Here is a 213,524-nt window from a genome sequence, read left to right on the forward strand (position 1 = left end):
TATTCCGCCTATAGTTACCATCAAACGTCAATTCCAGAGGTTACAGATCGACCTAGAATATACATGTCTGATGTCTCTGTACAGTTGCCAAACCCAGAACTGCCATTTTCTAATGATGTGTCTCATGCTGCAGTTCGAGATCCTTTCAATCTTGTTGAAGAAACTGAAGTGGTAGAGCTACGCCTCTCTAGCTGTATAAGGAGAGCACCTCAGAGACTTGATCTTTAATCACTTGAAGCCATATATATGTACATGTTGTTGGATATTCAAATGTTTCCCTGTGAATAGAAATTGTAAAAAAACTAATTTGGGAGGAAATGTAGTAACTGAAGGTATAGCCTCTCCCACTGTCTATCAGGGGTTGCGTGATGTCCTGGGAGGCTCCGACCAATGAGCCCTAAGTGCGAACAATCTGGGGGTGGGGCTTCCTGACGAGAGTCCTGATCAAGCATGTAGCACCCGAGAAGCTCACTGTAATAAAGTTTCTCTGTTTCTTGTCGAAACCTGTCCATTCCATTGCCAGCCTCTCTTTTTAACCTTCTTCAGTAAAAAGTCCCATAATATATAAACCACACTGCACAATGAGCAAAATACTTCCTTCTTTTCAAAATACTTTCCTTTCTGGCCAGCCCTTTCTGAAACCCAAACAGCTACCTTTTAACCCAGATGAGGCCAAACATTGAGATATGCAGATCTCAGTAACATCAATGAATGAGATAAACATTAACCCAGTGGCTGGTGGGGGACTCAACTTGTGGGGTGGCAGGACAAGTAAATCTGTGCAGGGTTGCTTGAGTGCTCCCGAGGGGTGGGGGGGAGGGGAAGAACCGACGTTCAAATGTACTCAGTGCCTGGTCGAAAGATCTGCCATCAGAAGGGGAGTACAACTGAGAGCCTTTGCTTTTGAACCCCATGCCCTGCAACCTCCAATCCTCTTTCCGTCATCATTCACCTGTGAACTGCGATCCAGCGAAGATACCAGGCCTTGGATGGGTGTCGTACTGCTGGCAGCCATTACTTCTCCAGCGGCACTGCATTCAATAGAGCTGCCAGCCTCTGATTGGTCAGCAGCTCTCGGTGCGCAGAACCTCTGCCCCCAGGGTCCTTAATCCCAGGTAAGGCTCAGCACTGCCCAGTTAAGTGCCTGAGTGCCAATTAAAGTGCAGGGACTTTCCTAAAAGAGTTGACTGTGGAGCTCTTACTGGCTCTCCAACCATTGGGAGATACCCCAATCACCTCCATTAAATACTGCCACATGTCAACATTTAAGAATAGGTTGGATATGTGGTTTGAAGGAAGAGGGAGGGATATTGGATTCAGATTACTGCTAGTGTAGAGGATAAACATCAACACAGACTGGTTGAGCTGACAGCCCGTTTCTGTGTTGTAATTTCTGTGTAGTTATACACCATTCCCTGCTCCATTTTATATAAATTTCTGAGTTTTACAAAGAATGCGTTTCTCGATCACTGTGGGATAACAGGCCACTCCTTCAATAACATAGTCAGAGATGATGGTCTCACAAAGGACCGTTTACAGAGAACCTCTAAACTTTTTGAGCTGACACTGGCAGAGATGCAGTGGTACTGTTTAACAATTTCTAAATCCCACCTTGATGGCTCTCCTGATATGTTTCAAAGCACATCAAATCTGGCCTTTAAAACATTTTGGATTGAGGGCCTCCTGACAGATATTTCAAGTGCATGAACCATCTGTTTGCCTGAGCTTTGCATGCAGCTGATGTCACGTATCACTCAATGGCTGCTTCATTAACGCTCAACTGGGTGTTACATTCTACAGCTCCATCCAGATCTTTCATCATTTTATGTAATGTGTCAAGAATCTCCCATTTATTGGTGGTTCCATGCAATAGGAATGATAAACTGGATCAGCAGGACCTGAGGCAATTCAGTACCTATACACTTCAACATCCAGGCCTTCTTCGCCAACCATGTCCATCAATGACCACTGTCTCACCCTGTGCTGCCACAGCAAACCCTCTGAGGTTTGTAGGGATGAAATTCTACATAAGATCATAAGAAATAGGACAGGAATAGGCCACTCAGCCAATTGAGTCTGCTCCACCGTTCAATAAGGTCATGGCTGATCTGATTGGGCCCTAATTCCACTTTCCTGCCTGACTCCCAAAACCGTGGACTCCCTTGTTGATCAAAAATCTGTCTAACTCATTCTGAATATGTTCAATGACCCAGCTGCCACTGCTCTCTGTATAAGAGAATTCCAAAGACCAACAACCCTCTGAGAGCAGAAATTCTTCCTCATCTCCATATTAAATGGGAGAACCCTTATTTTGAAACTGTCCCCTAGTTCTAAATTCCCCCCAAGAGGAAATATCCTCTCAGCATCTACCCTGTCAGGCCCCCTCAGAATCTTATATATTCCAATAAGATCACCTCTCAATCTTCTAAACTCCAATGAGTATAGGCCCAATCTGTTTAATCTTTCCTCACAAGACAAACACCTTCATCTCAGAATTCAGCCTAATGAAGATTCTCTGAACTGCTGCCAATGCATGTATATTCCTTAAGTAAGGAGAACAAAACTGTACACAGTACTTTAGGTGCAGTCTCAACAAACCCCTGTGCAGTTGTAATAAGACTTCCCTATTTTATACTCCATTTCCCCTTCATTAAAGGCCAATGTTCCATTTCCTTCCTCATTACTTGCTGACCTCCATGCTAACTTTTTTGTGATTCATGTACAAGGATGTACAGTGGTTCTATCACCTATCTGTGTAAATTGCTATTTTTCTGCAGAATATCAAGCTAGGGCACAATAAAGAGTTAACGTGCTAAGGCATCATTGAGAACATACTAGTTTTGCCTTTAGTCATTCAAAACAAAATTGAATGACTCAAGCATTTGCCCGTGTGCCAAAAATTGTGCCATGCGCTTGACATGTGTCGAATATAAATTTCTTAATGTCAATTATTTATCAGAATTTTCTTCCTCCAATTACAATGGTCAATAATCATAGGTATCCCTTGCCCAGGAGGATGTAAATGCTGTAATTTGTATGGTCATAAAACAGTTGACCCATCAATTTCAAGCCAACAGTGCACAGGTTTCACAGCCAGAGTCCTTGGACAAGCTTTGACCTGGAAGCTACTAACCAGACTGGATTTGATTTTTCCCTACTGAATTAGATATAGCAATAGTGATTACCAGCTAACTGGATCCCTGTCCTGTTTGGTTATAGAGGTCAATTGAAATTAGTTCTTCAACAGCTGGCAATCCAAATACTGGAATTGATTCAATGTGTAACAGTACACTTCTGGAGGTAAATGTTCTAGGGTTTGTGAATCATATTTTTTAATAAATGTGCTTACAATTTTGCTCCATTTTAAGCACATAGGAAATCTTGCCCCATAGTTGTCACACATATTAGTCAAATAACTGTTAGCTATATAATAATACAGACCACTTAAATTTTGTTTGAACACATATTTGCATCTGTATCCACAATGGGTTACGGTATGTTAAATATTCTCAATTCAAATACTACACATGCATACAGCAGAATATAAGCAAGTATGCTGCTATTTAGAAATATTGTTTTTAATCGTGAAGATTTTGAAAAATTTAGTGATAATGATCTTCCACTCGAGCAGAGAGTACATAGAATTCATTATCTAATGCTGAAAGCTTCTGATTCAGATATACTCTCAAATATAATGTTCTGTAAGCTTCTCAGTTTATAAAATCCTAAATCTTCTTTTAATATGAACCAAGCAAAATTAACTCCTTGTCGATGCACATAATAAGCACTCTAAATATGCCTTTTTCACCTATTTCTAGAATCTCAATCTCAGTGACATGTAGGTAATCTGAGTTCTAGTTATTTGCTATCCCAGATGAACTTCAGCAGCATAACCTTCATTCTTTCTTCGAGTATTCTGTCAAACATCTCTGATTGAGCAACAGTCAAATGATTTTTCCAGTCTCCAATTATTCCTGAAATTGAAAGTAAGAGGAATAAATTTTTGCAAAGTTAAAATGGAATCAAATGGGGAAAATAGTTAAAAGGATTTTAACTAATACAGATTTGTGAGGCATCTGATTTGTTGCCTGTTTTGTATGAAGTGTTGATCTAGAATTGCAGCTTGACCCTTTCCGCTGAGGTAATTAACTATTTCACAGCGCTTCTGAAATTTAAGCTGCAGTAAAGGCAATAACTCACATCAACTTGGAGCAGATAGGTATAAGGGAAATGGACTGAGATTTATAATTACATCTAGGACTGTAGTGTGATATCTAATTTTGTTTGGACTTGACTCATTCTACATAACATAAGTTAATTACTCATGGCTTTGTCAAAGGTATCAAATACTGAACATGACAAGACACAGTTTGATGTCCACAAATAGGCCAACCACCACCAGCAAAGGAAATTCTGATGGTGCAGCAATGGGAACAGCAGATAGGCATTGGGCAGAAATGGAGGGAGAATATGCCTCTACTAGGGCCTGGCCCCACAACTTACAAAGCTCAGGACCAATATCACTGTTACCCTGTGAGTAGCTATTAAAATTGTTCATGCAATGATGTGTATTAATAAATTGAACCTATTCAAAAATTATTGTTTGTTCACAATAAGTTTTGAACAATAGGTTTTTTGCTCTGGCATCAGAACATCCTGGTTGTGTAAGAAGGTACAGGTATCTCGGATTTGACCAAATCTATGTTGTAATTTGACCGAATTTAACGTACCAGCATGCCTTGAGAGGCTGAGGGCTGGGTTTCTGTGCAACTTCTGTAAAATGGGATTGCTGTGGTTTCAAGCTATTCTTAATAATCTACATGCAGTTGATGTCTGTGGCAAGCTGCAAAGTCCATCTAATAAGTACTATACAATGGTTTCAGACTCAAATAATCACAAGATTATGTTCGGAACATCAGCATCTCCGATAAAGCAACAGATGCCTTCAACTTCTACAATACCTGCACAGTTTGCTTAAGCGGTCTCAAGGCCTATTTAACACAGATAAGAGATACCAGCGATTGAGGTGGGGAGTGGTGGGCTACCAAGTTTTGGGGTATAAAAGTAGTATTCCTCAGGAAGCTGCAGTGATTTAGACAATTTGATCAGTTACATGGAAAGAAGAACCTAATCGTCACCACTGAACAGGTTATTTGCTGATATTGCTATGTAGTATGTATGCTGATCTACGTTTAAAATATCATTGATGCTCATGCTTGTTTGTGACTATTATTGATATTAAGTAAAGAGTCAGTTACCCTGAAATCTTGTGTCCTGAGTTGTTAGTTCTACCATAGGTCTGAACCCTAAGTACTTTTAAACTGAGGTGTAAGTAGTGGAGTATCTTACAATTGTATAGAAAAGAACAATATAGGTGGATTTTACCAGGTTTATAAACTGGGATTTGGAAGTCAATCAATTCTCAATATTTGTTATTTTTGGAATTTTGTCAGTTAACAGAATGTTGGAATGTAGTCATCAATTTAATCGGTTTATTATATTTACAAGATGAACCCTAATGAATGTGCATGTGTGATGGGATTGGGTGATGAGAGTGCTCAGATTGGTTCTTAGATCAAATAGTGTTATGTAAAGCTCTTTATTTCAATTTCTTTAAATAATCAGCTTCACTTCACTAAGATGTGTGGGATATTTCATATAGGTTTTTTAAACAACTAGTGTTACTAACTCTTTACATTGAAAGATAAGGGTCCAGAAATTCAAACATGTCCATTCTCAGGGAACAAAAAGAAAAATCCCTTCACCTGAATAATGAGGCCCAAGTCGTCCCTGATATTGGGCCCTGCACCTCATTTCCATTGAGTTATCAAGCTGCAGAGAATAATAGGCAACTCGCCAGTGAAGCAGGATGTAAGTTTGGGTCACTGTGTACTAGAATCATTTGTCAGTTAAGTGAGGAAGATGTGGGTGGCAATCGCCCAGGATAGGGGAATGACATGGTCGGAAAGGGGAAGGAGTGACTGGGTCATAAGGTAATGGTGACCAGGCAGGAGGAAATGGGGACTGGGGAGGAGGAAACAGGAAACCAATCTTGCAGTGAGAGCCTCACACATGAATTAGGCTGCTTATGTTCAATGAAAAGTCACTAATGTCTTTTTCGGGCATGGAAATTGTAGCTGATTATTTGGCCTTTATTTATCACATGGCCGTGTACATCAGGCTCAGAGTGAGCATATGCTGTCTTCTGCCCACTCCCCCACCATATTGGAGGTTGTTTAACTTCCATAGAATGGGATGCTGCATGACTGAATTTCTAAGCCAAGGAGTGAGGTCCTCAAATATGGCATTGAAACAATGCTGTCAGCCATATTTGATCCCATCTATGCATGCAGCATTAGGGTCCTCAGTTCAGGAACCTACGACACCAGCATTAGTAGCTTTAATTAAAACTTGGGTGGATGTCATTCAGGTTTGCCATCACTTCCACAAGTTTCTTTTTGAGGAATACAAGGAGGATTGATGAGGGTAGTGTAGTGGATGTTATCTACGTGGGTTTCAGTAAGGCATTTGGCAAGGTCCCACATGGCAGACTAGTTAGGATAGTGAGATCTCATGGGATATAGGGGAAGGCAACATGCTGGATCCAAAACAGGAAACAAAGGGTAATTGTCGATGGATGTTTTTGCGAATGGAAAATGGTTTTCAGCGGTGTTCCACAGGGCTCAGTGTTGGGGCCCTTCCTGTTTGTTGTATATATTAATGATTTAGACTTGAATGTGGGAGGCATGGTTGGGAAATTTGCAGCCCATATAAAAATTTGCCATGTAGTTGATAGTGAAGAGGATAGCTGTCGACTCCAGGATGATATCAATGGTTAGTTGAGTCGGCAGAGAAGTGGCAAATGGAATTCAATCTGGAAAAGTGTGAGGCAATGCATTTGGGGAGGGCAAACAAAACAAGGCAATGCTCAATGAACGGAAAGTTATTGAGAGGGGTGGAGAAAGTGAGAGACCTTGGAGTGCATGTCCACAGGTCTTTGAAAGTGGCAGGACAGGTGGACAAGGTGGTCAAGGAAGCATATGAAATGCTTTCCTTTATTGGGTGAGGTATTGTATACAAAAGCAGGGATGTAATGCTGGAACTGTATGAAATGCTGGTTAGGCCACAGCTGGAATTTTGTGTACAGTTCTGGTCACTACATTACAGAAGGACATAATTGCTCTGGAGAGAGTGCAGAAGAGATTTACAAGAATGTTGCCAGGGCTTGAAAATTGCAGCTATGGGGAGAGATTGGATAGGCTAGGGTTGTTTTCCTTAGAACAGAGGAGGCTAAGGGGTGACTGAATTGAGGTGTACAAAATTATGAGAGGCCTAGATAGGGTAGACAAGAAAGACTTGTTTCCCCTAGCTGAGGGGTCAATTACCAGGGGGCATAGATTTAAGGTGATTGGTAGAAGGATTAGAGGGGACATGAGGAAAAACATTTTCACACAGAGGGTGTGCAATGGAATTCACTGCCTAAATTGGTGGTTGAGGTTGAAACACTCAACTCAGTTAAAAGGTACCTGGATCTTCATCTGAAGTGCTGTAACCTGCAAGATGACAGACCAGGTGCAGGAAAGTGGGTTAAAATGAGCAGATGGTTTCTTTTTTCTCTTTTTTTGCCGACGCGGATATGATGTGCTGAATGGCTTCTTTCTGTACTGTAACTTTTCTATGGTTCTATGGTTCTATTGTAAAGCGTGCATTGAGACTTCAGTAATAGAACAGCTACAAAGATTCCAGATTCAGATAAGGCTAACTTTAATGTGATGAGACAGATGTGGCCCACAGTAAACTAAACAAGTCCATTAATGGATAAAACAAAAAAGATCAGTGGGATGCGTTCAAAAAATAATTTAGCACGATATAAATCCAGTTTATACTCTTCAGAGCCAAGAGCTCTACTTGTCAAAAGGAAAAAAATATGAACAGTGAAAGGTGAGTAGAAACATGAAACTGAAAGGAAAAGCGTGCAAAAAAGCAAAAATTAGCCTAGATCTTGGCAACTGGAAGAGATGCAAAGAACAACAAAAGGTGACAAAGGAGATAGGAGGAGCTACAAAAAGGGAATGTGAAAATAAACTTACAAAGGTATAAAAATCAACAGAAAAATTTTTACAGTTGTGATCAGGAGCAATATAGGCCCCTTGAAAACTGATAATGATGACATCAACAAAAATAAGGAAATGGCAGCTATATTAACTAATAACTTTACATTGATATTTAGAGGAAGAGGGTAACAGGAAGAGGAGAGTGTGAGAGGAGGATCCTGGGACAGGCAGTCAGCAGCACCTAGAGGATCTAGTCTATCTAGAGGATCTAACATCTAGTCTATACTCAAGTCAGAGTAAGGGTAAAATAAAAGCAAGGGTCCATATTCCATTTAGTTAAGATATGCATGGGGAGCTCAGTCCTGTGATTTGCACATCCTGCGTATGCGGCAAATCCTAGACGCTCCTGGCGGGCTGGAGGACCATGTGTGCAGGAGGTGCCTCCAATTGCAGCAACTCGAGTTCCGGGTTTTGGAGTTTGAGCGGCAGCTGGGGACGCTATGGTGCATTCACGAAGCTGAGGGGTTCGTGGATAGCACGTTTCAGGACCTGGTCACCCCACAGTTTAAGGAAACGCACACAGAGAGGGAATGGGTGACCACCAGACAGAAGAAAGGGACTAGGCAGGTAGTGAGGGAATCCCCTGAGTGCACCTCGCTCACAAACCATTTTTCAGCCTTGGAAAATGGTGAGAGTGACGGTTCCTCTGTGGAGGCCAACCAGAGAAAAGACCACTGTGGGTGGTCCAGCTGCTCGGGGAGGGCAAGGAGCGGTGGGGGTGGGGGGTGGGGGTGGCAGTGGGGTAGGAAGAAGTGTGGAAGGAAGGAAGAAGTGTGGAAGGGCAATAGTGATAGGAGATTCATTAGTGAGGGGAGTAAACAGACATTTCTGCAGCCGTAGACATGACTCCGGGATGGTATGTTGCCTCCCAAGTGCCAGGTCAAGGATGTCATGAAACAGGTGCAGGACATTCTGAAGGGGCCGGGTGAACAGCCAGAAGTCGTGGCCCATGTTGGAACCAATGACATAGGTAGAAAGAGAAATGAGGTCCTGCAAGCAGGCTTTAGGGAGTTAGGTAGGAAAATGAAAAGCAGGACTTCAAAGGTAGTAATTTCCAGGTTACTCCTGGCGCCACACAGTAGTGAGTATAGGAACAGAAGGATAGAGCGGATGAATGCATGGCTGGAGAGATGGTGCAGGAGGGAGGGCTTTAGATTCCTGGGGCATTGGGACCGTTCCTGGGGGAAGGTGGGACCTGTACAAGTTGGATGGATTATATTTGAACAGGAATGGGACCAACATCCTTGGAGGGAGGTTTGCCAATGATGTTGAGGTGGATTGAAACTAAATTGTTCGGGGTGGGGTTTGGGGGGTGGTGGTGGGACCCTAAAAGAATTTCAGAAAGGAGAGAAGCTGAGATGGAATTAGAAGTTAAAACGCTAATAAGTGAGTCTGAAAGGCAGAAGAAACATTGGCTTGATAAGAAAGAAGTGAGTTTAGCAAGGCTAAATAGAATATATTGTAATGCAAGGAGCCTGAAGAACAAGACAGACGAGCTGAGGGCACAGATAGGCACGTGAGAGTACAATATCATAGCTATGACCAAGACTTGGCTAAAAGAAGGACAGGATTGGCAGCTCAACATTCCTGGTTATAGGATATTCAGATGAGATAGAAAGGGGGATAGAAGAGGAGGGGGGTTCACAATATTGATCAAGGAATCAATTGTAGCAGTGAGGAGGGTTGGTATCTTGAAAGGATCATCAAATGAAGCCATATGGGCAGAACTAAAAAACACAAAAGGGGCAAACACGCTGTTGGGTTTGTACTATAGGCCCCCAAACAGCCAGAGAGAGATGGAGGATCAAATATGTAATCAAATTTCAGAGAAGTGAAAGAATAATAGGGCAATAATAGTAGGAGATTTTAACTATCCAAATATTAACTGGGATAGTTTTAGAGTGCAAAATAGGGAGGGGGCAAAATTCTTAAGTTGCATCCAGGAGAACGTTTTTAACCAGTACGTACAAAGCCCAACAAGGGAGGGGCCAGTTCTGGACCTAATATTCAGAAATGAGCCTGGGCCGGTGGAAGGCGTAACAGTAGGGGAGCATTTTGGAGATAGTGACCCATTAGATTTAGGATAGTTATGGAAAAGGGTAAGGTTGAGCTGGGGATAAAAGTTCTAAACTGGGGAAAGGCTAATTTTACTAAGATAAGATGCAATTTGGCAGAAGTGGATTGGGAACAGCTACTTGCAGACAGAACTGTGTCAGAATAGTGGGGGCATTCAAGGAGGAAATAGCAAGAGTACAGGGCAAATATGTTCCCGTAAAGACAAAGAGGGGGGACAAGTCCAGAGTGGATGTCAAGGGACATAAAGTTTAGGGTTAAAAAAAGGGAAGCTTATGGCAAATACTGAGGGCTCAATACAGCAGAGTCCTTAGAGGAGTATAAAAAGTGCAGAGGGGAACTTAAAAAGGAAATTAGGAAAGCTAAGAGAGTGCATAAGAAAGCATTGGTGGGTAGAATAAAGGAAAACCCAATGGGGTTTTTAAAATATATAATGAGCAAGAGAATAACAAGGGAAAGAGTAGGGGCCAGTTAAGGACCATAGAGATAATCTGTGTGTTGATCTGGAAGACATGGGCACCGTCTTCAATGAATATTTTGCATCGGTCTTCACAATGGACAATGCAAATATAGATATAAGGGTGGAGGACTGTGAAATATTAGATGAAATTAACATAGAGAAAGAGAAGGTTCTAACTGGTTTAGTAGACTTAAAAGTGGATAAATGCGCAGCCTGGATCAGATGTATTTCAGGCTATCGAGGGAGGCAAGGGAAGAGACATCAGAGGCCCTGGCAGTAATTTTCAAATCCTCTCTGGTCACAGGTGGGGTGCCAGAGGACTGGAGGACTGCTAACATTGTCCCGTTATTAAAAAAATGGAGGAAGGGAAGGACCAGGAAATTACAAGACGTCTAACCTCGGTGGTGGGAAAGTTACTGGAAAGAATTCTGAGGGACAGAATATATCTGCACTTGGAGAGACACAGATTAATCAGGGATAGTTAGCATGGATTTGTTAAGGGAAGGTTGTGTTTGACAAATTTGATCGAATTTTTTTGAGGAGGTAACTAGGAGTGTTGATGAGGGTAATGCTTTTGATGTGGTCTACATGGATTTTAGCAAGGCTTTTGATAAGGTCAATCGCAGTCAAGAAAGTAAGAGCCCATGGGATCTAAGGCAAAGTGGCAAGTTGGATTTAAAACTGGCTGAGAGGCAGAAAGCAGAGGATTATGGTAGAGGGAAGTCTCTTTCCAGTGGGGTTCCACAGGGCTCAGTGCTGGGGCCCTTGCTGTTTGGGGTGGACATAAATATTTTGTGCTTAAATGTAAGGGGTATGATCAAGAAGTTTGCGGATGACACAAAAATTGATAGGGTGGTAAATAGTGAGGAGGATAGCCGTAAACTGCAGGAGGATATCAAACGACTGGTCAGGTGGGCAGAGCAGTGGCAAATGGAATTCAACCCAGAAAGTGTGAGGTAATGCACTTGGGGGAGGGCTAACAAGGCAAGGGGCTACACTGTGAATGGTAGTACCCTGGAAAGTACTGAAGATCAGAGGGACCTTGAGTGTGCATATCCATGGATCCCTGAAGGTAGCAGGGCAAGTAAATAATGTGGTTAAGAAGGCATATGGGACACTTCCCTTTATTAGCTGAGGCATAGAATACAAGAGCAGGGAGGTTATGCTGGAACTGTGTAAAATGCTGGTTGGGCCACAACTGGAATACTGTGTGCAGTTCTGGTCACCACATAATAAGAAGGATGTGATTGCACTGGAGAGGATGCAGAGGAGATATACCAGGATGCTGCCTGGGCTGGAGGGTTTGAGCTATGAGGAATGATTGGATAGGCTGGGGTTGTTTTCCTTGGAGCAATGAAGGTTGAGTGTGGACCTGATAGAGGTGTATAAGATTATGAAGGGCATAAATAGGGTGAACATGAAGACACTTTTTCCATTAGTAGAGGGGTCAATAACCAGGGGGCATAGATTTAAGGTAAGAGGTAGAAGGCTAAGAGGAGAGTTGAGGAGAAATTTTTTCACCCAGAGGATGGTGGGAGTCTGGAACTCACTGCCTGAAAGGCTGGTTGAGTCAGAAACTCTCATAACATTTAAGAAGTATTTAGATATTCATTTGCGCTGCCATAGCCTCCAGAGCTATGGGCCAAGCACTGGAAAATGGGCTTAGTGTAGTCAGATCTTTGTTGACTAGCACGGACACGATGGGCTGAATGGCCTCCTTCTGTGCTGTAAATGTCTATGAGTCTATGTTGGACATCCCAAGGAAACTAATATTGAATCAGGGACAGGGACTCAGCAAAGTTAATGTAAGCATAGACAACAGGGGTGAAGAGGGAAATGGAAAATAGACTGATACAAAAAAAAGAATGTATTGTTTCATGGTTAAGGACAGCAGTGTTCATCGGTGTCTTCTCAGTGAAAGGCTTTAATGAACTGAACGTAAGGTGTCTGCTTCCAGTGAACACGTCATGGTGGAGGTCACATGACTATGGCAAACTAGATAGGACATGTAGATCTGATTGCATTTCAAACTCAAACAGCCCCCTCTTCATACTGAACAAAAGATACTCACACCCCACTTTTCCTAACGAGCAGAAGAAACATTTGCATGCACGTTCATATGTAACTGTGTCACCCAAATTACCCACTTACACTCTCTGTTCTCATGCATTAACAACTATTTGTTCTACCAATGTGGCCGGAGGTCTGACTAGCTCTGTCCGAGCTTGTGCTGCAGGGACTGGAGGTGGAGGAGCGGGTCTAGGAGGGTGGCATGGACCCAGGGCTGTAATGGCTGCCGCGGTTCAATCACCTGGAGCTGGGGGCCAACTTATGGCAGCTGTCACCTGATCTGTGCAGCCTGAGCCAGCTCCAGAGCCTGGTGCTTAAGTCAAACCGGCTGGCCAGCTTCCTTGCCGAGCTGGGCCACCTGCAGGTCCTGCAGATCCTCAATGTTCCTGGGAATGAGCTCGGCTCCCTGTCCTACAGCCTGGGCCTTCTGGAGCAACTCAGCAGCCTGATCGTGGGCGCTAGCCCCCTGAGCCAGCTCCCCCCCGCTAGCCTCGGCTGTTGCCTTCACTTCAGCAGCCTCAATGTGTCCGGGAACCAGCTGCAAGTCTTGCCCAGGAACATCTTCCAGACTCCCTCCTGAATTCCATCACCGCCTCCAATAACCTGATCAAGGAGTTACCACCTGGAGTCACCTAACAGCCCTGAGGGTGGGGGTCAGCTCAATATACACAGCCTTTAATTACCTTTCTATAGTTATAGAGATTATCCTTATGCAATTATATGTAATATTTAATCACTTTTACATCACATGGCAGCCAAAACTGTGACCTATTGTGGTAATCTGTTGTGTAATATATCTTTAAGAAAAATGTTATAATAGAAGATCACATGATCTTAGTATCCAATAGTAGCACGGGCTACCTCTGTAGTCAGTAGCCTATAGTTAGAGTCTGTAGTGTTGAGACAGGGTTTGAGTTGAAAGCACACAAGTGTAGCTGCTGAGTACATTTGTAAATAAACAGAATGTGTTCCACCTAAGAAGTGTCTACTGTAAGGAACATATACTTTTATTTCTGTTGGGCTGTTGTAAAGAACATATATTTTTATTTTCTGTTGGACTGTGGATTAAGATTACAATGGCTGCAGTTTGAATAACATGTCCATTGGAACAGGATGAGAAATATATACAATGTTACAGCCCTGGAACAGAGTATGCCACGAAAGATATGATGGTACTGGAAAGGAGTCCTGGACCAAGGGAGCTGCCTAGCGACAACGTTTAATTGGCTCCTGACCATGGCCAGGTTTTTATGTGAGGGTGGTGCAGTAGAATAGCTCCTAGCCTGAAAGGAACAAGACCTAAAACCTCTTTCTCCTATGTGTGGAAGATTCCAGTAACTCCACAATAATAGCTAGCTGCCTTTTTTCCTTATATCTCTATAGCCTGCTCTTTCTCTCTCTAAAAACCCCTGTCAAGAGGCAAAGGGGAAAACCACTGTTAGAGACATTGAAAAGCAAGTGCTCAATCAGCAAACTACAGACAGAAAGTGCTGGAAGAGCACCTCATGAAATCAACAAAGAACCAAAAGGAATTTGGAAGACATTGATCAAAATCAACCCATCGAATCCTGTACTCCGGATTGGTGCGATTGAACTGTTTTATCCCGCCCTTAAAATCCATGTTTTGTGTGGTGTGTATGTGTGTGTGTGTGTGTATAGGGATTTAAAAAGGGGGTAGACTTTAAGTTATAGAGTTAGAAAGAGCAGTTCATATTTCTTTCTTTTGCCACTGGTTAATGACAGTTTGTTCAATAAACAGTAATTTACTTATTAAGTTTACAAACCTGCTGCTCGTATTCTGTTAACCTAAATTAAACAGTTCGGTAGAATTAGGGAATCTGGTGGTTTGGTCAAACTTTTCACATTTATCACGGCTTGGGGAAAAATGGGGCTTGATATTACAGTGCCCTATCCCCAGTGAGTTATGTCATTACTGACCTACTCTATCTGTCCTACCAACTCGACCATCTCACAAGCGTGCAACCGGATCCATAAGCCCCAGCAAACTGGTGACCAAGATCCAACAAACTGGTGATGAGGGAAAAGCAAGAAAAAAGTGAGGAAAAAGCAAAGATTCAATAAACTGGCTTTGAGAATAAAACAAGTTAACGGAAGAAATCGACAGAAACGAAATTGGGCTGTACCTCACATGGTAATTGTAAATAGAATTTCCGCCCTAATCGTCAAAGCAACCCCCTCACACAGTGCTGCAATCCAGAAGAATTGATCCTTTTGATCCAGCCACGGACGATTGGTCTCATTATTTTGAACCTCACGTTCTTTTTCCAAGCAAATGACATTGCAGGGGAAGAGAAGAGGCGAGGGATCCTCTTATCCATGTGTGGGAGTAAAGCCAATGGCTTGATTCGAAGTTTGATGGCACCCGGGGCCCCTGATTCGAAAAGTTTTGATGAACTGGTGGACCTTGTAAACGGTCATTACCAGCCAAAGCCCTTGGTAATGATGCAATGTTTCCAATTTAACTCAAGAAATAGAGCCCGGGGTGGGGAGACAGGTGCTTGTTATGTGGCAAGTTTGAAATAATTAACAGAACATTGCGAGTTTGGTACATTTTTAAATTATGTGCTCAAGATCGTTTAATGTGCAGAGTAAATGAGGACTTGATTCAGAAGAGATTACTGTCTGAAACAAATTTGGATTTTAAGAAGGTGCTAGAGATAGCACTGGCCATGGAAAGCGCGGTAAGGGATCCAAAAGCCATACAGGGATTGCAAAATGGCGCTGTCCTCCAAGTTGGGTGGGAAGCCCCAGCCAAAAAGGGCACGAAAATGCAAGGCTCAACCGAGAAGCAGGAAACAGCCACCGCTAGCAGACAAATAAAATAAATGACTTAGCAGTGGAAACAAGGGATAATTGCCACAGGGGTGGAAACAGACAACCTTATAAAGATTGGCAGTTTAAAAAAATTCAAATATTTTTATTGTCATCAAAACAGACACCTAATGAGACAATGCAAGGAAAGAATCAGGCAGACTTTCAAACAGGAAAAAACCCATGAGATCTACAATGTAGAAGAGCCTGCAGTAACAGGGTCAGATATTTATTTGTTGTATAACTTGAAGGTTGGAAGAATAGAACCAACTTATGTAACAGTGAACACTCTCATGCTCTAAATTACCCTTCCAAGAGGCAACTGACCACAAGCCTATGAGCTTAATTCAAGTTGTTTGCACTCTACTAATTAAGTATACCAAGCCCCAGCCTATTCACTGTTGTCCAGGTCAGTCATCTATCACTGCCATTCAGTTACCAACTGTGTTACATTCATCTACTCCCTGCTGAGTCCCAACTGATCTTTAAGGTGTACTATCCTGATGCTACTCAGGATATTGATTGGAGCAAACATCTACACCATCATTTATTCTTTTCATAATTGATTGGACATTGAATTTCCTTGCCTACATGAATAGTAAGACAGATGCCAGAAGCTGACACTGCATTTTGGAACATTAAAATCTCAAAGAGGTACAACCATCATTAGAAAATGCCCATAATGTTGCCTCACCTGAAATTTGTAATTGCTGTGAGCATGAGTTCAGAAGATCAACAATATTTTAAATAAATTAAGAAAGCAAATTTAGAAAATAAAGCATATTTGTTTTAGTATACACAAAATATAGCAACTGTTGCATATTTACCTTTCCCATCAATGAATTCCTTTAGATAGTCTTCAAAACTCTTTGGGGTTTCACACATGGAAAGATAGTGATTGAAGTGATATGCAGACACAATTACATCCTTGGGATTCCGAGTGACATAAATAACCTGTGAAGAAAACATTCTATCATTTGAATATGAAATTCACAGCTCTTAAAAAATTAAATAAATTTATATTCCAATTTTAAAAATTGGAGAGGTAATTACATTTATTTCCTGAAGTGAAATTGCGCATTGAAAAGGAAATCCTCTCAAAATAAATTTATTGCCTTTTAGTAATTTACAGCATGTTAACTGAAGTGGCTGCAGCAAACCTGAATTAAAATGAATGATAATGGCGTCCTTAGAGGTGTCCCAGGGTAGCTCTCACAGAGTATGGAACGGTCCAATCTTCTTTCAAAGCTTAGATGGAAAGGTGGACACACTTATAAATAAATATCCACAATCTTGCATGTCTCCAACACTTCTTCAGTCATTCAGCTGAAATCCTTTTCTATAAATGTGGTCCCATATTCCACAGCAGATAGATGTTAAAAAAACCCACGGGCATATTGAATAAAGAGCTAGCAATTTCTCTGCTGATGTGGCTGACATTTACCCATCAACCAATACCAATAAAACAGATTACCTGGTCATTTATCACATTGCTGCTTGAGGTACCTTTCTGTCGGCAAATTGGTTGCCATATTTGCCTACATGAAAACAGTGATTACACTTCAAAATTAATAAAAAGGCTGTAAAAGCACTTTGGGAAACTTGAGAATGTGAAAGGTGTAATATGTATTTAATAGGTAGCACAACATCACTAGAAGTGATATCCCATGTGACCCAATTTTAGTTTCACTTTTGCCTGCGAGCAAAATATGGCAGTACTGCTGATGTCTTCAAGCTTTATACCCAAGCATATCTGTTCTCATATGCCTAGTCTAAATAAATGAACCCACAAAGTGTATACCCAGTCCCTTATGAGTGATTGATGCCTTTGCATCATTATAATGACACAACGTGGGGTTCAGAGGTGGTCAAACAGCATGGCAGCGAGATTAAGTACAGGTATAACATGGTGAAGAGCCCTAGAATGTGTTACATTACATGAGGCGACCCTTGATGCTCTGGTCAGACTGCAATGGAGATGCAGCGTTGGAGATAGTTGAAATCGCAGCATGGTGACTGCACAAAAAAACTTTGAAGACACACTGCCAAGATAGTGTTCACATAAAGAGCTGGTAAGCAGACAGGTCCCTCGTGGTGAAATTGTAGCACATGGCGTGCCAATTCAATGAGTGGGACACCGCATCGAGAGGACTAGCACTGGCTTAGTCAGGAAAGGTGAGGGACCAGAATGTTGGCCAGATCATTAGCAAGCAAAGGAGAGTCAAACGAAAAAAGCCTCATAAACATCGGGCCATAGGAAGTTGTGATTATAATGGGCAAAGCTTCAGAAAACTGTGAGAAAGTGGCTACACTGACACTCACCCGGATATTACAGAAGAAGGAAGGTCAAAGGGATATTGTCAAAATGTCCACAAAATTCCCCAGTTTGAATTGGGTTGCAGCCAACCAACCATCGAAATTCAGAATGTTTAAACAGCATACAGAGCCATGATTTCTTAATTCAGGTGTGTCTGGACCAGACAAACAAGCCATATAAATTCGCCTAGCAATTGGGAATGAAGGTTGATACTGGCTGAACACGTCAGGATTAACAGAATTAGAGCAAAAGAGTCTGCAAAAGCTATGGACTACGTTGGAAAGCTGGTTCAGAATCTGGCTAAACTCCTGTATACATCGGCTAGAATTCATGTCATTTCGACAGCAGCCTACAGAATCCATAGACCTCTTCATCAGCAGATGCAGAGAAAAGGGTATGTGCTGTGATTTTTCAAACTCAGAGCTAGAAGGCACAATTGTTGAGCAGGTGATCGCTTCCACTCTCTGGAAGCATTCCAGAAAGATCTACTAGACAAGCCATAAACATATGGCTTTGAGGAGCTACCCAAGGATGGGCCTAAGTATGAAGCAATCCACACAGATTGACAAAGCTTACAGGTCCTAAGTACAGTCCCAGTTGTAGACAAAATCAATCAAACACCTTAACCTAACAAGACATGTGGAAGGTGTGGCTTTCTGCATGTGCCAAGGAAATGCCCAACGTTTCATCAATTCTGTAAGTCATGTGGCAGAAAGAGCCATTAGCAGCGGCAGTGTAGTAGGAAAAGCTGATGCAGCCACAAAGAGCCATGCACTGATCCAAACAGACTGTACACAACGGGTACCTTCAAGCAATAAGAGTGACCCTCCGGTATCTTGTCGGGAACATATACATATGAGGTGATTGACAAAGCAGAAAATGACAATGATGTGCATGACAAGACAGAGTGGAGTGAATATGTTTCACACTGTCAATCTCACTGAAAACATTGATGCCATCACACTGTTCAAAGTGTTTGCCAAGATTCAAATTATCTGCCCTAAGGAGGATAGTAGCTATTTGTTATTGACCAAGATTGACACAGGGGAAGTGCCAACATACTCTCTGTGCAAATTCGAAAAGATATGCACCTAGAGACATGAAAGGCCATGGTGCAATCTACTGCTGTAAAACTTTCAGTTTACAATAGTTTACTAATTCCATGTGTAGGTCCGTTGTCCTGCAGTGCAAGTACAATCAATCCTCCTGGGTGCCACAGATGTCCTACCTCGTGGAGACTAAATGTCCAGCGATTGTAGGTCTACCAGTATGCCGTGACCTCACTCTAGTGCTAATTCATGGAATCAGGCAGACTTCATATAGCAGATCAACCTCAGAAACTACTCCTATCACCTCAGTTCATGGCTTAACATTGAAATATCCAGAATGTTGCAGCAACATTTGGCAGTTTCAAGGGAGTTGCAACATTACACTTGTAGGAGAACAAAAGTCTGTCAATTGATCTACCATGTAAGTGCAGCATCCACTTACTAGACAGATTGAAGGTCGAACTAGACAAAATGGAGAAAGATGGAATTATTAGGAAAGTACATGAGGTCACAGATTGTTGCAACTCAATCATGTGTGTCATAAGGAAGAACGGATCATCGAGAGTATGCCTCAATCCACGATGTTTAAACGCAACTTTAAGACAGCATCCTGACAAAATGCCCTCATTAGGAGAGTTAATCCAAGATTTGCAAGTGAAAAATTCTTCTCAAAGCTTGATGCCTAGCATGGCTACTGATTGGTACATCTCGCGGAGAAGTCCCGAGAGCTTACTACATTTTGTACCCCAATCACTTCCATTCGGGCTGTTAGCCAGAATTTTTTCAAGCTCACGTGGACTGCATTACATGCACTGTGCCAGAATGCAACTTTATCATCAATGGCATTGCCGTTGTAGGAAGGACAAAGCAAGAACTTGACCATAATCTGCTCTTATGCAAGTGGTACGCAATGAAGGATTGGTGTTCAACAGTCTGAAATATGTCATCGATGTGTAACAGATCAATTTCTTCAGTTCTATTTATTCCAGTGCTGGCATATGTCCTGATCCAAATAAAATGGAGGATATTAAAGCCATGTTAACTCCTCATGATAAAGATGGTCTTCAAAGATGTCTAGGTCTCTACAATTTCCAGTCTCCATACATTCCCAATTTTGCTCAAAAATCACTCTCTCTAAGGGGATTGTTGAGAAAGGATGTGCCTTTCCTGTGGCACAAAGGCCACCAATACCTCTTTGAAGCACTGTCATTATCGGACGCATCGACATTGTAATTTTTCAATCCTAGGGAGACAACTACTCTGGAGATAAATGCTTCACGTTGCCTGGGTGCAGGCAAACCTTCAAAAAGGCAAACCATTTAATTTGCTTCTAAACCCTGTTAACTCCATCACCCTCCTTCACCACTGACTCAAGCTGAAACAGACTTTTGACAACCTTGTTGTCCTATTCAAGACTGAGCTGAGTTTTTGGCCCCATGTTCTCGCCTGCTTCACAACCTCTGAAAGTCTCAATCCTACCTTTTACAAATTTAAGATCAGCCATAGTTATTCTCTCTGTTAGCATCACCAGTCACATCTGTAAATAGACCTGCATCCCCCTCAATCAGGAATTTACTTTCAGGTGCCCATGGCACAAATGGACATTTACACTTACTGGAATTTTCCACAGCCATTAGCAATGGGCTGGGAGGTGGGAAGGCTGACACAATGGTGCAGGAAGGCATTGAGAGTTGCCCAGCATCCTCCCACTGTATTTTGCAGTGACGAGAAAAGTGGAAGATAAGTTGCCCACCATGTGCCAAACTGAGCCACTTAAGTGTGTTAACTTAGAGCCTCTTCCACCTTCCACTGGCATTTTCTAAGTGGCTGGGGTAGGGTTTGGGACAGAGGTATGATGCAGTGCGAGGGTGCTTGCTGCCACTTGGGAAGGCTGGCAGGTAAACACTGGAAGATCGGGAGACTCCCATGTAAATTCCATCTCTTGATAATATAACTAGAGATGTAAGAATAATATTCCCTGGTTAATGGCCTGGATAACATGAGCACCCAGCTATGGTTTTCCAATCTACGTTACGATCTCCACAGAGACTGATAACTTATAAAAAGATATTTGAATTCCAGTGACCTGCTGAAAGTATCACAGAAAAATGTCCAGTTTTACTGTCATAAACAAACTAAAAGCAATATTGAATAAATGCTATTTTTGTAAGCAACTTATACTCTAAACTCCAGAAAAGAAATTCCTCATTTAACTTTTAGCATGACCGAAGATTTCTCACATGGTTATACCTTACGCTGTCCCTTAAGTAGACCCTTCATTCTCCTAAAACCAGTCCAAAGTTATTCTCTGCTCCTGATGGCCTGTTTAGCTTTTGCTTTCCCAGCCAGATAACTTCTAACACCAGGACTGACTTTCACTCTGAGGCTTTGACGAGAAATGTCTTCCCTCCAGCCAAGCTAGATGAATATTCCAGTCCCCCTTCAATCCTCACACAATCGGCCTCTTCAATTTGAGCACGAGTTCCTACCTGCATTCTGCATCCACATCAGAACATAAGAAATAGGAACAGGAGTAGGCCATTTGGCCCCTCGGGCCTGCTTCACCATTCAAAAAGATCATGGCTGATCTAAATGTAGTTTTAATTCCACTTTCCTGCCTGTCCCCCGTAAACCATGACTCACTTGTCAATCAAAAGTCTGACTAATTCAGCCTTGAATATATTCAATGATCTGACATCCACTGCTTGCTGGAGAAGAGAATTCCAAATACTAACAACCTTCTGAGAGAAGAAATTCCACATTACCTTCGTCTTAAATGGGAGACACCTTATTTTTAAACTGTGCCTCCCTGCTCTGGCTTCCCACATGACAGGAAACATCCTCCCTGCATCCACTCTGTCAAGCCTCTTCAGAATCTGAATACGTTTTAATATGATCACCACTCATTCTTCTAAACTCCAATGAGTATAGGCCCAACCTACTCAATCTTATCTCATGACAAGCCCTTCATCCCAGGAATTGGCCTAGTGAACATTCTCTGAACCGTTTACAATGCAATTATGTCCTTCCTTAAGTAATCAAAACTATACACAGTACTCTAGGTGTGGTCTCACCAATGCCCTGTACAGTTGTAACAAGGCTTCCTTACTTTTATACTCCATCTCCCTTGCAATAGGGGCCAACATCCGTTTGACTTCCTAATTACTTGCTGTACCTCCATGCTGACTTTTTGTGATTCATGTACAAGGGCACCCAAATCTCTTTGTACTGCACCATTCTTTAGCCTCTCTCCATTTGAATAATGTCTTGCTTTTGTTACCTTCCTGCCAAATTGGGCAACCTCACATTTTTTCCAAATTATACACCACTTTCCAAATTTTTGCCCATTCACTTAACTTATCCATACCCCTTTGCAGACTCTTTGTATCCTCCTCATAGCTTTCTTTCCTACCTATCTTTATAACATCAGCAGAACTGGCTACAATACAGTCTGTTCCTTCATCCATGTCACTAATATAAATTTTAAATAGATGAGGCCCCAGCACTGTTCTCTGTGGTACTCTACTAATTATAGTTTGCCATTCTGAAAATGATGATTTATCCCAAATCTATTTCCTGGTAGTTAACTAGTCCTCTATCCATGCTAATATATCACCTCCCATAAGCTCTTACCTTGTGCAGTTACCTTTTATGTGGCACGTTATCAAACCACATCTACTGGTTCCCCTTTATTCGTCTTGCTTGTTACATCCTCAAAGAACTCTAATAAATTTGGTAAGCATAATTTCCCTGTCACAAAATCTGATAGGATTATGATTTTATAAATGTCCTACTATTACCTCTTTAACAATGGATGCTCCCATTTTCCCTATGACAGATGTTAGGATAACTGGCCTATAGTTTCCTGCTTTCTGTCTTCCTCCTTTCTTGAACAGAGGTGTTTAATTTGTGTTTTTTCAATCCACTGGAACCTTTCCAGAATCTGGGGAATTTGTAAGATTACAACCAATGCATCTGCTATCTTGCAGCCACATCTTCTAAGATCCAAGGATACAGGCCATCAGGTCCAGGAGACTTGTCAGCCATAAATTCCATTAGTTTTCTCATTACTTTTTCTCTAGTGATAGTGATTGTTTTAAGTTCCTCCCTTCCTTTTGTTTCTTGATTTTCTACTATTCTTCTAATGTTTTTTGTGTCTTCTACTGAAGATAGTTAAAAAATACATGTTCAAAGCTTCTGCTATTTCCTCATTTCCCATTAATTTACCAGTATCATCATTTAAGGGATCAGGTGCAGGGCTCTGAAGAAGAGTCAAATGGACTTGAAATGTTAACTCTTGTCTTTCTCTCCACAGATGCTGTCAGACCTGCTGAGTTTTATCAGCATTTTTTGTTTTTGTTACAGATTAAGTAAGTTATATTTGTATTTGTGGGTATTAGAAATGAGTTTTAGCTTTAAAATTTAAGTTTGATTGGTATTTCTGTATCTGTGCGCTAAGCAAATGTCTATTTGAGTTTTCATTTCACTTTAAAAGGTGCCTGCATTTCTAATGAAAGTTTTACAACTGTTTCAGCTAAATTAAACAAACAAGAGTAGAAAAAAACAGTGCTGTTGTCTAGCAATAGGGGTCCAGAGATGCAGGTCCCTCCCACAGACATACAGAAAAACTAAAGAAACAGCAGTTTTGAAGACAGCTGCCAGGCAGATAGCCAGTTACAAGCTAAAGTTGGTTGAAAGTAGCTGCCAGATAGAGACTAGAGCAAAAGGGACAGATAACCAGACCCAAGCTAAAGAAGAAAGTCCCCAAAATTCCAGGGGAGTGGAACAGAAGAAAGTCGCAACCAGACTTTCTAGTCAAAGGAAGACAGGAACCTGGAAAAGGTCCTGTTAAGTGAAGTTAAGAGTGAGGCGTAGAGAGAAAGGCTCCAATCTTCAGAATTAAAGAGACAAAAGCTGCAGAAAGCAGATTTAAAGCGAGAACAGCTTGCAAGAGTCATCTCCAAACATATGGCTGAAGGTCTGTAACTATTTGCAAAATGCAGACTGCAGACAACACTGTCTTCTTGGTGGCTTTGATATAACTGAGGAAGAGAAGAAAGTCCTGTCACCATCAGACAGGGCTAAGGGAAGCGCTTTGCCCTGTGGAACATGGGCCAGCAGGGCCCCATGAAGACCCAGAAGCTGAGGAGGAGAGAACAAATCCACAGAGGGGTTTGGCTTAACCCAGACTATACCAAAGATACTGAAGATGGAGATGAGTGTGAGTGTGCCGCAGACACGTTCGCTTGTCAAGAGCTGTAGTGGCTCACATCTGCCACATTCTTCAGGAGGATCTGATTCCGCAGGCAATGGGAGGCCATCCATTGCCAATGGCTCTAAGGGTGACCGCCACACTGAACATTTTTGCAAATGGATAGTTCCAGGGCTCCACTGGGGACCTTTGCAGAATATCGCAATCCTCCACTCATAAATGTTTAAGGAAGGTCAACTGATGCCCTTTTCAATAAGGGACACAATTACATCCAGTTGTTCCTGAATGAAACCAGCCAGGCTGCTAGAGCAATGGGATTTGCAGCGACCTCCGGCCATCGACTGCACACATGTGACTTTAAGATTTATCAATAGGAAAGGCTTCCACTCTCTCAATGTGCAGCGGACCTGTGATCACTGAGAGCAGATTGTGCAGGTTTGTGCAAGGTACCCTGGGAGATTGCACAACTCTTACATCTTGAGTCACTCGCAGGTGCCGCAGATCTTCCAGTGCTCTCAGTGCATTCAGGGTTAGCTCATCGGTGATAAAAGCTGCCCACAAAAGACGTGGCTAATGATGCCTGTTCGGCAGCCACAGAGTACTACAGAGGAGAATTACAATGCTGCTCATTCTGTGACACGCTTCTTAATTGAGCAGACCATTGGCATGTTGAAGATGTGTTTCAGATGCCTGGACTGATCAGGCAGCGCTCTCCAGTATTCACCACAGAGGGTGTCCCGTATCATCATGGCTTGTACCCTACACAATCTGGCACTCCAAAGGGAGGATGAGTTGCCACATGGAGAGATGGCGGGGATGCAGGTCTCCCCTGATGAGAAGGATGCCGAAAGGGATGACATCAAAAAGGGCGAGGAGGATGACACCCCACAGGCAGAGGCCATTACATGGGCCAGACACAGCAGAGGTGCCCATGAGACCCTCATAGAAAAAAAGGTTCCAGGGGGATGAAGAAGGCTGGCACATATGAGTGCATTTCACCTATCTCTTCGATTCTGGGATGGACATTGACATTTTCATTGCCATTCTCAACATCTGAGGATGAGTTGTCACAATCTTGTGTAATAATGGCCTCATCTTTGGAAGGTAAGCAGCCTATGGAGACTGTGGCTGTTCTGTAATGGGATAAGAACGCCACCATCACTCAACCTGAAACAAATAGACATGGTGCAATCCTTTCCAACATCATGCCAACATTTCACTGCCTACGGCAGCCTTCAAGAGGTAGGAACAGCATTGCAAGCATCAATGCACTCATGGCAGTGTGCCTGGAGTGTTGCAAGGTGCCTTAAGGAGGACAATCAACAATCACTGGTTATCGCTTGATCGTCTGAGCAATGATCTAAATCTGGACAGCGGCATCTCTCCAAAAGCCATCTCTCAAACATGAATAATGTTCAGGCCTCACCCTCATCATGAGTCCCCAGCATGAGATCGCTGTGTGACCACCTGTGCCACCATTGTGTTCTCAAAACTTCTTAATTTACTTACCCTACTGCTACATCTAGGTGCATCTCTGACAGCTGCAGCAGGGGTGGGGGCAGCCTGCTGACTGCTATTCCTTGTTGTCTGAGATGGCCTTGGTGTGCATACCCTGGAGGCCTGAAGCCTTGAGGCCCAGGGCCTGCTGAGGGTCTCTTGCTCTGGGTCAGGTGCACCCTCCTCGGCCTGACCTGCTGGAGTGGATGGAGTCACAGGCAGAGGGAATTTGGAGTGGCTGGATACACTTGGAGTATCGTTTTGTGCCTGCCCCCGGAGAGTTTGGAGTGAGGAAAAGGTTGACATACCCTGGCAGAGTGGATAAAATCATTCATCGTCTGCCTGTACTGTAGGGTGGTCCTCTTCTGTGGTCCACATGTGCTGACCTCCCTGGTGACTTCTTCAGGGAAGGTGGACCTCCTGCTGTCATCTCTGGGATAGAGGATGTCCCATTGGTCCTGGACTCCGGAGGAGTCTTGACATGGAGCTGTTGCTGAACTTGGGGGCAGGGGGCTTGTTTCTTCTGGAGACCATCACTCGCTGCAACAAGCCCTGGGCTGCAGAGAGTGACTGTGTGTGTGGGTGCCGTTTAAATATGGTTCCCGGACCTTCGACCCCATGAGGTAAGGATAAGGCAGATGAATCCCAGTCCGCCCCGCCAAGCTGCTCGTTGATGCATAAATAATGAGCTGCATAAGTACCTTCCCTGACAGCCAGCAGGAATCACACCAACTTTCCAATCCGTCACTGCACTTAGTTTCCAGAATGGAAAATTCCACCCAAGGTTACAGGAGCACTTAATTTTTATGTTGTGGATCTACCTGAAAAACTAAGAATGGGAGATCCAACCAAGGAAATGAAAAGACAGAGAAAATTCTTACTTTTCCCTTCTTTTCCTTCAATAACCTTGGAATTAAATAGCAGGGCATATGCGTGACACACAAGGGGATGGGCATTCTGGAAAATTTATTTTTTCAAATTCTAACCAAGGAACGTGCTCCCACATTGATTTGCTTTGGAAGGCAGCTGGGTCACCATCAGAATAAATTAAACTCAAAATTTGTTGCGTCCATATAGTACCTGGTGTGTGACAGAGAAAGAAAATAGTCAGTCAAAAAAAAGTTACCACAAATATTACAAACATCTGTAATATTTTTCACCAGATTTTATTAAGCTGTTTCGTAGTTCACCTTCAAAGATCATCATTATCTATTAATGTCTACATTCCAAGGCCATTAAATGGAGCCACCCTGTCTGTAAATTCTTAGCAGGAACAATTGCCTTGAAGGAGAATGAATAGGTGCCATCTCCTATCCTATCAGCAAAGCATCCAGACAATCACCTGGGTAATCAGCTGGGTGGAAAAATACCACTAACTATAATCACTTGAACAATGGGACCCAGACTGAGAGAGGAATTTCCAGCCATGATCTAATCAAGTTACAACTGGAATATGCCAATCATTACCATATTTGGGTCACTGGGCAGTTGGAGAGAGAGGGTCAAGTGACAAGGCAGCCCTTTGTTTGTTCAAGCACTTGTTTCTGAAAAGAATAAGATAAGCAACTGAGACACTGAAGGAGCAAGAACTTGAATGGGTTCTTGGTCTTTCTCTCTCTCTCTCTCTCCCTCTCTCAATCCAACTTCCAAGTCTTGAACCTTATCTGCTGATTTTGACTATCCAGGTACCACAGACAGAGATTTAAAAAAACTCAACCCAGCAGCTGCTGTCTCCAGAACGGAGGGTATTGAATGGTACATGAAGGAAGGAAAGGAAGCTAGGAAAATGTGGAGGGAGGCTCTGTTAATTAATGATGGCATCAGCACAATAGAAGGGGATGACATAAGTTTCGGAAATCAGGATGTAGAAGCAGTTTGGGTAGAGATGAGAAATAATAGGGCAAGAAGTCACTTGTTGGAGTGGTATACAGGCCCCCTAACCGTACCCACATGATAGGATGGACTATAAAGGAAGAAATAATGGGAGCCTGTCAGAAATGTACAGCAATAATCATGCGGTATTTTAATCTATATGTAGACTTGAAAAATCAGATGGGCCTCAATGAGGAGTTCATAGAATGCTTTTGGGATAGTTTCTTAGAACGGCACATTCTGGAGCCACCCAGAGAGCAGGCTACACTAGACCTGGTAATGTGCAATGAGATAGGGTTAACTAATGACTTCAGAGTGAAGACATCCCTAGGTAGCAGCGACCATTATATGATTGAAATTTACATTCAATTTGAGGGAGAGCAGAGGGGATCCAAGACCAGTCTTTTAAACTTAAATAAAGGCAATTATGAGGGCATGAAAACAGAGCTATCTGGAGTGAACTGGCAAACTAGGTTAAGAGATAGGTCAATAGAGATAGCTTAAACCTTAAAGAAAAAGCATATAATTGTGCAATGATGGGGGCAGGTCAGAAGATGAGACAGAATACAAAAGAATGATTAAAAGATTAATAAGGAGGGAAAAATTAGAGTACATGAAAAAGCTGGCTAGAAATATAAAAATAGGTACTAAGAGTTTCTATTGTTATTTTAAAAAGAAAAGAGTTAACAAACTGAGTGTTAGTCCTATAGAAAGTGAGTCTGGGGAATTAATAATGGAAGCAGTGCAGAGAAGGTTTACTAGACTAATACCTGGAATGGGAGGGTTGTCTTATGAGAAACAGTTGGACAGGCTAGGCTTGTATCCACTGGAGTTTAGAAGAGTAAGAGGTGACTTGATTGAAACATATAAGATCCTGAGGGGTCTTGACAGGGTGGATGTGGAAAGGATATTTCTTCCTGTGCAAATATCTAGAACTAGGGGGCACTGTTTTAAAATAAGGGGTCACCCATCTAAGGCAGAGATGGGAATTTTTTTCTCTCAGTGAGTAGTGAGTATTTGGATCTCTCTTCCTCAAAATGTGGTGGAAGCAGAGTCTTTGAATATTTTAAGGTGGAGCTAGATAGATCCTTGATAAGCAAGGGGGTGAAAGGTTATTGGGGGTGGTGGGAATGTGGAGTTTAGGTTACAATCAGATCAGCCGTGATCTTATTGAATGGCGTAGCAGCCTTGAGGGGCCAAGTGGCCTACTCCTGCTTCAAATTCATATGTTTTTATCTATTCTCCCACTCTGTAACCTATTTATGTGTGCATGAAGTTTATGTGTGTGTGTGTGTGTGTGTGTGTGTGTGCGCGCGCGCATGTGAAAGTTGGTGCTTTTATATTATTTTAATTAAACCAGGTTAAATACAATAAATACTATTCTTTTCTATTTTAAAAAAGGTCAAGGAAACCTATCTGTTTGCATCTTTTATAGTCACAGAACATAAACAATTAGAGACTTACTGAATTGGCAAACATATCGTTTTAAAAAATCCTGTTGCGGTTAAACAAGGAGTGGGAAAAGAGAGGAGCCACCCTACGTCTCCTCAGCTGGCTGTAACAATGTGAAAAACTGATTTAGTTAAATCTTCTTTCATTTCAATAAAGAAATGTAATTTAATATTATACTTACAAAGGCACTTTCAAAATTTCAGCTGTCTATCTTTTGGGCCAATGTTCAACGTGAAACTTATGCAGCTACTGATCTATACAACCGCACCTTCACCTTCACCTTCACCTTCAATTCCTTAGTCCCCAGTAAAACCATTACTCTCTCTCTCAGCCTGGCCACTCTCCCTGATATGGTCCTCATCTCTGCTCCCTTAACTCCAAGTGACACAGACTAGAACAGACATTTGTGACAACTGGTTTAGGCATTCATTGCCAGATCTGGCTGAACCACAAAAAACACCATTGAGTCCCACTCTCCTCTTCCAAAATGCTCACTGTTCCAGGATCATCCTGGAATGTAAAGATAACCCCCGGCTTATTTTCTCTACTGCACATCATCTTCTTAAACCGCTTCCCTCTGGCCTCTCCACCCTCACCTCCAACAATAAGCGCACTCCATGCCAGCCTCCCTTATTCTGTAAACTTGAGGGCATCCAAAGCTCTGCTGCCTGTGTCCTAACTCGCACCAAGACCCATTCAGCCATCACCCTTGGGCTCACTGATCTACATGGCTCCTGGTTATGCAATTCCATTTTTTAAAATAAGATTCAGACCACCTGATCAGCTGCTTCTGCAACTTCCTGCTACTAGCCCACCAGTCCAAGCTTCCTCTAAGGTTCTCCCCTACCCTAGATCTGAATTTGCATCTTTCTCTAGTTTCTCTCCAACCAGTCATGCCCTCTCTGAGACCATTTTACCCATGAGAACTACCTTGGCTCTATTCCCATGAAACTGTTGAATATTCAACTTCCTTTGCTGGCTCATGTATTAACTAATAATTATAACTGTTCTCTCTCCTCAGGTACTGACATCTTTTCCTTCAAACCTGTCATTGTCACTGCTTTTCACAAAAAACCCTTGTACCCTCTGTTCTTGCAAACAACTAACCCTGCTCCAACCTCCCTTTCTTCTTCAAAGTCCATGAACATGTTGTCACTTCCCAAATCAAGGCCACCTTTCCCAGAACTCCATGTCTGAGCCCCCACAATCACGTTTCTGCCCCTGCTAAAGTGCCAAAGTCACAAATGACATCCTATGTAACTGTGACAAGGGTAACCTGTCCCTTCTCATCCTCATTGACCTGTCAGTTGACCCCACAATCCTCCTCCAATGCCTCGCCACCCTCATCCATCTAAATGAGACTGTACCCACCTGATTCCATTATTATTTATATAGCCATAGCCAGAGAATCAGCTCCAATAGCCTCACTTCCCACTCCACAATGTTACCTCTAATGCACCCCCATAGCACCCCAAGTCCTCCATGGATCTATCCTTGGTTCCCCCCCTCTTATTTCTCATGCTGACCCTCAGTGACATCATCCAAAAACACAGCATCAGTTCCCACATGTAAACTGATGACACAAAACGCCACCTTATTACCACCTGTTGGCCCCTCCACTCTCTCTAAATTGTCAGAGTGCTTGCCTGGCATCCAGTGCTGGATGAGCATACAGACATATGAACATACAAATTAGGAGCAGAGGTAAGCCATTCTCTACCATTTGATAAGACCATGGGTGATCTGATTGTGGCCTCAACTTTACTTTCCTGTCTTCCCCTGATAACCTTTGACTCCTTTGTCAATCAAGATTCTATCTAAATTAGCCTTAAATATATTCAATGATCCAGCCTCCACTGCCCTCAGGTGAAGAGAATCCCAAAGTCTAACCATCCTCTGAGAGAAAAAAATATTCTCCTCATCTCTGTCTTAAAGCCCCTTATTTTGAAACTGTGTTCCCTAGTTCTAGTCTCTCCCAGCAGGGGAATCATCCTCTCAGCCTCCACCCTGTCCAGTCTCCTCACGGTCCTTTATGTTTCAATAAGATCATCTCTCATTCTTCTAAACTCCAAGGGATACAGGCCCGACCTGTCTAATATTTCCTCATAAGATAACCCCTTCGTCCCAGGAATCAGTCGAGTGAATCTTCTCTGAACAACTTCGAATGAAATAATATTTTCTTAAGTAAGGAGACCAAAACTGAACACAGCACTACAGATGTGGTCTCACCAAAGCCCTGTACAACTAAGGCAAAATTTATTTACTTTTATATTCCATTCCCCTTGCAATAAATGACAACATTTCATTTGCCTTCCTGATCATTTGCATACTAACTTCTTGCGATTCATGTTCTGTTCCTTCGAGTTTTGCGATCTCTCATTTAAATAGTATACTACTTTTCTGTTCTTCCTGCCAAAAAGGGCGAGTTCACATTTTCCAACATTATACTCCATCTGCCAATTTTTTGCCCACTCACTTAACCTATCTATATCCCTTTACAGACTCCTTACGTCCACTTCATAACTTAATCTCCTCCCATCTTTGTGATATCAGGAAATTTAACAAGCACACATTCAGTACCTTCATCTAAGTCACTGATATACATTGTAAGTATTTGAGTGCCAGCACTGATCCCTGTTGCATTCCACTAGTTACAGCTGGCCAATCCAAAAATGACCCATTTATCTCTACTTTTTACTTCCTGTTGGCTATTTAATCCTCTATCCATACTAATAAATTACCCCCTACACCATGAGCTTTTATTTAGTGTGGTAAGCTTTGATGTGACACCTCATCAACTAAATATTGGGAAAGCTAAAGTCATGGACTTAGGTCACTGACAGAAAACCTGTTCTCGAGCTGCCAACTCCACCCCTTCTTCAAACAACTGGCTGAGTTAAACCTGACTGCTGGTAACTTTCATGTCATGTTTGACTATGAGATGAGCTTCTGACAACATAATAATATTAATCACTAATATCTGCTATTTCCATCTCTGTAGCATTGCCTGAATCCATCCCTGCCTCAGCTCACCTGCTGCTGAAATCCTCATCCAAGCCATTGTTGCCTCAATGTTTCACTATTCTAATATACTCCATGCTGGTCTTCCTTATTCTCGCCTCTGTAAACCTGAGGTCATCTAAAGATCTGCTGCCCATGTCCTAACTTGCATCAAGTCTCATCCACCCATCACCCTTGTGCTCACTGATCTACATGGCTCCTGGTTATGCATTTCCTGGATTTTAAAATTTTCATCCTTGTTTTCAAATCCCTCCATGGACTCACCATTCCCTATCTTTGTAACCTCCTCCAGCCCCACAACACCCCCGAGATATCCACACTGCTTAAATTGTGGCCTCTTGAGCACCTCACTGTTGCTTCAGTTCCCAGGATCCTAAGTTCTGGAATTGCCCCATACTTCTTTCCACTTCCCCACTTCCCTTCACTCCTTCAAGCTGTTCCTTCAAATGTACCAACGGCGGAGAAGAAAAGAGTTGATGTTTCGAGTCCTCATGACCCTTTGGCAGAACTGAGTAAAGTTAGGAGAGGGGTGAAATATAAGCTGGTTTAAGGTTGGGCGGGGGGGGGTTGGGTATGGGGAGAGAAGTTGTGGGGGGGTGGTGGTTGTCTTTCCACCCCACCCCCACTAGAGGTGTACCTTGAGTGTCCTGCCATCCATTCTTAATTAGCACATTTTCTTAGATAATATCACCACCTTTAACACCCCTTTGTTCCTTTTGTCTGTGACATCTTTTGATTATCTGTTCCTATCACTGCTTGCTTGTCCCTACAACCACACCGCCCCCCCCCAACTTCTCTCCCCCAACCAACCCCCACCCCCCACCCAACCTTAAACCAGCTTATATTTCACCCCTCTCCTAACTTTACTCTGTTCTGCCGAAGGGTCATGAGGACTCGAAACGTCAACTCTTTTCTTCTCCGCCTATGCTGCCAGACCTGCTGAATTTTTCCAGGTAATTCTGTTTTTGTTTTGGATTTGCAGCATCTGCAGTAGTTTTTTGTTTTTACCTTCAAATGTACCATTGACCAAGCTTTTGGGCATCTGCCTGGTAAATGCTTATGTGGCTTGGTGTCAATTGTATGTTCTAACACCTCTATGAAGTGCCCTGGGATGTTTCACTGCATTGAAGATGCTATGTCAGTGCAAATTACTGTTGTTGCCCAGCCAAATGTACAGCGTGATATTTGGTAAAAATTGTTTTACTTAATTCTGATACCCTACAGATAATGTCGTAGACACCACCATCACCATTCCTGGGTATGTCCTCTTCCACAGACCCAGCAGGGGTGGCAACACAGTGGTATACAGGTGGGAGGGAGTTGCCCTGGGAGTCCTCAACAATGACCCCAGACCCCATGCAGTTTCATGGCATCAGGTCAAACATGGGCAAAGACACCTCCTGCTGATTACCACGTACCGCCACTTTCCTCCATGTTGGAGGAATCACTGAGGGCTGCAAGGGAGCAGAATGGACTCTGGGTGAGGGACTGGTGTTTCACTACATTAAAAAATACAACTTCCCTCCAAGCCACATCCCATGAATGAATAAAAATGTTGTAATGTCGACCCAAACACTTCTGCTGCATAACCATGACTTTGAGTGTTAGTAAGATGTTTTTTTTTATTCTTTCAAGGGAATTCAACGTTGCTGCCAAGACCAGCACTTGTTGCCCATCCCTAACTGACGTTGAGAAGGTGGTGGTGAGCAACCTTCTTGAACTGCTGCAGTCCATGTGGTGTAGGTATTCCCATAGTGCTATGGCTTTTCTGTAGTAGTTAGATGCAACTGAGTGAGTTGCTGGACTATTTAAGATTCAACAGTATTGCTGTACATCTGGAATCACTTGTAGGCCAGAATGGGTAAGGGCATCAGATTTCTTTCCCTAAATGACATTAGTGAACCAAATGGGTTTTGACAATAATCCAGTAGTTTCATGGTCACCATTACTGAGACTGGGGCCAGAATTTTTCCCGCGTCAGGTGAGCTCAGGGAGAGGACGGGGGCAGTCGGGAAGCTGCCTGCCACCCGCGTTCGGCTCCACACCACGATTTTACGTGGGTGGGCCAATTAAGACCCGCCCAGTGTCCTTGAACATGTCCTTGTTCTTCCTTTCAGGCTCACCAGCAGCCCATCGAGGTGAGGAGCCTGAAGGCCCACCACTGACCCCAGAGGACAGCATCAATCACAACGTACCTGCATCACACCCTCTCAGCCAAGCAGGCAGCTGCACAGATACCAGCACCTCGGTGGGCATTATATTGGCGGCTAGTATCTCGGTGCACCTTGGTGAGGGCACTTCACACTCACTTGAGGTGGAGGGGGAGGCAGAGAGTGCCCAGGGCTCTGGCAGTCGGAGGAATGCTGGGGACCAGGAACATGCTCAGTCGGTAGCTGATGATGGGCCTCTGGAGTCGTCCCTGAGGCAGCAGGTGCTGGATGTCCAGCAGGGTGTGCGGGACGATCTGGCGGAGATACATGAGGGAATGCGTGTCATGGTGTCTGTGATGGAGGAGTCCTTGCGGAGCATGAGCATTGCAATGATCCTCATGGCCGAGCGCACTGCCTCCTCCATGGAGAGGCTCCTCCAGGAGCTAAATCAGAGCTTCCTGGGGATGCCCTCACACCGGCAATGACCTCAGGTGATCACTGTCAGTGTGGGAGATGGATTGGGGAACCAGCTAGGTGCCAATCCATCAACGGTGAGCAGGGAGGTCCAAAGCGACCTCACGCTGGTGCATGAGCTGCCTGTCATTTGTGCAGGCTCCTCTCAGGGCATTCCATATGATGGCAGCAGCAACTCCATCCCTCTGCCAGTGACTGTGGCATCCGTTGAGACTGCGGTGACTGGGGAGATGTCAGCCGTGCCACTGGCCGTTCCCTCCCAGGCTGAGCCAGCACAGGCTCCACGGGCCAGAGGGCGCCTGCCAAGATGATCAAGGCCAACAGGACAGCAGAGTGAGCAGGCTGTCTCCAATGCCAGTGCCAGCGAGAGGGGAGAACCAAGACATAGCGCCCGCAAATGCAAACGTAAAGCACCTTAAGCCCAGCACGGGCTTATCACTGGTGATTTTTTTCCCCCACTTTTACATTAAATGTTAATTGGTGTGATGGATAACATCTCTCAATTTCATTTGTATGATGTATGCCAGGCACCACATCATTAAATGTGTTTCTGTTCGACAAGCCTCTGGGTGCTTCCTTTGTTCTGCAGGTGACGGGGAACCCATGATGTTATGAGTGACATGTTTGTCATTGAGCTTTATTGAGATGGCACATAGTGCATATTGTTCACCAAGCAAATGTTCCTGCCTGGTATCAAGTATGGAGCCTGCAGCTCTGGCATGTGGCAATGGTTCTTATTTGGTAGGCTAGCTGAAGGAGCATTGGATCAAAGCGTCCCAGGTGTCCCTGCCTCCCTGGAGGTTGTCCAGGTCAGCGTCCATGCCCTCAGTGTTCTCCTGAGCGTGCTCGTCCTCGGACTCACTACTGGACTCATTGTCTGCAACCAGGGCAGCTGTGTCAACATCTTCTTCCTCCACTGCATTCCCCCTTTCCAGCGCCAGATTGTGGAGAGGGCAGCATGCAACCACTATCAGTGACACATGATCTGGGGGGTATTGCAGTGCACCCCCTGAATGGTCCAGGCATCGGAAGCGCATCTTGAGAAGACCTATGGCTTTCTACCACTGCCCTTGTGGAGCCGTGGCTCCTATTGTACCGCTGTTCGGCCTCTGTTCTTGGATGGTGGAGAGGCGTCATGAGCCACTTTTGAGGGAATAGCCATTGTCACCCAGCAGCTAACCATCTAGCTGGGCTGGAGCACTGAAAAGCCTCAGCACCCGTGAGTGTCGCAGGATGTAAGCATCATGGAGGCTGCCTTGATACCTTGCACAGACTTGCAGAATCTGCATCCTATGGTCATACACTATATGCACATTTATGGAGTGGAATCCCTTCCTGTTGATGAAGGCACTGGGCTCACCCACTGGCGCCTTGATGGCCACATGTGTGCAGTTGATTTCACCCTGGATGCGCGGGAACCCAGCAATTGCTGAAAAGCCTCTGGCTCGCTCTGCCTGGCTGGTCTCACCCGTGTGGTAGTGAATGAAAGTCAATGCACGCCTGAACAGAGCATCTGTCACTAGCTTGACACAATGTGGACAGCTGACTGGGAAATTCCACAAAGATTACCTACTGACCCCTGGAAAGATCTGGATGCTTAGAGGTTGAGGGCCACTGTGACCTTCAGCACCACTGGCATGGGGTGTCCACCCATACCGTCGGAGCTGATCTTAAGGCCAATCATCTGACAGATGGAGGACACTGTCTCCCTTGAGAGTGAAGCCTCCTTCGGCATTGCACCTCAGACATATTGAGGTAGCTGCATCACCGCCTGTATACCCTGGCAGCAGGATAGTGGCGTCTTCTGTGGCCCCTTCCGCCTTGGACTTCCTGTTGGCTCAACGCCCCTTGTGCCCTCACCTGTCCTCCCACAAGTGGCTCCCCTGGAGGCTGAATATGGACTCCTGGCCTCCTCCTCCTTCTGGCCCTCTCTTCCTCCTCAGAGGAGGTGCCTCCAGCAGAGACCACAATCCACATTCCCAGGGTAAGGGAAGGCTGTCTGATACCTGGAAGGGCCCTAGTGGTATGATTCCTCCGGAGTCCTGAACTGAAGCCTCTTATTTCTCTGAAAGAGGCTCTGAAGCGAAATGAAGTTGACCTTTTCACACAAGCAAGCAGCAGCAACTTATAAGCTAAAGTACAAACAACTCACATTAGCAAGACCACTAACCTTCTTATCCAACCCGTGGATGAGGTTTTTGAAAATGTGGCCCGCTTGCCCGTTGAGCCCGTGCGATGCCCTGAAAATTGTACGGGCTACGTAAACTCCGAGATAATTGGTGTTTCAAGGGCCTTAACTGACCCATTAATTAATGACGGGCGTGCCTCTGTCTTCATCACGATCCCGCCTAGCAAATTATTATGAGGGTGCGCAGTGACGTTGGGACGCATGCCCGAAGTCATTATGTCATATTATACTCGGGCGCGTCGGGCACGTGCCCGCACGCTGAACGTAAAAATCTGGCCTAGCTTTTTATTTCCGATTCATTAACTAATTGCATTAAATTCCACCAACATTTGTGTTACTGGAGCAGGGGGGCGGTGGGTAGTGGTAATGTCACTAGACCAATGATCCAAGTTATTGCTTTGGAGACACTGGTTCAAATCCCACCACAGCAGTTGGAGGGGTTTAAATTCAATTAATAACTCTGGAAATCTGCTGTCCTTATCTGATCTGGCCAACATTGACTTCAGACCGACAGCAATGTGGCTGACTCTTAAATGGCCTAGCAAGCCACTCAGGTGTATCAAAACACTAGAGAGCCTACAAAAAGAAATGAAACCAGTCAGATCACCCTGCATCGAACTAGGCACCAGAAACAACAATGGTAAACCCAGCCCTGTTGAGACTGCAAGGCCCAACTTACTAACAACAGGGATTTGTGCCAAAATTGGGAGAGCTATCTCACAGACTAGTTAAACAACAGCCTGACAAAGTCATACTCATGGAATCATACCTTACAGACAGTATCCCACACATCACCATCCTGGGTATGTCCTGTCCCACCAACAGGACAGAACCACCAGATGTGGCAGCACAGTGGTATACAGTCGGGATGGAGTTGCCCTGGGAGTTCCCAATGTCAATTCTAGACCCCATGAAGTCTCATAGCATCAGATCAAACATGGGCAAGGAAAGCTTTCGCTGGTTACAACCTACCACACCACCCACTGCGCCCGCCCAAACTGACGAATCAGTGCTCCTCCATGTTGAACGCCATTTAGAGGAAGAACTGAGGGTGGCTAGGGCACAGAATGTGGGGGACACTGGGTGGGGGACTCCGGGTGGGGGACTTCAATATCCATCACCAAGAGTGGCTTGGTTGCAGCACCACAGTCTGAGCTGGCCAATTCCTAAAGGACATTGACTGGGTCTGCGGCAGATGGTTAGGGAACCAGTAAGAGGGAAAAACCTACTTGACCTCATCCTCACCAATCCACCTGTCACAGATGCATCTGCCCATGACAATATCAGTAGGAGTGACCATGTCACAGTCCTTGTGGAGACAAAGTCCCATCTTCATATTTAGGATACCTTCCATTGTGTTCTCTGACACCTGCAAGTTCCCCTCCAAGCCATATACCATCCTGACGTGGAACTATATCACCATTCCTTCACTGTTGCTGGATCAAATTCCTGGAACTCCCTTCCTAACAGCACTGTAGGTGTGTTTTGAAATTATGACATGCACATTTAAGGGGGCATATCTTAAACTACTGTCTATCATTATATACCTTGACAAAATATGATATATTAATCTCATGACTTGCAGGCAGGTGGCAAGTAGCAGGGTAGAGATCAGATGTACTATACTTAACTCCCAGTGACTCTATCTGTATGTAGTCTTATCTTCAAGTAAAGAACCCACATTATTGTCTCACTCATCCTTGTGTGTGTTTGGTACATTCACTTCGAAGAAGAAGAATGTTACAAAGTGGACCTGCACCAGATGGACTGCAGTGGTTTGAGGTGTTGACTCATCACCACCTTCTCAAGGGCAATTTGGAATGAGGAACAAATGTTGGCCTTGCCACTGATGCTCAAATCCCATGAAAGAATAAAAAAAAGATAATGGCCAGGATTTTCCTCTCGGCAATTTGGGGGCGGGGCCCGGTCGCTGAGGGGAAAATGACGCGGGATGACATCGGGAGGAATCCCCGACGTCATCCCGGGCCATTTAAATTTTTAGGAAGGCGGGCGGACAGCAAAATCAGCTGTCCGCCCGCTGACCTGTCAATGGCCAATTGAGGCCATTGATAGGCTAGTTAAAGTAATTAAAGACCTGCCCGTCCAACCTTAAGGCTGGCGGGCAGGCCAGGAGCCCCAGCGGGCTCCAGATTATAGATGAAACTTCATCCACTGGCGGGATGAAGTTTCATGTCCATATTTTTAAAAACTAATAAAGTTTATGTGGTCTTTATTAACATGTCCCATCTCGTGTGACATTGTCACATGAGGGGGACATGTTAATAATTTTTTAATTTTTGTATTTTTAAAGTTTTTCAGACTGTCACTGGTCTCCCTGAGACAGGACTTTGCCTCAGGGAGCAATGCGCTCTTTCGCGCGCATGCGTGGAAGAGCGCACTTTGACAGATGGGGAATCCTCCCCGCCACACAGGAAGCACATAGCGCTCCCCATCGGGGTTGGCGCTGGGTGGGCCTTAATTGGCCTGCCCGCTCAAAATGGCGGTGGGCCCCGTTTCAGTGGCAGGGGTCGGCTGCCCGCCCGCCACCAAGCCAATAGGGCCCGCCTGCCATCCAAGGGCAAGATTCTGCCCAATCTATTTTTAATGAAATAAGTTGAGGGATAAATATTGGACAGGACATCAGGAAGAGCTCTTCTGCTCTGTTCAAAATAGTTTTATGCCCACCTGAGAGGTGCTTCTCATTTGAAAGATGGGATCTCTGGAAGTGGAGCAATCCCTCATTACTGAAGTGAAGTTTCAGCTTGAGTTTTGTGCTCAATTCTCTGGAGTGAGGCTCAAACCCACAACTTTCTAAGTCAGAGGTAATGTGTGCTACCCCTGAGCCATAGTAATAGTCTCAGATAACTGCCCTCTGGCCAATGAATAAGTGCAAGTGTGGGCATAGTATCTTTGCTAGTTTTCTGATATTCTTTTGTTTGTTCTTTTCTCCTTCCTCCACACAAATACTCATCCATAAAGGACAATTTTGGTAGCAGTGCTCAAAATTTAATCAATTCTACTTAAAACGAAAACTACTTACTGAAAGGACAGAACATATCTGACTTTAGCAGCCATTTTATAGGCTGGGCTAAATAACATGGAAAATTGAAGCACATTTTTTAAAATTTGTTCCTGGGTTGTGGGCATTGCTGCCTAGGCCAGCATTTATTGCCCATCCCTAATTGCCCTTGTTCAGAGGACATTTAAGAGTTAACCACATTGCTGTGGGTCTGGAATCACATGTAGGCCAGGCCAGGTGAGGTCAGCAGATGTCCTTCCCGAAAGGACATTAGTGAACCAAATGCGTTTTTACAACAATCGACAATGGCTCTATGGTCATAATTAGACTTTTAATTCCAGATTTTTATTGAATCCAAATTTCACCATCTGCTGTGGTGGGATTCGAACCCAGGTCCTCGGAGTATCACCCTGGGTCTCTGGAATACCAGTCCAGATCATTATGTCACCACCTCCCCCGGTATGTCAGAACTGTTCGAAGTGTCTGACTCTAACTCAGAGCTGGAGACATCTATGGAGGGTCCTAGGGAGCATGGGAATTGCCCAACATAACTTCAAACTTCCTGGGCAATTCCCATGGAGGTCAGCACGTCAGGACTGCCACAGGGTCTCGACCTTCAGTTCACACCTTCGGTCGTGCGTCTGGTCTCCAACCAGATCCAGATCCGGAGACCAGAAGATTTGATCCAGCATATTTAACAGGGAAAAGGAAAAGATTTTCCTCTTCTCTGCGAAATAAAGTACTTTAAACATTCTTTTCAGTGTTTGGTGATTAGGTTTTCAACCTGATAGCTGAGTAATTGGTGGAATTGATATTCAGGTGATTTCTATAAGTTTTAAGTGAGGCAAAAGGTTGATAATCTACCAATATGTTCCTCTATCTGAAACTAATCACACAATTCAAACCTGAATGCAAACTTGTTGAATTTCTTACATGCTCACATCCCATGAGTGAATTAAAAAAAAAAAGACTGAATTGTTACCCAGGAAATGTTAGGCAGAAAAACCTAGTCAAACTCCTGTGTAACTCCACAACCGATCCCCCTGTCACTCACATTGACCATCAGATTCCACCCTTGACCATCAAGTACCCCCATGATGACCCGACAACCTCCCCAACACCCAACTATCCTCAAGAACCCCCAAATAACCCCGTCCCGAGCCACCGTACCCACTTGCCACCTCAGCCACCCTCCCCACCTATTCAATTACCTCACCCACCTACTATCTCACCCACTTGTCACACTACCCACCAACAAACTCACTCACCCACCTGCCGCCTCACTCACCTAGCCCATACCCACTTTCCCACCTCACCCGCCCTGCCCACCTACCTCACTCACCCTCCCACTTATTTAAACCCCCACCACCCTACTCATTCATTCATTCACCCATTCAGCATTCAAACTGGAGATTTTAACTTACCATATAGCTGCTAGTGCCGTATAAAGGGGGCGTGTCCTGTCTTCCTCCTGTCTCTAATCTGCTGTAACAGAGCTCTCTGCAGGGCGCTATGCTCCACATTTCTGGGAAAGCCAGACTCGGAAGACCCAATCTGAAATGCCGAACAACTTCGAGTCAGGGACAAGCTGGAGCGGAGTGGCAATCCGATGATGATTGCCGCTGCTCAGAAGATTTGGGCCACTGAATATGCACATAATGTATGCCTCTTTCCTAATACTCAGTTGTTCCCTTATCTCTTTATTCATCCATGGACTCCCACTAGTGTTTAGTTTGCTCTTCCCTTTCTGCAGAATATATTTTCCTGCACGGTGTTGAACATCATGTTAAATGTTTCCCAATATTGTTCCATACCATTGTTTACCAATATTGCTGCCCATTTTACTTTCCCACGTTCTATTAGACCTTCAAAACTCAGCTATTCACAATCCATTAATCTGGTTTACATCATACAAAGACCTTCTCTATCATGGTTAATATTGCCTAGATGTTTCCCTATATTTACTTCTCTTACCTGCCCTGGTTCATTCCCCAGTACTAGATCCAATAGCGAATCGTTCCTTGTTAGCTTTTCATATATTGAGTTAGAAAGCAGTCCTCTACCCTCCAATATACTGTGGTATATTGGTTCATACTACACCCATACTACCCGATTAACACCTCCAACCGCCCCCACCCCCCACTGACCATCATACTACACCCACACTACCCGATTAACCGCTCCAACCACCCCCACCCCCCACTGACCATCATACTACACCCACACTACCCGATTAACCGCTCCAACCACCCCCACCCCCCAATGACCATCATACTACACCCACACTACCCGATTAACACCTCCAACTCTATATACTGTGGTATATAGTATATACCACAGTATAACACCTCCAACTCTATATACTGTGGTATATAGTATATACTACAATATTCTGGTAAATCTGCACTCTATCCCCCAGGTAGACAGGTTAAATGATGGGCAAAACTCTGTTAATGTTGTGCAATGTGGGTAGGTGTGAAGTCTTCTACTTTGGATACAAGAGACAAATTGGAATATTTTCTGAATTGTGTGAAACTATGAGCTGTGAAGAAACAAAGAGATTTGGGGATCCACATACACAAATCACCAAAAGCTAGTAATCAGGTGCAAATAGTAATCAAGAAGGCAAATGGAATGTTGGTTTTTATCTCAAGGAAGTTAGGATATAATAGGGGGAGAAATTATGCTTCAGTTTTCTGGAGCCTTTGTCATACTCATCTGAAATATTGCATTCAGTTCAGTGCATTAGAGTGGGAGGCATAATGCATCGTAATATTGGGGGGAATTTTCTCCCTGTCGGGGGTGCTGGGCAGCAGCGGGAGCGGGCGCGCAGCTGATCGCCGCCCGCGATCGGCTGTACACCGCCATCTTCCGTGGGAGGGCCAATTAAGGCCCACCCAGCGTGACGCGCACCTGGAAGTGCTGAGCGTACCCTGTGCGGGCGGGGGAAGTAGGCTGAGTGGGGGCCTGCGCTCTTTCATGCATGCGGGCAAAAGAGCGCAGTAATCTCCCTGAGACATGGAGCTGCCTCAGGGAGATTAGATTGATTTTTTAAAAATTTAAATAAAGAAAAAAAAAATTAAGACATGTCCTCTCATGTGACAGTGTCACATGAGCTGGGACATGTCCATGAATTTTATTAAAATTTTTATTAAAGTTTTAAAACCTTCATGAAACCTCATCCCCCCCGTGGATGAGGTTTGATGATAAATGTGAAGGCCGCCTGGGCTCTTCGCCTGCCTCCCCCAACCTTAAGATTGAATGGGCAGCTCTGTTAGTTATTTTAATTGATATTTAAATGGCCTTAATAGGCCTTTGACAGTTCAGCCAGTGTGCAGCTGACTCCGGTGCGCTTCTGCCGAACTGAAGACCTAAATGACGCGCGGTGATGTCGGGACGCCCGCCTGACGTCACCGCGCATCGTTTTATGTGTCAGCAAGTGGGGCCCGACCCCGCATGCTGACCCGAAGATTCTGGCCATTGTCACTGAACTAATAATCCAGAAACCCAGGGTAATGCTCTGATGATCCAGATTCCACCTCGGCAAACGGCAGAATTTGAATTAAATCAATAAAAATCTGCAGTTAAAAGTCTAATGATGACCGTGAAACCATTGTCAGTTATCATAAAAATCCATCTGGTTCACTATTGTCCTTCGGGGAAGGAAATCTGCCATCCTTACCTGGTCTGTCCTGCATGTGACTCCAGGTCCACAGCAACGGGGTTAACTCTTAAATGCCCTCTGAAATGGCCTAGCAAGCTACTTAGTTGTATCAAACTGCTAGAAAGTCAATAAGGCACCAGAAATGACAACTGCAAACCCAGCCCTGTTGACACGTCAAAGTCCTCCTGACTAACATCTGGGGACTTGTGCCAAAATTGGGAGAGCTGTCCCACAGACCAGTCAAGCAATGTGCTGATTATCATATACCACCTCCTCCCCACCCTCAGCTGATGAATCAGTACTCCTCCATGTTGAACACTATTTGGAGGAAGTACTGAGGGTGACAAGGGACCAGAATGTACTCAGAATGGGGGACTTCAATGTCCATCACCAAGAGTGGCTGGGTAGCATCTATAGTTGATTGACAGTTATCTGTCACAGACAGGCTGTTTCTGGTATCTTGGTAGGATGAAGAGCTTGCAGTTCGTTTTACAGGTTTTACAACAACGTCAATTTCTAAACGTCAAACTGAATTTCACTTGAGAAATTCTTACCCCAGAGAATTCCTGCTTGCAGCAAATTCCTGACTTTACCACTCTGCACTCATTTCACAATCACTAGATGCCCCATGACTCTCAGTCTCCTACCTCCTAACAAATTTCCGATTCAGGTTGTGAAGATGCCCCCAATCCTGTGTACTTTAATTTTTGTCTCTAACCTCTTGTATCAAACTTTATCAAATGTTTATAGGTTTTCCATCCTATCCAATCCACTTACTGCCATTTTACAGGTTCGCCATGTGGAACTTGTGATTGTGCAGTGGGTAGTCCTTGACCCCCACATGAAAGAGAGCACCTTGTAATCACTTCCTTTGCCTCTAATTTAGGTCCAAAATGTACCCAATGAAAGCCTCAATCTGGCAAAGGCCTTCAGTGGAAGGTTTAATGCAGTCTTTGGAGCCTTCGCCCTTTACTGGTCTGAATCTGCATTACACTGCATCAGAAAAGGGATCCAAAGACATGAGTTGGGGACAAGAGGAATTCAAGACTGGTGCAGAAATTTCTCCGCAAAGAGGAGAATACTGGACTTTATCTGCCTGAAGCCACTGGATGGTTCTGTGAAGCAGTTCTTTAGTTTCTCGAGCTTTAATTATTTAAAGGTAAGTAATACATTGTCTTTGTCAGACCAGTAGATGTTGGACACTAAGATAATCTTCTGATCATAATGGATAAGGGGGGGTCCACTCATTGGAGAGATTGGTGACACTGTCAAGAAGAACTTGTGTAGACCCAATAGGCATAATTCATTCACCCAGATATTGGATTATAGGGGCCTCAACCTGAAGTGTTGGAAACAAGGTGGATGAGTGAGACATAAAATTCACCTGTCCAACTCAATTTCATAACTGTAGTGGGGCCGACAGCAAATCCCGCACAGTCCTGGACTCCATTTTAGTGTAGGCATCCTCTGCACACTCCCAGGGGCTGAATAGCATTATGAAGAAACCATGGCTGGGATTTTATTGGCAGGATAAGTCCCGCTGTCGGGAAAGTGCTGGGATCTGAATGGCAATCTTCCTGGTGGTGGCCTTTTCATTGGCCACCACTGGGCCTGTCATCCAATTAAGGACGACCAAAGGGCCAGCAGCTCAGCAGCCTTGACAGTGCGACTGAGGGAGGTGCTGAGGCTGCAAGGGTGGGTGAGACACAAAAAGCCAGGAAAATGGCCCTCAATTCAGCCTTTAATTATTCAACTTGACTGGCTTCCTTTGGTCAATGAGCTGCTGAGCCGCTGCTGTTTCTAAATTGGGAAAATAGCTCAGTGGAGTGACTGTGTCTGGGAGCCCTCACTATGTGGCACCCTAGCATTTTCCAGGTGCCTCCTTCTTCTAGCCTGCCACCCAGGGCTGGTAAAGCATCACCCCACCTGCTCTAGACAACCTCCCCTTTTTCAAGGGAAGTTAGAGCTTTGGACTGCAGGCTGCCTGATAATTGTTCCCTGCAAGTCAGGGAGGTGCAATGCACAGCAAAGGAAGGAGAGGACTCCCAGGTTTTGTGATGCTGTTCTGGACTCACTCTGTCAGGAGATTCAGCCCAGGAAAGAGGTTTTATTACTGACAGGAGGCAGAAAGCCTTCCAGACTAATCTGGACTAGGAGCAAGTGGCACTGGACAAGAATGCTCAGAGCATGGCACCATGATGTGCCTGAAGGAAGTTTAATGTTCTCATTTGGGTGGTCAAGGTGAGTGAATGCACCTGCACATCACATCTCTCACCCCCACATTTCACACCTCATACACTGCCGAATACATCACATCACCATCATACACCCAACCCACTCCCTTACACTTCTGACTCACCCTATCCTCCTAATACTGCATCTCACCCACACATCTTCCAATTAGGCCAGATACATACACTTCTCACTGACTCTAGTTGCCTCCAGCTATTCAGCTATGGAAGACACCCCACAAATACACTGACAAACAGGCACTGATATTGTGCCCCCTCTCTTACAGGAGAGGGTGACCTACAACAGGGGAAGAGGCAGACGAAGGGTGGGAGACCACCAAGGATCTATCTCCTCAACACCTCTGAATAGATCATCCAGATGAGTATGGGCACCAGTACAACAGAGTCAGTAGCACCCAGCACTGCCAAGGCCTCCTAGATGATGGTAGGTTGTCATCTTATGCACCTTCTTCACTAACTACTCACCCTGACTTACCTTGGGAGTCAGAGAGGTGGCGCATCTGCGAGGAAGCAGCCCGGAGCGGGAGAGTATAAAACGGGACTGAGGCTTGAGACCTACATCCTTGGGAGTTGGAGAGGCACACCAGTCAGCTGCTCGGAACCAGCCAGCGCCGAGTTCGAAAGGAAATTGAGAAAAACAAATAGTGACATCACAGGAAAACTGTAAATTCATTGGTTGGTAGAAAACTGCTGTTAGGGACTTTAAATTGCTGTAAATTAGAAAAGTGCATTATTTTTAAAGAATTAATTATACTTGTATATAACTGAGAAACACCTGGAATGAGGGAAAGTCAGGGCCAGCATAATAAAGGAATATAAATAAACTAAAGTAAAATCAAGTTAAGACATGGTAGGGCAGCTTGGTCGAGTGGAATGTGTGCCCTGTAATATTTGGGAAGTCATGGATGTGTCCAAGAAGATCACATGTGCAGGAAGTGCTTCCAGCTGCAGAACATTGAGCTCCAGGTTTCAGAGCTTGAGCGGCAGTTGGAGTCACTGTGGCACATCCATGAGGCTGAGTGTTACATGGATAGCACATTCAGAGAGGTGGTCACGCCGCGGCTTTGGAGCCTGGAGGCAGAAATGGAATGGGTGACCACCAGGCAGTCCAAGAGAGCTAGGCAGGTAGTGCGGGAGTCCCCTGAGGACCTGCTTACAAATTAGTTTTCCGTTTTGGAACCTGCTGAAGGCACTGGTTCCTCAAAGGAGTGCAGTCAGAGGCAAGTTTGTGCCACCACGAGCAGCTTAGCTGCACAGGAGGGGAGGAAGAAGAAAGGAAGAGCAATAGTGATAGGGGATTCAATAGTTAGGGGAACAGACAGGCATTCCTGTGGCTGTAGATGTGACTCCAGGATGGTATGTTGCCTCCCTGGTGTCAGGGTCAACGATGCCACTGAGCAGCTGCAGGACATTCTTCTGGGGAACAGTAATCAGCCATAGATTGTGGTTCACATTGGTACTGAGGACTTAGGTAGGAAGGGGATGTGATCCTCCGATCAGAATTTAGGGACCTAGGTCAAAAATTAGCAAGCAGGACCTCAAATGTAGCAATCTCCGGATTACTCCCAGTGCCATCTGCAATCAAATACAGAAATACAGAAAAGGCAGATGAATAAGTGGCTGGAAAGATGATGCAGGAGGGAGGGGTTTAGATTCCTGGGATACTGGGACTGGCTCTGGGGAAGATGGCACCTGTACAAGCCGGAAGGGTTGCACCTGAACAGAGCCTGGACTGAGTTCCTTGCAAGGCGTTTTGCTAGTGCTGTTGGGAGGACTTTAAACTAACTCGGCAGGGGCGTGGGAACCAGGAGAGAATATTAGAGAGGAATACCAGGGTGCACAAAATACTGGAAGAGACAGATAGCACTAGTACAGAGAATGTTACATTTTTAGGTGGAGTCGGAGTAAGGGAGAAAGCCATGAAGTCTAAATCAGGGTTACTGTGCATGTATGTGAATGCACAGAGTGTAGTAGATATGATAGGGAGTTACAAGCGCTGATTGCCATGTGGAAATATGATGTGTCAATAACAGAGGCCTGGCTCAAGGAAGGGCAGGACTGGTTGTTAAGTATTCCTGTGTACAAGGTGTTCAGAAAATATAGGAAAGGAAGGAAAGGAGGAGGGGTGGCGGTATTGGTTAAGGAGAGCATTGCTGGAGAAAGAGGATGTCCCAGAGGTTCACAGACAGAATCAATTTGATGAGAGCTAAGGAGCAAAAAGGGTGTAATTACATTGCTCGGTGTAGTCTACAGACCGCGAACTAGTGGGAAGGATATAGAAGAACAAATCTGCAGGGAAATTACAGAGAGATGCAAACATTATAGAGTAGTTATAATGGGTGACTTTAATGTATACTGGGACAGTGGTAGTGTAAAGGGCAGAGAGGGGAAAGGGTTCCTAGATTATGTTCAGGAGAATTTTCTACAGCAGTATGTGTCCAACAAGAAAAGATGCCCTGTTGGACCCGGTTCTTGGAAATGAGGTGGGCCAAGTAGATCAAGTGTCAGTGGGGAAACATTTAAGAAGCAGTGATCATTGTATCGTAAGGTTTAGGATGATGGTAGAAAAGGACAACGTGCAATCCAGAGTAAGAATAATTAACTGGGGGAGAACTTATTTCAATGGGGCAAGAATGGAGATGGGCCAGATAGACTGGAACCAAAGGTTGGCAGGAAAATCTGTAGCTGAACAATGGGCTGCCTTCAAAGAAGAAATAGTTCAGACACAGTCAAGGTATATCCCCTCAAAAGGGAAAGGTAGGACAAACAAATCCAGAGTTCCCTGTGTGAAAAGGGAAATAGAAATTAAGTAAGGAAGAAAAAGTGTGCATATGACAGGGTGTCAGGTAGACAATACAACTGAAAACCAAGGAGAATACAGAAAGTTCATAGGAGAGATTGAAAATACAAATAAGAAAAGAAAGAGGGATTATGAGAAAAGACTGGCAGCCAACATATAGGGGAATCCAAAAGTCTTCTTTTGGCACATAAATAGGAAGAGGGTGGTAAAAGAAGGATTAGGGGCAATTAGGGACAAAAAAGGCGATTTACGTATGGAGGCAGGAGGCATGGCTGAGGTCTTAAATTAATACTTTGCATCTGTTTTTACCAAGGAAGCAGATGCCACTGAGGCCACAGTGACAGAGAGGAAACTCTGTCACTAGAAGGATTCAAAATTGATAAGGAGAAAATGTTGGATAAACTGTAGGTGCTTAAAGTTGACAAGGCACTGGGACTATGCATCCAAGGATATTGAAGGAAATAAGAGTGGAAATTGCAGGGGCACTGGCCATAATCTTTCAGTCTTTCCTAGGCTCAGGGGAGGTGCCAGAGGGTTGGAGAATTGCAAACATTATGACCTTATTCAGAAAAGGTCTTAAAGATAAGCCAAGCAATTACAGACCAGTCAGTTTAACTTCAGTGGTAGGGAAGCTTCTAGAAACAATTATTCGGGACAGATCTGGGAGTCACATGGAAAAATGTGGGTTGATTAGGAAGAGCCAGCATGGATTGCTACAGGGGAAATCATATTTAACTAACTTGTTGGAGTTTTTTGAAGAGGTAACAGAGAGGGTCGATGAGGGTAATGATGTTGATGTGGTGTACATGGACTTTCAAAGGGTATTCAATACAGTACCACATAACAGACTTGTGAGAAAAGTTATAGCTCATGGAATAAAAGGGACAGTAGCAACATGGATACAAAATTGGCTGACTAATAGGAAACAAGGATAATGGTCAATGGATATTTTTCAGACCGGAGGAAGGTTTGTAATGAAGTTCCTCAGGGGTCAGTATTGGTACCTTTGTTTTTCCTGATATATATTAATGATCTAGATCTTGGTGTGCAGGGGACAATTTCAAAGTCTGCATATGATACGAAACTTGGAAGCATTTTAAAATGTGAGGAGGACAGTATAGAACTTCAAAAGGACATGGACAAGTTGGAGTGGGCAGGTAGGTGGCAGATGAAGTTCAATATAGAGAAGTGTGAGGTGATTCATTTTGGTAGGGAGAACATGGAGAGACAATATAAAATATGGGGTACAATTCTTAAGGGGGTGCAGGAGCAGAGGAACCTGGGTGTATAGATCATTGAAGGTGGTAGGACAGGTGGAGAGAGCAGTTATTAAAGCATACATTATCCTGGGCTTTATTAATAGGGGCATAGAGTACAAGAGCAGGTAGGTTATGCTGAGCTTATATAAGACGCTAGTTAGACCCCAGCTGGAGTATTATGTACAGTTCTGGGTGACACACTATAGGAAGGATGCATTGGAGAGAGTACAGAAGAGGTTTACAAGAATTGTTCCAAGGACGAGAAACTTCACTTATGAAGATAAATTGGAGAGGTTGGGACTGTTCTTCCTGTGGAGGAGAAGGCTAAGAGGAGATTTGATAGAGATGTTCAAAATCATGAGGGGGCTGGATAGAGTGGATAGGGACAAACTGTTCCTGCTCATATAAGGATCAAGAATGAGAGGGCACAGATTTAAAGTGATTTGCAAAAGAAGCAAGTGTGAACTTTTTCACACAGCGAGTGGTTCGAGTCTGGAATGCACTGCCTGGAAGTGTGGTGGAGGCAGGTTCAATCGAGGAATTCAAGAGGCCAATAGATGACTATTTGAATAGAAACAATGTGCAAGGGTATGAGGAAAAGGCAGGAAAATGGCACTGAGTCATAATGCTCATTCGGAGAGCTGGTGGAGATAAAATGGGCCCAATGGCATCCTTCTGCACTGTAACGATTCTGTGATTAGGTGATTCTGATCCAGAAAGATGCCATGAAATATAAACTGTCAATGGAGTGACTGTGGACCGCCTGCTTGAGAGTGTCCTCCAAGGCCATCTACAATCTCCCCTAGTGAAAGTCAGCAGCCTTCCACCAGCCATATTGTAACCACTGGGGAAGTGCTACATAGGAACACCAGGCCAGGAAAGGACACAGACAGGACAGGCGATAAGATGAACAAGGTGGTTAGTTCTAGAGTTTAATTTGTATTCTTAATATTTTGCTAGATAAAATTGTTGTGCGGCAGTTTTTGATGTTGGTCTTTATTGAGAGATATTGGCCAAAAGACTTTGTGATGGAGAGCCCTGAAATGGATGTAAGAGAATGGTGGGTCCATTTTGGGGGAAGTGAAGTTCTTTTTAACTGAAATCAAGCCTCTCAATGCAGTCCTTTTCATTCTGTCCAGTTGCACGTGATGCATGTGATCTCCTCCCTTCCTCCTCCTCCTCTTCTTCCTGCTACTCCTCTGCCTGAGATGGCCTCCAGATCTCAAAAGGCAGCATAATTGAGAGGTTGCAGAGGCACACTACTACAAGATGGAGACTCTCTCTGGCGTGTACTGTAGAGTTCCCCCAAGCAATCCAAGCAACCAAATTTCTGCTTTAGGAGGCAGATGCCTTGCTCCACAGTATTATATGTGGCTCCATGTCTTTTGTTGAAGTCCCTCCTCACCTCACATGCTGGGATGGTAGAACAAGGTCATTGAAGTATCCCTTGTTGCCAAGCAGCCAGCCTGTTGTCTGTCTTCATTGTGAGTACTACCATGATAGCAGGCTTTTGTTGCAGTATTGTTTGAATGTTTGAAAGGTAACAGCTTCTGTTGGAAGCGATCCAAGGAGATTTGCAAGAATGTTTTTTTTTTGTTCCAATGCTAGTGCTGTAACAGCTTTGTGATAACTTAGTTAGGAAAAAATCACTGTGATGTTGAGCATCAAAAATGTTTACAGAACACTTAACTGACTTTGCATTGTCTTTTAAGAAAATAAAACTTACCTCTTCCAAAATGAACCCCTGAACTGTACTATCATCCTGACCAAAAGAGGGTGCTTCATGATTTGTAGCTAACGCATAAGCATTCCACATATACAGTTACTCCCTTACTTGCCAGTTATAATGTGAGCAGACCATACCAAAAAGTTTGTTCTTAAATTTTCAGATCTTAGTATCCCTTTTCTGGGAAATGTTGGGTTGGGAGTAGGGATGGATTTTGATTTCCACCTAGAACGGCCTTGTAGTTGCTTGAGAGGATGAACAATGAGAGTAATCCACTACCTGCAGCATCTCAGGCTGTTTCCCCTGCACTGCTGAACAACCTGGAGAGCCTGACAATCTGGAAGGTTTCAGCAATATCAGGATTTCAGGAAGTGTTTATATAGATTTGGGGGGTTGGGGGTGCGTGGTGTGAGGAGGACAGCCAACAGTGCTGCAATTGATGCTTTGAACTGGACACTTTAACAGGACATCTAAGACTTAAAGGTTTAAAGAAGAGCAGGAATGGAAGCTCATCATTTCTGGTTACAGGGTTTTCAGACAGGACAGAGAGGGCGTGAAAAAGGAGGGGGCAAATCATTGGAAAAAATTCTGCGGGCCAGCATAAATTGTAATTTAGAAAGGCATGAGTTAATTAAGGATGGTCAGCATGGAGTTGTTAAGATAAGGCATGGCTAATGAACTTGATTGTATTTTTGAGGAAGCAAAATGGAGGGTCATTGATTTAATCTCTGTGGATTTTTGCAAGGTCTTTTGACTTGGCATCCCATCAGAAAATTAACAGCCCATGGGATCCAAGAACAAAGTGCAAGTTAGATCCAAAATTGGCTCAGTGGCAGGAAAAATAAGGTACAATGGGTGTTTCTTTCACCGGAATTCTGTTGCCTGTGGGGTTCTGCGGGACTCCTTGTTTTTCATGGTGTATATCAATGATTTAGACTTAAATGTAGGGGCATGATTAAGAAGTTTGCAGATGATACAAAAATTGGTTGTGTGGTCAATTGTGAGCGAGAAAGCTCTAGGCAGGAGGAAGATATCAATGGACTGACCTGGTGAGCAGCAAAGTGGCAAATGGAATTTAACCCAGAGAATTGTGAGGTAATGTATTTGGGGAGGACTAACAAGGCAAGGGAATACACAGTAAATATTGGCATACGAAGAAGTGCAGCGGAATAAAGGACCTTGGAGATGGATAGACCCCTGAAGGTAACAGAAGTAGATAAAGTGTTTAAGAAGCCATTCGGGGCACTTTATTAGCCAAGGCATCGAATATAAGAGCAGGAAGATTATGCTAGAACCATATTAAACACCTGGTTAGGCTACAGCCAAAGTTCTGTGTAAAGTTGTGGTACCGCATTTCAGGAAGGATTTGATCACATTAGAGAGGGTACAGAGGAGATTTACAAGGACGTAATCAGGATTGGAACATTTCAGCTATGGGGAAAGATTGGATAGGCTGGAGTTGTGTTCTTTGGAAAAGATGGGAGGCTGAGGGGAGATTTAATTGAGGTTTATAAAGTTATCAGAGGCCAAGAAAGAGTGGATAGGAAGGACTTATTTCCATGAGCAGAGAGATCAATAACTGGGGAGGGGGGGGGGCATTGATTTAAAGAAATTGGCAAAGGCATTAGAAGGGAGCTGAGGGGAAATTTTTTCACCCAGAGGGTGGTGGGGATGTGGAACTCACTGACTGAAAGAATGGTAGAGAAAATCCTGATCCCATTTAAAAACTACTTATAAGCACTTGAAGCACCGTCTCCTACACGGATAAGGACCAAGAGATCAGAAGTGGGATTAGACTGGATAGCTCTTACCTCGCTGGCACGGAAGCAATAGGCTGAATGGCTTCCTTTTGTGCCGTAAATTTGCTATGTTTCTAAGATCTGATTGGGATGACTCGGTCTCAACCAATAGCATCTCAGATCCTGCGTCTGGCACCACTGGGCTGAGAGAAATGTTCACAGATAATCGTTATGGCCCAGAACTTCCGATCTCCAGTGGGGGTTGAAGCCTGGAGGTATCCCAAAAGATGCGCTGGGCAACCCCTGCAACCACCCCCCCACACCCAGAATTCCCCGCACAAGGAATGCATGGGAATTCGCTGGGAAGTTTAAGCTTCCAATGGACATTAACAAGCACTGGGAACCCACCGTTTTAAATCGGAGACTTCGGGAGACTTATAAAGAAGGCAAATGCACATGGGATATGGGGTAATTTGATAAGGTGGATTCAAAATTGGCTTAGTTGTAGGAGACAGAGGGTGTTGACAGAAGGATGCTTTAGTGACTGGAAGCCAGTGTCCAGTGGCGTACCACAGGGATCTGTGCTGGGTCCCCTAATATTCGTCATTTATATAAACGACATAGATGACTATGTTGGGGGGTAGGATTAGTAAGTTTGCGGATAACACAAAGATTGGCCAGGTGACGAACAGTGAGCTTGAGTGTCTTGGGCTACAAGAAGATATAGACGGGATGGTCAAATGGGCAGATAAGTGACAGATGGAATTTAACCCTGAAAAGTGTGAGGTGATACACTTTGGAAGGAGTAATTTGACAAGGAAGTATTCAATGAACGGCATGACACTATAAAGTTCTGAGGAACAAAGGGACCTTGGCATGTGTGCCCATAGATCCCTGAAGGCTGAGGGGCATGTTAGTGGGGTGGTGAAAAAGGCATATGGGACACTTGCCTTTATCAATTGAAGCGTAGATTACAAAAGTAGGGAGGTCATGTTGGAGTTGTATAGAGCCTTGGTGAGGCCACAGCTGGAGTACTGTGTGCAGTTCTGGTTGCCACATTATAGGAAGGATGTGATGGCGCTGGAGGGGGTGTAGAGGAGATTCACCAGGATGTTGCCTGGGATGAAATATTTAAGTTATGAAGAGAGGTTGGATAGACTTGGGTTGTTTTCGTTGGAGCAGAGAAGACTGAGGGCCGACCTGATCGAGGTGTACAAGATTATGAGGGGCATGGACAGGGTGGAAAGAGAGCAGCTGTTCCCCTTAGTTGAGGGGTCAGTCACGAGGGGACACAAGTTCAAGGTGACGGGCAGGAGGTTTAGGGGGGATGTGAAGAAAAACTTTTTTACCCAGAAGGTGGTGATGGTCTGGAATGCGCTGCCTGGGAGGGTGGTGGAGGCGGGTTACCTTACATCCTTTAAAAAGTACCTGGATGAGCACTTGGCACGTCATAAAATTCAAGGCTATGGGCCAAGTGCTGGTAAATGGGATTAGGTAAGTAGGTCAGGTGTTTCTCACGTGTCAGTGCAGACTCGATGGGCCAAAGGGTCTCTTCTGCACTGTGTGATTCTGTGACTCACTTAGCAGAATGGTCATTCAGGAAAAATTAGAAGCATTAAAACCACTTCTAACTCCTGGTTAACTATGGTACTGCCCCACCCACCATGACCCCTAAACTACCCCTGAACCCCTGATTATATTCCTGATTTCCCTGACTAACCCCCAACATCCCTGACTAACCTCTGACCATTTGGCTACCCACTGCCTCCCGACTACCACCCACCTCCTGAATAGGCCCCACCCCACCTACCACCCCCAACCACCCCACCCCGACCAACCTATCACCCCAAAGATAACTGGCCATTCCCTAAACACCCCTGACTACCCCCCACCCACCTGACTACCCCATTGAATAACCCCCATGTCCTGACTACCCTGACTACCCCCTGCTCCCCTGACTAGCCCCCACCCAGTTGACTACCCCTGACTGCCTCCACTCCCCCAACTACCCTCCCAACACCCCAACTACCGACCCACCCCGACTGACCACCCGACTCCCCCCAACCGACCCATCCTAACCCCCCAGACCCATCCTACCCACCCCGCCCCCCGGACCCAACCTATCCACTTACCTTAAAAACCTACCTTCTCTCTGGCTTCTCAAAGTGCATCTAAACACAGGGACCTTTAAACTTACTTGCTTTACAGCAGCTAGTGCTGGTTCTTCTGGGATAGTAGCATCATTGACCCGAGCCACCTCATGTCCCAAATTCCAAAGGGACATTCTCAACCTTATCTCAGTCAGTTATCATGTTCTATGAATACTGTAGTATATTTGAAACTAGAACAAGTAAGTTAATTGGCACAAAGAGGAAGGCGTGGTGTAAGAAGCAATTGCAGATGGTGAATGTTTTTCTTGGCACTTTTTGATGAATGTTTCTCTTTAAAGTAAACATTGTTTGACCACATGGAGTTGAATTCATTTCTGTACATCCTTTTTGGACTTGGAGGATGACAGGGGAAATATAGGCCTCTGTCTGGTGAAGGAAGTAGGACAAAACCTTTGCCAGTAAAGAATTTCCTGAGAGGAATGGCCATTAAAGGCTTCTTCCCATTGCCACTGATATTTTACTAGTGGTGGGGAGGAGTTAGCACTTCACCACCTGGGGAGCCCAGCCAGTAAAACAAGGTGGCTTCCTTCTGTGTTTGGAGGGAGGGTCCCTCCTGATTGGGCATCCTGTGACCCACTGAGAGTTCTTCAGTGCCATAGGCCATCCCCATGAGAAAGAGCACTTCCCCCCTCCCCCCCACCCCCAACAGCCCTCAAAAGTGATTCTTTCCCCTCCTGGGGCCTGCCTGATTGGCCCCAGTGATCTCTGAACCCACCTACTTGAACTCATGGCCTCCTCCAGGTTGCTGGCCCGGGAACTGCTGCAGACCCAACAGTAGCCACTGCTCATGGTGGCTCTGCTGGGATTGAAGACCCAATGGGCTTCTGATTGGCCAGCAGGTCTTAGAAGTGGGACATCCTGCCTCAGAGGGGCAGAAGCCATGACTTCAACTAATTCATTTCCTGAACCATGTATAATAGAGTTGTGCATTCTAGGGCAGGCAGAGACAGTCTCACCCACAGCTTTTTAAATTCCACCATGTGAAATCCCGAACTAGCATGAAAGCAATTCCTGCTCACAAAATTGAAGAGTTTGTCACAAAGGACTTTGAGTGCCAGATACAATTCAATAATTGCTCCTTGCATCTCTTTGAACCCTAGCTGCTATACAGCAGAATAGTTGTCTCTTTGTTTCTCTGCTTCCATTGAGAAGGAAATGAACTGTATCGTACAACTGAAGAGAGCTTGTTACCTTCTTGGTGTCAGATGTGGTAAAAGTCTCCCGATTCTGCCTGGAAGGAGCTAGCAAAAACAAAAGGAATACTTAGATACATAGACAAAATTCTCCCTCTTGATGCATAAACTCACTGACTCTTTAAAATTATGAGTTGATAAAAAATAAATCATGAAAATACATTTTATGTATGAAATGACAATTGCATTCATATTTTAAACAATTTGTAAACTCCCTACCATTGAAAAATATTGATGGATCTAGTATTTTTAAGTAAATATTAATAAAAATACTTTAAAATCAGAAGCTGTCAGCTTAGTATTTCATAAAATGTTGCAAATTTTCAGTTTGTGCTGCATTTCTCGAGCACTATCTCAAATGCTTTCATGATGGCCTAGGAATTGCAACACTGTTGTTCAAAGTACATTCTCTACCAAACACATGAAACTAATTTTTTCTTCAATTACTTTCAAATCTCCTAAACATGAATGTGCTTTAAAAACATTTTTAAAGATATTTTCAGGTTATCATAGAAGCATAAAGCAAAGAAAAGGCAATTTGTCCCATTGTGCTTTGAAAGGGCTATCTCCTGCCCTAACCCACGCCTCCCCCCCAACCCCTCAATGGCACCTACTCTTTCTCCATATCCCTGCAAATTTTCATGGTTGTGTATTTATCCAATTCCCTTTTGAAAGTTACTATTGAATCTGCTTCAACCACACGAATAGGCAATAACAAATTGCTGCATAAAACAATTCTCTTTATCTCCTGTAGTAACTGTCAGTATAACCTCTCCTGCTGGCTATCTGGGGTCATGTGATCTTCTGGGAGGCTCCAACCAATGAACCCTAAGTGCTGGAAACCTGAGGGGTGGGCCTTCCAGACAAGAGTCCTGATCGAGCACGTAGCACCCGAAAAGTTCTTTGTAATAAAGTTTACCTGTTTCTTGTTGAAACCTGTCCGTTCTGTCAAGTCATTACATTTGGCGAAATACAAATAGTTCTCTTGTCTTGTTACCATGAGTACATTGAAACTTAAGAAAAGGAAAAGACTACTCCCCAGTCATGCCACTCTTCATCAGAATCGATCCTTACGATGCAACTGCGGAAGACTGGAGCCAGTATTTAGGGCGCCTCAGGTTTTATTTTGTAGCGAATGAAATTACCACAGAGGAAATGCAGGAAGCAATCCTTTTGAGCATATGTGGCAGTAAAACATACAATCTCATTCGCAACCTGACAGCCCCGTGTGTGCCCAATTCTAAGTCCTATAATGAATTAGTGGACCTTGTGAAAACGCACTTCCAGCCGAAGCCATCTGTAATAATGCAGTGTTTTAAGTTTATTTCCAGAGTCAGGGCCCCTGGAGAGTCCATCACAACCTATGTAGCGAACCTTAAGCAGTTGACAGAACACTGCAACTTCGGGGACACATTATATGATACTCTGCAGGACCGATTAGTTTGTGGAGTTCAGGTCGACGCCATACAGTGCCATTTACTCACCGAGGTCAAAATTGACTTTAAGCGCACCCTAAAAATCTCCCTCACCGTGGAATGTGCTGTGAGAGACTCGAAGGCTTTGCAACACATACACCATGGCACCGTTCTTCATGTGGGCCTGGAGCCAACCGCCAAGCTTGGCGCGAAAACCAGGCCCACAGCATCAAAGTGAGATGCAATGTCCACTATAGAAACACGAAAAGGCCTAGCAGAAACACTTCAGCAGCAACTCCAAGATTAAGTTGTTATAAATGTGGAGATAACCACGGACCGGACACTGCAGATTCAACGATGCAGGATGCCATTACTACCACAAGAAAGGTCACGTAGTAAGGCAATGCAGGGTGAAGTCGAAACAGCCATAAAGCAGCAAACCAACATGACTGAATTAAAGAATACAGCAGAACCTGAAGCTGCCGACACCGACATTCATTCCCTGTATAACGTAACCGCTGTAAAACCTGAACCTATCACTGTCACAATCCAAGTCAATGGGAAGCCAGTAATAATACAGATGGATGTAGGTACCTCAACTACAGTGGCAGGAGAGCACACCTTCAAATACTTTAACAAAGGTAGAAAGTCAATAAACCTGGAGCCGACAGCCGCTAAATTAAAGACATACACTGGAGAAACTATTCAAGTCAAGGGCATCACCACAGTCCAAGTGCCTTATAGGAAACAGACAGCCCAGCTGCCCATCGATAATAGTGAAAGGAGAAGAACCCAGTCTTTTAGACTGAGACTGAAGATCAAAGAACAAAGAACAAAGAAAAGCACAGCACAGGAACAGGCCCTTCGGCCCTCCAAGCCTACGCCGATCATATTGCCCGTCAACTAAAACATTTTGCACTTCCGAGGTCTGTATCCCTCTATTCCCATCCTATTCATGTATTTGTCAAGCTGCCTCTTAAACACCACTATCGTACCTGCTTCCACCACCTCCTCTGGCAGCAAATTCCAGACACTCACTACCCTCTGCGTAAAAAACTTGCCCTGCACATCTCCTCTATAGTTTTCTCCTCTCACCTTAAATCTATGTCCCCTAATAATTGACTCTTCCACCCGGGAAAAAGCTTCTGACTATCTACTCTGTCCATGCCACTCATAATTTTGTAAGCTTCTATCAAGTTGCCCCTCAATCTCCGTCGCTCTAGTGGTTAAAGAAAAATGCACAGTTCAAGTGCCAGAAGTTACTAACCTGGGTCACAGGCTGGACACCATGGGTTTGCATCCAGTAGTAGAGAAAGTTTGGGCAATAAAAGATGCGCCCTTACCATCCAATGTAACCAAACTTAAGTCCTTTCTGGGTATGATCAACTACTATAGCCGCTTTTTGCCTAACTTATCAACTGTGTTGGCACCATTACACCTGTTGTTAAAAAAGAATCACCGTTGGTCATGAAATTCACTACAGGAAGAAGCCTTTGTGAAAGTAAAGAAACTGTTGCATTCGTCGTGTTTATTGGTGCCGTATGACCTAAAGAGTTGTTATTAATATGTGATGCCTCTGCTTATGGTGCAGGAGTCGTGTTATCACATAGAATGGAAAATGGATCAGAAAGGCTCATTGGTTATGTCTCAAGAACCCTCTCCACAACTGAGGAGAGTTATTCCCAGCTAGAAAAGGAAGGTTTATCGGTGGTATTCGGATTGAAGAAATTCCACCAGTACCATAGACAACATTTCACTGTTGTGTCGGACCATAAACCATTAATGGGTTTATTAAGTGTGAATAAGGCCATTCCGCCAATAGCATCAGCAAGAATTCAGCGTTGGGCTTTGATGTTACCTGTGTATGAGCCTGCAAATGCGGATGCACTCAGTTGTCTCCCATTACCTGATAACATTGTACATGCTCCTGTTCCACAGAAGTTGTGTTATAACTGAATTATCTGGATTCTTTGCCTGTATGTGCGAAGCAAATCAGAAATTGGATGAACAGAGATCCAATGTTGTCGAAAGTCAGAGACTTTCTTTTGCAAGGATGGTAAAGTACATCTGTATTTGAAGATTTGAGACCATTTCATATCAGAAATACAGAGTTAAGCTGTCAAGATGGAATTTTGTCGTGGGTATCAAGGATTGTCGTCCCATCACAAAGAAGAGAACCACTCTTGACAGAGTTTCACAACGCGCATCCAGGCATATCAAAGATGAAAATGCTTGTGCGAAGCTATGTCTGGTGGCCAGGCATTGACAACACTGTCAGTGACATTGAAAGAATGGTCAGAGTAATCAAAAATTGAATCACAATATGGACAGCAAAGCTCGCACATTCAGTTTAGGTGACAGAGTATTCGTGCAAAATTTTAGAAGTGGACCTTGTTGGGTTCCTGGAAACATTGGGTAGAACTTTCTGGATGGTGGGGGGCAGAGAGGGAGCGGGCGGGCACGACCCGATCCCCACTCACGATCAGGTCCACGCTGCCATTTTACGCAGGCGGGCGAATTAAGACCCTCCCAGCATACTCCACGACTCCTGTGCATAGCGGGAGTGGGCAAGCAGGAGCACTCAACCCGCCGGGTCCAATGGCGACCAGACTGCCTGTATAAGGGAAGGCCTGGCAGCCTTGGAAAGGCCGCTTGCAATGGCTAGGTGAAGGGCTCAGCAGAGGGGCAATGGAGGTTATGCAAATCCAGAGGGTAGGCCATCAGGGCAGGCCAGGCCGGAGGTTAGACCATTGGGGCAGGCCAGGCCGGAGGGTATGACAGGGGGCCAGTGTGTCCCTCGTTTTTCCGATAACTGCCTTGCTGCTCTCCTCAGGGAGGTGGCAGCACGGTGGGAGGTGCTGGTTCCCCAGGATGGGAGGAGGAGGCCTTCCCACATGACGAAACATGCCTGGGAGGAGGTGGCAGAAGTGATGAGCTCCTGCGATGTGGTGCGGGGCACCTGGATCCAGTGTTATACGTGCTTCAACAACTTGTGGTCTGGAAGGGTGAGGACTATGTTGGCACTGGTCACTTAACCCAGCAGGTAGGCTTTCCCCCTTGCTGAGTCTGAGTGTAGTGACTGCATTGAATCATTGACAGCATGTGTCCTTTGTTGGGTGGGCCAGCAGACATTGCCCATGCCGATGTCAGCCTGAGAGGGTGGTGAAGAGATGGGTTCTGCGCCCGCAGCATGTGGTACACTGAGTCCCACATTACTGTTTTGGGGGCAACCTGGAGGAGCTGCACCTAGGTGCAGTGCTGGAACTCCAGGACATGTCAAAGTCAGGGCGATGACATGCTGGGACGGGAGCTTCAAGGTGGCGTGGCAACAAACCACCTGCTACCCTCTGCGCTTCACTTGCTTGCGCCTCCTTGCTATGGAAGGATATACCGTGTGGTGCCTAATGTGATGTAGGCAGCATGTGGCGGGCACAGCAGCTGCTTGTCGGCTCTGTGGGCACCTCTCAGGGTGCTCCGGATGAGGGCGGCAGCTCCACAGTGACCGTAGCATCCGGTGAGGCTGCGGCGACTGGGGAGATGCCAGCTGTGGAACTGGCAGCTCCCTCCCAGGCGGGGCCAGCACTGGCTCCACGGGCCAGAGGACAACCGCCAAGGTCATCGAGGCCAACAGGACAGCAGAGTCAGCAGGCTGTCTCAGATGCCAGTGCCAGTGAGGGGCAGCACCAAATGCAGCACCCGGAAACGTAAATATAAGGCATCTTAGGTACAGCACGGGTTTATCACTGGTGCTTTTGTGTTGACCCGAGATGAGGTCCTTATGATTTGCTTTGAATTGGAACACCATTGCCATTTTGCTTCATTAAGTTTCTTTGCTTATGATATTAAATTCAGACATGTGAACAAAGCTGACGGTGCCTCTTTTCTTCTTCTTATGGTTTCCAAAAATGTTAGGAGTGCTTTGTGGGACATTCAGCTTTATTAACAAAGCCCTTTGTTACTGTTCCTAATCTGGAAGATTTGGCACTTCGGTATCGAGTATGGAGCCTACAGCCCAGACTTGTCCTGGAGGTCCATCTGTGGTGTGCTAACTGAAGGTTTGTTGGATTAAAGCATCCCAGGTGTCCCTGCCTCCCTGGAGTATACCCGGGTCAGCGTCTACCCCCTCAGCATTTCCCTGTGCCTGCTCATCCTCGGAATCACTGCGGGACTTATCGTGTTCAGCCGCAGCCACTGCGTTGACGTCTTCATCATCCACAGCGTCCGCACTTTCCAGCCCAAGATTGTGGAGAGTGCAGCATGCAACTACTATCACCGACACACGATCTGGGGGTTACTGGCATCGGAAATGCATCTTGAGAAGACCGATGGTTCTCTCCACCACTGCCCTTGTGGAGGCGTGGCTCCTATTGTATATCTGCTCAGCTTCTGATATTGGATGGCGGAGAGGCGTCATGAGCCACCTTCTGAGGGGAGAGCCCTTGTCACCCAGCAGCCATCCATCAAGCTGAGCTGGAGCACTGAAGAGCCTCGGCACCTGGGAGTGTCTGAGGATGTGAGCACCATGGGAGCTGCCTGGGTACCTTGCACAGACTTGCAGAATCTGCATCCTGTGATCACACTATCTGCACGTTCATGGAGTGGAAGCCCTTGCTGTTGACGAAGGCACCGGGCTCACCTGCTGGCGCCTTGCTGGCCACATGTGTACAGTCTATTACACCCTGGACGCGGGGGAAGCCAGCAATGGCCGTGAAGCCTCTGGCTTGCTGTGCCTGACTTGCCTGGTCCCAAAGGAAGTGGATGAAGGTTAATGCACACCTGCACAGAGCATCTGTAACCTGCTTGACACAAGTGTGGACAGCTGATTGGGAGACACCGCAAAGACCACCCACCGACACCTGGAAAGAGCCAGAAGCAAAGAAGTTGAGGGCAACTGTGACCTTCAGAGCCACTGGCATGGGGTGTCCACCCACACAGTTAGTAGAGATCTCAGGCCCAATCATCTGACAGATATAGTTGACTGTCTCCCTTGAGAGACGGAGCCTCCTTCAGCACTGCACCTCAGACATATTGAGGTAGATGCTTTGCCACCTGTAAGCTCTGGTGGCAGGATAGTGGCGTCTTCTGTGGCCCCTTCCACCTTGGTCTACCTCTTGGCCCTGCACCCCTTGTGCCTGCGCCTGTTCTCCCAAAGGTGGCTCCCCTGGAGGCTGAATGTGACTCCTGGCCTCCTCCTGATTCTATCCCTCCCTTCCTCCTCAAAGGAGGTGCCTCCAGTGGATAGTTCAGCTCCCATTCCCAACTATGGGAAGGCTTTCAGAAACCTGCAAGCCCAGAAAAGATTCCTCACTGCAGAGTGCTGACCTGAAGGTTAAGAGTCCAGACAAAGCAGCTGGTATGTGCTTTGAAGTATTGCAGATCACACAGGCTAGTTACACAAAGTTTGAAAAATCAATACTTGAGAGAGCACACTTGCGACCCCAGTGAGCCCTCCTATCCCGCCCGTGGATGAGGTTTATACAAATGTGTCCCACCCGCCTGCCCGTGTGCCCATGCGCCAACCCGAAGGTTGCACGAGCGCCGAAAAATCGACATTGATTAGTGAGTCGAGGGCCTTAAGTGGCCCGTTAATTAATGGCGGGCACACAGCGGATATCATCACGCACCCATCCAATGAAATATCACGGTGGCGCGTGGTGACGTCGGGAAAATTCTGCCCATTGTCTCAGAGACAGGTCCATTATCTTTCCAAGTACAAGTGGAAGGTAGAATCATTCTTAAGCACGTAGATCATATTCGCGTTAGAGAGACATTCCAACAACCAACTATTCCGCTTGTGATTAACATTGAACCATCAATTCCTAAGGTGATAGATTGACAACGACAGATCATCTGAGGAGGCGAAGGCATAGTGGTATTGTTGTCAGACTAATGATCCAGAGACCCAGGGTAATGTTCTGGGGAACCGGGTTTGAATCCCACCACGGCAGATGGTGGAAATTTGAATTCATTAAAAATCTGGAATTAAAAGTCTAATGATGACCATTGTCGATTGTTGTAAAAACCCATCTGGTTCACTAATCCCCTTTAGGGATGGAAATCTTACCTGGTCATCCTTACCTGGCCTGGCCTACATGTGACTCTAGACTCTTAAATGCCCTCTGAAATGGCCTAGCAAGCCACTCGATTGTAACAAACTGCTACAAAATCACAAAAAAGTAATGAACCCGTATGGGCCATCCTGGCGTCGATCTAGGCACCGGAAATGACAACGGCAATCTCAGCCCTGTCAACCCTGCAAAGTCCTCCTTACTAACATCTGGGCACTAGTGCAAAAATTGGGAGAGCTGTCTCACAGTCTAGTCAAGCAACAGCCTGACATAATCGTCCTCATGGAATCATACCTTACAGATAATGTCCCAGAGTCTACCATCACCATCCCTGGAAGGACATGCTTAGCAGAGATGGTGGCACAGTGGTATATAGTCAGGAGGGAGTTGCCCTGGGAGTCCTCCACATCAACTCCGGACCCCATGAAGTCACATGGCATCAGGTCAAACATGGGCAAGGAAACCTCCTGCTGACTACCACGTACCGCCCTCCCTCAGCTGATGAATCAGTGCTCCTCCATGTTGAACACCAGTTGAAGGAAGCTCTGAGGGTGGCAATGTACTCTGGGTGAGGGGCTTGAATGTCCACCACCAAGAGTGGCTCGGTAGCACCACTACTGACTGACATGGCCGAATCCTAAATGACATAGTTGCTAGACTGGGTCTGCGGCAGGTGGTGAGGGAACCAACAAGGGGAAAAACATACTTGACCTCATCCTCACCAACCTGCCTGCCACAGATGCATCTGTCCATGACACTGCATAGTTGTTGTGGAGATGAAGTCCTGGTCTCACGTTCAGCCAACACTACATCGTGTTGTGTGGCACTACTACAATACTAAATGGGATAGATTTCCAACAGATCCAGCAGCTCAAGACTGGCATCCATGAGGTGCTGTGGGCCATCAACAGCAGCAGAATTGTACTCGAACATAATCTCATGGCCCGGTATATCCCCCACTCTACCATTACCATCAAGCCAGGGGATCAACCCTGGTTCAATGAAGAGTGCAGGAGGGCATGCCAGGAGCAGCACTAGGCATACCCAAAAATGAGGTGTCAACCTGGTGAAGCTATAACACAGGACTACTTGCATGCCAAACAGTATAAGCAGCAAGTGATAGACGGGGCTAAGTGGTCCCACAACTAATGGATCAGATCTAAGCTCTGCAGTCCTGCCACGTCCAGTCATGAATGGTGGTGGATAATTAAACAACTCACTGGAGGAGAAGACTCCACAAATATCCCCATCCTCAATGATGGAGGAGCCCAGTACATCAGTGCAAAAGGTAAGGCTGAAGCATTTGCAACAATCTTCAGCCAGAAATGCCGAGTGGATGGTCCATCTCAGCCTCGTCCAGAGGTCCCCAACATCACAGATTCCAGTCTTCAGCCAATTCAATACATTTCACATGATATCAAGAAACAGTTGAAGGCACTGGATACTGCAAAGGCTATGGACGCTGACAATATTCCGGCAATAGTACTGAAGACTTGTGCTCCAGAACTTGCTGCACCCCTAGCCAAGCTGTTCCAGTACAGCTGCACACTGGCATCTACCTGGCTATGTGAAAAATTGCCTAGGTATGTCCTGTACACAAAAAGCAGGACAAGTCCAAACCAGCCAATTCCCGCCCCATCAGTCTACTCTTGATCATCAGTAAAGTAATGGAAGGGGTCATCAACAGTGCTATTAAGCGGCACTTGCTTAGCAATAACCTGCTCAATGACACCCAGTTTGGGTTTCGCCAGGAGCACTCTGCTCCTGACCTCATTACAGCCTTGGTTCAAACATGGACAAAAGTGCTGAACTCCTGGGTTGAGGTAAGAGTGACTGTTCTTGACATCAAGGCCACATTTGACCAAGTGTGGCATCAAGGAGCCCTAGCAAAACTGGAGTCAGAGGGAAAACTCTCTGTTGGTTGGAGTCATACCTAACACAAAGGAAGATGGTTGTGGTTGTTGGAGGTCTGTCATCTCAGCTAAAGAACATCACTGTAGGAGTTCCTCAGGATAGTGCCCTAAGCCCAATCATCTTCAGCTGCTTCATCAATGACCTTCCTTCCATCATAAGGTCAGAAGTGGGGATGTTGATTGCACAATGTTCAGCACCATTTGTGATTTCTCAGATACTGAAACAGTCCATGTCCAAATGCAGCAAAACCTGGACAATGTCCAGGCTTAGGTTGACAATTGGTAAATAACATTCGCACCACACAAGTGTCAAGTAATGACCATCTCCAACAAGAGAGAATCCAACCATCACCCCTTGATGTTAAATGGTATTACCATTACTGAATCCCACACTATCAACACCCTGGGGGTTACCATTGACCAGAAACTGAACTGGACTAGCCATATAAATACTGCGGCTACAAGAGTAGGCCAGAGGCTAGGAATAGTGTGACGAGTAACTCACCTCCTGACTCCCCAAAGCCTGTCAAAAAGGCACAAGTCAAGAGTGTGATGGAATAATCCCCACTTGCCTTGATGAGTGCAGCTCCCACAACACTCAAGAAGCTTGACACCACCCAGGAAAAAGCAGCCCGCTTGATTGGCACCACATCCACAAACATTCACTTGGATATTCAATGTTTCCCTGTGAATAGAAATTTTTTAAAAACTAATTGGGGAGGAAATGTAGTAACTGTGGGTATATCCCCTCCTGCTCTCTATCAGGGGTCGCGTGATGATCTGGGAGGCTCCGATCAATGAGCCTTAAGCAAGGGCAATCCAGGGGGGCGGGGGGAGCTTCCCGACTATGTCCTGATCGAGCATGTTGCACCTGAAAAGCTCTCTGTAATAAAGCATATCTGTTTCTTGTTAAAACCTGTCCGCTTCATCAAGTCATTTACACTCCCATCAGGTTCTCTTGTAAATTACCTGCAATCTATGTTCTTTGGTTACCAATCCACCTGCCGGCAGCAACAATTTATCCTTATTTACTCAATCTGTGTTTCTCATAATGTTGAACACCTCTATTAAATCTCACCTTAATCTACTTCAAACAATGTCATGATATTGAAAAGGTTATGTCAAAAGTAAAGTTTCTAAAGAAACCTGCCTTGACTAATACAATTTCCCCATAAAGTGGTTGAGAAATTATGTCAACTATTTTTTTAAAATCAGAAACCAGTAAGCCATAAAGTGAAATTATCATGTCATCATTAACCAACAATTAATATGCAGTAGTTTGCAGACATATCACGTGACAAAGGGCAGTGAATAGTGTAAATATGTACATAATGCGTCCTAAATTGTTCCTGAATCAGCTACTCAGTTCAGTTCTCCTGAATGTTGGGTCTGTACAATGCTGGAAAAATTACCAACACTCGGTAAAATAAAGCAGATCTTTACAGCTAAATTATTGGGAATAAAAAGTATTCCTTTCTGTTTTCCTTCCCCATTCAGTATCAGACAACCTTCTGACAAACCCAGAGGAACATGAGGCAGGAGGCTGGAATCATGCCCTGCTGCCTCATTTCCATGCCGAGTCTACATCTATTGTAGATATAAATGTTGACTCTGCACCCAACCCCTTGGGAGTAATGCAATGGACTAGACGTTATGATATCATTCTGTAAATGCAAATCACAAGAAAATCGAGCCTTGGTTTAATATCTGATCTGACAAACAGCAGCTAAAATAATTCAGCACACTCTTGGTGCTGCAGTGAAGTGCTGGCACAGTTTATTTGTTAATATTCTGGGCTTGGAAAATCTGTTGGATGCCATTTCTTGGTTTAGGTGCAAAGTTGAGCCCACCCCTGGCCTTTGTTGCTGACGTTGCTAAACTTTGCAGGGTCTCACAATTTAAATATCTTTGATAATCTAGGTCTCCCTGCCAGAATATGGCTGCTTTGGCTCGATGGTGCACTCCTGCCCTGCAGTCAGGCGGTTATGGGTTCAAAAGTCACTCCAGAGCCTTGAGTACAGAATCCAGTCTGACAATGCAGTCCATTCACAGCTTTACAAAGGTGCTGTTTCAGATTTGGTGTTAACTGAGGTCTTCAGAGTCCTGTTAGGTAGATTTAAAAGATCCCATTCAAAGGAAAGCAAGGGAGTCCTCCTGCTGTGCTGGACAGTATTTATCTCTCAATTAACATCACTAAAACAGATTACCTGGTTATTATTTCATTGAGGCTTACGGGACCTTGCTGTGTGAACACTGGTGCTGCATTTGCCTACATTTAAACAGAAACTAGACTTCAAATGTACTTCATTGTCTGTGAAGTGTTTTGGGTTGAGCTGAGGTTATGGAAGACTATGTAAATATATACTGTTCCTTCTTTCAACGCATTGAGATATCAGCCTAGTTCTGGCTACTTTAGTGGATTCCTGCCAAAGTTATCGTGGGACTCTGGAGATTTTCAGGGTTCTGGATTGGGGATTGAACCCATAACCTTATGACTTCTAGTTGGGAGTGCTACCAACTGATATTTCCATTTCACTTTTACCATCTCATTTTGACTACTTACCTTGGCTATTGTATAAATAGAACATATGATGACAAGCTATGGGACACTGACAACAACACAACTGTGACTTCATTACCAGTGATTTATCAGGTCAACCACTCATGGGATATAAATTGTTTCCCAAGGCTCCTCATCAAGTGTTCATCCCAGTTTTGTTTTATTGTAAGATTCTTAATAAAAGTTTGTTGTGCATTGTATTCAATATGACTACATTTGTAATATTTGGAGACCTTGCCATCAGGACTTCAGATAAAACTGATACTTAGTTGGATTTAGTCTGCACAAAGATTGAAATGTAAACACATTCAAACCACATGCCTGAATAGATTGTTTAAATTGTGACTATGCTTCTGCCAAATAATATTGTGTGGTTTACCTCAGTATCCTTTAGTCCTTGGTACCTCGTACTAAAGAAATTTAGCCAAAGCTGAAAACAAAAATAGCCATTTATATAGAATTCAGAATAAGTGGAGAAAATCTAAAGTGGCAATTAAACTGATAAGATGAATTGTAATGTCTTCCAAAGTTCAATCACCCAATGTTGCCTGGGAAATTAATACGCAACCATTGTTCCCACGAGGAAATCTTAATCCAGCATTAGTTTTTTTTTAAAGTCTTTTGATTGAGATTGCACTTGGTGCTCATCAGTGCAAGAGAATTGATATCCTTATCCATTTTTGCCAACAAACGGCAACATCATGCACTTCCAAATCAGGCATCAGCACAGCCAGCTGCAGAGTTAGGGGCCTCAATTTTGATGGGTAAGCAGGTATAACGCCTCAAAATGGGCAGCACACCTGGGGTGTCCTGTGTTATTGTGGCCCAGACTAATTTACATAAATGACCCCAGAGGCCTGCCTGTGTCTGGTCACATCCATTAGTTGCTTGACTGGACAGTGGATGGGCATTCAGCAGTGGGAGACCATAGCTGGGGAGCCATGAGAGACAGTCCCTGGCAGTCAGAGGTAGGTCTGGAGGTGATTGGGCTGGGATTTAGCTGCAATTGACTCTGGACAGGGGGGATGGGAGGGAATGGGAGATTGTAGGACAAGCTCTGGTTGTGATCAGGGGGAGTCTGGGGCAAGGGAAGCCACACCCTTCCACGACACCCAAGGCCTCCTTCTGAGACTTGAAGGAACAATCCCATCTTCAGGATGATAGAAAGACCTGGAATGAGCCAGATAATGGAGCCCACAGAGGGCCATGGTAAAGCAAAGCCATATTTATCTGAATGAGCAAAAGAGGAATTTGGAACTTGTCTCAGCTATGTCAGGTCAATACCCCCCTTTTTATGGTAAATTTAAAATTCTCTAAGTGGGGGTGCATGCTTTTTAGACCTGCGCTCTTCCATGTGGGTATCACAGAGAGAGGTAGGACTGACAGCCTAACATTACTTCTGAGTTCTGTAGTTGCATTTCACAGGCATTCTTATGTTTGTTGTGAAAAGCTCTTAATGTTCCATCTCCTTCACCCCAAATCCTCGAGAGTAATACAACTTTAACTTCTGTCCTCTGAGTGGTCAATTTAAGTCATCAATTTAAGTCCCTGACAGAAACCCCGCTCCCTCCCGGAATTTGTTTAGGCTGAACCAGATCATACAAATTGCTAGTGCCCTAATTACAGAGCTGAGCTTTAAACTCCAAATCCTATCCACCAATAAAATTGCTTATTTTCACCCTTTCATATCACAAGGTAATTTCTGATGAGGAAGGCCGTTTGAATCAACTTAGTTCTTAGTTCTTAGAATATAGTTTGCTTCATATATTGAGCACTGTGTGTAAAGAAGAACCTTTTGATATGCTAAATTTGTCTTTTATTTGTTTAAACCTATGGTCTCCTGTTCTACTCTTGCAATTTAATTGCAAGTAATATTCCAGATTTACTTTCCCCTTACATATGAACATACGAATATACGGATTAGGAGAACCGTTAGGCCACTTGGCCCTTTGAGCCCGCTGCGCCATTCAACAAAATCTTGGCTGATCTGATTTTAATCTCAACTCCACATTCCTGCCTACCCCCAATAACCTTTCATCCCCTCGCTTATCAAAAATCTACCTACCTCTGCTTTGAAAATATTCAAAGACCCTGGCTCCAACATCATTTGAGGAAGAGAATTCCAAAGGTACACAACCCTATGAGAGAAAAAATATTTCCTCATCTCTGTCTTAAATGGGCAACACCTTATTTTTAAATAGTGACCCCTAGTTCTACATTATGCCACAAGAGGAAACATCCTTTCCACATCCACCCTGTCAAGGCCTCCCAGAATCTTATATGCTTCAATCAAGTCACCTCTTACTCTTCTAAACTCCAGCGGATACAAGCCTAGCCTGTCTGGCCTTTCCTCTTAAGACAACCCGCCCATTTCAGGTATTAGTCTAGTAAATCTTCTCTGAACTGCTTCCAACACATTTAGATCCTTCCTTAAATAAGGAGAACAACACTGTAGACAATACTCCCAATGTGCTCTCACCAATGCCGTGTATAACTGAAGCATAGCTTCCCTACTCTTGTAATCAATTCCCCTCGCAATAAACAATAACATTCTAGGAGCTTTGCTAATTACTTTCTGTACCTGTGTTTGTGATTCATGCGCTAGGACACCCAGATCCCTCCGCATCTCAGAGCTCTGCAATCTCTCATCATTTAAATAATATGCTTCTTTTTTATTCTTCCTGCCAAAATGGACAATTTCACATTTTCCCATATTATACTCCATTTGCCAGGTCTTTGTCCACTCACCAAACCTATCTGTATCTTTTTGTAGCCTCCTTATTTCCTTTTCGCAATTAACTTTCCTACCTATCTTTGTGTCATCAGCAGATTTAGCAACTATAACTTTGCTCCCTTCATCCAAATCATTTATATAAATTGTAAACAGTTGAGGCCCCAGCACTGATCCCATTGGCACACCATTCATTACATCTTGCCAACCAGAAAATTACCAATTCATGCCTACTCTCTGTTTCCTGTTAGCTAGCCAATTTTCTATCCATGCAAATATGATAACCCTTAAACCATGGGCCAGAATTTTATCTTGAACATGTGGACATGCACCCAATCTGGAATTGCATGAATTCACGTGAGAAGAAATCCAATGCGCTTCCTGATGTCAATGCACTCGCGCACAACAGTACAGTCAACATGCGTGCAAGGGAGTCAGAAGCGTGCCCGCCGGCAATTAAGTGGGCAGTTAAGCCCATTCAGGAACCAATTGTCAGTGGTTTTACGTGGCACATCCACTTTTACGGTTGGCAGACAGGTCCATCAGCCAGGCGGCCTTCACGTTAAATAAAATAAAGAAGACATTTGAGGGATGAGGTGCTATGTGGTCTGCTGTCAGGTGCTTGAATTTGCAGTATTGACACAGTTTGCAGTAGTTTGTTGAGCTCATTTCATTTTTACAGTACTGCAGCCCCCCGGGGCAGCTCCACAGCAGCTGTCAGCCTTCAGGGAGCATCCGCCTGCACCCTCACTTCCCTTAGTGCCTGTCCTCTTCCCACCACCTCCCCATCTCCAACAACTGGCAGCACTGAGCCTTTCACAGTGCAGATTTCATGCTGCCTGCCAGTTAATTAGGCCAGCCAGCCTGAAATCGCAGTCAGGGCCAATCGCAGCTTGAAACACATATTGCACCCGCTTCCTGGCCCGCCAATCACATGCGCCTGACAAGCGCAAGATTCAGGCCTATGAGCTTTTATTTTCCACAATAATCTTTGATGTGGCACCTTATCAAAAGTCTTCTGAAAATATAATTCCTGTACATTTACTGGTTCCCCTCTATCCACAGCATATGTTCGTTCCTCAAAGCATCCCTATGATTTAAAATATCTTATACCTTTAAATGATCATCTTTCAGCTACCTCCTTTCAAAGTTGGCTTCTGCAGTTCACCTTGGTGCCTAGTTTAGTTCTCTGCCACTCAGACATCTTTAATTCTGTTACCTCTGCGCTCAAATAGGTCTGATTTTCATGTGAGGTCTGAATATTTGCAGAGACCAGAGCAGAGATAAGGGCCCATGAAGGTGGTAACATGAGAGTCAGGCAGTTTTTAACCCCCTAGTCTCATTTAAATGTCAGACCAGAGGACAGAGGTGGGAATTGTATGGCTGCAGGCCATCACTGGGTGGATAAAGAGAAGATTCATGAAGATTGTAGCCTGGGAGTTGGAGAAGCCTTGGACAGAGGGGATCCAAAGGTTGATTGTGGATCAGGAGGACCACCACTGGTGGATCACAGCACTGTGCACAATTCATTGTTAAAATAAGAGTTGGGTTCAAATTTGCCATCAGACCCTGACATTTAAATATTTATGAAGTCCCATCTGCCTGCAGCACATGACCACAGCTTTGCCAACAACCTGAGAGTTACAGGACAAAAAATGGAATGGAAAAGTTGGGGTAACCCTGATAATAAAAGATGACATAAGGACAGTTGTGAGGAAGGATCTCAGCTTAGAAGGTCTGGAGGTTAATAATTATGGGTGAGTGGGGACGATAAGAAATAATAAAGGGCAGAAAACATTGTTGGAGGTAATTTATAGCACCCCCTCACCCCCCACCACACCTCCACCCCCAACAATAACTATACTGTTAAACATATTCATCAAGAAATAACAGCACTTTGTAACCAAGGTAGTGCACACAGAATCACAGTGCAGAAGAGGCCCTTCAGCCCATCGAGTCTGCACCAAAACATGAGAAACACCTGACCTACCTAATCCCATTTACCAGCACTTGGCCCTTAGCCTTGATTAAGACGCCTGATGGGCTCTGATTGGGTAGGTAGGTAGGTCAGTGCAATTAATAATCACGGGGAACTTTGAATTTTATAGAAGCTGAACAGGGGACATAAATGCTACGTGGACACATTGCATAGTGCAAGGAGAATGTACTTTTACCCAATGATTTTTGCTATGACCCAGCAGTTGGTAAAGCTGATTTATTTAAAAATCCCAGAGGGAAACTTTAAACGACTGTCATAACCTATATTTTAAAGTGGTATGTTTGAGATACAACTCTAAATTAAGGAATCAGACCACCAGTTCTGAAGAGATTTTATATTAAACTAAATGAAACATTTTATTAAATTACAACACATTAAACACATATACATGGCTACAAATTACTACTATTATAACTTTTAACAAATTCCTAAACTAATCTTCATTAAGGCAACAGCAACCCATAGACTTAACCAGACACCAGGCAAAGCATTTTCACCTTACAGATTCAAAATGAGGTTCTTTTCACTTTGGTGTCTGGGAAGACAGTTGGAGGCTTACAGCTGCTTTGATCTTACATTGCCTCTGCCCTGCACACACGAAAACTGCTATTGGTTATATCCAGCACATCTCATTGAATGTAAATTCTCATTGTATCACCAGCCTCTTTGAACTCCACTTCTTCTAACAATAAAACACCTTTCATAGTATCAATTTTATTAGTAATATAAACATTGCTTGGTCTCTGCTAGCTAGGTGCCATATTTCACCCCACTTCTTGAATGCTCTATTCAAAAAATGCAAATGCACTCTACCTCTCTTACATCTCAAAACTAGCACACATCAAAGTGCCCAGACTAGCTGGTTTTAATCCAATTAAGACACACACACAGACTAAACCTCTATTTTAAAAGAAAAATATTTTCCAATAATATTATATACATTAATAGCTTGATGACATTTTCAACTATTTGCTTGCAACAGCTTTGCTGAATTTCAGTTTGTGGGTTAACTGTTTTATCAAAGTGCAAAACGTATTTGTTACAGATGTAAACTGGGACTTGGTGATTTTGCGTGCAGAGTTTGACAAAGAGTGGTATAGAAGATGACAGACCAAAGAGGCTGCTAAGCACAATGGGAAAATGACAATATTGTAAAGGTGTTGAGTAAACTGGTTCTGCAAAAGGTTATTGGATAACCTTTAACTGCACAACCTTGTGACACAAGGACTGTAGAAGTGATAAACTGGTTATTGGTTTCTGTGACTGGAGAAGGGGAAAGTGATTTACTTTAATTGATTCAGCATTTGAAGTCAAGGGGAACAATCAGAGGAGTTTGACCTTTGGCTTGAAACATGATTTTGTTCACTATTGTGTCAAGATAAATGTGCAGGGAACCAAGGCTGAGACACAAGTCAGTGGTAACCATGTGAGCAGTGTTAATATGTCAGCAATGTTAACTATGTCAGTTAAAATAATGACATCTTAAAGAAAATGTGCTAGCTGACGGGATCTACAGCCAAACATTATAAAAGGGTGCACTTTAAGACAACAGACACTGCAGTCAGGAAGAGAGTGGCCTGGCCAAAAAGATGTGAAAAGAACTCGTTTGGCGGACCAACCACCCGGCGATGAACTCTTGTACGCGAAGTTCCCAGCTACCGGTATAGTGAGTATATTTGTGGTTTGACATCTAGAGCAAGGCAAGATCCTGCAGTATTTGGGAAGTTACCTGGGGTAAAGAAGCTGCAACACTGATAAATTTAACTCCACCCCTGTCCCCCACGAAATCCATCCTAACTGGGTGGGCAAGGTTAAAGTTGGGGTTACTAATAGTGCCAATTTGTTTGCTATTTTCAGTATTGTAGTGTTGTGAAAATGTTACAACAGCCTTTTCTGACTTGAAATTTCATGTGGGACTCATTTCTGATGAATTTCCATATAATTTTACTGTCAGGTCATTTGACTTTGAGCTTGCTGACTCATTTTTCTCTCTGTCTTACCTCTGAGTGAGTGCTCATCATGGGGCTGCTGTGGTTAGACCAAACCCCATAATTTGCAGCAAAAACAGAAAATGCTGGAAAAACTCAGCAGGTCTGCCAGCATCTGTGGAGGGAGAAAAACAAAGTTAACGTTTCGAGTCCGTATGACTCTTCTTCAGAAGTTTTTCCAGCATTTTCTGTTTTTGTTTCAGATTTCCAGCATCCTGAGCATTTTGCTTTTCCCATAATTTCCAAGCCATTGTAGTCAGTGTAACAGCGAGTTAAAAGAGGTGCGCCTGTTACCAGCATCATTGGATACTGTTAGAGAAGAAAGCTTTCATCTGATCAACCAAGAGCCATGAAGTCTTCGCTCGTGCTCATATTAATATTCCTATCATATTCTTTTGTTTGACAGATAGAGAGAAATAAGAATGGGGAAGCATCTGAGGAGGATGCAGCCCACCCAATATTAACCCACACCAAGGGGACAATTTTAACTTCTGAGGAATTGACAAAATCGGGTGCAATGCTGGTTTCACAGAACCTGGCTTTCCTCTCCATTGACATCAATAGAGAATAATACTGGCCAGGATATAAGATCGGTGTTGCACTCAATCCTGCAGGTTTCCCATTCCATTAGTTAGGTAAAAATGCGCTCAATTGCTCTCTTCTCATGCAGTATAAATTGTTGTGCCCTTTATAATTGGTATTCTCGTGAACTGTCCTGATGACTGCAAGATGAAAATCTTCGACAGCATGTTTCTTTTTTCAGCAATACTCAAGTTCTATACTACCAAACAACTACTCAGTGATTTCAACCTTTCTTTCATCCTTTTATGGCTAATATCCTGGAATACTCTACCTAACACCATCGTGGGGGTAACCAGGAAAAGGACTGCAATGGTTCAAGGAGAAGGCCCCACCACCACTTTCACAGGGCAACTGGAGATGGACATTTTGAATATCCCAAAAACAAATGTTAAAAAAAAGTCCTTGCATTCATTTTCCTTATGCTATTTGCTGCAGTGGATCCAGCTAAGAATGGTTAAGCAGAATCTGAAGAGACTGAAGAGGCAGTGAAAGGTGAGGATTTTTCTGCTAGTTTGCTACTTTACAGAGGCATATGGTGAATGTATAGGTGACATGGCATCTTGTCCACTTACTGGGCAGCCGGCGAGGGCTCTGCCACCTCTATTCGGAAAGACTTGCCACATTAAGCCAATCAGGCACTTAACTGGGCAGTGGTGGACCTTCCCCAGGATCAAGGACACCGAGGATGGAAGTTCCGTCTGCCGAAATCTACCAGCCAATCAGTGGCTGTTCTTCATTGCTTGGCAGCACCACTGGGGAGGCAGTGACTGCTGCCAGTAATGCACCTACCAAAGCCCAGAATCGCCGAAGGACCCAGGCCAAAGATGAGTGATGGGCCTTGTGGAGGGAAGGAGAGTCAGCAACAAGTGCTGGAGGTGGCTGTCAGCATGCATTCCCTTCCCAATGCCAGGTTCCTCAATCAGGCTCTAAGTGCCTGACAACAAGGGACTCCCTGCCCCCCCAGAGGTCTGCAAGTGACCCCGACAGGGTTTGCTTTGCAGGTTTCCCACATGGCAAGTCGTCCCCTCCATCGCTGGAAGTATACCTATGACAGCGGGATGAGCTGCTAAAGTGGACATTAATTGCCCACCTAAGAACCTTAATTGACAGCAGGGCCAGTAGGTTGTCCATGAGCCTTCCTGCCACAGATTTAATCAGGGCAGAGACGAGAAGGTGGCGGTATCCCCTCCCCCCACACTCTCGTCCAATTAAATGCCCCCCTGGCTGCCAAATTCACTACGAGGGATTCATCACATTAAATTCCGCCCTAGGTCTTCACCCACTAACTTGAGGCTTGCACTATCCCACCAAGTTACAGTTAATGGTGAGTGTCTTGGTTTACTCTTTGTAGGTAGGACATTGGCTCTTTCACGATAGGAAAGTAGTTTCTGACCATTTGCTTTTCATTGGCATCAACGAGCCAGTTTCTACTGAATGAAGATTGAGTGCATGAGTTGAAGGCTCGTGTGTGAAGGAAGTCTTTCATTTTGCACAAGGCTGCTGAAGTTATAGTAACAACATTTATTTAACAACCTTTCACTCCTTCCACCACCAACGCACAGTAGCAGCAGTGTGTACAAGATGCAGTGCAGGAATTCACCAAGGCTCCTTCGACAGCATCTTCCAAACCCACGACCACTACCATCTAGAAGGGCAAGGGCAGCAGATAGATGGGAACACCGCCACCTGGAAGTTCCCCTCCAAGTCACTCACCATCCTGACTTGGAAATATATCGCCCTTCTTTCACTGTCACTGGGTAAAAATCCTGGAACTCCCTTCCTAACAGCACTGTGGGTGTACCTACACCACACGGACTGCAGCAGTTCAAGAAGGCAGCTCACCGCCACCTTCTCATGGACACCTAGGGATGGGCAATAAACCCACATCCCGTGAATGAATAATAAAAAAACCTTCACAGAGGGTAGAATGTGGGAGGCCAGCCACGAGGGTATTGGAATAGTTAAGTGTTGAGGTAACAAAGGCATAAATACGGGTCTCAGTAGCTGATGAATTGAGGCTGGGTGAAATCAGGCGATGTCACAGAGGTGGAACTCTGTGATCTTATTGATGATGTGGATGTGTGTTCAGAAACTCCCCTGGGTTCAATATGACACTAGGTTTGCAAACACTCCGGTTTATTCTCAGACAGTTACTCAGGAAGAGGGATGGAGTCAGTAGTTAGGGAACAGAGTTTGGAGTAGGGGCAGAAAGCAATGGCTTCAATCTTCACAATATTTAAAATGAGGAAATTTTTTCTCATCTAGTACTGGATGTCATTAAGCGGTCTGATAGTTTAGCAAAAGTGGAACAATTGAGAGAGAGAGGTGGCGTGGGCTAGAGCTGGATGTCATCAGAGTACATGTGAAAATTAATGCTGTACTTTTTGATGATGTCACCGAGGGGCCCCATGTAGGTAATAAATAGGAGGGGGCCCCTGTAGATCATTAGGGGACAACAGAAGTAACTGCGCTGTTGGATCTGCTGTTAGAAATTTGTCAATGACAGTTGTATGCAGCAGTGACCACTTGCCTAACAGGTAGTGTGATCCTAACATGGCAAGCAATGGCAAGCTTACCAGTATGCTGCATTGGTAAGTTATGATTTGGGAATTTCTTTTTTGTTGATCCAGCTCCATTGTCATAACTTCCCTGAAATTGCAGCTGAAATCACAATTACATTGTCAGGGTGGGACCATCTTCAAGGAAATACCTGGTCATTTGCAATCTACCTGTACATACATTCGGTTACTGTCAACCTGCAGCTAGATTCTCTGAATTTAGCTAATTGTGATGTGTTCTGTAAGGAGAGGGTTTGAACTCTTAAATCAGGCAGACTTGCTTGGTGTGCCTTGGATCTGAGGCAGAAGGCCGTGAGTTCAAGAGCCACATCAGAGTTATGCACATTATTTAAGCTGACTGGTATGGTGCTACAATGCTGACTTTTGAATGAGACTTTGTCGAATTCCCACCTTTTCAAATGGGTATAAAAGATCCCATGGCACCATTCAAAAGGAGCAGATTTCAAAGCACACTCATTAATCTGCTGCCACAATCAGCCAACCCCAACATATTCTAGAAATTGTTGATGACTAAATAGCTAACTTGACTCATCTGGAGGAACAGACTCTCAGTGGAAGCTGGGATTGTTTCCACTCAGCTCTAGGTAGCTCTGTTAGCTAGTCCCTTTCAAATTGGGTTGTCATAATCTTGGTAAGCAGTAGTGAGTTTATCAGTCACTGCACTAAGTTAATAAGTTGCACATTTCCTTGAAGCTGATCCAGCTTTGTAGAGGAACACGAATAGGCCATTTCGCCCCTTGAGTCTGTTCCGCCATTCAAGTAAGATCAAGGCTGATCTATGGCCTAACTACATAAGTCTCCATAGGTCTTTGTCCCATATCCCTTAATGCCATTGGGTAGCACTTCCATAACTTCATCAGAAGTGTGGTGAAAGCCTTTTTTACTTAGTGTTCTGGACAACATTTAACTCAACCTTGCATTTTAGTTTGTTTCGGACTAGTGTATTAGTGGTGCGCCCTTACCCACCCCAATCACTTACGCAAGGAGCAATTGTCTGGACTTTGCTATTATTTCCTGGCATCGGAATAACCTATTGGCTCAATTAAGGAAAATTAGCTGCTGTGCTCCCCTACATTACAAAAGTCACTATACTTGAAAATACATCATTGGTTATGCAGAGCCTTGGGACATCCTGAGTTTGTGAATAGGAGTACATGAATATATGGCTGTTCTTTCTTTACCAATGTGGATTTTGCAGTTGCTTGATTTGGAGATTTTCAAGTATGGTGAGTGTTTCTGCATGTGACAAATACCCAAATATTGACCAAAACTAACTTAAATTTGTCACTAGTTTCTCTTCCCTGTTGCCAGGCCAGTTTGCTAATGTTCTCAATTTCAGAAACCCCAGCTTTCTTTAAAACTCATGTACATCTTTTCAGCTGATTCAAGCCGATAAGCACAGTGTATCGGTAAGCTTGTCACTGCCCGGGCTGGTTCCATCCCCTATGTTGGGAGGAACTAATATACTGAGACATCAGAATGGGAAAAATTGTGAAGGGGGAAGAAAATAACAAAAAAAAGCACACCGTGTTAAAATGTAATTAATTGAAAAGGACAAAAATCATTAATGGTTAATAAGATTTATTTCTTAGCATCAGTATATAGTATCCAAATCACCATCTGAAATAACTAATTATTGAATAATGAAAGAAGTTAATCACTGAAATAAAAATCTCACATTAACATTAGATTATGTGATCTATTTAGTTTGAACATGATAAAAAAGTAAATACTCATGTAATTCATTACATATTAATTACTATTTCCAGGGTTTTCAGAATAAAAGGAAAATGCCCAAGCACAAAACAACTAATAGAATATCTCCCTCTAAACATAGCAAACAATATTTACACAAAAAAGTAACAAGCCTTATTGTGTTTCTTTATAAACACATAGTAGGATATCATAAATCACAACATTGTGTCACATCCACTTGTGACAATATCCTGGCTCTTCCACCCCCAAGAAAAATAAACCCTTTCCCAATATGGAGATGGAATTCTTTAAACAATCTTGCTATGAAACCAAGTATAGTGCCCTGGCAAATTGGAGATGTGTGGGGCCAGAAGGAAAACTCCCCCAATGGCTGGAATCATGTCTGACACAAAGGAGCTGAGATTGCTCCACTTGAGAGTTTACTGGAGATCAAGCACCACAACCCCAGGACATTGCTACGGGAGTTACTCAGGGACATTGTTCTCAACCTAACAATCAACAATTTTACCAATTGCCTTTATTCCATCATAATATGAGGAGTGACCTTCTAATAATGATTCTGTATTATTTTATCAACATTCACAACTTTTCAGTTATTGAAACAGTTCATGCCAACCTACAGTTGAACCAAGGCATCATCCAGGCTTGGGTTGACCAATGCCAGATAACATTTGCACTATGTATGTGTCTGAGAATGAATATTTTCAACAAATAATGCCAGTCACATCCATTCATGACCATCACTGAGTCCCCCTTTATCACCATCCATGGGGTTACTATTTACCAGGGGCTTAATTCGATTAGCCACAGTAGTCCAGTGGCTGCAAGGAAATAACAGGCACTGGGGTGGAATCTTTAAATGATAGTTGCACCTAAAACAATGGGGTCGGTAGTGGGTCAGGAAACAGTTGGGATCTGCAGGGACAGCAGCAGAGAGTCCCAGTCGGAGGGAGCAGGGTGTAGATGTTGAGCCTCTGGGACCATCCAGGGAAAGGGAAATTCTGGAGCAGCAGGGGGAAATGTTTCCACTTCTGTCAGCATTTGCTGGGACCATGCTCTGCACTGTTTGGAGAGAGATGGGAGGTATCAATTTCTACCAGAGTGTCATTATGTCTAACTCATTCACGCTGATGCTCACCTCCATGGAAAGAGTGGCCACTTGCAAGGGACCTCAGTCACAGTAGACCATGAGTGAATGCTGGTCCAGGCCAATGGCCTGCAAAATCTGTCTGCCATTTTACACATGATAGAAGAAAGCCCTGATGTGGTGACTCAATGCCTCACTGAAATGTAGTAAAGTGCTCCCCAGCTCTCTGCTAGAAAAGAAGTGCTGGTGAGCCATGAGGGGAGGGTAGAGAAAGGACACAAGGAAATGGGGACTTATCTCAAGGTGCTCGCATTTCTTATGCCTTTGCACCTTCCCCTGCACTCTGATACAGAGCCCCACGCTTTGCCTCCTGCCCTGATGACCAAGTCTGCCCCTGCAGACGTCCAGATGAGGCATTATTTGGTGGAGTCCTCATGGGCTCCCAATCACAAAGGATATCTGCCGCAGGCATTTCCTATGTCAAAGCAAGGGAACAAGCAGCCTGCCTCCAGCTCTGCTGAAGCCACTGAGGTAGCACTATAAAGAAGTGGTAGAAAGTAGAAGAGAAAAACTTCGTAGATTGCACAAGGGGATTCATCTGGGTGATGGTAATTATGTTTTTTTTTATTTATTCCGTGGATATGAACATTAAAAGGTCAGCATTTATTGTTTCTCTCTAATTTCCATTGAGCTGCCTTCTTGAAGCGCTGCAGTCCATGTGATGTAAATACAACCACAGTGCTTAGCAAGAGGTTTCCAGGATGTTGACCCAGTGACAGTGAAGGAACAGTGAGTTTCTGCAGTGCATCATGTAGATGGTACACACTGCAGCCACCGTGCGATGGTGGTGGAGGGAGTGAATGTTTGTGGATAGGGTGCCAATTAAGTAGGCTGCTTTTCCTTGGATGGTGTTGAGCTTCTTGAATGTTGTTGGAGCTGCATTCATCCAGGCAATTGGAGAGTATTCCATCACCTTGTAAATGGTAGTTAGGCTTTGGGGAGTCAGGGAGTGAGCTACTTGCTGCAAAATTCCCAGCCTTTGGTGTGCTCTTGTGGCCTCAGTATTTACATGGCAGGTCCAGTTCAGTTTCTGGTCAATGGTAACCCCAGGAAGTTGATGGGAGATTCAGAGATAGAAATGCCACTGAATGTCAAGGGGAGATTCTTTGATTCTCTTTTAATGGAGATGGTCGTTGCCTGGCACTTGTGTGGTATGAATGTTACTTACGACTTAATAGCCCAAGCCTGAAGGTTGTCCAGGTCTTGCTGCATGCAGGCATGAGACTGTTTCATTATTTAAGGAGTTGTCAATGATACTGAACACTACACAATCATCAGTGAACATACCCACTTATGATCTTATGATGGAGGGAAGGTCACTGATGAAGCATCTGAAGATGGTTGGGCCTAGGACACGATCTGGGAAACTCCTGTAGAAATGTCAATGTTGTTTCATTTGTGCAGTTGTAATTGAAGAAAGTTTTTATATGCCTCTCTCCATCATCTTGCCCTCTTTATTGCTGTATTTCAATTTCTTGATGGACAAAAGACTTCATCACAATGGAAGACATGTAAAATGTGTGCTTCTAATGAAGCAAATTAAGAGTCTGCGAATGAAGGCTTGTGCTGAGGATGGGGGGTGGGGGGTGGGGGGGTGGCAAGGGGCCAGGGGTGGCAGACCATTCATGGGTACAATGCCACATGACTTCAAGCTTGTATGTTATCTGAATTGTGTCTCAACGAGACTGTCACAGGCTTCTCTGGCAGCCAGATATGTGTCTGCAGCTATCCTGGCCACATTATGCTCCTCTTCCTCCTCCTTGAATGCCAAGCAGTCTGCAGATTCCTCCTCCTGAAGCTCCATTCCTCTCATCAGCGCCATGTTGTCCAAGGCACAGTGAATCGGCCTCCTTGCTGCCTACTGAAGGGTGCTTCCAAATTTAACAAGCCAATGGTTTGCTCAATGATTGCTCTTGTGGTGATTTGGCTTCCGTTGTATCTCTCCTCGGTATTATTGCCTAATCTCCTGACAGGGGTCATCAGCCAAGTCCTTAGAGGGTAGCTCTTGCCTCCAAGGAGCCAGCCGCTCTGTACATATGAAGATGCAAATATCTGTGGTAGACTTGACTGGCACAGGATGTAGGAGTCATGGCAGCTTCCAGGAAATCTTTTGCACCCGGATGTAATAAACTTTAGTGATCATAAACAATCTGCATGAGGAGTGGAATTCCTTCCATTTGATGAACATACCAGGATGTTTCAAGGGCGTCTTGACTGTCATATGTGTACAGTTTTTGATCCCCTGAACCTGTGGAAACCGGCAACTGTAGCAAAGGCGAGAGCTCTCTGTGTCTGGCTGGCTCCGGCAGAGTCAAAATGTACATGTTGGCTGCTGTTCCATAGCATCTGTGAATTGGGACATGGAGTTGTAAGCTGCAGAATGTGAAATCCTGCAATGTCCCAAGCTGATGCCTGGAAGGAGCCAGAGGTGAAGAAATTCAGGGTGGTGGTGATCTTGGAAATGTGTGCCGGTCTGGCCATCTTAGTAGGAAGTTTGGTTTCATGAGGCTGCAGATGTCAGCAAGAAGCTGACATGAAAGCTTGAGCCTCCTAAGGTGCTGTTACTTTGTCATGTCGAAGATGCTGGGCAGAATTTTACGTTCATCGGTCAGGCGGGCCCGACTGACTCGGCGGCAGGCGGGTGGCCGATTGCCGCTGGCGAAACGGGCCGCGCCGCCATTTTCCGCATGCGGGCCAATTAAGGCCCGGCCAGCGGGTTAGCGACTCCCGAGGAGAACGGGAAAATAGTCGCGGGGGTGGGCGGCCTCAGACTGTCGGTTCCAATGGGGAGCCGGCAACCTGTTTAAAGAGTGGCCAGGCAGCCTGCTTGAGGCAGTGCACCATGGCCACTCAGAGAGGTAGAAATGCTCCAAGGAGGGCAGAGGAGGAGGAGGTGGAGGAGGAGTGGGGCAGGCAGCAGGAGAGGCCAGCGGGGGGCCACTGTGCACCCAGATTCTCGGACGCATGCTTTGCTGTCCTCCTGGAAGAGGTGGGCCAGCAACGTGATGTTTTGTATCCTGAGGATGGGAGGAGGTGGGTGAGGCTGTAAGTGCCCATGATGACGTCCGGCGCACTGGCACACAGTGCCGAAAATGCTTCAATGATTTGCTGCGCTCCAGATGGGTGAGTATCATGTCTGTCTGGACTATTTGAGGCAGGAGGCAGCCTTAGCCTTTGCCCACCCCCCCGCCATGTATGGCTGCCGTTACTGTATAGGGCATCTGTCGCATGCTGGATGGGCAAATTGGTACTGACAATGCTTACATCAGCCTTAGTGGTTGAGGAGAAGGGCTTTCTGCACAGCATATGTTGGTTTCTGTGGCATTTGAGTAGTCTGGGTCAACCTGCAGGGGAGGCAGCTAGACACATACTCAGAACTCCAACACATGTCATATTGATGATAATGACATGGTCCAAGGGGTGCCTCAAGGTCTTTTGGGCAAGTCCCATCTGCTGGCATCGGCGCCGCACCTATTTGATCCTCCTTTCCATGGGCGCTAGGACCCATGTGCTGTTCAAAGTGATGGACACCGAATGTGTCCAAGAGGACTGTTGGGGGAGGGGGTTGGGACCAGCCGTACTATCTTCTGGGACTGATCACTAGTAGTGCGGACAGGAGCCGCCGGAGGCCTCAGATGGCCCACTGTGGTTGGGGTGCGGCGTGTGTGTGCAGAGTACATGAGCGATCAGCCCCAATAAATCCTCTTATGTGTTTTTCAGGCAAAAAGTAACCACAATGCCCAGGAGTGCCTGAGGACTGGTGGTGAGCACCCCCTCCTCCAGCACCTCACCCCATTCGAGGAGCAGGCCATGGAGCTGGGCAGGAGGCAGGAGGTCAGGGCGGCTGGGGGCGGCGAGGCTGGGGTCCAACGGGCAGGTATTTGAAGTCCACAGTCCCATCCACTCTGTCTGTCCACCATCCAAACCACTGATGGTTGCTGCAATCGTTAATGCTTATTCACTGACTGAGGCATTCTGACCTCTGGGTCATACAGGAGGGACCCTCATCCCCTTAAGGAATCGCCTCTCCACCACCTTCCAAAGTCACCTTATACCATTTGTGACCACTATCACCATGGTCTCACATGCCATTGGATTGCTGCTGCACAGCCAAAGACTTATTCCATTTTCGGGGGTTTGGGACCTCCTGCACCCTTTCAGCCAGTGCGCCCCACATTACTCTGTCCAGAAGGTCCTCAGCACCTCAGCTGTGAACCTCATGGCACTCAACATAGATGAATGCCACTACGTTACTCATACCTGCGCCGAGGGGAAATGTTGCTTTCTGGCCACCCGGTCTATGCCCCTCCTAACAGAATGAAGGGCAATAATGTGACCTCTCAATCTCCTGAGTTCGGCGGAAAATGACACAACTGTTTGAAATGTTTCCTCAGCCATGCAACTATCCAGGCAACAATGCATCCACATCAGATACTCCTGCACTCTCCCCTCTCCCCTGGTTCTTTACAAGCCATGTGCCATTCATGAGACCATTTAACCAGCCTGCCTGCATGTGCGTTTAAATCTTGGGGCCCATCTTGACTCATTTGGACCTCACCAATGTTCTTCTTTTAAGGGTCTTTAAGGCTGACTGACTTATGAGAGTGGGGGGGAAAGGGATGAAAGGTTGAAGTGAATGCACGCTAACTGATGCACTGTCCTTGTTGTTAATTTCAGCATCACCACCAGAGTGACCCTCAACGCAGCCCCCCCTCCACACGTGAGGGGCAACATGTGCAACTTGCGGCACATCATTTCAGCCAGCCAGGCACCAATGCAGACACACACACCTCAATGGGGACTTTACCGTCGGCTAGTGTCCCGGGTCACAGTGGAGAGGGCACATCACGATCGCTGGAGGAGATGGTAGGGGCAGAGAGTGCCGATGGCGCCAGCAGCTGGAGGGCTGCAGGGGACGAGGCACATGCTGAGTCCGGCACTGATGACGTGCCTCTGGAGTTGTCCCCAATGCAGCAGCTGCAGGAAAGGTGGCAGGAAGTGCGTTTGCATCTGGCAGGGTTGCATGAGGAAATGGTTCAGTTGCTCTCTGCGACGGAGGAGTCTAGGCAGAGTGCACATGAAGAATCTGCCCTCAGGGCAGAGCATCAGGATTCCTTCAATGAGAGATTGGCGACTCTCATAGAGAGGGGCTTCCACCAAATGGATCAAAATATGATTGGGTTACGCTCTGACCTACAAGTCCTCACAGTGGTTCTGGCCACAGGTGGTGTTTTCCGTTGTGGGAGATTTTGTGGACACGAAGCACCGGCACTCGGTGCCCATGCATCTCCGGTGAGCAGGGAGGTAGATTTGGACCTCACGTTGGCACAGCAGCTGCCTGTCGTCGCTGCGAGCTCCTCTCAGGGTGCTCCGGATGAGGGCAGCAGCTCCTCTGCCCATCTGCCAGTCAACATTGCTTCCGTTGAGGCTGCGACAACTGGGGAGGTGCCAATTCAGGAGCTGGCCACTCCCTCCCAGGCGGGGCCATCACAGGCTCCACGGGCCAGAGGACGCCCGCCAAGATCATCGAGCCCAATAGCACAGCAGAGTCAGCAGGCTGTCTCACAAGCCACTCCGAGCGATGGGGTGGCACCTAGACGTAGCACCCGGAAACAAAAACATAAGGCACCTTAGGCACTTCCCGGGTATGTCACTGGTGATTTTGTGTTGGCCTTAGAATAGGGACCCCTTTTTGTAACATTGTCGAATAATCATGTGGGCTTTAATTGTGAACAGAATAAAGTCCACCTTTGTTAGCATGGCTGAGTGTCTTTTCATTGTGGTGCTTTTTGCATTTTCACATATTTATCATGAGTGTTAGAGTGGAGATTGATGTTTCTGTACTAAGCCCTTATTTGCAGCTGATCAGGTGGAAGATGTGGCACCTAAGTGCCACGTGTGGAAGTTCCAGGCAATGCTGCTCCTGCTGATCCATGTGTGTGGAGCCAGCTGAAGGTTCTTTGGATTAATTTGTCCCAGGTGTCCCTGCCTCCTTGGTGTAAACGCGGGTCGTCGTTGTGGCCCTCATCATTACCCTGTGCTTCCTCATCCTCTGAGGCACTGCTGGATTCATCATGTGCAGCCTCATCCAGGGCATCAAGGTCTTCATCATCAACTGCATCCCCCCTTTCCAGCGCAAGATTGTGCAGGGCGCAGCAGACTACCACTATCAGAGAGAGACGTGATCTGGGAGGTACTGGAGTGCGCCCCCTGAGTGGTCCAGGCAACGGAAGCACATCTTAAGAAGACCGATGGCTCTTTCCACCACAGCCCTTGTGGTGCCCTGGCTCCTATTGTATCGATGCTCAGCTTCTGTTCTTAGACTGCGTACTGGCGTCATGAGCCACCTTTGCAGGGGATAGCCCTTGTCACCCAGCAGCCAACCATCTAGCCGAGCCGGAGCACGGTAGAGCCCCGGCACCTGAGAGTGTCTGAGGCTGGAGGTGTCATGGGAGCTGCCTGGGTACCTTGCACAGACTTGTAGAATCAGCATCCTGTGGTCACACACTATCTGCACGTTCATGGAGTGGAAGCCCTTCCTGTTGACGAAGGCACCAGGCTTACCGGCTGGTGCCTTGATGTGTGCAGTCTATAGCACCCTGGACACGGAGGATGCCAGCAATGGCTGCGAAGCCTCTGTTTCGCTGTGTCTGACTTGCCTGGTCGCAGTGGAAGTGGATAAAGGTGGATACCCGTCTGAACAGAGCGTCTGTAACCTGCTTGACACAAGTGTGGACAGCTGATTGGGAGACACCACAAAGATCACCCACCGAGCCCTTGAAGGAGCCAGAGGCATAGAAGTGGAGGGCAACTGTGAGCTTCAGAGCCGCTGGCATGGGGCGTCCACCCACACAGTTAGGGGAGATCTCAGGGCCAATCATCTAACAGATATAGTTGACTGTCTCCCTTGGGAGCCTCCTTCGGCACTGCACCTCAGTTATATTGAGGTAGCTGCTTTGCCGCCTGTATACCCTGGCAGCAGGATAGTGGCGTCTTCTGCGGCCCCTTGCACCTTGGACAACCTCTTGGCCCTGCGCCCCTTGTGCTTGCGCCTGAACACCCAAAGGTGCCTCCCTTGGAGGCTGATTGTCCAGTCCTGGCCTCCTCCTGATTCTATCCCTCCCTTCCTCCTCAGGGGAGCTGCCTCCACTGGAGAGGTCAGAACCCATAGCCCCAGGCTAAATGGAGGTCTCTGGAAAGCTGCAAGGCCGAAAAAGAATGCTGTCTGCAGAATGCTTTCACTTTACACAAAAACCTCTTGGACGACGATGAGAACTGCTAACAATCACACAGGTATGTCTTAAACACTTTCATCAATTATAACTTCATGAAAAACATGAACAACCCCTCTGAGTCCGCATATCCTGACATTGCAAAAGTTTCCTTAAATAATCTCCTACCCACCTTCCCGTTGGGCCCGTGCACCGACCCGAAGTTCGCACGGGCCCCTCAAAATCATGGACAATTGGCAAGTTAAGGGCCTTAACGAGCCCTTCAATTAAGGGCGGGCGAACTGAGCGCGCCCGCCCACCGAAATATCACAATGGCGCGCGCTGACCTCGGCACGCTCGCGCAACGTCAATGCGCATCATTTTACGCGCTGACATGTGGGCTATGCCATCCGCACGTCAGCCAGAAAACTCTGGCCACTAACGTCTGTGTCGGCCTTATTTTCGGGGTATTGCCTCCTTTCATCTGCTGCTCTGTGAGTCCTGTGGACTGATCATACTGCCGTGAAGACTGACAGCAGGTAAGATTAGAAGATACGTAAAATGACTTCCACTAAGTTATTATCCTGTAAATTTGGGAACTCACATTCCATAGATACAAGCTATAGCTTTCCTATAGGTATGGCTACAGCTATTTAGTTTCCCTATTTAAGTGATTCCGGTTTCAATGGTACATGACGCCCTGCTGTGCTCTCACCTTGTGGACACTGGACAACAACCTGTGCTCTGGCAGTTAAATCTAGAATGGTAGGTTAAATTGTGAATTAATTGCTATTTAACATCTTTAAATTTCTGGCCCGACAGTTTCATGGGGGTTTCCTGCTCACTTCCGAGTATGCCCCTGTTAAACGCAGAAGTCAGCAGGAACATTTGAGTCCCCCAGACACTCTCATTTTTGGGGGGGGGGCTTTAAATCCTCGCATGCACCTGGGCTGCCCTCTCAACCCTTGCCAGATAAAATTCCACCCTTGCTACTTTGTGACAAGTGACTCACTTTGACCCCTCAAAGCCTCTTCACCATCTACAAGGATCAAGTCAAGAGTGTGATGGAATATTCATCACCTCCCTGAATGAATGCAGCTGCAACACACGTGCAAGCTCAATATCATCCAGGCTAGGTAAATGATCAGCATCCCTGCCACAGGAATTAATATCAATGTACTATCTAGGGGATGCACGGAGTCACACAAACAGCATGCAGATGGTGACAAAGTTATGAAAGCTGTTGTTCCATAGGGGAGAGGAAAGACAAACAGACAGTGAGTCTATACTAAATGTGGAAGTTGCTAGTACAACAATAAAAGCAACTTGGCTTTAAAAAACACCTTTAGTGTAACAAAACATCCTAAGGTGCTTCACAAGAGCAATACCAATAAAGACATTTTTTGACACTGAGCCACAGAAGCAGGGCAGATGATCAAAATCTTGGTCAAGGAAGGTCATTTTGAAAGTGAGTCTTAAAAAAGAAGAAAGATTTAGAGAGACAGAGATGTTTAGGCAGAAAATTTCAGAGCTTAGCATCAAGGCAACTAAAAGCATGGCAGCCAATGGTGGAGAACTCTGTTGAAGGGTCATGAGCACTCGAAACATCAACTGTACTCTTCTCCGCGGATGCTGCCAGACCTGCTGAGTTTTTCCAGGTATTTCTGTTTCTGTTTTTGTTTTGGCCGGTAGGGGGAGCAGGTTACAGAGATGCTGAGGGATGAGGTCATGGAGGGATTTGAAAACAAGGATGTGGATTTTAAAATTGAGGTGCTGTGGGAACCAGCGTATATCATCAAGCACAGGGGTGGTGGGTGAATGAGACATGGAGTTAAGATACGGGCAGCAGAGTTTTGGATGAGCACAAGTTTAGGTAGGGTGGAGGATGGGAGGGCAGACAGGAATACATTGAAATAGTAATATCGAGAGGTAAAAAAGGAATCTAAACAGATTTCAGCAGCATATGAGCTGAGGCAGCATCAAATTTCATGTGACGTTACAGAAGTGAAAGTAAACAATCCTAGTGATAGACTAGATATGTGATCAGAAGCTCATCTTGGGGTCAAACACAACACCAAGATTTCAAACAGTACCACATGGGGTGGTTGAGGCAAATGTCATAAATGCAGTTAAGGGAAGCTGGTACACGAGGGAAAAAGGAATTGGAGAATATGTTGAAAAGGGGAAGATGAGAGGGAGGAGGCATAGTCCATAATTGGGCTGAGTGGCCTGTCCCTGTGCAGTAAATGTAATTCTATGTAATGTCTTTAGTGTTTTGTGGTGATCGATTTTTAAATCTTACAGCTGAATATCTACATTTATACACCTTTTCATGGAAAAATAAAACAATAATTAACTAGCTGAAAGAACTTCCAACAGAAACTAACATATCCAAACCCTGATGTTGGATTAAAAAAATCATTGAGACCATGCATGCTCCATTGCTTTTCCCAAGCATTAACGTTAAGAAATACATGACAAAATTCTATTCTTTTTGGAAATAATACATAGCTATTCTCTACTTTACATATTTTTTTTTAATATGGTTGAAAATCTCTTCAGTTTTGAGATTCTACCTCATTGCTTTCCATGCAGAAATTATAAATGTATTCTCCAACCATAAAACAAAAAAGAAAATCCAAATTATCAATTTTTTGCCAATCCACAGGATTTAATTGATTAATAGTGGTCAAATGGTTAATGCTCATCCTGTAACTAAGCTTTCATACGTTGAATGATTTATCTATATTTAAAATGTATAAATTCACTCTTAGCATAATTCACCACAAATAACCTGTTTAGACATACATTTATGCACGGTCTGCAAACATTTTCTTTCATTTGTTTCTAGAATGTCACATACTGCTAACATTTGCATTTTATTATTCATTAACCCAGATAAACTCTATGGGCACATCTTTCATTCTTTCTTGGAAAATTCTGTCAAACATTTCAGATTGCGCCACGGTGAAGTGGTTTTTCCAGTCTCCAATTGTACCTGAAACCAAAAGTGAAAATACATGAAAATGATCGTTCCAATAAGCAAATGAAAAGAGGAAGGGCAGGGGAGACGGGTGTCTTTGGATGTGGAGTTGGGACAGCATCTTATCCCTCCTGGATTTACAGGTGGCATTTCTGAATTTTTAAAAGAAAACTTGCTTTTCATGGTCACTGAAGAAGCCTAAGGAGAGCAGCCCTATTTCCTGTTCTACATATCGTATTTCAATTATGATAAGGTGGTCATAGATGGCCTTTCATTTACTTATAATGTTTGTTTTAGATGTTTGGCAAGGACACTTGAAAAAATGGCCCAACCCAACAATAAATTAGCCTTTCAAGAATCCTTTGGTCCTTTGCCCATTTTATGCCAATAAGACAGGTACAATGATGTCCATAGAACCATAGAAAAATTATGACATAGATATAGGCCCATTCAGCCCATTGCATCTGCGCAGCCAAAAAAAGAGAAAAAAGAAACTAGCTGCTCATTTTTAATCCCACTTTCCAGCACCTGGTTCGTAGTCTTACAGGTTACAGCACTTCAGGTGCAGGTCCAGGTACCTTTTAAATCTGTTCAGCTTTTTAGCTTCAACCACCAAATTAGGCAGTGAATTCCAGACGCCCACCACCCTCTGGGTGAAAAAGGTTTTTCTCACGCTTGATCTAATCCTTCTACCAATCACCTTAAATCTATGGCCCCTGGTAGTTGACCCCTCAGCTAGGGGAAACAGGACTTTCCTGTCTACTCATAGAACCATAGAAACTAGGAGCAGGAGTAGGCCATTCAGCCCTTCGAGCCTGCTCCGCTATTCATTATGATCATGGCTGACCATCCAACTCAATAGCCTGCTCTCGCTTTCTCCCCATATCCTTTGATCCCTTTCGCCCCAAGAGCTATTTCTAACTCCTTCTTGATGTTTTGGCCTCAACTACTTTCTGTGGTAGCGAATTACACAGGTTCACCACTCACTGGTTGAAGACATTTCTCCTCATCTCAGTCCTAAATGGTCTACCCCATATCCTCAGACTGTGAACCCTGGTTCTGGACTCCCCCACCATCGGGAACATCCTTCCTGCATCTACCCTGTCTAGTCCTGTTAGAATTTTATAGGTTTCTGTGAGATCCCCCCTCATTCTTCTGAACTCCAGTGAATATAATCTTAACCGACTCAATCTCTCCTCAGATGTCAATCCCGCCGTCCCAAGAATCCGTCTGGTAAACCTCCATAGCAAGAACATCCTTCCTCAGATAAGGAGACCAAAACTGCACACAATATTCCAGGTGTGGCCTCACCAAAGCCCTGTATAATTGCAGCAAGACATCCCTGCTCCTGTACTCGAATCCTCTGGCTATGAAGGCCAACATACCATTTGCCTTCTTTACCACCTGCTACACCTGCATGCTTACCTTCAGTGTCTGGTGTACGAGGGCACCCAGGTCTCGTTGCACATTCCCCTCTCTCAATTTATAGCCATTCAGATAATAATCTGCTTCCTGGTTTTGCTACCAAAGTGGATAACGTCACATTTATCCACATTTTACTGCATCTGCCATGCATTTGCTCACTCACTCAGCTTGTCCAAACCACACTGAAGTATCTCTGCATCCTCCTCACAGCTCACCCTCCCACCCAGCTTTGTGTCATCTGCAAATTTGGAGATATTACATTTAGTTCCCTCATCTAAATCATTAATATATATTGTGAATAGCTGGGGTCCTAACTATATATATTATTAATAGGTTTCAATGAGATCCCCCCTCATTCTTCTGAACTCCAGCGAATATAATCTTAACCGACTCAATCTCTCCTCAGATGTCAATCCTGACGTCCCAGGAATCCGCCTGGTAAACCTCTATAGCGGTACCCCACTAGTCATTGCCTGCCGTTCAGAAAAAGACCTGTTTATTCCTACTCTTTGTTTCCTGTCTGCCAACCAGTTTTCTATCCATCTCAATACACTACCCCCAATCCCATGTGCTTTAATTTTACATGCTAATCTCTTATGTGGGAATTTGTCGAAAGTCCTTCTGAAAGTCATAACTGTAGCCTCTCATAATTTTGTCACCCCTCAGCCTCCTCTTTTCTAAGGAAAACAACCTTAGCCTATCCAATCTTTCCTCATAGCTGCAATTTTCCAGCCCTAGCAACATTCTTGTAAATCTCCTCTGTACTCTTTCCAGAGCAAATATATCCTTCTGTAATGTGGTGACCAGAACTGTACACAGAATTGCAGCTGAGGCCTAACCATAGTTTTATACAGATCCAGCATTATATCCCTGCTTTTGTATTCAATAACTTGTCCAATAAAGGAAAGCATTCTATATGCTTTCTTTACCACCTTAAAAACCTGACTTACCACCCTCAGGAACCTATGGACGTGGTCTCCACTTCAAGAGACTCCAAGGTCTCCCACTTCCTCAACCCCTCTTAATAGCCTCCCCATTTATTGAGTATCCCCTTGCTTTGTTTGCCTTCCTCAAATGCATTACCTCGCACTTTTCTGGACTGAATTCCATTAGCCACTTGTCCACCCACTCAACCAAGCCATTGATAGCTTTCTGGGGACAACAACTATCAACTGCACAGCCAATTTTTGTGTCATCTGCAAATTTCCCAAAGATGCCTTCTATATTTAAGCCCAATTCATTAATATATACAACAAACAGCAAAGGCCCCAACACTGAGCCCTGTGGAATGCTACTGGAAACCGCTTTCCATTCACAAAAACACCCATTGACCATTATCCTTTGTTTCCTGTCACTGAACCAATTTTGGATCTGACCTGTCACCTTCCCTTGTATCCCATGGGATCTCACTTTTCTGACCAGTTTGCCATTTGGGGCCTTGTCAAATGCCTTACTAAAACCCACGTAGACAACATCCACTGCACTACCTTCATCAATCCTCCTTGTTACTTCCTCAAAAAATTCTAATAAGTTAGTAAGACATGATCTCCCCCTAACAAAACCATGCTGACTATCCCTGATCAATCTGTGCCTTTCTAAGTGATAGTTTATCCTGTCTCTCCGAATTGATTCAAGTAATTTGCCCACCACCAAAGTCAAACTGACTGGCTATAATTTTCTGGCCTATCCCTCGCACCCTTTTTAAAGTCCAATTTCTGCCTCTTGATTTACTTGAGGCAGTTGTAACCCGAATGGACTATGATATGCCTTATGACATGGTCGTATCTAGGCTTTCAGAGGGTATTTGATAATGGTTCTCTATAAAAGGCTATTAAGCTTAAAGCTGTGGTGATTCTGGGCTTCCACTTCAAAGAGCTGCCGATGACTAAATGTTGCAGAATGGCACATTCTAAGGGCCAGCACTACATGCTGAGGGATGTACTAAAACTGGAGTCAGCCTGTGCAAAGGCTCAACGGGGAAAGGCCATCCCTCCATAGTATTACATTCCTTTAAGGTACAAAAAGCCAGCAGGAAAAGTGATCCAACCATGGCTAACAAGAGAAGTTAAGGGTCCTATCAGACCAAAGGAAGAGGCTTATAAATTTGCTGAAAAAAAGTAATAAGCTTGAGGATTGGGAGCATTTTAAAATTCAGAGGAGAACCAAGAAATTGATAAAGAAAGAGAAAATAGAATATGAAATTTAACTAGCATGGAGCATAAAAACAGACTGCAAAAGTTTATATAGGTATGTAAAAAGGAAAAGGTTAGTAAAGACAAATGTGAGCCCATTACAGGCAGAGAATGGAAAATTAATAATGGGTAATATGGAAATAGTAGAGAAACTAAAGAAATACTCTGTGTCTCTCTTCATGGAGGAAGATACAAAAAACTTCCCTGAAATAATAGGGAGCCAATGGTCTAGTGAGATTGAGGATCTGAAGGAAATTGGTATTAGTAAGAAAGTAGTACAGGAGAAATTAATGAGACTGAAAGTTAATAAATCTCCTGAACCTGATGATCTACATCCTGGAGTGTTGAAAGAGGTGGCTGTAGAGATAATGGATGCACTGGTGACCATCTTTCAAAATTCTATAGATCCTGGGATGTTTCCTGAAGATTGGAAGGTTGCTAATGTAACCCCACAATTTAAGAAAGGAGGGAGAGAGAAAACAGGGAACTACAGACCTGTTAGCCTGACAATCAGTAGTTGGGAAAATGCTAGAATCTAATCCAAAGGATGTGATAACTGGGCAGTTAGCAAATAATGGTGCGATTGGGCAGAGTCAACACGGATTTATGAAAGGGAAATCATGTTTGACAAATATGTTGGAGTTTTTTGAGGATGTTACTAGCTGAATAGAACAGGGAGAGCCAGTGGATGTGGGGTATTTGGATTTTCAAAAGACTTTCCAAAAGGTCCCACACAGGAAATTAGTAAACAATATTAGAGCTCATGGGATCGGAAGAAATATACTGGCATGGATTAAGGATTGGTTAATGAACAGAAAACAGAGAGTAGGGATAAAAGGATCATTCTCAGGTTGGCAGGCTGTGACTAGTGGGGTATCACAAGGATCAGTGCTATTCTTCTTCTTATCGTGTCCACGGACAGTCTATACATGGCTCAGCCAGAACTGGACACATTTTTGCGCCTTGTTGTTGAATTCGGCAAGATCTGCAACAGTGCAGGGTTCCTCTAGCGATAGGCATTGCAGGAGATGTTGCATAGTCTGTGGCTCAGTTCCACATTCACAAGTTGTCAGGCTAGCTGTATATCCCCATTTGCTTAGTGCTATTCACAATCTATATCAATGATTTGGATGTGGGGACCAAATGTAATATTTCCAAGTTTGCTGATGACACAAAACTTGGTGGGAATATGAATTGTGAGGAGGATGCAAAGAGGCTTCAAGGAGATTTAGACAGACTAAATGAGTGTGCAAGAATATGGCAGAGGGATATAATGTGGAAAAATGTGAAGTTATCCACTTTGGCAGGAAAAACAGAAATGCAGAATATTTCTTGATTGGGAAGTGTTGATGTTCAAAGAGACCTGGGTGTTCTTGTTCATAAGTCACTGAAAGCTAACATGCAGGTATAACAAGCAATAGGAAAGCAAGTGGTAGCCTTTATTGCAAGGGGATTTGAGTACAGGAGTAAGGAAGTCTTGCTGCAATCGTATAGAGCCTTCGTGAGAACACATCTGGAGTACTGTGTGCAGTTTTTGTTTCCTTACCTAAGGAAAGATATACTGGCCATAGAGGGAGTGCAACAAAGGTTCACTAGACTTATGCCTGGGATGGCAGGATTGTCTTATGAGAAGAGATTGAGGAAACGACCTGAATGAGAGGTGATCTTATTGAAGTGTACAGAATTCTTAAAGGGCTCGACAGGGTAGATACAGGAAGGATGTTTCCCCTGGTTGGGTTAATCTTAAAATAAGTGGTAGGCCATTTAGGACTGCGATGAGGAGGAATTTCTTCAGTCAGAGGGTAGTGAATCTTTGCAATTCTCCCCCAGAGGGCTTTGGAGGCTCAGTCACTGAATATGTTCAAAGCAGAGGTTAGATTTCTAGATACCAATGACATCAAGGGATACGGGGAGAGTATGGGAAGGTGGAGTAGAGGTAGAAGATCAGCCATGATCCAGTTAAATGGCAGAGCAGCCTCGAGGGGCTGAATGGCCTATTCCTGTTCCTAGGTACTCCGACAGATTTTACAGTTTCCAGTCAGTCGGGCTGTATGTTCGACATGAAATGAGGACTGTAAATATAATTTGTAATTATGGGTAGAACTTTTAGCCTACCGGGCAGGCGGGCCCAACCCAATCTCCGGAGGGCGGGGAGCTGATCCCCGCTGGAGAAGTGGGCCCCGCTGCCATTTTAAGCGGGCGGGCCAATTAAGACCCGCCCGGCGGGAAGCGCGATGCGCTTCCTGTGCGGGGGGGGGGGAGGATTCCCCAAATGCGAGATTGCGCTCTTTCGCGCATGCGCACGAAAGAGCACACATCTCTCTGAGGCTAAGTGCTGCCTCAGGGAGATCGCTGTCAGCTGTACAAACGTTAAAAATAGAGAAAAAAAAAATCCTTAACATGTCCCCCTCATGTGAAAATGTCACATGAGATGGGACACGTTATAAATTTCATTAAAACTTTATTCAACTTTTTAAATCCCGACATGAAACCTTATCCCGTCGATGGATGAGGTTTCATGTTTTCTCTATTTGCCGTCGGGGCTCCTGGCCTGCCCACCAATCTTAAGGTTGGATGGGCAGGTCCTTTAATTGTTTTAATGATCCTGTCAATGGCCTCAATTGGCCATTGACAGGTCGGTGGGCCCGCAGCTGATTTTGCTGCGCCCCTGCCTTCCTGAAGATTTAAATGGGGCGGGATGACATCAGGGTTTCCGCCCAACGTCATTCCATGTCATTTTGCGCGTCAGCGAGTGGGCCCCTCCCCCTGCTCGCCGATGGCAAAATTTAGCCCTATAAGTGTGATGAGGCACCTCAAAGTACCACGTACTATATTGAAAGAAACTGATCTGTTTTGCACATTTTGTAATGTCAACTTTGAACTGTTACTTGATGTACTTTTATAAATTTTGTGAATAAAGTATATTTTGGGAAAATGTGGGGGTTCAGGTAAATCTTGGGTATAGATAAGCAATTAGGTGAAGGTAAGAAAACAGTTGGTACTTATAAGGGGAGTTACCTTTGGATGGAAGTGCTAAATAAGATCCTCCAGGGCCTGAATCTTCTGGTCGGCATGCGGGGGCAGGCCCTGCTTGCCAACGCATAAAATGACGCGCAGTGACATCAGGCATGCGTCCCGACATCACCGCGCGTCATTCCGATCTACAGTTCGGCGGTGCGTGCCCGCTGAACTGCCAAAGACCTATTAAGACTGGGATGAGGTTTCATGAAGACTTAATAATGGAATAAAAATTTTCATTAAAATTCATTGACATGTCCCAGCTCATGTGACACTGTCACATGAGGGGGCATGTCTGAATATTTTTTTTTCTTTATTTCAATTCATAATAATCAAGCTAATCCTTCTGAGGCAGCTCTGTGCCTCCGGGAGATTTCTGCGCTCTTTTGCCTGCATGCGAGAAAGAGCACAGGCCCCAACTCTCTCTCCTCCTCCCGCCCACACAGGGAACGCTCAGCTCCCTCTTCCTCTTCATAAACTTAGTTTCAGCTTCTATTGGAGGAAGAAATACCTTGAGACACAATCCTGTTGTAACTATTGTAATAGTGCCTGCTGATGCTCTCCAGCGCTGGCCCCACCAGAGTTTGCAGCATCAATGAGAGGGAACTAATTAACTCATGAAGGCATCACGCTGGGCGAGCCTTAATTGGCCCACCCACATAAAATGGCTGCACGCGCGCCCGCACTCGCTGCCACTCAGCACCCCCGACAGGGAGAAAATTCTCCCCTAGGTCTCAATGTTGGAACTATGAATGTTATTAATTTGCATCAATGACCTGGATTTATTAACTCGTATTGAGTAAACAGCAAGAAAATCAAAGGAGGCTGCTTATAAATGACGATGAGTTGGAAAAATATGTAATTTTGCAGATTTAAATTGACAGATTTAATGAGGTCAAGTGCAAAGTACTGCAGGTACTCCATGAATGATGTTGAAATGATAAGGATGACATAGGAGTTTTAACAACCTCAATGATTCATATCTCAAATGCAAAACAGAAATTAACAAAACCAATAGTACCTTGAACTACCTAGACAAGATGGTGGACTACACATCAGAGAAGGTCATGGTCAAACAATGCAGTGCCCTGATCACACCGCATTGAGGACTGTTTCCTGATACACAGGAGAAATATTCGAGCATTGAAAGCAATGCAAAGCTATGAGGATCATTTTTACTGTTAGCAATATGAGTTATATTGGGGAGATTAGAATAATTTTCAGCCCTGAAAAGAGACATCCGAGAGTTCAGGCCAATTTAAGCTGTTCTCACCAGGTAGGCCAGTCACCCCTTTTAAATGCTGCCAATTTTCCATTAACTGTAATGGAAAAGAAAAATTGGGCAGAATGGTAGGTCCACTGCTTCTTACTTCCCACCTAGCATGCACAATTTAAATAGGCCGCTAACCTCATGGAGGTATGCAACTTAAAAGTGATAAGGAAAAAATATTTCTGGAAAATTATTTGATAATGTGTGAATAGTGCAAGGAAGCACTGGTTCAAACTAGCAAAATATAAATTTTGGTCCAATATCATGATGTTTCCTTCACACAAAAAAACCGATCATCACACTGCATGAAGTTCAAGATAGTGTAGTGAAGGCAAAACCCATGGAATCATTTAATAAGTAATTAGATGTTGCAATGGGGGGACTTTAGGGACATTCTGGATAAATAAATTAAGAATAGCTGAATGGCCTCCTTCTTCCATAATTTCCTTTCATTCTTTTTCCTCTTCATAAACTTAGTTTCAGCTTCTATTGGAAAAAGAAATGCCTTGAGTCACAATCCTGGTGTAACTATTGTAGTAGTGCCTGCTGATGCTCTCCAGTGCTGACCCCACCAGAGTTTGCAGCATCAATGAGAGGGAACTAATTAACTCGGCAAGGCACCACTATAGGCAGATTATTGGTGCCTGCCAGAACCATGCAGCCAGAATGCCAGAGAGGGGTAGAGAGGGGTCACCCAGATTCCACAATCCCTGACTCCAGCTCTACTTCTCAACCCCTAAGAATGGAGCCGAATGTCAAAAAATAAAAAAATAACACATATTTCTTCATGGGTTCAGGCCACTTCCATGACTAGAAGCCCCACATTGGGATCAATATTTGCATATGTGAGACTAGAAAGCCTCACTTCACTGCATAAGCAGCTTTCCACCATATTCCAGGTTGCAATAGAGCCAGAGAATAGGATTTCTACGTGTAGGGAGTACCCACCCTGGTTCCAACCCTTTTGCATGGCCCCATTGGTATTGTTTACCTTGTATGAGGCGGAAAGATCTTCCACCTGTGGCTAACTCTACAGTTTGCAAAAAGCTTGCATTTTTAAGACCATCCAAAGCCAAAAGTGAAACCAAGCTAAGCTTCTGTGAAGAGGGTCGAATTGGAATTCCTGGCTGTGAGGTCATTTCTGAGAAATTAGAAATTAGAGTACTGGGTTTCAGCCTATTGTACTGTAAAAAAAACTAAGGTGTTCAGGAGAAGCAAGCAGATCTCTCTTTAAAAAAAAAGGTCAGTTTTATGTTTGGTAGAAAAGAGGACAGAGAGGAGCTCTTGGTGAAGCAATGTAGAAGCTAGCTAAAAGGGACTAAAACCTAAAAACTGTGCGAACAGCTAAAACACACTAAAGGGCTGAGTGTTTTTACCAGCGGTGACCAGACTACAAATCAGGGTGTTAGTGGTTGGTTGGTTGAAAAGGCACTCTGGAAAGCTATGCCATCAGGACTGTCATGACCCATGGGAGAGAGGATTCATGGAAGTGTGCCTTGTTGGTGTTAATCGTATCCAGGAAACTAGTGAAAGCAACTCGAGGGCCAAATACAGTGAATGGGAAATGTGAGAGACCTTGGACTGAACAAAACCTGGGGGGGGGTGCAGATGGCACTTCCTGCACCCCTCACCCCCACCACCGGAAACAAAATTGGCATAGAGCCGACCCTTTCCATGCCAGCCCGCCCCACAGCCAATAACCTGCTGTGGGCAACCTTAACAAGGGCTGAGTGGGACTTCCGTCCCTCTCTGGGGAGGAGGTCCCACCATCTGGACCTGCCCGCCAGACTGATCAGCCGGGAGCTCCATTAGTTCTGGCAGTGCCAAGAGCACATAAGTGGCCACTGCCGGGACTGCAAGAAGGGGAGGATGAAGGCCCATGAATCCCTGAAGCTGGTAAGTCCGGAGTTTTGGGCAGGGAGAGTTTTGGCAAGTCAGGGAGGGAGGGCATGGGGGAGGGTTGGATTTAAGGCTGTGGAGGTTAGGAAGAAAGGGGGCTTTCCATCTTAGGTGGGCCACACCCGATCTGTAAAGGGCAGCCCCCAAAGATCGAAACCAAGCCACTTCCTTCCTGCACTTTGATGAATGTAGTTTAAAAAAAAGATCGGGCTGCCCACTCCCACTAAACTGCACGTGACATTTTATGGCATGGGCAGCATATTATCAGGGTCAATTGGTTTGGTAACAAACATAATTGACCCTTGATTATCTATTTCAATACAGGGGGTAGGCTGTCGGTTTTGGTGCCCGTGCACCTCATGTATTATGGGGGTGAGCTCAGGAGTGGGTAGGAAGGTGGTGTGGCGGGAATCCACCCTATTATACGTGCTTCCCCCGATAACATGCTGGGCGGTGGCACGTAAAATGAATCCCCTTATGTACAGGAGGCAGAGTTTACAGGACTTTGAGACTGCGATTTGGATTGTTTGGGCATTCATTTCTTTTAAGATTATTGGTCTCTATGGGGATTGTAACACACTCCATACAAGGTAAATTGCAAACTTCCAAGAACAACAGGGGCCCTTTTTCAGAAGATTCTACTGTAACTCCAGCAGTGAGCTAATGCAACTCTTGTAGAATTTTGGCATGGCATCAAAGAAATTTACAGCATAGAAAAAGGCCATTTATTCATTCCAGCCTAATCCCGCTTCCCAACTCTTGGCCTGCAGACTTGCATTACAAGTGCATGCCCAAGTACATTTTAAATGTTATGTGGGTTTCTGCCTCCACCACCCATTCAGGCAGTGAGTTCCAGATCCACACCACCCTTTGGTTGAAAAGAAACTCCCATCAAATACTCCTAAACCTCCCAACACTTACCCTAAATCTATATCTCTTGGTTATGGACCCCTCAACAATGGGAGATAGTCCCATTGTTTTTCCAGTCCACTTTATCTAGACCCCTAACAATTTATACATTTCATTTAGGCCATCCCTCAGCCTCCTCTGTTCCAAAGAACCTTATCTACCTGTCCAGCCACCTTTACCAAAGAGGTAGATGCTACCCAGGCCATGGTGACAGACAAGGAAACCCTGTCACTAGAAGGGTTCAAAATTGATAACGAGGAACTGTTGAATAGACTATCAGTACTTAAAGTTGACAAGGCACCAGGACCGGATGAGATGCATCCAAGAATATTGAAGGAAGTGAGAGTGCAAATTGGAGAGGCACTGGCCATAATCTTTGTCTTCCCTAGACTCGGGAGTGGTGCCAGAGGACTGAAGAATTGCAAACATTACGTCCTTGTTCCAAAAAGGTTGTAAGGATAAGCCCAGCAATTACAGACCAGTCAGTTTAACTCCAGAAACAACTATTCGGAATAGCATTAGTAGTTACATGGAAAAATATGGGTTGATAAGGAAGAGCCAGCAAGGATTTCTAAAGGGGAAATTGTGTTTAACTAACTTGCTGGGGTTTTTTGAAGAGGTAACAGAAAAGGTCGATGAGGGTAATTCTGTTGATGTGGTGTACATGGACTTTGAAAAGGCATTTGACAGTGCCACACAACCAACTTGCGAGAAAAGTTATTGCTCATGGAATAAAAGGGACAGTAGCAACGTGGATACAAAATTGGCTGAAAAATAGGAAGCATAGAGTAATGGTCAGTGGATATTTTTCAGGCTGGAGGAAGTTTGTAGTGGAGTCCCCCAAGGGTTGGTATTGGGACCTTTGCTTTTCCTGATATATATTAATGATCTAGATCTTGGTGTGCAGGGGACAATTTCAAAATTTGCGGATGATTCGAAGCTTGGGAGTGTTGTGAACTCCGAGGAGGATGGTGTGGAAGTTCAAAAGGGCATAGACAAGTTGGGGGAGTGGACAGATAGGTGGCAGATGAAGTTCAATGTAGAGAAGTGCGAGTTGATGCATTTTGGTAGGAAGAATATGGACAGACAATATAAAATAAGGGGTGGAATTTTGAAGGGGGTGCACGAGCAGAAAGACTTGGGTGTATATGTGCATAGATCATTGAAGGTGGCAGGACAGGTGGAGAGAACAGTTAATAAAATATATAGTATCCTGGGCTTTATTAATAGGGGCATAGAGTATAAGAGCAGGGAGGTTATGCTGAATATACATAAGACACTCGTTAGAGCTCAGCTGGAATATTGTGTACAGTTCTGGGCACCATATTATAGGAAGGATGTGAACACATTGAAGAGGATTTAAGAGGTTTACAAGAATGTTTCCAGGGATGAGAAACTTCAGCTATGAGGATAGATTGGAGAAGTTGGGACGCTTTCCCCTGGAGAGGAGAAGACTGAAAGGAGACTTGATAAAGTTTTCAAAATCATGAGGGGGCTGGACAGAGTAGATAGAGAGAAGCTGTTCCCACTTGTAAAAGGATCAAGAACCAGAGGGCACAGGTTTAAAGTGATTTGTAAAATAAGCAAATGTGACGTGAGGAAAAACTTTTTTACACAATGAGTGCTTTGGGTCTGGAATGCACTGCCTGGAAGTGTGGTGGAGGCAGGTTCAATCGAAGCATTCAAGAGGGCATTAGATGATTATTTGAATAGAAACAATGTGAAGGGGTACAGGGAAAAGGCAGGGCAATGGCACTAGGTCATAATGCTTATTTGGAGAGCTGCTGCAGACACGATGGGCCAAATGGCCTCCTTCTGTGCCATTAAGATTCTGTGATTCTGTGATATTCAGTGATCTGTGAACATGTCATGTATCCAAGGTTCTTCGGTCCCTTTACATATCTCAGTATCGTACCATTTATTATGTATTCCCATGATTTGTTAGCATCTTTGTCTTTATGTTGCTCAAAATTTTAATACCAAGTAAAATGAGGAGTTTTTAGTCACATGATATTTAGGGTTTATAAAAAACTTAAAAGCAGGAAATGAGCAGAAGTAATTTTATTCTTCTGCAAAGACTCCTAAAGCTAAATTAAGTAAACCTCCAGCATTACTGTCTTAGCGTTTTATCCTACATGATTCATCATTGTTCAACTGCATTCCTAGTCAAGAATATTCCACACAGTATTTAATCTTTTCCATCTATGTTCATCCTTATACACACAGCAACTATTCTATCCAGATACTCATGCAGTTCAATTTAATGTCATCTGATATGTCACTCAGGAGGTCTTGTGGCTCAGTGATTAGTGCTCGTGCCTCTGAGCCAGAAGCTCTGGGGTCAATTCCTTTCCTAGGAGTTGTTAGCCATGGAAAGTGTGTTCAGGATGTGGCCAAACAAGTTGATAATCAGCCTGCTAATCCTTCCACTCATGGCAGGTGGTACGAGTGGGAGAGTTTCCTGGTCGGCCAAGTTTGATGCATAGTGGTGCCCCTCAAGCTATAACCACTTAGAGTCATAGAGGTCTACAGCACAGAAAAAGCCCCTTCGGCCCATCCAGTCTGCATCGGTCAAACAAGTACCTAACTATTCTAATCCCATTTTCCAGCACTAGGCCCATAGCCTTGTATGCCATGGCATCGCAAGTGCACATCCAAATACTTCTTCAATGTTATGAGGGTTTCTGCCTCTACCACCCTTTCAGGCAGTGAGTTCCAGATTCCCACCACCTTCTGGGTGAAAAAATTCTTCCTCACATCCCCGCTAAACCTCCTGCCCCTTACCTTAAATCTATGCCCCCTGGTTATTGATCCTTCCACTAAGGGGAATAGTTCCTTCCTGTCTACCCTATCTATGCCCCTCATAATTTTATACACCTCAATCATGTACCCCCTCAATCTCCTCTGCTCCAGGGAAAATAACCCCAGTCTATCCAACCTCTCCTCATAATTAAAACTCTCCAGCCCAGGCAACATCCTGGTAAATCTCTGCACTCTCTCTAGTGCAATCACATCCTTCCTATAATGCAGATTCCAGAACTGCATGCATTACTCTAGCTGTAGCCTAACCAGAGTTTTATACAGTTCCAGCATAACCTATGCCTCAGCTAATAAAGGCACGTATCCCATAAGCCTTCTTAACCACCTCATCTACCTATCCCGTTACCTTAAGGGACCGGTGGACATGCACACCATGGTCCCTCTGATCCTCAGTACTTCCCAGGGTCCTACCATTCATCATATATTACCGTGCCTTGTTTGTCTTGCCCAAGTGCATCACCTCACACTTGTCTAGATTAAATTCCATTTGCCACTGATCAGCCCATCTGAACAGCCTGTCTATATCCTCGTGTAATCTAAGGCTATTCTCCTCATTATTTACCACCCCACCAATTTTCGTGTCATCCGCGAACTTACTGATCAACCCTCCTACATTCAAGTCTAAATTGTTTATATATATCACAAACAGCAAGGGACCCAACACTGATCCCTGTGGAACCCCACTGGACACAGGCATCCAGTCACAAAAACACCCCTTGACCATCACCCTCTGTTTCCTGCCACTCAGCCAATTCTGGATTCAATTTGCCAAATTGCCTTGGGCTCTTACCGTGGGCTCTTACCTTCACTATCAGTCTCCTATGCGGGACTTTATCAAAACCCTTGCTGAAGTCCAAGTAGACTACATCAAATGCATTACCCTCATCTACACACCTGGTCACCTCTTCGAAAAATTCAATCAAATTGGTCAGACATGACCTCTCCTTAACAAAACCATGCTGACTGTCCTTGATTAATTCCTGCCTCTCCAAGTGTAGATTAATTCTGTCCCTCAGAATTGCTTCCAATAGTTTCCCCACCACTGAGGTTAGACTGACTGGCCTGTAGTTCGCTGGTTATATCTTCCTCTCTTCTGGAATAATGGTACCACATTGGCGGTCCTCCAGCACTCTGGCACTTCTCCTGTGGCCAGAGAGGTATTGAAAATTATTGCCAGAGCCCCTGCTATCTCCTCCCTTGCCTCACTCAACAGCCTGGGATACATTTCATCTGGGCCTGGAGATTTATCTGCTTTTAAGCGGCCAGACCACTTAGAACCTCCTCCCTTTCTATGCTAATTTCTTTAATTATATCACAGTCCTTCTGCCTGATTTCCATACCCACATCATCCCTCTCACTTGTGAACACCGACACAAAGTATTCATTTAGAACCCTGCCTACGTCTTCCGGCTCCACACACAAATCACCACTATGGTCCTTAATGGGCCCTACTCTTTCCCTAGTTACCCTCTTACTCTTAATGTACTTGTAAAATAACTTTGGATTTTCCTTTTATTTTACCTGCCAATGTTTTTTCATGTCCACTTTTTGCTCTCCTAATTTCCTTTTTAAGATCCCCCCCTACACATTCTATACTCCTCTAGGGCTTCCGCTGTTTTGAGCCCTCGGTATCTGCCATAAGCCTCCCTTTTTCTCTTTATCCAATCCTGTATATCCTTCGACATCCAGGCTTCCCTAGATTTGTTGGTCCCACCCTCTGTCTTTGCTGGAATATGTTGGCCTTGTACTGTCCCTATTTCCTTCTTAAATGAGTCCCACTGCTCTAACACAGATTTATCTAAAAGTAGCTGCTCCCAGTCCACTCTGGCCAAATCATATCTGACCTTATTAAAATCGGCCTTCCCCCAATTTAGAACTCTGATTTCTGGCCCATCCTTGCCCTTTTCCATAACAACCTTGAATCTAACGGAGTTATGATCATTATCTGCAAAATGCTCCACCATTGATACCTCTACCGCTTGCCCGGCTTCATTCTCTAAAATTAAGTCCAGGACCACTCCTTCTCTTGCAGGACCTTCTACGTACTGACTTAAAAACTCTCCTTGATGCATTTTAAGAATTCCGCTCCCTCTAAACCTATCACACTATGACTAACCCAGTTAATGTTGGGGAAGTTGAAATCCCCCACTAAATCCCCTAGTATTTTTACACCTTCCGAAATTTGCCTACATATTTGCTCTTCTATTTCTCTCTGACTGTTTGGGGGCCTATAGTACACTCTCAGCAATGTGATTGCTCCTTTTTTGTTTTTCAGTTCTACCCATGGCTTCATTTGAGGAGCCTTCTAAGATGTCATCCCTCCTTACTGCTGCAATTGATTCCTTGATCAATATTGCGATACCCCCTCCTCTTTTACCTTCTTCCCTGTCTCGCCTGAAGACCCTATATCCTGGAATATTGAGCTGCCAATCCTGCCCTTTTCTCAACCATGTCTCAGTGACAGCAATGAAATCATACTTCCATGTGTTAATTTGTGCCCTCAACACATCTGCCTTATTTGTCTAACAAATAAATTAAAATAAATACTATCTAACCTTGCCAAACTCTCTTTTGCCTTGACTGGCCTATCATTTTTATGTCTTCCAGACTCACTTCCTCTCTCTCCTAATTTTGGCTGTGCATCTCCCCCTGTTGAATCTCCTCTCAGGATCCCATCCCCCTGTCAAGTTAGTTTAAACCCTCCCCAACAGCACTAGCAAACCTCCCCGCAAGGATGTTGGTCCCATCCCGGTTCAGGTGCAACCCGTCCGCCTTGTACAGGTCCCACCACCCCCAGAAATGGTCCCAATGTCCCAGAAATCTAAAGACCTCCCTCCTGCACCATCTCTCCAGCCACGCATTCGTCTGGACTAACCTCCTATTTCTATACTCACTAGCAGGTGGCACCGGAAGTAATCCAGAGATTACTACCTTTGAGGTCCTGTTTTTTAATCTGTTTCCTAGCTCCCTAAATTCTGCTTGCAGGACCTCATCCCTCTTTCTACCTATGTTGTTGGTACCAATATGTACCACGGTCTCTGTCTGTTTGTCCTCTCCCTTTAGAATGCCCTGCAGCCGTTCAGTGACATCCATGACCCTGGTATCAGGGAAGAAACACACCATCCTGGAGTCATGTCTACAGCCACAGAAACACCTGTCTGTTCCCCTTACTATTGAGTCTCCTACCTCTATTGCTCTTCCCCTCTTTTTCCTCCCCCCTCCGTGCAGCTGAGCCACTCACAGTGCCATGAGCGTGGCTACACTCCCCAGAGGAACAGTCACTCTCACCGTTTTCCAACACAGAAAAATGGTTCTCGAGTGAGATGCACCCTGGGGATTTCCTGACTATCTCCCTGACCCCTTTCCTCTGACTGATGGTCACACATTCCCTCTCTGTCTGCACTTCCCTAAGCTGTGGGGTGACCATGTTTAAAAACGTGCTATTCACGAAACTCTCAGCCTCGTGGATGCTCTTCAGTGCCTCCAGCTACCGCTCAAGCTCCGAAACTTGGAGTTCAAGTTGCTGCAGCTGATCGCACTTCCTACTCACTTGGTCGGTCAGAGTGCTAGGAGCATATAGGACTTCCCACATGTTGCAGGTGGTACATAACATGGGACTGAGCTGCCCTGCCATGCTTCTAGTTGAAAAAAAAACCCATACTTTAAGTTAAATACAGTAAAAAAAAACATTAAATTATTTACATACTCTAAATAAAAACTAGAACCCTTACCTTTCCTTAGCTTAATCTATTTTAAACCGGAGAAAAACACTTACCCACTACTCACCAATCAGCTCTCACCTTTGTGCTGACGTCACTTTTTGAAGCGACTGTTTCATCACGATACTGACTGCAGGACACTCTACCCAGACTGCTTCATTACAACTCTGACTGCAGATCACTCTTTCCAGTCTGCTTCACCGCGATGCTGACTGCAGGATTACTGCTTCATCGTGATGCAGGACACTCTTCCCAGACTCACTTATCTCCCTCAAAACTAGAGAGAGATGCCTATGGTCCCTTGTGGACTATGGATACTTACAGACAGACAGATGCAATATTAACTGCTCTACCAGAAACTCTGCTTCACGAGGTGGGTATTACAAATTCATATTCCAATTACAAAACTTTGCGCAACAGGAATGCTCATCAGGGACTTAGCTCCTGAGGTCAGCATATTCACATGATTTTCGTTCTAACACACTGACCTCTCAGCCCAAATTCCTGAAAAGTGTTCCCAAAATGAGCAACACCAGGAGCACAACTTCATAATACAAGATCAAGGATGTTTTGTGAACCTCCATAAAGCACTGGTCTAGCCTCAACTACCAATTCTCGGCACAACACATTAGAAAGGATGTGAAGGCGGTTGAAACAGTGCAGAAAAGAATTCTGAGAATGATTCCAGGGATGAGAGATTTCAGACACATGGATAGATTATCACAGCTGTGGCTATTCTCCTTAGAATAGGTTGGGAGGAGATTTGATAAAGGTATTGAGGTTCACGAGGAGTCCAGGCAGAAGAGACAGGGAGAAACTTCCCATTGGTGGAATGGTTGAGAAGCAGATGAGACAGATTTAAGCTGTTTAGCAAAAGAACTGGAGACGACATGAGGAAAATGTTTTTTTTTATGTAGCAAGTGGTTAGGATCTTAAATGCACAGCCTAACAGTGTGGTGGGGGCAAATTCAATCATGGATTTCAAACAGGAATTAGATAATTATCTGAAGAAAAAATATTAACAGGGCTATGGGGAAAAGGGCAGGAAGTAGGACTAGCTGAGTAGCTCACACAGAGCCGACATGGACACGGCAGGTCAAATGCTCTCCTTCTGTGCTGTAACTATTCTATAATTCTACCAGTATTCAAAAAAATTCATATTACGCACCTTTCCGTAGAAATGTTCCTTCTTCAGATTTTTTGGGAATTCCTTCATAGTTGGCCATTGGATTCTTTTTCATAATATCGAACCTGCAGTGTTCCATCACGCTGTCCAGTTTTTCATCACCCAATTGTCTCCCAACAAAGTTGCAAATCGTTTGTATTGATGCTCTAAGATCCTGCCGAGCATCGATACAGTAAACAATTACTTATCCTTAAGAATGGCAACAGCTTCTTTGACACTTTAAAATGAAATATCTCCCATATTATTCACTGGTTATCCTGTGCTGAATCATTCCATAACTAATATTGCTAATAATTGGGTAGATAATGAAACTATTGATATATGCTCTAATTTCTAGAAGTTTAACTGCAGGTTTTTAAGTTAAGCCTGCCAAAATTCATTGGAAAGTAATTGATTTATCTCAGGTCCAATGCTCTGAATGACAAGAACAGGTAACATTGTGGGGAAAATTGCTTTGGTTGCTATGTGAAACAACATTATAAAAGCATTGCAATTTTTTTTTAATTGTTCAATGGACATGGGATAGTGACTGGCAAGGCCAGCATTTGTTTCCCATCCCTAATTGCCCTTGGGATAATGGTAAACAAAGTATTTATGATTTTACTTCACAATGGAATGATCTTTTCTTTAGGAGTCTGTACTCCTGGCATGGAGCAACAGCTGGCAGAATCACATATCTGATGTCTTTCAATCTTGCATTAGTTCATTAATTCCCAATAGCTGCTTGCAGCCAGCTACTCTTTGTGCTGGAGGCATGAACTCATGAAACTACCAGAGCAATTCTTCTCCAATCTTGCTCTTAAATAACAAGTGACTAAAATTCAAAAGTTACTTAAATGGCTGTAAAGCACTTTGGGACATCTTGAGGACATGAAAGGTGCTGTATAAATGCAAGTATTTTCTTTAGGAACAAAACTGTAATAAAACCATTTGTTCATTCCCCTTTTTCAAGATTTTATCCTTAGTTTTGAAAACATAACTAGAGCAACTCAAATTATTATGTTAATACACTGAGGCCAACACTTGGCAAAATGTCCAATTACAGAAAGTGCCAGGCTGTTCCACACAGTTCAGATACTACAAACGGGCAAAATAATAATATAAAAGCTGGAAACCTGGAACAAAAACAGAAATTGCAATTCAACTCTGAAGAAGAGTCATACGGACATGAGACATTGGGCAGGATTTTGCCCTTGGCGGGGGTGCTCGGCAGGGGGCAGGCTGGAACGGTCGGGAAGCTGCCCGCCGCCCACAATTGCATGCAGGTGGGACAATTAAAGCCCGCCCTGCGTGGATTGTGAGCGGCAGCGCTCAGCGCTACCTGTGCAGGCGGGGGGAGGAGGGAGAGCGGGCCTGGCATGCAGTTCGCGCATGCGCAAGAAAGAGCGCTTCAATCTCCCCGAGGCACAGAGCTGTCTCAGGGAGATTGAAGTGCTGTGTAGAAAAAAATAATGAAGAGAATAAAAATTTATTAAAACGTGTCCCCTCATGTGATTCTGTCACAGGATCTGGGACATGTTTTTAATTCAAAAATAAAGTTTTATTTAATGTTTATTTGCTTTAGAAAACCTCATCCTGCTCATGGATGAGGTTTCCTAAAAAGATGTAAAGGTCGTTTGACCTTTTCACCTGCCCGCCAACCGTTAGGTTGGATGGGCAGTGTAAATTTGAAATTGAAATTAATTAGATTGTAAATGGCCTTAATAGGCATTTTAATTATCGGCGGGTGTGCTGCCGGCTCTGGCGTGCGTCCGCTGAACAAAATATCGCGAGACTGTGCGATGACATCGGGATGCACGCCCGACATCATCGCACGTCATTTTACGCTCGGGCGCATGGGGGTTGTATATAGACCCCAAACTGTAGTGGTGATGTTGGGAATGGCATTAAACAGGAAATTAGAGATGCATCTAATAAAGGAACATCTGTTACTATCGTTGACTTTAATGTGCATATAGATTGGGCAAATCAAATTAGTAACAACACCGTAGAGGAGGAATTCCTGGAGTGTATACGGGATATTTTTCTGGACCAATACATTGAGGAACCAACGAGAGAACAGGCCATCCTTGACTGGGTATTGTGTAATGAGAAAGGAATAATTGGCAATCTAGTCGTGCGAGGCCCCTTGGGGATGAGCAACGATAATATGATAGAATTCTTCATCAAGATGGAGAGTGGCGTAGTTGATTCTGAGACTTGGGTCCTGAATTTTAATAAAGGAAACTACAATGGTATGAGGCCCGTGTTGGCTATGATGGATTGGGAAATGTTACTTAAAGGGATGACGGCGGATAGGCAATGGCAAACATTCAAAGAGCGCATGAGTGAACTGCAACAATTGTCTATTCCTGTCTGGCGCAAAAATAAAACAGGAAAGGTGGCCAAACCATGACTTACAAGGGAAATTAGAGATAGTATTAGATCCAAGGAAGAGGCATTCAAATTGGCCAGAAAAAACAACAGACCTGAGGATTGGGAGCAGTTTAGAATTCAGCAAAGGAGGACAAAGGGATTGATTAAGAAGGGGAAAATAGAGTACGAGAGTAAGTTTGCAGGGAACATAAAAACTGACTGTAAAAGTTTCGATAGGTATATGAAGAGAAAAAGATTGGTGAAGACAAATGTAGGTCCCTTACAGTCAGAAAGAGGGGAATTTATAATGGGGAACAAAGAAATGGCTGACCAACTAAATACATATTTTGGTTCTGTCTTCACAAAGGAGGACACTAATAACATACCAGAAATGTTGGGGAACACAGGGTTTAGTGAGAGGGAAGAACTGAAAGAAATCAGTATTAGTAGGGAAATGGTGTTGGGGAAATTGAAAGGATTGAAGGCCGATAAATCCCCGGGGCCTGATAATCTACATCCCAGAGTACTTAAGGAAGTGGCCCTAGAAATAGTGGATGCATTGGTGGTCATCTTCCAAGATTCTATAGACTCTGGAACAGTTCCTACAGATTGGAGGGTAGCTAATGTAACCCCACTATTTAAAAAAGGGAGGTAGAGAGAAAACAGGGAATTATAGACCAGTCAGCTTGACCTCGGTAGTGGGGAGAATTCTAGAGTCCATTATAAAAGATTTAATAGCTGAGCACGTGGAAAACAGTGGTAGAATCAGACAGAGTCAGCATGGATTTATGAAAGGGAAATCATGCTTGACAATTCTACTGGAATTTTTTGAGGATGTAACTAGTAGAGTTGATGAGGGGGAGCCAGTGGATGTGGTTTATTTGGACTTTCAGAAGGCTTTCGACAAAGTCCCACATAAGAGATTGGCGTGTAAAATTAAAACGCATGGGATTGGGGGTAGTGTATTGAGATGGATAGAAAACTGGTTGGCAGACAGGAAACAAAATGTAGGAATAAATGGGTGTTTTTCTGAACGGCAGGCAGTGACTAGTGGGGTACCGCAGGGATCGGTGCTGGGACCCCAGTTATTTACAATATATATTAATGATTTAGATGAGAGAATTAAATGTAATATCTCCAAACATGCAGATGACACAAAACTTGGTGGGTGGGTGAGCTGTGAGGAGGATGCAGAGATACTTCAGTGTGATTTGGACAAGCTGAGTGAGTGGGCAAATGCATGGCAGGTGCACTATAATGTGGATAAATGTGAGGTTTTTCATTTTGGTAGCAAAAATAGGAAAGCAGATTATTATCTGAACGGCTATAAATTGAGGGCGGGGAATGTGCAACAAGACCTGAGTGTCCTTGTACACCAGTCGCTGAAGGTAAGCATGCAGGTGCAGCAGGTGGTAAAGAAGGCAAATGGTATGTTGGCCTTCATAGCCAGAGGATTCGAGTACAGGAACAGGGATGCCTTGCTGCAATTGTACAGGGCCTTGGTGAGACCACACCTGGAATATTATGTGCAGTTTTGGTCTCCTTCTCTGAGGAAGGATGTACTTGCTATAGAGGGAGTGCAGCAAAGGTTTACCCCACTGAGTCCTGGGTTGGCGGGACTGACATATTGAGACGATTAGGATTATATTAGCTGGAGTTCAGAAGAATGAGGAGGGATCTCATAGAAACCTATAAAATTCTAACAGGACTATACAGGGTAGATGCAGGAAGGATGTTCCTGATAGTGGGGCACTCCAGAACCAGGGATTACAGTCTGAGGATATGGCGTAGACCATTTAGGACTGAGATGAGGAGAAATTTCTTCACCCAGAGAGTGGTGAGCCTGTGGAATTCGTTACCACAGAAAGCAGTTGAGACCAAAACATTGTATGCTTTCACGAAGGAGTTAGATATAGCTCTTGGGGCTTGGGGTGAAAGGGATCAAAGGGTACGGGGAGAAAGTGGGAGCAGGCTATTGAGTTGGATGATCAGCCATGATCATAATGAATGGCGGAGCAGGCACGAAGGGCTGAATGGCCTACTCCTGCTCCTAGTTTCTATGTTTCTATAATATTCTGCCCATTAACTCTGTTTCTCTCTCCACAGATGCTGCCAAACCTGCTGAGCTTTTCCAGCATTTTCTGTAAGTAGTTTATCAACATGGTTTAAGTCCTGATCATCACCTTACTATTGCATAGCATACTGCAGGGTGTAATCTGGAATCAATAGAGGATCCTATAGAATCTTATGTATGTTGATTGCCACTTGATTGCATTATGCCTCTTCCAATGCATCTTGAGATTTGGTGCTCAGGGCTGGGTGCAATGCTCCAGATGTAGTCTTACCAACCTCCTTGAAATGGGGGCCAGTATTCCATTGGACATTTTGAATGGATTTGTACTTGTGCATGAATCTTTGCTGATTTGTGTGCATGCACACCTTAATACTTGTGCGCCTAGTCTGTCACTGTTGAGAAAATATTCAGATTTGTCTCTCTCTGATGTGAAGTAGCTGACCTCACACTTATCCATATCGAACTCCCATCTGACATAAGTTTTCTCACTTAGTCCAAACTTGGATATTCAACTTTATTCCTTCAACCAAGCCAGTAAAAGTATGCTAAATAGCTAATAATACAGAATATCAGTGAACAATATTTGTCATTTCCCACCTGGGTGTTCCATTAATCCTTACCTCCCAACCAATTACCTATGTCACAAGGTTACCTCCAATTCCAAATGCTTTCTTTACTGCTAACCTGTTGTGTGGAACCTTATCCAATGCCTTCTGAAAGTCCATAGAGACAGCATCCATTGACTCTCCCATCTACCATGCGAGTGATCCTCTCAAAATGTAACTAGATTAGCTATTTGATTGCCCCATATAATGATCATATGCAAGATAATGTTTCAGTTCAATTCAAAATGTGGTTATAAAACTTGCTTGTGTTGAGTTTTGTTTAGCAAATAGGCTACTTGAGTGATTCCTCATCCATTCACAGACATTTGAAAAGATTAGAGTACCTTTCAAATGGTGAAAAGCTCAAATCAGTGGAGGTCCAAGGTGACCTTAAGATCATTAAAATGTCACACACAAGTATAGAAAAAAATGTCAAAATGACTAACAGAATGCTGGTATTTATTTTGAGAGGACCAGAAAAAATGGGGTAGATATAATGCTGCAGCTATATAGAGCCCGAGTTTAGACTGTACCTGGAGTACTGTGTTCTGGGAAGCACATTTAAGGAAATTTTACATTTGTCAGGAAAAGAAATTGTAATGTTTTTCTTCTGTTAATAACCCTGTCATATTTCTTAAGTACTGGAAGACAGGCCGTTGGGGATTTGTAAATATGGTAATTGGAATAAGAGCCAGAGTAACTGCAAGAGTCTAAAACTAACAGGAAGAAGCGGTTTTGATATGTTAATGAGTCAAGAGGAACTTCAATCAGAGTTTTTCATAAAACAATAACAGGAGTAGTTTTGAATCAAATTGTTTTAGTTCAACGGGGGAATATATGCAGGTTGTAAAAAGGTGTAAGTAAATAAGGTAAAGATAGGGTAAGTTTATATTTTTTAAAAACCTATGAGCTAAAATAAAGAGCCTGGGAAGAAAGCATTTGTAAAGAAACTGGTTGAGACAATAGATAGATCAAAGGGAAGGAACACATTTAAGGAAATGTGAGGTGGTAGCCGGACACATCTCTCAGAAGACAGTGTAAAAAATTTAGCCCTTGATGGGCGAGCGGGCAGCCGACCCCCGCCGCCGAAACAGGGCCCGCTGCCATTTTGAGTGGGCGGGCCAATTAAGGCCCGCCCAGCGGCCTGCCCAACAGGAAGCGCTATGCGCTTCCTGTGCAGGGGAGGGAATCCCCAACTGTCAAAGCGTGCTCTTTCACGCATGCGTGTAAAAGAGTGCACTGCTCCCTGAGGCAAAGTGTTGCCTCAGGGAGTTTACTGACAGGTAAGAAAAGTCAAAAAATAGAGAAAAATTAAAATTATTAACATGTCCCCCTCATGTGACAATGTCACACGAGATGGGACATGTTAACAAGAAATACAAAGTTTATTAAATTTTTTAAAAATGGACATGAAACTTCATCCCGCCAGTGGATGAAGTTTCATGAATAATCTGGAGCCCGCTGGGGCTCCTGGCCGGCCCACCAGCCTTAAGTTTGGACGGGCAGGGTCTTTAACAAGGTTAATTAGCCTGTCAATGGCCTTAATTGGCCATTGACAGGTTGGTGGGCGGACAGCTTATTTCGCTGTCTGCCCACCTTCCTAATGATTTAAATGGACCGGGTTGACGTCGGGCATTCCTCCCGACGTAATCCCGTATCATTTTCCCCTCGGTGAGCGGGCCCCACCCCCAAATTGCCGAAGGGAAAATCCTTCAGAGTGTGAACAAGGCCAGACAAGACGACAGTTGCTGTTAACCTCAGAAGGCACCCAAAGAAAAAAGGCACTCTGGTAAAAGTTACTGGAATTCTATAGATTTTGAAATCTATAAGGATAGTTGCTGAAAAGAAGAGGGGTGATTAGGTCTGAGGGTAGTTAATTTGAGAGCTTGTGGAACTGTTTTAAAGTAATGTTTACTGTGTGAAGCCATTCTTGTGTTTAAGTGTAACTGTTTTTTTCCACTTTTTAAAAAATAAACATTTACTCTACTATAAAATCATCACAAGTAGTCGGCGACATCATTTCCTCATTTCAGAACTTCTCCGCATACTATAAAAATGGCAAAAAAAACCATTTCGGCAGCTGTTTGAAGTTTCCTTCTGGGATTTGGGCAACTCGGCATTTACCATCAGCTGTGCCATAACACATTGGGCTTGGAGGGAGCTTAGGGTCCAGGTATCTGGAATGATACCTGGACCCTAAGGATTAAATTACAGGGAGAGATTACACATACTAGTGTTGCACTCCCTGGATTTTAGAAGGGTAAGGGGTGATTTGGTCAAAGTTTTCAAGATATTAAGGGGAAGTAATAGGGTTAACACAGGGAAACTATTTCTGCTAGCTGGGGGATCTAGGACTAGGGGACATAGTCAATTATTTAGAGCCAGATCACTACTATTACCACTGCCATTACTTATTTAGCACCTTTAATGTAATAAAATGTCCCAAGGCTTTGGACACGTATGAGAGATTTAGAGAGGCAATTCCAGAGTTTGGGGCCAGGCAGCTAAACTTATGGCCACTAATGGTGGAGTGATTAAAATCAGGGTGCTCAAGAGATCAGAATTGGAGGAAAGCAGATTTCTTGGAGAATTGGAAGAAATTACAGAAATAGGGAGGGTGAGGACATGGGGATATTTGAAAGCAACAAAGAATGTTTTGAAATAAAGTTGTAAACGCTTTTAAACCCAAAGGAGGGTGGAAGTTTGTAACACTTCTGCAAATGGCAGTTGGTGCTGGGTCAATTGTTTATTTTAAATCTGAGATTGATCTAGTTTTGTGATCAAATATAAGGGATATTGTGCAAAGGTGAGTCTATGGAGTTAGTGTGCAGATAAGTCATGATCTTATTGAATGGCAGAACAGGCCCAAGGGGCTACGTGGCCCACTCCTGATCCTATACATGTACAAAAATGCAATATTTGCATAACATCATTACTTTCTTCATCTCTTCATAGGTCATGAATAAAAAGTTGAATTCATCCTTGTGAGCATACCACTCCCTGATGTGGTCAAACCAGCAACTGAATTCCACTGTTAGAGAAAAAAAACAAATATTCAAGGTTATATTTCATTTCAGCTGACTTAATATTTAAGGACAATTGAGCAAATAAGAATACAGTTATTGCAAACTATAGCATTTTGAGCAATTAAAGGTGTTCAAATTTCATTGAAAACCAGGATACGAGTCCTCAGCTTGTTCTATAGAAAATACATTGTGCGATTTCATTTTTTACATAAAGTGAATACCTGCACTATCCCATCTTTAAGTTTCACACTGAGCATGAGCATTTTGACTGCATGGGCATTTTCTAAGACCACATCACTGGCGTAACCTTGCATTATTGGAAAAAGCATGAAAAATTCTGCAATACTTTAGTTCAAGATGATACTTTTATGGAATAAAACCCAAGAAACTGGCCTTCCAATCTGCAACTTTCAATGAAAGTATTACCGTGCTCATTCACAAGAAAGAAGGAACTTTACAAGTCTACCCATCTTCATTTGTTTCTTGCAGCACAACTGCCAATCACATTCCCAAAATCTATGATTTCATGACAACAATAACAAACTTCTTTTATATAGTTAAAAACAAAAAGCTACTGCGGATGCTGGAAATCCAAAACAAAAACAGAATTACCTGGAAAAACTCAGCAGGTCTGGCAGCATCGGTGGAGAAGAAAAGAAAAACTCTTTTCTCCTCCACCGATGCTGCCAGACCTGCTGAGTTTTTCCAGGTAATTCTGTTTTTCTTTTATATAGTGCCTTTCATGAAGTATAACATTTCAAGGCACTGCACAATCGAAATGTGTCACTGAGCTAAAGGAGAAAACTTTCAGTTCGGTGACAAGCTTGGTCAAAGTGGTAGGTTTTACGAAGTGTCCTATAAGAGGAGGGGTGAAAGGCAGAAAGGTTTAAGGAGGGGATTCCTGGCCCTGACAGCTGAAGGAAGGCAACATGAGGCAAAGAAAGCAGGGGATGCATAAGAGGCAAGAGTGTAGGAATGCAGAGCTCTTGGAGGCTTGTAGGACTGGAGGAGATTACAGAGGTAGGGAGAAACAAGGACAAGGAGAGGTGTGAACAAAGATGAGTGTTTAAAATTGATGTGCTGTTGGGCTGGAAGCCAATGTGGATTAACCAGCACAGGGACAGTGCGAGTTAGGATATATGCAGCAGAAGTGTATGAACTTAGAGGTTTCTAGAGGCGGGGTGGGGGGGAAGGTGGGAGGCTGGCTAGGAAAAATTATGATCTACTGGCAACAAAAGCATGGATAAGGGTTTCAGCAGCAGATGGATTGAGGCAGGAATAGAAACAGGTGATTATGGTGGTAGAAGTAGGTGATCTTTTCAATGGAGAGGATATAGTGTCAGAAGCTCAGCCTTGGGCCAAAAAGGTTGGAAAATGTCTGTCTAAACTTGAGGTAGTAGCCAGGGAGGAGGATATAATCTGTGTGTAACAAACCGCATTAGTGGTTTCAATTTTCCCAATGTATCCATTGCATTCGGCTCATCCAGAGCTGAATAATACAGATGCAGAGGAGAGATCGAGAGAAGTGGTGTTGGTGAGGTAGAGTTGGCTGTCATCAGTGTACATGTGGAATCTGATTTTCTGTTTTAGGCTGATGTAATAGTTGAGGGGCAGCATATAGATGAGAAACAGGAAAAGACTGAGGTTAGATCTTTAAGGAACTCCAGAAGTATTGGTGCAAGAATGGGGAGATAGGTCATTGTGGGACATTCTCTGGTTTTGTACAGATAGCCAAGATTGGAATAAGGTGAAGATAGTCACACACAGCTGAATGACAGAGGAGAGGAATTGGTGTGGTCAACCTAGACAAAGTTGGCAGGCTGGTTAAGAAGGATGGGGAGAGATAGTTTATAATGGTCACATGTACAAAGGATGTCATTTGTGATTTTGATTAGGCCATTTTAGTGCTGTGGCAGGGGCAGAAACTTGATTGGAGGGATTCAATGGAGTTGTTAGACATATGGGTATGGAATTGGGAGGTCACAACACATTCAAGGACTTGGGATGAAAGGGAGGTTGGGGGTGGGACAGTAGTTTACAAGGACAGAGGAGTCAAGGCTGGGTTTTTGAGGAAGGGTTGATGATGACAGATTTGAAAAAGAGAGGAACAGTGCTTGAGGAGAGGGAATTGTTTATAATATCAGTTAGCATGGGGGCCAGGAAGAGAAAATGGGTGTTTAATAGTTTTGTGGGAATAGGCTTGAGAGAGAAGAGGTATCGCCACCCATGGACATGATGAGCCTGAAGAGGACATAAGGGGAAATAGGCGAGAAAGCACAAAGATAAGAGTTCTGGGTTAGGGCAGGGCACAGCCTTGGAGGAAGTTTGGTTTGGTGGGTTATGGGAAGGGAATTAATTGTGACTAATTGTGGAGAAAAACAGTCACTGTCCCATTTTTATTTAAAAAGGAGCATGGGATCTCTGGAAATCCTATTGATTTTAGTTGATCTCCAGGGATACTGGGTTAGAGAGTAGGGATAATTGATCCTGGGTGCACAGACCCAATTCAGTTTTTTCAAATTTATTCTTTCATGGGATGTGCACATCCCTGGCAAGGCCAGCATTTGTTGCCCATCCCTAATTACCCTTGAACTGAGTGGCTTGCTAGGCCATTTCAGAGGGTAGTTAAGAGCCAACCACATTGCTGTGGGTCTGGAGTCACATAGACCAGACCAGGTAAAGACAGCAGATTTCCTTCTTTAAATGACATTAGTGAACCAGATTGGTTTTTACCAACAATTGATGATAGTTGTCATGGTCACCATTACTGAGACTAGCTTTTCGATTCCAGACTATTAATTGAATTTAAATTCCACCTGCTGCCCATGGTGGGATTTGAATCCTTTCACCAGAACCTGGGCCTCTGGTTTACTAGTCTGCTGACATTACAATTACGCCACCATCTCCCAACAAGCCATTGTAAATCATATCTTATTTGTATAAATACACAGATTTAATTATTTATAGTTAAAAGCAAGCAAAACTTCTGACAATTTGTGAAGTAGAGAATTAGACTTGGCTGGAGCAAAATAAAGTTTCTCTACAGCTAGAGCTAAGGACTGAAGAAGCTCTCGCTCCTCTGAGGTCAGTGACCTCTTATCTTTCTTAACCTCTCCCTCCATGAAAACAAACCAACCCATATTCACAACCACCTCCTTGACCTTGTCATTTCACGTGACCTTGTTACTCCCATCATACCAATCATAGATAAGGCCATCTCTGATCACTTTATTATATCACTCTCCATTTACATACACCTTGCAACCCTACCTGTTGATGTATCCACCCTTGAAGAAAAAAATCCCACAATTCATTCGCAACTGCACATTCAAAATCCCAACTGTCTAGCCTCTGGCTATCTGTGCACCATAACTTATCTGCAGCTACTGATTTGCTCAATTGCACCCTCAGCTCCATCTCTCTCGCCCTGCCTGCTCCTTCTAGAGTGACCACCACCCCTGCCTGCTCCTCCTAGAGTGACCACTACCCCTGCCCGCTCCTCCTAGAGTGACCCCCACCCCTGCCCGCTCCTCCTAGAGTGACTCCCATCCCTGCCCGCTCCTCCTAGAGTGACCCTCAGCTTTGCCTGTTCCCCCTAGAGTGACCCCCATCCCTCCTAGAGTGACCCCCTCATCTGTGTCCATTCCTCCTAGAGTGACCCCTACCACTGCCCATTCCTCCTAGAGTGACCCTCAGCTTTGACCGTTCCCCCTAGAATGACCCCCATCCCTCCTAGAGTGACCCCCATCCGTGCCCATTCCTCCTAGATTGATCCCCACCCTTGCCTGCTCCTCCTAGTGTGACCTCCATGCCTGCCCATTCCTCCTCCTCCTAGTGTGACCTCCACGCCTGCCCATTCCTCCTAGTGTGACCCCCCTCCCTTGCCCTTTTTCACCCAAGTCACACAGACTTGAACAAATATCATGGACAAGTGATTTAAGCATTCACCATGAAATCTGGTTGGATATATAAAGCACTATCAGGTCCTATTCACATCTGCCAAAACTATTCCTGGATCATTCTGGAATGAAAAAGATAACCTTTACCTTCTTTCCTTTACTGCAAACTATCTTCATAAACCCATTTCAGCCACAAAACATTGATACCATCCAAGTTGACACTTCCCTTCCTTCCCCTTGCCCACCTAGACAAACTTGCTCTAATGCTCCCCACCACAGCTCACAACTTTTTCTTGGTTTCTTTCCTATCTCTCCTCAAGCCTTCTCCAAGCTCATTATGTCCATTAGACCCATCTCCTGCTTAGACCCACCAAACTGCTGACCACCCAACTTCCACCTTGGCCTCCATGTGAACTGATGCTGTTAATTTTTTTTAAAAATTCGTTCATGGGATGAGGGCATCGTTGGCTAGGCCAGCATTTATTGCCCATCCCTAATTGTCCAGAGGGCATTTAAGAGTCAACCAGATAAAGGCAGCAAGTTTCCTTCCTTAAGGGACATTAGTGAACCAGATGGGTTTCTATGACAATCAGCAATGGTTTTGTGGTCATCATCAGACTTTAAATTCCAGATTTTTATTGGATTCAAAATTTTACCATCTGCCTTGGTGGGATTTGAACCCAGATCTCCAGAGCATTACCCTGGGTTTCTGAATAACTAGTCCAGTAACAATACCACTACCTCCCCCTAATGGCTCTCTCTCTTCAGGTATTGTCCCCCTCTCCTCCAAAACCCCATCCTTGACCACACCAGCCTATTTCTAACCTCTATTTCCTTTCCCAAGTTCTTGATTCATCCTCCCACATTCTATCCACTGTAAAGTTGAGATTATTTAAAACACTGCTTCTCATGTCCTTACTTGCACCAAGTCCCATTCACCCAACATACCAGTGCCACTGACATTAACTGGCTCCCAGTTAAGCAACATCTCAATTTTAAAATTCTCATCCTGGTTTTCAAATCCTCCATGGCCTCACCCTTTTCTTTCTCTGTTATCTCCTCCAGCCTCTGAGATATCTTCACTTCTCTAATTCTAGCCTCTTCAGTGTTACAATCCAATGTTCATTCACTGAGTAAAGGAGGAAGCAGGAGCCAGTCTTTCCTCCCCATAGGGTTATTCACAAAACACAGCAAACATAAGTACAAATTCCCTTTCCTCCCATCTCCAGAGGTCGGAACCAGTTCTTATATATACTTAAGAATAATGCCCTGATCTTTCCTCAATTAGTAACTGCTGCTCTCACTTGCAATGAGAGCATCCATGTAATTACGGCAGGATTTCAGGAGATGATTGGACCAGGATGAGCAGATAATATTCAGTCCCCAAGTTAAAGTCATACATTCTGTCCATATACTTATAATGCATTCCCATTTTTCTTTACTCATCCCTCTTTATAATTCAATATTACCCGGTCTTACTTTGTTTTACTTTCATCTTCATTATATAGGTTCCTAAGGCTCTTTCATTGGTGTGAATATGGAATTAGAGGGCTAAATTTAATGGCCATGGCCCATCCACCAGCTAGAAAGCCAATGGCGTCCCAGCTACAGCCATTTTTGAAAGCCCTGACAGTATTGAATGTTATTCATGGAATTAATTGCTTCTCGTTGGGGCTTCCATGCCTTTAAAAGCAAAGGCTTCACCGTCAAGAGCTGCCAGCCAATCGGAGGGCCAGCAACTCTTCAGTCCCAGCAGTGTCACTTGGTTCTGGTACAGCAGTAGGGCCTGGAGCAATCATGATACAGCAGGCCCCAGATGACATGCAGGTTAGTGAGTTGGGCTCTCCAGAGCCAGGCAGGTGGGGATGGGGGTCATTGTGGAAGGCAGGAAGGGTGGTATTTCAGCAAGGACAACTCTTGTCAGGGAGGGGGCCTTCCATGAGCCACAGAGTGCACAATCAGAAGGGCCCCCAGCCTGAGCATGCAGGGAGGCTGCCAGTTTTTAACTGCATAGCCTCCGCTCATGGTGTCTGACCCCACTGCCCTGGCACTGCTATTCTACCAGCAGCAGCAAGATGAGACCATTAAATGACCATCATTTGGCCGCTTAAGGGCCTTAATTGGTCGTTGAATGGGAAGGTCATTCTTGATCCTCCCTGCCCCTAACTTAATTGAGGGTGTCAGGAAGGCGACAGACACTCCACTTCCTACCTTCCCTTTCAATTTTATGCCCAACTCCCTCCTCTCAGCTTGCCCCTGGATTGGAGTGAGGTGGAGGGTGGTTGTGGGAGGAGGTACATTGCATTAATGGTGTGACAACTTAACAAGGACACAAGCACAGCTTCTGGCAAAGATCCAAAATCCTTTGTTGCACAATATGATGTGGAGCATCCTATATACATGAGTCTACCAATCTGATTTTACATTCACCTCTTGTCACTAGCAAGGTTTTTGCTGAGACCATGAAGAGCTTTGCAAAATTGGTCCTTCTGTGTGGGTTATTACATGTTTTTGAGGTTGACAATGTTAATTTTCTAGATTTAGGTAAAAATACCTATTCCTCTCATCATGTAAAATAAATATAATAATGCTGGTTGGAGTGCATAAAGGTAAGAGTCCCATTCAATCAGTACATTATTACTTAATTATATATTTAAAATAAACAATACTATACAGAGGATGAGGTTTGATGATCAAAGTGACATCTCATTTACATACAGTTCAGAAATTATAACCCAAATATTTACCTCTACCATCAAGGAATTTTTCTAGAAAGTCTGGAAAATCCCTCGGTGATTCATATAGGGCAATATGCTGATGGAAATAATAGGAAGAGACGAGTACATCCTTAGGATTCCGTGCAACATAAATAACCTGAATGGAAAGTAACAGAGCGTGAAAAGCAGCATACCGAAAATTACACAAAAAAATGGTAGAATGTACAAATATATCCTGATATTAGAAGTTTCAGCAACTCAGTTTTACACCTTTAATTTCATATCATATTGGCCCAGAATTTACTGACGAAACAACAGAGCATGAACAATGCACACTGTTATTAATTCACAAATCAGCTGGCAACTTGTAGCAAGGAAGGGACACACCATGAATTACAAATCACAAGTTGTTGGCTGATTTGTGCCACTCCACTATCAGCTTTACAAATCAGCACGTTGCACTTAACCTGCCCATGAGTTTCAAGAAGCTGCTGTATTTTCACTTGAATTGACCATTGTCAAATAAAGTTAAGTCTAGCAATTAAAAGCATAAGTACCCGCTAGGTGTTGTGAGAATTGTTAATGCCTGTGAGTCAACTTCTCTTACTCAGAAAGTAAACAATTAAAAGTTTGAAGTCTCATTCCTTCAGGTTGTGAATTGGTTGTTGATTTTAAAAATGTCAATTTTTTCTCTTACTTTCCCTTTGTCTCTTTTTTTTCTCTCTCTTAATAATCCAATCTTTTTTTCTTTCTATAACTGATTTGTCATTGAATTTGCCCACTCTAATTCACCCTTTATCTCAGTACTTACTCTATTTGTTTCTAAATCCTTTAATTTCATTGGTTAGGGAAAAATGCTGTTTGCCCCCTGTTCACCAAGCTCCTAGAGATCCTGTTGTTCTTGCTGCACCATTATCATTGTGCACTTCCAGCAATATCTTAGGCAAAAACTTTTAAATCAAAATGTACATGAATAAATCTAACTAACAGAACCTCTGCTCCATTAAAATCTGGGCAAAAGTAACTCTCCTATACCGGCTAATTATATAATGAAAGCAACAATTTAGTCAAACTTGCAATTAAAACCTTAGATTCACTTTTAGGGATGAGGAGACAGCATGTCATTTCAAAGAACAGTCAGCGACTGAAACTCCATGACCATTCCAGTGTTCTCTTGCTTTGCGTGCTATGTATACTTTAAAAGACTTCAAACGTCAACTGGACTGATTCTTCAAACTAGACTTACTAGTTAAGTTAATTTAACTAATATCAGTCAATTATTCATTTTTTTCTTATTCTAGCATATTTTGTGGGGACTGATCATCTTCAGCATAATGATCTCCCTTTTTAACTTGTCACATAGGGTCTCCACAATGCTGGTTGATCACCTTCAAATCAACCATTACCATTTAGCATTTGGCAGGTAGTTTTCCAACCAGATGCCCTTCCTGCTGCCAACCCTCCCATTTATCAAGGTTGGGGTCCAACGCCAATAAACACTGGTTTGCCTGCACCAGTGGTTGCATATTTTCATAGCCAACAGGTCCTGGAATGGGACTTAAACCAGGGCCTTCCAGATTAGAGGTAGGAGAGCTACCCAGTGAGAGCTCCAGCTATCTTTAGTAGAATGATGAATCTCCTAAAGTATCTTTTCCCGATGTAATACAGGTACAGTGTGTCAAAACCGGCAACATCAGGACCGAAGCATTGCCAGATTTCAGATCCTGCTGGATTTTGGGTCGGGCGTTTATGACTGTGAGCCAAGCCATGTCAGGTGGGGTCAAGGAATGCAGCATGGAAATAGACTGGCGCACAAGCGGCAAAGCGGATAACTATAAAAACAAAAAGCTAAAAGCTACTGCGGATGCTGGAAATCCAAAACAAAATAAAAACAGAATTACCTGGAAAAACTCAGCAAGTCTGGCAGCATCGGCGGAGAAGAAATCAGTCAACGTTTCGAGCCCTCATGGCCCTTCAGCAGAACTGAAGCATAGTTTCAACAAGGGAGAAATATAAATTGGTTTAAGGTGGGTGGGGGGGAAGAGACACATTGAGGGTGTGGTGTGAGCAGATAATCAAAAGATGTCAGAGACAAAAGGGTCAAAGAGGTGTTGAAGGTGGTGGTCTTTGTCTGAGAAAAGTGCTAATTAAGAATGCAAGACAGGATATTCAAAGTACAGCTCTAGTGGGGGTGGGGTGGAAAGACTAAAGGTTTTAGTTTTAGATTTAAAAATAATGGAAATAGGTGGGGAAAGAAGAATCTATATAAATTATTGAAAAAAAGGCGGGTGGGGAGGGGAAAAGAAACGGGGTGGGGATGGGGGGAGGGGAGTTTAAGATCTAAAGTTGTTGAATTCAATATTCAGCCCAGAAGGCTGTAAAGTGCCTAGTCGGAAGATGAGGTGCTGTTCCTCCAGTTTGCGTTGGGCTTCACTGGAACAATGCAGCAAGCCAAGGACAGACATGTGGGCAAGAGAACAGGGTGGAGTGTTAAAATGGCAAGCGACATGGAGGTTTGGGTCTTTCTTGCGGACAGACCGCAGGTGTTCCGCAAAACGGTCGGCAAGTTTGCGTTTGGTCTCTCCAATGTAGAGGAGACCGCATTGGGAGCAACGAATGCAGTAGACTAAGTTAGGGGAAATGCAAGTGAAATGCTGCTTCACTTGAAAGGAGTGTTTGGGCCCTTGGACGGTGAGGAGAGAGGAAGTGAAGGGGCAGGTGTTGCATCTTCTGCGTGGGCATGGGGAGGTGCCATAAGTGGGGGTTGAGGAGTAGGGGGTGATGGAGGAGTGGACCAGGGTGTCCCGGAGGGAACGATCCCTACGGAATGCCGTCAAGGGGGGTGAAGGGAAGATGTGTTTGGTAGTGGCATCATGCTGGAGTTGGCGGAAATGGCGGAGGATGATCCTTTGAATGCGGAGGCTGGTGGGGTGATAAGTGAGGACAAGGGGGACCCTATCATGTTTCTGGGAAGGAGGAGAAGGCGTGAGGGAGGATGCGCGGGATATGGGCCGGACACGGTTGAGGGCCCTGTCAACGACCGTGGATGGAAAACCTCGGTTAAGGAAGAAGGAGGACATGTCAGAGGAGCTGTTTTTGAAGGTAGCGTCATCAGAACAGATGCGACGGAGGCGAAGGAACTGAGAGAATGGGATGGAGTCTTTACAGGAAGCGGGGTGTGAGGAGCTGTAGTCGAGGTAGCTGTGGGAGTCGGTAGGCTTGTAATGGATATTGGTGGACAGTCTATCATCAGAAATTGAGACAGAGAGGTCAAGGAAGGGAAGAGAAGTGTCAGAGATGGACCATGTGAAGATGATGGAGGGGTGGAGATTGGAAGCAAAATTAATAAATTTTTCCAGGTCCCGACGAGAGCATGAAGCAGCACCCAAGTAATCATCGATGTACCGGAGAAAGAGTTGTGGGAGGGGGCCGGAGTAGGACTGGAACAAGGAATGTTCCACATACCCCATAAAGAGACAGGCATAGCTGGGGCCCATGCGGGTACCCATAGCCACACCTTTTATTTGGAGGAAGTGAGAGGAGTTAAAGGAGAAATTGTTCAGTGTGAGAACAAGTTCAGCCAGACGGAGGAGAGTAGTGGTGGATGGGGATTGTTGGGGCCTCTGTTCAAGGAAGAAGCTAAGGGCCCTCAGACCATCCTGGTGGGGGACGGAGGTGTAGAGGGATTGGACATCCATGGTGAAGAGGAAGCGGTTGGGGCCAGGGAACTGGAAATTGTTGATGTGACGTAAGGTGTCAGAGGAATCACGGATGTAGGTGGGAAGGGACTGGACAAGGGGAGAGAGAAGGGAGTCAAGATAACGAGAAATGAGTTCCGTGGGGCAGGAACAGGCTGACACGATCGGTCTGCCAGGACAGTTCTGTTTGTGGATTTTGGGTAGGAGGTAGAAGCGGGCCGTCCGAGGTTGGGCGACTATCAAGTTGGAAGCTGTGGGAGGAAGATCTCCAGAGGAGATGAGGTCAGTGACAGTCCTGGAAACAATGGCTTGATGTTCTGTGGTGGGGTCATGGTCCAGGGAGAGGTAGGAGGAAACGTCTGCGAGTTGACGCTCAGCCTCCGCGAGGTAGAGGTCAGTGCTCCAGACAACAACAGTACCACCCTTGTCAGCGGGTTTGATGACAATGTTGGGGTTGGACCTGAGAGAACGGAGTGCAGTGAGTTCAGAGAGAGACAGATTAGAATGGGTGAGAGGAGCAGAGAAATTGAGACGGCTAATGTCACGCCGACAGTTCTCAATGAAAAGATCAAGAGAAGGTAAGAATCCAGAGGGAGGGGTCCAAGTGGAGGGAGAATATTGGAGGTGGGTAAAAGGATCCGTTGAACGGGGAGAGGACTCCTGCCCAAAGAAGTGAGCACGGAGACGAAGACGGCGGAAGAAGAGTTCAGCATCATGCCGAGCCCGAAATTCATTGAGATGAGGGCGTAAGGGTATGAAACTAAGTCCTTTGCTGAGCACTGAACGTTCAGCATCGGAGAGGGGAAGGTCAGGGGGTATAGTGAATACGCGGCTGGGGCTGGGATTGGAAGATGGGGTGAGGACGGAGGGACAAGCAGGGGTGGAGGGTCCCCGATGGGTGTTGGAGTCGATGAGTTGTTGGAGCTTGCGTTCCTTAGCACTTGAGAGAAAGAGAAAAAGTTTCTTGTTGAGGCGACAGATGAGGCGAAGAATAAAATGAAACTGGGGGCACGCGCAGCTTTGAAAAACCTCCCTGTCGCTTGCCATTTTAACACTCCACCCTGTTCTCTTGCCCACATGTCTGTCCTTGGCTTGCTGCATTGTTCCAGTGAAGCCCAACGCAAACTGGAGGAACAGCACCTCATCTTCCGACTAGGCACTTTACAGCCTTCTGGGCTGAATATTGAATTCAACAACTTTAGATCTTAAACTCCCCTCCCCCCATCCCCACCCCGTTTCTTTTCCCCTCCCCACCCGCCTTTTTTTCAATAATTTATATAGATTCTTCTTTCCCCACCTATTTCCATTATTTTTAAATCTAAAACTAAAACTTTTAGTCTTTCCACCCCACCCCCACTAGAGCTGTACTTTGAATATCCTGTCTTGCATTCTTAATTAGCACTTTTCTCAGACAAAGACCACCACCTTCAACACCTCTTTGACCCTTTTGTCTCTGACATCTTTTGATTATCTGCTCACACCACACCCTCAATGTGTCTCTTCCCCCCCACCCACCTTAAACCAATTTATATTTCTCCCTTGTTGAAACTATGCTTCAGTTCTGCTGAAGGGCCATGAGGGCTCGAAACGTTGACTGATTTCTTCTCCGCCGATGCTGCCAGACTTGCTGAGTTTTTCCAGGTAATTCTGTTTTTAAAGCGGATAACTAATCTGGTTCCACACTGCTCCAATACATTGCGTAGGTGAATTATCCAAGTATTTTTTTTTATTTTGCTTAATTAAAATTGATGCATGGCACATTCTGAAAAATATCTGGTTTTTGGACAGCCGGATTTGAGACATTGTGCCTGTGTGACACCCCAACACTAGGAACTGTAGTTTTGATGCATTTCCAAATAAGTAATTGAATTTATAATTGTGACTATTGCATACCATTAAATGCATTCACCACTATTAGCCTCCCCTCACTTCTAACAATCTGGAAAATTAGATAGGTGTAAAAGAACACAGAGGGACCAGGTGGACTGGATTCACAATTCCTGTTATATTGATTTAGCAGCACAGTAACAACAGAAAGCCTAAGTGCACACACAAAGAATGGCGATAAGGTATCAGAAGCCTCTTGCGGAACTGAAGCAACACTAAATGTCAATGCCTTTAGAGCCATCAGATGTGGCAGATGGGTAAAGAGAAAAACTTCTGCCAACCTCCCAAAGTGTGGACTCACTGGACTGGGCAAGCACAAAGGGAAGAGATGAATAGGGTGGGTCAGAAAGCCTAATTCATGCATCTCTCACTCTTTTGAAAGGCAGACAGGAATATGGGACAGAGCAACATCAGGAAGAGGGGAGAAGAAATAGTCAAAAGCTCAGAAGTGGAGAGAGGTGGCAGTGGGGAGTGTTGGGTAAGAGACCCAATCTTCACAGGCTTGAAGGTTGTGGGAAGGCGAATAGCATTGCAAGCCCCATTGAAACTAGAGCCAGAGCTGGCAGCCTCAATCACAGGCAAATATAATAAGTGCATTTAGGAGATACCTTGGTAAATTGTGTGAAATGTCTTTATTAGTCATCTATCGTCATACATCCAGAATGTAATAAGAAAAATGTGTTTAATGTCAACACATAAATAGCACTGAAGAGCTAAGCTCCTTTACAGAACAAATAATAGGAGAGAGAAAATTCTTACTTTTCCCTTTTGTTCCTTCAATGCTTTTGGAACTAACTGGTAGGGCAAATGTGTGACACTCAGGCGAGGGGATGGGCGTGCTGGAAAATTTGAGTATGGCACCTCAATCCAAGGAACACGTTCTATCGCTGGTTTGCTTTGTACAACAGCTGGGTCACCATCAGAATAAATTAAACTCATTATTTGCTGCATCCATACTGTACCTGGTGTGCGATAGAAAAAATTAGTAATTGAAAGAAAATTACAAGTCAGGTCCCTCATTATACAATGCCTGTAACCTTTCACCATATAGAATAATGGGCTCATGTTTAACTCCAACCAAACTGGCGTAAGTGAGATGATAAAGGCTCAATGAGGTCAGTAGACTAACCATCCCATTTATGCCAATACTTTTGCTGCCATCATTTCTGGGACCTTCTAACAGATGGCCAAAGTACCCACCAGTTTCCAGCCGTAGGCTTTCTTAATAGAAGATCAAGGTCTTACATACATACACCTCGGTATCATTGTTGAAAACAACATTGCGCCATGCACGCGCCAACTAGTCTTACTGGCGGTTTAGCCAAAGGGCCCCCAAAAGGAAATTTTAAAGAACAAAAGATCACAGCTTATAAGTCAGCTTGTCATACAAGATAACCTAATTTTTTCAGCACCAAATGCCTGTTTAGGCCTATACGCGGCGTATAAATTGGCCCTCCCATTCCCATTCCTTGGCTAATAAATGCATATTTTGAGCTGAAAAATTGATCCCAACTCTAAATGTGAGTACAGCTCTTAGATACATGTTTAGAGTTATGGATGTGTGTTCATATATTGGCATTATAAGTCACTCATGGAAGCAAGCAGGCGATATTGGCTGTGTTACCAAGAAGCTGTGCAGGAATTTAAGACATGCCCACAAAGAGCAGACAGCACATGGCAGCCAATGAGCAGAAAGGGTTCTCCTGCACCACACTGATGGTTCACATTTTATACTCAGCATTTCAGTCCACCTTGTTTTCGGAAGGATTCAGAAGTTTCAAAGGTTGACTTATACATCATGATCTATGGTATTTGTGTCAACTTCTTTGTAATACAACAGTTCTCTTGGTATCATGGGATTATATCACACTTTAAGTCAATGAACAAATGGATGACAAAAATATAACCAACCCCCACAACCATAATCCATATTTGTAAGGATACCACAGAGGTAAATGACTGAGAAAATAGTCAGGGATGAGTTACGGGGGTGGGGGCAGGATGAGGAATCTATGGACGCATTATCCTAGATTTTCACTTGTCAAATATCTGAATGAGAAAAATGATTTGACCTGGCCAAGTAAGCAGTTAGTGTCAGGTCACAGTTCATTTATCCAGTTATTGTAAAAATATATGTTTGGTAGTTTATAACCTATGTTACAGTCGACTGGAATGTTCATCCTACTGCTTTCCCACATCAAGGGACATAGGATGAGAACATCTTTGCAAAGGGCAGATGTGTTTGATGGTGGCATCATCCATGATGGAGGTGTCAGAAATGGCAGAGGGTGATCTATTTGTATGCGGAAGCTGGTGAGACAGAAGGTGAGGACAAGGGAAACCTGATCATTTTTTCCGGGAGGGAGGGCAAAGGGTGAGAGAGAAGTGTGGGAAATGGAATACGCACAGGCAAGGGCCTGGTCAATCACAGCGAAGGACAATCCTTGGTTGAAAAAAAGGGAGCCACATCAGCAACATTGATATGGAAGTTGCCATTGTTAGAATAGATGTGACGGAGACAGAGAAGCTGAAGAATAGAATAGAGTTCTTATAGGAAGGGGGATGTGAGGGTGGGGAGACAGTGTAGTCAAGGCAGCTTTGAGAGTTAGTGGACTTATAATAGATACTGGTCAGCAGCCTATCCCTTGAAATGGAGGCAGCAAGTCAAGAAAGGGAAGGTAAAATTCAGAGAAGGATCATGTGAAGGTGAGTGTAGGGTGGAAATTGGAAACAAAGTTGACAACATTTTCCAGTTTTGGGTGAGAGCAGGAAACAACGCTGATACAATCATCAATGTATTGGAAAATGAGGTGAGGGTGGGGGCCTGAGTAAGACTGGAAAAGGAGAATGTTTCATATATCTCATGTAAAAGCAGGCACAGCTAGGACCCATGTGCATTCCCATAGCAACACCTTTTATTTGGACCAAGTGAGTGGAGTCAAAGGAGAAGTAGTTCAATGTGAGAAGAAGTTCAGCCAATGGAGAGGAGTGGTTATGGATTGGGATTTGTTGGGCCTCTGTTCAAGGAGGAAAAAAAAAACCCTCAGACAGTCCTGGAGGAAGAGTGAGGTGTAGAGACGTCGGAGGTCCATGGTAAAAAGGAGATGGTTAGAGCCAGAAAACTGGAAACTGTTAAAGTGGTGAGGGCGGCAGAAGAATTGTAGATGCAGGTGAGAAGAGATAGGAAAGGGGAAGAAAAAAGTGCTGAGATAAGAAGAAATCAATTTAGTGGGGCAAGTGAAAACTAAAATTATGGGTCTACTAGGAAAGTCCTGTTTGTGGTTATTTACAAGGAGGTAGAAGTAGGCTGTTTGCAGTTAGGGATCATAAGGTTGAAGGGAAGATCTCTGGAGGATAGGTTTGATGCCAATGACAGGATTGGACCTGAGAAAATGGAGTGCAGAAAATTCAGTATGAGGCAAGTTAGAGGGAGGGAAGCAGAAAAACCGAGATGGCCAATGTCACATCAGCAGTTCTCAATGAAAAGACCTAGAGAGGGTAAGGGGCCAGAGGGCTTGGTCCAGGTGGAACGTGAATTTTGAAGACAATTGGGACTATTATCTTGATAGGGAAAAACTGAACAGGCTGGAGCTCTTTCATCTAAAAAAGTGAAGATGAACGAAGACCAGCTAGAGGTCTTCCAAATTATCTGAAATATTTTGCTTTTGCTTTACCTGGATATTGAACTGGTAAAGGCACAATCTCGGAAACTAGGAGTAAAGTCTCGCCTCCCTGAGTGTGCTGAGACACTGAATTAGAGAATTACCTAGATAAAAAGCCTAAAATATAACAATGGAGGACAAAGGTAGGAAACACTATGACTCACAGATGAACAAGCCATCCAACTTTTTTAATTTAAAAGTAAGTTAAACAGAAGTAGAGAGCAATGGTTAAAATGTCTGCAAGGGGCCAAGAAGATATGGAGAACTAGAATTAGACAATGGGTCAAGCAGGACAGTCCTGTTTTGGTATTTTGACAAGGAGGTAGAAGTGGGCTGTTGGGAGTTTGGGGCTGTTCAGGGTTGGGGGCTATAAAGTTAGAGGGAACGCCTCTGGAGGGAAAAAAGCAAAGGAATGTTCCACAGACTGGTTAGTGATTTTTATTAAGCTACAGTGCTCATTTCTTTATTTGCTACAAACTATTGTAAAATTAAAATTGTTTTCATTCCTTAATTTCACTTGTTTTAATTGGATAAGATGAAGAAAAACAGAAATATAGCAGCAGAGGCTTATATTTGCACCTACCATACGAAACCAAATGGTACTCCCAGGTCAAAATATACCTAAGCTCACAGTGAATGAATAGCAGAGCTTCTATAATAGGCCTGGGGTCATCAGTACCCCATACATTGGGTTCCCCAGCCAGCGGAAAGAACATCTCTGCATCCATCCTATCAATCCCCTTCTGTATCTTGCAAGTTTCAGTGAGATCACCTCTCATTCTTCTAATCTCCAGATATTATGGACTTCATTTACTCAGCCTCTCATCACAGGACAAACCTTTCATCCCAGGACCAATCTAGTGGATTATTGCTGTACTGCCTCCAATGCAAATATATCCTTCCTTAAGTATGGAGACCAAACTACACACTGTATTCCAGGTGTGATCTCACCAAAGCCCTGTACAACTGTAGCAGCACTTTATTCTTGTACTTCAATCCCCTTGCAATAAAGGCCAATATACCATTTGCCTTCCTAATTGTTTTCTGTACCTACATGATAACTTTCTGTGTTCCTTATACAAATACACCCAAGTGTCTCTGAACATCAACATCTACAAGTTTCATGCACTTTAAAAAAATATTCTGCCTTTCCATTCTTACGACCGAAGTGAATAACCTTACACTTTCCACATTATACTCCATCTGCCATCTTGTTGCCCATTCACTTTGCCCATATCTCTTCACAGTCTCTCTGTGTCCTCCTGACAGCTTACCTTTCCATCTAGCTTTGTATCATTAGCAAACTTAGATACATTGCTCTCTGTCTTTGTCTAAGTCATATAATTTGGCTTGTAAATAGATGAGGCCCCAACACTGATCCTTGTGGCACCCCACTAGTAACAGCCTGCCACTTGAGAATTCCCTATTTATGCCTACTTTTTCCTTGCTGTCTATTAACCAATCCACTACCCACGAAAATATATTATCCCTAACTCCATAAGCTCTTATCTTGCCTATTAACATTTGGTTGTGATCTTCAAAGAATCCTTAGATTCTGGAAAAGTCCCAGAGGATTGGAAAACTGTCAATGTAACACCCTTATTCAAAAAGGGGAGGGAGACAAAAAACAGGGAACTATAGGCCAGTTAGCTTAACATCGGCCATTGGGAAAATGTTAGAGGCTATTATAAAGGATGTAATAGCAGAGCATTTAGAAATGCATGATATAATCAAGCAGAGTCAGCACGGCTTCATGAAGGGGAAACCATGCCTAACAAATTTATTCGCCGGGATTTTCCGACCCCACCACGGCAGGTTCCCCTGCGGCGGATGCGGTGAGCCATTCAAATCTTCGTTGACTTTGGTGGGACTAGACAATCCCGCTGGCCGGAGGGGCTGAAAAATTCCTCCCTATTAGAATTCTTTGAGGAGGTAACAAGCAGGATAGATAAAGGGGATCCGGTTAGATGTATTATATTTAGATTTCCAAAAGGCATTCGATAAGATACCGCACACAAGGCTACTTAATAAAATAACAGCCCATGGTGTTGGGGGATAGTATATTAGCAGGGATAGAGGATTGGCTAACTGATAGAAGACAGTTGGGATAAGGGAGGCATTTTCAGGATGGCAACCTGTAACTAGCGGAGTGCCACAGGGATCAGTGCTGGGATCACCATATATGTTGATGACTTGGATGAGGGAAGTGAATGTACTATTGCCAAGTTTGCGGATGACACAAAAATAGGTGGGAAGGCAAGTGGTGAGGATGACACAAAGAGTCTGCAGAGGGATATAGACAGGTTAAGTGAGTGGACAAAACTTGGCAGATGGAATATAATGTGGTAAAATGTGAGGTTATGCACTTTGGCAGGAAGAATAGAAGAGCTGAATATTATTTAAATGGAGAAAGACTGCAGCACAGAGGGATTTGGGGGTCCTCGTGCATGAATCACAAAAAGCTAGCACACAAGTTCAGCAGGTAATAGGGAAGGCAAATGGAATGTTGGCCTTTATTTCAAAGGGAATGGAGTATAAAAATAGGGAAGTCTTGCTAAAACTATACAAAGCACTAGTTAGGCCACACCTAGAATACTGTGAACAGTTTTGGTCCCCTTGTCTAAGGAAAGGTATACTGGCATTGGAGGCTGTCCAGAGAAGGTTCACTAGGTTGATCCCGGGTATGGAGGGATTTTCTTTTGAGGAGAGGCTGAGTAGGTTGGGCCTGTACTTGTTGGAGCTTAGAAGAATGAGAGGCGACCTTATTGAAACATATAAGATTCTTAGGGGGCTTGACAGGGTAGATGCTGAGAGGTTGTTTCTCTTTGTGGGAGAGTCTAGGACCAGAGGGCATAATCTCAGAGTAAGGGGCCACCTGTTTTTATACAGAGATGATGGGAGGAATTTCTTTTCTCAGAGGGTAGTGAATCTGTGGAACTCTTTACCAAAGAGGGCTGTACAGGCTGTGTGGTTAAATATATTCACTGCTGAGATAGACAGATTTTTAATCAGTAAGGGAATCAAGGGTTATGGGGAAAGGGCAGGAAAGTGGAGTTGAGGATTATCAGATCAGCCATGATCTCCTTGAATGGCAGAGCAGACTCGCTGGGCTGAATGGCCTACTTCTACTCCTATGTTTTATTGTCTTATCGAATGCCTTTTGAAAAATGAGGTACATTACATTTCCTGGTTCCCCTTTATCTACCCTACGAGTTACATCCTCAAAAAACTCAAACAAATTTGTCAAACAGTTTCCTTTTCATTAAACCATGCTGACTTTGTCTGAGCATACAGTGATTTTCTAAGTGCATTGTCAAGACTTCATAAATAATAAATCCCAGCACTTTCCAGATGACTGCTATCAAGCTAACTGACCTTAGTTCACAGTTTTCTCTCTCTCCCTCCTTTCTTGAATAGCGGTGTCACATTTGCTAACTTCCAATCTGCTGGGATCATTCCAGAATCTAGGGAATTTTGGAAAATCAAAGCTAGAGCATGTACTACCTCTGCAGCTATCTCTCTTAGTATCCTAGGATGTAGGCCATCAGGTTCAGGGGATTTGTTGCGTTTTAGTCCCTTAAATTTCTCCAGTACTTTTTCACTGCTGATGTTAATTTCCTTAATTTCTTCACTTTTTAGCACCTAGGTTATCCTCTATTTCTGGTGTGCAACTTGTATCTTCTGCTGTGAAGACAGGTACAAAGTATTTGTTCAATGTCTCTGCCATTTCCTCATTCACCATAATAGTTTCTTCTGTTTCTGCTTCTAAAGGACAAATATTTATTTTAGCTGCTCTCTTCCTTTTTATATACTTGTAAAAGCTCTTGCAATCTGTTGATGTAGGATGAATTTTATGGGGGGTATATTACTCACCCCCATCTACATTGCAAAAGTTGGTCACATAACGACTGACTTAAAAAATGCCACCCCACAGCAATAGCTGGCTGCCAGTGGTCTAAACAAGCAGAGAGTGGGACTTCTGCCCCTCAGTGGGAGACAGTCCTGCCCTCTAGAGCTGTTGGACATTCTGATTGGCTGGTAGCTCTAGCAGTCCCAGCAGCACCAGATGTCAGTAGTGAGTGCTGCTGGGACTGCAAGCAGGCCCAGGAAGAAGAGAGAAATGGATCCCAGAGAACCTGGGCACAGGTAAATCTGGGATTTTTGGGCGGGGAGGAATTGGACACCCTAGGGAGGGGGAGGCGAGGAGGGGAAAATTTTGAGGAGTTTTGAAGGCCAGGTGGGAAGGCACAAAGGGGGCCAGTGAGATGAAATGCCCTTATGGTGCATAGGGTACCCGCCAAAGGATGGACACCCGCTTACCCACCTCAAATGGCAAAAAAGCAGACTTGCCACTCTTGCCCGCCTGCCCAGGCCAACAGCATTATGGCTTGGGCAGCATAATATTCAGGTCATTCAGTCTGTTAACAAGTTTAATTGCCCATTAATTCATTTTTTCAAAATGCCGGGTAACCTGCCGATTTCAGCACGTGCCCACCTACCATATCATGGGAAACTGGCATGTTGATATCTGGTTTGCAACCTGACATCATCATGCTGGATTTTATGCATGCGCAGGATAACAGAAGCCCCGATTTGCAAATGTAAAATCCCAGCCTGTATTCCTGACTATTAGCTCTCATATTCTAATGCTTCCTTTTTTATCAACTTTTTGGTGGCCTTTTGCTGGTTTCTAAAACACTCCCAATCCTCAGATTTGCTACTGTCTTTGCAACATTGTAAACTTCCAAGGAAATCTGGAGCCAAAAGAGCTTGCCAGTGGCAGTCGAAATGAATTGCGTTCTCTAATATTGTGCCTTACTCCTGCCAGTCTGGTATGGGGAAATAGCAGTTTCTGCCTATTTGTTTTTGCAGGCCTATCAAACAGGTAACCGTTGTTCAGAGGGACAATATTTTTAACTCCTTCCCCATTGAAGAGTAATAGTGCATGACAGGATGTGCTGCTGGGTTTTTCAAAGATTATTGCTCCATAAGAAGAGTCATAATGACTCGAAAATTTAACACTGTTTGTCTCTCCCCAGTTGCTGCCAGAGCTGCTGAGTTTTTCCAGCATTTTCTGTTTTTATTATTGCTCTATATACTGCAGGGCAACATTTGTCTCACAGGCTGCAGGCAAGACAAACATTTATCCCAGGCTTATTTGAAAGTGAAGGCAAATTGGAAGAATTTTCCTTGGGAACCCAGGTTACCTACTTCAAGTTACAGACAAAGCAGAGTGCAGACAAAACAGGCCAAGCAGCTACCAGGATTATTATCGAGCATATCATCAACATCTTGAAGCAAGAAGTTTACAGTACAGCCTTGATAAAGTCTCTAAGCGTGTCATCTTCTATATATTCCACCAGTTTGTAGTACAAGGAAGACTATCCACAGAGAATGAGAGTCAAGCCACAAGGTGTCGGAAATCAGGGCCAGAGCAGGACTGCTGGAAGATGAGGTGAATAAGCCCTGCTACTTTAGGTGATTCTTTAGTATTAAACATATGGGTTAATAAAGGTTTAATAGAATTACTGAGTTAAGTTGTTAGCAAGTTAGCAAAAGATGGATGCTACCTACAGGCAAGAAAGTGGAATAGACCAGAGCTAACTGTATGGGAACTGAAGTCAGTCATATTGTAACAAGAGAAGGAGGACTGGTATCTCTGCTAAAAGGCTAGAACAATGGGGTTAGAGATGCCATCTCAATATGAAGACATACTTCTCTGTGCTGCATAGTTGCAACTGATTAACATCCCCAACAGTCAAACTAGATGATGTAAGAGGGTCAGATGTTCTGTGTATGTGACATCTCTGTAATTAGGTAGTGGGTTTGTGTGTAAGCCAGTGATTGGTTTAGTAAGGTTTAATCATTTTTGAATTGTACTACTCCTCCTCCTCCTTGAGGTACCATGCCCTAAGAGGGCATTGGTGACCATGGACTTCCATTGGATTGGTCCACCAATATGCTTGACAAAGTACTTCAGTGGTTGCCATTGCCTTCTGCAGTATAACTGACCAGGAAACTCCCCCGCTCTTAACACCTGCGTTCAGGTGTACTGGAAGGATTTACAGGCTGATAATCAACCAATAAGATCCACGTTATGAATGCACCTGCCATGGCCATCAAGACCTGAAGCGGGACTTGAATCTGGAGCTTCTGGTAGGGTAAGGTCACCACCATTGCACCACAAGACCTTTTGAATTGTAGTAAGTGTTTAAAAAAGGGGAGTGTGTGTGTTTTTGTGTTGGGTGTTGTGAGGAGGATGCAAGGAGGCTTCAAGAGGACTTGGACAGGCTAAGTTAATGGGCGAGAACATGGCAGATGGAATATAATGTGAATAACTGTGAAGTTATTCACTTTGGTAGAAAAAACAGAAGGGCAGAATATTTATTAAATGATGAGAGGTTGGGAAGTGCAGGTGTCCAAAGGGACCTGGTTGTCTTGTTCATGAGTCACTAAAAGCTAACATGCAGGTGCAGCAAGCAATTAGGAAGGCGAATGGAATGTTGGCCTTCATCGCGAGAGTGTTTGAGTTCAGGAGTAAAGATGTCTTGCTACAGTTGTATAGAGCTTTGGTGAGACCTCACTTGGAGCGTTGTGTAAAATTTTGGTGCCCTTATCTAAGGAAGGATATACTTGCCACACAGGGAGTGCAATCAAGGTTCACCAGATTAATCCTTGAGATAGCGAGCTTGTCTTATGAGGAGAGATTGAGGAGACTGGGTCTGTATTCCCTAGAGTTTCAAAGAATGAGGAGTGATCTCATAGAAACTTTCAAAATTCTGACAGGGCAGGGTAGATGTGGCTGGTGAATCTAAAACCAAGGGACATAATATCATGATAAGGGGTAGGCCATTTAAGACTGAGCCTGAGGAGGAATTTTTTTTACTGAGGGTGGTGAATCTTTGGAATTCTCTACTCAGAGAGCTGTGCAGGCTCAATCATTGAGCATGTTCAAGATAGAAATCAATACATTTCTGGAGACTAATGAGTCAAGGGATATGGAGATAGTGTGGAAAGGTGGCCTTGAGGTAGACAAAGAGCCATGATCTAACTGAATGGCAGAGAAGCTCGGCGGGCTGAATGGCCTACTCCTGTTCCTGTCAAAACCTCTAACCTTGAGCTTTTTCTGCTTAATAGATATGGTGAATGCCCTGCTGGTTATCTGTGGAAGTCCTTGTACCTTATTCGGCTTGCCCCTGTGGTGGTCTTGAAACTCATTCAGCCATGTCTACCACTGGTGTGACTGGCTATCCTGTCAGTTGTCTGGCACATTTATTGTCATTTGCCCAATGCACCACATGGATGTGACAGATGTGGCATTGCGCTGAGACACAACAGCCTCTTCTATGTATTTGGGTTTACATTCATTGGCCATTTCTGGCAGCAATCAACAACAATAACTTATATTTACATAATACCTTTGACATAATGAAATATCCCAAAGTGCTTCACAGAACCATTATAAAGCAAAATTAGACACCGTGGCACCCAAGGAGATATTAGGGCAGATGGCCAAATGTTTGGGCAAAGAGATAGGTTTTAGGGGGTGTACTAAAGAAGGAAAGAAAGGAAGACAGGCAAAGAGGTTGACAGAGTGAATTCTAGAGCTTTGGGCCTAAGCAGCTAGAGGCTCAGTCACCAATGGTGGAATGATTAATATCAGGGATCCTCAAGAAGCCAGAATTAGAGCAGCACAGATATCTCAAGAGGATTATGGGTCTGGAGGAGATTACAGAGATAGGAAGAAGCAAGTCCTCGGAAGCATTTGGAAGGATTTTTAAATTGGAACCAATGTAGGGCAATGAGCACAGAAGTGCTGGGTGAGCCATGGATAGCAGAGTTTTGGATTACCTCAAGCTTATTGAGGGTAGAATGTGGGAGGCCACAGGAGTACATTGGAATAGTCATGTCTAAAGGTAACAAAGGCATGAATTAAGGTTTCAGTATTAGATGAGCTGAGCCAAGGCCGCAGTTACGGAGACAGAAATAGGCGGTCTTAGTGATGGCTTAGATGTGTGCTTGGAACTCAGCTTAGGGTCAAATATGGCACCAAGGTTGTAGTATGGTTCAGTCTCAGGCTGTTGCCAGGGAGAGGGTAGAGTTGGTAATTAGAGAATGGAACCTGGAACAGTGACTGAAGACAATGGCTTCAGTCTTCCCAATATTTAATTAGAGCAAATTTCTGCTCATTCAGTGCAGGATGTATAATAAGCAGTCTGATAATTTGGCAATACTGAAGGGTTCTGAGAGAGGTGGTGGTGAGGTAGAGCTGGGTGTCATCTACAGAGTTGTGAAAACTAAGGCTGTGCTGTCAGGCAATGTCACCAAGGGGTAGCATGTAGATGAGAAATAGGAGGAGGTCAAAGATAGATTGTAGGGGACACTGGAGGTAACTATGCAAGAGCAAGAAGAGAAGCCACTGCAGGTGATACTTTGGCTACTACTAGTTGAATAGGAATAGAGCCAGGAAAAGGGATGACACAGAGAGGTGATGGAGGACAATGGTGTGGTCAATCACTTCAAAAGATGCAGACAGGTCAAAATGGATGAGGAGGGATAATTTTCTTTGTCACAGTCACATAGGGTGTCATGGGGTGGTTACGGCACATTTAAAGGAGTAAGGGACAGCATCTGAAGAGAGAGAGAACTGTTAACAATATCAGCTAACATGAGGATGAGGAAGGGAATTTGGGTCATCAGCAAGTTAATGAGAATAGCTTGAGGGAACAGAAGGTGGATCTTGGTCAACCATCCTGTTTTCCATCTACTTTCAGGTTTGCTACCTAAATTGTTTATGTGAAGGGCGCTGTAACATTCTTAACTATGTTGCTAAGGAGGAATTTTCATTTAATTTATATCAAGGTATTTCTATCAAGTTCACTTCAGCATACAAGGGGATAAATTGACCTGACACACACACTTTCTGGGAATGTGTATTCCACCCAGCAGCTGGGACCAGATAACTGAATTGTGTTCTCTCAAACTATCAGTTTGAGACAATGGGGTTCATTAATAGACTCTAGTATGTGATGTTAGACTAGCCTAATTTAATTGAGCCCAGCAGAAGATAGCTGTCAGGGGATCTAAACCTATAAGGATGGTAGATTTGACTGACTGCTCAAAAGGCCCATCTCCAACATGGAGAGGGTTAGAAGTCAAATCTCTGGCTTCCTGTCAAGCTGAAGCATACATTAAGTTTGAAGAAATTTCAAGTATAGATAAATATAAACAAAAAATAAAATCTTCCTTCACAAGTTGCGTTTCTATTTCACATCTACATTCTATTCCTTGGCAACACCATCCGAAAGCACAGGCCTGGATTTTCACAATGATGGACAGCCTCTCCATCATTGTGCAAATGGCAAAGGAAGCCGAAATCAGGAAGTACCACCCCCAAACCTGACACCTACTATTTTCATAGGGAAGGGAATGGGGCTGGGCTGGGATTTGTACATATGCTTTTCACAGAGGCAGCTGCCAATATAAAGCAGCAGCTGCCTCCTGTCATGTCTGATTTTCGTTAGCCAGGACTGGAAATCATGTCGTGTACAGATTAGATCTGATAGGAGAGGGTCTAAACTTTGCAGGGTCCTTTGGAGAGGTGGGTTACCCTTTTGAGGTGGTAGGGTATCCCTTTGGAGTGGGAGGGTACCTCTTTGGATATGGTCCCGGGACAGGTGGAGGTCAGGTGCGTTTTGTGATTGTTAAAAGTTGACATGAGTGTGCTTAGAAAGTACACGAGAGATGTCAAAAGCAACTGTCAAGCTATCAAGGCATTTAAAACTATTCCCCCTTCAATTATCATAGTGGGGTTCCTTCCATTTCACAGTTTGATTGACAGTTTCAAGTGGTTATCGAGATTTGAAGTGGGACTAGGAAATCAAATGCTTGTTTTTATAAGGGATTAAGCACCTGAATGAAATGTTTGTTCTTATAAGGGATTATGTAGTTGAAAGAATGTAAGTGTAGTGAATGGGTTTTTCTGAATGAGAGTCTTTTAAAAAAAAAATAAATAAAGTCTGTAATAGATACTTAGAACTTTATTTTATTTAATCTCAGCATGGTTCCTGAAACCTGCGCATGTTGGATACTGGGTGAGTTGGGTGGGTGGGAGCATTTGTTGGCGTGAGTTGGCACTAAGTTTGCATATTGGCTATAAAAGGCCATAGGGGGGTGGCTGGAGGGCATAGGTTGGCATGCAGGGTATGAGGGGTTATGGGTGGGTAGAGGGCATAAGCTGGCATGGAAGGTATGAGAAGTTATGGGGTGGACAGAGGGCATAGGCTGGCATGGGAGGTGTGAGGGGGTGGGTAGTGGGCATGAGGTGGCATTGGTTGGCATAGATGGGGCATGGAGAATGTATTGGGGGGGTGAAGGGGTAAGATGGGTGAGGGCAGGAGGGCTGTTTTTTGTTTTAATGCTTTTCTAAAAATCTTTGTCAAAGTGCCAGTGCACCGAGACAGGCCTTCCATGCAGCTGGCCTCTGCAACCGGCAGCCTCAGCATTCGTTCCAGGGTCACCTGGCACGGCTCCCAGAGAAACCAGCCCTCCACTTTCCACCCTTCATAAACTTAAGGCCATCAAAAACTCTGCTGCCCGATTCCTAACTTGCAGGAAGTCCCATTTTCTTCTTAGGCAGTCCCTCGAGATTGAGAAAGGCAGAGTTAATGTTTCAAGTCCGTATGACTCTCATACGGACTCGAAACGTTAACTCTGTCTTTCTCTCCACAGATGCTGTCAGACCGGCTGAGTTTTTCCAGGATTTTTTGTTTTTGTTTCAGATTTCCAGCATCCATACTATTTTGCCTTGACCCTCAAGATCGAGGATGGCTTGCTGCCACGCTGATTCAATGCGTTCCAAGACGGCTGATAAATTCAATTTGCGACTCTGCCACATGCAGAGCAGGTGGTGCTTGGAGGGTCGGGTGGATGAGTTGTCGATGCCTCAACTGTGCCTCTGAGTGTGCCCAACAACTCTTGTTATGTTTGGTGCCTTCCCAATTGAGCTTTCTCTGTTTAGGTCGTTCACAAGCCAGGGACTCTCATGAGTTGGCGGGGATGTTTGACTTCTTCTGGGATGCTTTGAGGACATCCCTAAAGCATTTCCATTGTCTTCCTGGAAGCCTCCTGCACCCATCACCACTGTGCTCACTGATCTATGTTGGCTCCTGGTTAAGCAATGCCTCAATTTTAAATTTCTCACCCTTGTTTTCAAATACCCCTATGGTCTTACCACCCATACCCCCGCCTTCCAGCCCCCCAACACCACCAAATCTCTATAATTGCCTCCAGCTCTGCAAACGTCAGAAATACTTGCACTCATTAATTTTGGCCTCTTGTGCATCCCCAATTTTAATTGTTCCACCACTGGCAACTGTGCCTTCATCTGTCGAGGCCCTAAGCTCTGGAACATTCTGCCTAAATCTTGCTGCCTCTCTACCTCTCTTTCCTCCTTTAAGCCTACCTCTTTGACCAAGTCTGCCCTCAGATTTCCTTGTGTGATTTAGTGTCAAATTTTGTTTGATAATTTTACTACATTAAAAAGTGCTATGCAAACACAGAACTATACAAAAACAGAGACTAGCGAATGTCCTCAGTAAATGTCTTCAGATACAACAAATCAGGCAGATACTGCTATGCCACACCAAATGTTGTCTACCACAAAGTTGACCATCAAGGTGCAAACCATCATCTCACGAGATGGAAGGCTGCCAAAGACAAACACAAGTTGTTGTTGCACTGTATTGTTAAAGTGATGTTTGATCGATATCAGGCATAATTGTGTCAAATGTGTTACTTATGTGACAAAGACAGTAGGAATTGGGTTTAATTTCACTGAAAACTTCGTTCTATTAATTCAATATACTGTATTATATGATAAAATAAATTAGACTTCTGGTTCACAGTTGACCTCATCACACCATAGAGGAGTTTATAGAATTACATAGAATTTACAGCACAAAAACAGATCATTTGGTCCAAATGGTTCATGAACCGCCTCCTCCTCCCACCTTCATCTAAGCTTCTATTCCTTTCTCCTTCATTTTTATTGAGCTTCTCCGTAAGTGCATCTATGCTATTCGCCTCAACTTTTCCTTGTGTAGCGAATTTCATATTCCACTGTTTGGGTAAAGAAGTTTCACCTGAATTTCCTATTGGATTTATTAGTGACTACCTTATGTTTGTGGCCCCCAGCCCGCTCTTTTGCCTTTTAAGTGATTGGCAAAAGAGCAAATTGTGATATACAAAAAAAAAATCTTTTTACGCAACGAGCGGTTAGGATCTGGAATGCACTGCCTGAGAACATGGTGGAGGCTTTCAAAAGGGAATTGTATTATTACCTGAAGAGGAAAAAAATTTCAGGGCTACAGCGAAAAGGCAGGGCAGTGGGACTAGCTCAGCTGCTCTTGCCAAGAGCCGGCTGAGACACAATGGATCGAATGGCTACTTACTGTGCTATAACCATTGTTTGATCCTATGACTCTAGTTTTAGGCTTCATAGCCTTGAAGACTTCTATGAGGTCACCCATTAGTCTGCCTTCTAATGATCAGAGAAATGCCCATGGGGCACATGCAAAAATCACAGTACACAGTTCACACAAGGGATATTGTTTTACAATCCCACGTTTCGCTATCATACAACTATTTATTCCACTGTAAGGGTCAACCCAGTTGGAGGGACCATGGGATCAGCTTATAGGAGAAGCCAATTACATTAAATTTCAGACAATGCAGACACGTAATTCTTAACTGCTGGCACCAATGCTTAATATGGCAGCCCTCCTGCGAAGGTGCTGATTTAAAATCAAATATTCGCTACTGGTTGGTGGCAGGCTAGAGTTATATAAGAGCAGTATGAACATTAATCTCTGAGTCTTTATGTACATTTAGAAATTAATAAATTTCTTACCAGATTTTGGGTACGTCACAATGAAGACATCTGTGTCCTTTATTTCAAAATGTTCCAGTTGTTCTAAATGCTCCTTTGTGTAGATAGTGGAAACAAAGTTACAACCTTTGTACTGAAAGTAGTGATTGTTAGTTGTGGACATGCTTGCGCTGTTGAGAAACCTAGAAAAGAGAAACATCAATAATCTTCATACAATTGTTAGGTTTTTAATATGAGGAAGAAATGTAATAAGCACACTAGTCAATATAGATTACCCTGAATATATGTGGATTATTTCCTATAGAGTGTAACCTGAGAGTAATGTTTTGCCATCAATTATCCCTAGCCACTGTCTCAGATTTAACAAGACTGTTGCCAATCTCTGCTTCATATTTGACTCCAAGTTGAGCTTCTGATCCCTATATCTCTACCAATAAAAAGACCACCAATTTCCACTTCTAACATCACACATCTCTGCCCCTGTATGAATGCTTCTGTTGCTGAAACCCTCATCCATGCTTGTTACTTCCAGACTCCACTTTTCCAATGTTCTCCTGGCCAATCTCCCATCCTCCGTGTTCCATGGACTTTGCTCATTCAAACCTCTGCTGCCTGTATCTTTTTTGATACCAATGTCCCACCCATCCATTACTCCTGTGCTCACTGGCCTACATTGGTTCTCCGCCCCAGTCTCCAAACTCCTCCGATTTAAAATTTGCATTCTAATGTTCAAATCGCCATTGGCTTGTCCCACTAAATTTCTGTAACATTTATAATCCTACAATGCGCTAAAGACTCTGTGTTCCTTTAACTCTGGCCTTTTGTATATCCAAAAATTCCTTCACCTCACCTTGGCACTCTATCATCAGTTGTCTAGATCTTAAGTTCTGGAATTCCCTTCCGAAACCTCTCTCACATCCTTTAAGGCCTCCTTAAACCCCATCTCTTTGATCAAGCTTAAATTATCCTGCCTAATATCTCCGCCTCTTGATCTAGGTTAATTTTTCCCAAACTACTTTGATATGACTTGGGATGTTGTTTCTGCATTAAAGGCATTGTATAAATCCAAGCTGGTGTTGTTTTAGGCAGAATATGGATAAGAAGAACGACACTTCAAACCTACTTTCTGTTAATTGAGCAGGTTTCTATTAGGAGCAAATTAATGTTTTCACATTTTCAGGATTGATTTAGATTTTAGAAAGAGCACATGGACAGATTAGTCGGGAGGGCAGAAAGTTGGAATGTTGTATAAAATGCCATGAATGGTATGCTGTGCTCAAATTCCTGATATATACCTTAACAGCAACACTATGCCAAGAGCAGAAATTTATAAAACTGTACTTTATAACGTGAAGTAAAAGCATTTTATGCCTTGATGCCAGAATCACAGCTTCAACCCACACTGCAATGCGACAGTATCAGAATTTTTTTTTATGGAGCACATTTCAAATTGTTGCCATGTCAAGCGTTCTTGAGTTCATCCACAGTTCATATTGCTAATATTTCCACCAAACATCTCTGGTGGCAACAGCAGTTGGGGAATCTCAAATAACATTTCAGGGTGTGGCAGGAACCTGCAACCTTTGTTCCATATTGTAAACTAAATTGAAATTAGAATCCTGTGAAGTATTCACACATTATGAAATTAATTCTTTGCACGCAAGACTATTGTTTTGCTGGTTTTCAATTTGGTATAAGAGTGTGATAGCTAATTAGTATTCAGATAAACCTAATCTCATTTATACATGCAGGTAATGAAGTTTACAAACTACACCTTTTCTTTCTGGCAAGAATCTAAATTTCTGTTGTCAAAACATATTGCATTAATGACATTTTATTCTTCAGGCCAATGTGAATACAGTTCTAACCCCTCAGAAGACACAATCTGTGACTTGCCATGTGGGATCTGCCCTTGTGAATTCCACACACAGCAAATACCTGCAGTGAAAGCTTGTTTGAAAGTTGCCTCTGAAAGCAAAATGCCAAGGCGGGTTTTGGTGTCTCTAGAAGGAGCACCATCGCCTTATTTTCTTCATACTACTGCCACTATTCTTGGCAGGATATTTGTGAAGGAAAACGGGTATCAGTAGATGGGCAAACATATTGAGCTTTCAGACAGGCAGAGCAAAAAAAAACTATGTCAAAGGGCACAGGAACAATAATCATAATAATTGGCATCAATGACTGGTTATTAAAATGGTGCGAATAGGAGGTAATCAGTTTCATAGGGACTGGTGAACCATCTCAATAACTGTGCAAGGAAAGAATGGGTTGCACATAACCAGGTGGAAAATTGTAGCTCTCAGCACAAAATATGCAACTAATAATTGAGACGAATTTAGATTGAGTTTGAAAGTGAAAGGTGAACTTTGCAGTGAACATAAATGAAAAAATAGTTGGCTCAGAAATCCTAAGTGCCAGCAATCCTGATAATTAGACTGTGATTGTGCTTATTACTGGCTTCTGTTGCTGATCCTACCAAAGCATGAGGGGTTAGGAGGAGGTTTGCTGTTCCATTAGGGTCACATCTTACATGCCTGTGTAACTCAGCAACTTCCTTTACCAATATCTTTTTCATTTTTGGGAAGTCCAGGTCTGCATTGTGGTCAGGTGGGTCCCACTTCCTCCTTTTGGCAGACAAACTGCTTGGTGAGAATGGGTTACCACCAAGGATGCACCAGGCCTTTTGACTATCAACATTCTGAAAAATTGTGAGTCCCTGACCTCATTCTGACTTAATTTACTTTGGAAGGAGTATGCAATGGCACATGCCCTTACAGATGGGAGTATACTGGAAGGGCTGACAATGTTTGGCCTTGTTGTGTTAATCAAGATTGAGGAGGAACAATGTGGGTAATTTAACAAGTCCATAATCCTACATAGAGTTTTTACTGTTGGAAATTCAGGTGCATACTGCCCATGATTTTCCAACTTGTAACATTATACACTCAGAAAATTGCCCCAGTATTGTTCAGGGAAAAGGCAGAAATGCAATTGTAGGTTCTGTTAATTAGTCAATGGTGAAAGGCAACGCATGGAAAGTTACTGATCAAAGATGCACTTATAAGATGAGGAAGTTTCCAGGTTCAATCCCTAGCCTATATCGAGTTAACTGGTCTCAGTCAGTATTTTCTGATGTAAAGATCATTCAAGATTACTGATCGTTATTAAGTAATGTCTGCCGGAAAGGCCACTTTGATAGACACCAGGTGAGGGCAGAATTAGGCTATACTATCCTCCATGATTAAATAATCCATGCGCTCTCACACTAGGTCACCCTCTTTGCTGTACCAGTAGCAGTGAACTCCACCTGCATCCCGACTCTCGTCCATTTCCTGAGGTTAAAGTTATTTAAATGATTAAAACAGGCACTGAAGCTATTTATAGCTATCTGACCAGCAGCCCTTTAAAATTTAACTCTCCTCTCTCCTTAATGCCCACTGCCCACACCTGGATGCCTGGCATTTCTAGCACCCGGTGCTAAGGTATAAACGATGAGCAATATGGTATATGATGTCATATTGCCAAGCTTCAGGAAGGTGAGGCTCAGTCCTTAGAGAAGCACCTAAGTGACCTGACTCCGAAAACAAAACACATTATACATCAGTACATATCACAGGCCCAACATGAACTTGTCCTTACCCCCACTCACATCCAAGTTTGTACTTCTCTAGTTCCCACCCTCCCCAATTTGTGTTTCTCTTTTTTTCTCCTCTTATGATTCAGTTTCTCTCCAATCATAGGTACAAAGTGTGCATTATTCCCAGAAACAGACCACTTGGCCCGAAAGGACCATACTGGTATTTATGTTTCAGACAAGCCTCTTTCCACCCTCTTTCTTCTCCCCCTATCAGCATATCCTTCTATTTCCTTTTCCTTCATGTGTTTATCTAGCTACCCCTTAAATGCATCTATGCGAGTCACCTCAACCTCCTTGTGGGAGCAAATTCAACATCCCAACCACTTCATGGGGATAAAGTTTTCTCCTAAATTTATTATTGGTTTTATTATTGACTCTCTTTTAATTAGCATCCCGAGTTCTAGTCTCTGACAGGTGGAAACATCGACTCAGGCCTAATTTTAACTCTGTAAGTGAATGGATTTTGAATGATTTAAAAATTCTTTTTTTTTCATTGATTCATGGCTTGGCCTGCATTTATTGCCCATCCCTAATTGCCCTTGAGAAGACGGTGGTGAGCTGCCTTCTTGAACCACTGCAGTCCATGTGGTGTGGGTACACCCACAGTGCTGTTAGGGAGGGAGTTCCAAGATTTTAACCCAGTGCCAGTGAAGGAACGGCAATATATTTCCAAGTCAGGATGGTGAATGGCTTGGAGGGGATCTTCCAGGTGGTGGTGTTCCCATGTGTCTGCTGCCCTTGTCCTTCTAGATGGTAGTGGTCATAGATTTGGAAGGTGCTGTCTAAGGAGCCTTGGTGAGTTTCCGCAGTGCATCTTGTAGATGGTACACACTGCTGCCACTGTGCGTCCGTGGTGGATGGAGTGAATGTTTGCAGATGGGGTGCCAATCAAGCATCGTGCTTTGTCCTGGATGGTGTCCAGCTTCTTGAGTGTTGTTGGAGCTGCACTCATCCAGGCAGGTGAGGAGTATTGCATCACACTCATGACTAGTGCTTTGTAGATGGTGGACAGGCTTTGGGGAGTCAGGTGAATTATTCATCGCAGAATTCCTACCCTCTGAACCTGCTCTTGTAGCCATAGTATATACATGGCAAGTTCAGTTCAGTTTCTGGTCAACGGTAACCCCAGATGTTGATAGTGAGCGATTCAGTGATGGTATTGCCATTAAATGTCAAGGGGTGATGGTTAGATTCTCTCTTGTTGGGGATGGTCATTGCCTGGCACTTGTGTGGCATGAACATTACTTACTACTTGTCAGCCCAAGCCTAGATATTGTCCAGGTCTTGCTGCACTTGTCTGGGTTGGATTTGTCCTGCTTTTTGTGTACATGACATACCTGGGCAATTTTCTGCGTTGTTTGGTAGATGTCAGTGTTATAACTGTACTGGAACAGCTTGACTTGGAGCACAGCAAGTTCTGGAGCACAAGTTTTCAGCACTATTGCGGGAATATTGTCAGGGCCTTTGCAGTATCCAGTGCCTTCAGCCGTTTCTTGATATCACGTGAACTGAATCGAATTGGCTGAAGACTGGCATCTGTGATGCTGGGGACCTCCGGAGGAGGCCGAGATGGATCATCCACTCAGCATTTCTGGCTGAAAAATGTTGCAAATGCTTCAGCTTTATCTTTTGCACTGCTGTGCTGGACTCCACTATCATTGAGGATGGGGATATTTGTGGATCCTCCTCCTCCAGTGAGTTGTACACCCTTTACAACCTGACAACCAAGAAGTAATGCAAGCCTTTAATCAGCTCCTGGGGGGCTCTTAGCCTTTTCATTTCTTGGTTTTCCATTAGGGGCGGTTAGCTGCTTCTTGGCTTGTACACATGTTTCCAGGATAATTAGTGTGGATATGTCTTGAGACTACTATGAAGCCTTCACTGTCAATCTATCCACTTTTCCCTATGGAATCGGAAGACTCCAGATTCAGTTCAGAGTAGGCAGACTCAAATGGAAGTGTGGAGTTAACACTTAATTTTCTGCAGTCAGCTTATCAGCATCGCTTCAGGTTCAGATTCAGATCACTGTAGGCAGCAATATGACAACTGGTTGCCCCACAGTGATTGAATTCTTTTTGGGCACCACTAATCTTAAAAGCTTTCCCACCTGCCATTCAACACAAGATTCCAGTTGCAAGTTGCTGTTCCTTTTGCCCAAGAATGCTATGGCAGAAACCAAATAAAATGTGAGATGTATAAGGTTGTTTCATGATCAAACTATACGATTAAAGCCATCCAAATATGACTAGATATATGTAATGGCCAGCATCAATTCTGGCAGAAAATTCCAGTCGTGGCAGTAACCAGGAGGTATTTCCTGCTCCTGTCCACTCCAGATTGGGACTTCCAGTTGAAGGTTGGGGCTAACTGATTGTGCTTAATAAATTTACTGAAATTTGTTGGTAAGTTTGTTGACATAAACAATTAAATGAGGCTTATAAAGAAGTTTCATCCTTAGGTGACTCACTCTGCTTAAATGATCAAACTTCAATATTCAATTGCTATGCTTGATGAGAAAACTGATCTTTGGTACAATTTTTAACCATTTAGGCATTTTAGTTCTTTGGACCTCGCTACAGAAAGAATGGCAAGACAGCAGAGGGACTGAAAGACAGGCAAGTTTTTGTTTTTGTAAATACAAGTTAAAATAGATAGCAGTCCCAATATTTTTCTCTCTAGTGCTTGGCAAATTATTTGTTCTTACAAATATGTAATTGTACTCACTAGCTGGTGCTTGCCTTCCCACAGTGAGAGTATGCCCTATTTTTGAAGTGAACACATTTATATTCAGAAGTAAAACCTATCTGTTACTTGTGAGTACAATTGAGATAACAACACCAACCTTCACTACTTCACTGAGATTAATGGCCAGTTTTATGTCTGCATTCCTGGCCCAACACTGCATTAAGCACATTCGGTTCACCCAGAAATATCGTCCCCTCCCCTGAGGGCATCCATGGTCTTTTCTGACCTCTGTTGACTTCTTATAGGTAGTTGCTAGCTTTGGAGAACCGACTTTGAAAAGAAAGTTGGCCCATTGGAATTCTTCCAACAAGAGTGACAACCATGATATTGGGATTTCAAGGAAATAAATAGCCAAGATTCTAGAATGCATTTTCTTCAATCGTTGTTATGTTCTTAGCCAGATAGAGGCTTGAACTATTTAAACAGAAGTTAGCAGATTGAGCAGGGAAGTGCATATCTTATATTATTCTCTGCCAGGCCGATTTCTATTGAGATAAATTACTTGAATGGTACATCAATCTGATGCTTCTTCTCGGGGTCTTTTGCAAGCACTTGGAGTCATGTGAATGCTTTCACTGAGTACTATTGTCTGAGTTTCTGAAATTCTTATGTGAGATACCAGCCAACGCCTATTAACATATATATATATCTCTCCGAACTAACTCTCTCTATTTTTGGCAGATGCATTAGCCAGAATCTGCCAGAATGATAATGGCATTTAGAAGATTAAGTTATGAAGACAGGTGGCATAAGCTTGTCTTATATTCCCTTGCATATGGAAGATTGACGTATGATTTGAATGTCTGAATTACAAGGTTCAAAGGATAAGGTAGATATGAACAAACTATTTCCTCTGATGGGGAAATCAAGAACAAGAATGAACAGTATTAAAATCAGAACAAGGCTGTTTAAGAGGGAAGTAAGGAAGTTCTTTTGCACAAAGGGTAGTAAAAAACTGGAAACAAAAACAAAAATACCTGGAAAAACTCAGCAAGTCTGGCAGCATCTGCGGAGAGGAGCACAGTTAACGTTTCGAGTTCCTCTCCGCAGATGCTGCCAGACTTGCTGAGTTTTTCCAGGTATTTTTGTTTTTGTTTTGGATTTCCAGCATCCGCAGTTTTTTGCTTTTATTTTAGTAGAAAACTGGAATTCTCTCCCTCAAAAGCTGTGACTAGTGGGACTTGAAACTTTGAAGCCAATTTGTTATAAATAGGTTATGTTCTGCACCAGAAAAGAGAAAATTAAGTTGTTTGCATTAAATGTTCATTCACTAATGCACATAATGTAGTTTCAACACCCATGATTTGTTTATATATACATTTATAGACTACTGCTAACAGCTATTTACACAAATCAGCAATTATAAAGAAACTAAAAATCTAATTGCACACCAGATATATATATATATATATATATGTAAATATCTTTTAGCTGAGGGAAAAAACAGGTTTGAAAGTGAATTGTTTAATTTTAATTCAAATGGTAATCTGTACTGATCAGGAAGTAAAACAAAGGAAGAACTTGCATTTAATTTTAGCACCTTATCACGTCTTTAGGGTGTCACAAAGCACTTAACATCCGATGAATCCTTGTGATCGCTGTTTGTTCTTATATAGATAAAAACTGGAGCCAATGTATACACAGCAATGTCCCACAAACAACAAATGAGATGAATAATCAAATAACCTGTTTTAGATGCTTCTGGTTGAAAGAGGGATGTTGGTCAGGACACCTGGAAAATTGCCTGCTCTTCTTCAAATAGGAGCTTTAACGTCTACCTGAATAGGAAAAGGGAGCTTTAGTTTAATATCTTATCCAATTTACAGCATCTCCATCTGTGCAGTACTCTTTTGGTATTGCACTAAACTATTGTGCAGAGACTATGTTGCACTTTCGAAAAAAAAGTTGAATTAACTTCCTTATCATTATAGTGGCAGGCAAACCTTGTCAAATGATAGCAAGCATTAACACCAAGGTTTTCACCAATCTTCCACCAAAATTAGTGGCTGATCGTGAGAACAGAGAAAATGCCTTGGTTTAGATTAACTAAGGGGTCATTGGTAAATGGAAAACAACAAACAAGTAAATTGTTATACAAGTTCATTTTCATTTCACATTCATTTTGTGCTAATAGGTGTAGAGCTATTATCTTGAAAACAAAACTTATCTTAAAGCAGCACTTCCTTATCAAAGCAGTTTAAAAATTTTTAAAAAGTTAAAATATATTTTACTAACAAGTTTCAATTGGGTTTTCTTTCCCCATTCCAAAACCCACCTTCTCTGCTGCTGTAGATCTTTCTTTTAATAAAATTCCAGGAATCTTCCTTACAGAACACATAATAAATTAACACTGCTTCACTTTATGTTTCCTTGTGTTTTGCTGAATGTACATTGTTTTATGTCTTTCAGCCTTATTATCCTGTGTCCTCTAGCTTATCCTTAGTTAGGGGGCGGAAATTACACCAGATAATACAATTGTTGAATGTTTTCCAGAATTTCTGTTGCTGGAAAAACCCTCTGTGATCAAATTTCACAAGATGATGCTTCAGCTATATGTTGTGGCTCAAAACGATTATCCTTGTAAATTAACAATCTAATCAGCTGGAAATGATGGGGTAAGAATTTACACTCCTGCGCCTGAAGCTATTGAATCATCTAGGTACTGCTGACAGAGTACCTGCAGAGCAGCCAGCAGAAATTTCCAAATACTTACACTTCTGGAGCTAGGGAAAAGACAGAAGTTGGATTTATAGGATCCAGCAAATGCTGGGCAAAAATTCACAGAAAGCTTTGACTTCTAACCCATTTTTTTGTTTGTTTATAGTTTACTGTCTACTCTGTACCACCGCAGAGACTTGCTCTCAACCCTTCCCCATCATATGAATTCTAAAGAGGGAACATTGTGTTTACAACTGGGAATGCTTTTTAATCAATGCTTTTGAAAAGAAGGGAATGCACAACAGCAAGAGAACTGATTATTCAGGTAGTGCAAGAAACGCATAATCTCCACTGACCAGTGTTCTTGCAACAGAATTTGCAGATCAAGCAATGTCTAGTTTTCTAGTTGCCCCAAAAAGGCAGCACTTTACAAAATAAGTCAGTAAGCCATCGGCACCTGCTTCAGCCTGATCTGTTGTCCATCTCCAATACAGGTATCACACTCCCACTAGTTAGAAAGATAACTACCACCCTGAACTTTTACACATTGTGGTCATTCCAGGCTGCCATAAGTACATTTAATCAATGTGCTACCCCACTCTTTACATTGGCTGTGTACTACTTTAGGGTGAGGGGAAGGGAAGTAAATCTATCTTCATTGATGCCATTTAAAGGCAGCCAGTGCCTTCTAGATTGGGATGCAATACGTCTGCAGATAGCAAGGGTACACTGTGAAAGTTTAAAAAGACTGGAAAAGGTAAACAGAAAGAACTCTCATTCTCAGAGGCAGCTTTGGAGGCCCTGGTCTAGGCTATACACAGGAGAAGAGATTTTGGTCCTATGGGAGGGGCCGGGGGAAAGGTGAGGATGTCACGGGGATGGGACGTGGCAGAAAGCCTGCCAGGCAAGACCTCTGTCACATGTAAGAAGAGGCTGTAGAGTCAGCAGGAGGGCAAAGGAGGGGTTGCATTTTGTCAACACCGTGCCATTCCTAACAGCGTGACTAGAAGTGTGCACCACTTTCACTCTCTTGCTTTTTCCCATTTCCCATGCAATTACAATTAAAATTGAAAGTACCGGCAGCATACATGGGAGACAGGTGCGATTATAGGTGGGGGAAGCTTTTCAGTGGTGACAATGCAGCAGGTATGGGTGGGTTATAAAAGACCCTCCTGGTCAGGGGGGCTCTACATCACAGCCAAACCTTTCCTGCCCAACTCCACTGCCATTAACATAAGCCTACTGAGAGCACAAAAATGGCATGTTTGTTTTCTGAAATTAAAATTCATTTATAAGTATTTCACATTACATTGGTTTTACTTTATGCATATGTGCAACCTCATTATTTGTTGAGACTAGCTTAGTCAGAGAGCTAAATGTACTGGCACTCCTAATAGTTGGCACGCATTGGTGGTAAAAGGGGAGTTAGGGACATTTTCTTTATTGTAGAAAAAACAATGTTATTCACTCTTTATTGATCGTTCATGTTAGTGTCCAGAGTTGTACCTCCTCACTCTGGTACATGGCTGGATTTCAGGTTCAGCTGGCCTCTCTTCAATGCATTTTAAAGGACATTGTCTGAGATCACTCTCAGTGGAGGTAATTGAAATGTTGTAGGTGAATTCAAAGTCCTGTGAGATCTCTGCCAGCCAACACCCTGAGATAGGCATACATATGGACAGTACTGACACTGCCCTTTATGTCCCTAATTTTCTTACCTTGACTAACTGCAACCCCCCACCCCACCCCACCCCCAACACACCCAGGACATCAGGCCCTTCCCACTTAATTCCTCCATGCCTCCGACCCCACCCTCTGTGCTCCTCAGATCCCTCTTCCATGCTCCCGACCCCACTCCACACCCCACCACTGACTCATCCTTGCCAGTCCCGAGCCTCCATGCAAGCTGCCATTCTCCTGCTCCCACCCCCTTGTGCCATAAAGTTAAATGAGGAAAACCGCTGACACTACACAAACTAGACTGGTGCACGCCACCTTCAAACAACGTGAACACAAGATTCTCGTGTGCCAATGACTTGATCTTGAAGATCAGATGTAATTGCGCTAATGAGGCTCCATAAAATCTACCCCCATAGAGTCACTATAACACAGGAGGAGGCCATTTGGTCCATTAACTCCATGATGGCTCTCTGTCCAAAAATCCAGTCAGTCCCATTTGCACGCTCCATCCCCATAGCCCTGCAAGTTTATTTCCCTTAAGTATATATCCAATTTCCTTTTGAAATCATTAAGTATTACCATTTCCACCACCCTCATAAGAAGCAAATTCCAGGTCATTACTGCCCATTGTGTAAAAACATGCTTCTTCAAATCACCCCTGTATCTCTTGCACAAAACCTTAAATCTGCGTCCCTTAGTGCATGGACCATCAACTAATGGGAACAGCTTTTTCTTTGTCTATCTTATCTAAACTTGTTATAATCGCACCCCTGCCTCCCCAGTGCGTAAAGGGGCACTTTATATTGAGGCGGGTCTACTGAATCCGGAAATTTCCCAACTCGAGCTACCTGCCTGTGTTGAAAATCCAGCCCATCCTTCTTAAAGTGTGGTGACGTGAACGGGATGCAATACATTGTTGTGGCCTAACCTGCGCAATACAAGTTCAGCATAACTTTCCTGCTTTGGTACTCAATACATCTTTTTATTAAGTTCAAGATCCCATATGCTTTGATGACTATTCCCTCAACACATCCTACCACCTTCAAAGGTCTAACAAATAAATCCCCAGGAATCTCTGTCTCTGCATACTATTTAAAGCTGTGCATTAAGTTTATATTGCCTCTCTTTATCCCTTCTGCCAACATGCACCATCTCACATTTGTCTATATTAAATCCCATGTGTCACTTTTCCACCCATTTTGCTAGCCTATCTCTGTCCTGTTGTAGTTGATTGTCATCATCCTCGTTGTTTGCTATGCCATCAGATTTGGTATCATCAGCAAATTTTGAAATTTAACTCTATATTCCAATATCCAAGTTATTCGTATGTACCAGAAAAATAAAACAGTGGTCCAGGCACCCTTAGGAAGCACCACCATCTTCCATTCTCCAGTTTGAAAAATAACCATTTACCATGAGCTTAACTTACAATACATAGCAGCAGGATAAAGTTCAATGACCTCACCAGGGTTGTCAAGAAGAACTCTGTTCTTATTCTCTGCTCACACATGCAGAATTTACACCTCAATATTCTCAATACCATCACCCCCTCACTTCTCTCCACTCTCCTTCAATCATTGTATCATACTTCATCTGCTTTTCCTCCCACTCAAAGTTAAAGGCCATGGGGACCTTGATAACTATGGTTATTGCCACAATTAGCTGGTCGGAGGCTCCAGTTGTAGCTTCAGCAGGTAACATGGTTCAGTGATAGCCTTCCTGATAAAGCGAAAGCACCTCACACATTATACCTCATTGAAGTTAAGATAGTAGGAGTATCCACTGAAGATTGCTCTGGGTATGGTCTGTGTAATGCTGCCCTTCTCCCCATTCTGCCAGTCTACTCTCTCCTGTCTTCTTCACTGTTCTCCTCGTCCTTCAGCTCCAAAGGCCACCCATGACTGCCAGACCCCCATCACTGCAATAATTACTTTGAAGGCAAGCAAAAGCAATCCAGCACCAGTAACAAACTGTTTGCAAAACAGCTGTAGAAGGCACAAAATAGGCAAAAATTACACCCAGTTAACCAACAGCCTAGAAGGATGAACCAGCAACTAATCTGAATGGAGCTGTTGAGACTTTTGAATAGCACTGCTGCAAGGCAATTGAGTGAATGGTTCATACCAGTGATGTGCTGATCATCCTTTAGAACTTCTGATTCTTACATTGTTAGCTTGAACTACTAATTTTTACTGCTCAAATTTCTGGGTGTGAACTTGTACAAATAGTGCTGCAGTTAGGTATTTTCTGCCTGTTAATAAAGTAGTGCCGTGTGAATTTATTACATGGAAAATCAAACACTAGGAAAGACTCATTTCACAAAAGGGTCCAAGGACCCTTATTCAAACATTACGTTTTTCTGATTCTTGTGACATATACCATGGATGCCTGTGAGGTGTCTAATCCTATATAATAGGTGTACCCCCAGCACCAGATGAGCCATATTTGACCCTAAGCCCTTAATCATACAGAATCTGTTTTAGAGACATAAAATTGAGTTTCTGATCTAGTCCTCTAGTTAAAGAAAAGATTGAATAGCCAGAAGAGTAAAAGTGAAAGTTGACATGTCTGGTTATCCTTGGCTCATTCACATGAGCATATTCCAGGTAATATACATGGCTGTTAGAAGTGATTGATGCCTAAAGAGATAAAACCTGACATTCATTAGACAGACTGGTTAATTGAATAGGCAGGTTTCCTTTTAATTTAAGTATGTAAAAGGATGTTTGGCACACACCTCTCAGCAGACTCTTGTCAGTTTTTTTTTAGATTTATTCTCACTTAGAAGAACATTTTCTTTGTCACTGTTTGATGTAGATTCTTTCTGTCTTTATTTTCACAAGTACAAGGTACAAACAGAACAGAGAATAAAAGCTTATACAAGTCAAATGCTTATACTAGTCAAAAAGACTAACAGTCACAGGCAGAGAAGAGATAATTGTGTTATTTAATTGTACAAGTTGTCTGAGCTCAAGGACATTGAGCATTCAGCCAGACAACTCCGACAGTCCTTATTGTGTTAAGTGGAATTAGCTGGTGTAGAGGATCTGAGTGGAACAGGTTGACCCTGCCACGAAAAAGGATAGTTGACTTAACATTCCCGTAGCTAATGCCACTGTCCCATGGGAGGAAGAAGCTCAACTCAACCATGCTAAATACAAGAGAAAAGTTTATTTGAGCTCTGGAAACATTGCTGTTCATTCATAGGCGCTTATCTGTAATTGACTGGCTACCCATTGCTCCTAATTTGTCAGCTAAGAACTTTGATCCTAATTGATTTCACCAATTTATGATAATCCCAGGCACTAATCTCAACTATAATTTAATGGTCAGAAATTGAGTGAATGCTGAATGACAGTGATGCACCAATTGTCCTTTGAAACTTCTTTGCTAAGTAACTATGTCTTAATTATTTACTATTTAAATTGCTGGGTGTGATTTTGTACAAATTGTGCAGATGAACGATCCTTCTTGTCTGTTAGCACAAGTTGCCGAATGAATGTTACCTTGTGGTGAATGAGGCTGGGCCAGATCAGTTTCACTTGTAAGTACCTCATTTAACTGTTATAATTAGGTTTTTTAACGCTTATGGCAAAGCCTGATCCTGGCACAGTTCTGACATGGAATGAGCGTGAGCACAGTGTCGAATTGGACCCTTTGGCACCCATATCGTCAACGCTGACCGCAATACTGAAATAAAAAGATTATGGGCAGAATTTAGCCCTTGGCTGGCGGGTGGGCAGCCAAGTATCAGAAGTATATTTCAACAAGCCACTTAACAACAGTCCTCTCTGTGAGAGATGATCTCCCTGGTAAACTGTAGAATATGCATTTCCAAAATTTACCCTTATATGTAACAAAGTTGCAACTCATTTTTTGTAAATGGCTCACAATTTTGTTGCACATAATGCACAGAGAAAATTTTCCCCCAGGTTCATAACAGAGCTTTAGTCCGCAAGAAAGACCCAAACCTCCCTGTCACTTGCCATTTTAACACCCCACCCTGCTCTCTTGCCCACATGTCTGTCCTTGGCTTGCTGCATTGTTCCAGTGAAGCCCAACGCAAACAGGAGGAACAGCACCTCATCTTCCGACTAGGCACTTTACAGCCTTCCGGGCTGAATAGTGAATTCAACAACTTTAGATCTTAAACTCCCTCCCCCCATCCCCACCCCGTTCTTCCTTTTGTTTTTTTTCAATAATTTATATAGATTTTTCTTTTCCCACCTATTTCCATTATTTTTAAATCTACAACTGTAATACCTTGTCAGCCTTTCCACCCCACCCCCAATAGATCTGTACCTTGAGTGTCCTGCCACCCATTCTTAATTAGCACATTTTCTTAGATAATATCACCACCTTCAACACCCCTTTGTTCCTTTTGTCTGTGACATCTTTTGATTATCTGCTCCTATCACTTGCTTGTCCCAACAACCACACCCCCCCACCCCCCAACTTCTCTCCCCCCCCCCCTTCCCACCCACCTTAAACCAGCTTATATTTCACCCCTCTCCTAACTATACTCAGTTCAGTTCTGCTGAAGGGTCATGAGGACTCGAAATGTCAACTCTTTTCTTCTCCGCCAATGCTGCCAGACCTGCTGAGTTTTTCCAGGTAATTCTGTTTTTGTTTTGGATTTCCAGCATCCGCAGTAGTTTTTTGTTTTTATCAAAATGATGTATTACACAATTACTAGATAGGCTTGTTTGCTGTAAGCCAGCATTTGATCACAGGATGAATGATATAAACATTCAAACTGAGAGAAAATCCAAGCAGTAAGGATATGAAATTAAGGACCTAGATTTTCCTGCCAGCGGTGAAGCTGAGGCTTAATCCGCTGACTGCATTTTAAATTACGTTTTAACTTTTTCGTTGGATGTGCCTGTCTTGGATGCAGCGTGGGTTGACTTTTGAGGTGAGTAGGGAGGCCTAGTGGCAAAGTTGAAGCAAAATCATACCCCCTTTGTTGTTATGAACTAAAGGCGCGTCCCTTGAGATCTACCTTCAGTCTTGTTGTTTCAAGGGTTTTCAGGGTCATTTTTAATTAATTTTTCATTTTAGCTCCCTCTCCCTCCCAGGTGCTCATCATCCCATGCGCCTTTCAGGTGCCTGTCCTGTTCCCATCATGCTTTCTCCCCTCGCTCCCCTTTCATCACCCTCCCTCCCGTCACCCCGACCTCTTGCCTTCCCTCCAATCACAATTCCTCCTGTCACCGCCCCCTCCTCTTGTCATCTTCCCATCCCATCACTGTCTCTCCTGCCAACCGCCCCCCTCCTCTCCTTCCACAGCCCTTCCTGTTCACCCCCTTCTGTAACCCTGCCCCTGCACCCTTGGCCCACTCCCTCATTCCCTGGCTCTCTGTCACTGGGTCAAAATCCTTGAACTCCCTCCCTAACAGCACTGTGGATGTACCTACAGCACATGGACTGCAGCAGTTCAAAAAGGCATCTCGCCACCACCTTCTCAAGGGCAATTAGGGGTGGGCAATAAAAGCTGGCCTGGACAGTAAATAAACTTTAAAAAACCCCAGTCTCCCATTCCCTGTCCCCATCACTGCTCGCCTTCCCAACAGCACTACTGGCTCAGGTCTGAAATCAGCAGATCTAAGGAGCTGGAGATGCTAGGAGGTGGGTGTGGCGAAGAGGTGTTGGTGGGGATGAGACACTGGGATGAAGCCAGGTGTGCAGGAGGGAGGGGTTTACCTGCACCAAGACTGACAAGAGTGTGAAGGCACTTGTCCTGTTTTAAAGGGCTGATCCAGGCAGGCTCTACGCCTGCAAGGAACAGAGCAACATAAATCAGGATAAAAAACTGGGGAAGCCTGGGCAAACAGCCCAAATTTACACACTGACAGGTCCCATCAGTGTGAGCTCCCATGGAGCAATAATTGGCATAACTTTGCTCTCCAGAGCTTCCGATTCCACTGCAACCCTCAATAGCAGCGAATGTCTCAGAATTCACCACTGTTGAGACCAGAAGATCTGGGCCAAGATCTTTGAACCCATATTAAGACATCTAAAGTTGGGGTGAAACAAACAAACAAATGTGTCCAATCTGTTTGAGCTGAGAATGCATAAGCAGGCTAGAAGCACAGAATTGGTCTGGAACACGAACCTCAAATTGTTGCAACACAAAATACATGGATCAAGCAGATGTAAGCAGCTTATTAAAATATAACTAGTTTTTTATTTTATGTGGCATTGTTAGTAAGGCTAGCATTTTTTGTTGAACCTGATTGCCCTTAAGAAGGTGGTGATGAACCGCCATCTTGAACAGCAGCAGTCTGAGTGGTGAAGGTACATCCACAGTGCTGTTAGGTAGGGAGTTTTTATGTCTTGGGTAAATTAGCTCGTTGGCCAACCGAACTCTAACTGCACACCTTCCAATGTTCTCTTCAGTTGCTGCTTGCAAGCAATAATGGGGAGAAACTGATGTAAGAATAAACAGTGATGGTTTATTGAGACATAGGGCAGAGCACCAGGTCATAAGTGCTTGCTCAGAAACCTCCAGAACTAGACTTACAGTTCCCAGTTGCCCACGCTGTACAGTGATTCGTCAGTGCTGTCACATGATCAGTACACTTGCATTCTCTTAAAGGGACAGAGCACCTCATTTTACCACAGGAGTACAAGGAATTTAAGCCAGTGACTTTAGAGGAACAGTGATATATTTCCAAGTCAGGATGATATGTGACTTGGAGGGGAACTTGCAGGTGGTGGTGTTCCCATGCACCTAATCCTTCTAGGTAGTAGAGGTCACTGGTTTGGGAGGGGCTGTCAAAGGGGAAAGTTGCTACAGAGAATCTTGTAAATGGCATACACCACAGCCATTGTGTATTGTGGTGGAAGGAGTGAAAGTTTTTGTTGAATAGGTGCCAAAGCAAATTGCTTTGTCCTGGATGTGTTGAGTTATAGAGTAGGACCAATGTTCTCGATGAGATGTTAATTGGTTATCTTAGGGAGAATTTAAGCTAATTTGGCCATGGAGGGGAAGCAGAAAATTGTAAAAAGGAGCAGCAATGAGATCAATGGACAGACATATATATATATATATATATATAGTGGTAAAATTAGAGATATCCCAAAATTGCTAGGAGCAGATTGAGGAAAATAGCAAAAGTGACAAAGGAGGTATTAAATTGTAAGTACATCAATGCCTGTAATGTAACTAATATGGTTGCCAGGCACACATTGCCACATGGGATTATGACATGGGTGCATTAACAGAGATATGGTCCAAAGGCAGCCAAGAATGGGTTCGTAGTATTAGTGCTTCCCAAGTATTTAGAAATGGTAAGGGAGGAAAAAGATGAGAGGGCATGGCAACATTGATTAAGGATGATGTTACTGTTCTAAGTAGAAAGGATACACAAGTGATTGTAGCACTGAATCAATGTAGCTTTAGTTAAGGAACAGAGGGGGAGCTGTTGTATTGCTGGGAGCTTTGTTTATATAGAGCTGTGAACGGTGAGAAGGGGATAGGTAAGTACATTTGTCAGTAAATTTCAAAGGTGTGTACCAAAAGTAATGTAGCAACATTAAGAGATTTTAATTATCCTAATATAGACTGGGAAAAACATAGTGCTACAGTACGTTAGGAGAATTTATGATACAGGAGAATGTTCTCAATTAATATGCCTCTATTCCAACAAGGAAGCAGTACTAGATCTGGTTCTGGGAAATGAAGTAGGGCAAGTAGAGTGTGCTACAGTAGGAGATCACCTAGCAAACCGTAACCACAACGTAATTTGGTTTAGAGTAATTATGGAAACCAACCAGAAAATGTCAATGGTAAAAATGCTCAACTGGGGAAGAACTATTTTCAGTGATCTAAAAATGAACCTAGCGCATGTAGAAAAGGAAAGGTGTTTTCAGCGTAAAGCAGTAATGTGAAGGGTTCTCAAAATTCCCACATTTTTCATATCATCAACAAGGATATGACTTTTGGACTTTTACCTGAAACCCAGAGAAAGACTTCATCTTACGAGAAACTAAAGCCCATCAAAATCTTGCATAAATAATCGCTACTAACTACTAAGGCAGGAAGACAACAATCAATGCAATTATGTGAACCCATCAATACTCCACATATACAATGACTTTCAGTTCAAGACTAGTTACGGGAGCAGGAAGACAATGATAGACATCATGCGAGTCCATTAAAAATAACGAGACAACAATCACCTGAAGAAGCCCAAATCAGACAAAGAACTAACTTCGATTTGGTTTCAGATAAGAAATTCGAAAAAATTGTATAACTGGGCCAGCAGTTATGAAGGGGAGGCAGTGAGACAGAAGGGTGGGCAGTTTTGAAAGCTGACACAGGAGGGTGAGCAGTTTTTGGAGCGGTTGAAGCAGAGTTTTAAGCAGGGAGCTGAGCCAAGCGGAGGAAGGAGATCTGGAGGTTTGCAGGCCCGCAGGCAACATCACGGCAAGGGGCACGGGGTGGCAAGCTCAACCGAAGACAACAAGGCCACAACCGCAGCCCTCAACGAAGATCGACCACCCACAACCGCGCCCTCCACCCAACTGAAGAACCTTTGCAGATTCCACAGACCAGGACCACGTGGGGACGGCAGGCCCCAGAGGACACAAAGAGTGTACCCCAAAACTGCAACCGGCTTACCTGGCTGGATTTCGAACTTTCAAGGAACCCTGGTTGGTGAGCATGATCCCTGACCTCTCCTAGTTTAATTTAGATAGGTATTGGGGGTGGGACAAGGGTAAGGAGATTAGTAGCGTGATTTTCCCTTGTTATGCCGTGTGTTTCCCATTCTTAACTAAGTGTACTTTGTAAGTCTGTATGATCTCAGTGTAATCCTAATGTTGAAAATTAATTTGTGACTTCAATAAACACAGTCTTTATCTTGTGCCAAAATCAGTTATCTGCTGCACTTTGTCACAACCCCCAAATAAGTCCAAGGACTAGAACCCAGGGAGTGGGAGCGATTCAGACCGCTCAGAAGTCAGAGGTGAAGCTGACACACACCACCTTCCCCTACAAATGGATAAATGGAAGGGATTCAGAGAGGAGAATATTCAGTTATAAACTAGCCGTATTCGTTTCAAGAGAAAAGGTAAAGCACCTAAAGCCAGTGAAACCTGGATGGTAGAGGAAATTAAAGGTTAAAATAAAACAGAAAAAGGAAGCATATGCCAAATGTCAGGAGTAAGGTTCAGTTAATAAGCAGGAGCAGGAGTAGGCCATTCAGCCCCTTGAGCCTGCTCCACCATTTAATAAGATCATGGCTGATCTGATTGTAACCTGAAATCTGCATCCCAACTACCCCCCATAACCTATCGCCCCCTTGCTTACCAAGAATCTATCCATCTCTGCCTTAAAAATATTCAAGACCTCTTGAGAAAGAGAGTTCCAAAGACTCATGACCCTCTGAGTGAAAATATTTTGCTTCCTCTCTATTTTAAATTGACGACACTTTATTTTCAAACAATGACCCCTAATTCTAGATTCTCCCAAAAGAGGAAACATCCTGTCCACATCCACCCTGTCAAGACTCCTCAGGATCTTGTATGTTTCAATCATGTCACCTCTTGCTCTTCTAAACTCCAGCAGATACAAGCCTGGTCTGCCCAACCTTTCCTCATAAGATAACCCACCCATTCCAGGTATTAGCCTGGTAAGTCTTCTCTAAACTGCTTCCAATGCATTTACATCCTTCCTTAAGTAAGGTGACCAGTACTGTACACAGTACTCCAGATATTGTCTCACTACTGCCCTGTACAATTGAAGCACAACCTCCCTACTTTTCACAGAATCACGCAGTGCAGAAGAGGCCCTTCGGCCCATCAAGTCTGCACCGACACGTGAGAAACACCTGACCTACCTACCTAATCCCATTTACCAGCACTTGGCCCATAGCCTTGAATGTTATGACGTGCCAAATGCTCATCCAGGTACTTTTTAAAGGACGTGAGGCAACCCGCCTCCACCATCCTCCCAGGCAGCGCATTCCAGACCGTCACCACCCTCTGGGTAAAAAAATATTTCCTCACACCCCGCTAAACCTCCTGCCCCTCACCTTGGACTTATGTCCTCTTGTGACTGACCCTTCAACTAAGGGGAACAGCTGCTCCCTATCCACCCTGTCCATGCCCCTCATAATCTTGTGCACCTCGATCAGGTCGCCCCTCAGTCTTCCCTGCTCCAACAAAAACAACCCAAGTCTATCCAACCTCTCTTCATAGCTTAATTGTTTCATCCCAGGTAACATCCTGGTGAATCTCCTCTGCACCCCCTCCAGTGCAATCACATCCTTCCTATAATGTGGCGACCAGAACTGCACACAGCACTCCAGCTGTGGCCTCAGCAAGGTTCTATACAACTCCAACATGATCTCCCTACTTTTGTAATCTATGCCTCGATTGATAAAGGCAAGTGTCCCATATGCCTTTTTCACCACCCCACTAACATGCCCCTCTGCCTTCAGAGATCTATGGACACACACGCCAATGTCCCTTTGTTCCTCAGAACTTCCTAGTGTCATGCCGTTCATTGAATACTTCCTTGTCAAATTACTAGTGTTTCACCTCACACTTTTCAGGGTTAAATTCCATCTGTCACTTATCTGCCCATTTTACCATCCCGTCTATATCTTCTTGTAGCCCAAGACACTCAACCTCACTGTTAACCACCCAGCCAATCTTTTGTACTCAATTCCCCTTGCAATAAATGATAACATTCCATTAGCTTTCAAAATTACTTGCTGTACTTGCATGCTAGCCTTTTGTGATTCATGCACTACAACACCCAGATCCTTCCACACCTCAGAACTCTGCAATCTTTCACCATTTGGATAATATGCTTTTCTTTTATTCTTCCTGCCAAAATGGACAATTTCACATTGTCCCACATTATACCCCATTTGCCAGATCTTTGCCCACTCAGCTATCTATATCCTTTTGTAGCCTCCTTATGTCCTCTTCACAACTTACTTTCCTACCTATCTTTGTGTCATCAGTAAATTTGGCAACCATCCCCTCCATCCCTTCATCCATACCATTTATATAAATTATAAACAGTTAAGGTCCCAGTACTGATCCCTGTGGCATGCCACTCATTACATCTTACCAATCTGAAAAAGACCCATTTATACCTACTCTCTGCTTCCTGTTAGCCAACCAATCTTCTATCCATGCCAATATGTTACCCCCTATACCATGAGCTTTTATTTTCCGCAATAACCTTTGATGTGGTACTTTATCAAATGCTTTCAGGAAATCTAAGTACAGTACACCCACAACATCCACAAAGGTTTCCCTTTATCCACAGCACTTGTTACTTCCTCAAAGAACTCCAATAAGTTGGATAAATACGATTTCCCTTTCACAAAACAATGTTGACTCTGCCTGATGACATTGAGCTTATCCAAGTGTCCTGCTATAACTTTTTAAATAATAGTTTCTAACATTTTCCCTACGACAGATGTTAGCTAACTGACCTGTAGTTTCCTGTTTTCTGTCTCCCTCCCTTTTTGAATAATGGAGTTACATTCGCTATCTTCCAATCTAATGGGGCCTTCCTGGAATCTATGGAGTTTTGGAAAATTAAAACCAATCCATCAACTATCTCACTAGACACTTCTATCAAGACCCTAGGATGAGTCCATCGGGACCCTAGCTCTTGTCCGCTCGCAGCTTCAACAATTTACTCAGGACCACTTCTCTGGTGACTGTAATTTTCCTGGCTTCCTCCCCCACTTCCATTGATAAGAGGATCACGCGCTTCTTCTCCTCCCCTGCAATGTTGCTTGCCTGGAAGAAGAACACGAGGCGTTCAACATAATGAGACCAGTTGTCTGAGGTTGGCATGCTCTGAGGGGATTGTTTCGATGATCAGGAAGGAAATTTTTCTTTTCTTACAACTACCATGCTAGATACGGCCTGATTTAAGTTCTCCTGGGGCAACATTTTCCCACCATTAGGGGGGAAATGCGGGAGCGGCTGGTCGGTGAAGGGGGGCGCCGCCATTTTGTGTGGGCGGGCCAATTAAGGCCCGCCTAGCATGACGTCTGCCAGGAAGTGCTATGCGGGCGGGGTGGGGGGGTGGTGATTCTGTCAGCCGGGAGTGCTGCCTCAGGAAGATCATCTCCGATTTAAGACTTGGAATAAAGGTATGGTACACTGTCACATGAGTTGAGACATGTCCATAACTTTTATTGAAACCTTTAATAAAAATTTAAATACCTTTATGAAACCTCATCCCGCCCATGGATGAGGTTTTATGCTTTTTCCGAGGTCAACCTGGGCTCCCGGCCTGCCCGCCAACTTCAAGGTTGGACGGGCAGGTCCATCAATCAGGTTAATTAGTTTTTTAATGGGCTTAATAGGCCATTGACAGTTTGGCGGGTGCGTAGCCATTTTGGCTGTGCGCCTGCCAAACTGAGAATCTAAATGACGCGGGCTGACGTCAGGATGCACGCCCGATGTATCCCCGCGTCATTTTATGCATCGGCGAGTTTGCCCCGCCCCCGCTCGCCGACCGGAAGATGTTGCCCCTGATTTCCTTCATTCTTTCTTGCTTTTTACTTCATCCTTTCATGTCTTTCCTTGTTTTTTACTCTCATCGCCAGTATGTTGGATCCAGTGCCTTGGTTTGCTGGGGCTAAAGGATCCAGGCTGCATGCTTGTTTTGGGGTGACCGAGTTGGTGTCAAGACAGAGAAGATCAGTAGACCATCCTTAGATGAAGTACATTCTGTTTATTTACAAAAGGAACTCAGCAGCTACGCTTGTGTGCTTACTACTCAAAACTCTGTCTTTGCTCTTTAGACTCTAACTCAAGACTACTGACTACAGAAGTAGCCCATGCAACTCTGCTATTGGGTATCAAGATCATGTGATCTCACATTACAACATTTGTCTTCAAGGTATATTACACATCAGATTGCTACAGTTTGATACTACCTTTAACTTTTCTAGTTAACCACGGATGGTGTATCTGTCCCTTGGACTTTTTCTTACTCGTTGGAATGTATCTATTCTGTGCATTCTGAAATATCCCTTTAAATATTAGCCACTGCATCTCTATTGATCTATCCCTTAACCTAATTTGCCAATTAACTTTAGCCAACTCAGCTTTCATGCCCTCATAATTGCCCTTATTTAAGTTTAAAAACACAGTCCCAGACCCACTCCTCTTTCCCTCAAATTGAATGTAAAATTCAATCTTATTGTGGTCACTGCTACCCAGGGGCGCCTTCACTATGAGATCATTAATTACTCTTATCTCATTGCACAATACCAGGTCTAGTATAGCCTGCTCTCTAGTTGGCTTCAGAACATGTTGTTCTAAGAAACTATCCTGAAAACATTCAATGTACTCCTCATCTAGGCTATCTTTGCCTATCTGACTTTTCCAGTCTATATATAAATTAAAATCTCCCATGATTATTGTTGTGCCTTTCTGACAAGCTCCAATTATTTCTTCCTTTATGCTCCACCTTACCATGTGGTTACTGTTAGGGCGCCTATACACAACTCCCACAAGTGACTTCTTGTCTTTACCATTTCTCATCTCAACCCAAACTGTTTCTATATCCTGGTTTCCTGAACTTAGGTCATCCCTCTATATTGTGCTAACACCATCATTAATTAACAGATCCACCCCTCCACATTTTCCTTACTTCCTGCACTTCCTAAATATCCTGTTCCCTTCAGTATTCATGTCCAAATTCATGTTCTCCTGCAGCCATGCCTCCGTAATGGCTATCAAATCGTAATTATTTATTTCTTTTTGCGTTTTCAGTTCATCTGTTTTGTTTCAAATGCTATGTACATTCAGTTACAGAGCTTTTAGTTTTATCCTTTTATTCTTTTTAATAACCTCTAATTTCATCAGTTGATTTACTGTTAGATTTGTACTCTCTATCCCTTCCTGTCACAGTCTGTTTTTCATTTCCTGCAATAATACTTTTTTCTTTTGCCTTGTCTCTGCTCTTTGATTTACCATACCTTCCCAAATTTGATCCCTTGCCCCCACTATTTAGTTTAAAACCCTCTCTACTTCCTTAGTTATGCAGCTTTCAAGGTCACCAGCCCCAGCATAGTTCAGGTTTAGGCCATCCAAATGGTACAGATCCCACTTTCCCCAGTACTGGTGCCAGTGCCCCACAAACTGGAACCCATTTCTCCCGCAACAGTCTTTGAGCCACACATTCATCTCTCTAATCTGATTTGTCCTATGCCAATTTGCATGTGGCTCAGGTAATAATCCAGAGATTATGACCTTTGAGGTTCTGCTTCTTAATTTGGTGCCTAGGTCCTCATAATGACTTTGCAGAACCTCCCTCTTTGTCCTACCTATGTCATTAGTGCCAACATGAACCATGACGACTGGGTCTTCCCTCTCCTACTGCAAGCTCCTCTCCAGCCCTGAGCAGATATCCCGAACTCTGGCACCGAGTGGGCAACACAGCTGTCTGGACTCACACTCTTTTCTACAGAGAACAGTATCAATCCCTCTGATTATACTACCTCCTACTAACATTATATTTCTTTTTGCTTCCCCCATTTGAATGGCTTCCTGTACCACGGTGCCATGGCCAGTTAGCTCATCCACCCTGCATTTTGGAAAATTAAAACCATCACATCAACTATCTCACTAGCCACTTCTTTCAAGACCTTAGGGTGAAGTCCATCCGGACCTGGGGATTTGTCAACCTGCAGCTCCAACTATTTGCTCAATCACACTTCCCTGGTGATTGTAATTTTCCGAGCTCCTCCCTCCCTTCCATTTCCTGATTTATAGCTATTTCAGGGATGTTACTTGTGCCCTCTATAGTGAAGACCGAAGCAAAATACCTGTTTCATTCATTGGCCATCTCCCTACTTTCCATTATCAATTCCCCAGAAGCACTCTCTTTAGGACCAATGCTCACTTTGTTAACTCTTATCTTATTTATATATCTATAGAAACTCTTACTATCCATCTTTATCTTACTAGCTAGCTTTTTCTCATATTCTAATTTTTCCCTCCCTATTAATTTTTTGTTGTTCTTTATGGGCTGCATTTTCTGGTTGGCAGCAGGGGTGCGGTCCACTCGCCGACACATAAAATGACGCAGGGTGACGTCGGGTGGAACTCCCGATGTCACCCCGCATCATTTACATTTTCAGGTCGGCGGGGCCGCAGCCGAGTCGGATGTGCGCCCGCCAACCTGTCAACGGCCTATTAAGGCCATTAAAATAAGGCCATTAATTGAAGTCATTAGTGCACCTGCCCATCCAACCTTGAGGTTGGCGGGCAGGCTGGGAGCCCTGGCGGGCTTCTGAAAAAGCGGGATGAGGTTTAATGAGGGATTTTGAAATTTCAGAGTGTGTTAAAATAAAAACTAATAACTAATAACTAAAAACGAATAAAAACAGTGTCACATGGGGGGACATGGCAGCAAAATTTTTCCTCGTCTTTATTTAAAGCTTCAAGTCTGAGCCGATCTCCTGAGGCAGCACTTTGCCTTAGGGAGATCTGTGCGCTCTGTTGCACGCATGCGCGAAAGAGCACACTCCCGGCTCAGGGAATCCCCCCCTCCCACCTGCACAGGGAGTGCATAACACTTCCTGGTGGACGTCACGCTGGGCGGGCCTTAATTGGCCCGTCCACGTAAAATGGCGGCGCGCCCCTAACCGGGGGGTGCCGATCAGGAACCCGCCTGCGCCTGCTCCCACACATCCCCACCCCCAAACCGCCCGATGGGAGGGAAAATGTTGCCCTATATTCTTTTCAATCTTCTAACCTGCCACCCATCTTTGTGTAATTATATGCTTTTTCTTTAAGTTTGATACTGCCTTTAACTATTTTAGTTAACCACTTGGAATTTTTCTTTCTCATTGGAATGTTTATATTTTGTGTATTCTGAAATATCCCTTTAAATATCTGCCACTGAACTTCTATTGACACATGTCTTAACCTCATTTAGCCCGTTCTCTGGTTGGCTCTAGAATGTGCTGTTCTAAGAAACTATCCCGAAAACATTCTATGAACTCCTCATCAATGCTACCTTTGCCCATCTGATTTTTCCAATCTATATGTAGATTAAAATCCCCCATGACTATTGCTGTACCTTTCTGGCAAGGTCCCATTATCTCTTATTTTACACTCTGTGCTGTACACCACTGCCACAAGTGATTTCTTGCCTTTATCATTCCTCATCTCAACTCAAACCGCTTCTACCTCCTGATTTCCTGAACGTAGACAATCCCTCTCTAATGTGCTAATACCATCATTAATTAACAGAGCCACCTTTCCACCTTTTCCTGATTTCCTGTCCTTCCTAAATGTTATAACCCTTCAATATTCAGGTCCCAATCTATGTCATCCTGCAGCCATGTCTCTGTAATGGCTATCAGATCATACCTATTTATTTCTATTTGCGCTATCAGTTCATCTGTTTTGTTTCAAATGATACAGAGCCTTTAGTTTTGTCCTTTTGTCCTTTTAACATTTTTGTAGCATCTCACCTTATCTGCTGATTTACTTTCAGATTTGTACTCTGTCTCTTCGTCATAGTCTCTTTATCATTTCCCATGTTAATACCTGCCTCTCTAGCCGTGTCGCTACTCTTTGGTTTTCAACAGCTTCCCAAATTTGATCCCTTGTCCCTAATATTCGGTTTCAAACTCTGCTTCCCTAGTTATGCGGCTTGCAAGGACACCAGCCCTAGCACAGTTAAGGTGTAGGCTGTCCCAATGGTACAGATCCCACTTTCCCCAATACTTGTGCCAGTGCCCCACAAACCGGAACCCATTTCTCAGTCTTAGAGCCACTCATTCATTTCTCTAATCTTATTTGTCCTATGCCAATTTGCACGTGGCTCAGGTAATAATCCAATTAACTTTGAGGTTCTGCTTCCTAATTTGGTGCCTAGCTTGTCATACTGAATCATAGAATCACAGAATTTTAACGACACATTCGACCCATTGTGTCTGCACCAGCTCTCCACAGAATCACAGAATTGTTACGGTGCAGGAGGCCATTCAGCCCATCATGTCTGCACTGGCTCTCTGAGCATTTTAACTTAATGCCAATCTCCTGCCTTTTCCCTGTAACCCTGCACATTGGATGATTATTTAAATAGAAACAATGCCCTCTTGAATGCCTCAATCAAACCAGCCTCCACCACACTTCAAGGCAGTGCATTCCAAACCCTAACTACTCACTGTGTGAAAAGTTTTTTCTCAACTCACATTTGCTTCCTTTGCAAAACATTTTAAAACCATGCCCTCTGGTTCTCTATCCATTTATGAGCAGGAACAGTTTCTCCCTACCTACTCTGTCCAGACCCCTCATGATTTTGAAAACTTCAATCAAGTCTCCTCTTAGCCTTCTCCTCCCCAAGGAAAACAGTCCCAACTCTCCAATCTTTCCTCATAACTGAAGTGTCTCATCCCTGGAACCATTCCCGTAAACCTCTTCTGCACTCTCTCCAATGCGTTCACATCCTTCCTATAGTGTGGCGCCCAGGACTGTACACAATACTCCAGCTGAGCTCTAGCCAGTGTCTTTTATATAAGTTCATCAAAACCTCCCTGCTCTTGTACTCTATACCCCTATTTATGAAGCCTAGAAAACTGTATGCTTTAGAAACAGCCCTCTTTACCTGTCCTGCCACCTTTACTGACTTATGTACATATATACCCAGGTTTCTCTGCTCCTGCACACCCTTTAGAATAGTATCCTTTATTTAATACTGTCTCTCCATGTTCTTTGTACCAAAGTGCATCACCTCACACTTCTCCACATTGAACTTTATCTGCCACCTATTTGCCCACTCCACCAATGTGTCAATGTCCTTTTGAAGTTCTACACTGTCCTCCTCACAGTTTACAATTCTCCCAAGTTTTGTGTCATCCACAAACTTTGAAATTGTCCCCTGCACACCAAGATCTAGATCATTTATATATATCAGGAAAAGCAAGGGTCCTAATGCCGACCCCTGGGGAACTCCACTAGAAAGCTTCTTCCAGCCCAAAAAATACCCATTTTATTCCATGACCTATAACTTTCCTCACAAGTCTGTTGTGTGGCACTGTATTGGATGACTTTTGGTAGTCCATGTACACCATATCAATGGCCTTTCCCTTATCAACCATCTCTATAACCTCTTCAAAAAACTCCAGCAAGTTAGTTAGACATGATTTTCCTTTAACAAATCCATGCTGACTCTTCCGAATCAATCCACATTTTTCCACATGACTATTAATTCTATCCCAAATAATTTTTTTTAGAAGTTTCCCCACCACTGAAGTTAAACTGACTGGTCTGTAATTGCAGGGCAGATCTTTACAACGTTTTTTGAACAAGGGCATAACGTTTGCAATTCTCCAGTCCTCCGGCACCTCCCCTGAATCCAGGGAACATTGAAAGATTATTGCCAGTGCCTCTGCAATTTCCACTCTCACTTCCTTCATTATTCTTGGATGCATCTCATCCGGTCCCGGTGCCTTATCAACTTTAAGTACTGACAGCTTATTTTATACCTCCTCCTCCTTATCAATTTTAAACCTTTCTAGTGACTGAGTTTCCTCCTTTGTTACCATGGCCTGGGCAGCATCTGCCTCATAGGTAAAGACAGATGCAAAGTACCATGGTGCCATGATCAGTTCGCTTATCTACCCTGCAGCACCCTCTCTTATCCAAACAAGCTGAGAGAATCATAAACGTGTTGGACAATTGCAGAGGCTCACACCCTTACCTGCCTCACTCGCATTCAGGTAACTCTCCCCCTCCCTGATGTGTCACAGAGTCTGCAGCTCAACCTCCAGCTCGATGACTCTGAGCCGAAGTTTCTCAAGCCGCAAACACTTACTGCAGACGTGTTTGCCATGGATCATAATGTTATCCAGGAGCTCCCACATGCTGCAGCCTTGACACATCACTTGTCCTGTCATCCTTAATGTGTTTTAAATAATTACTTGATTATATTAATCACTTATTTATGTTGCTTTCTTATATATTTGATTAACTTTACCACCAAATTGTGTACTATTTCAAACCTTAGGGATAGAATAAAACATACCCACTTGCCAGATACTCACGAGGCAGCTAGCTCCTTTCCCTGTAGCAGAGCAAGAACCAATTTCTATAGGGTGAGAAAGATAGAAAGAGGAAACAAACAACTCCTCCACCCTCTTCACCAAACTCTCCCTCTCACCAAACTCCAAGTCTTCACTCAATTAGTCAGCTGCACTCCATTTGCTCCTTAGGTATGGAGACCAAATCTGTACACAACACTCCAGCTGTGGACTTACAAAACCCTTTACAATTACAGCAGGACCTCCTTACCCTTTGACTCCAATACGCTTACAATGAAGACCAATGCTATTTACCTTCCTGATGAAACCAGTATGTTATCTTTGCATGATTTTTTGTACAGGGGCATCCAACTCCATCTGAACAAACAAAATTTAATAGTTTCACTGCACTAAAGAAAACATTCTGTTTTCGCTTATTCCAAACAAATTGCATAATTCTCATTGCCACTATTTCTTACCACAACCACATAAAACATAATGTGTGATGAACTTAATGAGAAAAGAGACTGTTCCACAAATATGACACAGAATGAATAGACTCCGAGACAGTGCACTCTCCGTCTTCATAAAACTCATGAATAGAAACTAAATGATTGAGAATTTATTGGACTCAAACTGACCACATATGAACTATGGACTTTAATACAAAAGGCAGAATCTAGTAGGCCATTCATTTTTATTGTGTAATTGAATGAATTCTGCAGATTGTAATGTATTGCTATTATTTGTAAATTGAAATTTTCACGGTTGTTCAATTCTTTTGTTTTTGACATGCAATTTTATTTAAATCATTGTTTATAACTATGTAATAAATTATGAAGACTTGTTTTATTTAGCAATCTCTATCTAAGACAGATTTACATCCAATTGACCCTCCAATTCCCCTTGAACATTCACCCCATGTTGACTCCAAATTGAACCCCAACCCACACCCCCAGAGTTCCTTGACCCTTGAGCCACAGTGGCAAGCGGAAGCCGAGGGATTGTTTCTGTGACAGCACATCCTCTCTGTGACCTGTGAAGGTGGATGTAACTTTTAAAAAATATTTTGTGAAGATGTGGTATTCTGTAAAGAAAGTTGTGTGTCTCTGTGTGTGTGTGTGTCCTTGGTTAATTAAACTGGAGGGAAGGTCCACAGAGACAGCTTATCTGTGAGAGCTGAGAGATAAAAAGGTAAAAGTGCTAGATACATGCATTTGTAATGAGAGGCTATAATGAAGTTGGATTTCAAAAAAAATGCATTATAAGGTAAATAGGGACATTAGTTTTCGGTTGTTAAATTTCAAAGGGGAGTTTAGAAGTGACAAGAGTACGTTTACAACTTACAGAAGATTCACAAGTGAACAAGGGAAGGTTATTAAATTTTAACAACCCAGAAGTGGAGGCAACAGCAAAACATGGAAGATTTTTATATTTTGGAAAAGTTGCATTCATAGAGGTGCTGAGGACAATGGAATCTGAGATAAAAGGGAAAGTGATATTAAAGGAAAGAGTGTTGAGTGGTGTTGGCTGTGTTGGGGAGATGTCCTGACACCATCTCTGTACTGAGCGAAGGTGCGCAATCTGAAACAGCCATCCAGTCAAACCAGAAAAAACTTTGTTTTAGAAAGTTGGTGTTCTGAACTCTCTTGGGCTTCCACAGCGGAGTTTGAGGAATTGTTTGATTTACGTTCATTAAAATTACAACAGTTTTGCCTTGGAGTAATATTGTTTGGTTTTTATGGTTAAAATCTATAAGGAAAGTAGTTTACTGGTGTATTCTGACCAAATGGGTTTATGAGGCGATGTTTTGTAGGACTGTTTCAACCTTTAATTTAATTCTTATGTGCTTAAGTTTATTTTTTTCTTCTTCTTAATAAATCTTGTAACATTTTAAAACCCTAAAGGTGTTACTGGAGTTCTATACTTTGGTGATCAATAGCTTCTCCTTCTCCTTTTCAAAATACAAAACAAAACGTTATGATCAGTAAGACAGGCTCTGGAATTTGGCTTACTCAGCAAACAACATCAGCTGTGGTTGTAACAGATGCCACTTCCTCTCTGACCCCCACACTGTGACCTCCTCGAATTGTAATTTGTGTATCTGGTTGCCCCAAGAAACCAGACTTAGTAATTGAGGCTGAATGGCAACAAATGATAAAATAATCAAAAGCCTGTGGCTGCTACGTATGTGAAAGGTAGAACAAAGGTAAGGGGTGCGTTCAGTATGAAGTCGCCAGGAGACTGAAGATTAGTCTCCTGGAATCCAAAAGCAAAAGCAGAACCTATTAAATGGCCCTTGTGATCTGCTCGCTACCACAAGCCCAGCACTTCATCTGTTCCCTTAGGGACAGGCCACACCCCTGATCTAGTCCCCCAGTAACAGCCTCTCCCATCATGTTCCCCTAGTGACAGGCCATGCCTCTGACCTATACCCCTAGTGACAGGCAGTGTCCATGGTCTGGTCTCCTAGCGACAGGCCTCGCCCCTGATTTGTTACCCTAGCAACAGGCCTCACACCTGATATGTTCCTCTGGTGTCATGCCCGGCACCTGACCTGTTCCCCTCACTACTGGCCATGCCGCTGCTCCCTTCCCCTAGCAACAGGTCACATCCCTGATATATTACCCTAGCAACAGATCCCGCCCCAGATCTATTACCATAGCAGCAGGCCCTGCTGTTGCTCTGTTGGCATAGTGATTGGTCACTCTAGCACACTGGCAGCATTCGTAACAAAATGGAATGAAATTAATGAAGAATGGAATGAATTGGCAGAGCTAGCTAATGTGAACTGGTAAACTATGTTAAAAGGTAGGACAGTAGAAATGCAATTGCAGACTTTTAAGGAGATAATTAATAACTCTCAGTAAAGATTTATCCCAGTGAGAAACAAGGGCTCGTTGAGGAGGATGCATCATCTGTGGCTAAATAAATAAGTTAAGGATCGTATTAAATTGAAGGAAACACTGTAAAAATCTGCAAAACTTGTGGCAGACCAAAAGCTTGGTCAGATTTTAAGAACCAGCAAAGGATGATTTAAAAAAATATAGAGGAAGAATCTAGAGTATGGGACAAAGCTAGCTAGTAATAGAAAAACAGATGGTAAGAGTTACTACAAGTATTTAAATAGGAAAAGAGTAACTAAAGCAAGTGTTTGTCCTTTAGAGAGTGGGTCTGAGGAATTAATAATGGAAAACAAGGAAATGTCAGAAGCATTGGGCCAGGATTTCCAGGTCGGCGAGCGGGGGGAGGGGCCCGCTCGCCGACGCATAAAATGATGCAGGATGACGCCGGGCAGAACTCCCGACCAGACCTCGCGTCATTTCAATTTTCAGGTCGGCGGGGGCTCAGCCGAATCAGTTGTGCACCCACTGACCTGTCAATGGCCTATTGACGCCATTTACAAAGTACTTAATGTAATTAATGGACCTGCCCGTCCAACCTTAAGGTTGGCGGGCAGGCTGGGAGCCCTGGCGGACTTCAGAGAAAGCATGAAACCTCATCCACGGGCGGGATGAGGTTTCATGTAGCTTTTTAAGTAACTAAAAGTGATGGACATGTCCCAACTCATGTGACAGTGTCACTTGAGGGGACATGTCAGGGAATTTTTTTTTTCTATTTTTAACATCTTTTAATGTGGAGCTGATCTCCCTGAAGCAGCACTTAGCCTCAGGGAGATGAGTGCGCTCATTCGTGCGCATGCTCAGGGAATCCCCCTCCGCCCGCACAGGGAATGCATAGCGCTTCCTGGCGGACATCACGTTGGGCGGGCCTTAATTGGCCCACCCACATAAAATGGCAGCGCGCCCCCAATCGGGGGCGTTAATTGGAGGCACAACTCCACACACCTGCTCCTGAACTCCCCCACCGACAGGGGGAAAATTCTGGCCTTGAAGAGGTATTTTAGGTCTGTCTTCATTGTAAAAAAACTTTCCAAAAATACTTGAAAATCTAGAGATGAACAGGAGGGAGGAACTTAACTAGTCACCATCAGAATGGAGAAGGTAGTGGGAAAACTATTAGACCTCAAGGCTGATAAATCCCCAGGAACTGATGGCCTGCATCCTAGGGTCTTAAAAGAAGTTTCTGCAGAGATAGTAGAGACATTGGTTATAATTTTCCAAAATTCCTTAGATGCTGGATGGGTCCCAGCAGATTGGAAAATAGCAAATGTAACACTTTTTTTCAAGAAAGCAGGGAGACAGAAAGCAGGAAACTACAGCCAGTTAGCCTAAGGTCTGTCATAGGTAAATTGCTAGAATGCATTATTAAGGAGATTATGGCAGGATAATTAGAAAATCATAATGTGATCAGGCAGTCAACATAGTTTCGTGAAAGGGAAATCACGTTTGACTAATTTATTAGAGTTCTTTGAGGAAGTAACAAGCAAGGTGAATAAAGGAGAAGAACCTCTAGATATGCTATACTTGAATTTCCAAAAGGCATTTGATAAGGTGCCTCACCAAAGGTTACTACATAAGGTAAGAGGGCATGGTGTAAAGTGTAACATATTAGCATGTTCTTATGTTCTTATAAAGGATTGGTTAGCTAAAAGGAAGCAGAGAGTAGGTATAAATGGGTCATTTTCAGGCAGGCAAGCTGTAACTGGTGGAGTGCCACAGGGATCAGTGATGGGGCCTCAACTATTTATTTTCTATATCAACGACTTGGATGAAGGGACCAAATGTATGGTAGCTAAATTTGCCGATGAAACTGAGATAGGTAGGAAAGTTATCAAGAGAAGGTAGAGTCTACAAAGGTATATAGATAGGTTAAGTGAGCAAGCAAAAATTTGGCAGATGGAGTATAATGTGGGAAAATGTGAACTAGTCCACTTTGGTAGGTAGAATAGAAAAGCAGAATGTTTTTTAAATGGAGAGAACTCTGCAGTACAGAAGGATCTGGGTGTCTTGGTACATGAATCACAAAAATATAGTATACAGGTACAGCAAGTGACTAGGAAGGCAATTGGAATGTGGTGTTTATTGCAAGGGGTATAGAATACAAAAGTAGGAAAGTTTTACTGCAGCTGTACAGGGCCTTAGTGAGACCACATCTGAAATACCGTATACAGTTTTAGGGGAGGCGGTGGTATAGTGGTACTGTTACTAGACTAGTATTCCAGAGGCCTAGGCTAACACCCTGGGGACATGGGTTCAAATCCCACCATGACAGCTAGTGGAATTTAAATTGAATTAATAAAAATCTGGAATTAAAAGCTAGCAGTGACCATAAAACTATTGTCGATTGTTATCTCCTTCACCACTGTCCCTTAGGGAAGGAAATCTGCTGCCTTTACCTGTTCTGGCCGAAGTGTAACCCCACCCCCACAGCAATCTTAAGTGCCCTTTGAACTAGCCTAGCAAGCCACTCAGTTGTATCAAACCACTACAAACTCTATGAAACTATACGAACCACCCAGCAACAACCTCAGCACCGGAAACAACAACACTGTCGACACTGCAAGTCCTCTTACTAACATCTGGGGGCTTGTGACAAAATTGGGAGAGCTGTTCCACAGACTAGTCAAGCAGCAGCCTGACATTGTCATACTCACGGAAACATGCCTTACAGACAATGTCCCAGACACCACCATCACCATCCCTGGATATGTCCTGTCCCACCGGCAGGACAGGCCCAGCAGAGATGGCGGCACAGTGGTATACAGTCAGAAGAGATTTATCCTGAGAGTCCTCAACATTGACTCCAGACCCCATGACATCAGGTTAAACATGAGCAAGAAAATCTCCTGCTGATAACAACCTGTCATAACCCCTCAACTGTCGAATCAGTACTCCTCCAGGTTGAACATCAATTTGAAGAAGTACTAGGCATGGCCAGGGAGCAGAATGCACTCTTGGTGGTGTCACAACTCACTGAGGATAGCGCGCTGTAATATAGCCCCACTCTTCCTCGGGCTGCGACAAATGTGAAAAAGTTTGATCAAACCATCAGATTGCCCCAATTCTACCTCTTTAACTTAGGTTAACAGAATACAAGCGCCAGGTTTGTAAACTTAATAAGTAAATAATTGTTTATTGAACAAACTGTCATTAACCAGTGGCAAAAGAAAGAAATATGAACTACAAATTTCTAACTCTATAATCTAAACTCTATCTCTTCTTAAATCCCTATACACACACAAAGAAGACACATAAGACACACAAAAACATGGATTTTAAGAGTGGGATAAAACAGTTCAATAACAGTGATTTTCCCCTTTGACTCTTGTCAGGGGTTTTCAGAGAGAGAGCAGGTTATAGAGATATGAGGAGAAAAAGCCAGCTAGCTATTATTGTGGAATTACCAGAATCTTCCATACATTGGAGAAAGAGGTTTTAGGTCTTGTTCCTTTCAGGCTAGGAGCTATTCTGCTACACTGCTTTCACACAAAACCTGGTCACCTGGTCAGGAGCCAATTAAAATGTTGTTGCCAGGCAGCTCCCTTGGTCCAGGACTCCTTTCTGTCACTATCCTGTCTCTCATGGCACACTCTGTTCCAGGGTTGCATCATTTGTATATATCTCTCATCCTGTTTCAGTGGACAAGTCTTTCAACCTGCAGCCTTTGTAATTTTAATCCACAGTCCAACAGAAAATAAAAAGATATGTTCCTTACAACGGGAACTTAAATGTCTATCACCAAGAGTGGCTTGGTAGCACCCACGACTGAATGAGCTGATCGAGTTTAAAGGACATACCTGCTAGACTGGCTCTGTGGCAGGTTGTGAGGGAACCAACAGGAGGGAAAAACCTACTTGATCTTATCCTTACCAATTTACCTGTCGCAGATGCATCTGTCCATGGCAGTATTAGTAGCAGTGACCACTGCACAGTCCCTGTGGAGAGGAGGTCCCGTCTTCTCATTGAGGATACACTCCATCATGTTGTATGGCACTACCATGCAAAACGTATTAGATTTTGAACAGATCTAGCAAATCAAAACTGGGTATCAATGAGGTGCTGTGGGCCATCAGCAGCAGCAGAATTGTATACAACCACAAACTGTAACCTCATGGCCTGGCATATGCACCACTCTACCATTACCACCAAGGCTGGGGATCAACCTTGGTTCAATGAAAAGTGCAGGAGGGCATGCCAGGAGTAGCATCAAGCATACCTAAAAATGAGGTATCAACATAAAGCTATAACACAGGACTACTTGCATGCCAAACAGCAGAAGCAGCATGCAATCTTCAGCCAATTTGATTCACTTCACGTGCTATAAAGAGACAGCTGAAGGCACTGGGTACTGCAAAGGTTAAGGACCCTGACAACATTCTGGCAATAGTGCTGAAGACTTCTGCTTCAAAACTTGCTGTGCCCTTTGCCAAGCTGTTCCAATACAGCTACAACATTGGCATCTACCCAGCAATATGGAAGATTGCCCGAGTATATCAATCCATAAAAAACAGGACAAATCCAAACTGGCCAACTACCAGCCAATCAGTCTAACCTCGGTCATCAGCAAAATGTTGGAAAGTATCTTTGACAGTGCTATGAAGCGGCACTTACTTAGCAATAAGCTGCTCACTGACGCTCAGTTTGGGTTCTGCCAGGGCCACTCAGCTCCTGACCTCATTACAGCCTTTGTCCAAACATGGACAAGTGAGCTGAACTCCGGAGGTGAGGTGAGAGTGACTGCCCTGGCTATCAAGGTAGCATTTGACCAAGTGTGGCATCAAGGAGCCCTAGCAAAACTAGAGTCAATGGGAAAACTCTCCAACGGTTGGAGTCATATCTGGCACAAAGGAAGACAATTGTGATTGTTGGAGGTCAATAATCTCAGTCCCAGGACATCACTACACGAGTTCCTCGAGGTAGTGTCGTAGGCCCAACCATCTTAGCTGCTTCTTCAATGACCTTCCCTCAATCGTAAGGTCAGAAGTGAGGATGTTGGCAGATGATTGCGCAATGTTCAGCACCATTCATGACTCCTCAGATACTGAAGCAGCCCGTGTCCATATTCAGCAAGACCTGGACAATATTCATGTTTGGACTGATAAGTGGCAAGTAACAGTCCTGCCACAAAAGTGCCAGGCAATGACCATCTCCAAGGCAGAATCTAACCATCTCCTCTTGACATTCATAGAATCATAGAAGGTTTATAGCACAGAAAGAGGCCACGTGGCCCATCATGTCTGCACCAGCTGAAAAACAAGTCACCCAGCCTAATCCCAATCCCACTTTCCTGCATGTGGTTCATTGCCCTGCAAGCTACTTGAGGTGCATATCCAGGCACCTTTTAAATGAGTCGAGGGTTTCTACGTATACTACCCTTTCAGGCAGTGAATTCCAGACCCCTGACACCCTCTGGGTGAAAAGATTTTCCTCATCTCCCCCCTAATCTTTCTACCAATCACTTTAAATCTATGCCCCCTAGTCATTGGCGTCTCTGCTAAGGTATATAGGCCCTTCCCATCCACTCTATCCAGGCTCCTCACAATTTTGTACATCTCAATCAAATCTCCTCTTAGCCTCCTCTGTTCCAAGGAGAACAACGCCAGCCTATCCAATCTTTCCTCATAGCTGCAATTTTCCAGTTCTAGCCACATCCTCGTAAATCTCCGCTCTACCCTCTCGAGTGCAAGTACATCCTTTCTGTAATGAGGTGACCATAACTGTACAGAGTGCTCAAGTGTGGCCTAACTAATGATTTATACAGTTCCAGCTATAATCTCCCTGCTCTTATATTCTATACCTCGGCTAATAAAGGAAAGGATTCCATATGCCTTCTTAACCGATTTATTGACCTGTCCTGCTATCTTCAGGGATCTGTGGACATTTAGTCCAAGGTCCCTCACTTCCTCTATACCTCTCAGTATTCCCCCATTAATTGTGTATTCCTTTGCCTTGTTTAACCTCCCCTAGTGCATCACCCCAGGCTTCTCTGGGTTGAGTTCCATTTACCACTTTTCTGCCCACCTGACCAGTCCATTGATATATTTCTGCAGCCTACAGCTATCCTCCTCGCTATCAACCACGTGGTCAATTTTTGTTCATCTGCAAACTTCTTGATCGTTTCCCCTACATTTACATCCAAATTGTTAATATATACTACAAAAAGCAGGGGAACTAGTACTGAGCTCTGCAGAACCCCAGTGGAAATAGCCTTTCAGTTACAAAAATACCCATCAGTAATTATCTTTTGTTTCATGCCACTGAGCCAATTTTGTATCCAGCTTGCCACATTCCCCTGGACCCCATGGACTTTTATTTATTTAACCAGTCTGCCATGTGGTCTACATAGACCTTAGCCTTGCTAAGATCTATGTAGACCATCAACTGCACTACACTCAATCGTCCTTGTTACTTCCTCAAAAAATTCAATCAAGTTAGTCAGACGCGATCATCCCTTAACAAATTCATGCTGACTATCCTTGATTAATCCATGCCTTTCTAAGTGACAGTTTACCCTGTCTCTCAGAATTGACTCCAATAATTTGCCCAATGAGGTCAGACTGACTGTCCTGTATTTATTTGGTCTATCCCTCGCTCCCTTTTTAAACAGAGGTACAACGTTAACAGTCCTCCAATCCTTTGGCACCAGACCTGTGTCCAATGAGGATTGGAAAATGATGATCGGATCTTAAGCTATTTCCTCTCTGGCTTCTTTTAACAGCCTGGGGTACATTTCATGCAGCCCTGGTGATTTATCCACTTTCAAGGAAGCTACGGCCATTAAGACTCCCTCTCTCCCTACATTTATCACATACAATACTTCACACTCCGCCTCCGTAACTACAAAATCTGCATTGATTCCCTCTTTTGTGAAGACAGGCGCAAAGTATTCAATAAAAACCATACCAACATCTTCTACCTCTACGCATAAGTTACCTGGACAATGGCATTATCATCACTGAATCCCTCATTATCAGCATCCTGGGGGTTACCATTGACCAGAAACTGAACTGGACTAGCCATATAAATACTGTGGCTACAAGAGCAGGTCAGAGGCTGGGAATTCTGCAGTGAGTAACTCACATCCTGACTCCCAAAGCTTGTCCACCAACTACAAGGCACAAGTCAGGAGTGTGATGGAACACTCTTCCCTTGCCTGGATGAGTGTAGCTCCAATGACACTTAAGAAACTCAACACCATCCAGGACAAAGCAGCTCACTTGATTGGCAGCAGTGTGTACCTTCTACAAGATGCACTGCAGAAACTCACTAAGGCAACTTTGACAGCACCTTCCAAACCCGCGACTTCTACCACCTAGAGAGACAAGGGCAGCAGATGCATGGCAACACCACCACCTTTGAGCACCCCTCCAAGCCACACACCATCTCGACTTGGAAATATATCGCTATTCCTTCACTGTCACTGGGTCAAAATCCTGGAACTCCCTCCCTAACAGCACTGTGGGTGTGCCTACACCACAAGGACTGTAGCGGTTCAAGAAGGCAGCTCACCACCGCCTTCTCAAGGGTGATTAGCAATAGGCAATAAATGCTGGCCTAACCCGCAATGCCCACATCCCGCAAACGACTTAATAAAAAGACGCTTTGGTCTCCTTATTTGGGAAAGGATATAATTGCATTAGAAGTAGTTCAGAGAAGGTTCATTTGATTCATCCCTGGGAAGGGCTTATCTTATGAGGAAAGTTGAACAGGTTGGGCTTATACCATGCCCTGATCTTGGATCTCTCCAGGACACTTTGTGGCATGGTTTGTTCAGAAAGGTGTTAGTTACTCAAAGCTCGTCTTAGCAGCATAGCTCAAGTAGTCTCTGCTCGTTCTCATTTATCTTTCTCAGCCTATGATGTCTGAGGCAGGAGGGCCATACCTCATGGTCCACACCCACTCTTGTGTTGAAATTCCCAAGTTGATAAAGATATTCAGCCTTAGGGATTCTGGTGACTGTAGTGCTAAACTCCTCATAGGGCTGGACTTTCTGTAGTGAACCAGTTACTCGATGAGGCTAACTGGTGCTGTTAATGTTGAGAGGTGGATAGAGATGACACTTTCTGAACCATTGTTGGGGGCCAGTCTATTATCGAGAATAGCCTGTTCCTTACAGTGAAGCCTATGCCTTGCTTATGCCTTTCCTCAAAACTCTACCCCTGACAGACGATCTTCCAGTGATCCACTCCCAGCAAGAGTGGTTTCTTGTAGGGAAGCTATGTCAATGTTCTATCAAGTTCCGTGTTGTTCACAGCTGTCTTGCACATGTTATCAATCAGCTGCAAGTCTTCTGTCAGCCCTGTGCACATGGTCTGGACGTTCCAGCTTGCAAATCAAAGAATTAGCGTCTTCTTTATCGATTGTTTCGTTTGTTTGCCTGGTGTGATGGATTCTGTCCACTTGTTGGACCATAGCATGTCAGCACCCTTACCAGTTGGGGGTTCGCCAACTCAATTTGGACTGTCGCTGAGCAGTGGGAGACAATGGTTCCTCCCAACGTCAGAGATAGCTCGTAGCTCCCATTCTCTATGCTAATGGAGTTGGGCTTATCACTTGTAACTACTGCCTCTTATGCGTCAACACTCTGCAACAAAACTGGAGTGTCCTCTCCAGGATGCAATTTATTGAGACTCTGGGCTGCCCAAACATCAAGGTTCCCCTTCTGACCTCCCTGGTTGATTCCAAAGGAATTGAACGCACTATATTTGGCACCAGCTTGGCTACAGAACTTGTCTAAATACATCATCTTTCTGGCATCAGTCTGCCACTCCAAGGGTAGAATCTTCGGCTCGGCGAGCAGGGGCGGAGCTTGCTCACCGAGGCGTAAAATGACACGCGGTGATGTTGGGCGTGCGTCCCGATTTCACTACGTGTCATTCAGATTTTCAGTTCGGGGGGCGCACTCCCGAGTCGGCTGCGCACCCGCCGAACTGTCAAAGGCCTTTTAAGGCCAGTTAACTATCAATTAAAACAATAAACTGAGCTGCCCATCCAACCGTAAGGATTGGGATGAGGTTTCATGAAGGTTTTTAAAGGTTTGAAAAAATTTTTGATAACATTAATAGACATGTCCCAGCTCATGTGACAGTTTCACATGAGGGGACATGTCTTAAAAAGTTTTTTTTCCTTTATTTAATTTTTTGGAACTTAAACTAATCCCCCTGAGGCAGCTCTGTGCTGTGGTGGTGACATCATGCTGGAGTTGGGTGGAAAACCTCGGTGACAGGGCCCTCAACCGTGTCCAGCCCATCTCCCATGCATCCGTCATCACACCTTCCTCTCGCTCCCAGAACCATGATAGGGTCCCCCTTGTCCTCACTTATCACTCCACCAGCCTCCGCATACAAAGGATCATCCTCCGCCATTTCCACCAACTCCAGCATGATGCCACCACCAAACACATCTTCCCTTCACCCCCCCTGGCGGTATTCCGCAGGGATCATTCCCTCCGGGACACCCTGGTCCACTCCTCCATCACCCCCTACACCTCAACACCCTCCCACGGCACCTTCCCATGCAACTGCAGAAGGTGCAACACCTGCCCCTTTACTTCCCCACTCCTCATCGTCCAAGGGCCCAAACACTCCTTTCAAGTGAAGCAGCATTTCACTTGCACTTCCCTCAACTTAGTCTACTGCATTCGCTGCTCCCAATGCGGTTTCCTCTATGTTGGAGAGACCAAAACGCAGACTGGGTGACCGCTTTGTGGAACACCTTCGGTCTGTCTGCAAGCATGACCCAGACATTCCTGTCGCTTGCCATTTCAACACACCACCCTGCTCTCATGCCCACATGTCTGTCCTTGGCCTGCTGCAATGTTCCAGTGAAGCTCAACGCAAACTGGAGGAACAGCACTTCATCTTCCGACTAGGCACTTTACAGCCTTCCGGACTGAATATTGAGTTCAACAACTTTAGATCATGAACTCTCTCCTCCATCCCCACCCCCTTTCCGATCCCCCCCTTTTTCCAATAATTTATATATATTTTTCTTTTCCCACCTATTTCCATTATTTTAAATGTATTTCCATCCATTGTTTTATCTCTACCTTTTAGCCTATTTCGATCCCTTCCCCCCAGGCACCCCCACTGGGGCTATCTGTGCCTTGCTTGTCCTGCTTTCTACCCTTAACATCACCTATTAGCACATTTCTTAGTTAATATCACTACCATCAACACCTCATTGTTCTTTTGTCTATGACATCTTTTGGTAATCTCCACCTATCACTGGCCCTCTATCCAGCTCTACCTGTCCTACCCCCTCTTAAACCAGCTTATATTTCACCTCTCTTCTATTTTTCCTTAGGTCTGTTGAAGAGTCATATGGACTTGAAACGTTAACTGTATTACTCTCCGCAGATATTGTCAGACCTGCTGAGTTTTTCCAGGTATTTTTATTTTTGTTTTGGATTTCCAGCATCTGCAGTTCTTTGCTTTGATTTCAGAATTCAGAATGTGGAAGCTTCTCAGATAGGTACCGGCATGCAGTGTACACACTGACCTCTGAATCTAATTACACTAATGAAACTGCCATGTTTCTCAACATTCAGGAAACCAAGCTGACAACAGTTAAGGTTTAAAGGTGAATGGCAGTGAGACTTACAGCCTTATTACCATGTTCAAAGTTTCAAACAGTCCCTCTGGTTAGCTGTCCACACAATTTACAGCCTCAGTTAAACATGGAAATGGGTGGGTTGGAGGCTGGCTTGTTTGGAAAATAGGTTTTTCAGACAATGCTACCCTTGTTCTGCTATTATCTTCTGCTTTCTTACCTTGATGCCACTATCAGCACCTTTTTTTAGCACTAACCTTTACCATTAAACACTCCCTTTGTCCTTTAGTTCATGACATCTTTGTCAATCCCCCCTTTGTCCCCACCTACCGCTGGCCTTCTATCCAGCTTAGACCATAAGACATAGGAGCAGAAATTAGGCCATTCGGCCCATCGAGTCTGCTCCGCCATTCAATCACGGCTGATGAGTTTCTCAACCCCATTCTCCCGCCTTCTCCCCGTAACCTTTGATCCACTTACTATTAATGAACTTATCTATCTCCGTCTTAAATACACTCAATGACCTGGCCTCCACTGCCTACTGTGGCGATGAATTCCATATATTCACCACTCTCTGGCTAAAGAAGTTTCTCCTCATCTCTGTTCTAAAAGGTCTTCCCTTTACTCTGAGGCTGTGCCCTCGGGTCCTAGTCTCTCCTACTAATGGAAACATCTTCCCCACGTCCACTCTATCCAGGCCTTTCAGTATTCTGTAAGTTTCAATCAGATCCCCCCTCATCCTTCTAAACTCCATCGAGTCCTCAAACGTTCCTCATATGTTAAGCCTTTCATTCCTGGGATCGTTCTCGTGAACCTCCTCTGGACCCTCTCCAGGGCCAGCACATCCTTCCTGAGATACGGGGCCCAAGATTGCTCACAATATTCTAAATGTGGTTTGACCAGAGCCTTATAAAGCCTCAGCAGCACATCCTTGCTTTTATATTCTAGTCCTCTCGAAATAAATGCCAACATTGCATTTGCCTTCCTAACCGACTCAATCTGCAAGTTAACCTTAAGAGAATCCTGGACTAGGACTCCCAATTCCCTTTGCACTCCAGACTTCTGAATTCTCTCCCCATTTAGAAAATAGTCTATGCCTCTATTCTTCCCACCAAAGTGCATGACCTCACACTTCCCCACATTGTATTCCATCTGCCATTTCTTTGCCCATTCTCCTAACCTGTCCAAATCCTTTTGCAGCCTCCCCGCCTCCTAAATACTACCTGTCCCTTCACCTATCTTTGTATCACCTGCAAACTTAGCAAGGATGCCCTCAGTTCCTTCATCTAGATCATTAATATATAAAGTGAAAAGTTGTGGTCCCAACACTGACACCCGAGGAACTCCATTAGTCACCGGCCGCCATCCTGAGAAGGACCCCCTTATCCCCACTCTCTGCCTCCTGCCAGACAGCCAATCTTCTATCCATGCTAGTACCTTGCCTCTAAAACCATGGGCTCTTATCTTACTGAGCAGCCTCCTGTGCGGCACCTTGTCAAAGGCCTTCTGGAAGTCCAAGTAGATAACATCCATTGGCTCTCCTTTGTCTAACCTACTCGTTACCACCTCAAAGAATTCTAACAGGTTTGTCAGGCATGACCTCCCCTTGATGAAACCATGCTGACTTTGTCCTATTTTACCATGCACTTCCAAGTATTCTGAAATCTCATCCTTAATAATGGACTCTGAAATCTTACCAACGACCGAGGTCAGGCTAATTGGCCTGTAATTTCCCGTCTTTTGCCTCACTCCCTTCTTAAACAGGGGGGTTACATTAGCGATTTTCCAGTCCTCTGGGACCTCCCTGACTCGTGTGCTTCCTGAAAGATCACCACTAATGTCTCCACTGTCTCTTCAGCTATCTCCTTCAGAACTCTGGGGTGTAATCCATCTGGTCCAGGTGATTTATCCACCTTCAGACCTTTCAGTTTTCCTAGCACCTTCTCCTTGGTAATGGCCACCATAGTCACCTCTGCCCCCCGGCTCTCTTGAACTTTGGGGATGTTACTCGTGTCTTCCACCATGAAGATTGATGAAAAGTACCTATTCAGTTCCTCCGCCATTGCTTTGTTCCCCACTACACTTCTCCAGCGTCATTTTCCAGCGGCCTAATGTCCACTTTTGCCTCTCTCTTACCCTTTATATATCTAAAAAAATTCTTGCAATCTTCTTTTATATTACTGGTTAGTTTACCCTCATATTTAATCTTCTCCCTCCTTATTTCTTTTTTAGTTGTCCTCTGTTGGTCTTCGTAGGCTTCCCAATCCCCTGGTTTCCCACTGCTCTTTGCCGCATTGTATGCTTTCTCTTTAGCTTTTATGCTGTCCCTGACTTCCTTTGTCAGCCATGGTTGCCTCGTCCTCCCTTTAGTATGTTTCTTCCTAGGGATGAATTTTTGCTGTGTCTCCCAAATTACTCCCAGAAACTCCTGCCATTGCTGTTCCACTGTCTTTCCTGCTAGGCTCATCTCCCAGTCAATTCTGGCCAGCTTCTCCCTCATGCTTCTGTAGTTGCCTTTATTTAATTGTAATACCGTTACATCTGATTCCAGCTTTTTCCTCTCAAATTGAAGGGTAAATTCTATCATATTATGGTCACTTCCTCCTAAGGGTTCCTTCACCTTAAGCTCCCTTATCAAATCTGCCTCATTACACATCACTAAATTTAGAATTGCCTGTTCCCTAGTGGGCTCCACCACAAGCTGCTCCAAAAAGCCATCTCGTAGACTTTCCACAAATTCCTTTTCTTGGGATCCACTACCAACCTGATTTTCCCAGTCTATCTGCATATTGAAATCCCCCATGATCACTGTAACCTTGCCTTTCTTACACACCTTTTCTATCTCCTGGTGTATCTTGTGCCCCACATCCTGACTACTGTTTGGAGGCCTGTACATAACTCCCATTATGGTTTTTTTACCTTTGCGGTTCCTCAACTCTACCCACACAGATTCTACATCATCTGACCCTATGTCATTTCTTGCTATCGATTTAATTTCATTTCTTACTAACAAAGCAACCCCACCCCCTCTGCCAACCTGCCTATCTTTTCGATAGGATGTATATCCTTGGATATTTAGCTCCCAGTCCTGATCCCCTTTCAGCCATGACTCCGTAATGCCCACCACATCATACCTGCCAATTTCAATCTGCGCCACAAACTCATTTACCTTATTTTGTATACTGCGTGCATTCAGATAAAACACCTTCCGTCCTGTATTTCCCACCCCCTTTCTCATTGTCGTCCCTTTATCTGATGTGCTTGAAGGTAGATTCCTAGCCCTTTCCAAACACTCTGTCCTATTTTGTGTTCTGGAGATTTTAATAGCCTCTCCTGGGCTCTCCTTTCTTTTCAGTTTTTTCATAATTTTCCATGAAGTTGAATCCACGCCCCCCACATGCTAACCTGCTGGTTTGTTTCCCATTAGTCATATTTCTTGGAGTTTTACCCTTCCTTCCCCCCCCCCCACCCACTTTCTAGTTTAAAGTCCTGTTGACCACCCTATTTACCCTTTTCGCTAGAACATTGATCCCAGATCGGTTCAGGTGGAGACCGTCCCAACGGTACAGATCCCTCCTGTTCCAATACTGATGCCAGTGCCCCACGAAATGGAACCCCTCTTTCCCGCACCACTCCTTTAGCCACATGTTTACTTCCCTTATTCTCGCATCCCTATGCCAATTTGCACGTGGCTCGGGTAGTAATCCGGAGATTATAACCCTTGAGGGCCTTCACCTACCCCATCCCAAACAGTATTAATTTCATCACACCTCAGCTCCTAAGAAGGGTCATAGAGACTAGAAAAATTAACTCTGTTTCTCTCTCCACAGATGCTGCTGGACCTGCTGCGTTTTTCCAGCATTTTCTATTTTTGTTTCAGATTTCCAACATCCGCAGTACTTTGCTTCTATTTCAGACTTTAATCCGTCCAGGTCAACCAATTATGCGTCCCCCCCCCCCAACTTTTTTAGGTTTCTTAGTAATTTAAGAAACAAAATCAGTGCAAAGGCTTTTTAAATCTTTCTATCAGTTACCTTGCTTGTAAAAGAACCAGCTTAATTTTACGAGCCTCCACGAGCTCCGTACACAGGCGCCACGGAAACTCCCAATAACTCTTGTATCTGCTTTCCCAGCACTTCTTTCAGAAAAGCCTCTGTGTAACTGATCACCCCACTGCCTTGGCGTAGAACTGACAAAGGTGGGTTGAGTCTACGCAATTTGTTTAGTGGTATTTTGACAAGTGTCGCCAAACCGGTTTATAACTTAAAATTTGCTTTTGTTTTAACTTAATAGCCCTGGCTTGGTAAGTCATTCGCACAGGTCATAACAAACTGGTCCTATGCACGCACCAATAATCAGCCAAAGTACAGAATATTAAACACAAACAAAAACAGAAACAGAAATACCTGGAAAAACTCAGCAGGTCTGGCAGCATCAGCGGAGAAGAGCACAGTTGACGTTTCGAGTCCTCATGACCCTTCCACAGAACGAAGTAAAAATAGGAAAGGTGTGAAATATAAGCTGGTTTGGGGGGTGCGGGTTGTTGGGACAAGAAGCCAGTAATAGGTGGAGATAACCAAAAGATGTCACAGACAAAAGGACAAAGAGGTGTTGAAGGTGGTGTAATTATCTAAAGGAATGTGCTAATTAAGGATAGAAAGCAGGACAAACAAGGCACAAATAGCTCTAGTGGGGGTGGGGTGGGGTGAAGGAATACTAAAAATAAAAAATACTAAAAGGTAGAAATAAAACAATGGGTGGAAATACATTTAAAAATAATGGAAATAGGTGGGAAAAGAAAAATCTATATAAATTATTGGAAAAAACAAAAAGGAGGGGGAAGAAACGGAAAGGGGGTGGGGATGGAGGAGAGAGTTCATGATCTAAAATTGTTGAACTCAATATTCAGTCCAGAAGGCTGTAAAGTGCCTAGTCGGAAGATGAGGTGCTGTTCCTCCAGTTTGCGTTGAGCTTCACTGGAACAATGCAGCAAGCCAAGGACAGACGTGGGCATGAGAGCAGGGTGGAGTGTTGAAATGCAAGCGACAGGGAGGTCTGGGTAATGCTTGCAGACAGACCGAAGGTGTTCTGCAAAGCGGTCACCCAGTCTGCGTTTGGTCTCTCCAATGTAGAGGAAACCGCATTGGGAGCAACGAATGCAGTAGACTAAGTTGAGGAAAGTGCAAGTGAAATGCTGCTTCACTTGAAAGGAGTGTTTGGGCCCTTGGACGGTGAGGAGAGAGGAAGTGAAGGGGCAGGTGTTGCATCTTCTGAGGTTGCATGGGTAGGTGCCGTGGGAGGGGGTTGAGGAGTAGGGTGTGATGGAGGAGTGGACCAGGGTATCATGGAGGGAACGATCCCTACGGAATGCCGCTGGAGGGGGTGAAGGGAAGATGTGTTTGGTGGTGGCATCATGCTGGAGTTTGCAGAAATGGCCGAGGATGATCCTTTGAATGCGGAGGCTGGTGGGGTGATAAGTGAGGACAAGGGGGACCCTATCATGTTTCTGGGAGAGAGGAGAAGGCGTGAGGGCGGATGCACGGGAGATGGGCCGGACACGGTTGAGGGCCCTGTCAACCACCGTGGGTGGAAAATCTCGGTTAAGGAAGAAGGAACTGTTTTTGAAAGTGGCATCATCAGAACAGATGCGATGGAGGCAAAGGGACTGAGAGAATGGGATGGAGTCCTTACAGGAAGCAGGGTGTGAGGAGCTGCAGTCGAGGTAGCTGTGGGAGTCGGTCTCAATTTCTCTGCTCCTCTCACCCATTCTAACCTGTCTCTCTCTGAACTTACTGCACTCCGTTCTCTCAGGTCCAACCCTAACATCAAACCCGCTGACAAGGGTGGTGCTGTTGTTGTCTGGCGCATTGACCTCTACCTCACGGAGGCTGAGCGTCAACTCGCAGACACTTCCTCCTACCTCTTCCTGGACCATGACCCCACCACTGAACATCAAGCCATTGTTTTCAGGACTGTCACTGACTTCATCTCCTCTGGAGATCTTCCTTCCACAGCTTCCAACCTGATAGTCGCCCAACCTCGGACGGCCCGCTTCTACCTCCTAATCAAAATCCACAAACAGGACTGTCCCGGCAGACCGATCGTGTCAGCCTGCTCCTGCCCCACGGAACTCATTTCTCACTATCTTGACTCCCTTCTCTCTCCCCTTGTCCAGTCCCTTCCCACCTACATCCGTGATTCCTCCGACACCTTACGTCACATCAACAATTTCCAGTTCCCTGGCCCCAACCGCCTCCTCTTCACCATGGACGTCCAATCCCTCTACACCTCCGTCCCCCACGGGGATTGTCTCGTGGCTCTCCGCTTCTTCCTCGTACAAAGGCCCGAACAATCCCCATCCACCACTACTCTCCTCCGTCTGGCTGAACTTGTTCTCACACTGAACAATTTCTCCTTTAACTCCTCTCACTTCCTCCAAATAAAAGGTGTGGCTATGGGTACCCGCATGGGCCCCAGCTATACCTGTCCCTTTATGGAGTATGTGGAACATTCCTTGTTCCAGTCCTACTCCGGTCCCCTCCCACAACTCTTTCTCCGGTACATCGATGATTACTTGGGTGCTGCTTCATGCTCTCGTCGGGACCTGGAAAAATTTATTAATTTTGCTTCCAATTTCCAACCCTCTATCATTTTCACATGGTCCATCTCTGACACTTCCCTTCCCTTCCTTGACCTCTCTGTCTCAATTTCTGGTGATAGACTGTCCACCAATATCCATTACAAGCCTACCGACTCCCACAGCTACCTCGACTACAGCTCCTCACACCCCGCTTCCTGTAAGGACTCCATCCCATTCTCTCAGTTCCTTGGCCTCTGTCGTATCTGTTCTGAAGATGCCACTTTCAAAAACAGTTCCTCTGACATGTCCTCCTTCTTCCTTAACCGAGGTTTTCCACCCACGGTGGTTGACAGGGCCCTCAACCGTGTCCGGCCCATCTCCCGCGCATCCGCCCTCACGCCTTCTCCTCCCTCCCAGAAACACGATAGGGTCCCCCTTGTCCTCACTTATCACCCCACCAGCCTCCGCATTCAAAGGATCATCCTCCGCCATTTCCGCCAACTCCAGCATGATGCCACCACCAAATACATCTTCCCTTCACCCCTCCTGGCAGAATTCCATAGGGATCGTTCCCTCCATGACACCCTGGTCCACTCCTCCATCACCCCCTACTCCTCAACACCCTCCCACGGCACCTTCCCATGCAACCGCAGAAGATGCAACACCTGCCCCTTCACTTCCTCTCTCCTCACCGTCCAAGGGCCCAAACACTCCTTTCAAGTGAAGCAGCATCTCACTTGCACTTCCCTCAACTTAGTCTACTGCATTCGTTGCTCCCAATGCGGTTTCCTCTACATTGGAGAGACCAAACGCAGACTGGGTGACCGCTTTGCAGAACACCTTCGGTCTGTCTGCAAGCATTACCCAGACCTCCCTGTCGCTTGCCATTTCAACACCCCACCCTGCTCTCATGCCCACATGTCTGTCCTTGGCTTGCTGCATTGTTCCAGTGAAGCTCAACGCAAACTGGAGGAACAGCACTTCATCTTCCGACTAGGCACTTTACAGCCTTCCGGACTGAATATTGAGTTCAACAACTTTATATCATGAACTCTCTCCTCCATCCCCACCCCCACCCCCTTTCCGTTTCTTCCCCCTCCTTTTTGTTTTTTCCAATAATTTATATTGATTTTTCTTTTCCTACCTATTTCCATTATTTTTAGATGTATTTCCACCCATTGTTTTATTTCTACCTTTTAGTATTTTTTATTTTTAGTATTCCTTCACCCCACCCCACCCCCACTAGAGCTATTTGTACCTCGTTTGTCCTGCTTTCTACCCTTAATTAGCACATTCCTTTAGATAATTACACCACCTTTAACACCTCTTTGTCCTTTTCTCTGTGACATCTTTTGGTTATCTCCACCTATTACTGGCTTCTTGTCCCAAAACCCCACCTCCCCCCACCCTTAAACCAGCTTATATTTCACCCCTTTCCTATTTTTACTTCGTTCTGTTGAAGGGTCATGAGGACTTGAAACGTCAACTGTGCTCTTCTCCGCTGATGCTGCCAGACCTGCTGAGTTTCTCCAGGTATTTCTGTTTCTGTTTTGGATTTCCAGCATCCGCAGTTCTTTACTTTTAGCTACAGAATATTAATCTCGGTCAGCATGAATGGATACTGGAGAAAAGTAACGAGCAGTTGTATACAGCCTCCCCTTCCTAGAATGACTCCATGGGTCCTTCTGTTCTTCCAAACATTTTGGTTTGGGGGGACTCAGTACTGTAATTCCATTGATACTGGAATGCTGGAAACCCGAAATACCATTTTGAAGTTGGATGAAAGATCGCAGACTTGAAACGTTGACTCAGTTTCTCTCTCCACGGATGCCGAGTATCGCCAGCATTTTGTTTTAGTTTTGGAATTCCATTGATGCCAAGGTCAAAAAAGTACAGCAATTTGCTCCAATGGAACTAGTAGAGAAAAAAACCCCTCAGAACTATCCTGTGAAAGGTTGCAAACACACTTACCTTAAAATGACTTGTCTCTTCCATTACCTACCGTATATGTAATATTGCCTGCAAATCATGATTGTCCAGTTGGCCTGTTTGTTTTTATTTTGCAGCTTGTGGCTGATTTGTTTGGTTGTCAGTTGGATCTGACTCCATAGCCTTCTCATTTGTAATGGATCCATTCCAGGGCACAAGAAGATCTGGTTTAAGAGTTCACTCATAGCATTATTGATTGTATTTTTTTGTAATTGTTTGCAGATCTGTCACGGCATTGTCCATGGCCACTAGAAGGGTTCCTATGGATGGGGGTGTTATACTCAAGTTGTATTATAAGGGATACTGAATTTGCATCACAGAGTAGCCCTGGGAGCACTGGGAAAGAAGGTTGTGACCTTGCAATACAGGGACAGGGTCTTGGATCTAAAAGCACTTTGAGGGGTTCAGATGGTTGGGAGTACAGTTGAGCAATGCGATGTAGGACCTTCAACCTAATCCTGGGCAGGCCTAGTGGTGCCAGTGGCAGTTTCTGTCATAATTTCTATCCACTAGGGGCATCAGCAACATCATGTATTGCATTCCATTGTTGCATTGTTTGTAGTACATTGCTCCTTGTTGTCCATTGGCAAAGTAATGTGACAAAGCTCTCATTTTTTTTTCCAAGTGAAAGGAGTCCCAGAAGTCTTGGTGTCATTGATGGCACTCATTTAGTCTAATGTGCTCTTAAGCATAGGAGTGCAACAAACATGAATCAAAAGTGTTTCTATTTCATTACTGCTCAACTTGTAGGTGACTATCTGAATGATAGTTGTGTAGTTCAAAGAAGAGATGACAAAGCAGCCCAAGGCCTAATTGGTAGCTGTCTGAGCATTCAGGAGAGATCCCCTGGCAGTGGTCATGAATTAATCACATTGGCCACATTCCATTATGCCTCTATTAGATAGATACATAGCAAATCAAGGCTAGTATCCATGGAGAGCAAGAACACCCAAGCTTGCCTTGGCTTATTGAGCATCTTGTGAGCATCCTGCAGCAATGTTTTCCATGCCTCGACAGGTCTGGGGATATCCAACAGTATAACCAGGTATAGGGTGTCTTACGGTATGACCAAACCAAAGTTTCTTACTGCAACTGCTCTATTATTTTGCAATTCCAAGAGATATCGATGCGGAGCAGCTGAAGCAAGAGCCTTTTTAAGAACAGCTGAAGAGCTTCACTGAGAAGAGGAAACAGCATAAGCACCTCTGGCGGCTACAAGAACCACCTGGCAAACTATCTTCCTGGCCTCGTCCCCACATTTGCCCTTCTGGAGGCTTATATGCCCCAACTTGTTTGGCCTACTTACCATCACTGAAATTCTGGATTCTGACTGAGCTAATGGAGTCAGAATCACCAAAATTCATGGGGTCCATGAGAAATTAATTTGTTGGTGTGGGGCAGGGTGTTCTGTGCTTACAAGATAAATAGAACCATCTCTATGCCATCTTTTCTGAAGTTACAGTAATTTAACAGCAAAACTGCTAAGGAATTTGAGCTCCAATGTATGGATAGTAAGCGAATGGCAGACATGCTATTTTAAGCATCAAGAATGGTGTAGTATAAGGTCTGAATTTCTTTAATGTTCATGGAAGCATTATAGTTCCAGAAGAAAGCATTCACCAATAGCATGGAAATTTCTGCTGAAAAGCTTTAGAAATTGACATATTTTTCTGCCTACTTTACTATTATGCCTGACATCGTTTAAACCTAAAAACTGCGGAGCAATAAGAGAGAACAAAGAGTACTGGAACTTTAATAATCACATCAGGAGGTTATCATCAAATAAGAAAGTGCTAGTATCTATGAAACAAAGGGAAAGGGAGAACTGGTAAACAGATGGCCCCAATCACATTAAATGCCTGAGAGAAAAGCAAAATATTGCGGATGCTGGAAATCTGAAACAAAAACAAAAATAGCTGGAAAAACTCAGCAGGTCTGACAGCATCTGTGGACAGGAAGACAGTTAATGTTTTGAAACAAAAACGGACGTCCGCCTGTTTCTTCTGCCTTGTTCACCTTCATTGCTTTCCATTTCTCTCCTGGTGTTTGACAAGGTGTTTACTAAAACCCGCTTTCTCCCCCCACCCCCCACCTTAAACCAGCTTATATTTCACTCCTCTCCTAACTATACTTCATTTCTGTTGAAGGGTCATGTGGACTCGAAACGTCGACTCTTTTCTTCTCCACCGATGCTGCCAGACCTGCTGAGTTTTTCCAGGTAATTCTGTTTTTGTTTTGGATTTCCAGCATCCGCAGTAGCTTTTTGTTTTTATAGTTAATATTTCGAGTCCGTCTCACTCTTCATCAGGCGTTAAATACCTGGCTGTGATTGAGGCATCTCATTTTGTTCTGAAATGTCAAAGGGAAACAAAGGTTAACTTGACCAAGCAATCAATTCAGAAATCAGATATTATACACACTGAATGATGAGGGAAGACAAAAATGGGAGAGTGCTAATCATGACAGTTTTGACAGTTCAGCAGAAGTGTGGCATCATATGACTGGAAGGGGTATAAGAACATAGATGAAGCAGCTCCTAGCTGTAGAGGTTGACATGCTGCACTGGAAGGGGCAGCTGGACTATCCACTCTACCCAGAGGAGGAACAGGTAATACTGCTTTATTTCTCTGTAAATTATTGCTTAAATATTGAATAGTATTATCCTCAGCTGTGCTCGAAATAAAGGATTGCTGCACCCAATTTGGTGTCATCTTGGAATCCATTACATAGGATGTAATGTACTGTCAGTAGTGCTGTAAGCAGTAGAGATCCCAGGAGATTTCAATCCAGAAGTGGCACAGCCTTTAATAGTTGCATTCTACATTTGTGGATATGGTCTCCTAAGCAATGCCCTCCCCCTCCCTCTTCTGGTAGCTGCCGCTGCTCCTCTCTGAACTCTTCCGTGCTGCTCCTCCTCATCCTTCAGCCCCAAAGGCAGTCCTATCAGACCCATAGCTGCTGCCAAACTATGAGGCTGCCAAAAAAATGCAATATCTTGCTCACTTTAACAAAACTAACTTTCCAGAGTGATAAAACACGTTAAATGAGAGCCCAACATTTAACCAACAGCCAGAAATGGTAAACAACTCAATCATAATTTCAGATCATGAACTCTCTCCTCCATCCCCACCCCCTTTGCGATCCCCCTTTTTCCAATAATTTATAATTGTTTTACAAATATATTTTTCTTTTCCCACCTATTTTAAAATTTATTTCGACCTTTTAGCCCATTTCGATCCCTTCCCCCCACCCCACCCCCACTAGGGCTATCTGCCACTAGCTTGTCCTGCTTGCTACACTTAATGTCCCCATTAGCACATTTCTTAGATAATATCACCACCGTCAACACCCCTTTGTCCTTTGGTCTATGACATCTTTGGCAGTCCCTTCTTGGCCTCCATCTATCACTGGCCCCCTATTGAGCTCTCCCTGTCCCACCCCCCTCTACCAGCTTATATTTCACCTCATTTCTATATTTCTTAGTTCTGATGAAGGGTCATACGGACTCGAAACGTCAACTGTATCCCTCTCCGCAGATGCTGTCAGACCTGCTGAGTTTTTCCAGGTATTTTTGTTTTTGTTCAATCATAAGTCCTGTGTGATCTCTTTAAGTGCCTACCTACCAATTAGCACAATGTCATGCTGTGCAAGTTCAGCAGGTGATACACAGGGGCATTCAAAAATTGTTAACAGATTCTGTAAGGAGCACGGGACCCTAATTTAAAATGAATAATCTACATTTTAAATAAGCAAGCTATCTCAATTGATATGGTGGGCAGTAGATTTATTGCCGGCCATACTGTGACTTTAATAGTTCAGTTAATGGGCAAAATATAGGGCTGTGCAGCCATACTTCTAGGCCACTCTCCCTGACAGGTTTTTAACCAGATTGCAATCTACCCAGTAGATGGAGTTTTACTCCTAGGAGTTTGACGGATTTTCCATTTCCTAAGATCACAAAACACCAAACACAGACCTCTTAACTGATTGAAAAAAAATGTGCAAAATGAGCTGATGTCGGAAATTTGAAAGGGAATAAGAGGAGTAGCAAATTAATATCAGGGCAGTGGATAATGTGTTGGCACACTGTCCCTTCATCTCAGACTTGAGTTTGAATCTAGATCAGGCTAATTAAATAAAAGCAAAATACTGCAGATGCTGGAAATCTGAAACAAAAATAAAAATAGCTGGAAAAACTCAGCAGGTCTGACAGCATCTGCGGAGAGGAACACAGTTAACCTTTCGAGTCCGTATGACTCTTCATCAGAACTGAAGAAATATAGAAATGAGGTGAAATCCAACAGAGGCCGCTGGTGAGAAGTGACTGAAGCATCAGGGAGAAGTTACCGCAGCCACTGCGACTCAGGAGGGAATCGAGGAGAAGGACTCTTGCACTCAACAGGAGGAAGAGCATCCAGAGGGTGCTGGTGAGAAGTGACAGAAGCATTCTGGGAGAAGTCACCGCAGACCCCGCGACTCGGCCTTTTGGCTAAGATCAAGTGTAGTCGTGAAGCGATGGCTATAACCAATCGAGCCCCATACCATGGGGTATGTAACACCGTTCGGGTGACGGTGAAGGACAGCGAAGGAGGAGGACCCATGGATCGGGCCTTCTTCATCAAGTGGATCCTGTTGAAGGCGTGTGGATTTGAAGCGGAGGAGATCTACTCCCTGCAAGACTTCCCAGCGCTGGATGTTTCGACGTGACTTTCAAGCGTGTGGCAACTTGCGTCAAGTTCCTGAAGGTGTTCGAGGAGAAGGGAGACCAGCCGGAGATGAAGATCCTGACGGTGGAACCGCTCTTTGCTCTGCCATTGCAATGGGACCGTGTGGTGACTGTGCATCTCTACAACCCCTACGTCCCTGTCACCGACGTGTTCACCTTCCTTGCCAGGTACGTCGACAAGGTTGGGAGCTGCACCGAGGTTAGAGATGCCTTCGGGATTTGGACATGCAAACGCCAGGTCAAGGTCACGCTCAAGACCGATGGTAAGGGAGCCATCTTCCACCCTCCTTCCAGCTTCGCTATCGGGAGAAACCGCGGCTACCTTGTCTACGCTGGGCAGCCCAAACTTTGTCGCTCATGCGGCAAGTCTGGTCATGTGGTGGCCAATTGCAGCGCCGCCCTCTGCAAGAACTGCAAGCAGAAAGGGCACCAGACAAAGGACTGCAAACAGACTAAGTGCTGCAACCTGTGTGGCGAGGCAGGCCACCTCTACAGGAACTGTCCCAAATGCTGCCTCATTTATGCACAGGCAGCCAAAGCCAATGAGGGGGAAGCAGAGGAAATGTTTCATGTCACTACTACCAAGGACACTTGCAACACTCCAACCACCAAGGCCCCCAGTGACAATAACGGGACAAAGGAGGACACAGAGAGAGACAAGGTGGAGGAAAAGATTGAGGCAGCAGACAGCCAATCAACAGCACTACCCCCTGAACCTCCCACTCCTCAGGAGAGCAAATCAATGGAGGAGGAGGAAGCAGCGGAAAATCAGCAGGGGGAGTGGCAGCTGGTGAAGAAAGCCAAAAGGAAGAAGGGGCTAAGAAGGGACCAAGCCACTTCCCAGACAAGTGGAAAGAGGCGTCTCCCATCCAACACGGAAGGCAAGGGCAGCTGCTCTTCGGACGAAGAAGGGAATGGGCGGTATCTACAGAAGAAGCGGCAAAGCTCTAGGGAGTTGGAGGACAAGACACCCGAGCTCCAGAACATTGGAGACAATGAGGAGACCAGCACACCCCAACTTTGCCTACAACCCGAAAAGGCCAGCGCACCCCAGCCCCAGGAATCTGGGAGCGGTGAAGCGCTCAGCGCACCCCAGCTCCGGGAAGCTGGGAGCAGCAACACACCAGAGGGGGAGGGGACTGGAGAGACTTCTCCAACAGAGGACATTTCAAATCCTGTTCTCTACACGAACCCCCAGATGCCACCTGAGCAGAACATCTCCAATGGGGAGGTTCAGGATAGTTTCCTCAGCCCATCCAAAGTGAGGCAATTTGTGAACACTATGGGTATGTAGGAGCAGACCAAAGATCTGGGACTCTCAGAGACAACAGGTTTGGTAAGAGACTAAATGCTTTAAAATGGGTGTAAAGATTGTATCCATAAATGTGTGTAGCATTAAATCTACTACGCAATGTGTTGCGACCTTGGACTACCTTGCCACGATCAAAGCTGACCTGTTGTTTCTGCAGGAGTGTGCGATACCGCACCTCAGCTCCTACAGACAATGGTCACGATGGTGGTCCCATGGGCCATCGATCTGGCCGGGAGGAACTGACTCTCGTTCCTCCAGCCTGGGTATTCTGCTGCGAGGAGGCAACTTCACCGTCTCTGAGGTTAAGGAGGTGGTGGGTGGGCGCCTCCTCGTAGCAGACGTAATGTACAAAAATGCTCCACTCCGGTTAATTAACGTGTATGCCCCGTCACAAAAGGGCGAGCGGCTGGCGGTCTTTCAGCAGCTCCCACTGCTGCTGGCAACCTCCAGGCCGGTCATTCTGGGCGGTAACTTCAACTGCATCATCGATGCGGCTGGACGATCCGAGCAGGGCTGACAGCAGATTGGACGCTACGTCCAGATCCCTGATGGAAACAGTTAAGGATGCCAAGCTGCACGATGTCTTCAGCAACCCTGCAGACGGAGCGCAGTGTAGATACACCTGGTCGCGGCCAGACGGGTCCATCTGTTCCAGGATAGACTTCCTGTTTGTGTCCCGTTCGCTCGCAGTCAGATTCACTGACGTCAAGCCAGTGTTCTTCTCTGACCACTGCCTCCTACTGGCTGACTGTCACTTAGAGGAAGACCAGAGGGTGGGCAGGGGGGCATGGAAGCTAAACGTGCAACTACTGACCCCAGAGAACATTGAGGAGCTCAAGAGGGATTACAAAGGTTGGAGAACCGTGAAACCCCTCTTTGAGTCCCTGACACACTGGTGGGAAGCGATCAAGGGAAACATCAAGAGGTTTTTCATCCTCAAAGGCACCCAGAAAGCTAGAAAGGAACAGAGGGAAATGTCCCAACTCCAGAAAAACATGCAGAATCTGCTCCGGCTGCAGTCGATGGGGGTCAAGGTCAAGGAGGAACTCCAAGAGGTGAAGAGCCAGCAAGCCTCGCTCTTTGCCTCGGAGGCCTCCAAGATCATCTTCTGGTCCATGGAGCAGGATGAGACGTGCTCACGTTTCTTCTTCCAAAAGGTACACAGAAAGAGCTCTGTGATCAGCAGCCTGAAGGAAGAAGACGGCTCAGTAAAGTCATCGCAGTCCGACATTTTGAGGATCAGCAAATCCTTTTATGCCAGATTGTATGACATGAAGCCCACAGACAGCATGGCCTCCCAGTCCTTCCTGTCCTCTATCACGGAGGTCTTAGACGACAGTACACGGGAGAGCCTGGACAAACCGCTAACTCCTGACGAACTGACTAAGGCCCTTGAGTCTTTCGAGAAGAGTAAAACTCCCGGAATCGATGGCTTGCCGGCGGAGTTGTATTCGGCTCTGTGGGACTGGATGGGCCCAGACCTGCTAGAAGTGTATGAGAGTATGCTCCTGGCCGGCAGCATGTCAGAATCCATGAGGAAAGGCATCATCACCCTCATCTACAAGCACAAGGGGGAAAGGGAGGAAATTAGAAATTGGCAACCCATTTCACTGTTGAATGTGGACTATAAGATTCTGTCCAAGGTCATCACCAATCGGGTTAAGTCCGCTCTGGAATTGGTGATACACCCTGACCAGACCTGCACTGTGCCGGGCAGGAAGATCTCTGACAGCCTCGCGCTGCTAAGGGATACGATTGCCTATGTGCAGGACAGGGGTGTGGACACCTGCCTCATCAGCCTGGATCAGGAGAAGGCCTTTGACAGAATATCACACACCTACATGTTGGATGTGCTCTCCAAAATGGGGTTTGGGGAGGGAATTCGCAATTGGATCCAACTGCTCTACACTAACATCAGTAGCGCAGTCTCAATCAATGAGTGGGAATCAGATAGCTTTCCTATTAAATCTGGAGTCAGGCAGAGCTGCCCTCTCTCCCCTGTCCTTTTTGTGTGTTGCATACAGCCCTTTGCTGAGTCCATCAGGAAAGATCCGGGCATATGAGGTGTGACAATCCCAGGCAGTGGAGGCACTCGGGTCAAAGCCTCCCTGTACATGGACGATGTATCCGTCTTCTGCTCGGATCCGCTGTCGGTGCGCAGACTGATCCACATCTGCGACCAGTTCGAACTGGCCTCGGGAGCCAAGGTAAATCGTGGGAAGAGCGTGGCTATGTTTTTTGGGAACTGGGCCTTTGTCCCCTTCACCGTCAGGGCTGACGGCCTGAAGGTGCTAGGGATATGGTTCGGAGGGACCGGGGCATGTGTTAGAAACTGGAAGGAGCGAGTGTCTATGGTGAAAAGAAAACTCGGCATGTGGGAGCGACGCTCCCTCTCCATTGTGGGTAAGAACCTGATCATCAGTTGTGAGGCACTCTCGCTGTTGCTGTATGTGACGCAGGTCTGGCCCATTCCAGACTCCTACGCGATGGCGATCACCCGAGCCATCTTTCGCTTTATCTGGAGGTCGAAGATGGATCGTGTCCACAGGGATGCGATGTACACGCCTCTAGATAAAGGGGGAAAAAACGTGCCCAACATCGCCCTCATACTGATGGCCACCTTTGTGTGCGGCTGCATCAAGCTGTGTGTAGACTCTCGGTACGCAAACACCAAGTGTCACTATGTGCCGAGGTTCTACCTGTCCCCGGTGTTGAGAAGGATGGGTCTGGCCACGCTGCTGCAGAACGCTCCAAGTAGTTGGACCGTGCCGTACCACCTGTCCCTGGTGGAAAAATTTATGCAGAGAAACACCTTGGACCACAAGTCCATCAGGCAGTGGTCGGCACGTAACATCTTAGAAGCTCTGAGGGAAAAGGAGAGGGTGGATCCTGTGGGATGGTTCCCCGAGCAGACTGTCAAAGTCATTTGGCAGAATGCCTCATCGCCAGAACTTTCCACCAAGCACCAAGACGTAACTTGGCTGGTGGTGAGAAAGGCCCTCCCCGTCAGATCCTTCCAATACGCCAGGAGTCTCACCACCTTTGCACGTTGCCCTTGAGGTGGATGTGGTGGGGATGAGACCGTTGTTCACCTCCTTGTGGATTGTGCCTTTGCAAAGAAGGTCTGGAGAGAGATGCAGTGGTTTCTGTTGAGGTTCATCCCAAGCAGTTCTGTGACACAGGACTCTGTGCTCTACGGGCTGTTCCCAGGGATACACACCGAGACAACCATCAACTGCAGCTGGAGGATCATCAACTCAGTGAAAGACGCTTTTTGGTCTGCCCGAAACCTTTTGGTCTTCCAGCGCAAAGAGTTGTCCCCGAACGAGTGTTGCAGACTGGCACATTCCAAGGTCCAGGACTACGTGCTGAGGGACGCACTAAAGTTTGGGGCAGCCGCCGCAAAGGCGCAATGGGGAAATGTCGTTGTCTGAGACCTTTCTGCCACAGAGCACCGAGGGACTGGGAACTGTTGAGAGCCCCTCGGGCTGCACAGCTCAAAATGAATGTCTGCATTGAATACTAATTGTATTACAATTGTATTGAAGCACCTCAGAGTGCAACATGATGTATGTTGATAACTCCAATACCATTGTCTGATTGTCTGCATTGACCATATTGAAATGATTATAATATGCATTGATTGTATTGATGCACCTTGTGATACATGTGTAAAAGTTGAATCTGATTGTACATATGTGATGGTAATTTTGAAATGGTTTGGAATGTTCTTCCAGATATTTTATGAACGAAGTATATTTTTCAAAAAAAAAATTCTGGGAGAGGTCACCGCAGACACCATGATTCAGTAAGGAATTGAGAAGGACTCTTGCACTCAACAGGAGGAAGAGCATCCAACAGAGGGTGCTGGTGAGAAGTGACTGAAGCATTCTGGGAGAAGTCACCGCAGACACCGCGACTCAGGAGGGAATTCAGGAGGACCCACTGTCAAAGAACGGAAAAGCCCCAAACATTACATTGCTGCAGTGTTTCCATCCCTCTTTCCTCCTCAAACCTAAAAAAAAGAGGAAGAGGCAGTGCCTTCAGGAGTGTACCAGACCTGCGAGGGACACTCTTCTGAAAGTGGATTTTAAAGAAAAAGCAGCTGATTGGTGAGTAAATCCTGGGAGCAGACACGGAAGGAGGAGCACTGGAGCGGTGAGTATAAATCTAGCTTATCTCGGGGATTCGCGGACTTGTCTCCAGAGAGCTGACTCGGAGGGAGGAGCACCGGAGTGGTGAGTATAAATCTAGCTTACTTTGGGGATTTGCGGCCTTGTCTCCAGGGAGCAGACTCGGAGGGAGGAGCACCAGAACGGTGACCTCAGGGCACAGAGTAACTGAAGCAAAAACTGAAAAAGTGACATCACAGGAAAGCTGTGACCTGTTTGGTTGCTACGAAATCTACACCAAATTTGAAAAAAAAACTGCAAAGCTAATTAATAAATTAATTATCTAAGTCGAGATGGCTGGGCAGGTGATGTGCTGTAGCTGTATGATGTGGGAGCTGGCAGATCCAATTGCGAGCCGCAGTGACCACATCTGCAGCAAGTATTGGTTGCTGGAGGAACTCCGGCTCAGAATTGATGAGCTGGAGTCCGAGATCCAGATGCTGCAGCACATCCGGGAAGGGGAAGAGTTACCTGGACGCTTTGTTTCAGGAGGCGGTCACACCCGGTAGATTAAGTACCTCAAGTTCGGTCAGTGGTCAGGGTCAGCAGGGTGTGACTGCAAGTGAGGCAGGTAGAGGGATCCTGTGTTCAGGAACAGAGGAGCCTCAGCTCTTGACCTTGTCCAACAGGTACGAGGTACTTGCTCCCTGTGTGGATGAGGAACAGGACTGTAGGGAGGATGAGCCAGCTGACCACAGCACCGTGGCACAGGAGGCCATTCAAGAGGGGGGAGCAAAAAGACAAGTGGTAGTTGTAGGGGATTCTATAATTAGGGGAACTGATAGCATCCTTTGTAAACAGGGTCGAGAGTCCCACATGGTATGTTGCCACAGGGTGAGGGACATCTCTGACCGGCTTGAAAGGATATTGGAGAGGGAGGGGAAAAATCCATTTGTTGTGGTCCACGTTGGGACAAATAAAATAGGTAAGACTAGAAAAGAGGACCTGTTTGGGTATTATCAGGAACTAGGAACTAAATTAAAGAACAGGTCCTCAAGGGTTATAATCTCCGGATTACTACCCGAGCCACGTGCAAATTGGCATAGGGACGCGAGAATAAGGGAAGTAAACACGTGGCTAAAGGAGTGGTGCGGAAAAGAGGAGTTCCATTTCGTGGGGCACTGGCATCAGTATTGGAACAGGAGGGATCTGTACCATTGGGACGGTCTCCACCTGAACTGATCCGGGACCAATGTTCTAGCGAAAAGGGTAAAAAGGGTGATCAACAGGACTTTAATCTAGAAAGTTGGGGGTGGGGGGGGGGGGGTGGGAGGGAAGGGTAAAACTCCAAGAAATATGACTAATGGGAAATGAGCAGCTTGTGGTGGAGCCCACTAGGGAACAGGCAATTCTAGATTTAGTGATGTGTAATGAGGCAGATTTGATAAGGAAGCTTAAGTTGAAGGAACCCTTAGGAGGAAGTGACCATAATATGATACAATTTACCTTGCAATTTGAGAGGAAAAAGCTGGAATCAGATGTATCAGTATTACAGTTGGATAAAGGCAACCACAGAGGCATGAGGGAGGAGCTGGCCAGAATTGACTGGGAGATGAGCCTAGCAGGAAAGACAGTGGAACAGCAATGGCAGGAGTTTCTGGGAGTAATTTGGGAGACACAGCAAAAATTCATCCCTAGGAAGAAGAAGCATACTAAAGGGAGGACGAGGCAACCATGGCTTACAAGGGAAGTCAGGGACAGCATAAAAGCTAAAGAGAAAGCATACAATGCGGCGAAGAGCAGTGGGAAACCAGGGGATTGGGAAGCCTACAAAGAGCAACAGAGGACAACTAAAAAAGAAATAAGGAGGGAGAAGATTAAATATGAGGGTAAACTAGCCAGTAATATAAAAGAAGATTGCAAGAATTTTTTTAGATATATAAAGGGTAAGAGAGAGGCAAAAGTGGGCATTGGGCCGCTGGAAAATGATGCTGGAGAAGTAGTAGTGGGGAACAAAGAAATGGCGGAGGAACTGAATAGGTACTTTGCGTCAGTCTTCACGGTGAAAGACACGAGTAACATCAAGAGAGTCGGGGGGCAGAGGTGCGTATGGTGGCCATTACCAAGGAGAAGGTGCTAGGAAAACTGAAAGGTCTGAAGGTGGATAAGTCACCTGGACCAGATGGATTACACCCCAGAGTTCTGAAGGAGATAGCTGAAGAGATAGTGGAGACGTTAGTGGTGATCTTTCAGGAAGCACACGAGTCAGGGAGGGTCCCAGAGGACTGGAAAATCGCTAATGTAACCCCCTTGTTTAAGAAGGGAGTGAGGCAAAAGACAGGAAATTACAGGCCAATTAGCCTGACCTCGGTTGTTGGTAAGATTTCAGAGTCCATTATTAAGGATGAGATTTCAGAATACTTGGAAGTGCATGGTAAAATAGGGCAAAGTCAGCATGGTTTCATCAAGGGGAGGTCATGCCTGACAAACCTGTTAGAATTCTTTGAGGAGGTAATGAGTAGGTTAGACAAAGGAAAGCCAATGGATGTTATCTACTTGGATTTCCAGAAGGCCTTTGACAAGGTGCCGCACAGGAGGCTGCTCAGTAAGATAAGAGCCCATGGTGTTAGAGGCAAGGTACTAGCATGGATAGAAGATTGGCTGTCTGGCAGGAGGCAGAGAGTGGGGATAAGGGGGTCCTTCTCAGGATGGCGGCCAGTGACTAGTGGAGTTCCTCAGGTGTCAGTGTTGGGACCACAACTTTTAACTTTATACATTAATGATCTAGATGAAGGAATTGAGGGCATCCTGGCTAAGTTTGCAGATGATACAAAGATAGGTGGAGGGACAGGTAGTATTGAGGAGGCGGGGAGGCTGCAGAAGAATTTGGACAGGTTAGGAGAATGGACAAAGAAGTGGCAGATGGAATACAACGTGGGGAAGTGTGAGGTCATGCACTTTGGTAGGAAGAATAGAGGCATAGACTATTTTCTAAATGGGGAGAGAATTCAGAAATCTGGAGTGCAAAGGGACTTGGGAGTCCTAGTCCAGTATTCTCTTAAGGTTAACTTGCAGGTTGAGTCGGTAGTTAGAAAGGCAAATGCAATGTTGGCATTTATTTTGAGAGGACTAGAATATAAAAGCAGGAATGTGCTGCTGAGGCTTTATAAGGCTGTGGTCAGACCACATTTAGAATATTGTGAGCAATTTTGGGCCCTGTATCTCAGGCAGGATGTTCTGGCCCTGGAGAGGGTCCAGAGGAGGTTCACGAGAACGATCCCTGGAATGAAAGGCTTAACATATGAGGAACGTTTGAGGACTCTGGGTCTATACTCGATGGAGTTTAGAAGGATGAGGGGGGAATCTGATTGAAACTTACAAAATACTGAAAGGCCTGGATAGAGTGGACGTGGGGAAGATGTTTCCATTAGTAGGAGAGACTAGGACCCGAGGGCATAGCCTCAGAGTAAAGGGAAGACCTTTTAGAACAGAGATGAGGAGAAACTTCTTTAGCCAGAGAATGGTGAATCTATGGAATTCATTGCCACAGAAGGCTGTAGAGGCCAGGTCATTGAGTGTATTTAAGACCGAGATAGATAGGTTCTTGATTGGTAAGGGGATCAAAGGTTATCAGCCATGATTGAATGGTGGAGCAGACTCGATGGGCCGAATGGCCTAATTTCTGCTCCCATGTCTTATGGAAATATAAGCTGGTTGAGGTGGGTTGGATAGCTAGAGCCGGATAGAGGGCCAGTGATAGGTGGAGGCAAAGAAGAGAATGCCAAAGATGTCATAGACAAAAGGACAAAAGGGGGTGTTGACGGTGGTGAGATTAGCTAAAGAATGTGTTAATGGTGACATTAAGGGTAGAAAGCAGGACGAGCAAGTAACAGATAGCCCTAGTGGGGGTGGGGTGGGGGGAAGACTTTGAAATAGGCTACAAGGTGGAGATGAAAAAATGGATGGAAATACATTTAAAAATAATGGAAATAGGTGGGCAAAGAAAAATACATATTTTAAAAATATAAATTATTGGAAAAAGGGGATCGGAAAGGGGTGGGGATGGAGGAGAGAGTTCATGGTCTGAAGTTGTTGATCTCAATGATAAGTCCAGCAGGCTGTAAAGTGCCTAGTCGGAAGATGAGGTGCTGTTCCTCCAGTTTGCGTTGAGCTTCACTGGAACATTGCAGCAGGCCAAGGATGGACATGTGGGCATGAGAGCAGGGTGGTGTGTTGAAATGGCAAGCGACAGGAAGGTCTGGGTCATGCTTGCAGACAGACCGAATGTGTTCCACAAAGCGGTCACACAGTCTGCATTTGGTCTCTCCAATGTAGAGGAGACCGCATTGGGAGCAGCGAATGCAACAGACCAAATTGAGGGAAGTGCAAGTGAAGTGCTGTTTCACTTGAAAGGAATGTTTGGGCCCTTGGGCAGTGAGGAGGGGGGAAGTAAAGAGGCAGCATGATGCCACCACCAAACACATCTTCCCTTCACCCCCTTCTGGGGTTGCAAGGGAAGGTGCCGTGGGAGGGGGTTGAGATGTAAGGGTGGAGGAGGAGTAGACCAGGGTGTCCCGGAGGGAACAATCCCTGCGGAATGCCGCCAGAGGGGGTGAAAGGAAGATGTGTTTGGTGGTGGCATCATGCTGGAGTTGGCAGAAATGGCGGAGGATGTTCCTTTGAACCCGGAGGCTGATGGGGTGATAAGTGAGGACAAGGGGGACCCTATCATGGTTCCGGGAGGGAGAGGAAGATGTGAGGGAGGATGCGCGGGAGATGGGCCGGACACGGTTGAGAGCCCTGTCAACCACTGTGGGTGGAAAACCTCGGTTATGGAAGAAGAAAGACATGTCA

The 213,524-nt window shown here is 44.3% G+C and overlaps 1 protein-coding gene across 1 annotated transcript; it reads right to left on the reverse strand.

Moving 5' to 3' along the window:
* Positions 1 to 91,163: 91,163 nt before the first annotated feature.
* LOC144680326 (amine sulfotransferase-like) lies at positions 91,164 to 194,081 on the reverse strand. Its single transcript, XM_078541308.1, has 8 exons — positions 193,986 to 194,081; positions 154,818 to 154,909; positions 146,768 to 146,928; positions 130,955 to 131,157; positions 124,641 to 124,767; positions 117,905 to 117,999; positions 109,917 to 110,088; positions 91,164 to 91,511 (listed from the first exon to the last, which is right to left on the reverse strand). The coding sequence occupies exons 3-8, from the start codon at positions 146,907 to 146,909 to the stop codon at positions 91,396 to 91,398; spliced, it is 855 nt and encodes a 284-aa protein (XP_078397434.1). The 5' UTR covers positions 146,910 to 146,928; positions 154,818 to 154,909; positions 193,986 to 194,081; the 3' UTR covers positions 91,164 to 91,395.
* Positions 194,082 to 213,524: the final 19,443 nt, after the last annotated feature.

Source organism: Cetorhinus maximus, chromosome 5 (assembly GCF_964194155.1).
Source record: "Cetorhinus maximus chromosome 5, sCetMax3.hap1.1, whole genome shotgun sequence".
Lineage (NCBI taxonomy): Eukaryota > Metazoa > Chordata > Chondrichthyes > Lamniformes > Cetorhinidae > Cetorhinus > Cetorhinus maximus.

What these genes read in the sequence shown, in the direction of transcription:
- LOC144680326 (XM_078541308.1), bottom strand. Translation starts at nt 146,909, where the DNA reads ATGTCCACAACTAACAATCACTACTTTCAGTACAAAGGTTGTAACTTT. An exon ending in AAAATTCCTTGATGGTAGAG is followed by an intron (nt 118,000 to 124,640) that starts GTAAATATTTGG and finishes TTTCTCTAACAG; the next exon opens with TGGAATTCAGTTGCTGGTTT. An exon ending in CCTATGAAGAGATGAAGAAA is followed by an intron (nt 110,089 to 117,904) that starts GTAATGATGTTA and finishes GATGCTCGGCAG; the next exon opens with GATCTTAGAGCATCAATACA.